The sequence below is a fragment of the Nycticebus coucang genome, chromosome 5 (genome assembly GCF_027406575.1).
Source record: "Nycticebus coucang isolate mNycCou1 chromosome 5, mNycCou1.pri, whole genome shotgun sequence".
In the NCBI taxonomy this organism is placed as follows: Eukaryota; Metazoa; Chordata; class Mammalia; order Primates; family Lorisidae; genus Nycticebus; species Nycticebus coucang.
This window is the reverse complement of record NC_069784.1, coordinates 111,119,908-111,408,265: the sequence shown is the minus strand read 5'-3', so window position 1 is coordinate 111,408,265 and position 288,358 is coordinate 111,119,908. Positions and strand designations below refer to the sequence as shown.

The window sequence follows — 288,358 nt, the reverse complement described above, 5'->3', positions numbered from 1 at the left end:
GGAATTTAGAATACACATGATGAAAACAATGAAAGAAATGATGGAAACAATAAAGGAAACTGCTAATAAAGTGGAAAATAACAAAAAGGAAATCCAAAAACAGAATCAAATCAGAGATGAACGATATGAAGAATATAAAAAGGATATAGCAGAGCTGAAGGAACTGAAACAGTCAATTAGGGAACTTAAAGATGCAATGGAAAGTATCAGCAACAGGTTAGACAATGCAGAAGAAAGAATTTCAGAGGTAGAAGACAAAGTTCTTGAGATAACTCAGATAGTAAAAGAGGCAGAAAAGAAGAGAGAGAAAGCAGAACGTTCATTGTCAGAATTAAGGGACTTTATGAAGTGTTCCAACATACGAGTTATAGGAATCCCAGAAGGGGAAGAAGAATGCCCCAGAGGAATGGAAGCCATACTAGAGAATATTATAAAAGAAAATTTCCCGGGCGCCAGCCCCATATGCTGGAGGTGGCGGGTTCAAACCCAGCCCCAGCCAAAAAACCAAAAGAAAATTTCCCAAATATCACCAAAGATTCTGATACACTGCTTTCAGAGGGATATCGGACCCCAGGTCGCCTCAATTCTAACCAAGCTTCTCCAAGACACATTGTGATGAACCTGTCCAAAGTCAAGACAAAAGAAAAGATTCTGCAAGCTGCCAGGAGTAAGCGCCAGTTGACCTACAGGGGCAAATCCATCAGAGTGACCGCAGACTTCTCTAATGAAACTTTCCAAGCAAGAAGACAATGGTCATCTACCATTAATCTACTTAAACAGAACAATTTCCAGCCCAGAATTCTGTACCCTGCTAAGCTAAGCTTCAAAATTGACGGAGAAATCAAAGCATTTATGGATATACAAACATTGAGGAAATTCGCCACAACAAGACCAGCTCTACAGGAAATGCTTCAACCTGTTCTGCACACTGACCACCACAATGGATCAGCAGCAAAGTAAGAACTCAGAAATTAAAGCACAGTACCTAACCTCCACACTGATGCAAAAGATAAAACTAAGCAATGGACTCTCACAAAATAAGATGAAAAGAATACTACCACACTTCTCAATTATCTCAATAAATGTTAATGGCTTGAATTCCCCACTGAAGAAACATAGATTGGCTGACTGGATTAAAAAACACAAGCCATCCATTTGCTGTCTGCAAGAAACACACCTGGCTTCAAAACACAAATTAAAGCTCCGAGTCAAGGGTTGGAAGACAATTTTTCAGGCAAATGGAATTCAGAAGAAAAGAGGAGTTGCAATCTTATTTTCAGATTCATGTGGATTTAAAGCAACTAAAGTCAAAAAAGACAAAGATGGTCACTTTCTATTGGTCAAGGGAAAAATACAATAAGAAGATGTTTCAAATCTAAATATTTATGCACCCAATTTAAATGCTCCCAGATTCTTAAAACAGACCTTACTCAGTCTGAGCAATATGATATCTGATAATACCATAATAACAGGGGACCTTAACACTCCTCTTACAGAGCTGGACAGATCCTCTAAACAGAAATTAAACAAAGATATAAGAGATTTAAATGAGACCCTAGAACAACTGTGCTTGATAGACGCATATAGAACACTCCACCCCAAAGATAAAGAATATACATTCTTCTCATCACCCCATGGAACATTCTCCAAAATTGATCATATCCTGGGACACAAAACAAATATCAACAGAATCAAAAGAATTGAAATTTTACCTTGTATCTTCTCAGACCATAAGGCACTAAAGGTGGAACTCAACTCCAACAAAAACGCTCGACCCCACACAAAGGCATGGAAATTAAACAATCTTCTGTTGAATAACAGATGGGTGTAGGAAGAAATAAAACAGGAAATCATGGGCGGCGCCTGTGGCTCAGTGAGCAGGGCGCTGGCCCCATATGCTGAGGGTGGCAGGTTCAAACCCAGCCCCGGCCAAACTGCAACAAAAAAAAAATAGCCGGGCGTTGTGGCGGGTGCCTGTAGCCCCAGCTACTCGGGAGGCTGAGGCAGGAGAATTGCCTAAGCCCAGGAGTTGGAGGTTGCTGTGAGCTGTGTGATGCCACGGCACTCTACCGAGGGCAATAAAGTGAAACTCTGTCTCTACAAAAAAAAAACAGGAAATCATCAACTTTCTTGAGCATAACAGCAATGAAGACACAAGCTACCAAAACCTGTAGGATACGGCAAAAGCAGTTTTGAGAGGAAAATTCATCGCTTTAGATGCCTACATTCGAAAAACAGAAAGAGAACGCATCAACAAACTGACAAGCTATCTTATGGAATTGGAAAAAGGAGAACAATCGAAGCCTAAACTCAGTGGAAGAAAAGAAATATCCAAAATCAAATCAGAGATCAATTAAATTGAAAACAAAAGAATCATTCAGAAAATTAATGAAACAAGGAGTTGGTTTTTTGAAAAAATAAATAAAATAGATAAACCATTGGCCAGACTAACGAGAAATAGAAAAGTAAACTCTCTAGTAACCTCAATCAGAAATGATAAAGGGGAAATAACAACTGATCCCACAGAGATACAAGAGATCATCTCTGAATACCACCAGAAACTCTATGCCCAGAAATTTGACAATGTGAAAAAATTGATCAATATTTGGAATTACACCTTCTCCCTAGACTTAGCCAGGAAGAAATAGAGCTCCTGAACAGACCAATTTCAAGCACTGAGATCAAAGAAACAATAAAAAATCTTCCAACCAAAAAATGCCCTGGTCCAGATGGCTTCACACCAGAATTCTATCAAACCTTCAAGGAAGAGCTTATTCCTGTACTGCAGAAATTATTCCAAAAAATTGAGGAAGAGGAATCTTCCCCAACACATTCTATGAAGCAAACATCACCCTGATACCAAAACCAGGAAAAGACCCAAACAAAAAGGAGAATTTCAGACCAATCTCACTCATGAATATAGATGCAAAAATTCTCAACAAAATCCTAGCCAATAGATTACAGCTTATCATCAAAAAAGTCATTCATCATGATTAAGTAGGCTTCATCCCAGGGATGCAAGGTTGGTTTAACATACACAAGTCCATAAACGTTATTCACCATATTAACAGAGGCAAAAACAAAGATCACATGATCCTCTCAATAGATGCAGAAAAAGCATTTGATAAAATCCAGCATCCTTTTCTAATTAGAACACTGAAGAGTATAGGCATAGGTGGCACATTTCTAAAGCTGATTGAACCTTCTATGACAAACCCACAGCCAGTATTTTACTGAATGGAGTAAAACCGAAAGCTTTTCCTCTTAGAACTGGAACCAGACAAGGTTGTCCTCTGTCACCTTTCCTATTCAACGTAGTGCTGGAAGTTCCAGCCAATACAATTAGGCAAGACAAGGAACTAAAGGGAATCCAAATGGGAGCATTGGAGGTCAAACTCTCCCTCTTTGCTGATGACATGATCTTATACTTAGAGAACCCCAAAGACTCAACCACAAGACTCCTAGAAGTCATCAAAAAATACAGTAATGTTTCAGGATATAAAATCAATGTCCACAAGTCAGTAGCCTTTGTGTACACCAATAACAGTCAAGATGAGAAGCTAATTAAGGACACAACTCCCTTCACTATAGTTTCAAAGAAAATGAAATACCTAGGAATATACCTAACGAAGAAGGTGAAGGACCTCTATAAAGAAAACTATGAAATCCTCAGAAAGGAAACAGCAGAGGATATTAACAAATGGAAGAACATACCGTGCTCATGGATGGGAAGAATCAACATTGTTAAAATGTCTATACTTCCCAAAGCAATCTACCTATTCAATGCCATTCCTATCAAAATACCAACATCGTACTTTCAAGATTTGGAGAAAATGATTCTGCATTTTGTATGGAACCGGAAAAAAACCCGTATAGCTAAGGCAGTTCTTAGTAATAAAAATAAAGCTGGGGGCATCAGCATATCAGATTTTAGTCTGTACTACAAAGCCATAGTGCTCAAGACAGCATGGTACTGGCACAAAAACAGAGACATAGACACTTGGAATCGAATTGAAAACCAAGAAATGAAACTAACATCTTACAACCACCTAATCTTCGATAAACCAAACAAGAACATACCTTGGGGGAAAGACTCCCTATTCAATAAACGGTGTTGTGAGAACTGGATGTCTACATGTAAAAGACTGAAACTGGACCCACACCTTTCCCCACTCACAGAAATTGATTCAAAATGGATAAAGGACTTAAATTTAAAGCATGAAACAATAAAAATCCTCAAAGAAAGCATCGGAAAAACACTGGAAAATATTGGCCTGGGGAAAGACTTCATGAAGAAGACTGCCATGGCAATTGCAACAACAAAAATAAATAAATGGGACTTCATTAAACTGAAAAGCTTCTGTACAGCTAAAGAGACAATAACCGAAGCAAAGAGACAACCTACACAATGGGAAAGGATATTTGCATATTTTCAATCAGACAAAAGCTTGATAACTAGGATCTATAGAGAACTCATATTAATCCACATGAAAAAAGCCAACAATCCCATATACCAATGGGCAAGAGACATGAATAGAACCTTCTCTAAAGATGACAGACGAATGGCTAACAAACACATGAAAAAATGTTCATCATCTCTATATATTAGAGAAATGCAAATCAAAACAACCCTGAGATATCATCTAACCCCAGTGAGAATGGCCCACATCATAAAAATCTCAAAACTGCAGATGCTGGCATGGATGTGGAGAGAAGGGAACACTTTTACACTGCTGGTGGGACTGCAAACTAGTACAACCTTTCTGGAAGGAAGTATGGAGGAACCTCAAAGCACTCAAGCTAGACCTCCCATTTGATCCTGCAATCCCATTACTGGGCATCTACCCAGAAGGAAAGAAATCCTTTTATCATAAGGACACTTGTACTAGACTGTTTATTGCAGCTCAATTTACAATCGCCAAAATGTGGAAACAGCCTAAATGCCCACCAACCCAGGAATGGATTAACAAGCTGTGGTATATGTATACCATGGAATACTATTCAGCCATTAAAAAAAACGGAGACTTTACATCCTTCGTATTAACCTGGATGGACGTGGAAGACATTATTCTTAGTAAAGCATCACAAGAATGGAGAAGCATGAATCCTATGTACTCAACTTTCGTATGAGGACAATTAATGACAATTAAAGTTATGGGGGGGAGGAAAAGCAGAAAGAGGGACAGAGGGAGGGGAGTGGGGCCTTGGTGTGTGTCACACTTTATGGGGGCAAGACATGATTGCAAGAGGGACTTTGCCTAACAATTGCAATCAATGTAACCTGGCTTATTGTACCCTTAATGAATCCCCAACAACAACAAAAAAAAGTTTTTTTTCAAAGCATGTTTATGTTGTGAACTCTTAAAAACCGAACTCTCAAATGGGGACAGTATTTGGGTGAGTCATTTCTGAACATGTCACATCACTCACCTCATGTGAATCAACATCTTATGCCTACCATGGACATTTGGTGTATAACCTGAATTCAGTCTTCTTTGGGTTTTGTAATTGCATCATCTTTACAAAGGAATGTTTGCATCTACAGTGGAAGTCATAATAATACCCTCTAACTCAGTAAGTTACCTCTACAGGCCTGTCAGGATTCACAAATCTTCTTCCCAAAGGAGTAGAAATACTGATGACCTGTAACAGAGGTTGGCAAACGAGAGCCAGAGGACCAGAGCTGGTTGGCTGTCTCTTTTTTTATATGGCCCATGAGCTGAGATTGGTTTTCATATTTTTTAATTGTTAAAAACAGTCAGAAGATAAATATTCCATGAACATAAAATTACATAAAATTACATTACAGAGGCTTGAAGCCTGTGGCTCAAGCAGCTGAGGCCCCAGCCACATACACCTGAGCTGGCGGGTTCGAATCCAGCCCAGGCCTGCCAAACAACAGTGATGGCTGCAATCAAAAAATAGCCAGGCATTGTGGCAGGTGCCTGTAGTCCCAACTACTTGGGAGGCTGAGGCAAGAGAATCGCTTAAGCCCAGGAGTTGGAGGTTGCTGTGAGCTGTAATGCCACGGCACTCTACCATGGCATTACAAAAAAAAAAAAAAAAAATTACATTACAGAAATTAAAATGTCATTGTCCATAAAGTGCTAAGGGCAAATCCACCTTCATTCACTTACATATTTATTGTCTACAACAGCACAGTTGAGTAGTTGTGACAGAGACCACAAAATTTGCAAAGACAAAAAAAAAAATAACTATATATCCCTTTACAGAAAAAGTTTGCCAACCCATGAGCTATAAATTTGGAGTTTTCATCTGTTAAAATTTCTGATAGGTATAATGTAACAATGGGAAGCTTAATAAAGACATTCGGAGTTTCAGGGGAAACATAGTAGCATTTGTGCATAGGAGGACATTACGTAAATAAATATGCTAGGGGAGATCCCTTGTTTTTGTGGATTAAAATTCGGTGTATTTGCTTCTAGTTTTTTTCTGTGTGTACATACATCTTACCTATTTGGTATCATACTCCATATGCACAATTGTGTTCTTTTATTAACTTAATCGTGTTTGTCATGTTGATAAAAAAACTTCTTTGCAAACATGTTTAAATGACTGTATGATATTAAAAGGAATATCTTAAGTTCTCCATTAAGACAATATCCACAAAAGAGCAATCAGGTGAATTATCTTTTCCACTGAGCATCTCACCCTTAAAGTAGGGACCCCAAGCAAGTACCTACAGAGGTCAGGAAGGAAATGGAAATGTGAGAAAGGTCAGCTCAAGAAAAAGGTGCTTTTCCGCATTCTCTAGAAATACATGACCTTCTCAAAACCCTCCTTTACAAAATGGAGATTAATTTTTAATTGCTGGCGAGAAAGTTTTTAAAAAGTTAGACACCATCCTGGTTGAATCTATGGCCAATTTGCAACTTCCTATTGTGTTTGGCAGTATCGATCTCAGGATCGAAGGCAACGAGATCCCTGTGTCTGAGAACCTTTTAATGCGACCATCCTGATTTGCCCCAAATCGTGCTCATTTTAGCACTGAAAGACCCATGTCTCAGGAAACCCCCTGTGTCCTGGGCAAGCCAGGATGGTTAGTCACCTTCAATTCACATTCACCTGACTCTGATTTGTTATTTGTTAATTTGGTCTGTACACTCACATGCACACACCGAGTGGCTTTTGTTTTCAAACTTACAACAAATGATTGATCTTTTTTTTCTTTTTGATTTGTCTCTCCTTTTATACTTTCTTTTTTTTTTTTTTCCTTTTATACTTTATTCTTAACAGTTTTGGTTTCTGATAAACAAATCAGCCAGTTGAAAGATTTGGATTGGCCCCAGATGTTACATTCCAATTCTGGATCCATTTCATGCTACACCTGCAAGTCACATTAACCAGCAAATGGCAAAACCAATAAGGAAACTCCATGCACTTCAAGAAACTGACACCTCGTGATAATAGCAATCTCTTAATAAATCACCTACCTCAGGCAAGGAAAGAGGATTACTGAGCATCTGTTATAAGTTGAGCTGCAGTAGGGGACTGAACGGTTAAACAGGGTGGCTCCACTGCAATGAAGCCAATGAAACGGTTGAAGAGGCCGGGGAATCTGCTCTTCTTATAACCTAGTTCAACTGAGCTCCTGTTACTCCCAATCACTTTCATGATGGACACTGTGGCCTGGTTATTCACCACCCACTCTGGGTCCCTATGGGAGTGCCAAGGCCAGAAAGCCAACGCCAACCAGCCGGTGAGGCTCTCTGCATGCTTCAGATGTGTCCAGTTAGAAGACTTTGATTCAGAACTGAGCCACACAGGATAAGGGCAGGATGTAGCCCTCACTTTGCTGATGTAGACTTGGGCTACAGACTGTAGCAGAAACGAGTGGGTTTGTACCCGGCAGCTGAGGTGCCAACGTCTTGATTCTGTAGGTTTCTCATCAACATGGAGGTGACACGCTTAAGCGTCTGGTTCTGCAGTGTGGTTTGAAGCTCATTCCTGGCAACTCAGTCTAGACCCATTTTCTCAGGTTTCCCAAAGTTTGGGAACCTCCTATACGCTCTAATAAATGCATTTTTTTCTGTATACTAGCCAGAGAAGATTCTACCGTCTGCAAGAAGAATGTTGATCAGTACATTGCATTGTCAAAGTTAAGTTTTCTTGAAACCTGTAACTTTAAAACCTGTTATGACCAGAGAATTGGACAGTCCTTCATTTCTTCTGAAATTCCCTACAGTCTGTGGGAAGAAAGGAGGACAAGGAAAAGTTATAAGTAGATGGAAATGGTAAGGCTTAAATGGTTGGATCACCCAAGACTATTCCACATTTAGATTTTCCTGACTGAGGATTTTTGGTTTAATATCTACTTCCCTCTTAGATGCTAGACTCCATGAGAACAGAAGCCGTATTTGTTTAGTTGACACTTCATATGTGATACCTAGCATACTTCTGACTTGTAGTAGAAACGCCATAAACCGTATGTGACTGTATGAAGTAGTAGATGTGTGTCTGTTCAATGATGTCAATTGTTACTGTTGTCAAGCAACTACGAGGAGACTAGTTACTTTGCATATATGGTAGAACCTCCATAGATGACCACCTCCTACATCAACCTCCTTCTCAAGTTGATCTACTTTTCTTTTCTTTCTTTCTTTTTTTTTTTAGAGACAGAGTCTCACTCTATTGCCCTTGGTAGAGTGCCGTGGCGTCACAGCTCACAGCAACCTCTAACTCCTGGGCTTAGGTGATTCTCTTGCCTCAGCCTCCCAAGTAGCCAGGACTATAGGTGCCCAACACAACGCCCAGCTATTTTTTTGTTGCAGTTTGGCCGGGGCCGGGCTCGAACCCTCCACCCTTGGTATATGGGGCCAGCACCCTACCCACTAAGCCCCAAGTTGATCTACTTTTCATAGACCAGACGTGCACCACGCGTACGTGTCAGTACAGTAGGCCTAGTTCCTTCTGTTGACCACTTCCACGTATTGACCAGTTTCTGACTGTCCCTGAGTGGTCAACTTACAGAGGTCCTACTGTATTTCCTCACCCTCCTCTAAAGCAGGTTTTTTTTTTTTTAATTTATTTATTTTTATTGTTAAGTCATAGCTGTGTACATTAGTGCAATCAAGGGGTACAACGTGCGGGTTTCATATACAATCTGAAATAGTCTCATCAAACTGTTCAAAGTAGCCTTCATGGCATTTTCTTAGTTATTGTATGTAGACATTTGTATTCTGCATTTAGTAAGCTTTGCCTGTACCCATTTTAAGATGCACCGTAGGTGTGGCCCCACCCATTACTCTCCCTCCACCAAAACCTCACCCCTCCCTTCCCCTTCCTTGGCCCTTTCCCCGAAGTCTTGTGCCATAGTTGGGTTATAGCCTTCATGTGAAAGCTATAATTTAGCTTCATTGTAGAGCTGAGTACATTGTATACTTTTTCTTCCACTCCTGAGATACTTTGCTAAGAAGAATATGTTCCAGCTCCATCCATGTAAACATGAAAGAGGTAAAGTCTCCATATTTCTTTAAGGCTGAATAATATTCCATGGTATACATGTACCACAATTTGCTAGTCCATTCTTGGGTCGATGGGCACTTGGGCTTCTTCCATGACTTAGCGATTATGAATTGGGCTGCAATAAACATTGTGGTACAGATGTCTTTGTTATATTGTGAATTTTGGTCTTCTGGGTATAAACCTAGTAAAGGAATTATAGGATCGAATGGCAGGTCTATTTTTAGGTCCCTAAGTATTCTCCAAACATCCTTCCAGAAGGAACGTATTAGTGTGCATTCCCACCAGCAGTGTAGAAGTGTGCCCTTTTCTCCACATTCACGCCAACATCTCTGGTTTGGGGATTTTGTTATGTGGGCTACTCTTACTGGGGTTAGGTGATATCTCAAAGTAGTTTTGATTTGCATTTCTCTGATGATTAAGGATGATGAGCTTTTTTTCATGTGTTTGTAGATTGTGCGTCTGTCTTCTTTAGAGAAGTTTCTCTACAAGTCCCTTTCCCACCCTGAGATGGGATCACTTGTTCTTTTCTTGCTAATACATTTGAGTTCTCTGTGGATTCTGGTTATTAGACCTTTATCGGAGGTATAACCTGCAAATATTTTCTCCCATTCTGAGGCCTGTCTGCTTGCTTTACTTACTATGTTCTTGGCTGTGCAGAATCTTTTTAGTTTGATCAGGTCCCAGTAGTAAAGCAGGTTTTATTACCTTCATTTCACACCTAAAGAAACTGAGTCTCAACAAGATCAAATAAGAGTCATGGCTACTCACTCAAATTCAAGAACTCTGATTTCAAAACCCATGAGGTGGTTTGAATACAAGTCTCAGCACCCAAAGTGAAACAAAACAAAACAATTCGTATGCAGTTTCTATTACACCCCACATATTCAGTTTAGGGATTCAACACCTTCCCAGGCAATTGCAAATCTCCTCACAGCATCTCAATCATCTAGAAAACCCGTAGCTCCTACAACACCTGTGTCAGTCCACAGGAAATCCTTTCAAAAGTATTCCTGGAATTTGGCTGCATCCATGTGTGAAAATATTCCTTCACATAGGATGCCTCTCCTTTCCATTCATAGCATCATGTCGGGAATTGGAAGGAAAAAAACCATCCATGTCATAGTAGAGGAGAAGAGGAAGGTTGTCTCAACCCTCGGAATTCCTGGTGTTCCTGCCAAACCAATTCTAAGGACACTGACAGTTTTCCATGCAGGAATTCTTTCAGGGAAAACTTATTTTGCTCAAGGATTATTTCCATAGTCCAGTCATATTCACCTCCAAAGCACTTTCAGACTCACCTTTAAAAACACCCTTTTGAAAACCAATGCAGCACAGAAGGAACTCGGTTGATTTTGACATTTTGTTATTTATTCATATATACATGCCATTTAACCAACAAATATTTCTTTTTTTTTTTTGAGACAGAGCCTCAAGCTGTCACCCTGAATAGAGTGCTGTAGCATCACGGCTCACAGCAACCTCCTACTCCTGGGCTCAAGCAATTTTCCTGCCTCCGCCTCCCAAGTAGCTGGGATTACAGGTACCTGCCACAACGCCCAGCTATTTGTTGGTTGCAGTCGTCATTGTTGTTTGGTTGGATTCGAACCCTCCAGCTCAGGTGTATGTGGCTGGTGCCTTAGCTGCTTAAGCCACAGGCGCCGAGCCCCCCAAAATATTTCCACAGCCTCAACAACACATAAGATACTGTGCTGGCAGTCATGTAGTAAAATAAGATAGTCATTTTATCTCTCCAATCACGATGGTAAAACGAGAAGATTAAAACACATTGTTTTGTAGTAAGCATCTTAGGTGGTTGTTACATCTTTGGGGCCCTGAAGCGGGCTGCTATGCAATTCATTTCTTGTAGAAACATTTGGGCTGAGCTTAGTCATAGAAATACATCTACCTCCAACTTGGATGTGACTCATCACCACCCTATTGCATGTGTGTGTTCCTTGGCTGCATATCAGGTCACACTAGTTCAAAAACATGCTCACAGCATCTGACAGCAAATCCAGTATTTTAAGTGTAATATAGTATCTCTTTGTTTTCTGAGGCTTCCTAAATCATGTTATAGAGAATGAGAAACCTTATTCCCGTCTGTTCATCAGAGTGCAGGCACTGATAGAAGAAAGAAAAATGCAAACTTAACCTCAGAGTTTATTCTTTTCTTTTTGTATTTGTAATGGAAACTTTGTGGCAACTTATAGCAGATTTTAAATGAGATATTTTTGCTGGGGCCAAAGACCCAACAAAGACCAATTTTTCCCCGACCTTTTTCCAAGCTGTCTTCCCAAGATGAAAACACCGACTCTGGCTGATGAGTCATTACAGATTCAAGTCCAGGTGGAGAATAAACTCCAGCCAGGGATAAACCTCATTAAAGTTATACCTGTAAAAAAAGTCACAATGGTTCAAGGTTTATTAGGAAGGTTATAACTTGCCTGTAAAATTTAGCTTGGGGGCTGAAGTAGGGCACACAAGTTTCTAGTCTATAAGCACTTTAAAATCAGAAAATTCAATTAGGTACTTCTAAATTAAATGGTTGTTAATTGGCAGAGAATTGGATTTTGATGTTTAAAAACTTCTTGCCAAAAGCTTAGGAGACATTTTAATGTTTAAAAATACAGTGAAAATATAGTGTAGCAATTGAAGCCCAATAAAAAATTTGAAAAGTCAATTCAACCCAGCATCTCGCCTGCTCCCCACCCCACTTTCCTGCCTGTAGGAGATACCTCTTAATACTTCCGGGTCTGCATTTGTCTAAATGAAAGACCGTGATAGTATATACCTCTTCCCAGAGATGTCAGGAAGGCGATCTAATGACTCTATTTCTCATTTCAAGTTCAAATAATATGTACTCTTCTAAGGGAGGAGGTCAACACAAATTCTCCTTCCACCCCACCCTCACCCCCCCAGGGCCTCTGTGGTAAATGAGCAAGGCCCAGTCAACCTCTTAGGAAACAGAAACGTTCTATGCTACTCTGATTCCCACATGTTTAGAGCCAAAGAGAGATTTATTTTTTTTTCCTTTTGCTAATTCCCAAGAATTGGAAAGAATAAAGGGTTTAGGAGTTTTACAGTCATGGGCACGAAATTTAGCTCTGACTTTCTAGATGTGCGGACTGTTTTGTTTGGGAAGTGAGGATTGTTATCTGTGAGAGATGAATGAGGGACACATGGGGGATCCCGTGCACAGTGGACAGTCAGTGGCAGCTGCAAAAACGAATGCCCAGAGGACGAATCCAGTCCCATAACAAGTCCTGGCCAGCCCTGCAGGTCTCCCTTCTGGCCTTGGAGGAAGACCAGGTCCATGCAAGTAGGTGACTTTCGCTCATCCTCATGCAGAGAAGCAAAATAATTGATTTGGATGGGAGAAGTATACTCAGACATTGCTACGGGGAAGATGCTCCTGGGAAAAATTGTGTTTTTTCATGTGCTGGCAATAGAATGGCACAATTTCCCAACCAGTAGCATCCTTTTCCTTTTTCTAAGTAATGAGTTTTCATAATAATTTCTAATGCGAATTTGCTTATTTAATGGGAATACCATGTGCCGTTCTGTATTTCTTATTAATACTCTAAGGAGTAATAATAGTCAAAGCATGGAAAGCTTATTAAGACTAATACTCAAATGTGGTTAAATACATTAAAAAGTCTTAGTAAAGAATATGCACTATGGATCCCATACACTGTTTCGGTTTTTACAGAAAGTCCATTAAGGCAGAGAACCTTATCAAAGCAAATTTGCCCTCCATGTGCAGCCCTTCCTCCATCTTCTATTTTTCTTTTCTTTGAGACACAGTCTCACTCTGTTGTCTCAGACTAGAGTGCCCTTGGAGTCAACTTAGCTCACAGCAACCTCAAACTCCTGGGTTCAAGCAATCCCCCTGCCTCAGCCTCCCATGTAGCCGGTACTACAGGCACCCCCCATGACACCTCATCTTGAAAAGACAATGTACATAAGAGATAATACAATTTTATGCCAGAAAAATGTGAAAGATGCTTTCGCCTCCCCTGGCACAGTTACAGAGGCAGACGACATCAACGGTATGGAGATGGTAAGCAAAAAACTAAGACTTTCTATGCCTAGAAATAAGGGTCTGGTGTAAGAAGAAAATATCCCATCCCAGACTAGAATTCCAGGAGCAGGAATGATAAGGGACATGAAAAAAGACAATCAAACTGAGTCGGGATTACTGTATCAGCTCCCTGATGGTGAGTCATCTCCAATTCCTTGGAGAGGAACTGAAGACTCTCAACAGAGGACTGTGTCACCTTGAGGATCTGTGTACCCTCTTCCGATTTGCCTCCAAAAAGCACAGTGGTAGAATTTTTTTTTTTTTTTTTTTTTTTTTGTGTGTGTGTGTGTGGTTTTTTTGGCCAGGGCTGGGTTTGAACCCACCACCTCCAGCATGTGGGACTGGCGCCCTACTCCTTGAGCCACAGGCGCCACCCTAGTGGTAGAATTTTTTAAAACATGAATTTTAGAGGTAGACAGACTAGGTTCCAAAACCAATCCTCTCATTTCTAAGTTTGTGGTCCTGGGCAAGTTGTTTAACCTCTCTCAACCCATTCGTGTTGCATTTGGTAAGACAGCTAGGCTACCACCTGCCTTTTCAAAGGGAGGGTGAGGCTTGAATGCAGTAATATACAAACCTGATTAATATACAATGAGCCCTTGACACATGGTGTGTACTCTGATATTGCTGTTACTTCTTTTTCAAAATTAGGCATAAAAATACTCTTTTTAAACAAAGCCAGGTACTAAAAGGAGAAGAAAAGCACAATTACTAATTTTCACAAGAATAATCAGGCCATTGCTTTCCTACTTAATCATCACAGGGTAAAAAGCAATCACTGGAGTCAGAGCTGGGCAGCTGCCCCCAGGTAGACTACTGGCATCTCAGCAGAATGCCCCCATTCTCTAAAAACAAAGAAAGTGCAGCTTGTTCCCCTGGAGAAGGTGCTTCAATGATGTCTGGGTTCATGAAGCTGTGGGGTGGAAAAGAAATTATGAAAAGAAAGCCCAATCTCCCAGGCCAATGGCTTACATCAGTCTCTTCCAAGGGTTCGGGAGAACCCCTGGCAGTGTGTTCACATGGTTATACGCTCTACAAAATTTGCAAAAGTAATATATTTTTGCTGTAATGTGTGGAGACACATCTACATCTATCCACACTGAAATTTCCCCCAGCAGACTTCTTCTGTAGTCCACGGGAGTTGGAGTGCCTACATGTATTTTTGAGATCCAGCTAAAGGGAAGTTCAGTTGAGGATACGACTTATTTGGTTTTAATGGTATGTACTTCTGTGGCCCATGGTGCCTTCCATGTGGTTAATGCTAGCTGCCCTGATGTAGGAATGGCTTCTAGGATGGTCCTATTGTCCACTGGGCCAACTCAGCCAGCACTAGGAGGCTAAAGTGCAGGGCCAGAGGCTGTGTCACTGTGTGAATGTTTCTTATAGCGCTTGGCACCACAAACCTACCAGCAGCAGAGGAGGCACAATGTCTGAAACATATGGAGCCGGAGCTGGTCTGTGGAAAATCCTTCCCATCATCAGATGCTTAAAAGTTTAAGTGGAAGATTCTGTCTCATGATATCTAGTCAACTTGGCGACTCCCTCCCGTTAAGAACATACTTGATAATGGCATATATACGATGAGTGGAACATATTTCTTTGCCTTTCCTTTTTAATGATTATCATGTCAAATAGAATTGATCAGGATTTCTTCTGTGGTGGAGCACAAGATGTTTAGCAATACCACAAACAGAAAATATATTTCTGGAGTTAAACATTTTATTCACCTCAGTTATCCATAAGAAGAAATTATTTTTAATTACATATACCAAAAGATCAAATTACATTCTATTTTCTTCATGGAAAAATGATTTTTAAAAGTCATGTACATGGGCGGCACCTGTGGCTCAGTCGGTAAGGCGCCGGCCCCATATACCGAGGGTGGCGGGTTCAAACCTGGCCCCGGCCAAACTGCAACCAAAAAATAGCCAGGCGTTGTGGCGGGCGTCTGTAGTCTCAGCTACTCGGGAGGCTGAGGCAAGAGAATCGCTTAAGCCCAGGAGTTGGAGGTTGCTGTGAGCTGTGTGATGCCATGGCACTCTACCAAGGGCCATAAAGTGAGACTCTGTCTCCACAAAAAAAAAAAAAAAAAAGTCATGTACATAAAAATCAAAGCCAAAATATGTAGGAAAGAATTACAGAGGCAGATCAAGCAGTTAATTCATTATAGATATAACATTGTAGTTTCAGATTCTGTAGTATTTGTCACATTTTTAAACTAACATGTTGAGATTTCTTTTCTAACTTTAAAAAAGCATTTACTTTCATAACCATACTTTTTCTTTTCTTCTTATTGAGATATAATAATTGTACAGATGGGGTACATGGTAATAGATATGTAATGTACGTGATGAGATTAGGGCAATTAGCAAGTCCATTATCTCAAATATTTACCATTTTTTTATGTTAGGAACATTCATTATCCTATCTCTTTGAAACCACAGAACATATTATTTTTACGTGTAGTCTCCCTGGAGCGACAGAGAGCTTATTCCTCCTCTCCAGCTGTAATTCTGCATCCTTTAACATATCTCCCCTATAACTCCTTGCCCCTACCCTTCCCAGACTCTAGTAGCCTCTGTTCTATTTTTTGCTTCTATGAGATCAACTTTTTAAATACTTTTTCTTTAAAAACATCTACAAAATTGTATAACTGTAAGATACCATGAAATCTGGATCTATTCCTGATGTCACGCATGCCCTTAGAACAACATCTTTACTGCAAAACCTTTTCATTTACCTCTCCTAGGAAGGTAAGTAAAATTACATCTAATACCTTAATCTCTGGCAACCTTTACTTACAGAGCACTGTACAAACTGGTTATGAAATGACTTTCTGAAGAAGTCACCACCCTCGCACAGCCAGAGAAGCAGCAGATGTCGGCCAAGTCCTCTGTGAACAAGGAGCAGGTGGAATTGCTGGTACCCGGGGGAGTGTCTGCCCTGAGAGCCAGAATTCCATAGCTAGTGTCATTTTCTTTACTCCCCCCTAAACTGAGAAGCCTGGAAGGTAATTTAGAACTTTTTTTTTTTTTAGAAGAGCAAGCCTGCTTCTCTGAAATATGATCTCTGCATGAAAACGAAGAGGCCCTGTTGCCAGCAGCTAATATCCAATGATAGGTAAGTAGGTAGGCAGGTACACAGTCAGGTAGATAGTAAGGCCATAGTTGGTACTGGAGAGGACTTGGGCAGGGGGGAAGTGTCCTCTTCTCATAAGGAATTCGACATTTCCCCAAATACATTCTGTTTCCACAGCTCTCCTGATTGCATGCTGTGTGTCCAGAATACTCCATCCTGTATGAACTGGCTCTAGGGGCTACAGCAATGTGCTTCTATGCTCTGCGCTGGGAACACAAATGACCGCTCTATAAACCTCTGATGCTTCGTTAAGTAACAAGAAGCCTGCAGGACTGAGTCACAGTTCGCAGAAGTTGTTACTCAACTCACACAACAAGCAACAGCTTTTGGAGGAGGAAGGTGAAAAGGCTTATGGGTGGGGGTGGACAGGGAGAGCTGGGGAGCCGGGGACGACTGCAGCAGAGCTAGGAGACACCCTGGAAAGAGGGGTGCCTTTCACTGATGAAGCGACTGGGGAGGGTGGCCACTGTCAGCCTCCCACGGAGGCCCGGCCACAGCGGCATCTGCAGCGGGACATCTCGTGGTGTCCCCAGAAGGAGCAGCAAAACGCTGGTCATCACGCCAGGAATTGCCCGAGGCTGAGGCAGGGGCTGCGGCAGTCAGGACCTGTCTTGATGCTCTTTGATTCAGGAGCTTTAATTGTCTAAAGTATCCACTGTGGGGTCCTAAAGTCTGTTTTCCTTTGTGCCCTCAAGTCTCTTTGGGGCTTTCCCATTATGAGAAAGTGAACAAGATAAAATCAGAAAAGGTGACAGGGTCTATTCATAAATCTGACCCTATCAAGTAAAGAGGGGAGGTGGGAAGTGAGGAGGGGCTTTTTGTCTGATCAGGTCCCAGAGAAGAATGAAGAGGGTGAGAGAAAGGTGTAAACAGAAAAATGAAAGCCAATGTACCAGCCTTCCTATGACTCCCACTGAAGCCAGCCTCAGGAGGAAGCTGACGTCGGAGCGCTCCGGGTGTTCACTGTACTGGTACTAAAAAGAAAAGTCTGAAAAATAAGTAAATAAATAAAAAGATAAGTCTGTCCTCATATTACTTTTTTATAAATTCCATCAGCCCTAGTACAGTTTTTCTTTTTTCTTTCTTTTTTTTTTTTTTTTTGAGTCGGAGTCTCACTTTGTCACCCTCGGTAGAGAGCTGTGGAGTCACAGCTCACAACAACCTCAAACTCTTGGGCTCAAGTGATTCTCTTGCCTCAGCCTCCTGAGTAGCTGGGACCACAAGCACCCACCACAATGCCTGGCTATTTTTTTTAGAGCTGGTCTCTGTTGCTCAGGCTGGTCTCGAACCTGTGAGCTCAGGGCAATCTATTTGCCTTGGCCTCCCCAAGTGAGGAGGAGGCGTGAGCCACCACACCCGGCCCAGTTTTTCTATGTTGACATCTTTTATCTGGTCTCCCGGTGTTGAGGAAGAGAAAAAGAAAAGGCATATAGGGACATAGCTTTCCCCCAGTGTCACCTTGGTCCCCAAAACCTACAGAGAAAGACAGGAAGCTGTCGCTAACGCCATCTTCTCCCAGTTTGGAATCAGCTCCTGGAAGCAAGAGAGTGTTGCATGATCATACGAGATTTAATTTAGTGATAAAATAAAAAAATACACAAAGTAGCTTTTAAACTTTATTTAAAAAAAATATGGTTCACACAAACTCTTATATGACCTTTGCAGTTTTATAATCACTCTGCTCTGACAAAAGCAAACTTACTATAAGAAAAAGAGATTATTTTCAAGACATAAAACATCATTCTGGTGTTTGGATCAGCGAACCAACACACTAGCATTTGCATAATTAATTCATTTAATTCACCACTGAAAAATTTACCATTGTGTATTTGTTGCCATGATGCCAGTGGGCAAAAGCTCATGTTGTAACATTATGGCCCACCTGGTACAAAACAGAGTGGCTCTTCTATTTGGCCCTTCAGGATTAAACATCATCATGACCACCATGAGGGATTAACATCAGTCCTCCTCAGCTGCGTAGTGTAAGCTGATCATAGCACTTCCTTCCCCCTTCATTGACTGGTTCAGAAATGTGCAGGCCTTGGCCATGCAAACTGATGGAAATGCAGAGAGCCTTACGTGGGGCTTCAGGTAAAGAAGCCAGTCTAGCTCTCCCCTGTCAATAGAGAACCTAGTTGCTTTTGGTAGCTGGCATCAGTCAGGACCTCATCAAGATAAAGTTTCCATGCTTCAATTAGAATAATTCAAGAATCATTTAATAAAAGAGACATGGGCCAGCTGAAAGGACACAGGAAAAACCAACAGCCTTGATGAGAAAACAGCCAAGCTGCCATCATAGCCATTCCCCATGGGCTGGGTGCCGTGGCTCACACCTGTAATCCTAGCACTCTGGGAGGCTGAGGCAGGTGGATTGCCCTGAGCTCACAGGTTTGAGACCAGCCTGAGCAACCATGAGACCTCATCTCTAAAAAATGGCCTGGCATTGTGGCGGGTGCTTGTGGTCCCAGCTACTTGGGAGGCTGAGGCAAGAGGATCACTTGAGCACAAGAGTTTGAGGTTGCTGTAAGCTATCACACCATGGCACTCTAACACTCTACTAGGGGTGACAAAGTGAAACTCTGTAAAAAAAAAAAAAAGCTGTGCCCCATGGCACAAGAGCCAGAGATTGTGAGGAGAGGACCACCTTGAGGGGTGCTTTGAACTTGAGTTAAGAAAAGTCATCAGCACAACTTGATCTCAAAGGGAGGAAGCCAGATGAAAAAATACCCCCAGCTTCATTCTCTTTCCCTGTTTGGGTTCCTGCAGGGGTTCCCCATTTACTGAATCCAAACAGAAGGCAGACGGTAAGGGGTCCTATTTATGTGAGCCACACACACCACAGAGCAGATTGAGAAGGGCAGGGAGCAGGTCTGAAGGAATAACTGAAAATGTTTAACAGAGCAGCCTCCTGTGACTGTTAGGGAGTTACCTGGGCATGAGGTTGATACTATAGAAGTCAGAATAGAGACAGAGGACCTGGATAACTGATGACAAGTGACCCAAAAGCTGTGATTTTCAACCAGTGTGCCATGAGAGGATCTTAGGTGTGCCATGAAACAAAAAATTTTTTTTTTCAGTTTTTGGCCAGGGCTGGGTTTGAACCCGCCACCTCCGGCATATGGGGCCAGCACCCTACTCCTTTGAGCCACAGGCACTGCCCAACCCATGAAAAATTTTAAAGAGTATTAATTAAATCATTTCAGAAGAAGTTCAAAACACAGTAAATACGTTCTTTGTTTTTTATTCTTTTTTTTTCTTTTGATCGACATAATTTATGTGTGCTGCAGAAGTTTAACTATAAGTTCAAGTGTGCCATGAAATAAAATGGCTGGAAAACTCTGCCCTAAACTTTACGCTATCTTGGCTGTTCTGCTATGTAAGTTTTCATATGATTTGTTAGTTTAATTTGGAAGATTTGTAACCTGCAGCAGCAACTATCTTAACTCAATGCTTTTCAAATGGTATGTGGTAACCCATTACTGGGTTGTGAAGTCATTTGAGCTGGTTGAAACCAGCACTCTTTAAAAATGAAAGGGAGGCCGGGCACAGTGGCTCATGCCTGTAATCCTAGAACTCTGGAAGACTAAGGCGGGAGCATTGCTTGAGCTCAGGAGTTGGAGACCAGTCTGAGCAAGAGTGAGACCCTGTCAATAAATAAATAAGTAAACAAAAAGTAAAAATGAAAGGAAAAAGAATAGAATGTATGTGAGTGCATCACACAATAAAAGTATTTTTTTCTGAAACTTTTGTTTCAGTTTTGTGTATGTACATATACAAGATGCTACAGTTCTCTCTATAGGAATAAAAAAGAATATGATATTTCTCTTTTACTTTTATTTTTTAATGTCTGATGTAGTTTCAAAGCCATTTTCTGTGTAAAGAAGTGCACCACTCGTAATTTCTGAAAATACTGAAGAATGACCTGAGTTCAAGCTTTACACTAATAGTAACTGATTTCTTTTATCTTGATACTAAAGTTTTCTCCAAGGAGACTGCTGAGTGTTTTCAACATAGGTGCCATACACAGACTCTCATTCTAAAACTGCACCTGCCAGCAAAGCCTGCTATCCTAGAAGGGACAGGGAGTTACTTAATCTGACAGCTCTACCAAATACAAACAGACCCTTGGTATCTAGTAGTAAAATATTGAACAGGATTTTGAGATCACTTTTGAATGATTGTATTTCAGGAATTTTCTCAGTTTCTTTTTATCTTATTGCTAGACAGTGATCCTATTGTCTGGTGACATAAAACATTTCTAAGTAAGAGGATTAGATAAGGGAAACAAGTTACACCCTAGGAATGCTTTCAGCTGCAAGTAACAGAAAAGTTATAAATACATTTAGTCATCTCTGCTAACAAGTTGTCCAGAGGTGGGCAGTTCTAGTTCCATTTAGGGAATAGTAGCTCAAAATGACATCAAGGATTCAGGCTCTTTTTATATTTTTACTCTGTCTTCCTTAGTACATTGGCTTATTACCCAGTCATCTTGTCACTTCATGATTATAGAAAGATCAATGCAGCGACAAGCAAGTTATCCTCATTGAGTTACTCTCAACGCAAGAAGAAAGGTCCGGGGGCCAAAGGGCTTTTTACAAGTCTCTATATTTTTAACTAGAAAGAAAATATTTCCTAGCTGCTCCCTACCTCCCACTAATGGATTTCACCTCACATCTTTTCAGACAGAAATTGGCCCTATACCAAATACTAGATCAATCACTTGCAAAGGGAAACCGAATGGCCACAATTGGCTAAGACATGAGATTTATTCCCCAGAGTTTAGCACCTGCCTGGAGATTTAGACATTTGGAGAAAGTCAGGATTCTGTTGGTTTGCAAGGAGGAAGTGGCCTTTGGATGAGCAACCAACAGTGCTTTTCCTAATTAATGCCTTCCTCTCCTTGTTCTGCAAAATTGGACTAGCTCTTCAGAGGAAGCTTGTTGACTTTTTAACGTCAGTTCACTGGGAAGGCTGAACAGTGAAGTCATCTGGTGTACAGGCAACTTCAGATGAATGTCAACCAATGAGTAACTAACTTAGTCTTTACTTCACATGTTTTTAAAAACAGATGCTCATGGGGAATCTAGGGAAAATAGGTCACCAGTGCACTTTCTTCACAGTAGGTAAAAGGAAAAAAAGAAAACAACTGAGGTAGCAGAGACAAGTGATTTGATACTCTTAAACCTTTGCATCAGCAGGCGAGGCTTTAACTAAAGACTTTTTATGCCAAGCACCTACTAGAGTGAGACTAATGATGTACCAACCTCTAAAATATTCAGCTTTCTAGAATATTATGAATTAGAATACATGGCCAAGTACCTTTCAGATTTTATTTTAATTTTCTGCACATTCACGTTCCACTAAATCTTAGGAACAATTCCAAGTGGCTCTGTTATGTGCCCACATGAGTGTCCATGTTAAAATACATGTGAAGTGAAGACTAAATTAGTTCCTCACTGGTTGACGTTCATCTGAATATGCCTGTCCACTAGATCACTTCACTGTTCAGAATGAAATACCGTAAATCCCATAAATTCCAAACTGCTCACTTGCACTGTGAAATCTTGCTTAGATATTCTTATAGAAACTAGTCCCTTTGTCTTTTGATGGATCAAACTGCTTTATTAACATCAATTTGATCAGTTTTTCACTAAAATGCTCAAATAATCAGACAAGTTTTCTTGAATATAACTTGCAGTTATTCATGCATTGTCAAAAACTCAGAGCAGATCCTGCAATCCCATTGCTAGGCATCTACGCCAAAGAAAAAGAATCATTTTATCATAAGGACACTTACACTATATTGTTTACTGCCCCTTAATTTACAATCACCACGATATGGAAATAATCTAAGTGTCCATTACCCAGGAAAGGATTAATAAACTGTGGTATATGTATACCATGGAATACTATTCAGCCAAAAAAATGGAGACTTTACATCTTTTGTATTAACCTGGATGGAATTGAAGCACATTCTTAGTAAAGTATTACAAGAATGGAAAAGCAAGTATCCAATGTACTCAATATTAATATGAAGCCAGTAGATGCACAAATACACCCCCAGATGAGAGAAAAACTAAATTCAATTCAAGTGGGGGGAGAAGGGAAGGGGAGAGGGGAGGAGAGATGAGGGTGATTGGTGTGCTCCCATTTAATGGGCCCAATGTAAGGGTACATGGAACATCTCCTGGGAGTGGGATTCAACTATGACAGGGACCTTACCTAACAAATGCAAACATTGTAATCTAACTATTTGTAGCCTCATATTAACCTGAAATTAAAAAGTAAAAACTCAGAGCACTTTCCATATAGCAGATTATTCGAATAACTGATTTAATGTTTGTACCTGGCTTGGATGTAGATGTTCATGCTAATAGACATGGTGCAGAGATGATGGCTGGCAGCATAGATCACTTGCTCAAGGGGGCAACGCTTTCCAGACATGTTCTCATTGGATTGTCACAACAAGTCTCGGAAGTAGGCATTACTTTCAAAATTTCTTTTTTTTTTTTTTTTTACTTTCAAAATTTCAACGTAGGACATAACTTCTTAGGAAGACTAAGTAAATGTTCCATGGTCATTTTTATTATCTATTTAAAAATATTATATTTTTAAGCATCAAACATTTTGAAGTCATTATTTTTAAGTTGTTAGGCTGAGGAAGATATTTTACATTTGCTGAAATCCATGGAGATTACATTTATGATTCACTAAGTTTGTTTAGACTATTGGAGTTCTTTGCTAACAAGAGAAACAGATTCAAAATAACCTTAAAATGGAAACACACTGGAAGGGCTTGGAGTAGCTCACAGAATCAAGGGTGAACAACTGAACCCTCGGAAGAATAAGATATAGCCCAATTGCCAGCATCTAGATGGCAGGAATGAGCAGACGGGGGTCTTCAGGAGCACACTATGGAGATGATCCGGTCCAGTCACCTCCTGATCACATGACTCTCCACTGGCATTTGTGAGATTGAATCAGATTGGCCTCACTTCCATCACATGCCTACAGTTCTTCAGGGAAGGACATGGGTCTCGATTACTGGGACAAAATAGGGAAGGGGTAAGTCCGTAAGGAAAAAGGAATGTACTATTTCCAAAAAATAAAGGCAGAGATGTTGGCGTGGCGAAAACACCAATGTCCATGACATTACACAGAGCTGGGAGTCAAACTTCAAACTCACGCCAAATCCTTTTCTCTTAACTGTTTTCCTATTTTTTTCCATCACTCATAATGAAAATAATCCCAATGGAGAAAAATGAGATGACACATAATTATCCCATCGGGTTTGGCACTGCCGTGTACAAACTCAGTGAGGAGAGGAGCCTTCACAGAAAGGTGTAGAGAGTCCAGTGACAGGTCTTGCTGATGGTTCAGCATCGTGTCTGCTCATCTCCATCATGCCATGGCCATGCCATGGTGAGAAGCTCTGTTAGCAGCCAGACTGGTGCAGCCAACCGAGTCTGGGATCCCTGAGTTGTCTTGGTTCTCAGCGCCTACTCCCAAATGCAGAAGTGTGTACTTCCTGTTTCTAGTAAACTGACGTCAGAAAATTAACATGATTGCTACTATTAGCACCATCCAGAGTTTCATTATTGGTTGGCTGTTTCAGTATTAGCTCGTAGAAACGAAATATCACCTTGTATTTTAAAATAAAATTTCCAAGTTCCTGTTTGAAGTAAAGATTTATTTTTCCACGAAATTCCCATGGTTTCTATAAAAGCATGAAGAGACCACTTAGGTTGTAAAAAATGTGCTTTTTTTTTTTTTTGGTTTTTGGCCGGGGCTGGGTTTGAACCCGCCACCTCCGGCATATGGGACCGGCACCCTACTCCTTGAGCCACAGGCGCCGCCCAAAATGCGCTTTTTTTAAGTTAATGATTTGTTTCAAATTGTAAAGTAGCCACTTGAAAATCCCTTGGACATTTAAAAATTTTTCACTCTCAATACTTTTATTCTTTGAAGCTATAAGGTATATTATTTTAAAATTCCTGGAGACTTCATTTAGAACCATAAAATTGGGCTTCATTTTTTTCTCTTGGAATATTGTGTGTCTTTTTAGTCCAACTTCATCCTGATAAATAAAATCAATTAACTAAATTGGAAAGGAAAGAAAAGGAGAGGAGAGGGGAGGAGAGGAGAGAGGAAAGAACAATCTAAGAATTATTCTTGTTTATTATTTATCGAGCATGTCAAGACACATGGTGGGGTCCGTGTCTATGTCAATGCACATAGTCTTAATTGGTGGCAACAATAATTACTGCTAGAAAAAAACAAAGGAAATGAAGAGATAAAAAGGAAAAAAGAATCATGACGTCGCTCCGATGGAACAGCACCAGCAATGCTGTACTGAAGCATTTAGTAATTATCCAGTTAGGCCAGGGTATGGTGGCTCTCACCTAAAATCCTAGCACTCTGGGAAGCTGAGGTCAGAGGATCTCTTGAGCTCAGGAATTCGAGAGCAGCCTGAGCAACAGTGAGACCCCATGTTTACCAAAAATAGAAAAAGTTAGCTGGGCCTGGTGGCTTGTGTCTGTAGTCCCAACTATTCGGGAGGTTGAGGCAAGACGATCACTTGAGCCCCCGGGTTGGAAGTTGCAAGGAACTATGATGACCCTGCTATACTCTAGCCAGGGTGACAGAGTAAGACTCTGTCTCAAAAAAAAAAAAAGAAAAAAATAGTTATCCAGTTGCTATTTTGAAAGTGCCTCTGAAGGTTCAGCCATAGCAAGCTGAGGATGCTGCTCCAGATGTAGACGGCAGAACTTTCCACTCCAGCTCTATTGTTTAATAGTTACATGACCAAAATGAAATGATACCATGTGTTACCTCTGTGGGCCTCAGTTTCCTCATATGTAAAATGGGGATAATAAAATCACCTGCTACATAGTTTTATGAGACAGAGAGAGAATATTTCTAGTATACTTAGAATGGTACCTGGGCTTCATTATTATATCTGTGGGTAGGATAAAATGGAACCATGGAAATTATGTTGTGGAAACAATTTGTATTGTCATATAGAAATATTTATTATAAAATAGTATATAGAGTATGAAATCTATTATAACATATATTCATATGTATTCATAACAAAGAAAGTATATACATTGTAATAATGCTAACAGGGTTATCTCTGAGGGATAAGGTTGTCTTTGAGTGATAGGATTACAAGACTCACTTTCATAGCTTTTATATTTTCCACATTTTATCACATGACTATAACCGGTTTTATAATTAGAGGGGAAAAAAAATCACTAAAAATGTAACTAGCATTTAAAAAAATGGTTCTCTTTAAGTAAAAAAAAAAGAAAATATTTAAACCAAACAGAAAAAGCATTTTCCATTTTGATGGATCAAGATCAAAGAGAACCCAGTCTGGATACAGAAAAGTAAAAAACTCTGAGGCTCAGCACAGGGCATCTGCAGGGAACGGAAAATGAGATGGGATTCAGATTAAAGTGTGCATGACGGTAACTGCAAAACAATAATCATGTGACCTTACCTAGCAGCTCAACAGCTATGACCTTCAGTTCCTCATTTCTAAATTCAGGCTGGTTGATGCCTGAGACAGGGAAGAGATGAAGGTCATAAACAGTTAGACATGCGGAAAGCATTCAGTAATAATACCGCTGTAAATGTAAGCAATCCATTTGTTATCTTCATTATTTACTAAGTGAAAAAAATACAAAAGTTTTATATAGCTCCCTGCCATGAGCTAGAAATGATGTAAACTCGTGAATGTTCTAATTCAATAATCTTTACTCTGTTTATTAGTATTTGAGTCCAGAGGTCAAAAATGGACTCCTGTTTATTTTAACTGTTTTAGTTTATTAAGACATATATAATTACTTAATTTTTTTTTTTATTGTTGGGGATTCATTGAGGGTGCAAGAAACCAGGTTACATTAATTGCATTTGTTAAGTAAGGTCCCTCTTACAATCGTGTCTTGCCCCAGGACTCCCATTTTTTTGAGACTAATTTCTAGCTGACTTTTTTTTTAATTATCATTTATGTGTTTTATTTTAAAAAGAATGAAGCAAAAATCAAGTTTTAATCTATTTTTTAAAAAGTAATTTGGCTTAATAAAGTAATAATAGCCATTATATTATTAATTATGGGCCTCCATGCCACCCACATGGTTTTCAGATCTCATGTTTATTAAGTTTCACCGTCAAATAATATCTAAATAAACAGAAAGAAAAAACAAGTCACCCTGTTTGTTGTTAGCTGGTTCCAGATCCCATTACTCTCAGAAACTGCTTCTCAAAGTTTAACGTGGATGTGAATCCCCTGGGCGTCCTCCCAAAGGCTCTGGGGTGGGGTCTGCGAGTCTGTGTTTCTGACGAGCTCTTGGGTGGTGCTCAGGCTACTAATCCATCCACCTCGCTTTGTGTGGCAGGTTCTAAAGTGTTTTAGGAATGTCAGTGTAGCTGATCTAAAGGCTCTTCCATCACATGTGATATAAACGGAGAAAAGAGAATTTTCTCATGATTTTCATCCCTCCCCCAGCCCCACAATATTGTTTTTTTAATGTTTCTAAGATTTGCTCATTGTTTTCCTGCTGACTTGTTCTCTGAAGTTCCCCTCCACCTGGTAAGCTGCTACTTATCCTTTAAGGTTCCTCTTCAAAGCTACATCTTCTTATAGAAAACCTGCCCAGTGTTTGGCTGTGGCATGGTACCTAACAAATCCCCCTAAGTTGAAGAGGTAGTTGCTGCTCCCAGGGGCTCTTCCGCCCATCCTTAACTGACTCACTCACTCAGTGGCCGTCAAAGGGTCACAAAGAGCTCCTTGGGTTGAACAGGTGCCCCTTTGGGCACCTTCCTCCCAATCAATCATTTTCCCCAGACTCCGTGATTCTTTAGAATAGAGAGTCTGCCCAGCCGAGGGGGCTCAGTGGTAGTTTTACCCTCTAACGTCTGCATATCTTTTGAGTTCCTTAAGGTAAAATAGTATAAGGTTTTATACAAACAGCCAAATAACATAGAAACATTGACAAGAGCTATTTAAAACAGAAAAAAAATAGAGCCAGGAAAGTGACCTTACACCTGTAATCCTGTCAGGAAGGTCGATGCAGGAAGATTGCTAGAGGCCAGGAGTTTCAGACTAGCCCATGCAACCTAGAGAGACCCCAGCTCTACCAAAAAATTAAAAACTAAGTGGGCATGGAAGTGCCTGCCTGTAGTCCCAGCTACTTGAGAGGCTGAGGTGGGAGGATTGCTTAAGCCCAGAAGTTTGATTTTACAGTGAGCTGTGACTGAGCTGTGATTGTGCCACTGTACTCCAGCCTGGGCAACAGAGCAATCCCCTTTCTAAATGAATAAATACCAGAAAAATGTTTCTGTGCTACTGAACCTCCTTTTCATCTAGCAAAGGCACATATGGGGCAGGAAAGGGACATAAATGAAGGTGTTCAGTGGGGACAGTGTTCTGATAAGTGAGCGACCCGGCCACTCTCCCACAGAGGAATATTGCCCGGGACTGTCAAACCTTTCAGAAGACAGAAATCCAGATTTTTATATGCAATCTCACACATCAACAAATCCAATTTGGGGTTGTTGTTTCAACACCGTAAGAGCCAAACCAAACAAATCTATGGGCCAGATGTAGCAGGTTGGGGGAAGCCAGGGGAATGCAGAATTTTCACATTTGTTTAAAGTGACTCTGCTTTTGAATTAATGTTTACTTCCAGACTGTTCATATCCATCAGAACTTAGTGCATAGTTTATCAGTGCCTGGCATAGTTGGTGCTTGGCAACAGCTTCACCCTTCAGCCGTGATGTGGCCAAGGAAGTCCTGTCTTAACTCTGGATACTCCTATCACTCATGCATATAAACTCACACAGCTCCAGACACACAGAAGCCTCTGGAGGCCCTCCGTCCTGTGTTGCTTCACCTGTAAAAGTATTGTTTTCCCAGCCTTCTTTTCAGAAAATAGTTGGTTTAGCACAAGGAATCAAGAGGGCTGGTGAGTACATCTGCTTCTGCCTGTAGGGTGGTGTGGCATCTGATTCTGATTCTGACAGTACAGCAGCTCCTTGAGTCTGGCAGAGGGTGTGAAAGGCTCTAGATATTGCAGCTTGAAATGCCAAAAGGAAATCTCCGAATCTTGCCCAGGTTGAATAGCATGCGGGAAGACAAAATTAATGGGTGTGCCAGCAATACATTCCATATTATCTTTAACCAACAAAGTCCTGAAAAATTAAATGGTGACACGTATCAGAATATTATAGTCATAGTACCAAAAGCACTACTTTCATTGCTCCCAGTTTTGTGATTTCCTGACACCATTTTGTAGAGATAAAATCCTGCTTCGTTGTCCAGGCTGGAGTGCAGTGGCTATTCACAGCACAGTCAGAGTGTCCTTCAGCCTCAAATTCCTGGGCTCACGTGATACTCCTGTCTCAGTCCCTCAGGTACCTGGAACTACAGGCACTCTGTTCTTTCCCCATATTCATCTTTATTTTTTAGACACGAAAACAACCACCAAGATATCTGAAATGATGGCTTCCTATATTACACATTTCGGCATCCTTCTTGTAATTCAATAGAACTTCAATAAAAATTTCTGAATTGAACAAATGAATGAATATATTATTTTAAATCACAGAGGCTTGAACAATGACCTTTTTTACTCTGTCCTAGGTACCAGGCAACAATCCTAAAGTGGACATTTATTGCACATAACAATGAATGAATAACAATGGATAATCAAGAATACAAGCTCTTTCTGATCACTACTGGGCAATGTAAAATTTCAAGTGTAGCAATTACCACAAAGGCATTAACACGTGGTATCATGAGAACATATAAGGGAAGGATTTTATCCAGTCAGGTATATCAATCAGAGAAAGCTTCCCTGGGAAAGAAATATTTTAGCTGAGCTAAAGGAAGCATAAGGCTATTCACTAGGAAAAAAGAGCAGGAAGAAACTTCTAGGCCAGGGGTCAGCAAATTATGGCCCATGGGCCAAATCTAGCCAGCCACAGATTATTAAAAATAAAGTGTTATTGGATCAAAGCCACACTCGCTCATTTACATATTGTCTACAGCTGATTTAAGTAGTTGAGATAAACATAGTATGGTTCAAAAAGATTAAAATATTTACTGTCTTTATTTTTTTTTTGTAGAGATGGGGTCTCACTTTATCACCCTCTGTAGAATGCCGTGGAGTCACTGCTCACAGCAACCTCCAACTCCTGGGCTTAAGCAATTCTCTTGCCTCAGCCTCCCGAGTAGCTGGGACTACAGGCACCCGCCACAACGCCCGGCTATTTTTTTTTTTCCCTGCAGTTTGGCCGGGGCTGGATTTGAACCTGCCACCCTCGGTATATAGGACCGCCACCCTACTCACTGAGCCACAGGCGCCACCCCTACTGTCTTGACTTTCACAGAAAACTGTAGCAACCCCTGTTCTAGGCAGAAAGAATAAGATTTGCAAAAGCTCTGTAGCTGGAGAAAAGACAAGGAGTGGAAGTCAGGGAAGGAAGAAGGTCTGTGTAACCAAAGCAGGGGAGTGAGGTGAGGGAAAGAGGGAAAGCCAGGGGAGAGAAGGTGGAGAGGTAGGCAGGTCCAAACCACAGGGAGCCTTGTAAGCCACATCCTGGAAGCAGTGCAAAGGCACTGGAATATTGAAACATGAAGGGGACAGGGGGAGGGAGCCACAGCTAATATGATTTACACGGGGGGAACATGGAAACCACAGTGTGGAGAACGGGGTGGAGAGAAGACAGAATAAAGGCAAACATGCCACTTAAGAGATCTTGTTTATCTTCATTTTCTTGGACATTCATGAACAAATTTCTGTTTTTTTGTTTTGTTTTGTTTTATGATGAGTCCCTCTCTGTTCCCTAGGCTGGAGTACAATGGCATAAACACTGTTTACTGGAACCTCCAACTCCTACCTTAAGTAATCCTCTTCCCTGAGCCTCTCCCAAGTAGCTAGGACTCTGAGTATGTGTCACTACATCCAGCTAATTTTTTTTTCTTCTTTTTGAGACAAAGTCTCACTAGGTCACCTTCGGTAGAGTGCTGTGGCATCACAGCTACAGCAGCCTCAAATTCTTGGGCTTAAGCGATTCTCTTGCCTCAGCCTCCCGAGTAGCTAGGGCCACAGGCACCCACCACAATGCCCAGCTATTTTTTTTTTTTTTGGTTGCAGTTGTCATTATTGTTTAGCAGGCCCGGGGCCAGGCTCTAACCCACCAGCCTCAGTGTATGTAGCTGGCGCCCTACTCACTTGGCTACAGGCACCAAGCCCCAGCTAATTTTTTTTAATATTATTTTTTGTGGACACGTGGTCACTCATGCAATGTTGCCCAACCTGGTCTCAAACTCAAGGCCTCAAATCCTCTGACCTCGGCCTCCCAAAGTGCTAGGATTACAGTCATGAGAGACTGTGCCAGTATTATTTAGAGAATTTAAGGAGACAAATGTATACTACTACTCAGGGTAGGCAAACTGCTATAACAACCCCCACATTTCAATGACTTCCCATAGTAAAGGAGAATTCCTCCCTCACGTCACAGTGCAGTGTGGGAGTGTGGGTGACTCTCCCTCCTCTGCACCCTCACAGTTGTTTCCATGCAGCAGGACTGGGGTAAGGGCCAGCCTGGTGGTAGGAGGTTTGTTTGAGACAGGCATCTCCCACTCAGATCCTTGGCTAAAACTCAGTCGTATGTCCCCACCTAACTTCCAGGGAAGAGGGTCTACTTATCTACCCAGGAAGAAACGAAAACCCTGGCTATTAATTGAGCATAGCTGTCTCTGACACAGCAGTGGATGAGACTACTGCAGTGACGCTTGCCTGGAGACCCAGGGACAAACAGCAGTGGCACCTAACAAGGACCTTTCTTCCTCCCAACCCAGCAGCCTCTCAAGCCAACTAGTCAGTCACTGTGGGGCTAGTGTCCACTGTCCCTCTGCTCTGTCCATCTCATGTCAATTCCCAAAGCCCACTGCCAGGAAGGGACCTGGGAAGAGGTAGGCTCCTCTTTCCTCAAAACAGATCAGTTAAACCCACTCAGCAGAAACAGTGAAACCCTCAGACTACACTAACAATAGAAAGTAAACAGGGGAGTCAGGTGCGGTGACTCATGGTTGTAATCTTAGCACTCTGGGAGACAGAGGTGGGTGGATTGCCTGAACTCACAGCTTCAAGACCAGCCTGAGCAAGGTCCAGACCCCTTCTCTAAAAACTAGCTAAGCATTGTGTCAGGCGCCTATAGTCCCAGCTATTTGGGAGGCTGAGGCAAGAGGATCCCTTGACCCCAAAGAGTTTGAGTTTGTTGTGAGCTATGACGCCATGGCACTCTACTGAGGGTGACAAAATTAGATTCTGTCTCAAAAAAAAAAGAAAAGAAAAAGTAAATAGGTAGGAGCTGGGTGTGATGGCTCATGCCTTTAATCTTAGCCTAGGCTGAGGTAGGAGGATCCCTTGAGCTCAGAAGTTCAAGCAAGAGCAAGACCCTTTATCTATCAGAAACAGAAAAAAGTAGCTGAGCATGATGTCAGTTCCTGTAGTCCCAGTTACTCAGGATACTGACACTGGATGATTTCTTGAGCCCAGGAGTTTGAGGTTGCTATAAGCTAGGCTGACACCACAGCACTCTAGCCTGGGACAACAGAGTGACACTCTTGTCTCAAAAAAAAAAAAAGTAAATCGGTCCTTGCAAGGATAACAGCCACTTCTGGACTAAGCCATCACTGGCTATTATGGAAGGGGTCGATATTGCTGCTGATTATAAAAAGCAAATAGTTATAGCATAGCTGCTCCTCCATCACAACATGGCACGTTGATAACTCAGATGTACCTATTCTAAGGCCAAACAACTGTGTGCAAACTGCAGATCACCACCCATTAGGGGATTATGAATCAGGTTAGTGAATTACAGCCATCACTTTTTAAAAATAGAGATTTACAAAAAAAAATCAGAGCACACCACACATACTAAGAAAAAATATTCAGTGAAACTTTTCAGATACACACATATATTCTGGATCACAATGAGAAATCTGTATTTCTTATTATAAGTCAGGGTCAAAAAGGTTTGAAAAACCCTGGCTCATCAGATGAGTTGATACTCCTGTTCCTAATTGCCCGTGTTAAAGGAAGTTCCCAGATATATTATTACCAAGATCTAATCTGTGAATTACTTCAATCAATCTGCTCCAGGGTTTGTTGGTGAGGATCAGGGCTGTGTTACTGAAGATGAACATTGGCAACACTCACACACACAGAAAAAGAAAAATAAAGAAGAAGAAGAAGAAACATATATAGTAATAATTACTACACTTAGCGGAAATAAAGAAGAAGAAGAAGAAACATATATAGTAATAATTACTACACTTAGCGAAAGATAACTCGAAAATCTAAAAAAAAAAAAAAAGCAAAAATAAACACTCAAAAGAATATCAGTTGGAAGAAGAAATCCAACAAAGGACATAAACCAGTGGATAAAAATCTAACACCAAATTCTATTTCCTGTTGTAGATGCAGTGACCCAGATGACTGACTTAAAATCAGCAGCCTGACCTGCCATTTCTTTTTTTTTTCTCTTGAGACAGAGTCTAACTATGTTGCCCTCCCTAGAGTACCCTGGTATCACAGCTCACAGCAACCTCCAACTCTTGGGCTTAAGCAATTCTCTTGCCTCAGCCTCCCAAGTAGCTGGGACTATAGGCGCCCGCCACAATGCCCAGCTATTTTTGTGTTGTAGTTGTCATTGTTGGTTGGCAGGCCCAGGCTGGGTTTGAACCTGCCACCTCCAGTGTCTGTGGCCGACGACCTTCCCACTGAGCTAGGGGAGCCGCCTATGACCTGCCATTTCTATACTGAGTAATGCTTTCCAGATAACATTCTGTTGATAGAATATTACCTAAACGACCAGTTAAAACACACGCACACAGAGCCTGCCATTATATATAAATGATTAAAGTGAAGCAAAGAGAAATTTAATATCACCAGTTCTCTCTGGGATCCAGTTTACTCATCAGCCTACCAAGAGCACAATCGCGATCCAAAATTTTCTTTGTGTGTTTAGTAACTACAATAAATATCATGCAGTTAGTTGACTAAGCCGTACTTTTCTCACTGTTGTTTCATTAGTACCTCCCCTGACAGACTAAGAAGTGTGGACCGGCCAGTTTGCTAAGGCCTGGCTGACGGGAGCCTGGTGCCTACTTTTCTAACCTGGCAGAATTTAGGGCCGGGAGGGCCCTACAAGTCCCATACCTCGAATTCTTCATGTGACTGATGAGAAAAATGTACCATGAAGTGACCCCATGGAATTCCACCCAGGTTTTCATTCACTAATCTAACGAGTTCTGCTGCTGCTCTGAAATAACACCCATGTTTGTGGGGAGCTGAAGCCCTGGTCCTCTAGGCTGCAGTGCTACTTTTCTGAGATGGAAGTGACAAAAGCTAAGCAGCTGGCACTGCTTTCACCAGACCTGTTCTGCCCGGGGTGGACAGAGCCACCATCTTGCCTCCTCAGGCAGCACACGCTCTGTTGCCACACAGCACTGGAGACAGCCAGGCAGGGGACGCACACAGACGGTCCCCTGATACCTTTCCCTTCTTACAGACACCCCAGAAGAGGCTGACTGTCCACTCCTGCACTCTAAGGGCAAGCAATCCTTGCACAGCATCTGCTAGGGGTGCTCTATCGGCACATGCATTCATTTACTCATGAAATATTTATGATACATTGAACACACGCTGTGTGCCAGGCACAGTACCAGGCCCTTCAGAGACACCAACAGCAGTGAGGTACAGGGGAGAATGCTTCCGTCCTCGAGGTGCGCACGTAGAGTCTAACAACCCATAACATAAAGAGTACAGATACTACAGAGCAGCGGTTCTCAACCTGCGGGTCGCCACCCACAGGAACCGGATTAAAGGGCCGCGGCATTAGGAAGGTTGAGAACCTCTGTGATAGAGCATACTAATAGACAAAATCAAATGATATGTATTGTCTCCACACATGTAGTCTTGAAGTAAGATTCAAAGACTTCAAATTCACACAAAAATGATTGAGAGACAACTGAAGTTTTCAATAGCTCATACCATAGTTTCTGATCAGAAAAATGTGGCTGGGGAAAAAAATGGAAGAATTGAGGAACCTACACTTGGCCTTGTGCCCCACTTTTTCTATTTACCAACAGAATAATGTTGAGTCTATTTCTCAATCTCCCTGATCAGCTGCTCTTCTTTTATGCAAGCAGGATTGCGTCTACCTCGCAGGCTTGTCAGGAAGACATTGCAGCATTCTCTCCCCCTTATTCACTGCTGCTGTTGTTGTCTGGTACCGAGGACTAAGAGGGCACATGAACACAGAATGACAGTGTGGCTAAAAAGTGAGTTGCTTCATCTCTCTGTACCCCTCTGTCTTGGCTTGTACAATTGGAAAATAGCAGGATCCATGTCATCCGATTTCTTTTCTTTTTGTGGTTTTTTTGGCCGGGGTTGGGTTTGAACCTGCCACCTCCGGCATATGGGACCCGTGCCCTACTCCTTGAGCCACAGGCGCCGCCCATGTCATCCGATTTCTGTGAAAATTAAAGGAGCTGACACATTCTAATACTCAACACATTGTAGATATTATATGAAAGTATTATGTGAACTATAAAATGCTACATAAAAGTGAAACATGAGCCGTGCCTGTGGCTCAGTAAGTAGGGCGCCAGCCTCATATACCAAGGGTGGCAGATTCAACCCGGCCCCAGCCAAACTGCAACAACAACAACAAAAAATAGCTGGGTGTTATGGCAGGCACCTGTAATCCCAGCTACTCAGAGGCTGAAGCAAGAGAATCGCCTAAGCCCAAGAGCTTGAGGTTGCTATGAGCTGTGATGCCACTGCACTCTACTGAGGACAAGAAAGTGAGACTCTGTCTCAAAAAAAAAAAAAAGTGAAACACCATTAACTCTTAAAGTTGCATTCAATCGAAAGAAGAGTATTGGGACCGGAATTATTCCAAGGCACTACACACCCAGGTAGTGCCTCCAAATCTCAGGATTTCAGGCTCAGCACTATTTCAGAGGTTTACGCTTAATCTTAGGCAAACAGCTGAGAAGCAATAATTCAGAGGTTTAAATACTGTACCAGCGGTGTCCAACCTGTGGCCCACAAGCCACATGCTGATTATTTGAGGACTGTTTTGCTTACCTTTGGTGTCAGATATTGGGAAAAGTATGCATGGTCTTTTTTTTTTTTTTTTTTTTGCTCATCAGCTATTATTACTGTTCGTGTATTTCATGGGTGGCCCAAGGCAACTCTTATTCTTCCATTCTGTGGAGAGAAAAAAGGTTGGAAACCCCTGCCTGGCTCTGCTCTGACTGTAATGTCATACAGCTCCTCGTCTAAGGCACGTTTCTTTTGTGTAAACTTTCCCTTTGTCTTCTATTTCTTTGTAAATCACTTCTCAAAGTATAATTTCTTTCAGACCCTATGTAGCTATTTATGTTAGTCCTGTGTATATAGATAAAGAAGGTGAGGGAATGCCAAACCTTTAAATCTTAGATGATGTTTCATCTTCCTATTCCTTAAAGAGTAAAAATAATTCTTCCTGTCCTTGAAAGGTCACATCTTCAAAATGAGTTAAAACAGCACTAAGAGACAAAGGTTATCTGGGTAAGAGGGGGCTGGAATTACCTATCAGAATTTGAAATTATGAAAAGAAGCCTCCATAATGTTTTTCTTCAGGTGTCTTTGGTTTATTTCCAGTGTTAAAGAATTCCTGATTTCGAAGTGGAAGACATTATTCTTAGTAAAGCATCACAAAAATGGAGAAGCATGAATCCTATGTAGTCAATCTTGATATGAGGACAATTAATGACAGTTAAGGTTATGGGGGGGGAAGCAGAGAGAGGGATGGAGGGAGGAGGGTGGGGCCTTGGTGTGTGTCACATTTTATGGGGGCAAGACATGATTGCAAGAGGGACTTTACCTAACAATTGCAATCAGTGTAACTGGCTTATTGTACCCTCAATGAATCCCCAACAATAAAAAAAAAAAAAAAGAAAAAAAAAAAAAAAAAGAATTCCTGATTTAGGGACCACTGAAAATTGAGCGTTAAGCTATCTCTAGACCAAATTTTGTTATGATGGTCCAATTCAGGTAAATAATTCATCATCTCTTTTATCTATTCCAATGACCATTTTCAAAACAACTAGTTTTTTGTTGGAATTCACTCAGTTTCTGTTTACATAATAGTTTGTATGTGGAGACAACACTTAATATTTCATTTGATGGAAGAAAACGAGCACAAGTAAAATAACATTAGCATTCTTCAAATCCAAACTTATTCAGCTAATAGCAAGCAAGCGCATGTGAGGAGGTGTAGGTAGCTAACTTAGATTTAATCTGCATAGAGAAAATGACTACCCACGCTTTTATTTTATTTTTTTATTTTTTAGAGAGAGTCCCACTTTGTCACCTCTGGTTGAGTACCATGGGGTCACAGCTCACAGCAACCTCCAGCTCTTGGGCTTAGGCAATTCTCTTGCCTCAGCCTCCCGAGTAGCTGGGACTACAGGTGCCCGCCACAACGCCCAGGTAGTTTTTGTTGAAGTTTGGCCAGGGCCAGGTTTGAACCCGCCATCCTCCGTATGCACCTCCGTATACTCACTGAGCCACAGGTGCCACCTCCCTCCCCATGCTTTTAAATTACCTATAGTCCCAGCTACTTGGGAAGCTGAAGCAAGAGAATCACTTAAGCTCTAGAGTTTGACGTTGCTATGAGCTGTGATGCCACGGCACTCTACCCAGGGCAACATAGTGAGACTCTGTCTCAACAAAAAAGAAAGAGGGCGGCGCCTGTGGTCAAGGAGTAGGGCGCCGGTCCCATATGCCAGAGGTGGCGGGTTCAAACCCAGCCCCGGCCAAAAACCACAAAAAAAAAAAAAAGAATCACGTAAGCCCAAGAGCTGGAGGTTGCTGTGAGCCGTGTGATGCCGTGGCACTCTACTGAGGGCAGTACAGTGAGACTCTGTCTCTACAAAAAAAAAAAAAAAAAAAAAAAAGAAAGAAAGAAAGAAATTACAATCTTATGATTTTTGATATAAAGTAGAGAAAAAAAAAAGAAAGGAGGAGGAGCAGAAAGAAGAGGAAGAGTTTGGTGTCTTGTTTCAAAGATGCCGGAGAAGAGGATGACAGTCAGATGAAAATTTCACCCCCACTAACCCTAATATGCACTTCTGTGCCTCTTGTGAATTTGGAAGACAATTACTTTGCCTTTCACATTTTCTAGTGAAAAGTGCCATTCTGACTTCCCTGTCCTGGAAACCCTGCATCTGTTATATAATACTGATGAAGTTGAGTCTGGAGCCGCTAGCACTGGACCTCTCTTTTATGAATAATAGGGCACACATAAATGATTAAAACAAGGCAACTAGAAACCTGGTATTGCCAGTCCTCTGTAGGATCAAATTCATTTATCAGCCCATGAAGGTCACTGACCCCGATTACCCAAGGCCTAAAATGATTAATTGATCTATTCTTTCATTTCACTTACTTAAATTGAAGTGGGGGGGTCAAAATACTTTCAGTGACTTGACCTGTAAGCAATTGCATTTAGCTTGCTGCATCTTCTGAAACACAGATTGCTGGTAGTGAGAAGCATCGGTGCCTGCTATGACAGAGATAAAGGGGAACAAAGAACCGCAGCTTTTCTTACACATCTTCTTCACATTACTTAACTTGTTATTCCAAGGTTAGTCCTCTTCCTACAATTTCCCATACTATTCTAACTTCAGAAAGTACAAGACTATGGGAATTGAAAGACTATGCTGGCAGATATAGAGATATTAAATTGAAGAAATAAGGAATTTTTTAAAATGTGTTTATATTTGGGCAGCGCCTGTGGCTCAGTGAGTAGGGCGCCAGCCCCATATGCCGAGGGTGGCGGGTTCAAACCCAGCCCCGGCCAAACTGCAACAAAAAAAAAAATAGCCGGGCGTTGTGGCGGGCGCCTGTAGTCCCAGCTGCTAGGGAGGCTGAGGCAAGAGAATTGCGTAAGCCCAAGAGTTAGAGGTTGCTGTGAGCCGTGTGACACCACGGCACTCTACCCGAGGGCGGTACAGTGAGACTCTGTCTCTACAAAAAAAAAAAAAAAAATGTGTTTATATTTACAGTCACCCACGGAGATGCCCCTAATGTTGAGTAAAACATCATTTCTCTCAAAACTGTGCTAAGGTTGTTAGAAGGTTTTCACAAATGATGGGGCCTTCTTCATGTAAAGGTGGGTGTATAGAGAAAAGAACAGAGCATGTATAAACTAGTTTATTTTCCTTGTAGTGATCAAATAACCAAAGAATCAGTCCATGATAAGCATCTAGAAAGCATCTTGCAATATTGTTAAAATGATTGAAGTGGATTATGTGCACTCCGTAGTGCACTCCAATTTAAAAATTGGTTGAAGGGTGAAAGCCCTGATTTTTAGTGTGTGCTGATTTCTGTGTGATAAATACACCTACTATCACTGATTTGAAGCTACCAATATAAAGTCATTGAACATGGATTTTGGAAGAGATGTGCACTATTGCATAGTATTTTCTCCATACAAAACCCAATTTGCCAGCTAGGCACAGTGGGGTATCCCTGAAGCCTCAAGGGAAGGGAAGGGAAGGGAAGACAAGGGATGGGAAATAAATCCAGAGCCCAATTAGATTAGAATTTTTTTTTTTTTTGAGACAGAGTCTTACTTTGTCGCCCACAGTAGAGTGCTGTGGCATCACAGCTCACAGCAACCTCCAGCTCTTGGGCCAGGGCGATTCTCCTGCCTCAGCCTCCTGAGTACCTGGGACCACAGGCGCCTGCCACAACTCCCGGCTATTTTTGTTGCAGTTGCCACTGCTGTTTTAGCTGGCTGGGGCCAGGTTGGAATCTGTCACCCTCAGTATATGGGGCCAGTGCCCTACTCACTGAGCCACAGGCACTGCCCTAAATTACAATTTTAGACAAACAGCATATAGTTGAGTGTAAATATTTCCATGCAATATTTGCGATATATTTATACTAAAATGTTATCCATTATATATCTGAAATTCAAATTTCAATGAATTTAAATGAGTAGCCAGGTCTATCTGGCAATCCAAATAGAGCTATCACAGTCATAAATAACCTCAAGTGCATAAATAATAGCAAAATGTACAGGTAAATTTTGAGAATTTATTACCTTTCTTTTAAAATGTAATTTAAATTTCAGGTTTATATAATTAGATTTTTAATAATGACTGTGTTTGACAATAGGCTTGAAAACTTTATGAAGAATTTTAACAATTAGCTTTTGTGAGCCAGCTCTAGCATAACGCTGATATTATACTTAAGTATAATTAATATATTAGCAACATAATTAATTAATATAATACTTCTAAACCAGAGAGACTTTGCAAATGCAATGAGAGTAGAAACTTTAAAGTGTACCTCGGTATATAACACTATTAATACTATGATTTTATTTTATTTTTTTATTTTTACTAAATCATAGCTGTGTACATTAATGCAATTATGGGGTACAATGTGCTGGTTTTATATACAATTTGAAATATTTTTATCAAACTGGTTAACATGGCCTTCATGGTATTTTCTTAGTTATTGTGTTAAAACATTTGTATTCTACATTTAGTAAATTTCACATGTACCTTTGTAAGATGCAAAGTAGGTGTGGGCCCACCAATTACCCTCCCTCCACTCATCCTACCTCCCCTCCCCTCCCTCTCCCAATACTATGATTTTAAACAGGGCATCATTAAATTTCACATGAAGTCAACTTGAGAGGAATTAAATCCTCCAAACCTTGCACTGCCTCTTCATCCCCAACCCCTTGGGAAATTTCTCCGTACTGAGAAAGAGTACACATTTAGGTTTCTTCCTTTCTGCTTTTAGGATTTTGAGGGGGGAATTAGCTATCTTTAGAAATGGTGATTTGGGGCCGGGTGCAGTGGTTCACTGTAATCCTAGCATTCTGGGATGCCGAGGCGGGTTAATTACCTGAGCTCAGGAGTTTGAGACCAGCCTGAGCAAGAGCAGGATCCCATCTCTAAAAATAGCCAGGCGTTGTGACAGGCACCTGTAGTTTCAGCTACGTGGAGGGTGAGGCAAGAGAATCGCCTAAGCCCAAGAGTTGAGGTTGCTGTGAGCTATGACGCCACAGCACTCTACCCGGGGTGACAAAATGAGACTCTGTCTCAAAAAAAAAAAAGTAATTTTAATAAAAAAATCTATGGAAGTAGCTGCCATTTTTTGTGTGGGGTTGGGAATGTGAGAGAAAGTACACACATGAGCCCTGTTGCTCACGGCCGCCTCCCTGCAGTGATTCACAAAGTCCCTGACTCTGTTACAATGTGAAGTTCTCCAAAGGAGGGCTCTGCAGATAAAAAAGGTTAGAGCACACAGCCCCTCGCATCCCCACACCCCACACTCCCCACCCGGGTGCTGCTTGCCTGTGTCACTATATTTCTTAAAAGATAGGCTCGGCACCTGTGGCTCAAGCGGCTAAGGCGCCAGCCACATACACCTGAGCTGGTGGGTTCAAATCCAGCCCGGGCCCACCAAACAACAATGACGCCTGCAACCAAAAAATAGCCAGGTGTTGTGGCGGGTGCCTGTAGTCCCAGCTACTTGGGAGGCGGAGGCAGGAGAATTGCTTGAGCCCAGGAGTTGGTGGTTGCTATGAGCTGTGATGCCACAGCACTCTGCTCAGGGCGACAGCTTGAGCCTCTGTCTCAAAAAAAAAAAAAGATAAATGCCCCTGGTCTTTCTACACATAAGATAACATCTGGCAGGACTAGTGATTATCTCACTGTAAGTTAGAACCAGATGTACTCTTGCACCCAGACGCACACCTGATTTTGCAGGTACTGAATCTTCTCCACCAGTATACAGGCGTGAACAGAAATCCTGCTTTGGAACAGTCCGGCAGAACTGCTCCCAGGCTACAGGCCTCCATCAATAGTCCTCAGTATGACTTCTGAATAAAACTAACTTTAAAGTCAAGAGCCTGGTGGGGTGCAGTGGCTCAGACCTATAATGGTAGCACTCTGGGGGGCCAAATTGGCAGATTGCTCCACCTCTACTAAAATTAGAAAAATTGGTGGGCTGTTGCCAGGAGCGCCTGTGGTTCCAGCTACTCAGGAGGCCAAGGAAAGAGGATCTCTTGAGCCCAGGAGTTTGAGGTTACTGTGAGCTAAGCTGCCATAGCACTTTAGCTTGGGGTGACAGAGTGAGATCAAGAATTGTCTCAAACTTTACCTAACAATTGCAATCAGTGTAACCTGGCTTATTGTACCCTCAATGAATCCCCAACAATAAAAAAAAAAAAAAAAAAAGAAAGAGAAAAAAAGAATTGTCTCAAATAAGTAAATAAAGTCAAGAGCTTGCCTTTTTTCTCTGGTAGACAGGGAGGGTAGCAAACTTGAGTAGAAGGTCCTTTTGCTTCTGTGTTCAGCTTAAGCACTTTCATAAGATGTTAGTAGTGTAAAGATAAGCCTGGAATTTTGTTTTGGATAAAGATAAAAAAATCTGCACTGATCCACAAAGTAATCAGATTAGGAGCCTGGAGGTTTATGGCTACAGAGAAAACAAGATCAAGATAAATTTTAGAGAAGCAGCTACTGAGGAGGTAGAGTTCACCAATTACACACAAGAGTTTACCTATTTTTTTAATTTTATAAATAAATTGATTACTTATTTTTGAAGAATATAAAACTATGTACTAAATATAGCATTAAAAATAATTGCTTGTATTTTATGTCAGAGCTCCTCCTTGATGAAGACATCTGCATGAAAAGTAGCATGTTTGCACACCAATTCCAGTAACTAGCTTTGAAAGTCTGTAAGTTCCTTTTGTTAATTTCCTCATTTATTTGTTTATTTAAGTTTACTTTAGTTTTTTTTGAGACAGAGTCTCACTCTGTCACCCTGGGTAGAATGCCGTGGCATCATAGCTCATAGCAACCTCAAACTCTTGGGTTCAAACAATCCTCTTGCCTCAGTTTTTCTATTTTTAGTAGAGATGGGGTCTCCTTCTTACTCTGACTGGTCTCGAACTCTTGAGCTCAATCAGTCCACTCACCTCAGCCTCCCAGAGTGCTGGGATTACCGGCATGAGCCACCTCACCTGGCCCCTAATTTCCTCATTTATAACTTTAGAAAATTACATCACAAATAGGAACAGTTATTAAAAATGTTTGATGTCTCTCCTATTAATCTGAGTAGTAACTCAGTAAAATATTTCTATAGGAAAAAAAAATAATAAAAAAAAAAATTTCTATAGGTTCTTTAAAATGGTTTGTAACTTTACTTACTTTCCAAATTGAGTTTTGACCACACCATAAAGCTTTAGATTATTGAAAATAATTGAACTACGCAGAATTAAATTATTCCACTAGTATAAAAGGGTCTTAAAATCTTCTAACCACTTAATTGAACTGATGTTGATTAGTTCAAAAGAGCAATCTAAAATTATTATTGAAGATTGCATTGTTGGTCAAACTCTCTCTATTGCCCAGGATACTAAGTGATAAAAATTAATCCTCTCAGATCTTACCTTCAGAAAATGAAATTCAATTTATTTCCATTTTCTCAGTGAAATTAAAGTTAGATATACAAATCAAAAAGACAGATGGCAAATTTGTCACAAATACAAGTGCAAAACTAATTCAAAACTTTAAATAAAATGTTTCATTAACAATGGAGAGGAAATAAAATGGAAAAGATACAAGAGAAAAAGTGGAAAGAAATTAAGATGTTGGGGACTTTTATTCATATAAAAATGAGTATTATCATTCCTGTTGTTATTTGCTTTCATTTAATTTTTATTTAAACCTATTAGGGGCGGCGCCTGTGGCTCAGTCGGTAAGGCGCCGGCCCCATATGCAGAGGGTGGCGGGTTCAAGCCTGGCCCTGGCTGAAACCAAAAATAAATAAATAAATAAATAAATAAATAAAGATCTGTCTAAACCTATTAAAGAGCACTTTCTAAAATGTGACCAAATGATAACCAAGGATCCCAAGTTCATGAACCAGCTTTGTGACTTTGGCTAGCAAGCACCTTGTCTCTCTGGGTCTTAGTTGTCTCCCCAGCATCCTTTACAAAACTTTAAAATTCCTGGCCAGGTGGCTCCCACCTGTAAACCTAGCACTAAGGGAGGCTGAGGCGGGAGGATCACTTGAGTTTAGGAGTTAGAGATCAGCCTGAGCAAGAGTGAGACACCATCTCTACTAAAAATAGAAAAATTAGCCAGACATGGGGGCAGGTGTCTGTAGTCTAAGTTAATTAGGATGCTGAGGCAGGGGTGTCACTTCAACTCAAGAGTTTGAGGTTGCTGTGAGCTAGGTTGACTTTAAAATTCCTACTTAAAAATCTTGTGACTCTGAACTAAAACACTGTAGCAGAAAAGTCAGTGCCTTGAATGACTCAGCATTTTGCACGCAGTAAGAATGCTGAGTGGTAGGACTCAGCCAGCTTTCAGTTCTGTTTAATGCAACAAAAATTTCATTTCTTTTTTCTCCAATAAAAGCTTTGTAAGAAATCAGAATATTAATAAGTGTTAACTTAACACAGTTGTTAGGAGAAAATGTTCTATATTTAGAAGAGACTTATCCCAGGTTCCATTTTAACACTAGAGCAACAGATTAGTTACCCAATCACAAAGACTAAAAATCATATCCTTTGCAACTATTTAACACTTTGATTTTTTTTTTTTTTTTTTGTAGAGACAGAGTCTCACTGTACCGCCCTCGGGTAGAGTGCCGTGGCGTCACACGGCTCACAGCAACCTCTAACTCTTGGGCTTAGGTGATTCTCTTGCCTCAGCCTCCTGAGCAGCTGGGACTACAGGCGCCCGCCACAGCGCCCGGCTATTTTTTTGTTGCAGTTTGGCTGGGGCTGGGTTTGAACCCACCACCCTCGGCATATGGGGCCGGCACCCTACTCACTGAGCCACAGGCGCCACCCTAACACTTTGATTTTTAAATAATATGTCAATTTAGAAAAGTGCAGGGCTGTTGGGTTTTCAATATGACTTCAGGGAGTACACTAGAAAAAAATTTGAAGACTGCAGCTTCCAAGTCTTATCTTGTTCAGTGCTTTATTACTAATTCTGAGCCTAATGCCAGGCACATGGCAAGCCCCCAATAAAGTCATTAAAATAAGAGAGACAGGCTCGGCGCCTTTAGCCATAGGCTAAGGCAGGCAGGCAGGGCGCCAGCCACATACACCAAAGCTGGTGGGTTCCAGCCCAGCACAGGCCTGCTAACAATAATGACAACTACAACAACAACAACAAAAAAACTGGGCATTGTCGCAGGTGCCTGGAATCCCAGCTACTGGAGAGGCTGAGGCAAGAGAATCAGTTAAGCCCATGAGTTTGAGGTTGCTGTGAGCTGTGATGCCACAGCACTCTATCAAGGGCAACATAGTAAAACGGAGGTGGTGGGTTTCAAACCCAGCCCTGGCCAAAAACTACAAAAAAACAGACTGACAGATGACCTGGTGTGTGTGAATGACTTGGGAGATTTTAGCAATGACAGAGAGTCTGTGGTTGAATTAAAAATTAGTAAATACAATAGAAAATAAAGCAAATAAAAATAAGACATTTATTAATAAAGGACCAGAAAGTAATATAGATAAGGAAAATAGTAATACCTAACAATTTTCAAAAGATAAGAATTTGCATAGCATATTATAAAAGCATTGAGAAGATTCTATAATAGGCCTTTTAGTACATAAGGAAACTATGGCTTAGAATTTTAGAATTTTAGAGCTGATAAAAAAAGGCAAATGGTAGGGTATACTTCTGAAAAATGTTTCTTCCTCAAGTAGTTAACATGGATACCAAAACTATCCCTGTAACTCTGACTCCTGAACAAAATGATAGAGATCACACATGGAACCCCTAGTGGGTGTAACAATCAGGTCCCCCAGAGGAAATGAGTGGCACACTCCAGAAGGGTTCAGTAAGGGACTGCAGATCAGGAATAGGCAGAGTGAGGTGCCTGGCTCAGTGCCTGTAGCACAGTGGTTACAGCGCCAGCCACATACAACAAAGTTGGCGGGTTCAAACTCAGCCCCGGCCTGCTGACCAACAATGACAACTGCAACAAAAAATAGCCAGGAGTTGTGGCAGGTGCCTGTAATCCCAGCTATTTGGGAGTCTGAGGCAAGAGAATCACTTAAGCCCAAGAGTGTGAGGCTGCTGTGAGCTGGGACGCCACAGTACTCTACCGAGGGTGACATAGTGAGACTCTGTTTCAAAAAAAAAAAGAAGAGGGTGGCACCTGTGGCTCAGTGAGTAGGGCGCGGGTCCCATATGCTGGAGGTGGCGGGTTCAAACCCAGCCCCGGCCAAAAACCACAAAAAAAAAAAAAAAAAAAAAGAAGAGTGAGATGCCTGGCTAGTAACAGCAGGTGTTACAAGGCTCAGGTCTAAAAGGAGTGAGAGGAGGAAGCAGAATCCGGTGGGCGCAAGTATGGAGAAGGTCACCTTGAAGGGTGCTGTGACCTTTGCTGTGATCATGCAACCAGCCCAAGGCGACTCTGCAGGCAGGAAGGAAGCAGGGAACTGTGGGGCCTGACCCCGCCGGGCTCTTTCCTCAGACATCCTGCGGGCGCAGCCACTGGACAAACCCAGTTAGTGCCCTTGTTAAAACAGTCTACACAGGTCAGCCTCTGAGGAAGAGCACTTGGGGCAGAAGGGAGCAGAGAAGCTGGTGTGGGAGGGTGGAGACAGAAGATGCCCAGCGCCGTGAAGCTGGCGTGTACTACTCCATACCATTTCTTTGATCCCACTTTTGTTTACTGTTAATTATATATTAAACAGGCTCAGTGGTTACAGCGCCAGCCACATATACCGAGGCTGGCGGGTTCGATCCCAGCCCAGGCCAGCTAAACAACAATGACAACTGCAACAAAACGTAGCTGTGCGTTGTGCTGGGCACCTGTAGTCCCAGATACTTAGGAGGCTGAGGCAAGAGAATTGCTTAAGCCCAAGGGTTTAAGGTTGCTGTGAGCTGTGATGCCACAGCACTCTACCAAGGGTGAAATAGTGAGACTCTGTCTCAAAAAAAAAAAAGATCTATATATTAAACGAATACCTCATCATTATGGAAAATTGCCTAATATAATAATAATAAATTGAACAAAAGTGCTTCAGTGAAGCATTCTTTGGGCACATTCTGACCACATTTGAAATTAAAAAAATACCACGAACATAATTAATTCATTGCATTTGGGGTGTGACTATAGGCGGAGAAAGTAACATAGCATAGGGAAGGACCACAGACAAAGAAGCTTTTGAAATGTATTGAAGGGCCAGAATTAGCATCATTTGGAAAGGAAGAGAGGTGGTTCGATTTGGTTTTGCAATTGAATTGGAGGGATGGGATACATTGTCTTTGCATGGGTAGGTAATGCTAACATTGCCTGCAATGGGAAAGCTTCATGGAAATCTGATCCTAGCTTTGAAAATGTAATATCTTCACCCACAAATAAGTTGCCATTTATAGACACCATTCAGCAAATGCTTAATGATCGTACGCTCCGCGCCAGGCACCATTCTAGGGTGTTGATATCGTGATCAGTAAGGTAGACATTGTCCCAGCTCTGATGAAAACTTTGTGTACGTAAATCTTATGCAGAAGTCCACTGTATTTACCAAAAAGCTAGAATATGGATCGTGGTAAAAGTAGAGCTTTTCTGTTTTATTTTATTATAAGGAGCCTAGGACCCTCTCCACCCTTTGGAACATAACACAGTAGTATGAAATCACTGTTACTTTATAAGCTTCCCACAATATAACATCTTTGAGACGAGGGGACCTCAGTGTCTCTTGGAAGAATGAGGCTCAAATAATCTCAGAAAAATGCTTTCCCATAATTCTCATTTAAAAATTTTAAAGAGGATCAGCGCCTGTAACTCAGCAGCTAAGACGCCAGCCATATACACCCGAGCTGGCGGGTTCGAACCCAGCCCAGGCCTGCCAAACGACAATGACAACTACAACCAAAAAATAGCCAGGCGTTGCGGCGGGCGACTGTGGTCCCAGCTACTTGGGAGGCTGAGGGAAGAGAATCGCTTGAGCCCAAGAGTTTGAGGTTGCTGTGAACTGTGACACCATGGCACTCTACCAAGGGCAACATAGTGAAACTCTGCCTCAAAAAAAAGTTCCTGCCGGGCGGCGCCTGTGGCTCAGCGGGTAGGGCGCCGGCCCCACATGCCGAGGGTGGTGGGTTCAAACCCGGCCCCGGCCAAACTGCAACAAAAAAATAGCCGGGCGTTGTGGTGGGCGCCTGTAATCCCAGCTACTTGGGAGGCTGAGGCAAGAGAATCGCCTAAGCCTAGGAGTTGGAGGTTGCTGTGAGCTGTGTGACGCCACGGCACTCTACCAAGGGTGATAAAGTGAGACTCTGTCTCTACAAAAAAAAAAAAAAAAAAAAAGTTCCTGCCCTTTTGCAATGTCCACCCTAGCAAGCTTTAGATACCTCATGACAGCATCAGTTATTTAATTACAGTTGTGCCAAGTGCTGGGAAGAGGAAAAGTACAGGCTCTTTTGAGAGTGCAGAGCTGTGGTGCAGGTTTCCTTGAGAAAGTGACGTTCCTGCAGATTACTGGCTGTTTAGTAGAATTTAATCAGTCCAGGGATTGCAAACTCAAATTCCTTCAAGGGATCAGGCAGGTCACGCAAATGTGTGCACCAGCCAGTGGATGAGACTGCAAGAACTGTTACAGCCCAAGATCTGCTGGAGGGAGTCTGTTGGCCTTAGGGCGTTCAGATTCAGACTTTAGATATCTTGTAGCTGGCCAAACCAAAGAAGTCTGCTGACAAAGACAGCAGAAGGGCTGGCACTGCTGATGGTACAGGGCAGCGAACAGCAGGAACAATGGCCCTGAGGCAGGAAGGAGCCATCTGTTTTGACAAAGTGAAAGAGCAACTGTGGGTGGAGTGCAGAGCCCAAGGAGAGAGTGGCTCCCACGGGCCCAGGTGGAGCGAGTAGAGAGGAGCTGTCACTCAGGCCTCAGCCGCAAGTGAGCGCTTTGGTCTTTAACCTACATAGTGACTGAGGCATTGGAAGGTGGTAAGCACAGAGGTGAACTAATTAGACTTGTTTTTTGAAAGCTCCTGGGCAGCACTGTTGGAAGATTGGGAGGTCAGTTAGGAAGCTGTGGTGGGGTTACCCTTCTCTCCTTCTGTTTCTCACCTGCATTATTTAAATACCTGCCCTTGTCTTTATGTAGTCCCACTCTGTACTCCCCACCCAAGGTGACCAAGAGGGGTGCTTTCTTCTCAAGTCCCGACTAAGAAGGAAGTCCTGAAGTCTCTGCCCTGGAACAGAAAGAACAGAAATAAAAACCTGGCATAGAAAACCCATACATAGAACCTTCTCTCTGCGGTCTGACGTTAAACACTGTACTATCAGCAATGATAAGGTGAGTCCTGAGTATTGTGGGAGTGCTGAGTTCAGGTGCCTCACATCCCAGACATGGGAAATCAGGCAAGGCTTCATTTGCAAACCTAAGTACTGTTGCCTGAGTTTTTCATTTGGTTTAGTAATTTTAAAGACAATTTTTATGTAAGAGCATTTTTGAGACTCTGTTGCCCTGGGTAGAGTACTATGGTGTCATCATATCTCACAGCATCCTCAAACTCTTGGGCTCAAGTGTTCCTCTTGTCTCAGCCTCCTGAGTGGCTGGGATGAAAGGCTCCTGACACAAATTTTTCTTTCTTTTTTTTGAGATAGAATCTCACTTGGTCGCCCTAGGTAGAATGCCATGGCATCACAGCTCGCAGCAACCTCAAACTCTTGGGCTTAAGCAATTCTTTTGTCTCAGCCTCCTGAGTAGCTGGGACTACAGGCACCATCTACAACAGCCAGCTATTTTTAGAGATGGGGTCTCGCTCTTGCTCAGGCTGGTCTCAAACTCATGAGCTCAGACAATCCAGCCACCTTGGCCTCCCAGAGTGCTAGGATTGATTACAGGTGTGAGCCACCAGGCCCAGCCCAATTTTTCTACTTTTAGTAGAAAAGGGGTCTGGCTCTTGCTCAGGTTGGTCTTGAACTCCTGAGCTCAAGCAATCCACCTGCCTTGGCCTCCCAGAGTGCTGGGATGACAGGTGTGAACCACCTTGTCCAGCCCATTTAAGAGTATTGTTTAGAGACTATCTCATGCAGACTTCTGTCAATTAACAGGAATGTATACTATTATATTGCTTGTATGTATAAATAACTTGTATGATTAGCTTGCCCACTGACTTCATGGCATCATACTTTGTTCTTCAGGAACTAAAGAAGAGGAACTTGCTACCCTGGCAGCTGACTATGAGTCAGCAAGTCACCATAACAGTCATATAAAGGGGAAAACTTGAAGTTAGGAAAATATTAAGTCAGCTCAACACATTTGCTTCTCCTTTAAAACAATGGAAATGACAAGTTCTTGTGACCCTCCTACGCAGCCAGACGTGATGTGCTTGTGTTTCTCTTGTTGTACAAGACAAATTGGATGAGCACCGTGAAGTTAAAATTAGCTCACTTTTTTCAACTTCTTTATTCACTGGTTTATTTAGGCTCAAAATTTTCTTCTCTCTCTTTTTTTTTTTCGTGGTTTTTGGCCGGGGCTAGGTTTGAACCCGCCACCTCCGGCATATGGGACCAGCGCCCTACTCCTTGAGCCACAGGCACCACCCAATTTTCTTCTCTCTATGGGTCTCCCTCCAGCTGTGTGTAAAGCATACTCATATCACATTAATCCTAAAACAAAACATTGGAATTAGGATTAATTTTCTTGTGAAAATTACATTCCTTGGCCTAGTAATCATTCTCTTTATGAATGTCTCTAAATCCAGATTCAAAGCTTTCTAGGCTTGAATAACAATTCTATTTTAGAGCTATTTTGTCTTTAATACAAAATCTCACAGTGTTAAAAACTTAGCTTTTGTGCAGACATCATTCACTTCAGCTCAAGATAAGGGAAGGATTCTATGCTACAAGCTCTAGAAAGGAGAAAGACTTCCGGTACTCTGAGTAGTGAATTGATCACGTAGAAGTTTCTTTAAGGCAAGAATGTGCAGCCGTGTTTTCCTGAACAACATGAAAGTGCAGCCGTGGGATGGTAGATCAGTCCAGAAGTCAGTCAGACAAGGTGGGTATTGTCACGCTTACTGATTCGTTTTCAGAATGTTGCTCTGATGTCTCACACATAAGCCTGAGCATCTGCCAAACTGCTTTTTCCCTCCAAGTGACAAAAATAAAAGAAAAAGAAATGACAGTTGTTACCATCCCACTTTTTACCCTGATCTATACAGTCCTTAGCAACCAGAGTATCTACGTTTGGGGCATGCTGCGATGATTGTCATAACTTTGAAGAAAACAAATCTTCAAAGTTCTTTTTGATCTTTTCCAGAAAGATGTTCAGTCCTTTGATGGTAAAAAGCATCAAAACCCAGAATCGAGAGGCAAAATATATCATATCCCACTAAAAACTCCTTGAAGCAGGTAATTGACAGCTCATGCAGTTATAATGGCTGTGATAGCTAGTGACTGCTACCTGGAACATGCTAAGAATTCTAAATATATTAGTTTATATAATTCTTGCAACTATAAATGGTAATATAAGGAGACTGTGGTTTTGTTTTGGTGTTAAATATGTTATAGTTTCACCTACAGAAAAATGTAAAAGAATTAGCGAGGTGGGGCTTGGTACCAGGTCTATCATATAAGAATCATTCAATGTATTCATTTATTCAAAACCGTGTTCATGAATGAATGCCTCAAAGATATTGTTTGCTATTTCTTTTAATATAGCAATTTAGTTGTCTCTAAAGTAAAGAGTAAACATTGGGATGTACTAAAAAGAAAAGTTTTCCTTCCTAGCTCTTAGAGACCTACACCTTTGATGAACACGCTATTTCAAAAGTAGGCCATAGGGGGCGGTGCCCATAGCTCAGTGGGTATGGCACCAGCCACATACACTGTGGCTGGTGGGTTCCAACCTTCAGGGCCAGCTGAAGCAACAATGACAACTGCAACAACAACAAAAATAGCAGGGCATTGTGGCAGGTGCCTGGAGTCCTAGTTACTTGGGAAGCTGAGGTAAGAGAATCACTTAAGCCCAAGAGTTTGAGGTTGCTGTGAGCTGTAATGCCATGGAACTCTACCCAGGGTGACAGCTTGAGACTCTGTCTCCAAAAAAAAAGAAGTAGGCCATAGAAGGCAGAAGTGTTAGACTGGAAGAAATGGAAACACTGGCTTCAAGTCCCAAATCTGCCTGCTACTTACAATCCTAGCCAGCAGCTAGCATTTGGTACAAGAGAGTAGGACAAGAGCTAAATGAAATATTAGGGGTCACATCTCAGAGGGAGAGGTTGAGAGCAGAGCTCTAGGACCCAACCACAGGGTATGTGGCTATCCCGGCTTTCCCTGTGATTTAAGGCCACTGATGTTAGGAGTTCACCACAGGCACACCACATACAACCTCGGGTGGGCTAAGGTTGCTGGGGTATTCCCTGCCCTACACAGACTCAGTGCCTCTCTGAGCCTAAGTACCTAAACTGGCAAAGTATAAACTCTTTAGCTAGACCCCAAGGTGCTCTCAGGATCTTGCTAAACTAATATTGTGGATTGAATAGTGTGCCCTCAAAATTATGTGCACGGGAGACCTTAGAATGTGACCTGTTTAGAAATAGTCTTTGCAGCTGTGATTAGTTAAGACCCAGCCATACTGGATTTGGGTGGGCCCTATACTCAGTATCATGGATGTTCTTATAAAAACAGGATACACAGAGATGACACAGACACACAGGGAAGAAGGCCCAGAGGAGACAGAGGTACAGATTGGAGTGATGCAGCCACAAGCCAAGGAGATCTGGGAGTCCCCAGAAACTGGGAAGAGGCCAGGACAGATTCTTCCCTGGAGTCTTCAGAGGGAACCTGGCCCTCCCCAACACCTTAATATGTGGCTCCCAACACCTTAATATGTGGCTGCCAGCCTCCCAGAACTGTGAGAGAATACATTTCTGTGAGTTTTCGTTGTTGTTGTTGTTGTTGGGTTTTTTGAGACAGAGTCTCACTTTGTTGCCCAGGCTAGAGTGCTGTAGCCTCGGCCTAACTCATAGCAACCTCAAACTCAGGGGTTAAGTGAGCCTCCTGCCTCAGCCTCCCTTGTAGCTAGGATTACAGGTTCCCATCATAGTGCCGGTTAATTTTTCTGTCTTTATTAATAGAGATATGGTATTATGGTCTTGCTCTTGCTCAGGCTGGTCTCAAACTGCTGAGCTCAATGGATCCTCCTGCCTCAGCCTCCCAGAATGCTAGGATTATAGGTATGAGCCACCATGCCAGGCCAATTTCTATAGTTTTAATCTGCCTACTTTGTAGTACTTTGTTACAACAGATCTAGGGAACTAAACAACTGGTTAAAACTCAAACTCCTTAGCTTGACACCAAAAGACTCTCAGGATCTCACTCCAGTGAAGTCACTTGCAACAGCTCGCGGGTGTGTGCTCTGTGTTACAGCCAGACAGCCTTATTAAGGGTCCAGAAAGCACTCAGCACTCTCCTGGGTGCATTTATTCACCCTCCCTAGTCCCACCACCTGACGTGCCCCATCTCCACATCCCCACACCCACTACCATGTGTCCAAACCTCCCTGCATAGAACCCTCTCTGATCCCCCAAATCAGACACGATCTTACTGTCTTCAGAAATCTCACAGCACTTTCTTTATAGGTCACATTTGCCAATTTCTACCTGGAATTAATTACTTGCATCTGTAGCCTAATCTCCTTTACTAGACTAGAAGGCCCTGGAAGAGTGATCGCTTATACATTTTTATATTGACCACTGTATCTGGGCTCAATGCCCAAAATGAAGTGGTTACCTCCTAAGTACTTACTGAGTTGATCACTGTCTATTTTGCTGGCTCACCTGTTCTACTGAGAATAAATAAGTCACTGAAATCTGATGCTTCACACATGTGTGCAAGTTGATTAGGAAAGAATGGCCAAGGTGGAGACAGTAGGACCATTATACCACAAAGTCTTCATGGAGATGTATATATATAATTTGTGTCTGTGTGTTTAAGTAGATACAAAAATATATCTCTAAATAAAATAGTATGACTCTTACTAAAAAGTAACAATAAATATTTATTATTAACCACAGCACTGACTTTCTGAAAATCTCAAAGGAGTGAGGTGAGCAGAGGGTTTGAAGACAGTAATTTCAGCCGCCCGAGGGAGCAGGTGTGCCGAGAGGCAAGGCAGCCTCATTCCCTCCTGCAGAGGAAATGTGTCCACATTCTCTGATCATAACATTCATTGTTTCATTCCCACTCTACTGAGAGCAGAGGAGTAAGGGCCTGTGGGGAGGCCTGTTGCCAACTTCAGCCCTCTCTCGGGGCCTCCGCCCAGCCACATGGCTCCCTCCCTCCCCTGAGCATGTTCTTGCCAGCACGGGCCACTCTGCCACACTTGTGCTTCCAATGGAGAGAAACACTAAGGCAGAGGGGTGTCAGATGTAGGTTAGGAGGAGCTCACTGTGTCATCAGCCCAGCTACTAGTCAGGTCTAACTAGTTGGCTCCATTTATCTGGATTTTGCAATTCAGATAAAGTTCCTTATATGATTGTGCAAGACTAATTATCATTCTGTAAGTGATATTTAGTTCTCACCTGAAGGGTTGTCAAAGTCCCCAAGGCTTTTGCCTTGGGAGTGCTGGATGCCCTTGAGAAGCTATATCCTGCAACACAGGTACCATGGGCTCCCATAGCTACCAGAACAACCAGAGGTTCAGAAAGCAGAGCCTCCAGGCTCCTGGGGAGAGTGCCAGAACGGTGTGAGAGCTTTCAAGATTTCTTCGGGTGCTCACATTCTATGACTCAATGAAAGATGCCACCTCTGGAAGGACCTGGGCCGGATAACCCTGGCTGACTCAGAAGGCTCTGAAGGAGAGATGTGCAGATTTCCATTGCTTTGTAAAGAGAAAACTTTCCCTATTAACTAAAGACCAGGAAGTCAAAGCATAAATAGAAACACAGAAAATTTAAATGAGATAATCTAAAGTATAGGTCTAATTAAATTAAGTAAATCAAATCCCATGCACTTTCATTCTAAAACTCCATAGCCATTAAATCCAATTACTTCCCCCTGTGGCTTTGGCTTTAAATTGATGTTAGCAATGATCACATCGGATTCCTGCTCCCTGCCAACCTCCAACAGCTTTCATGGCAGAGGCGCAGTTAGTAAGTGATCGTAGCTGCCAAATGCAAGTGCCCCAAGTTCTGCAGGACAAGATACAAGGGCAGATGGTAGATAAGGACACATCTAAATGGATGCCTTCTAAAATGCTGGGTTTCTTTTGTTCTTTTTGCATTCTGGTTCTCTTTGCCCCTCACTCTACAGAAAAGGTTTATGTAAGTGTGTTTTTTAGACTCTTGAAGGGGTTAGCAACTTACACTGACAAGTCCTTTATCTTCTGCCAACATCAGAACCCACAATACAGCTCACAAAATTCACCACATCAAATTACAGAGAGCAGTCGTTAGGGGAAAGTTCTCACTGCCTGGAGCCCACTGCTCAACTGACCATCACCTGGAACCTGGCAGAATTGTTATCTGAGGTAGTCACTGTCCTCAAAAGTCAAACAAGTCTCATCTCAGCTGGTCTCACGCTCATGAAAGTTATTAACCTTGCTTATTAAAAAAGGTCAACATATGTGGCAAGACATGGGTTTCCCAGCTTCAACTGGCTCTGCACACATAGATTTGCTGCAGTCCCCCCATCAATTAAATATAACCTAACTGCAGAGATGCCACAGCTGAGGTTGTTACACTTGTTAGATTTTATAGAGACTAAGTCCTGTGAAGATTCGAGGTTAGAAATTTTGTAGACAAATTGCTTTCTCTAAGCAACTTTACTGACTGAATTTCCTTCTCAGGTCTGCTTCTAAACAGTACAAAAATATGAATTTGGGGATTGCTATTATTAGTTCACATGATGCGATGGAAAATCCTCTCTTTGGGGAGGGTGCTGAATCTCAGAATTCTGTGTCACACTGTGAAGTGTAGTGAAAAGCCCCCAAAATCTTAAGCCAAGAATAATGCCTGCATAGACAATTCAACTGTTACGACACTGTTGAGTCAGTTTGTCTTGTTTGTCTTTGATGGTAGTTGGTTTTAATAGAATTGAAATTTACATATGTCGGGCGGCGCCTGTGGCTCAGTGAGTAGGGCGCTGTCCCCATATGCCGAGGGTGGCGGGTTCAAACCCAGCCCCGGCCAAACTGCAACAACAACAAAAAAATAATAGCCGGGGCATTGTGGCAGGAGCCTGTAGTCCCAGCTGCTCGGGAGGCTGAGGCAAGAGAATCGCGTAAGCCCAAGAGTTAGAGGTTGCTGTGAGCCGTGTGACGCCACGGCGCTCTACCGAGGGCGGTACAGTGAGACCCTGTCTCTACAAAAACAAAAAGAAAAAAAAAGAAGAAGAAATTTACATATGTCATATCATAAAGCTGGCAGTGGTTCTCGTCTTTGGCTACACTCGAAATCACCTGGAAGCTTTGAAAAATATGATGCCCAGGCCCCACCTTAGACAAATTAAATGGAACTCTCCCTAAGGGTGGAGCGTGGGTTTAAATCTCTCAAAGCTCCCAGATGGCTATGTATGCAACCTGAGTTAAAAACCACCATGAGATATAGCCTGACATGCAAATTTAAGAGACTTAGTGTAAAAAGCAGGGGGGGTGCATAATTAACTGAACAAATTTGATAATTAACTGGCCAGTATCCTAAGTACTTCGAATAAATTCCTAGATAGCCAAGTCCCGAGATGGACAGGTTAGGGACAAAAGGAAAGCCCAAGTATTTTATTTGTGCAGATTATGTGATGGCAGAGTAGATTCTTTAACGAGCTAAGTGAGCCCTTCTATTCTAAGACAGTAAGTATTCCCTTATCCAATTTCCTCCTTCCGGTGTTAGCAGAGCTCACTTAATCAGAGGGAATTAGGACACTCTACTAAAGGGGCAAAGGCCTTCCCCTGACCTGCCATGACCCGACTGGTAGCAGCTTTGCAGTGGCTGGCAGGGCTATGGGCACAAATGGGAGCCTCATCTGCTTCCGGGAAGGGGTGTTTTCACACCCACAGGATTTAGCTGAGGAGTTACTGTTATATTTGAAAAGGACTTCTTTTATTTTATTTTTTTTTTTTTTTTGGTTTTTGGCCGGGGCTGGGTTTGAACCCACCACCTCCGGCATATGGGACCGGCGCCCTACTCCTTGAGCCACAGGCGCCGCCCAAAAAAGGACTTCTTTTAAATTAATGTTATTAATCATTGTAGCTATAAAATTTGAGAAGTGATAACTGAAAGATTAACATTATTGATATATACCTAACATTTCATTTTAATGTACAATCAGCTCTCTGTCTCCATGAGTTCTGCACCCACGAATTTGATTAACAGTAGACAAAAGTATTCAGAAAAAAAGTAACAATACAACAATAATACATAATATAAATTTTAAAACAATACAATGTACCTACTACTTATATAGCGTTTACATTGTATTATGTGTTATAAGTGATTTAGAGATGAATTAAAGCATGCAGGAAGTTGTGTATGGTTTGTATGCAAATACTATCCATTTTATGTCAGGGACTTAAATAGCATCAGATTTTGGTATGGGGGAGGGATGTCCTAAAATCAATTTCTCTGCTTATATCAAGGGACTACTCAGGGCAGTGGTTCATGCCTGTAATCTCAGCACTTTGGGAGGCTGAGGCAGGAGAATCACTTGAGGCCAGGAGTTCCAGACCAGACTGGGCAACAATAGCGAGACTCCCATCTACACACACAATTTTTTTTTTTTTTTATTAGCTATGTATGGTGGTGGTTCCTGTAGTCCTGGCTATTGGTGAAGCTAGGAGGGTCATCTGAGCCCAGGTGCTGCAGGCTGTAGTGAGCTATTATTGTGCCCCAGTACTACTCCAGCATGGGCAATAGAGCAAGACTTTGTATCAAAAAAGCAAAAACAAAAACCCACAAGGGATATTGTATTTTCAGGAGCAACTCAAACGTTACTATATGGCAAGGGATTTGACTAAATATTTCATTTGGCAGCTGATGAGGCTTTACAGACCAGGAACCCAGTTATATTAATATATCTTTGATGTATTACAACCCAGCTTAAATCTCTAAAGAAAACAGTGTAAAAAAAAATTATCTTCTGGGCGGCACTTATGGCTCAGTGGGTAAGGTGCCGGCCCCATATACCGAGGGTGGTGGGTTTAAACCCAGTCCCGGCCAAACTGCAACAACAATGACAACAAAATAGCCAGGTGTTGTGGCAGACGCCTGTAGTCCCAGCTACTCGGGAGGCTGAGGCAAGAGAATCGCCTAAGCCCAGGAGTTGGAGGTTGCTGTGAGCTGTGACACCACAGCACTCTACCAAGGACGATAAAGTGAGACTCTGTCTCAAAATTATTTTCCATCAGGGGACATCTACAAGGCCCTTCCTTCATTACTCAAATTTCTTTCTGTGGGATCCGACCCAATCACCCAATCGAGTTTTCTATGTCTGCCTTCGTTAGCTACTTGATGAGAAGTTGTAACATGTCGTAACATCAGAGTTCGGATCTTCAACTGTCTCATTAGCCTACATAGGAATTACAAACACATTAGTGAGACATTTTGAATTTTCACTTTAAAAACTCACATCTTCATACATACTGGATTAAGAGAGGTTTTTTTTTTAATTATTACCATCACTGACTTGAAACATTTATTTTGTGGAGGAAAGTGGAGTACCAGTTTTGATGGCTTGAACGTAAGGCCATATATAAATATGTCTGGATTGATTGCTTGTCAAGTAAGAGATATGACTAAATGTTTCATTTGTCATCCAAAGGGACTCTATGAGCCAGGGATCCAATTATAGAAAGGGTCCGAGAGGTGAAGAAAAAACTAGTGGTGATAGGAAAATATTCATAAAGGTAGAAGTTATTTGTGAAGCAGAGAGACAACACGGCTTGGAAGGCAAAAACAAACAGAATGAGGTCCATGAAAGCCACCCAAGTGTCATCGGCAGAACGAGAGGAAGCCCGTTTCCCTCTGCACATCTCTGACATGTTGGTATGCGGGATGCAGGTTTGGGGAGACAGACAAAGAGCTGAGATCCAGATGGAGACAGAGTTGTGAGGAAGAGGAGAGGGAGAGAAGGATGACAGATAAAATAAGGCTTCTAGAGAGAGACAGCTAAATTTATTGAGCTTTTACCATGGACGCTAATAGTAGGAACTTGAGATAAGGCAAGAAAAGGTTAAGCAACTTGCCCAAAGTCGCACTAACGAGCCAGGCGATCTGACTCTGGAGACTGCAGGCTTCACCACTCCGCTTCAGGACTGAAAAAAAGCTAGCTTGCAAAGTAGGAATGCACTTTATATGCATATAATGCATTTTATATGCCTTTTGTTACCTGGTTTAAATCTACAAAAACCCTGTTTCTAAATAAGGTCCCTGCTATCAAATTCATACCCATGCCTAGGGCTTAAATATATAGTGAGGATTTAAAAATAGTCATCAGCTAATTTTTTTTAATGTGTAGATCAGTAGAATACAGCAGCTGTTAATTAAACAGAATAAAACAAAAAGAAGCCTTACTATATCCCAATAATTTAAAATCAGAAGAAAGTTGCCAAAATATGAAGGGACGGTGGGCCTGGCTTTCTTTGCTTAGCCATCACCGAGAGAGTTAAACCTGGCCTAGATTGCTCCTTTCTGAGTGCTCTTTACATCTATCACACACAGATACCAACACATCTTGTTGGCTCACCCTAAACTGGTTATCCACAGACTTGATATTTGTGACTTTTTTCCTTACCATTTTAGTATAGAAATTTTCAACTATATAGCAAATTAGAAAGAATTTTCCCTTGAACCTCTGGCATACTCAGCACCTAGGTTTCGGATGCAAATTTATCCAGCTTACACGGTAGGAACCATAGGAACAGTGGGGTTTTCTGTTTGTTTTGGGGGTTTTTTGAGACAGAGTCTCACTATGCCACCCTTGGTAGAGTGCCGTGGGTCACAGTTCACAGCAACCTCCAAATCTTGGGTTAAGCAATTCTCTTGCATCAGCCTCCCAAGTTGCTGGGACTACAGGCACCCACCATAATGCCCAGCTATTTTTTGGGTGCAATCGTCTTTGTTGTTAGATGGCCCGGGCCGGGCTCGAACCCACCAGCTTCCATGCATGTGGTCAGCACCCTACTCACTGAGCCACGGGGGCTGAGCCAGGAACAGTGTTCTTGATTGATCTTCAGCTTCATCCCTGAGTCATCGTACAGTCCCACTGTGATACTTGTTATTATTTGAGTTCTTGCAATGGATGCTGAAAATTTACTACACTGTAGGCAGAGATAGGTGATGAGGAAGGATCAGGTGCAGAACACAAAAAACAAAAGCAAAGAATCCTTTTGTGCGTTGTGCATGTTATTACTGGTAAACTATCTGAGCATGCTTATGATCAACAATCTCTTGGTGGCTTGGCACCTGGTGCACAGTGGTTACAGCGTCAGCCACATACACCGAGGCTAGCAGGTTTGAACCCCGCCCGGGGCCAGCTAAACGACAATGACAACTGCAACAAAAAAATAGCAGGGCATCGTGGCAGGCACCTGTAGTTCCAGCTACTCAGGAGGCTGAGGCAAAACAATCACTTAAGCCCAAGAGTTTGAGGTTGCTGTGAGCTGTGATGCCTGGCACTTGACCAAGGGTGACATAGTGAGACTCTGTCTCGAAAAAAAAAAAAATCTCTTGGTGGTAAAAGTTTTGAAAAGATATCAAGTTTTTAACATTTGCACATCAAGCTAAGACTTCTTTTTTTTTTTTGGTAGAGACAGAGTCTCACTTTATGGCCCTCGGTAGAGTGCCGTGGCCTCACACAGCTCACAGCAACCTCCAACTCCTGGGCTTAAGCGATTCTCTTGCCTCAGCCTCCCGAGTAGCTGGGACTACAGGCGCCCGCCACAACGCCCGGCTATTAAGCTAAGACTTCTTAAAACTCCTTTCCTCCCTTAATTTCACTCTTGCTGCTCCTCACACTGGGTAATGGGATGGGATGGACTTCACATGGTGCATAAAGGGAGATTTGCTCTTACATGCACAGGTTGAGTAATCCCAAGTGCACTTGAACTTCCATTCCCACAATACTCTCCCCCACCCCCTGTAGCAACCATTTAAACATGGAGATGATGTTTATAGATATCTCAGCCTTCTCTCTTTGGAAAATCAACATCATTAACCTCACAGAGATACTGGATGTGTTGCATGGATGACTCACACCATGAATCACAGCTGTGAAAACCATTGCCCACCTGGTTAGGTGTAGAGAAGGATATTCATGATTGGAATTGTGTCCCCAACTCTGCCCTCTAAAACGTGATGAAATTATAACTCCTAGTACTTCAGAATGTGACCTTATTTAGAAATAGGGTCCTTGTAGATTTAAACCAGGTAAGATGAGGTCATCTGAGTGTATGCTAGTTCAATATGACTGGCATCCTCAGAAAAAGGGGAAATTTGGAGACAAAGACAGACATGCAAATAAGTAGAATGTCATGTGAAGGTGAAGACAGAGATTGGGGTGATGCAGCCACAAACCACCAAAAACCAGAAGAAAGGCCTGGAGCAGACTCTCCCTCACAGCCTCAGAAGGAGCCAACCCAGCCAACGCTTTGATCCCAGATTTCCAGCCTCCAGAACTGCAAGACAACAAATTTCTCTTGTTTAAGCCACCTAATTTGTGGTACTTTGTTACAGGAGCCCCCGCAAACTAACATGGAAAATGTTGGCAGGAACTCAGAGGCTTTGAGAATATCATATATAAGGCTACAAACAATGGCGAGGAAAAGAATCAATCAGAGAAGACATAATTATACAACTTTCCTTCCAAATGTTGTACTAGCATCCTGAAGATTGTTTTTAAAATTAAAAATGTTAATATAGTCTCACCATGTCGCCCTCAGTAGACCGCTGTGGCATCACAGCTCACAGCAACCTCAAACTCTTGGGCTCACGCGATTCTCTTGCCTCAGCCTCTCAAGTAGCTGGGACTACAGGCATCCGCCACAACGCCAGGCTATTTTTTGTTGCGGTTATTCAGTTGTAGTTGTTTAGCTGGCCCAGGCCAGGTTCGAACCCACCTGTGTATGGTGTATGTGGCTGGTGCCATAACCACTATGCTACAGGTGGTGAGCCTAAAAATATATTTTAAAGTAAGATTCAGAGACCATTCGATGATAGCTATTTTTGTTATCTCTTTGGCATTTGATTGTGGCTTATTTTGGTTTTATCTAAACGTGTGATGTGTGATATTTTCTCTTAAGGATAAAGAGTAAATTCTATGAAATACAAATATAAAACAGGTGAGTAGATCTAAGGAAGAGATTCTGCATTCTTCCAGCTCAACAGTGTTACTATGCTTTTCTTCTTATGGCACACGCACAGGAGGACCAGGCAGGCAGGAAGGTGTAGACATTTCGGAATAGATAATTCAATTCTTTACCAATATGTTTCAGATGACAGTAGAATTTAATTCCCAGTATTTTTCCTATCCTTTAGCCTAGAAATCAAGTCACAGGGAACAATTCTAATGGCTCCTTCTTCAGGTCTTTAATTACTGCCAATATTATAGAGGAACCACAGTCCCTCCAGGATGGTCCACGTAGTTCTGGTTCCTTCGTCATTCCTTTAGCCAAAGCTATAATGGCTGTTTTGTCTCCTTCCTCTTCCTAAGTCCTATGTACTCTAGTCCTTAAATACTGGAACATCATTCAAAGTCAGCCATCTGGTTGACAGAGCTCTAATTCCACAGAAAGCCAGCACCACAGGTGCTGACACTGTCCTGGCAGCCGTGACCTGAGGACATGCGATGGGGCAGTCCCCAGAGCCCAGACTGCAGCACACACAGAGACGCTCCCCTGCAGCCCTTCCTCCCCGAGTGTTACGGGAACTGGGCTTTGTTGACTTTCCTATACCAGTGGAGATAAAATAATTTTCGTGGTTGTTTGCCTTTATGTCTTTGTTGAGTGGTTATAAAATTATATTCCATTGTGACTGTATGTGTATATGCACATCATTTACCTTTAAAAATAAAAATAAGCTCAACATTTGCTTTTAATTGGCATAAGATTGTTATTAGTAAATTAACAGATTTTTTTTTTTTTTGAAACAGAGTCTCACTGTGTTGCCCTGGGTAGAGTGCTGTAGCATCACAGCTCACAGCAACCTCCAACTCTTGTGCTCAAGCAATTCTCTTGCCTCAGTCTCCCAAGTAGCTTGGAGTACAGGCACCCACCAGGATGCCTGGCTAGTTTTCTAATTTTAATAGAGACAGGGTCTCACCACTGCTCAGGCTGGTCTCAAACTCCTGAGGGATCCTCCTGTCTCAGTCTCCCAAAGTGCTAGAATTATAGGTGTGAGGTACTATGCCTGGGCCTTAATATTTGTTAAGTCGTGTTCTCAGCACAGGGACATGTGGCAGGGGACATAGAAGAACGAGGAATGGTCTCTGTCCCAATGGAGTAATCACACTAATTAAGTGGACAAAACCAAGACTCTTGCCACGCTCAAAGTAAAATTATTGCCAGAAGCTATGATGAGTACTATATAGAACCATTTAGCTGCACATATAGTGGAAGCAAAAAGAAAGTTGGCATTGGGTGGCACTTGCGGCTCAGTGAGTAGGGCGCCGGCCCCACATACCGAGGGTGGTGGGTTCAAACCCAGCCCTGGCCAAACTGCAACAAAAAAAAAAAAAGAAAGAAAGTTGGCATAACGTCAACAACCAATACAAGTTCTGTCAAAGATATCATATGGGAGCTGCCTTACGGGGGAAAACTAGAAAGATAGACTGAGGTGCAGGGTCTGAATATTGTATTTTGCAGAACACAGAAATAGAGGCATGAAAAGGGGGCCAGACCCTATCTGTGCTGGGGGGATTCATCCACCTGATCTGAGAAGGTTCCAGATCTGGATGGAGGCAGTAAGGGAACAGGTGCCTCACGGATGTGCATTATGCTCTTGCTTTTGGTAAGTATCGACTGAAGCCCTGTTAGGTGCCTGGCACTATTCCAGGTAATAGGATAGGAGACAGCCGCATCCCTGCATCCCTTACAGCCTGCATCCCTGCCAGATGGACAAATGATAACACACGTATGATGTCAGGGGTAAGTGCTATGAAGAAACATTAATCAGGGTGAAGTGGGGAGTCAGGCCCTGCTCTTTAATAGATAGAATATTGAAAGATGGCGCCTCTAAAGAAGAGATGTTCAATGTGTCATTTGAGTAAAGTGAAGAAGTAAGGTGCTGAAGAATCTAAAGAAAGAGAATGTCATCAGAGGGAAGAATAAGGACTCGGGATCAATGGAGGGAATGACATCTGTATTTTGGGAGCCACAAGAAGTCTGTGTGAGCGAACAGGACAGAGGGAGTCACACACGGCCTGATGGAACAGGGAAAGGAGTTTGGGGGGTTATTCTGCATGTGATAGGAAACCATTAGAGGATTTTATTTATTTTACAATTGTAAAAAATTACTCTGTCTGCTTGTGTAAAGAGCAAGTAGCAAGATGCCAGTTTGGAGGTTTGTGTAAGATTCTATGTGAGAGATGATGGGTTTGGGGTGAGGGTAATTGAGGTATACGTGATTGAGTCTAGCCAAGATCGATTTTGAAAGTAGAATCAACGGGACTCATTGATGAGTTTGGATGGGGAGAATGATGAGGAAAAATCAGGAGTTGAGAATAACAACTATAATAAGTTTGGACTGAGCGCACAGGTCAGTACTGGTGGCATTTACTGAGATGGGCAAGCCTGAAGGAGGAGCAGGTCCAAGCTGGTGGAATTAGGGTTTATTTTGGGGCCAGTATGATGTGAGGCACCAAATAGATGCTAAATAAGGAGTTAGGTGGCAAATCTGGAGCTCAGGGGAGAAGTCAAGTCTGAAAGTATGTATTTGAAAACCAGTAGATACAAATGTAATTTAAAGCCACAAAGTTGTATGAGATTAATGAGCTTACATGGAAAACAGAAGACAAATTGACATCTGAACGTGGAATTACTTTAACATTTACAGATAGGCAGGGTGCGGTGGCTCACGCCTCTAATCCTAGCACTCTGGGAGGCCGAGGTAGATGGATTGATTGAGTTCAGGAGTTCAAGACCAGCCTGCATAAGAAAATAGCCAGGCCTTGTCTTAGGGCACCTGTAGTCCCAGCTACTTGGGAGGCTAAGGCAAGAGGATTGTTGAGCCCAAGACTTTGAGGTTGGTGTGAGCTATGATGCCACAGCACTCAACCCCAGAGTGACTGGGTGAGACTCTGTCTCAAAAAGCGAAAATAAAAACATTTGGACCAGAAGAGAAAGAAGAGCCAGGAAAATAGAATGAGAAGGAGGAACCCAGGAGATAGAAATGTGGACTCAAAGAAGCCAAGCTGAAATAAATAAAGTATTTCAAGGAAGAGGGGGTGACTGACTGGGTCAAATCCATTGAGAGACTGAATTCTAGCCAGCAGTTTGCTGGTAGCTTGACAACAGTGTCTATGATGGAGTAGGAAGAAAGGCTGATTAAGGTGGGTTAAGAAGTTGATGGGAGGGCTCAGCACCCATAGCTCAGTGGTTAGGGCGCAGGCCACATATACCAGGGCTGGTGGGTTCAAACCCCGCTGGGCCAGCTAAACAACAATGATATCTGCAACAAAAAAACAGCCAGGCATTGTGGCAGGCACCTATAATTCCAGCTACTTGGGAGGCTGAGGCAAGAGAATCACTTAAGCCCAAGAGTTTGAGATTGCTGTGAGCTGTGACACCACAGCACTCTACCAAGGGCAAGATAATGAGACTCTGTCTCAAAGAAAAAAAAAAAGAAGGAGCAGTGCCTGTGGCTCAGTGGGTAGGGCGCCGGCCCCATATACTGAGGGTGGCGGGTTTGAACCCGGCTCCAGCCAAACTGCAACAAAAAAATAGCCAGGCGTTGTGGCGGGCACCTATAGTCCCAGCTACTTGGGAGGCTAAGGCGAGAGAATCACCTAACTCCAGGAGTTGGAGGTTGCTGTGAGCTGTGACGCTACAGCACTCTACCGAGGGTAACAAAATGAGACTCTGTCTCTAAAAAAAAAGAAGAAGAAGAAGAAGATGATGATCGGAAGACGGGAGTAGGAGATAGCAAATATTGCTCTCTGGGGGAGATATGCCTTGAAATATGATGGTAGCTAAGGAATTCATGAAGTTGAGGGAGGGCCCTATTTTTATTTAAGATTAGAAATAAGATGGTATATTTCTATACTAAATGATAGTGTAGACAAAGAGAAAGTCACAATGTAAGAGAAAGGAGATACTTGGGGGAGCAAGGTTCTGAGTAAGACTCGGTGTAAAACAAGAGTTATTAGCCTCAGATAGGAGCAAGGGCTGTTCCTGCCTTGCAAAAAAGGAGGGAAGGGAGAATGTATGGAAGATTTCCTAATGGCAGTGGAGTCCGTGGTGGATTTGTTGTTTTCTTAATCAAATAAGAGACCAAGTTATCAGCTGAGGAGGAGCAGAAAAAGATATTGGAAGTTTGAAAAGAAGGATGGTATTAAACACCTGCCTTGTAAAGTGGGACCCTGAAAATGTATTAGCCTGGCTGGACAGTGCTGACGGTCCACTGAGATCTGTGCTCATGAATGTTCGGTGAATGGAGTGGGCATGGCAGTACGCTTTTCTCCCATGACATTCTGTTCCTCCGGTAGAGAAGAAGAATAGGCAGAAAGTCATGTTTAACCATGAGCAAGGCATATGAGGTAAGGGAATGGAAGAGACGGAAGCCAGGGATCATGAGATAGGGGTGCGATGGGTAGAAAAGAAAGAGAGGAGAGAGATGGGGATTGTGAGAAGTTCCAGTGGTGCTGAAGAATTATTTGACTCAGGCACTGAAGTAAGGAAGTTGGAAGGAAAAGGGTGGGTAGTTGGGGTTAGATGGAAAATCATGGGGTTGCAATTTTGGAGTTGGTGCAGTCAGCGGTAATGAGAAAGTTCTGGATCACAAAGTGGGTGGTTAAGGTGGAGTAAAAAAGATCTTGCAGGGTATGGTCTGAGGAACTGAGAAGATAGGGCATGGTATGGGTCATCTCCAGATATTGAAATCACTAAGGATGACAGGAAAAGAAGGGAAGGCAGAGAGAGAGAGAGACAGAGAGAGCCAAGTGCTAAAATCACCAGCAAATGAGAAGGAATAGCTAGAAGTCTGATGGCAAAAATAAATGGTTGGAGGGTATGTGGAACAAAGTTTCTAGACCTTTGAAGAAATAAGAAATCTTGGAGGGGCACAGTGGCTCACACCTACAACTCTAGCACTTTGGGAGGTAAAGGCAGGAGGATTCCTCGAGTTCAAGAGGAATCCTGAGCAAGGGTGAGCCTGAGCAAGGGTGAGACCCCATCCCTACTAAAAATAGAAAAATTAACCAGACATTGGAACGGGCACCTGTAGTCCCCAGCTAGTCAGGAGGCCGAGGCAGAAGGATTGCTTGAACCCAGGAGTTTGAGGCTGCAGTGCACTGTGATGATGCCATGGCATTCTTCCTGCATGATAGAGCAAGACTCAGGAAAGAAGGAAGGGAGGGAGGGAGGGAAGGGGGGAGGGAGGGAAGGAGGGAGGGAGGGAGGGAGGGAGGGAGGGAAGGAGGGAAGGAAGGAAGGAAGGAAGGAAGGAAGGAAGGAAGGAAGGAAGGAAGGAAGGAAGGAAGGAAGGAAGGAAGGAAGGAAGGAAGGAAGGAAGGAAGGAAAGAAAGGAAATCCTGAGAAACTATCTGGAATTTCAAACAAGGATGAAGAAGCATTCAGTACTCCCCTTCAGGAACATGGGGTGTGGGAAAAACTGCCCCTCTGGAGAGGTATGCACAGAATCAGTGTCCTTGGGGGAGGGGTAGTGAGATCTGAAAGGTAAAGAGAATATACTGAAAAGAGGTCAAAGATACACAGTGTGTTTTTGATGACCGACTGACTTATGAAGCAGAGTGAAAGTGTGTGTGGAGGCAAGAAAGGGTCAGAAGTTAATCGACCTCATTAGGTATGGACCAAATAGGAAAACAAGTGTGTATGTGTGTGTGTGCACACTAGTCAGTTCAAAGTTGCTCCAGGTAAGGGAAATCTCACTCGTGGCAAAAGTAGAGATGTACCCTCAGATGAACCTTGTGTTCTCTGTTCTTCTGCAGAAGGAGCAGGTCTCCAGGTGACTGGTGAGGTCACGCCCATCGCTCGCCATCATTCACCACTAACCCTTCATCATTCTCTCTCTCCATAACATACCTGCCAGCACGAAAGGCCCCATTCTGAATTTCCTTAGCCCTGCTGGAATGAATTTCTCTCTCCTCGTTGAGCATTTCATCAGACTCTTGAAGAAAACTCTAGAACACATCTAGGATGCATCTAAGGCCTACACAAGCTAACAGCTGCCCCAGGAGACTGGAACCAAGTCCCAAAACTTAAATGCCTTCTCCTCACTAGCTCTGCCAAGCCTTTATCTTCTGCTGCTTCTAAATTGCTGCAAGTAGGTAATTACTTGGCAAAAGTTAAAGTACATCCCAAGGATAGGAGTTACTGCTCCATACATCAAACTCTGGGAACTATTTATAAACTACCTTACCTGTGCATGAGGCTTATACTGAAAAACCTCAAAAACAGCTGAGTCTGTTCTTTTCTTTTTTTTTTTTTTTTTTTTTTGTAGAGACAGAGTCTCACTGTACCGCCCTTGGTAGAGTGCCGTGGCGTCACATGGCTCACAGCAACCTCTAACTCTTGGGCTTACGCAATTCTCTTGCCTCAGCCTCCCGAGCAGCTGGGACTACAGGTGCCCGCCACAATGCCCGGCTATTTTTTTGTTGCAGTTTGGCTAGGGCTGGGTCCTAACCGGCCACCCTCGGCATATGGGGCCGGCGCCCTACTCACTGAGCCACAGGCGCCACCCCGAGTCTGTTCTTTTCAGTCTATCACATGCACTTATCTTATTTTGGTCCTCAGAAGAATCCACTGTGGGCTGGGTGCAGTGGCTCCCACCTGTAACCCTAACACTCTGGGAAGCCACGCAGGTGGATCACCTGAGCTCAGAAACTCAAGACCAGCCTGAGCAAGAGCAAGACCCCATATCTACTAAAAATGGAAAAACTGGCTGGGCATCGTAGCGAGCACCTGTGATGCTCAGGAGGCTGAGGCGTGGGGATTGCTTGAGCCCAAGAGTTGGAGGTTGCTATGAGCTATGAGGCCACAGCACTCTATCCAGGGCACAGAATGAGACTCTCTATCAAAAACAAAAGAAGAATCCACTGTGGAATGGACAGATGCCAGCAAGTTAAGTCACTTGCTCAAATTCATGAATTATAGCTGGATTTCCTATGCAGCTAATGAAGGTTAAACATAAAGACTCTCCCCTTGCATGAGCTTCTTCCAAGATCCTAAAAAAGAAAAAGGTTTACCAATGTGTTCACAAGGTCATGAGTGTCTATATAATTTGTATGAGTGCCACATTTTTGTCCCAATTTGTGATTAAATCAAAACTAGTAAATATTATAATTTCTTTCCACCCAGATGATTTCTCTTCAAGTTGGATGGCCTGGAGCATTGTTTGGATGCAGCTAATGGAAAGTTGATTTGTGGGTAATGCAGTTCAGTTCTGTTGGGCCCATTTATGTAGTACGAAGTCACTTGTATGTATAGTTACATTATTATAAGCCTTCCCACGATAGGACTGGCTTTGTGGAATACACTTCCCCGCTTCCTCCCCACTCTCACCCTCCCTGTGCCAAGTCTTTGGCTTCTACACCAAGATTGTAGGGCCACATGTTGTCCTACAGAATCTGGTACCAGAAGTGTGAGGATGTGGGTAGTGGGAGAGAAACAAGGTTTCACTGAGTCCTCACTCCATTCTCTACAGAAAATATTACAAAACTTTTATCTTTGAAGAGGCAGTTGAAGTATGCAACCAAAAAATGTTGAGAAAAGAGTATTATAGAAGTGTGTTAAATAGTTGGTTAATAAACACGTGTATTGTCCTAGATCACAGCAACCATTAACACTGGGGCTCAAGCGATCCTTTTGCCTCAACCTCCCAAGTAGTTGGGATTATAGGCACCCATCATGATGCCTGGTTAGTTTTTCTATTTTTAGTAGAGATGGGGTCGCTCTTGCTCAGGATGGTCTTGATAGGCACCTATCATGATGCCTGGTTAGTTTTTCTATTTTTAGTAGAGATGGGGTCGCTCTTGCTCAGGATGGTCTTGAACTCCTAAGCTCAGGCAATCCACCAGCCCAAAGTGTGATATCACGCCCGACCTCTTTTTCTATATCTTAATACAACTTAAATGGAACTTTTATGTAACTTTGGTCTTCTGTCTAATCCCTCTCCTCAATTTCCTCAGGAGGAATTGAGTAATGAAAGCTAGCAAAACAAGATTATAACCACAAATGACTGCACTTTAAACATGATTATCAATTTTTTTTTTTTTTTTTTTTGAGACAGTGCCTCAAGCTGTCGCCCTGGGTAGAGGGCTGTAGCATCGCAGGTCACCGCAACCTCTAACGCCTAGGCTCAAGCGATTCTCCTGCCTCTGCCTCCCAGGTAGCTGGGATTACAGGCGCCTGCCACCACGCCCGGCTATTTTTTTGCTTGCAACGGTCATTGTTGTCTGGTGGACCTGGGCTGGATTCGAACCTGCCAGCTCTGGTGTATATGGCTGGCACCTTAGCAGCTTGAGCCACAGGCGCCGAGCCATGATTATCAATTTTAACAGACAGAGAGACACTTGAATGTTTTGTAATACCAAACTTTAAAGAAATCTATTATAAAAACTGAAAACTCACCCGCCGAGCATTTTAAAATGGTGGGAATTCAAACTAGTACAACCTCTATGAAAAGTCATATAGAGATTCCTCAAAGAACTAAAAAAGGTAAACCTACCAGTTGCTCCAGAAATCCCACTACTGGGTATTTACACACAATTTTAAAAGTCATTTTTATCGAAAAGACACATGCACACGAATGTTCAGTGCAGTACAATTCACAATCAGAAACATGTGGAATCAACCTAAGTGTCCATCAATACATGTGTGGATTAATAAAATGTGGTATATGTATACCATAGAGTTCTACCCAGACATTTAAAAAAGATGCTCAACTAATACCTTTGGTAATAACCTGTATGGAACTGGAGACCATTCTTGTAAATGAGGTTTCGCAGGAATGGAAAAACAAACACCCCATGTGCTCACTATTAAATTGGAACTAATTGATCAACACCCATGTGCACATTTGATAGTAAAACTCAACAGAAAGCAAACAGGTGGGATGGGGCAGGAGGGGAGGGATAGATTCACACCCAACGAGTACAATGCACACTATCCAGGTGATGGCACACCAGATTGACTCAAACTGTACACAAGCAATTCATGTAACCGAAACATTTGTGGCTCTGTAATATTCTGAAATTTAAAAAAGAAAGCAAGCATTGGTTGGTGTTATTTCTACATGGACAGATTAATAAATTAAGCCAAGATTTTGAAGGTTGGCAAAGTTCCAGCATTCTATCAAAAAAATGTTTTAAAACAAAAATATAAGTTAGTTGCTTCATGTTACATCTCACAACCATTATGATCAATGTTTTCATCTGTATAGAAACAGGGTTCTTTATGTCACAACTGCAATTACTTACTGCCAGATGTTTTACACAGCCTAGTGTTCCACTAGAGCCTGGTGATGGGGACATTTTCAGGTTTTCTGAGTCTCTGAGTTTAAGATGTGTTGGGTCCTCTCTTAGGACCACATGTGTGGGGGGTAAGGGAGGCGGGAGAGGAAATCACAGATGGAGTTCTTTTTTTTTTTTTTTAATAGAGACAGAGTCTCACTGTACCGCCCTCGGTAGAGTGCCGTGGCATCACACGGCTCACAGCAACCTCTAACTCCTGGGCTTACACGATTCTCTTGCCTCAGTCTCCCGAGCAGCTGGGACTACAGGCGCCCGCCACAATGCCCGGCTATTTTTTTGTTGTTGCAGTTTGGCCGGGGCTGGGTTTGAACCCGCCACCCTCGGCATATGGGGCCGGCGCCCTACCCACTGAGCCACAGGCGCCGCCCACAGATGGAGTTCTTAAGACCGTTCCACTGTCTTTGTAGCTTTCTGTTTCTTGATGATCTGTTCAAAATTCTATCTCCTCTGCTCTAGGGTTTTTGGGATTTTTTGTTTGTTTGTTTTTTGAGACAGAGTTTCACTTTGTTGCCCTCAGTAGAGTGCTGTGGCATTATAGCTCACAGCAACCTCCAACTCTTGGGCTTAAGCGATTCTCTTGTCTCAGCCTCCCGTGTAGCTGGGACTACAGGGGCCCGCCACAACGCCTGGCTATTTTTGTTGTTGTTGTTGCAGTTGTCATTGCTGTTTAGCTGGCCCAGGCCGGATTAGAACCCACATTGGTGTATGTGGCTGGCGCCGTAACCACTCTGCATCGGGCACTGAGCCTGCGCTAGGTTTTTTATCCTCCTCCTCTAGACTGATGGTACCACCGTCTTCTTCTGCACCACTTTCCTGCGTCTCAAGTTTCTCTTCCCCTTCCTCCTTTTTATTCCTCCTCCTCCTCTTCTACCTCTTCCTTCCCATTTGGTTGAGGACCATCAGTTGTACTCCACAGCACTAGACTGTTTCTTCCCAGAACAACGGAAAAAAAAATAACAAGGAACACAGGCAGAGCCACGGTCAAAACATGACCAGCCAGAACCACGAGTGATATTCAGCTGCCTCTGTGGTCTGCCCCACTGTGCATCGCTCGACAGCCTCATCAACAGCTTCTTTAGGCCCCATCTGTCATTGGCCCAACTGTCAACTACTCTGCTCTAGGCACAGATGATAAAGTTGTCTAAAACAAGGTCAGAGGTTATGGGCCACAGCTTCAAACCAATAGCACTAAAAAGAATCATTCTGAAAGGTTCAAGATCTTCAAAGAAATGTCGATCTGGTATTCTCTTTGGTTTTCAGAAATTCCCTGGCAGTGAGGATTGTCCATTATAGGAGGTTCCATTTGCCCTGATAATAGGGTTGTTGATCGTAAGTCACTGCCAGGCACCACACCCAGGAGCTGACTCACATCTTGAACTGGCCATCTGAGGACCCTCCCATTCTCCATCCGTGTTCCTTGTCCCAATCCTCTGGTTTCTCTGCATCTGGACCAGGTATGCATTTGGGATCATCATGTAACCAGACTTCAGGTTTTGTGGCCTCTTCATCTGGAGTCTAAGCAGGGGCATCTTCACCCCAGCCCTCTGGCTGGACAGCACTGAGCTTTCATCCTGTCCCCAGGCTTCTGGTCTTCTGAGTTCTCAATTTCACGTGAAGGATTTACAGCAGGAGTCTCACCATTTAGCACATTTCCCCTGTTCACAACAGATTGGTCAACTAATATTTCAAAACTATTATGTGGTTTCAAGATTAATGTGTAAAGATATGTTTTCTTGGCAGTAAAATAGGTCTTCAGATCTGCATCTGGCCTCTTCACATGCTTTTCTTCATAAATGCTCATCAGGGTTTCTGTGGTGGAAGCTGAAGGGCAATTTATAATCTTCTCCTCTTTTGTTGGGACCAAGCATAATTATATAAGGAATCTTGTCATAGAACTGATCCAGGCTGAGTGATTTAGAAAGTGGTTCCACGTAGGAATCACCACATTGTATTCCAGTTTGGAAATTAACTTCAAAGGGAACAATGAGAGGCCCAGTGTCAAATAGGAGGGGCTTGTTCAGTGTAGTGGAAATGACATGATACTTGGCCTGAGACACCAATACAAGTCTTTTATCACCTGGAAGTTTTTATTTTTTTTTCACGTCAGACCGGTAATGTACAGACGTCATAACAAGATGTGTGGGCCGTGCGTCTCACGCATGCGCATGAAAACCCAATCATCAGGCTTATGAACTACAAAAGGATCTCACCTGGAAGTTTGGATTCCTTATCTCACCTGCCTCCTGCTTTCCATCATACTTGGCAATTTTATCATCATTGTGTTCTTTCTAGGTTTTGGGGGGTTTCTCTTTTGTTGAGAAAGACTGTCACTCTGTTGCCCCAGGCTAGAATGCCCTGGCATCAGCCTAGCTGGCAGCAACTTCAACTTCCTGGGTTCAAGTGATTCTCCTGAATCAGCCTTCCGAGTAGCTGGGACTCCAGGTGCCCGCCACAACAGCTGGCTAATCGTTCTATTCTCAGTAGAGATAAGGGTCTTATTCTTGCTTAGGCTGGTCTCAGACTTCTGAGCCCAAGTAATCCCCCTGCCTTCACCTCCCTCACCTCCCAGAGTGGTAGGATTACAGGTGTGAGCCACTACACCCAGCCTCTTTCTAGGCTTTGGATAAAAGTTCCTCTGTCAAAGGAATTGGTAAAATATACTTTCTCTGTTGGAATTGGAACTTTGTAAGTGACTTTTGGAGATGGAAGAGGAGTGCTGGTATCTGGTGTGGAGTTTTCTACCTCTCCGGTGATCCAGGTCATCCTTGTTACCAATCACATCAGACTCATGTCCATCATAAGGATAGACCAGTGGCCAGCAAAATGCACAGTAAAACTTCCCTTCTATGATCTCGAGCCTCCTGGGGACTGTGCTGGTGTAGCCCAAGTCTTTTCCACTTCCACAGTTGGCCCTGTGAAGCAGTGGAGATAGAGCAGAAGAGACCCGACTACCAGGTGCCACAGAACCAAGAGGCCTTAGCTACCACTGCCATGAAGAGCCCCACTGCATCACTCCCTGAGCCCTGTGTTCCTTTTCTTTTTAAATGGAGTCTCACTCTGTTGCTCAGGCTATAGTGCCATGGCATCAGCGTAGCTCACAGCAACATCAGACTCCTGGGTTTAAGTGATCCTTCTGCCTCACCCTCCTAAGTAGCTGGAACTATAGGCAACCACCACCACATCCAGCTAATTTTCTTTTTTTTTTTTTTTGGCTGGGCTGGGTTTGAACCCACCACCTCCAGTATATGGGGCTGGCGCCCTACTCCTTGAGCCACAGGCACCACCCTCATCCAGCTAATTGTTCGATTTTTCCAGACATGGTGTCTCACTCTTGCTCAGGCTAGTCTCAAACTCCTGAGCTCAAGGGATCCACTCACCTTGGTCTCTTGGAATGCTAGAATTATAGGTGTGAGCCACCATGCCTTACCTTATATTGTTTTTCTTAAAGTAGATTATCTCTAAGCCCTCAAAATACTTGTAAAGAAACTAAATGTTCTACCTCCTAGTCTGATGAACCTTGCAGCCTTTCAGATCTACCCAGACCATTTACGCAATGTTAGAACCAAAAGTTACAGTGGAGAATCTGACCAGTGGTAATTTCCATTAAGTGTGTGTCATTTTTTTTTCCCAATGACTTATCCATGTTGAACATTTTGATGCCAAAGATTTAGAAATTTTCCCTTCCGCATCCCCAAACCTCCACCCTAGTAGTTTTCCTTTTCACCCACGCCTCTTCATTTCCTGATTCTGGCCTGGACTTGAAGCAAAGTTACCTGAGTTCAGCCAGAAACACTGTTATTACAATAGTTTTGGCCTAATAGGGGCAGGAAATACCAACAACCTTATGTGAGCTCTTCCCCAATGGAGAGTCAACCTGAATGCATAAAACTGAGGCTCTTGCCTAATTCAGATGACCGCTCAGATTAGGTCTGGACACTTGGAAACACCTTTCCTCCTAATCTTTTGAGGCCACTGGGTAGAGAAGAAATCCCCATAAAGAACTGGAGCGACCTTTTTTTAAAAAAAAAAAAAAGTAACCCCCCGAGGAAAAACAAATAGCATTTCTACTTGAAACACTTTTCCAAATACTAACTTTAATTGGTAAATATTTAGAAATAAAATAAGATTTTCAGCAAAAATAGAGAAGATGCAATTCTTATTACTTGAGAAAAAAGTATCAGATTTAATGTCCAGTCCTCATAGAATTAAGTAGATTCACTTCTGTCCCGGGCTCCCAGATAAAACAGAGAGAGAGAGAGATTACCCATGCCTTTTCCTTTAAGGAAACTGCCTTATCCTCCCCTAAAGACCACAAGCCAAACCCTAAAACACATTCCACAAGGCTAGCCATCTTTCTTTCAGTCAGCCATGTCTCTAACAAACGAAGTCATCAAATTTGTGTTATAAAGTTTGAAACTTAACCCTCTTCTTCAACACCACCTTACATACCTGACGCAGGTATTTGTAATAATCTCTCCCTTACTTCCACCTTGGGGAATTTTGAAATCTTTATTGTTGTTTGCAGTATTTGACATAATTGTTTTGTAGCTCTGTGTACTATGCTAATAAATATCATTCAGGTGAAACAAACATTTTAGAATTTGAATTGGCCTTGTTGTGACCTGCCGGATGAATCACTCTGGGTTCCCAGCACTGGCACACGGCTGTTCCCCGAATTAATTGGGGAACCCTGTTTACACTGATTCAACTACATGCCTGGGCTGGGCTATTGGAACCGCTTTGAGGAAGAGCTCTGAGGCAGTCCTGCGGGTGGTTACCCCTTGCCCAGAAGTCTAAATGATAGTGGAGGCTCTGGAAGGAGATTGTCAAAACAGCTACTTTTTCTCTTTGTATAGCTGGTTCTGAGCATATTCCATGGATTCTATTTATTTAGTTCCCAGATATTTTGGAGTTGACTCATCAACCACTGGGAATGGTCTCAAAACAGACAGTTGGAATGGGCAGAGAGGGGCCTGGTGACTGGAGGGGGGCCAGAGAATGTCTCCCGCAGAGTTCCTTCTGCAGAAAAAGAACTCAGGTCTGTGTCTGTGAAGAGATGACTGATTGAATAAATGAGTGTAACGTACTAAGGAGCGAGCAGACACAGGATTGGGAGCTAAACTTTCTGGGGAAAGTTAGACAAGACCTTGCTAATCCCAGTGGCATCGACTTGCCTCTTCTCAATTGTACTGGTGCTAAATTAATAAGACTATCACTGACGAGCAATGCTACTGAAATCTCTTTTATCCATTTTACAACTTACTGCCCTGGCTGTTTTCCTCCGCCCACACACTATCTACCTTTCACCCTTTTGACTATTTATTCCAGTCTCCTCCCAAATTAAAAGGATTAGGGAGGGGTATGAAACCAGTTTTTCTCTTAATTGGATACTCTTGTGAAAATGAGAGCAGGAAATGAGGGGTAGGGAAGAGAAAAGAGAAAAGAGTACAAAGCAATTTGGATGCAGCTGTGGGTTTCAGGTTGTCAGAGAGCAACTTCACTCCCAGTTAACTGAGGGTGGAAGAGGTAAGGTCTACCTAAGCCATTTATTTTCTTTAATAATCCAGGAGTTTGCCCATCTGTCAGGCTCAACTCTATAATCCCAATCCCACCAAGCCTGGGAGCAAAATGGAATACAAAGAGTAAGGAAGGGACCTCACCACGTCACAAATGAATAAGAAAACCACCGAAGAGGGCAGGGAAGAGAAGAATGAATCTGAGTTGGGAAGGAAAATTTTGTGTATACTCTAAAGGCTAAAGACAGAAGAACTATACATGGAAAGTTCACCAAGTAAATCTGCATCTCCTAGGTACGAGTCAGCAGTTCTGAAACTTTCATGTGCATGCTAGGATTCAACAGAAGTCACTCTGCTGTGGATAAAGAAAAGTTTCTCACCGTGAGAGAAAGGAGTGTCAATTTAGGAAAGAGGAGGGGCAGCAAGAGAGAACTCTGTGATCGAACCCAGAGGATCGGGATGAAGTCGTGGATTTAAGTACGAGTGTGTGTGCGGGATGTGTGTGCGTGCGTGCACATACACGGACCGGCTACCGTTAGCAGAAATGACCTAGAAACCTACTACACTCTCCACCATTTTTTGGAGGGCTCATCTCAAGTTCTGAGAGGGTGAAGGACAATTGATTTTGTTGGTGTTTTTAAAGGAAGTAGATACGAGGCTCACACTGAGAAATACTATTCCAGGTGGGGCCAGCAAGGAACAGCACTAGGGCAGAACACAGAGAAGAGGAGGGAGGTGGGAAAATGCCAACTACAGATCACGAAGACCCTGCTCCCCAGACACCTCCATCCAGGAGCCATGGTCTAGGTCCTGCAGACTTCATTTTCTGCATTAGACTTCTGTGTCATTTTTGACATATTCTTAATTCATACATTTGTTTAAAGGTGAAAGGCTTCCTGTTTAAACTTTGTGGAAGAAGATCAAACCTCGACTTTGGGGATACTTTTAAGCCATCTTTGAATTAATGAATCATCCAAATAAAAAGCACAGCAATCCCTCACGCAGATAGACTCAAGGAACCACAGGCAGCCAAGTTACTTTCTCCAGGGAACTTTCCAGTTATTAGTCACTTGCACATCTCAGAAGAGAGATTAGTCAAACAGAGAGGCTCGATGCCACATAGAGTGAGTGAGTCACTGCCGGTGTTGTGAAGTCTCGGAGGGGTGCTGACAAGCAATCCACTCCTCCGTTTCCAAAGAAGGATTTATTTATGCATGAGTTCAAGAATGAGGGAAGAGAACTTCATACCAGACGGAGACATGAACTAGCAGGTACCCAAAGACCTATGTTGGTGGAGAATGTGGTGGCAACGATGAGATCTATGATTTTTCCAATCTAGGATTTTTTTGTTTGTGTCTTACCACTTCATAGAGTAAAAGGCTTCTACTCAGCCAGGCGAGGTGGCTCACGCCTATAATCCTTATAATCCTCCAAGGTGGGAGGATCCCTTGAGCTTAGGAATTCAAGACCAGCCTGAGCAAGGACAAGACCCTGTCTCTAATAAAAATAGAAAAATTAGCCAGGCATTGTGGCAGGGGCCTGCAGTCCCAGCTACTCAGGAAGCTGAGGAAGGAGGATCACTTGAGCCCCAGAAGTTGAGGCTGCTGTGAGCTAGGCTGATGTCATGGCACTTTTGTCTAGGCAACAGAGTGAGACTCTATCTCAAAAAAAAAAAAAAGAAAAGCAGAAACAACCTTCTACTCTACTAAGTTTCCCTGTTCTGTAACTTCTCTCTTAATCGAACGCACAGCTCCAAGAGACCATGAGGGTTTAAATTAGACTTCGATGTGCTTATATCCTTTGCCTGATTGGGGATAAACCTTCTGAGAGATTGACACTAGAAATATAATAGGAATTTGAAAGAGATAATCATACCTACATTATAAGGTAAAAAGCTGAACCCAGCCCCGGCCAAACTGCAACAACAAAAAAATAAAATAGCTGGGCGTCGTGGTGGGCTCCTGTAGTCCCAGCTACTCGGGAGGCTGAGGCAAGAGAATCGCCTAAGGCCAAGAGCTGGAGGTTGCTGTGAGCTGTGATGCCACAGCTCTCTACCGAGGGCAACAAAGGAAAACTCTGTCTCTAAAAAGAAATAAAAAGCTGAACCAGGAGCTAACATAATTGTGCACAACTCTGGTTTGGATCTCAAAACTATGCACCTAGAAAGAGCATCACTATCTTTTTTTTTTTTTTGAGACAGAGTCTCACTCTGTCACTCTGGGCAGAGAACCGTGACATTATCATAGCTCACAGCAACCTCAGTCTGTTGGGCTCCAGCAGTCTTCTTCCCTCTGCCTCCCAAATGGCTGAGACTACAGGTGCCTGCTATGACACTCAACTAGTTTTCTATTTTTTTTAGTAAAGATGGGGAGGGATCTCACTCCTGCTCAGGCTGGTTTCAAACTCCTGAGCTCATGCAATCCACCCACCTCAGCCTCCCAGAGTGCTAGGATTATAGGTGTGGTTTCTACTGCACTCCAGTGAAAGAGCATCACTATTCACAAAGTTTACCCCACAGTAGAGGTGGGAGTTCAGACTATTGATATTTAGTAATAACTGTATTTCTGGGTGGTGTCTATGGCTCAAGGAGTAGGGCACTGGCCCCATATACCGGGGGTGGTGGGTTCAAGCCTAGCCCCAGCCAAAACTGCAAAAAAAAAAAAAAAAAACAAAAAACTGTATTTCTATGGAACAAACTGAAAATGTTATTAGTATAGAATAATTACTAAACCTAAAATCTAGGACTCATTCACTCAACAAATACTGTATCATACTCTATCTAGTCTCTAAGGAAAGAGAGATAAGCAAAAAGATGGGCCTTGCTCTCAACAAGCTTATGAATGGGAAGAGGAAATATGAGTAAAACTAACCAATAAGTCAAGTGTGGTGGCTCACGCCTATAATCTTAATGCTCTAGGAGGCCAAGGCAAGAGGATTGCTTGAGCCCAGGAGTTAAGAGACCAGCCTGAGTAAGAGGGAGACCCCGTCCCCCCCAAAATAGAAAAATTAGCCAGGCGTTATGGCAGGCGCCTGTAGTCTCAGCTATTCGGGAGACTGAGACAGGAGGATCGCTTGAACCCAGAAGTTAAAGATTGCAGTGAGCTAGACTGACGCCATAGTACTCTAGCCTGGGCAACAGTGAGACTCTGACTCAAAAAAAATAAAGAAGAAAGAAAAAAACACACACAATAAAACAGTTAGCCAATAATCTGATGCTACGAACGTGTGAGAAGGACAAAGAACAGCATGAAGGAGGTAGCATTTAACCCTGCTGGTGTCAGGAGTGGTAAAGAAAGGGCCTTGCAGAAACCAACACTAGTGGTCACTGGGCAGCCTTTCAGAGAAAGGGAGAGGAGGATGGGAGTGACAGGGCTATCTTGGAAGCAAAGATAACAACAGGTGCAAAGTAATGGAGGCATGAAATAGTATCTTGTCCTATAAAACTAGAAGTCAGTGTCTCTGGAGAGTTCAAAGGCAAAGCAACAGGAAGCAGAGTGATGGGAGCAGGTGAAGCTGGAGGGCCAGCAGCTGACCAGGGCTACCTGTGTCACACCCACTGTCACACTCAGCCTTGATCCAACAGGCAAGTGAGAGGCCAGGGAGAGACTTTTCCAAGAGACATGGTCAGACTTGCACTTTGGAGAGATGCCTCGAGGTGACAACAAAATGAGAGAAATTACAGTGACAGCGTGTAGCTTTTATAGTCTCTTTTTAATCTTCTAAGTGGTATTTAAAAGCATGAAGCTGCCTTGTCTTCTGATTCTTCACACCCCATGCCAATCACTAATGACGACTTTCAGTCCCGAAGCACAAATTGGCAGCAGTGGCATGGACTGGAGGGGGAGGTTTTAGACTGCCACCATGCCCACCTCCTTCTTACCTGCTTCTTCAGCCATCCTGGATAAGCATTTTGTCTAAGTAAAGATACCACGCTTGCTCTGCCAGGTCAGCTTGCGACAAGGCTCTGAGACCCCTTTTCTATCCATCTGCAATTCTAAGTTCCCTTAACAGAGTGTGAGAAGTCTGGAGCATCCACTGAATACCAGCAAATGAGTCAGACTCACAGGTAATTGTTAGGTTCTTCAATAAATTAGAGATGTCATAGCATTCTTGCATAAGGCCCTATAAGAAACCTTTCATCGGAATCCCACTGGTCTACCACTGTATGCATGCTCCTGAAAGTTTGGCCATTGGATGAATCCTAAGCTGAATTTCCCAAGGCTCTTCTCAGGTATCAGTGTCCCATGATCATATTCTATCTGAAAACTAAAATGATAGAACAATCCTATGAAACAAAATATGGATGATCATTTTGCAAGCCCAGAATGAATTTCTTTCTTTCTTTCTTTTTTTTTTTTTTTTTGTAGAGACAGAGTCTCACTTTATGGCCCTCGGTAGAGTGCTGTGGCCTCACACAGCTCACAGCAACCTCCAACTCCTGGGCTTAGGTGATTCTCTTGCCTCACTCTCCCGAGTAGCTGGGACTACAGGCGCCAGCCATAACGCCCGGCTATTTTTTTGGTTGCAGTTTGGCCAGGGCCGGGTTTGAACCCACCACCCTCGGTATATGGGGCCGGTGCCTTACCGACTGAGCCACAGGCGCCGCACCACAATGAATTTCTGTAGTTCTTTCAAAACAGAAAATGAATAGCTACTCATAAATACCTTCCTCTGTTATATACATTTTAAATAACTTTGGTTAAATGTATACAATCACTTCAAATGTCTCTTTTGCAATTTTAAATATACGTGCCTATTTACTTTTTATTTCCTTCTTTCTTATTTTTCTTTTTTACTTTTATATTCTGCTTAGCTGTTTCCAAGTGGAAGATTGTTAATAAAAACTTAGAACCCCCTTTCCTTTTTAAAAAAATTAGTAACACCAGCCTGAGCAAAGTGAAACCCCAATCTATACTGAAAATAGAAAAACTATGGGCATTGTGGTGGGTGCCTACAGTCCCAGCTACTTGGAAGAATGAGATAAGAGGATTGCTAGAGCCCAAAACTTGGTTTGAGGTTGCTGTGGGCTATGATGCCATAGCACTAAACCCCAGGGTGACTGAGTGAGACTCTGTGTCAAAAAAAAGGATAAAACTAGTAACAGTCTAAAGCCACACCACCACGATCATGCTCAATCTCTTCTGAAAAAAGTTAGTAACAATTAGGCAAGGTAAACATACCCTCTCTCTTTTTCTCATCTCATTTGTAGGACTGTCAGATTTAGTAAATAAAAATATAGTACATTCAGTTAAATTTGAATTTCAGGTAAACAACAAACAATAAGTGTTTCTTATAAAATATTTGGGACATATTTATAGTAAAAAAAAAAAGTTATTGTTATTTACCTGAAATTCAAATTTAGCTGGAAATTTTGCATTTTATTTGGCCAACTCATCAAAAAAGGCCTTAATTTATGATATTTTGGTTAGGATATCTAGCCTGGAAAAAAAAAAAATCTTTCCAGCTTTATAGAATATAATATGGAAAAGTTTGATAACAAATAATTTGATGCCAGTAGAATATTCTACAGCCATTGCAAAAGACATTTTGTGATAAGTGTATCCTAACAGAGAAAAACATACACTATGGATTAAAAGAAAGCAACTTGCATGATTATATAATAGCAATAAAATGAAAGTAGCTAGCCCTCATAGAATGCACACTATGTTCTCACTGCTCTTTTGTATGCGTATTAACTAGTTTAATACTCACAACATTGTGAGATAGATGCTATTATTACCTCCAATATAAAGATGAAAAATTAGGCCAGGTGTGGTGGCTCACACCTGTAGTCCCAGGGCTGTGGGAGGCGGAGGTGGGTGTATTGCCTGAGCTCGGAGGTTCGAGACCAGTATGAGCAGGAGTGAGCCAGAGTGAAACCCGTCTCTATTAACATCTAAAACAGCCAGACCTTGTGGCGGGCGTCTGTAATCCCAGCTACTGGGAAGGCAAAGGGAAAGAGAATCGCCAAAGGAAGAACAGTTAAAAAAAGGGCGGCACCTGTGGCTCAGTCGGTAAGGCGCCGGCCCCATATGCCGAGGGTGGCGGGTTCAAACCCGGCCCCGGCCAAACTGCAACCAAAAAATAGCCAGGCGTTGTGGTGGGCGCCTTACCGCCTTACAGTCCCAGCTGTTCAGGAGGCTGAGGCAGAAGAATCGCTTAAGCCCAGGAGTTGGAGGTTGCTGTGAGCTGTGTGAGCACGGCACTCTACCGAGGGCCATAAAAGTGAGATTGTCTCTACAAAAAAAAAAAAAAAAAAAGCCTTTCGGCCAGAGACGCCATCTTCCAGTAATTCACCAAAATGACAAACACAAAGGGAAAGAGGAGAGGCGCCCGATACATGTTCTCTAGGCCTTTTAGAAAACATGGAGTTGTTCCTTTGGCCACATATATGCGAATCTACAAGAAAGGTGATATTGTAGACATCAAGGGAATGGGTACTGTTCAAAAAGGCATGCCACACAGATGTTACCATGGCAAAACTGGAAGAGTCTACAATGTTACACAGCATGCTGTTGGCATTGTTGTAAACAAACAAGTTAAGGGCAAGATCCTCGCGAAGAGGATTAATGTTCGTATTGAACATATTAAGCACTCTAAGAGCTGAGATAGCTTCCTGAAACGTGTGAAGGAAAATGATCAGAAAAAGAAGGAAGCCAAAGAGAAAGGTACCTGGGTTCAACTGAAGCGCCAGCCTGCGCCACCCAGAGAAGCCCACTTTGTGAGAACTAACAGAAAGCAGCCTGAGCTCCTGGAACCCATTCCCTATGAATTCACGGCATAATAAGCATTTAACATAGCACACAGGAGTACCAGTGGACCCATGTTTTTAGGAGCAAGAGCCTATTTATTCCCCGTGAGCTCATGGCATAATATGTGTACAGCAGGGGCACACAGGATAACCAATAGTCCCCATGTAACAGTGATACAAGGTGCTGGGACCTATTTCCCATGAATTCAAAAGTCAATCAACACTTTGTCACATTTAATGGCAAGGTGCCTCCCTGAGCTGCTGGAACCTCTTCCCCTATGAATTCATGGCATGGTAGATACAAATAATAGCATAAAAATGTTTCTTGTTCATTCACTACAAGTGTGTTTTTTTTTCCCCCAAAGAAGTATTAAAGCAAATTTTAATGTGTCCTAAAAAAAGAAAGAAAGAAAGAAACTTCAAACGAAGAAGAATGAACAAGCAAGCTGAAATTAAAAATTAAAAAAAGATGAAAAAATTAGATACCCCCAAAAGATATATGTGTCCACTTAAATATTACATATTCACACATTTAAAGAGCATATTATCAAAAAGCAAAGTGAAGAGAAAGGACTTGAAGAAGAAAATATAATAAGCTGTCACACTCATTATTTTGGGTAAAAATATAATGATTTCCAAAATATTTTTTCCCTGTAGTTTCTGTATTTTCCATAAGAACATACATTACATTTCAAATAAAAGGATAATACAATTCAAATTGAAAAAAACTCTAGGCTGGCTCGGCTCCTGGAGCTCAGCCGCCAGGGCGCCAGCCACCTACACGGGAGCCGGGTTCGAACCCAGCCCGGGTCGCCAAACGGTGATGATAACTGCAACAAAAAACAGCCGCGTGTTGTCGCGGGCGCCTGTCGTCCCAGCTACTCGGGAGGCTGAAGCAGGAGGATTGCTGCAGCCCAGAGTTTGAGGTTGCTGTGAGATGTGGCGCCACGGTGCTCTACCGAGGGCGACAGACTCTTGTCTCCCAAAAAAAAAAAACCCTCCGGGCTGCGGGCCGGGCCGGGGTGGGCGCAGAGCCGCGCGCGGGGAGGTTGCGCAAAACACCCGGTCGGTCCGGCGAGGGCGCCGCGAGCGGGCTCGGATCAAGATGGCGGGGCGGGCGGTGCAGGCGGCGCTGGCCGTTCATCTCGAGTCCGACGCGTTCCTCGTCTGTCTCAACCACGCTCTGAGCACCGAGCAGGAGGAGGTGATGGGGCTGTGTCTAGGAGAGCTGAATGCTGACCAAAGGTATGCCTCCAAGTTTGCATGTGCTGGACCCGAAATGCGCCCAGTTGCTGAAAAGGTGGACCCTGTCAGAATAGTTCACATTCATTCTGTCATCATCTTGCCACGTTTTGAAAAGAGGAAGGACCGAGTGGAAATTTCTCCCGAGCAGCTGTTTGCAGCCTCCAGGGAGGCAGAGAGGCTGGCTAAACTAACAGGGCGCCCCTTGAGAGTCGTGGGCTGGTACCATTCCCACCCTCATATCACTGTTTGGCCTTCACATGTTGATATTCGCACACAAGCCATGTACCAGATGATGGATCAAGGCTTTGTAGGACTTATTTTCTCCTGTTTTGTAGAAGATAAAAACGCAAATATTGGCCAGGTACTGTACACTTGCTTCCAATCTATCCAGGACCCAAAGAGCTCTGAGTATGAGAGAATTGAAATCCCAATTCATATTATACCTCATGTCACCATGGGGAAAGTGTGCCTTGAATCAGCAGTAGAGCTGCCCAGGATCCTATGCCAGGAAGAGCAGGAGGCCTACGGGAGGATCCACAGCCTCACACATCTGGACACAGTAACCAAGATCCACAATGGCTTAGTGTTTACCAAGAACCTGTGCAGTCAGATGTCAGCAGTCAGCGGGCCCCTTCTACAGTGGCTGGAGGACAGATTAGAGCAGAACCAACAACAATTGCAGGAGTTACAACAAGTAAAAGAAGAACTTATGCAACAACTTTCTTCTCTAAAATAAAGTAAGGGACAAAGTGGGAAAAGACAAAAATATCCAGTGTAAAATTAATTAAGGAAAATCAACTTTGAAGAAGAAAAAGTTGGAGGACTCACATTATCCACCTTTAAGACTTACTATAACACTTTGTAATCAAGATGGTATTGGCAAAAGAATGACACATAGATCAATGGAACAGAAGAGAAAACCCAGAAATATGCCTGACTGATTTTGACAACATACAAAAGCAATTCAATGGAGGAGAGAGAGCTTTGTGCTGGAGCAATTAGATATATATGGACAAAAATAAATAAATAAAGTGAATTTTGACCTAAACCTCTCATCTTATATAAAATTTAACTAAAAATGTATCATGGACTTAAATGTAATATGAAAAGCTGTGAAATTTAAAAGTCATACTAGAAAACTCTTCAGTATCTTGGGCTAGGCGACAAGTTCTTGAACTTCACTCTAAAAATATAATCCATAAAAAGGAAAAATAGATATGTTGGACTTCATCAAAATTAAAAGCTTTTTTTCTTTCTGGTCTATAAAGTGTTTAACCCCCCTGTACCCAACTCACTCCTTTTAAAGAAAAAAAATTGAAATGTAAGGTGTAAGATTTGTTTTTAAACTGTACAGTGTCTTTTTTTTGTATAGTTCACACACTACCAAATGTGTCTTTAGATAGCCGTGTCCTGGTGGTATTTTCAGTAGCCACTAACCTTGCCTGGTACAGTATGAGGGTTGTAAATTGGCATGGAAATTTAAAGCAGGTTCTTATTGGTGCACAGCACAAATTATTTATATATGGGGATGGTAATTTTTTCATCTTCAGTTGTCTCTGATACAGCTTGTACAAAATAATTGTTGTTCTGTTAACTGAATACCACTCTGTAATTGCAAAAAAAAAAAGTTGCAGCTGTTTTGTTGACATTCTGAATGCTTCTAAGTAAATACAATTTTTTTATTAAAAAAACCTTTTTTTCTGTAAAAAATTTAAGAAAAGGAAAAGACAAACTACAAATTGAGAGAAATAATTTGCAGACCATGTATCTGATCAATCTGGAATTACAAAGTGTGCTCAAAACTTAACAATAAATAATCTAATTAGAAAATAGGCAAAAGACATGCGTAGATATTTGACTGAAGAGGATCTATGGATGGCAAGTAAGCATAAGAAAAGATGTTGAACTTCCTAAATCATCAGGGAATGTGAATTATAACCACAATAAGATAATGATTTATCAGAATGGCTAAAGAAGATGCAAAAGGGTATAGTCACTCTGGAAAAGAGTTTAGGAATTTCTTATAAAGTTAAACAGATAGTGTATACTTACTATATGACTAAGCAATTGCACTCCCAGACATTTATTCCAGAGAAATGAAAACCTATGTTGGCCCCAAACCTATACACAAATGTTCATAGTAGCTATATTTGTGATAGGCAAAAACTCAAAATAACCCAGATGTCATAACTGTTGGTACAACAACTTGGAAGTAACTCAGGGGTATTATGGTGAATGAAAAAAAGCAAATCTCCAAAGGTCATATATATAACATTCTTGAAATGACAAAATTATAGAAAAAAAAAAAACAGATTAATAGTTGCCTGAGACAGGGACTGGAAAAGATGTGGGATATGTATGACTCTTTTTTTTTTTTTTTTTTGCAGTTTTTGGCCAGGGCTGTGTTTGAACCCACCACGTCTGGCATATGGGGCCGGTGCCCTACCCCTTTGAGCCACAGGCACCACCCTTTTTTCATTTTTTTTTTTTTTTGTATGACTCCTTTAAAGGGAACTCACAGGAGTTCCTTTGTGCTGATGGAACTGTTCTGTATCTTGATTGTGATGGTAAAGTACATGAATCTATATTTGTGTTAAAATTGTACAGATCAACATATACACAAATAACGTATGTGAAATCTGGTGAACTGAATAAACTCTAGTTAGACCATTGTTAAAAATATATATATATATATATGTATGTATATAGTTGAAAAACTCTGTTCCCATTTTTGAATGCCCTTGGTGCCTGGCTACATCACCTATTATGAAGCCAATATGGGGGTGGCAGGGCAGGAAGGGATTATATTATTTCAAGTTTTAACCACCCATGTCTTTACTGGGAAGATGAGGTCCTCTGTCTTTTTTTTGAGAATCTCAGACCTCTGTCTTTTAAATTGAGAATCCCTCTTCTGAATGAAATTCCATGATTGCAGTGGTCACTATACTTTCCAAAATTCTCTTAAACCAGACCTGCTGCAGAAGATGCAATAGGACATTTATCAGCCTAAAAGGAAAAAAAAAGGAATTTCTGTGGCTTTTTGTAAACTTTCAATTAGATGAAGTAAGATTGTCATTACAGCCAGCAAGGAAAAGTACAAATGATTTATACATGCTTCCAATGCATCCCCTCAGTATGTTCTTTTTTTTTTTTTTTTTTTGTAGAGACAGAGTTTCACTTTATGGCCCTCCGTAGAGCGCTGTGGCATCACACAGCTCACAGCAACCTCCAACTCCTGGGCTTAAGCGATTCTTGCCTCAGTCTCCCGAGTAGCTGGGACTACAGGCGCCCGCCACAACACCCGGCTATTTTTTGGTTGCAGTTCAGCCGGGACGGGGTTTGAACCCGCCACCCTCGGCATATGGGGCCGGCGCCTTACGGACTGAGCCACAGGCGCCGCCCCCCTCAGTATGTTCTGAAGACTCTATCAGCCCTCAGAAAATCTCAGACTCATCCAAGGTGAGGTCATTATGTTGACCTTGGCACCCCTAGAGAGCAGGTTTTGTCAACTGTATGTCAGAGAAAGAACCCTGGCACAACAAGGGGCAGGATCCAAGCTAACCATGAACTGAGATGGTGTCAATGGGTCTTACATCATTACTTATAAGAAAGTTATTTTTACAGGAGACTGTCTCTAGCAAAACATACACTGGCTTTTACTTTAAAGGAAAGTGCCAGCCTCTAAGCTAGGCATCCTTGAACTGCGGCCCACGGGCCACATGAAGTGGTGTGAATTGTATTTGTTCCCGTTTTGTTTTTTACTTCATAATAAGATATGTGCAGTGTGCATAGGAATTCGTTCATAGTTGTTTTTTTTTTAAACTACAGTCCGGCCCTCTAGCCATCTGAGGGACAGTGAATTGACCCCCTGTTTAAAAAGTTTGAGGATTCCTGCTCTAAGCTCATCCTTTAATTGCCTTCTACATAACAGAAGAAGTTGTTAGCATAGTGAACAAGCCAGAACAGGGATGTGGAAGCCAACTGTTCTCAGTTCCAATGATGAAAAGTTCAATGGAAGGTGTGGTCTGAAGCCAACCATAGGATGCAGGAAATTAGAGAAGAGCTCTCCTTCCATTCAGTCCCATGACAAAGTATGTTGTCTTCTTTCCTTGGAAAAATAACCACCAAATACTTCTCAGAGAGATGCTACAAAGATGCTTTAGCCCAGAACACAAGTGAGTCATGGTTTGTACAACTCAAGGGTGCTGCCAGCTGCCTCTGCTTTTCCTCACAGTTTTTGTTTTCTTGGTATGATAATTAGTTGTTGGCACTATGAATGTGTCTCCTGGAAGGGGGGGGGAGGGGGATGTGGGCACCTGTTATTTCTGGAATGAGTGTTCTGTGCCTCCTATTGAGGTAAGCTGTTCACTCAGAGTCCGCATGCTAGTTAGCATATAGTCACCTAACCCAGAGCCCCTCTGACCTCATGCTGTGTTCTCGCGTGCTAGTTAGCATATAGTCACCTAACCCAGAGCCCCTCTGACCTCATGCTGTGTTCTTGCCAGTCCAAGATAAGGGAACATGCTTTTTAGCTCCTATGGCCCATCTTCTGCTGAGTTAAACAAAGAGCAAGCTTGCTTGAGAAAAAAACAGGATTTATCAAAAACTTGAAGGTTATCTTCCAGTGGTTCCCTTCTGGCCCACACGTTGGAATCCATTAGAAGCTCCTTGGGATCTTTAAAAATTAATACCAATGCTTGGGCCATAGGGCCAGCCAAGGTATTGCTGTTCCTTCAAAGCTCCCCGTGTACTTCTAATGGGCAACCACTGAGCTTGTTTATCAAGGTCATTCTAGATGAATCTGAGACTCACAGAGGCTGATGCATTGTGCCAGGGTCCCCTGACTTATTGATGTGCCCTTATTTGAGTATCTGTCTTCTAGATTCTGAAATCCTTGAGCACTTGAACCATGTCGTTGATATTTAAATCCACAGCGCCTACCGAAACATGCGTCTGAAGAGGCAGAAAGCCAGAAAGAGAAGAGAAAGCCAGAATCTCTTCCTCCCTTGGCTCCACAGCCTCGCTCTGAGAACAATCTGTTAAGATAAACTTGATGGGAACTTTTTAACCCCCAGCTTTGCGCAGTGGCAGTATCGTAGCCAATGAGGTGTATCCGAGGCGCGATTATTGCTAACTGAACTTTTTAACCCTAAAACTAAGTCATTAAATATCAGATTCCCCAAACTTATGACCCGTTCATTTTTGTCAAAGTTCCATGAGTCAGATTGCCCCCCAAATCCCAAGACAAATGATTTTACCCTAATTAATCCAGCTGTTTGAAGCTAAGTGCCTGACCTTGCTCAATACCTCATGCCTCACTAAATTCTCATTTCGTAGGGTCTCATTTATTTCCCTAGTTAAACTTGACACTGTCAAATTAATAGCCTGCTCAAAATGGTATGTCTTGCTTTGGTATTGAGATTCCAGAGTGAGGGGAAGAATTATGAGAAGAGTGTGTCGTGATGAAAGAGATGTAGGCCTAGAGCCTGAGGTGTCACTGAGGCCTCTGCGTGGAGTTTCAGAGTGTTCCCTGACTTTACTGGCTCTATCCACCATCAACTAGGGGCCTGTCACCTGCTAGTCAGTTGGAGTTCAAGTTAACTCCACCCAGTGTGCTGTGGTGTAGGAACTCAGAACCGGGGTCCTGGAACTGTGCCGCAAATTTTCAGTACCCAATCTATGTCCCCTCTCTTCTCACCCTGGCCACTTTAGTGCGTGCTGACCAGCTTTCCAAATGCCCACTTCTCATACCCACATGCCTTTGCCTAAGAGTTTTCTCTGGACCCCAAAGCCCACTTTCCCCATTTTGCAGCAGACTAGAAATGCCAGAGAATGAATATCTCCTCCTCAGCCCTTCTGTGGCCTTCAACTCAGAACTAACAGGAATGGGGGTTTCTGGGTCCCATGCCCCTCTAGTGCAGGAACTCCAAGACTCATGCTGCATTTTCACAGAGAAGAAGCCCCTGCCCCCTGCCAAGGTGTTACCTGACTTTCGAAGTCACTTTCATTAACACTTTCCCTTCCTACACCCCTTCCTGTTTCCTTGCTGGGATTTCTAAGCATGTCCCCCAAATGATTGAATCCTGGTATCAAAGTCTGCTGCTGGGGAAATCTAAGGAAGACACAGTGGCCCTAGCGATTTAAAGGCATTTCATTTCAGGAGAGCCATTTAATCTTTCTGACAGCATCTGTCCTCGGATATAAAAAAAAGGGATGGATTTTGACATCCCATGCTGTCATAGCAGCAGGCAAAAGGCTGCCTCCTGGGGCTGCCACAGCCTCCCTGAACAGCCTGCCCTGGCTCCAGCTAAGAGCACCCTCCCACGCTCCTCTCCAGCCACCTGAGAACCTTTGAATTCTTGCAAGTGTGCCCAGTTCTCACTTGCCGTTGGGACTCACTCGTGCTGCCCCTCTGCCTGGAACACGCTTCTTCCTTCTGCTCGCTTGGCTCCCTCCAACGTCTCCTTTAGCTCTCAGCTTAAATATCACTTCCCGTGGGGAAGCCCTTTCTGACGCCCAGTCTGGGATCTCGTTCTCATTATATGCTCCCAAATATAGTGCTCCGTCATGGTGCTTGGCACCTGTGACTGTAACGCCCATTTACTTCCCCAATCTACACTCACCCCCAATCCCTGTCATCACTGGTCTTTCCACTCCTTGAGGGCAGGAACCCAAATTTATCTTGCTCTCTACTGTACCCCGATACCCAGCCTAAAGCCTGCTATAGTAGGTACTTAATAAGTAATTGTTAAATTTTAAGATATATGCATATTTATGGAACATTTGAGTTGGAGAAAAATTAAAACAAAACGGGTGGCACCTGTGGCTCAGTGAGTAGGGCGGCTGGCCCCATATACCAAGGGTGGCAGGTTTGAACCCGGCCCCGGCCAAACTGCAACAAAAAAAAAGTTGGAGGTTGCTGTGAGCTGTGATGCCAAAGTACTCTACCGAGGGCAACAAAGTGAGACTCTGTCTCTAAAAAACAAACAAACAAAAAAACTAAAATTAAAACAAAACTTCCCAACATAGGCTCTGCTTTATGTGGCTTGTACCTGTGACAAAATATGGATTTTCCCCTTCCTCAGCTCTTCTTTGAAGCCCAGGGAGAAGAGGGTGCATAAAAGATGTGGTTCTCTCCAGCTGAGAGCAGTTTTATTTTTTTATCCTATTATGGGCTAGCATTTTTACTTTTTAAATTTTTTGTACTTTTATTTATTTATTTATTTTATTTATTTATTTTTTTGGGAGACAGAGCCTCAAGCTATCACCCTGGGTAGAGTGCCGTGACATCACAGTTCACAGCAACCTCCAACTCCTGGGCCCAAGAGAGTCTCCTGCCTCCGCCTCCCAAGTAGCTGGGACTACAGGTGTCCTCCACAACGCCTGGCTATTTTTTGGTTACAGCCGTCATTGTTGTTTGGTGGGCCCGGGCTGGATTCGAACCCGCCAGCTCAGGTGTATATGGCTGGCGCCTTAGCAGCTTGAGCCACAGGTGCACAGCCAATTTTTTTTTACTTTTAAAGATGTTAAAAGTGTCACTGTTTCCCAGCCTGGACTTGAACTCCTGGTTCAAGGGATTTTCCACCTCTAAAGTAAGTGGCCAGGACTATAGGCATTCACTACCATGTTTGGCTTATCACTTTTTTTTTTTTTTTTTTGAGACAGAGCCTCAAGCTGTCGCCCTGGGTAAAGTGCTGTAACATCAAGGCTCACAGCAACCTCCAACTCCTGGGCTTGAGCAATTCTCTTGGCTCAGCCTCCAAGTAGCTAGGACGACAGGTGCCTGCCACAACACCCGGCTATTGGCTTATCACTTTTAACATGAAAATTTTAGAAGTTGGACAGCCCTGTATTAAAGAAATCCGGCCTAATACTCATAAAAATGCGGAGTCGGAATTTGGAAAAGAAAGGTTAACAGCAAACATTGTATGTGAGCAATGTCTCGAAGCAACCCCATCTCATTTGTCAGCTGCTAGGCTCATCCTAGGTGCTGGCCTTCTGGATGCTCCTTTGCATTTTGGGAGCCTGATGGGGTTTATCTCAATAATCCCTGGATCTTCTAGGGATGGGATTTTTATTTTTATTTTTATTTTTAAAGGGCCAGTCCCAACCTTTTCCAACCATTACCCATCCTAGTGTAAAGTCCAAATTTCTTAGCGTGGCATTGAGCCCTCCCTGGGGCCCAGCTTAGCTACGTTTCTGTCTCGGCTCATCTTTCTCCATCCCGCCCCACACTTGGCTTGTCTGTTTCTTTGCAGCCTAACGTTGTTTGACATTCCTGGGAAGTTGCCCCAGCTATTCACCTGACCACAGAACTCTTACCCACCCTTCCTCCAATTTTGCTTGCCGGCTCTTATTCATTCTCTGACACTCAACTCAAGCCCCAGGCAGCCTTCTCTGAACTTCCAGATCGAAGCTCTCCTGTGATTCCTACTGCCTCCTGCTTTTTCTTCTAGTACAACCTTTACCTATTGAAAACGTGTGTGTGCTGTGCCCTACCTACTCCATCCTGGACCACCTTATAAGCTTCTCCAGAACAGGTTCCCTGTCTTATTTACCTTCAGCTCCTGAAGGCCAAGCACAGTGCGTATTATGAGTCAATAAATGTTTGTCCGAATATAATAGTCAAGCCCTTGCTTGACTACTAGCACATACACTTTAAATCAATGGCTGGCAGTTGATTTACTAACAAATTCTAATAAAAAGGTTTTTGCCAAATGCTTTTTTAAAAGCATTTAGTAAATTTGTACAGAAATTTGTACTGGAAAGGGGAAGCATCTTAACTTTTTAAAAGTTCCTATGTGGGGCGGTGCCTGTGGCTCAGTCGGTAAGGCGCCGGCCCCATATACCGAGGGTGGCGGGTTCAAACCCAGCCCCCGCCAAACTGCAACCAAAAAATAGCTGGGCACTGTGGCGGGCGCCTGTAGTCCCAGCTACTCGGGAGGCTGAGGCAAGAGAATCGCTTAAGCCCAGGAGTTGGAGGTTGCTGTGAGCTGTGTGAGGCCATGGCACTCTACCGAGGGCCATAAAGTGAGACTCTGTCTCTACAAAAAAAAAAAAAAAAAGTTCCTATATGGGCAGCACTTGTGGCTCAGTGGGTAGGGCATTGTCCCCATATACTGAGGGTGGCGGGTTTGAACCCAGCCCTGGCTAAACTGCAACAAAAAAATAGCCGGGTGTTGTGGCGGGTGCCTTTAGTCCCAGCTACTCAGGAGGCTGAGGCAAGAGAATGGCCTAAGCCCAGAAGTTGAAGGTTGCTGTAAGCTGTGACGCCACAGTACTCTACCGAGGGCGATAAAGTGAGACTGTCTCTAAAAAAAAAAAAGTAAAATAAAATAAAAGTTCCCATAATGTACACAGACCTCTCATTTTGAATGCTGTTGTTACAGACAATAAGCCCACTGTGAAACACCTTAGCGTAAAGAACATTTTCCAGTATTGCGCTTTACGTGGTAACTTATTCCTCAGATCTCTCTCACATTCAAATGTGTGGCAGATACGACTGTGCGTTGATAATTCCTAAGAAGTCTGTGTTCTATTTTAATCAAACTGAATAGAAGTAGTCCTTTGTTAAGATGAATGAAATCTGCAGTTAGCCACTGGAATTCATTTCCGAGGGAGGAGTTATCCAAGAAGCCTTGCTCCGGCCCCACCCTGGCACCCGTCCCAAGAGCACCAGAGTCCAGCGTGTCCCTGCCCAGGCCAGGAAAGGGCAGGGCCCCATTCAGAGTTCAGCTGCAGCCCCTGGGGAGAAGGGCTGGGATATCATTGCACTTGCCCCAGGCTTTCAGCACAGCTTGAGGTTTCCTGAGGTTGCATTTCTGGGGCTCTGGCTTGTTCAGACCTGGCACACTTCCTACACCCCCTGCAACCTTAACAGCAACTACTTAGTGAGCTGCACATATGCACAATACCTACCCCCTTACACAGGTGGAGTTACCTGACAGAATTTTTGAAATAGTTTTCCCACAGCTGCTATTCAGCTGTACTGGGGAACATTTGGGAGATTTCACTCCACACCGGCACCCATGATGGGTGATATCTTAAAACTGTGATAATCATCATAGCTCCCTTTCTCCCCCTAAAAGCCCTTTTCAGAAGCAGGTGTCCTCTTCCTGATGAGGAAATTGAGGGAGAGAAGAATGGAGAGGCACAACACGGCCAGTGACCAAGGAGGAGGGGTGAGCACCTACTTGATAAACATGTCAGGCACCATCAGAAATAAATGATAAAATCGCTCACTGATAATTTAACTACAATCTTAGAGGAGGGTCTGATAGACCCAAAAACTGGCTCACAGTGAAGATGGCTGAGTTTTGCCCTGTTTTCTAGCCTACTTTGCTCTAAAGTAGACTATAATTATGTTAAGGCAAATGTGTTTGCAACTTTAGCTCCATGAATAAAAGAATTCATAGAGAATTCTCTGTTAGCACCAGGAATATGGCCTTGAGTGAAGACTCATTATCTCTTGCTGTGAAGTATTATATGATGTCTTTAGGTATCTGAAGATCTTGGTCCACTTAGGTCCACTTAGTCTGACGGCCCAATTATTATTGCACTGTAGTAGGGAGAGAGCAAGGCTGAGAATAAGACTTTTTTTTTTTTTGTTTTGTTTTGCAGTTTTTGGCTGGGGCTGGGTTTGAACCCGCCACCTCTGGCATATGGGGCCAGCACCCTAACCCTTTGAGCCACAGGTGCTGCCCAAGAATAAGGCTTGAAGATAGCCCTTGTGAGAATGAGATCCTTCCGGGGAGTGAAGTGCATGATGGGTAAATAAACCCTGCGATGGAAAGTGCTGCCTTCACCCACAAAACAATATGGCTGGCTCCTACCATTTGCCCTCGTGTGATAGCTGATCAATTAACATCATGTTGATGAATGATGCCAGTTAAAAGTCAAAGCATGCTGAGGGCTAATCTCCATAAAAGATTGCAAAGCTATGTCTATCTAATAAGGGGCGTTGGGAAAAGAGCATGACACTAAAGAAAATTTGTTTGATACTTTGATAATTAAGGAATAGCATTGGAAGGAAGTCAGGGCATGACAATATCTGTTTTAATTTGCCAATAGTCAATCATAAATTATAGTCACTGACTGCATCACCACCAAATTCCTAGGCGCCAAGTGGCACATCCCTTTCCAGTATTAGAGAATCTGCCAATCCTGCAGGGAATGACTTAGGACTCTGATTTCCAAGCAAGAACATAATACCATATAGAAAAAAATTAATCAATATTTAGCTTAAGCATCTTCTGGCAGTAGGTAATCTTAAACAGAGACTATATATATTTCCCGTGATCAAAGCCTCATTGTGTGTCATTGCTATTATAAATCCATCAGCCTTATGTACTATAGATGAGCTTGGGGGCTTTGCCCCTGCTGCCCTTGTAGGAACTCTTCCCCTGTTAGCCACCTGGCTCTCTCTGTGGCCTACCCCAAGCCGTCATACAAAGTCACCTTTTAAAACAGGCTATCCTTGACTACTTTGAAATTTAAGCCTTCCCTCCACCAACCCTGGCACTACCCAAGCTCCTTTCCCATTTTCTTTTTTCTCCATGATCTACTCTATTTTAAACCCGCTTGCTTTGTTTCTTGTCTATTTCTCCCCACAAAAATAAAAGCACCATGAAAGTAGTAATATTTTTCTTTATTCCCCATTGCTAAAATCTCTGCTCATAGATGAACTCCTAATACATAATAGTCTTTTGGTAACTATATGATGGATGGATGTGCATGGAAGCCATGACCACTTTCAGTTGTCTGGACTCCAACACAAATACTATGGTCCAGAATTAAATAAAGGACAAGGTGATTTCTCAGTTCTCTCTGCCTGTTGGTGGTTAAACCATATCCTGTACAGGCTAAACATACCGTTTCAGTCCTGAATTTCTGTGTTAATCATATCACTACATGGTAACCTCTCCACTTGTCCTAGACTACAATGTGATAATGATCCTTTGGGGGAAATCCTAGAAAAATAGTATTTTCTAATTTGGTTAAAAGAGATTAAAGTGGTTATAGAAGCTGTGTCTATGTGAGATCTGAAGTCCTTAGATGCAGTTCAATGTCGTATCTGCCCTGGAGGGCCAAACTCTTACACTCGTTAACTGTCCAATTGTCAGTGGCACTTCTGATGCACTAAGAACTATTCAGCTTTGCCCATTTGAAATGTACCAGATGCCAGTTCTTTCCTCTGTATATCAGGGACCGGGCACCACCAATGTCCTCACTCAAAGGTAGATTCCCTGTTAGCTCTGTTGGGCCTTAGTTGATCAGAGTTCCCTGCACCAATCACACCACTCTTCCTCACAAGATGTCCTTGAGTGTGGCCTTTTGACTAAATCCAAATTTTAGAGAACAAACTCTTCTGATAAAGGGAGTTGTTCCGTGAAGTTTGGATTTGGTCAAGGGGCTGCACTTGGAAATCTGGAGGGCCACACATGCCCTTGAAGGTTCCCCACCCCTGCACGGTCTACACTCTATAGCGAACATTCATGTATTACTAAATGTATCCAATATGAATAACACTGTGCAAAATAAAAATGAAAAGAGATTAACTTTTCAAGTTAGTGTCATTTTCCTATTAAAGGTCTTAATACCCACCCCAGGGAAATAGCAGATTACGTGACATTAATAGCATTTGCATTTTGTAGTGCTCTAAAGCTCCCCATTACTGAGGAAAAGGATTTCCATTCATTTGAATCATGAAGCAACGGATTTTACAGTTTGAGTCCAAAGATGTAAAAGGTTTGAAGAGGCTGTATGTAGGTAAAAACTAATTAAAGAAGCGGCACCCGTGGCTCAGTGGGTAGGGTGCCAGCCACATACACCAAGGCTGGTAGGTTTTGATTTTTTTTTCGTAGAGACAGAGTCTCACTTTACTGCCCTTGGTAGAGTGCCGTGGCGTCACACGGCTCACAGCAACCTCCAGCTCTTGGGCTTACGTGATTCTCTTGCCTCAGTCTCCTGAGCAGCTGGGACTACAGGCACCCGCCACAACGCCTGGCTATTTTTTTTTTGTTGCAGTTTGGCCGGGGCTGGGTTTGAACCCGCCACCCTCCGTATATTGGGCCGGCGCCCTACTCACTGAGCCACAGGCGCCGCCCAAGGCTGGTAGGTTTTTATCCGGCCCCGGGACCAGCTAAAACAACGATGACAACAACAACAACAACAACAACGAATAGCCAGGCATTGTGGTGGGCACCTGTAGTCCCAGCTAGTTGGGAGGCTGAGGCAAGAGAATCACTTAAGCCCAAGAGTTTGAGGTTACTGTGAGCTGTGACACCACTCTACCAAGGGTGACATAGTGAGTCTATGTCTCAAAAAAAAAAAAACAAAAAAAACTAATTAAAGATAAAAAGAAAGGATGCACCATGATATACCTTCACACCCTGGTAATGTCTATCACAAGCAGTCACGGTATTTCTCTTTGTATGTTACTTTATGTGTTTGGCCTGAATGATATAACTTTTTTTTCCAGTAGAAATGGATTGTGCATCCTTAAATTGGATGTGGCCAGTTGGATCTAGAGGGTTTTTAACAATGAGTAGTGCACAGTCTGATGTCTACTGTTGCAGTTTATCTACTTAGAATGTAAATTAAATCCCTGAGCTGCTGAAAGCCAGTGGGTAGAGAGCAGGCCGAGTTTTTTATGGTGGGAAAAAGTAAAACACAGTGTATCCTCAAATAAATATATTAAGATGTAAATCTGGGTAGGGAAAAGGCTGGCAGATTAATTAGTAAATGTTATTTATTCTGACTTTTTTCTCTTTTTTATACTTTTTTATTTTCTATAGAGATAAGGTCTTGCTATGTTGCCCAGGCTGGTCTTGAACTCTGCCCTTAAGCCATCCCAACTTGACCTCTTCAAGTGCGAGGATTATATGCATGAGCCATCACACCAAGCCTAATCTGATTTTTTTCCCAGGAAATTTGAATTGATGGAGTTTCAGGAGCCAATGGAATAAGGAATAGTTGAATGAAGTATTATTAAATTCTCAGCCTGGTTGAGATTTGTTGAGCCTGTTGTTGATTTGTTTTTAGACACTAAGTAAATATAATAAACTCTAGGTGGTTGATTTTAGTATTCTTTACTTGAAAAATAATATAACATATTGGTTAATTACTGTGGGGTTTTTTTGTTTTTGTTTTTGTTTTTTTTGAGACAGAGTCTCAAGCCGTCACCCGGGGTAGAGGGCCGTGACGTCACAGCTTACAGCAACCTCAAACTCTCCGGCTTAAGTGATTCTCTTGCCTCAGCCTCCCAAATAGCTGGGACCACAAGTGCCCACCACAACGCCCAGCTATTTTTTGCTGCAGTTGTCTTTGTTGTTTGGCGGGCAGGGGCTTGATTCGAACCCACCAGCTCCAGTGAATGTGGCTGGCCCCCTAGCTGCTTGAGCTATAAGCTCCAAGCTGGTGTTTTGTTTTTTAAGTGAAGCTTTGCTGATAGGGTCATTTGATGAAGAACAACTTGTATCCCCTGAAACCCATCTGAGCCCCTTTGCCTTCACTCTCATACATTGTGCCCCAACTTACCCACATGTCTGGTCACAAGAAAAACCAGAGGAAAGACCATAAGCTGAGCGGCCTGTGGCTGGTGCTCAATAAAGACTCGTTGAGTGAGTGCTGGTTGAAATCACAGCCTCAAATGTTTCATTTGGCAGGAGTTGTTGATAACTGTCATCCTGTTTTAGCTAAATTTGGCTCTTTCATATTATAGAATATATCTAAGGATGAAACAATAGGAATCTGAGGGATACTGAAAATAGGCATTTACATGTATACCATATTGGTTCCACAACATTCTAAATACAATAAATGTCATTCAGTTAACAGCTCCCTGAACACACATACACACGAAGGTTCCAGGCCTGGGGCACCCCAATCCAGGCTTTCCTACATGGCAAAGCTGCCCATCTTGCACTGCATGTGACTTAGATGTACAGCCTATTTGAACTTGACTCCTAAGAACCTAACAGTTTCCTTCTTTCTGCTCTCCTTTTGATAGGGAACTTGAAAGAAAAAGCTGTCATGCAGGGTGTCCATGAAGTTTGAACTTTATGGATGCCCTCTATATCCCTGGAGGCAACAAAGAGCCTGGAAGGGTAGATCCAGTCCACAGAAGACTTTTTTTTTTTTTTAAATCTTATAAAGAGTTTCAAAAATTGGGAAATTTTACGTAACTATATGGTTTTGCAGCTTCCCTTGAAATGTCAGAAGATTTGGCATCACTGGCCCTACATTTCCATGTAGCATCATTGATTAGAGATGCGTAGCAGCTGTCCCTTGCCAAGGGCCTGTTTGCCTCAATTCTGTCCAGTGTCCGCCTCTCTCACTCAGCTACTTTGCCCACCTGGCCCTTAACAAGTTTTTTTTTTTTTTTTTTGAGACAGAGCCTCAAGCTATCACCCTGGGTAGAGTGCTGTGACATCACAGCTCACAGCAACCTCCAATTCCTGGGCTTAAGTGATTCTCTTGCCTCAGCCTCCCAAGTAGCTGGGACTACAGGCATCTGCCACAATGCCTAGCTATTTTTGTTGCAGCCGTCATTGTTGTTTGGTGGGCCTGGGCTGGATTCGAACCCACCAGCTCTGGTGTATGTGGCTGGCGCCTTAGCCACTTGAGCCACAGGCGCTGAGCCCTGGCCCTTAACAAGTTTTAAGTTGTTGACTCAGCTTATACATTGGGGTGAGACTGAGTGGTCCACAACAGTGAAAAAAAACCCACAAACTATCAATTAATTTCCAAATATGATTGTAGCATTGGCTCCTACAATGGCCAATATTTGCACTCACAACTGTCCTCTTTTAATGTTCCATAGTGAGAAGCAAATAATTACATAGAACTTCTTATGGGTTGGGCATTGTTTCAAAATTCATATATTAACTCAATTCTATTTTCAGAATAACTCTATGATGTAGGCACTATTTATATCTCCATTTTCAAAAAAGGAAACTCCAGAGCAGAAATTAAGAAACTTACCCAAGATCACAAGGGCCAGGAACTGGGTAGTCTGACTCCAGAGTCTTGGCTTCTAGCCACAACATTATGCTTCCACACCCCCTATCCATTCAGTTAAAACTCTAATTCTGGCCCAGCACAGTGGCTCATGCCTGTAATCTTAGCCCTCTGGGAGGTCGAGGTGGGAGGATTCATAGAGCTCAGGAATTTGAGACCAGCCTGAGCAAAACCAACACCCCAACTCTACAAAAAATAGAAAAATTAGCCAGACATGGGCGACGCCTGTGGCTCAGTGAGTAGGGCACCGGCCCCATATGCCAAAGGTGGCACGTTCAAACCCAGCCCTGGCCAAACTGCAACAGAAAAAACAGCCGGGTGTTGTGGCAGGCGCCTGTAGTCCCTGATGCTCAGGAGGCTGAGGCAAAAGAATTGCGTAAGCCCAAGAGTTAGAGGTTGCTGTGAGCCGTGTGACGTCATGGCACTCTACCCGAGGGCGGTACAGTGAGACTCTGTCTCTATAAAAAAAAAAAAAAAAAAATTAGCCAGACACTGTGGTAGGCGCCTATAGTCCCAGAGGCTGAGGCAGGAGGATCACTTGGGCCCAAGAGTGTGAGGTTGCAACGAACTAGGCTGATGCCACTGAACTCTAGCCTGGGTGACAGAGTAAGACTGTGTCTCAAAAATAAATAAATAAATAAAATCTAATTCTTCAAAATATCTTTCCATGTCTATGAAAAATACTCTGGATTCCTTAAACTAAACAGGTTTTGCTTCCTCAGGGCTCTAGACACTGTGCCTACGGCCACCACAACACTCATCACTTAGCCCTGAAATTTCCAGTTGACCTCCAGTTTAACTCTGAAGCAAGGAGAGCACCTTATTTACCATCATGTATTGCTTTTGTATTGCTACCCTCAGGGACCAAATGTCTTGTCAAAATTGGACCAATTAACAGACTGCTGAATAGTCTTATTGTCTCTGGACCTCATCTGTCCGAACCAAAGTTCTCGTCAGCAAATACAGATAATAATAATTTGTTCTCAAAGATATCATGAGGATTTAATGAGAAAATGCTTATAACGTGCTTAACTCAGGTCAGTGGCTGGCACTTAAAAGGCACAATATAGCATCTACCATGGTAGATGATACCAGGATATTTTCTTCAATATCTTTTATTTATTTATTTTTTTTTTTGGGAGACAGAGTCTCTGTTGCCCCAGGCTGGAGGGCAATGGCATGATAGCTCACAGCAACTTCAAACTCCCAGGCTCAAGCAATTCTCTTGCCTCAGCCTCCTGAGTACCTGCGACTACAGGTGCCCGCCACAAAGCCTGGCTAATTTTTCTATTTTTTGTAGAAACAAGGGTCTCACTCTGGCTCAGGCTGGTCTTGAATTCCTGAGCTCAGGTAATTCACCCGCCTCGACCTCCCAGCATGCTAGGATTGGGGGTGTGAGCCACCGTGCCCAGCCTGTTCAATATCCTTTTTATAGAGTTGCCCTTAGACCCAACTTCAAGTCCTGCCTCCAGCCCATGCATGTGACCCCTTTCTCTTCTTTCACCTGTGTTTCTCCATCTGGCATAAATGAGAGGGTGCAGGAAGCCACAGAATAAGCAGGTTTCAGCTCCCCGGAGCTGAAATTATACACAAGGACTTGACGTACATGGTGAATAAGGTACACTATGTTAACCCTTATGATCACATGTTATGGAGTCTACAACAAATATGCATGAATTTTTCTTTTTTTTTTGGCTGGGGCCAGGTTTGAACCCGCCATCTCTGGTATATGGGGCCAGTGCCCTACTCCTTTGAGCCACAGGCGCCGCCCATGCATGAATTTTTCAAAAGATGACTGATAAGCCTTAAAGTCAACTCTTACTTGCAGATGGCAGCTTTAGGTGAACACCCTCACACCCCTGTGGAAACTAGATCAACTGCCCTGTGAAAGTGCAATCTGGAACCCAAAAAATGCCCAAAACCCTTCCTGCCTGCCAGACTCTGCCTGCTGTTTTGTAGCCACTGGTTTCAATGAGAACCTCCTCTGTAAATGTTTAAGGTAACAATAGTAAGAAAACCAGACTGCTCACTGCCTGTAATCCTAGCACTCTGGGAGACGTAGGCAAGTGGATTGCCTGAGGTCAGGAGTTGGAGACCAGTCTGAGCAAAAATGAGACTCCATCTCTACTAAAATAGAAAAAATTAGCTGGGCATTTTGACGTGAGCCTATAGTCCCAAGCTACTTGGGAAGCTGAGGCATAAAGATTGCTTGAACCCATGCATGTGAGGCTGCTGTGAGCTAGATAATGCCATGGCACTCAACCCCAGGGCAACAGAGTGAGACTGTCTCCAAAAAATAATAAATAAATAAGCAATAGTAATAATAAAACCAAATCTTTATAGATCTCCTGCAGCATGCCATCACCCTGTTAAGCAACTTAACATATATTTTTTAATTTTCTTTCTTTTTTTTTTTTTTTTTTGTAGAGACAGAGTCTCACTGTACCGCCCTCAGGTAGAGTGCCGTGGCGTCACACGGCTCACAGCAACCTCTAACTCTTGGGCTTACGCGATTCTCTGCCTCATCCTCCCGAGCAGCTGAGACTATAGGCGCCCGCCACAACGCCCGGCTATTTTTTTGTTTTTGTTGCAGTTGGGCCGGGACTGGGTTTGAACCCGCCACCCTCGGCATATGGGGCCGGCGCCCTACTGACTGAGCCACAGGCGCCGCCCCATTTTTTAATTTTCTAGGAACTTAAGAGACATAGAGGGCGGTGCCTGTGGCTCAGTCAGTAGGGCGCCGGCCCCATATACCGAGGGTGGCGGGTTCAAACCCAGCCCCGGCCAAACTGCAACCAAAAAATAGCCGGGCGTTGTGGCGGGCGCCTGTAGTCCCAGCTACTCGGGAGGCTGAGGCAAGAGAATCGCTTAAGCCCAGGAGTTGGAGGTTGCTGTGAGCCGTGTGAGGCCACGGCACTCTACCGAGGGCAGTAAAGTGAGACTCTGTCTCTACAAAATAAAAAAAAAGAGAGAGACATAGGTACAACTATTATCTCCTCTTCAAAGAAGGGCAATAGAAAAAAGAAGAAGAAGGACAATAGCCTTGGAAAGGCTTAAGTAACACATTCCAAGTTGCATGGCATCGTTGTCTTCTAGTGAAAACATTCAAACCCAGACATAAGCACGCTTCCAATGCTTCTAGTCCCACAACCCACTGCTTCATTACTAGTCTTATGCTAATTTAAATATGCATATTGAGTCCTTGAGGGAAAGAGGTGAAATTCTGTGTCCTTCCTGTAGACTCTCTCTCAGTCTTCACCCACACAGGGCTGGTATACATCTCGTAGCCTAAATAAATACAGCTTAGCATATACACCATTAAAAATAGAGGGAAGTTTATTTTAACTCTTTTCTTTTCCTTGCGGACTTCATGTTTGTGCACTATCTAGAATGCCTGGCAATAAAACATAAAATTCATATTACATTTTAGAAGCCTTTCAATGGTCTATTTCATCACAAAAATAGCACACACTGGGTAAAAATAAAAGCATTTCACCATACATACACTTCAAGCCCTTTTAGAAAGGCTAAAATACTGGCATTCTGTTCAGTCAAAGCTGAGAAGGAATTCTAAACATAACTCTTTAGTAAAGCCCAACATTAAAAATTAAAAATAGAATTACAAAGTGATAGGCTACATAAGAAATAAGTATTTTAAAATATAAATAAATAAACAAACAGAAACTTTAGAAGAACATATTGGTCTTCCCCCTCCTTGTTCAATAGCTTCTGTCCAAATGTGAAGTCTGTGCTCTAGGAACAAGATGATGCGGAAGGAAAAACCAAATCAAATGAGAAACACAGTCATGATAAAGGTTTAACCACTTATAATATCTGCACTTTCACAATTTAAATGATTTAGGGTTTCAAACAACTTTCCAAAGTAGCCAGCTTCTACTCAGAATATAGTATTTTTGTATTTTTAATCACAGAATTATTGTATTTTTAAGTAAAAATAATTTTTCCCATTCCATCTGGAAATTTTTATTCAACTCTTTATAGACCCCTTTCTCTCTCTCTTTTTGTTTTAGACAGAATCTCGTGCTATTGCCCTGGGTAGAATACAGTGGCATCATCACAGTTTACTATAATCTCAAGTGATCCTCCTGCCTCAGCCTTCCTAGTAGCTGGGACTACAGACACCTGCCACAAAATCTGGCTAATTTTTCTTTTTTTTCTTATTTATTTTATTTTATTTTATTTTATTTATTTATTTGTAGAGACGGGGTCTTGCTTTTGCTCAGGCTGGTCTTGAATTCCTGGGCTCAAGCAACCCTCCTGCCTCAACCTCCTAGACTCCTAGAATTATAGGTGTAAGCTCCCATGCCTGGCCTTTCTCTCTCTCTCAAATAAGTTCAACGTCCAATAGATCTCTTTACTTTAGGAACTGACAGAAAGTTTCATAAAAATCTTTGAAAATTTCAATTTTTCTAATCACTACCCGAATCCTATTGGGATAAGTTTACCTCTTTTGATTAATAAGGTTACATTAGTCTCTGCGCCCATAGCACAGTGGTTACAGCGCCAGCCACATACACCGAGGCTGGCAGGTTTGAGCCCAGCCCAGGCCAGCTAAACAACAGTGACAACTGCAACAAGAAAACAGCCAGACGTGGGTGGTACCTGTGGCTTAGAGAGTAGGGCGCTGGCCACATATACCAAGGGTGGTGGGTTCAAACTCGGCCCCCGCCAAACTGCAACAACAACAACAACAACAAAAAATAACTGGGCATTGTGGTGGGCACCTATAGTCTCAGCTACTTGGGAGGCTGAGGCAAGAGAATCACCTAAGCCTACGAGCTGGAGGTTGTTGTGAGCTGTGACACCCTAGCACTCTACTGAGGGTAACAAAATGAAACTCTGTCTCTAAGAAAAAAGAGGTTAATTGTCATAACAAAAAGTTTAATTATTTAAAACACGTGCTTCATGAGATAATATATTTACGAACTATATAGAGTTAATTTGTATGAAACATACTTTAGATTAAAGAAAAAAAAGAAAGAAAATAGCTGGGTATTGTGGTGGATGCCTGTAGTCCAGCTACTTAGGAGGCTGAGGCAAGAGAATCGCTTAAGCCCAAGAGTTGGAGGTTGCTGTTGAAAGACTTGGGGCAGGACCCCCCACTCTGCCCTGAGCGATGACGACCCCAATCAACCGCAAGAGACGGCGCTTGATGCAAACAGCAAGAGGATTTTATTCCAGCATGCTGGGGCTTGACTCGCAACTCTTTTAGGAGCCGAGGAGTCAAGCTCTGAACAGCAGGTTTTACAAGCTCATAAAGGCAAAAACCATAAAGTAGGGAGGAGTAGCAGACATAGCAGGGGCTTTAGGGAGGGGTAGCAGACATAGGGGCTTTTCCAGATAAGAAGAACTCTGGTTCATTACTCATCTGTCTTAAGACAAGATCAGCAGTTAAACATTTGCTTAGCTTTTTTCTTTCAGAACCAGTTACCGGTTATCTGCTTCAGCTCGGGGCTGTTTCCTAGGACAGTTACAAAAGGTCACATTCTTATGGTAGGGGGCGAGGGGTGCTGCTACATATCTGGTCCCCCCCCCTTTTTGGATTTGGTAGTACTTTCCTTCACTGTGAGCTGTGAAGCCACAGCACTCTACCGAGGGTGACATAGTAAGACTCTCACTAAATAAATAAATAAAGTTATAATTATAGGGGGCAGCGCCTGTGGCTCAAAGGGGTAGGGCGCTGGCCCCATATGCCGAAGGTGGTGAGTTCGAACCCAGCTCCAGCCAAAAAAAAAAAAAAGTTATAATTATAGGGAGAGACTGTTTGACTGATATTGTAACCAGTAATAAGAAAAAGAATAAGAATAGTCACAACCCTTTATGCAAATTTTGCTATATAAATAGCTGCAAAAATAAGCTTTGAAAACTAGACTGAACCTAAAGAAGTGGGATGGACACTTAGCCCTAATTCAGTGCCTAGGGAATATTGAGTTCCTAACAAATACTGGTTATTTATTGCTTCATGGATACATTTTACTGTATTTTCTATTCTAACCTATCTGTGTACAGTTAGTATATACTTGTAATTGGCTAATTCAGAATGAAAATGTCATTCACGGGCAGCGCCTGTGGCTCAGTGGGCAGGGCGCCGGCCCCATATGCCGAGGGTGGCGGGTTCAAACCCAGCCCCAGCCAAACTGCAACAAAAAAATAGCCGGGCGTTGTGGCGGGCACCTGTAGTGCCAGCTACTCGGGAGGCTGAGGCAAGAGAATCGCATAAGCCCAAGAGTTAGAGGTTACTGTGAGCCGTGTGATGCCATGGCACTCTACCGAGGATGGTACAGTGAGACTCTGTCTCTACAAAAAAAAAAAAAAAAAAGAAAATGTCATTCACTATGATTTAAACTTGGGCAAGTAATTCTCTCTCTGGGCTTTCATTCCATCATTTGAAGAATGAAGGGTTTGGATCAGAAGATCTGTACGTTCCCTTCCAGCTCTGGTATGTTCCACAGTCCTAGATTCTGACTGAGGTCAAATATTGTTCTGGCTTATTCATGTGACTTAGGTTTCCTCAAACCATGCTGATCTCTGGGTAGTCAAACATCTTTACATTGGCTGGGCAAGGTTGGTCATGCCTGTAAGCCTAGAACTTTGGAAGGCTGAGGCGGAAGGGTCACTTGAGGCTAAAATTTCCAGACCAGCCTGAGCAACATAGCAAGACCCCCTTCTCTACAAAATACAGAAAAATTAGCTGGATGTGGTGCATGCACTTGTAGTCCCAACTACTCTGGAAGTTGAGCTAGAAGGATCACCTGAGTACATGAGTTTGAGGTTGCAGTGATCTATGATGATGCCTGGGTGTCAGAGCAAGACTCTGTCTAAATAAAATAAAATAAAATAAAATTTTAAATAATAAAGAAAATCTTCTTACAAATTGCATAGTGGCTTGGGGCTCCAAGTGAGAATTTGAGCAAATAAGATAGAAGAAAATAGATGGCCTTTTCTAATCTAACCTCAGAAGTCACATAGGATCACTTCTACTGTACTGTCTTTGTTGAAGCTGACAAGCCCACACAAATTCAAGGGAGGAGACATAAACTTTACCTGTCTATAGATAAAGAACTAAAGAAGTTGTACTCATGTTTTTAAACTGGCACATATTGGCTCGGCGCCTGTGGCTGAAGCAGCTAAGCGCCAGCCACATACACCTGAGCTGGTGGGTTCAAATCCAGCCCGGGCCTGCCAAACAATAATGATGGCTGCAACCAAAAAATAGCCGGGTGTTGTGGCAGGTGCCTGTAGTCCCAGCTACTTAGGAGGTGGAGGCAGGAGAATTGCTTGAGCCCAGGAGTTGGAGGTTGCTGTGAGCTCTGATGCGACAGCACTCTACCCAGGACGACAGCTTGAGGCGCTGTCTCAAAAAAAAAATCCTGGCACATATTACTGGGCACAGTGGCTCACAGCTATAATCCTAGCACTCTGGGAGGCCAAAGCAGGACGATCCCTTAGCTCAGGAATTTAAGAATTAGCCTACACAGGAATGAGACCTCATCTCTTGTAAAAATAGGAAAAATTAGCCAGGCATTACGGCAGATTCTTTGTAGTCTTAGCTACTTGAGAGGCTGAGGCAGGAGGATTGCTTGAGCCCAGGAGTTTAAGGTTACTGTGAGCTAGGCTGACTCCATGGCACTCTAGCCTAGGAAACAGAGTGAGATTCTATCTCAAAAAACAAAAAAGAAAACAACAACGAAAAATCCTGCTACATACAAATATAAACACAAAGATGTAGATTTGCACATGTGTATAGTAATTCCTCTGTAAATTTCTTTTAATTCTTATAACGAACCAATTGTTAGATAATATTTTGTTATTTTATTTTTATTTATTTATTTATTTGTTGTATTTTTTTGAGACAGAGTCTTATTCTGTCACTCTTGGTAGAATGCTATGGAATCATAGCTCACAGCAACCTTCAACTCTTGGGCTTGAGCAATCCTCTTGCCTCAACCTCCGGAGTAGCTGGGACTATAGGAACCCACTGCAATGCCCATCTAGCTTTTCTTTTTCTTTTTTTTTTTTTTTTTTTGAGATAGAGCCTCAAGCTGTCCCCCTGGGTAGAGTGCTGTGGCATCACAGCTCACAGCAACCTCCAAATCCTGGGGTCAAGCAATTCTCCTGCCTCCGCCTCCAAAGTAGCTGGGACTACAGGCGTCTGCCACAACACCTGGCTATTTTTTGTTTGCAGTTGTCATTGTTGTTTGGTGGGCCCACGATGGATTCAAACCCGCCAGCTCAGGTATATGTGGCTGGCACCTTAGCCACTTGAGCCACAGGCACCGAGCCTAGTTTTTCTATTTTTAGTAGAGACAGGGGTTTCACTAATTCCTCAGTCTGGTCTTGAACTCCTGAGCTCAAGGGATCCTCCTGCTTCAGTGTCTCAGAGGGCTCAGATTACAGGCATGAGCCACCTCTCCTGGCCTTATTTTATTTACTTTAGCTCATTCAGGATCTACTATTAAGCAATAGAGGCAGGAATTCAAATCCATTTATACTAAACCATATTGACTTGAGGGGAGACCCCATTAGTTTCAATGTTCATTATTGCCACACCAACAATTTTGAGCTGATACTACACTGTGGTGACTGATTTCCCCTGGAAAACAAAATAAACCAGGTAAAATGGAAATGTATCAATTTAAATAAGCATAACTTAGTACAGATAAACCTCAGGTAGACTTTGAGAGAGTTTCAAATTGAAGCCAATCATGTGCAGGGATTGACTCAGCCTGAGGTGTGGCATTTTCTAGAATAATGATATGCGAGGCTCCTGGATGGCTCTTTGTCCCTTTGCTGGGGCTGCTGCTGCCCCACATCTCTGCCTAGCTCATTCTCCCTTCTCTGCCAGACTCAGCTGATTTGAATTATCTGAGAAACTGACTCAGTTTTGTGCACATAGAGATACAGCCAAAGATCATGTCTATATAGTGCAGAAAACAGGACTTGCACTACTAATTTGCCCCTAGCTCTTTCAATCAATATCAATCACAATGGCCTATTCCATCATGTACACAGTATGGGGAGACAGGGGCTGACCTCCCACACTATGGTTCATTTGCACTGTACACAGAGAAGGAGACGATGAACACCTGGACAAGATAAGTTGAAAATATAATCTTCTGGGGCGGCCCCTGTGGCTCAAGGAGTAGGGCACCGGTCCCATATGCCGGAGGTGGCAGGTTCAAACCTAGCCCCGGCCAAAAACCACAAAAAAAAGAAAATATAATCTTCTGGGGTGGTGCCTGTGGCTCAAAGAAGTAGGAAGGTGGTGGGTTCAAACCCGGCCCTGGCCAAAAAAACTGCAAAAAAAATAAAATATAATCTTCTGGGCTACCAGTAAAGAGGTCATTTAAACTTGATCTAAAAGGTTGAAAAAAAAAAGAAAGAAGAATAATAACAAATATGCATCTTATAAAAATGCTATAAAATACCATCTTATAAAAATGCTGTCAAATCCATAACCAACCACAGTTTCTACTTCATTTCTCAAGGTCATTCATTCACAAGGCAATACAATTCGTAAATGATAATGATCTTAGCAGGATGCTCTGATGACCTACTCTATTCATTCCCACTGAGTGTGTTCATAGTGTGTGTTTATGCATGAGAATGAAAGTCCGTGTGTTTTCCAGATCTCTATCAGTGAGATTTCCACAATGACAAAGTCTTGCTACAATGCTGAAAATGCCCTGACTGACAAGGAGACAAGAAATCACTATAATAAGGAGGGTCAGATCAAAAGGGAGTTCAACGGAATCTATTTCCTTTAAAATAAACAGCCTTTTCGGGTTCTAAATCTTTTGTATGATTTAAGCAAGGGGATGAGAAAGAAACTATGCAAGTGTAAAATCTGAGAAAGCTGTAAAATTCACTGTTGGTGTTGGATGAATTATCACTGATATTCAAATGAGCAATTACTAACAAATTGATTTGTCCCCTTAGGCTATATGTTGTCACAATGCCACAAGAGAGGATTTCTTTATGTCTCTGTGTCAGAGGAGGCGATGTCATAAACACATTTGGCACCATTTTATCAGATAGCAGTAATGCGAGAAAAAACAGAAAGTGGTGCTTGTGGGTGCTGTGTGGGTGCCTACGTGGGTGAGTGAGCCAGGTAGAAAGCAAGTAACAGAGCCCGGGAGGCGGCATGCATTTTTAATCAGCTGCTACAGCTTCTCTTGAACTAAGGAACCAAATTTTCTAATTCTATCTAAAATGTTTCAGGTAATAGGGATAAATAAGAGTCAAATTTATCTGATGATCTGGTTAAAATCTCATTTCTGGGCTCAGCGCCCTTAGCGCAGTGGTTACAGTGCCAGCTGGATATTGTGGCAGGCGCCTGTAGTCTCAGCTACTTGGGAGGCTGAGGCAAGAGAATTGCTTAAGCCCAAGAGTTTGAGTTTGCTGTGAGCTGGCACTCTACAGAAGACAACATAGTGAGACTCTGTCTATAATAATAATAATACTATCTCATTTGTGTAAAAGATCTGAATGCCTTGCATATGAATTAAATGCTATGAGTAGTGGGATTCCCCAAAACAAATGCAGGTTGTTTCATTGATTTATTTTCTTTCTTAGAAACGTAGTAAGTAGCACACACTAGATTTGTCACAAGCCAGCGCAAGGAAGGAGCGAACCAGAATGGAATTAGCAGGGACTGAGAAAAATACAGCACAAGAGAAGACACAGAGACCAAAGACAGAATCAGGAGGTCTGACTTGATTGGTGCAGCCAGCACCAAAGCACAAAATCAGCTTTATTTTATAGTATCCCAACAGGGTTCTCTACAGGGAAGTAGCACAGACAATGAGGAAGTAACATAAACAAAAGACATATTTTTGGTCTTACAAAATGATTGGAAAATGTAAATGACTTGAATAAAGACAAAGCATTTTGTTAATGGTTTCTACTCAACTATGTTAACATATGATAAGGAGTAAGAAGGGACTGATCACAAGGATTTCTGCATAGTTAACTAGACAAAAGAAGAACTCTGTGACTTAATGGTTTCTACTCAACTTTGTTAACATATGACAATAAGTAAGAAGGGAAAGATTGTGAAATTAACTAGACAAAGAAAGAGCTATACTATGTGACTTCTGGCAAAGGGGGCATGAAGAAAGGAATTTGGTTGTTTGAGAACAGAGGAGAAGCAGTTTGGGGTTCATTCCCTGAATGTTCCCCAGGCTGTGGGGGCCCTGCCACCTCACGGGCTGCTCTCCATACTTGATATTCACATAAGTGTCAAATCAATTAACACACTGAAAATATTGCTTGACCTTTTTGCCAGTAGGACTAAAATAGTTAATAAATACTGATCCTAAAATAAATAAATACTGATCCTATCATGCCCAATTTTTTCAACGTGGTGAGAATAAAAACAAATTGCAAGTATAGAGAACTTTAATTCTTAGTTTCTTATTTACAAAAAGGAATGTAATTCTTTGCATCTTGCATTTTTTTTTTTTTTTTTTTGCGAAATTCCATGAACCCATTTTGGTATTAATTATTTTCATTTTTATATAATTTTTTCTCTCAAAAACAAAAATATAGGCTTGGCACCTGTGGCTTAAGCAGCTAAGGCACCAGCCACATGCACCTGAACTGGCAGGTTTGAATCCAGCCCGGGCTGCCAAACAACAATGACGTCTGCAACCAAAAAATAGCCAGGCGTTGTGGTGGGCTCCTGTAGTCCCAGCTACTTGGGAGGCAGAGACAGGAGACTCACTTGAGCCCAGGAGCCAGAGGTTGCTGTGAGCTTGTGAGCTGTGATGCCACAGCCCTCTACCCAGGGTGACAGCTTGAGGCTCTGTCTCAAAAAAAATAAAAAGAATAAGGAACTAATGTTTCAGATTAGATTATTTTTGTTTAAATTAAGTGAAAGATCAAATTTTGATAAAACTAAAAAATTCTAAATTACAAAGAAATGTGCAAAAAACAAATCCATAATTCCCAGTGGGGTTTCCTCATTTCTAATTATATACATCATTACCACTGTGGCTAGAGTTGTAGGCATATGATCAGGTCACTTAGGCCAAAGAGGAATGTAGAACATTTCTTATGATACGCTCTAGTTGCATCCCTTTCTCCTTAGGAATACTCACCAAAACAGATACTTTATTGTTTTTTTGTGTTTTGTTTTGTTTTTTTCTTTTGAGACACAGTCTCACTCCGTTGCCCTGGCCAGAGTGCCATGGTGTCAGCCTAGTTCACAGAAACCTCCAACTCTTGGATTCAAGTGATCCTTTTGCCTCAGCCTCATGAGTAGCTGGGACCACAGGTGCCTGCCACAACACCCCGCTAATTTTTCTATTTTTAGTAGAGATGGCACCTTGCTATTACTCAGGCTAGTCTCAAACTCCTGAGCGGAAGCAATCCAGCCACCTCTGCCTCCCAGAGTGCTAGGATTATAGGCGTGAGCTACACACCACCACTTCCACCCCCCAGCCCCACTGGGCCTACTTTATTGTTTATTACCTTTTGTGTTTTCCAGGGTGCTATAGATTAAAAAAAAAAATCACATTCTACTCAACAACTAAATGAATGTATCACACACAAACTTTTTTTTTTTTGAGACAGATCCTCAAGCTGTCACCCTGGGTTGAGTGCTGTGGCATCACAGCTCACAGCAACCTCCAACTCCTGGGCTCAAGTGATTCTCCTGCCTCTGCCTCCCAAATAGCTGGGACTACAGGCACCTGCCACAATGCCTGGCTATTTTTTGGTTGCAGTCATTGTTGTTTGGTGGGCCCAGGCTGGATGCAAACCTGCCAACTCAGGTGTATGTGGCTGGCGCCTTAGCCACTTGAGCCACAGGCGCCGACCCTCACACAAACATTTTAATCTATGGGAAGACAGACTTTCTTAAAAGTATTACAGCATTATATATCTCTTGCTTTAATAAAATCAAAATGTAGAGTTATTCATTGTTTTGCAAAGCTCTTTTTCACATGATTTGGTACTGACTATTGTACAAGGTAAGTGGAAAAGAGAAGCATCTTATATTATGATTTTACATACAAGGAAACTGAGACTCAGTGAGTTGAGAGCACTTGTTGAAGGTCACATAACTGGGGAGTGGAGGTTAGTGACAAGATCTTCCAAGTCAACATACCTTCTTTCCACTCCAGATGTATATTGGTGGTCAGTGCTACTCAGCTGCTTTATTATTTGTGTTATAGATTAACTAATACTTTTAGGAAGAAAAGTGGATGTATACCACAATAAAGCAAACAGAGATTCAAGAGATTCTTTTTAACATTAGGATTTTCCATACAAAAGAAGTGTCATCAGGGTAACAATGTCCTTGAGGCTTAAAAAGGAAGTGGTAAGACTGAGAGTCATTTGCTCTCACTAGAGCTCAGCCCATTGGATATGATGGGAGCTGACATAATGATTTAAGAATCTTAAAGGTATTTAATGATTCCTGCAAATGGTTCAGTGGCAGAGTTACCGATGTCGGCTCTACTTGGTTTTATATTTATTTTATTTGATAACCATTTATTGAGCACCTTAGCATGGTTTCCACATTCCACTGAGTATAGGAACTACAAAAATAAATAGGCATGTTTAATGAAAAAAAAAAAAAAAGAGACAGGTAAATGAATTAATTAGATTAAAACAAGTTTGGTGTATAAACAGAATGTTGCAAGAGTCCAGAGTTGTATTTTCATTATAAGCAGTAGCCCAGGTGCCTTTCTAAGTATTAACAATGGACATGTCGAAGGAGAGATTTAATAAGTAGCAGAGGGCCTACATGTGGGCAGTTTTATTTATGAAAACAGAGGTAAGACTGAATGAAAGTTGTCTTCTTTTCTCTGAGTAAACAACACAGTGCAGTTAACACATTTCTCTATTATTTTGTACTGACCAAAATATAGTACAAAATAATGGACTAGCAGATCTGGTCTATATATCTTTCCCTTCATCCACTGACCCCAACTCATTCTTCAAGGCCATGCACTAAAGGCCCAGGTGGCCGAGATGGCTCATGCCTGTAATTCCAGCACTCTGGGAGGCTGAGGCAGGTGGATTGTCTGAGTTGAGGAGTTCAAGACCAGCCTGAGCAAGAGCAAGACCCTGTCTCTAAAAAATAGTTGGGCCTTGTGGCTGGTGCCTATAATCCCAGCTACTTGGGAGGCTGAAGCAGGAGAATCACTTGAGCCCAAGAGTTGGAAGTTGCTGTGAGGTATGATGCCATGACCCTCTACTGAGAGTGACAAAGTAAGACTCTGTCTCAAAAAAAAAGGCTGTGCACAAACATTATCCTTAGGCCAACGGAGACTATGAAGGAGGGAAGGACCCCACTCACCCCACATCACTCTCTCCCCATCGAAAGTAAGGTGGTGTTAATCCAAACACACCAACACACACACACACAGACAGCAGGCCCACCTTATTTGAGGGAGCTATGTCCCAAGACCCCTAGTTGATGCCTGAAACCTTGCATATTACCAAACTCTATGATATCATGTTTTTTCCTATACATATATACATACTTATGATAAAGTCTCATTTATAAATTAGGCCCAGCAAGAGATTAACAGCAATAACTAATATTAAAATAAAATAATTACAATGATATTCTGTAATAAAGGTAATGTGAATATGGTCTTTCTTTCAAAATATCTTATGGTACCATATACACCAATTTTCAGACCACAGTTAATCTCAGGCAATTGAAACATTAAAAAGCAAAACCTTGGGTAAGAGGAGACAACTATATATATTATTCTTACCATACTGTGGCTTTTTTCTAGTAAGCTGTGGGTTCTTTAGTGACAGAAACCATTGATGTTTGGACTCAGGCCCTTCCATGAGATGCAGCGCAGAGTGGGTGAAAGTGGCAGCATCTTCAGGGGCTGGCGTGTAGTCAGAGGAGAGATATGTGTTTAGCTTTGTCTTCACCTACTCCCCTATCATCTCTTTAGCAATCTCGCTTCATCCCAAATAAATATACACCTAACCTGAAACCAATGTGCATGCTAGGCTAATGTGGAATCAAGGCAAAGCCCTTAGCACTAGATGGCTTAGCGAACCCTTCCTATAAATCGCTTACACTCAATAAATGTCTGTTAAAATACTTTTGGAAGAGTGGCAATGGGAGGTATGAGAAAGAACTTGAATGGCCATCATTTTTTTTAATGAGGTCCATTGAGGTATAATTTACAGGCAGCAAAATTTCCCCTTTTCCTATACAGAGTTTGATGATTTTTGACAAGTGCATAGTTATGTAACCACTACCATAATCATGAGAGAGAACATTTCTATCATCCCAAAATAATTTCCTTTGAACTACCATAATTTTAAACGAGCTCTTTAGAAGAACCTCAAAACCCATCAGAGTTGTCTATTACATAATGTGTCCTCATGTCTTGGACAACTTAATGCATCTCTCCAAAATGAAGTTTGTTTCCCCTGAGTTATCAAGCCATCATTTATAGTGGTGTTGCATTTTCTTTTTGGAAACCTCAAGACATTTAGCAAACAGGATTTCAGGGTAGTCCCCCCAAATCTGGCTAAACTATAGAGATTTATAATCAAATTCAACGAAACCAAAGCATTTCTTCTCCAAATAGCCTAATGTTTCTCTTCTGACCAGAGACTCCCATATAAATATTTTAGCGATGTTAAGTGTGTTATTTTTAATAAGGTGATTATTAGCTTCCTCGAGTTAGGATAATGCCTTTCCCTCATTTATCAATTATTTCCCTCATGGTAACTATGAAAAAGCATCTTGGGGACAGTTGATGCATTTGGATTTGCTTTGATTTATTAATTGAACGAAAGAGCAAACTAGTGACTGACTGAATAAATGAATGAGTGACTACGAGAATGAATGATGATCGCCTCCATTTTAAAGATGAGGCAGTGCCTGAAAGGCACAGTGGGGTCAGGTGACTGGCTGAAAGCCACACACTGGCGTGGTAGCCCTGCCTGATCAAATGCCAAATTTATTTTCTTTGCTTCACTTAGTTAGCTATAAACATTAGTTAAAAAAAAATCCCATAAAGTATCAACATTAAAGAGTAAAAATGGAAAAACAAGACACACACAATTAAATGGATTTTTAAAATGAATATGTAAAGGTAATACAAGTAAGAACGGGGGTGGGGTGGGTAAATTTTCATTTTTTAGGAAGAATGCTTCACTATTTTATTAATCAGACTTTGCTCTCATTCAATGGATCCAGGAACACTTTTTGATAATGTCCTTTGTAATTTTTCTTGGCATAAAAGACTTTTGCGTGTTCGTTGTGTTCTGTTTTAAAGACGGGTTTCTTCAGTGAAAAGGACACGATTACCTTCACCCTTGCCCACTACCTTACGACAAGTAAGGGGACGCTACAGTGAAAGACCGTCCATTGTTACACCTACGCCTGCACTTTATTTTGTTTTTCTGCACGTTTGGACAGATCAGGATTGGACGTGATTCTATTTCTGTTGAGAGGCTTTTTATTCAGGAATAGGTAGCAAAAGAATTCCGACGAACATAACACAAAAACGGCGTGCAATTTATATGAAACTGACTTACAGGGTCCTAACAGCAAAAAGAAGGAAGCTATTGAAGCGGCCCTGGGGGCTAGGGGGAGGGTGTCAACTGCTCTCCAGCGCGCCCTCTCCACATCCAGGCTCAGATCCTCTGCCTCCAGCCTCGCTTTCTCTCCCTCTGCCTCTCTGGCGCGGCTCCCCCTCCCTCCCTCTGGCTTCTGCTCTTTCTTACTCCTCTCCGCTGCTTAACTACAGCTCCCACTGGAACTTGCACAATCAAAAACAGCTCTCCTCTCCAGCAGCCTCCAGACGCGCATCACCTGGGGAAGAGCGAGCAGCCAGGTAGCCGGGGGCGGGGAGGGGACCCCGCTGCGGCTGCGGAGCGCAGAGCATCGCACCCGCCGGCCTCCAGGGTCCTGCAGCGGCGGCCGCCCGGGTTTCGGAGCAACGGAGCAACCATGGAAAGAGAAAAACCAGTGCCGGTGGCAACCGCAAGTGGGGAGAGCTTGCTGCAGTAGCTGGTGCTGCAGAATGTGTGAGTGAGGACCTGAGCCCCGCCAGCTTCTCCATCCCGCTCCGGCTTCATTGACTGTCTCCAGGAGGGAAACCTGGGCGCACTAGCCAGGCGGGGGTGCCACCCTGGATCTCTAACTGTGAACTCCCGACTGTGGAAAATGGTAAACAAAGACATGAATGGATTCCCAGTCAAGAAATGCTCAGCCTTCCAATTTTTTAAGAAGCGGGTAAGGACAGGTTTTGTTTGTTTCTTTTGTTTTCTGTGCTTCCCTTAAATGCCTTTGGACGTTTGCCTGGAGTAAGCCTGAGGTTTTGTTGCTAGACCCTCCACGTAAGCGGGGCTTCTGGCAGCCGTGGTCGAGCTGGGAAACGTACCTGCCCTGGTCCTAATTTGTTGGCAGAGGGGGTGGGGGCTAAGAAGAGTTGCATTGGGAGGAGGGGGTTGGGCCGAGATGTCTTAAAGAGGGTTTGGGCTGGGAGTGGGGATTTCTCAATCAAAGCCACAACGAAGATTACAAGGCAGTTTCTAAGGGAATCGGCCGGAGTACGGTTACGGCTAGTCATTCAGGCAGGGGCTAATTTAGTAGCTCCCCCTCTCTCTTATCTCTGAAGGGTTCAACTTTTCCACACCTCTCATCCGCTCAGTTCCTCAAGTGCTGCGTTATCATCTTCATTCGTCAGAAGCAGCAGCTTCTGCCTTCCCAAATCCATTCAGCCAATAATTGGCTGTGTCTCTATCTATGGTATAAATAGCAAAGAATGACCTTTTCCAGAAATGATGGAATCCAGCACTTAAAATCCTCTATCTCAAGTTGTCTCAACTCAATTTTGCTTTTGCTTGGCATAACTGCCTTTTTTTTTTTTTTTTTACAAAGAGAGAGCAGTGGCTGGTCTGCATTTAAGTGATAATTCAGGATTATGCTGCTATATGCATTTGTTCTTAAACTTCTTCATAGTATTAATAATGTTACATTGGTTGTAAATGAGCCAAAAAAGATTTTTCTTTTCTTTCTTTTTTGTAAGCTACACAATAAACTTAGTTCATTGTGATGGCCACACTGGGGGTCTGTATAAATTTGCAAATTTATACACCAGTAGGAGGTAAGAAATGCTTGATTGTTAAGGGAATGAAGACTGGCATTCTTGTGGAGAGTGTTTCTTAAGCACGGAAACATCCTCCAGCCCTCAACTTCCCCATCCTATTAAATACTTTATGGCAAGTCCATCAAAATGGTTCTCTCCATTCATTCTTCCTTCCCTTCATTGAGGTCCTTTATGTGCCATGCCTGAAACCCTGAAACGCAACCCTTCAGTTTACTCACCAACAGAACACAATGAATTACAGGCTTGGCTGAACTACCTCCCTGCACCAAATGGGTAAGCTGGGAGGACAGGCCCAGAGACAGCATGTCAGGACCAGCCAGAGGGCTGGCAGGGCCTCCTCAGGAACCTTGACTCAGACTCATCAGTAAATCAAAATCTTCTGTGAAGTCTGTGGGCCAAAACATAAATATTAAAAACAAAACAAACAAACAGAAAGCCCTGTCCTGACCACTGCTGTTGGAGCAGGAACCCCAGGTGAGACCCCATACTACTGGAGTCTGCAAGCTAAATGAAACAAAGTGCAACTTCACAGAGCTCTACAATGCTGCTTGGTTTTCCCCATAGCAAAAATACTTCTCTTCAAGGGAAAGGTCCTTTGTGAAGACTAATTTCCACTAATGGAAAAATGTTTGGTTAATAAAAAATGCCATAGCCTATTATTCAGGACTTAAACTCTACTCCCTTTTAATGAATTTTTTTGGTGGTATTGGGGGTATTCTAAAACTCTTCAATCAGAAAGCCTTAATCAACTAAGTAGTTGTCACATAGATTTGTTTAAGTTATCTTTTATTTGCTATCAAAATGTACTAATGGAAATACTAATTTACCATCTGATTTTGTTTTGATTAAAAACATAATTTAGGGCGGCACCTGTAGCTCAAAAGAGTAGGGCGCCGGCCCCATATGCTGGAGGTGGTGGGTTCAAACACGGCCCCTGCCAAAAACTGCAAAAAATCCCCATAATTTACCAATAGATTTCAGTTGGTCCCTCTGTAGACCTTGAAGGTTGCAATGAACAAGTCAGGGTACTGTTATCTTACCTGAGTACCTGCAAGGAGAAAGAAGTTTGCACCATGATAACTGGCAGGCAACTTCATCTGCCCTCCATCCCGTCTGTCAGTTGCTAGAGATAGAGTCAGAAATCCTCCCAGGGATAAACCCCTTGGTTCATCTCTGTTTTGGTGTATTCTATAAGTTCTGTGTTCTGAATGTTCATTTCAGTTCGTACTATGACTTTGCTTTTGGTTTTACTTTTTTGGTTTTGAATTATACAATAAATATGTGAAGTGTTCAAACAATTCTAAGATATATCCCATATATCTCACCTCCTCTCCAACCTTCCCCAGATGTAACTGTTACATTGATGTTCACACTCCCCAGACCTTTTCTATGTATTTGCATACACACTCATATACTAGAATGCCTTTGTTTTCAGCTAAGAATAATCCATTTTTTTTAGATTCTATTATTGAAGTTCCACACATTTCTGCATATTTTATTTTTAACCTAGCTACACAGTCTTACAAAGTGAATCTTTGTCCATTGCCTCCATTAAACTATGAATAGATCTTCGGAAAAAAAAAAAACAAACACCATAGAATCTTTTAGGGCTCAATAAAAAGAATGAGGTTTGGACCCAAATTTAAACAGTTCAAATTTTAGAAGGCTTAAACAGTGCTTCCTATACCTCTGAGACATTTTCCAAAGGGCACGTAAGAAGCTGGCAGAAGAGAATGTAGATTCTCTATGTAGATTCTCTGCTCTCACGGCTGTCTGCCAGACCCCAGTTTTTTGTGCTATGTTCTAGGTGCCAAAGGCCAAGCGTCTTACGTGTATTGGCTCACTTCATCCTCCTAGTAACCTTATGAAGTAAGAAAAATTAGTAAACATGCAACGCGTTGCTTAGAGAGATTAAACAACTGGCCCAAGGTCATATAACTAAAAAGCAGCAGAGCTAAAATGTAGGCCATTTTTGATTCACAGGCAGTATTCTTAACCTATACTTTTTGATTTCAAACCACCCTCTCCCCACCCTTTTTTTCTTTTCCCTTTTTCTTTTCTAAGTGAAATCTTTATGCCACTACTCAATTTATCAACCCCATTAAGGCAGCCAAGCCTCAGCACACAAACCTCTCTTGCAGCTCCTCCCTACCCTTCAGTAGTGAAAGTGGCTGGAGGCAGCTCCCGGGAACCCAGAGTCCAGGAACAGTCTGAGGAAAGGCAGGCAGCGCTGATGCTTCTTCAAAATGTCTTAAGATTTATGCTTTTTACCCTCATGTTTTAAAAGCTCAACTAAATCAGCTTAATGTCATTTAGCTGAGAATTGATAAACTACCCTAGGTTAGAGCTCTCCTTTCATTCTCTACGTGTTCCTGATAAATTAGCATCAGATGTATGTGGATTATATTTTGTTCTTAGAGTCTCCAAAAATTCATTTACGATGAATAGAAAAATGTCCTTATCAGTTTTATTCTCATAATCCAAGAGCTCTAAAAGTTATCAATCCTGCTAAAGGTAATCCATTTTCGTGGATTTAAAGATTTGTTCCATTCATGGCTCAGATCCCTACATAATGACTCAGAAAATACAAACAAATGACATTGTCTACAACTTGATAATCCTTTCTGGAAATACAGTAGGTATGTAAATCTATAGCCATGATTACATTACCTTTTTATAAAGATTTCCAATGTTATCTAGCCTATAGAATTTTGGATTTGGAATGAACCTGAGAAATTCTCTCACTGACTGACCTCTCCCTTTCAAAGATAAGGGATCTGAGAGCCTAGAAGGTGAATCATCTATCAAGGTAGAATGGGACTAAGTTAAGCCTTCTGATTCAGGTTTTCATTTCCAGCTCTAGCGTGTTTTCCTCTCCACTGGGCCATCAAACTGGTCAAGTGCTTCATGCCTCATTCATTCCTTTTTGAACAAATAAAGTAGAGACCAGGAGTAGTGGCTCACGCCCGTAATTCTAGCATTCTGGGAGGCCAAGGCAAGAGGATCCCTTGAGTTCAGGAGTTTGAGACCAGCTGGAGCGAGACCCCCCTCTCTACTAAAAATAGAAAAATTAGTTAGGCATCATGTGGTCCCGGCTACTTGGGAGGCTGAGGCAGGAAGATTGTTTGAACCCAAGAGCTATGATGACACCACTGCGTCCCTGCTTGGGCAACAGAGTGAGACTCTGTTTCAACAACAACAACAAAAGGACCTTCCTGCCCTTTGGTGGCTACAAGGAATAAACAGTCCTAAGGGGCTGTGAGCTGTGCTGTGGGAGTACGCCCAGGAGGATTTAAACAGCTCCAATTTTAGTAAATTCCGTAGAAGCCGCTGGAGTTTCCACCATGGATCTAGGAGGAAGTATGATCAAAACTGTGTTGAAGAAATCTAAAGCAGAACTTCTGATTTGCTGGAGAGCCTTCCTACTGCCCTCAGCGGTCACTTGGAAAACAAGACCTGTCCATAGCGAGGGCGGGCTGTTATAGCAATGTACGTAGGGGTTGGTGGTGTCGGGCTGACTACCCAAATTTGAATTCTGGATATGCCTCTTTCCAGCTCAATGACCTTTAGCAAGTTACTGAACCTCTGTGACCCTCAGTTTCCTTGGCCATGAAATGGGCATCATGGGGTGATTATGAGGGTTCCAAATAAAGTGCCTCAAACAGTGCTTGAGCATTATTAAACACTTCGTAATGTTGCCCTCTGAGAGGATGTCAAAGACTTCCCATCGGGAAAGGATCTTTATCATTCCGATGTGGTTGCTTTAAGCAGACGTGATAGAACAATACAAGGGGAATCAAATGTAAAGGGATGCTGTCTATGCACTTATGAAGAATACCCACTTCAGAGGAGCTTAATCTTATTTCTCAGTTCTGCACAAGTAAACATCTTGTCCAGGCTGAAGCCCTTTCCTTTGTTGGGGGGCCAGAGCAGTGGCACCACTTCACTTGTCTGAGCTCTGCCCTAGACTATTTGATGTAGACAGGCAGGTAGGGTATACAGAGGCTCAGGACAGGGACTGCAGAGCCTGGCACTCTGATCCAAATCCTGATCCTGCCACTAACTAGCTGTGTGTGACTTGGAGGCTAGTTCCTTACCCTCGGTATACCCTAGTTTCTTCATGTGTGAAAGCAAGATAATAATAGTAACTATCTTAGGACTTTTGTGTGTGATGATTTAAATGTGTAATATACTTAAAACTGATAGTTATTGTAATAGCTGGTGTTACTAAAGAACAATACAAGGAATTGTTCAAATGCTCATAAACATGAAATATTGAGTCAAGACAGAAGGATCTAATCAAGAGGGTATTCATTCAGCTGAGTGAAGACAAAAACTATTATCTTGTGCCCATTTTGTTTTGGGTCTTTTTTTGTTTTTGTTTTTTTTTTTGAGACAGAGTCTCACTCTTTTGCCTAGGCCAGAGTGCCATGGCATCAGCCTAGTTCATAGCCACCTCAAACTCTTGGGTTCAAGGGATTCTCCTGCCTCAGCTTCCTGAGTACGTAGGACTACAGGCACTGGCTGTTTTTTCTGTTTTTAGTAGCGATGGGGTCTCACTCTTGCTTAGGCTGATCTTGAACTCCTGAGCTCAAGGCATCCTCCTGCCTCAGCCTCCCACAGTGCTAGGATTACAGGTGTGAGCCACTGCACCTGGCCTGGCAGGAAAGTTCTTAAGGACAGAGAACTGGTTACCTAGTTCATTATATCCTCTACTTGTGAAGCCATATTTGTTAAATAAAAAAAAATCTAAAATAAATGAGTGTATCCTGACATTGACTCGTCCCGGGGTCTCTGCCTTCTCCTTCCTCCTCCTCCTTTCCTTACAGAATGTCTCAAAAGGACATAGGCAACCAGATATCTTGGAATGTGTTTAGCACGAGTGGGAGAAAAAGACCTCGTGTGTGTAGAAAGAGGTGGTCAATATGTACAGCATAATTTGTAAAATTTTGCAGTTAGTATTTTTGTAAATAAAGGTACATTTAACTACAATTTCCCATTTTCCCTATGTATGAGTACTTTGGGGGTATGCTGTAAACAGATAAATGACTTAGGAATCCAGCACATTTTAATTCTCTCTATATTTGGATATAGATTATATATAAACGGAGACTGAAACATAACTTAAATCTAGCTCGAAGGCCAGTTATGGTGACTACCCCTTCACATCTGCAGGCACCGACCTCAGGGTATTTGCTGACCCAATGCTCACACTACAACTTCTCCTCCATAGTGTTTTTCCCGTTAGGCCAGACAAGACAGACAGAGTAGAAATTCACTAATTTTTTTTTTTAATTTTACATTACCATAAAATCACCACTTCAATACTATGTAGCATCTACATTGTGTAGTCTCCCACCTAGAATCCTGCAAGTGTCTTTCCAATTACTATTTTCCCCCATTTTTCAGTGTGGTCCTGGACCATGGGGTGTTAAGAAGAGTTTTTCCACTCCAATCACTTAGTTGAAGCTTTGGACCAGGAGCAAAGTAGGGTGACTGAATTTGTCAGAGGTGGGGGATGCGTTTCCAACACTGCACAATGCGGGTGATGAGCATTCTTATGAAATAGCTATTTTGTCTCCGCACCAGTTCTTGCAAAAGTCCTACCAGAAGTTCTTACTCTGCTATAGTGCTTGGGAAAGAAAGACTTTGAATGGAATCCTAGCACTTTGGGAGGCGGAGGTGGGTGGATTGCTTGAACTCAGGAGATCAAGACCAGCCTGAGCAAGACTGAGGCCCCATCTCTACCAAAAATAGAAAAACTAGCCAGGTGTTGTAGCAGGCACCTGTAGTCCCAGCTCCTCAGGAGGCGGAGGCAAGAGGATCGCTTGAGCCAAGAGTTTGAGGTTGCTGTGAGCTATGATGCCACGGAACCCCACCCAGGGCTATAGGGGAAGGTAGGAAGGGAGGGAGGGAAGGAGGCAGGGAGGGACTAAGGAAGGAAGGAATGAAATTTGAATGGGGAATGTAGCAGAGTTCCTTGAGACCCTACTCAGTTTTTTAAAGAATTTGTGCTAATGTGTTGCTACTGTATATAACACGGGAGCCAGAGGTATTCTGAGGTCACACATATTTTGTGATCTGTAAGTGCTTTATAGGGTAAAGCAAAGCTAAAGTGAAGGGTGGGCGTGGGGACAGTCATCAGAAAGAATGTTTCCATTTGGAGATTTCTGATCGTGAAAGCGTAAGGGGAGGAACTGTAACGGGAATTGGATCAATAGAAAAGTTTAATTAGTAATTTAGGTCAAGCTAAAGATAGTTCACTAGAGGAAATAGTATAGAAGCATATTTTTAAAGTGTGTTTTTTTAATACATACTAGTTAATTTTTTTTTTTTTTAGAAATAAGTCCAAGAAGTAAAGTGGTAAATATCAACATTCCTAACACTGCCAGAGAAGACTCCTGACTTAAGAGTGGGTGCTGTTTCTAGCCTGCTAATGAAAGCCAGAGATCCTAGCTTGTCAGCTTGCCCGAGTGGGGGATGAAGACTTTACCCATTCCGTGGGGTTTACGAATGTTAAGTTCACAGGCAACTTCCTCAAAGGGCTTTGACCGCAGGAATACGCACTATCCCTGTCGAAGTCCACAGCCTTTCCATTGGGAAAGCAAACTGCCCTGGCCTCTAGCTTCATTGTGTTTTCCCGGCCCAGGAACTAGGACCCCTGCAGAGACCTGCCTTGGTCCTTGGTGTAAGAGCAAGCTCACCCAGCAAGTGCCCAGGTGTCTGTGACAGACTATACAGTGATGCCAGCAAATTTATGTGAGGCAGGAAGAGGGCAGGAAAAGAAAAATAGACTACAGCGCAAGGTAGGTGCTGGCTGGCCCCTCCTGCAGTTCGCCCAGGCCTTGCGACTATAGTATGTTTGCTCTCACACTTAGTGCTCTGCAGCTTTCTGAAATGACATCATAAGTATTTACAACGTAGAGAAATGAAAATCAAAGATGTGACTACAGCAGGAGGAGACTCTTCAACTTGGTACTGCAAGCTGCCAAAATAGTACTCTAATTGCTTTTTAGGGCCTGCTGTGACATTTTCTGGGGAGAGTTCACTCAGCCACTTCTGTAGCATTACAGTCACCTTGGCCTCTTTTCCTAGGTCAGGGCATTCACCCAAAATGCCATTTGCTTCAGGAAATGACTGGTCATGTGGTTCTTCCTTCTCTCTTCCTTTTCTCTTTCTCTCTCTCTCTGTCTCTCTCATCTCTGGCAAATAAGCTCACAGCAAGACAGAAGGGAAATAAAGCATGGAGTGAAATACCTCTAGATCTGTGCCAATAGAAAACAGAAAATTCATGTTCTAACCCAGTGGCTTCAGGAACATCTTGCTATTTCTGAGTTTGTAGAGTGAAGTCAGCCAGTATGAAAGAACTCGATAGTTCAAAGACTTTAGTCTCTAAAAATAGAGAGGGAGGGTAATTTCCCCCAAATAGTTAAAACATATTTGTACTCAAGTTCCTGCAGGACCAAACTTAAAATATGCCAAGGAGGAGAAAAAATGAAAGTTAATAGTTTGAGAATTAAGTATAAATAAGTATTTGCAATGCTTAATATTCACAAATATGATCTTTTTCATAGAATGATTTTTCTGAAAATCAGCTGAATTTCCTTTGAATCCTGAATTTTTCTAGGCCAGTACTCAATTTGGGTTATATTGTAGGAAAATAATTATAGGGGGAAACACTATCAGTATGTAGCTTCCAGGGTGATTAAAAAGATCGAAATAAGGTTAAGTACTGAAACAGTAGGGAGGTAGTGTAAAAATAAAGACATTAAAAAGAATCCTCTTCAGAGATTCATATAGCTTCTCTGAAACCTCAAATACAAACATCCTGAGGGCTGGACCTTGTCTGTCTTGCTCTGTCTGTTTATCTTTTGCATAGTAGACCCTCAATAATACATACTTGAGGAATCAATAAAAACAATTTAATCAAGAGGCCTGAGGAAGTGGTATCACATGTAATAGTAATATTATTACTTGGTTAAATAGGGAGAGTATTAGGGCTGGGCATGGTGGTTCATGCCTGTAAGCCTATAGCACCTTGGGAGTCCGAGATGGGTGGAATGCTTGAGCCAGAGCGAGAACCCACCTCTAAGAATGGCCGGGTGTATGTGGTGGGCTGTAGTCCGAGCTACTCAGGAGGCTGAGGCAAGAGAATTGCTTGAGCCCAAGAGTCTAAGGTTGCTGTGAGCTGTGATGCCACAGCACACTACCAGGGTCGACAAAGTAAGACTGTTTCTCAAAAAAATAAAAATAAATAGAGTAAGTAAGGGAGGAAGAAAAGTAAGAATTTTTTTTTTTTTAATCTTGGAGTGATTAACACTGATTTCAATTATATATGAATTCTGCATCTATGGATTCAACTAACCATAGATGAAAAATATTTATGTGGGCCGGGCACAGTGGCTCATGCCTGTAATCCTAGTGCGCTGGGAGGCCCAGGCAAGAGGAGCCTTTGAGCTCAGGAGTTTGAGATTAGCCTGAGCAAGAGGGGGACCTCATCTCTACTCAAAATAGAAAAAATTAGTCAGACATTATGGTGGCATGTGGCTATAGTCCCAGCTAGGGAGGCCGAGGCAGGAGGTTGAGGCAGGAGGATTGCTGGAACCAAGGAGTTTGAGGTTGCTGTGAACTAGGTTGACACAACAGCACTCTAGCCTGGGCAACAGAGTGAGACTATGTCTCAAAAAACAAAAACAAACACCCCCCCCCACCAAATATTAATGAAATGGCTGATCCTAGTAGAGTGGTGTTTACAACTAATTGATCACAGCTAGTTACAGATTCCTTTGTTCCTTCTCCACTCCCACTGCTTCCCTTGACTAGCCTTTAAAAAAAAAATTCATGAGGGCAGCGCCTGTGGCTCAGTCGGTAAGGCGCCGGCCCCATATACCGAGGGTGACGGGTTCAAACCCGGCCCCGGCCAAACTGCAAACCAAAAAATAGCCGGGCGTTGTGGCGGGCGCCTGTAGTCCCAGCTACTCGGAAGGCTGAGGCAACAGAATCGCTTAAGCCCAGGAGTTGGAGGTTGCTGTGAGCTGTGTGAGGCCACGGCACTCTACCGAGGGCCATAAAGTGAGACTCTGTCTCTACAAAAAAAAAAAAAAAAATTCATGAAAAAAATGAACGTTTGCATCTGTATCTAACACATGGACTTTTTTCCTTGTCATTATTCCCTAAATACTACAGTGTAACAACTGTTCATAGAGCATTTACATTGCATTCGTTATTATAAGTAATCTGGAGGTGATTTAAAGCATATAGGAGCATATGTGTAGGTTATATGCAAATATGCCATTTTATATAAGGGACTCCAGCATGCATGGGTTTGGTATCTGCAAGGGTTCTGGAACCAATCTTCCAAGGATACCAAGGTATGATCCCAGGAGACAGCTGTAAGAACAATATATAAATAAATTTCTCCAAAAACATCAATATATATAATTGCTTTCTTTTTCAACCACTTGCCCTCAAAGATTAAATGTTACCTCGTAAAAACTAGGACTTAGAATTCATTGTATAGAGGACCTTAGTTATCCGCTTTAGCAAAGCAGTCATATCTATTTGTCTATTAGTCAACTTTTACATAAAAGGGCCCACACCTATACATTGTCACTAATGAGGTGATTAAAGCCGTTGCTCATAATTGGTTTTCTTGTACAAAATGAACACATTAAATATATCACTTGAGATTATCTCTTCAGAGCTAATCTCAATCTGATGGAACTGCAGAATGTGGAATTATTTTTTGTCTGCTACCTTGGCAGTTATGTCTTACCCTATATTTCATTCTATTCCAAAATTCAGACCAATGCAAATTTCTTTTTGTTGTTGTTGTAGTTTTGGTTGGAGGTCGGGTTTGAACCCACCACCCTATTTCCCGAGCCACAGCCACTGCCCTCAATGCAAATTTCTTAGCGCTTGAGCCACAGGCGCCGACCTCAGTGCAAATTTCTTATGTGTCTTCTTCTCTAAAGTCATTATCCCACAAAAAACAGAATCAGAATTTATTTAAAATTAGCGTTCTAATTCCCCTCCACGCGCGCACACCTTTTTGTATTCTCAGCACCAGCCAACATGAATTGAGCACCTTTGTCTCAGACGTTATGGTGGGAAGCTGAAAAAAATTACAGCTTCCTTCATTCTCCCCAGTCTACTTCTGCCCCAGAAACTTGAACTGTATCCCCCGTGACATGACTTTTATAGCTCCCGGTACCATTTTTTTATAGGAACCTGTCCATTGTAATTGCACATTGGTATAACCATTTAATTAATGTCCGCAGTGTTAATTAATGTCCTCCTGGACTATGCTCTCTATGAGGGCAGAGACCTTCATTCTCTTTTAGTTTGCAATTATACCTTCAAAGTCTGATTCCTGGAGAGTTATCAATAAATAGTTGTTGAAACAAAAAGCTAAAAATTTATGAAATTCTGGTCTATGGAAGAGAGAGGAAGGGAATTTATCTAAAAACCCACATAGAAATTAAAACTCTTTTGTTCTATTTTGGTTTATGTTAAAATTTCCTCATTTGAGACACCTCTGTATTTTATTTTACTTTATTTTTCAGATAGAGTTACACTCTGTCACCCAGTCTAAAGTCCGGTGGCGGCACATAGCTGATAGAAACTTCAAACTCTTGGGCTCAAGCAAACCTCTTGCCTCAGCTTCTGAGTAGCTGGGACTACAGGTGCCACCCTGCCTGGCTAGTTTTTCTATTTTTAGTAGAGATAGGATCTCACTCTTGCTCAGGCTGGTCTGGAACTCCTGAGCACAAGCAATCCTCCCTCCTCAGCCTCCCATAGTGCTGGGATTACAGGTCTGAGCCACCACACCCGGCCTACGTGCATATTTTAAATAACATCTCTTCTGAAGCCATTTATTTTCTATCATTCACTTATCGATCGTGTAATAAATTGCTCTTATGATTTAGTAGTTGATTAAAGACTTTTCTTTTTTGAAAGAAATCACATTTAGCATGTGATAGTCCCTTAAATTTGCCTCAGTTGCCAGGAAACTCAAAGCTAAATGTAAAGGTAAATTTCAGTGAGCAAATTAGACAAGTCTTTAGAAATTAACTTTTCATTCACTGAATTTAGTTTTAATCTTATATATTTTTTAACATTGGAACTCTCCTGTTACGTATATCTCATTGTAAACTGCCTCAGATGTTTTGAAGGTAAAAGCAAAAAGCAACTCTCAAGGACTAGTTCTGACAGCTCAGCGCCTGTAGCTCAAGCAGCTAAGGTGCCAGCCACATACACCAGAGCCGGAGGGTTCGAATCCAGCCCAGGCCTGCCAAACAACAATGACAACTGCAACCAATGAAAAAAAAAAAAATAGCCGGACGTTGTGGCGGGTGCCTGTAGTCCCAGCTACTTGGGAGGCTGAGGCAAGAGAATCACTTAAGCCCAGGAGTTGAGCTGTGATGCCATGGCACTCTACCCAGGGCAACAGCTTGAGGCTCTGTCTCAAAAAAAAAAAAAACAAGGACTAGTTCTGAATATTATATGTAGATAATCATTATACTAGTGCATTACTGAGATGCAAGCAGCACACAGAAGTAATGGAGTCCTAAAATACAAAGGGAGCTGGGCCCTATTGCTCAGTGGTTACCGTGCTGACCTTGCACACCATGGGTGATGAGTTCAAATCTCACCTGGGCTAATTAACTAAAATGTGAAGTGTTGTTCTGTTAGTTTTTACTAGCTTTCCTTCTTGAAAATGTTTGCTTCAGACTAGATAAAATTAATCATTGAACTAGAGCTAACCCTTAAACTGTAGGTTTATTATCATAGATACACAAAATAAGCCATTTGGACTCAAGGTAGAACTATAGCAATGTTTCTGTTTATCCCACCAAAATATAGTATATTGTCCAAAATGTATCCAGCTCTACTAAATTTATGTTACCTATTGTTGCATAGAAAACTACTCAAAATTTGGTAATCAAGGGCAGCACCTGTGGCTCAAAGGAGTAGCAGGCTGGCCCCATATGCCAGAGGTGTCAGGTTCAAACCCAGCCCCAGCCAAAAACTTCAAAAAAAAAAAATTGGTGATCAAAAACAACCACCATTTATTTGCTAATGATTCTGTGGTTAAGGAATTTGGTTTGGTTCATTCTGATGGTTCTGTGACCTTCGCTGGGTCTTCCCTTGGCTTCATTCAGCCCGTGGCTGGGCCGAGCCAGGAAGTCCACGAAAGCTTCACTCTCACGGTTGGAGCCTCAGTGTTTCTCTCTCTGGTGGCTTGAGCTTCCTCACAACATCATGGTCACACTTCTTTGATGGCTTGTGGCCTCTAAGAGGGAGAGTTTTAAGAGAGCTGCGGGAAGCCGAAGATCTCCTAAGTCCTACAGCATCACTTCTGATGCAGTCTCTTCATCAAAAAACTCACAGACCAGCCCAGATACAAGGGGAGAGGGAAGAAACTCCACGTCTCAATACAAAGAGTAGCAAAGGGAAACTATGTGAAAGTCTCTATTTGTTCTACTAAAATATAGCATGATTTTCCAAAACGTATCCATCCTGAATTTATCTACCACTTTTTAAAAATCAAAATAGTTTTAGCAATAGGCACAGTGACAGGTGCCTCTCATCCCATCTCCTTGGGACACTGAGGTAGGAGGATCACTTGAGCCCAGGTGTTTAAGAACATCATGGGTGATTTAGTGACACCTCCCCCACCTGTCTCAATAAAAATAAAAATAAAAATGGCAATATTTTTGGCTATACACAAAAAGTAGAAAAAACCCTTAGAGAAGAAAAATACTAAGGACTCGTAGTGTGGGATCAAACACTGATAGACTCTGAACTGCATAATCTGTGGCCTTAAGGCCATGTGGGCCCTCAAGGTCCCCAAATACAGCCCCTGAACCAAACCCAAATTTTACAGAACAAATCCCTCTATTAAAAGTATTTGTGCTGTAAAATTTGGTTTCAGTGGAAAGGCCACTTAGTGTCCGAAAGCCACAGGTTCCCCACTTCTGTTGGCTTATCTATAACACAGATTCAATAACAACATCTACCTCGTGGAACTGTTATGATGATTAAATGATGTAATGCATGTCAAGTATTTGGCCTCAGTGTCTGGAACATGCTAAGGACTCAAAACATGTTACATATTAATATTACTGAGACAGGTATCAAAATTATGACCTAACTTTATGACTTACCTCTCTAAACTTCTTTTATATTTTTTATTTGTTTTTTCAGTCTCACTTTGTCACCTTTGGTAGAGTGACATGGCTTCATAGCTCACAGCAACCTCAATCTCTCGGACTTAAGTGATTCTCTTGCCTCAAGCTCCTAAGTAGCTGGGACTATAGGTGCCTGCCACAACACCTGGCTATTTTTTAGAGATGGGGGTCTTGCTCTGGCTCAGTCTCATCTCAAACTACTGAGCTCAAGCAATTCACCCGCCTCGGCCTCCCAGAGTGTTGGAATTACTGGTGTGAGAATCCTTGCCCAGCCTCATTTCTAAGGTTTTTGTTATGGTATAAGTTGTGTTTTTACTCTTGGGTCTGCTTGGAGCTGCTGGGACATAGAAACTGATAACCTGAAATATGGCACATTGACATGCTAAATTGAAGAAGCTTCAAGGCCTCACCAACCTCACCCTTCCCCCCAAACTGTATCTCCTAAAGCACAGAACAAAGCTGAAGTAAGTATTTTTCCTGCTTACGATCTAGAGCCACAAAAGAGAACAATTCTTTTTTCTCTCCCTTTCCTGAGACCAGGAATGTAACCACACCTAAACCCACCCTTTACTATTTACAAGTTAATCTCAGTTCCCAGATCCATTCATTCTCCATAGTAATCATTTATTGCCTCTCACCAGAACTCCTTTTCTTCATCCATAAACTGTTTTGCTAGGATGATATATAAGCTTTTGAACCCCATTGGGTAGGAGGGTGAGTGGTCTCTGTGATTCTCGCTGTGTACATGTGAATAAAACTTGTATGCCTTTTCTCCAATTAATCCGCCTTTTCAGCAAACCTAAAAAGGGTGAAGGATAAGTTTCTTTTGGCCCTTACAAAGACATGCTGTTTGAAAATGCTTTGCCTTGGATTTTATTGATTAAAAGCCATTTCTCAAAGACTTGTGGATGGTCAGCAGATTCACACTTTTTATTGAGTTGTTTAGTTGTTTCCAGAGGCTTAGGAACTAGTGAACATCATTAATTTACCTTCGATTTACCTGTCCCGAGAGCAACTGCAATGGTCTGGCTTCAGTGCTAAAATGATATTTCATTTGCACAGAACTTCATTAAATCAAATGACATCAAATTACTCTGCTTTTTTAGTTACCTATGTCAAAACTGCTGAGGGAGAAAGAGATATCCAAATACTTTGTCCAACATACAATCAGTAATTGATGAGATTCTATCTAATTTAATGAATTTATTGTTGGCAAGTCAAGACTTGAAATCCAAGCCAGGCTTGGTAGCTGATGCCTATAATCCTAGCACTCTGAGAGGCCGAGGTGGGAGGATCCCATTACCTCAGGAGCTCCAGACCAGTCTGAGCAAGAGCAAGACCCTGTTTGTACTAAAAATAGAAAAATTAGCCAGGTGTTGTGGTGGGCACCCATAGTCCCAGCTACTTAGGAGGCTGAGGCAGGAAGGATCACTTGAGCCCAGGAAAGTCAGATGTTGCTGTGAGCTATGTTGAGGCCATGGCACTCTAGTCTGGATAACAGAATGTGACTCTGGGCTGGGTGCAGTGGCTCAGGGAGGCCCAAACAGGTAGATCACCTGAGCTCAGGGGATTGAGACCAACCTGAGCAATTGTGAGACCCTATCTCGACTAAAAATAGAAAAACTAGCCATGCATTGTGGTGGGCACCTGTAGTCCCAGCTACTTGGGAGACTGAGGTAAGAGGATAGCTTGAGCCCAAGAGTTTGAAGTTGCTGTGAGCTATGATGTTATAGCACTCTACCCAGGGTGACGGTGAGACTCTGTCTCAAAAAAGAAAAAAAAATGGCTAGGCGCTGTGGCTGATGTCTGTAATCCTAGCACCCTGGGAGGCCGAGCTGGGTGAATTGCTTGAGCTCACAGTTCGAGACTAGCCTGAGCAAAAGCGAGACCCCATCTCTACTAAAAATAGAAAAACTGAGGCAAGAGGATCACTTGAGTCGGAAGTTGCTGTGAACTATGACACCAAGGAATTCTACCTCAGGCGACAGCTTGAGACTCTGTCTAAAAAAAAAAAAAAAAAGAGAGCCTGCCTCACATACATAAAAAGGTTTAATCCATTTGAAATTAAAAATCACAATCCATGTAACTTCATCAACACTCAAATGATCTTTAATGTCTTTTTGCTACTCCCTGTTTACAAAAATATGCTTATCAAAGACTCAAAAACTTGTGTTGGAAGGCATTGCATCCCTCTGTTTTCTTTTAACTCTAAAATCAAGTTATTTTTTCTTCCTTCCTTTCTTTTCCTTCTCTCAATGCAGTCACTCCTAGGCCTTCTTTCTTTTCCTTCTCTTACTGCAGAAACTCCTAGGCCCAAGTGATCCTCCTGCTCCTGCCTTCCAAGTAGCTGAGACTACAGACATGCACATAATTTAGAGCTGTGCTCTCACTCTGTTACCCCGGCTGACGTGTAATAGCAAGATTGTGTAGCTCACTGCAGCCTCAAACTCCTGGGCTCCCCACACCCATCTACATTTTTTTAGTGATTGGATCTTGCTATATTGCCCAGGCTAGTCTCAAACTCCTAGGCCTCCCAAAGTGCAGTAAGAGCCCCTGGAAGCCACTGTGACTGGTTTAAGATAGAGGTCTTTCATTTTTTAATTTCTTTTGTTATGTAAACATTATCCATCCTCATTCTAACTTTCCCTGCGTATGCCTCCCTGTGGACTTTAATAAACGTGTCATTTTCCTGAATATTAGACTCCTATCTAGCCCTGTAGTCCACTCAACGTTCTCATTGAAGTGTCTCCCAGACCCTTCAACTCACCCTTTTCAAAACCGAACTCTTGATTTTTCTTCCTATGTTACCCCATTTCAGTAAATGAAACTGCCACTCACGATTCGTTGGAGCCATACATCTAGAAATTATCCTTCTCCCTTTTCTTCCAACATAAATGCAATTCATCAGCATGTCTTACTGAGTTTACTTCCAAAACAGATAAATATAATTTTTAATCCCTTCTCTTCATCTCCAGGACCTAGGCCTTGGTGCAAATCCCGGCCATCTTGTGCCTCATCTCTTCCTGTCTAACCTTCCCCTGGCTTTTTTCTCCTTCACTTTCTCGTGAAGAAATTATAGCACTTTAGACAAATTAACATCTTTTCTCATAGCACTGAAGTATTCCTGTGGAAACCGGCATTAAGAGAGGAAAGTACTTGGCAAATATGATATTAGAAGCCAGGTAACGAATAGCTGGCCTGCGGGCCGGGGAAGCAGCCGGCCGCTGCTGCAGCTGCAGCTGAAGGTGCTGGCTGCACGGTAGACGCCCCCTCACGGCTTCCCCGCACACTCCCTCCCCTGCGCTCGCCCTTCGCGCCTCCTCCTAGGCTCTTCCTTCCAGTCCACAGATGCTTACCTCTCAGACTCTTATTCCCTTTTTGCGTTCTCAGGGCCCCTCCAAGGCGGCCTCTGCTTCGACTTCCCACCTCCTCCCTAGGAGGCCATCTGAGCCGCTCACATCCCCACCCCCTCAGCCCAGCGATCCTTTCCCCACGTCGTCGCCTAGTTCCCTTCGGCTCCCCTCAAGTCCCGTCCCTGGCAGATGCGGTTCTCCTGAGGGGATCCCTGGCGCAAGCGGTGACAGGCGGGAGTAAGGGAAGCCGTAGCTCTCGCACACTCGGGCGCCCACTCCAGCTGGGCGGCCGCCACTGGGGCGATGGTGGAGGAGGAGGAGGAGGAGGAGGAGGAGGAGCTCAGCAAAACCGAGCTAGTGCGGAAGATAAGGATTTAGAAGCAGAGAAGAGACATCAAGCTGTGATTTGAAGACGTTTTTATGATTGTAAACTGTGTGACCACAGCGGATCACTTAATTATCCAGAGCCTGTTTTGTCTTCCTTATCTGTCATATAGATGTGTTGAATTTGGTGCCAAATTCCAACTCAGAGACCCAGGAGAGCCAGACTGGAAGTGGTACATTTCAGTCTGAGTCTGAAGGCCTGGGCAGCTAATGGTGTAAATCCCAGTCTGAGGGCTGGAGAAGAAGAAAAGAGATGTCCCCCAGCTCATTCAGTCCACAGGCATGAGAACTTAAAGAGCAAGAGGAAGTGAAAGGAAAATTAGGGCAAGGAAACAGAGAAAAGAAATCACTCATGAGGAAGAATCAGCAGAAAACTCCAGGCAACATGAAGAACCAGTCCAGAACAACCCCGCCAAGGGACCGTGAGGTAGCTACTGCAGAGGATTCCACATATAAAGAAATGTTAGGAATGACAGAAAGGGAATTTAGAATACACATGATGAAAACAATGAAAGAAATGATGGAAACAATGAAGGAAACTGCTAATAAAGTGGAAAATAACCAAAAGGAAATCCAAAAACAGAATCAAATCAGAGATGAACGATATGAAGAATATAAAAAGGATATAGCAGAGCTGAAGGAAATGAAACAGTCAATCAGGGAACTTAAAAATGCAATGGAAAGTATCAGCAACAGGTTAGACCATGCAGAAGAAAGAATTTCAGAGGTAGAAGACAAGGTTCTTGAGATAACTCAGATAGTAAAAGAGGCAGAAAAGAAGAGAGAGAAAACAGAACGTTCACTGTCAGAATTATGGGACTTTATGAAGCGTTCCAACATACGAGTTATAGGAATTCCAGAAGGGGAAGAAGAATGCCCCAGAGGAATGGAAGCCATACTAGAGAATATTATAAAAGAAAATTTCCCAAATATCACCAAAGATTCTGACACACTGCTTTCAGAGGGATATCGGACCCCAGGTCGCTCAACTCTAACAGAGCCTCTCCAAGACACATTGTGATGCACCTGTCCAAACTCAAGACAAAAGAAAAGATTCTGCAAGCTGCCAGGAGTATGCGCCAGTTGACCTATGGGGCAAATCCATCAGAGTGACTGCAGACTTCTCTAATGAAACTTTCCAAGCAAGAAGACAATGGTCATCTACCTTTAATCTACTTAAACAGAACAATTTCCAGCCCAGAATTCTGTACCTGCTAAGCTAAGCTTCAAAATTGATGGAGAAATCAAATCATTTACGGATATACAAACATTGAGGAAATTCACCACAAGACCAGCTCTACAGGAAATACTTCAACCTGTTCTGCACACTGACCACCACAATGGATCAGCAGCAAAGTAAAAACTCAGAAATTAAAGGACAGAACCTAACCTCCACACTGATGCAAAAGATAAAACTAAGCAATGGACTCTCACAAAATAAGACAAATAGAATACTACCACGCTTATCAATTATCTCTATAAATGTTAATGGCTTGAATTCCCCACTGAAGAGACATAGATTGGTTGACTGGATTAAAAAACACAAGCCATCCATTTGCTGTCTGCAAGAAACACACCTGGCTTCAAAAGACAAATTAAAGCTCCGAGTCAAGGGTTGGAAGACAATTTTTCAGGCAAATGCAATTCAGAAGAAAAGAGGAGTTGCAATCTTATTTTCAGATACATGTGGATTTAAAGCAACTAAAGTCAAAAAAGACAAAGATGGGCACTTTATATTGGTCAAGGGAAAAATACAACAAGAAGACGTTTCAATTCTAAATATCTATGCACCCAATTTAAATGCTCCCAGATTCTTGAAACAGACCTTACTCAGTCTGAGCAATATGATATCTGATAATACCATAATAACAGAGGACTTTAACACTCCTTCTACAGATCTGGACAGATCCTTTAAACAGAAATTAAACAAAAATATAAGAGATTTAAATGAGACCCTACAACAACTGTGCTTGATAGACGCATATAGAACACTCCATCCCAAAGAGAAAGAATATACATTCTTCTCATCACCCCATGGAACATTCTTCAGAATTGATCATATCCTGGGACACAAAACAAATATCAACAGAATCAAAAGAATTGAAATTTTACCTTGTATCTTCTCAGACCATAAGGCACTAAAGGTGGAACTCAACTCTAACAAAAATGCTCGACCCCACCCAAAGGCATGGAAACTAAACAATCTTCTGTTGAATAACAGATGGGTGTAGGAAGAAATAAAACAAGAACTCATTAACTTCCTTGATAATAACAACAATGAAGACACAAGCTACCAAAACCTGTGGGATACTGCAAAAGCAGTTTTGAGAGGAAAATTCATCGCTTTAGATGCCTACATTCGAAAAACAGAAAGAGAGCACATCAACAATCTCACAAGAGATCTTATGGAATTAGAAAAAGAAGAATAATCTAAGCCTAAACTCAGTAGAAGAAATCTCCAAAATCAAATCAGAGATCAATGAAATTGAAAACAAAAGAATCATTCAGAAAATTAATGAAACAAGGAGTTGGTTTTTTGAAAAAATAAATAAAATAGATAAACCATTGGCCAGACTAACAAGGAATAGAAAAGTAAAATCTCTAATAACCTCAATCAGAAATGATAAAGGGGAAATAACAACTGATCCCACAGAGATACAAGAGATCATCTCTGAATACTACCAGAAACTCTATGCCCAGAAATTTGACAATGTGAAGGAAATGGAGAAATATTTGGAATCACACCCTCTCCCTAGACTCAGCCAGAAAGAAATAGAGCTCCTGAAGAGACCAATTTCAAGCACTGAGATCAAAGAAACAATAAAAAAGCTTCCAACTAAAAAATGCCCTGATCCAGATGGCTTCACTCCAGAATTCTTTCAAACCTTCAAGGAAGAGCTTATTCCTGTACTGCAGAAATTATTCCAAAAAAATTGAGGAAGAAGGAATCTTCCCCAACACATTCTATGAAGCAAACATCACCCTGATACCAAAACCAGGAAAAGACTGAAACAAAAAGGAGAATTTCAGACCAATCTCACTCATGAATATAGATGCAAAAATTCTCAACAAAATCCTAGCCAATAGATTACAGCTTATCATCATAAAACTCATTCATCATGATCAAGTAGGCTTCATCCCAGGGATGCAAGGCTGGTTTAACATACACAAGTCCATAAATGTTATCCACCATATCAACAGAGGCAAAAATAAAGATCACATGATCCTCTCAATAGATGCAGAAAAAGCATTTGATAAATCCAGCATCCTTTTCTAATTAGAACACTGAAGAGTATAGGCATAGGTGGCACATTTCTAAAACTGATTGAAGCTATCTATGACAAACCCACAGCCAATATTTTACTGAATGGAGTAAAACTGAAAGCTTTTCCTCTTAGAACTGGAACCAGACAAGGTTGTCCTCTGTCACCTTTACTATTCAACATAGTGCTGGAAGTTCTAGCCAATACAATTAGGCAAGATAAGGAAATAAAAGGAATCCAAATGGGAGCAGAGAAGGTCAAACTCTCCCTCTTTGCTGACGACATGATCTTATACTTAGAGAACCCCAAAGACTCAACCACAAGACTCCTAGAAGTCATCAAAAAATACAGTAATGTTTCAGGATATAAAATCAATGTCCACAAGTCAGTAGCCTTTGTGTACACCAATAACAGTCAAGATGAGAAGCTAATTAAGGGCACAACTCCCTTCACCATAGTTTCAAAGAAAATGAAATACCTAGGAATATACCCAACAAAGGAGGTGAAGGACCTCTGTAAAGAAAAGTATGAAATCCTCAGAAAGTAAATAGCAGAGGATATTAACAAATGGAAGAACATACCATGCTCATGGATGGGAAGAATCAACATTGTTAAAATGTCTATACTTCCGAAAGCAATCTACCTATTCAATGCCATTCCTATCAAAATACCAACATCGTACTTTCAAGATTTGGAAAAAATGATTCTGCATTTTGTATGGAACCAGAAAAAAACCCATATAGCTAAGGCAGTTCTCAGTAATAAAAATAAAGCTGGGGGCATCAGCATACCAGAGTTTAGTCTGTACTACAAAGCCATAGTGGTCAAGACAGCATGGTACTGGCACAAAAACAGAGACATAGACACTTGGAATCGAATTGAAAACCAAGAAATGAAACTAACATCTTACAAGCACCTAATCTTCGATAAACCAAACAAGAACATACCTTGGGGGAAAGACTCCCTATTCAATAAATGGTGTTGGGAGAACTGGATGTCTACATGTAAAAGACTGAAACTGGACCCACACCTTTCCCCACTCACAAAAATTGATTCAAGATGGATAAAGGCCTTAAATTTAAGGCATGAAACAATAAAAACCCTCAAAGAACGCATAGGAAAAACACTGGAAGATATTGGCCTGGGGAAAGACTTCATGAAGAAGACTGCCATGGCAATTGCAACAACAACAAAAATAAACAAATGGGACTTCATTAAACTGAAAAGCTTCTGTACAGCTTAGGAGACAATAACCAAAGCAAAGAGACAACCTACACAATGGGAAAGGATATTTGCATATTTTCAATCAGACAAAAGCTTGATAACTAGGATGTATAGAGAAATCAAATTAATCCACATGAAAAAAGCCAACAATCCCATATATCAATGGGCAAGAGACATGGATAGAACGTTCTCTGAAGATGACAGATGAATGGCTAAGAAACATATGAAAAAATGTTCATCATTCTCTATATATTAGAGAAATGCAAATCAAAATAACCTTGAGGTATCATCTAACCTCAGTGAGAATGGCCCACATCACAAAATCTCAAAACTGCAGATGCTGGCGTGGATGGGAAGAGAAGGGAACACTTTTACACTGCTGGTGGGACTGCAAACTAGTACAACCTTTCTGGAAGGAAGTATGGACAAACCTCAAAGCACTCAAGCTAGACCTCCCATTTGATCCTGCAATCCCATTACTGGGCATCTACTCAGAAGGAAAAAAATCCTTTTATCATAAGGACACTTGTACTAGACTGTTTATTGCCGCTCAATTTACAATCACCAAAATGTGGAAACAGCCCAATTGCCCACCAACCCAGGAATGGATTAACAAGCTGTGGTATATGTATACCATGGAATACTATTCAGCCATTAAAAAAAATGGAGACTTTACATCCTTCATATTAACCTGGATGGACGTGGAAGACATTATTCTTAGTAAAGCATCACAAGAATGGAGAAGCATGAATCCTATGTACTCAATTTTGATATAAGGACAATTAATGACAATTAAGGTTATGGGGGGGGAAGCAGAAAGAGGGACAGAGGGAGGGGGGTGGGGCCTTGGTGTGTGTCACACTTTATGGGGGCAAGACATAATTGCAAGAGGGACTTTACCTAACAATTGCAATCAATGTAACCTGGCTTATTGTACCCTCAATGAATCCCCAACAATAACAAAAAAAAAGATGGTTAAAAAAAAAAAAAAGAAGCCAGGTTACTTTATTTGTTGCCATCAACTTTCTTATTTTGTTGGATATTTACTGGGATTTTTTTCCTCTTCTTTATTTACTTTCTCTTTTCGAATTAAAGAAGCATTTTCTTCTATGAAGAGTTGAGACATGTAGACATTCTGGAGAATAGCCGTTGCTCATTTACCTTAAATTGTTCATCTCCATCTACCTCAGGGTAAGAAAAAAAGTCACAGAGAGTTTAGAAAAACTACTACCCCTCCAAAACCCTGTCAGAAGGAAATAGCCTAATTCTTTTCTTTGAAACTAGAATAGTCATATTTAAACATTGGGTATTTTCAGATTGGAAGTCATTTTTTTTTTTTTTTTGTAGAGACAGAGTTTCACTTTGTCGCCCTCAGTAGAGTGTTGTGGTGTCACAGCTCACAGCAAGCTCCAGCTCTTGGGCGTAGGCGATTCTCTTGCCTCAGCCTCCCAAGCAACTGGGAGCACAGGCACCCACCACAATGCCCGGCTATGTTTTGTTGCAGTTTGGCCAGGGTTGGGTTTGAACCCGCCACCCTGGGTATATGGGACCGACGCTCTACTCACTGAGCCACAGGCGCAGCCCAAAATAAATAATTTTTTTTTTTTTTTGTAGAGACAGAGTCTCACTTTATGGCCTCACACAGCTCACAGCAACCTCCAACTGCTGGGCTTAAGCGATTCTCTTGCCTCAGCCTCCCGAGTAGCTGGGACTACAGGCGCCTGCCACAACGCCTGGCTATTTTTTGGTTTCAGTTTGGCCAGGGCCGGGTTTGAACCCGCCACCCTCGGTATATGGGGCCGGCACTTTACCGACTGAGCCACAGCTGCCACCCCAAAATAAATAATTTTTTAAAAGGAAAGAAATCTGACTTATAGTGATAATTGCCCCGCATCGAGTGATTATCATATTGCTAGCACAAGTAGCATTTGCAAAGCCCTTCATTTACAAAATATCCTACAGTTGTCTCTTCTCTGTGACTCACAATTCGGGAATGCAGGTGTCCTTAGCCTGCCTTTACAAACAAGGACACTGGGCATTAGAAAGCTTAAAGTAACTTCTCCAAGGTCACAAAGATAAGATTCACATAAACAGATGGCGCTTGAGAGTCTCTTTCCAGGGCGGCACCTGTGGCTCAAGGAGTAGGGCACCGGTCCCATATGCCGGAGGTGGCGAGTTAAAACCCAGCCCTGGCCAAAAACCAAAAAAAAAAAAAAAAGAGAGAGTCTCTTTCCATTACATCACATCACTTTGCTGGCAACTGTCGCGGTTTTGTAATGGGCATTATATGCTGACCATCTATTGCTGTAGGAAGTTGAAAAGTTCCTGTATTTCTATTTTGTTCTCATGCTTGTCAGATTCTTTAGCCATAGAAGACAATCCATTTTTGTCAATTCCACTTTCTAAATTGCTTTTGACTCCCACTCCCATGTCTCTACTGACAGTCAGTACTACCATTTCCCAAACTCAGGCCACCTTGAACCTTCCCTGGAGAACTTCCACAACCTTCTAACTGGCTCCTGCTGCCAGTTTCTCCATGGAATCCTCTAACCTGCCATCTAGAAGGTCTTTCTAAAGCACAAGTAGGAGCTTGGTATCCCTATACTTAATACATTTCAATGGTTCATCGTGGCTCTGGAAACAAAAGTCCTAATTGCTTAGTATTGTCTTCTGGGACAGGCCCTTGTTTACCTCTCTTGCCTTCTTATGTCTTTCCCCTTTCCTTCTTCCACTAAACTCCATTCTCCAAGCATTCGGAATAGCCTACTCCACCTGCACCTCCCTCTAGCTACCCAGGGGCTCTAAACCCAGAGTCTATGGATCCCTTGGAGAACTGATTCTATGATTGTGACTCAGCTCATTCTATGATTGTGACTCATCCTGACCATTCATTCATTCATAGGAATATTTATTGAGTATCTATTAGGTCCCAGGGACTGTTCTTGGCACTGAGAATACGGCAGAAATTAACATAGAAACCTCTGCCCTAGATGTTTGTGTTAGCAAAAAGTCAATAAACCAAAATTTTAAAGTACAATACTTCAGTCACAAGGCTGGACGCTGTGGCTCTTGCCTGCAATCCCAGCACTGAGGAAGGAGAATTGCTTCAGCTCAGGAGGTTGAGACCAGCCTGAGTAAGAGTGAGACCCTATCTCTACTAAAAATAGAAAAACTAGCGGGGTGTTTTGGCAGGTGCCTATAATCCCAGCTACTTGGGAAGTTGAGGCAGAAGGATCATTTGAGCCCAGGAGTTTGGAGGTTGCTGTGAGTTAGGCTGATGCCACAGCACTCTAGCCTGAGCAATAGTGAGACTATTTACAAAAAAAAAAAAAGTATATTGTAGTCATGAAAGTACAAATACCATATGATTCTGCTTACACGAGCTATCTTGGAGTAATCAAGTTCATAGAGAGTGGAATGATTATTGTCAGGGGCTAGAGAGGAAGAGGGATGAGGAGTTACTATTTAACTGATATTGAATTTTAGTTTGGGATGAAAGATGAAAAAAGTTCTGGAGATGAATGGTGGTGAAGGCTGCACAGCAACATGAATGTACTCAAGCCACTGGACTGGACACTTAAAATGGTTAAAATAGCTAGCCTGGGGCGGCGCCTGTGGCTCAGTGAGTAGGGCACCGGCCCCATATGCCGAGGGTGGCAGGTTCAAACCCAGACCGGGCCAAACTGCAACAAAAAAATAGCCAGGCGTTGTGGCGGGCGCCTGTAGTCCCAGCTACTCGGGAGGCTGAGGCAAGAGAATCGCCTAAGCCCAAGAGTTAGAGGTTGCTGTGAGCCGTGTGACACCACGGCACTCTACCCGAGGGCAGTACAGTGAGACTCTGTCGCTACAAAAAAAAAAAAAAAAATAGCTAGCCTGGGGGCTCCTGGCTGTAATCCCAGCACTTTGGGAGGCTGAGGCTGGAGGATTGCTTAAGGTTAGGAGTTGCAGACCAGGTTAAATAACATATTGAGATCCCTGTCTCTACAAAAAAATTTAAAGATTAGCTGGCTGTGGTGAGTCACATAGCACACATAGCTATAGTGAGCTATGAACTTCTTTCCAGCCTAGACGATAGAGCACCTGTAGTCCCAGCTGCTTGGGAGGCTGGGGCAGGACTGCTTGAGATGAAGAGTCTAGGCAGTGGGGAGCTACGATCATGCTACGGCAATAACCAGGGGTCCTCCAACTTTTTAAACAGGGGGCCAGTTCACTGTCCCTCAGACCGTTGGAGGGCTGGACTATAGTTTTTAAAAAAAAACTATGAACAAATTCCTATGCACACTGCATATATCTTATTTTGAAGTAAAAAAACAAAACGGGAACAAATACAATCACATTGCTGCATGTAGCCCGCGGGCCGTAGTTTGAGGACCCCCTGGTAGAGTAACAGAGCAACACTCTTGTCTCAAAAAAAAAAAAAGTGGCAAATAGTAAATTTTATGTTATGTATAGTTCATTGCCAAAAAAGAAAGTGCAGTTTATTAAACGGGAAATGCGCTAGAGAAAAATAAAGACAAGAAGGGACGATAGGGAGGACTTAAGGATCAGAGACCAGGGTAGAAACTACAGAACTTCTCACCTGCTCTCACCTTCTGCTGTTGCTCAGGATCTGAGCTATACACACAGCCACATATGCAGAAGAAGGGTCACCAGGACGGAGTACGAAAGTGCAGCTTTTGTGAGATGTCTTGCTATAAATTCCTGCGAACGGATGCCTTTCATTCCCCCTGAACCTCCTAGATATACACAAGTGAAATCTTCAAGAGGAGTAACTGTGTGTCAGGTCGTTACTCGGACCTGCCCTTTCTGGTCCCGTTTGTCTGCATTGTAGGTTTGACATCAACACTTTGCTGTCGTGCGTCAGCAAGGAGTCATGAGGCCATTTGAGAGGGTGAAAATGACCAGGTTTTCAAAATCAGATAATTGCATCTGATTTACGTCTTCAGTGTCTCCTTCATTGTCTCTGTAAATCACTTTAATATCCATTCTTTCCTGAGTTTGGCTTTTATATTACGTACGTCTTCGCAATTCATCATAATCTATGTAGTTTCCAAGGCTGAATGTCATCTCTTAGTAAGTGGTCTGATGATTTCTGTTCTTTCTGACATTTAAGTAAAAGTCTCTAGTAAAGCAAATGTTACCATATCTCAAGGTTTTAAGATTTGGTATCAAAGTTTGATCTACGTAATATCAAAACAACTGGTTGCAAAGTGAAACTTCTATCCAATTTGGGGTTTACAGCATCAACCATCCAAGCCTAGCTATTTCTGTTTTGTTTTTGCTTTTGTTTTTAGTGGTAGTTTGGCCAAATAATAAGCACATATCATTTAATCCTCTTGTTTACCTCTGACCCCAAAAGTTTGCACCACTGGGGGACATAGTATGACAGCAAAGCCTTATGAAATACTAAGTCTAATACTCCTTTGCAATGTTATCTTAGTAGTTGTAACTATTTGAGATGCTTGTAAGGTACAGATCTTTTTCGGTGTAATAATGAGAATTGTATAGCTTATTGGAAACTGACGAATGTGAGCGATCTTGAATTATCTAGATTCTAAGCAGGGGTCCTCAAACTTTTTAAACAGGGGGCCAGTTCACTGTCCCTTAGACCATTGGAGGGTCAGACTATAGTTTAAAAAAAAAAAAAGACTATGAACAAATTCCTATGCACGTTGCACATATCTTATTTTGAAGTAAAAAAACAAAATGGAACAAATACAATCATACCGCCTCATGTGGCCTGCGGGCTGCAGTTTGAGGACACCTGTAAAAAGTATAGATCGCAGGAGCTCAATTCTTTAAAAAGTATTCTTTGTTCTCATCTTTTTTCTGTGACACTCTAACAAAAAATATAGAGTTTAGGGCAGCGCCTGTGGCTCAGTCAGTAAGGCGCCGGCCCCATATACCGAGGGTGGTGGGTTCAAACCCGGCCCCGGCCAAACTGCAACCAAAAAATAGCCGGGCGTTGTGGCGGGCGCCTGTAGTCCCAGCTGCTCGGGAGGCTGAGGCAAGAGAATCGCTTAAGCCCAGGAGTTGGAGGTTGCTGTGAGCTGTGTGACACCACGGCACTCTACCGAGGGCTATAAAGTGAGACTCTGTCTCTACAAAAAAAAAAAAAATAGAGAGAGTTTAGTTGAAAGCGCAGCCCAGAAATAAGTGAGTTACCCAATTATGAAGATGATATATGACTTAGAGAATAACCTTCTGTAACCATGGACCTGTCATTTAATTTCTCTCTTTTCAGGCCTTTTTTATTCTGTCAAATGGAAACTCTTTGACATTTTGATCATGGTGAAGATGGAAACATTCTCTTTTTTTGAGACAGAATCTCACTCTGTTGCCCTCAGTAGAGTGCTGTGGCATCACAGCTCACAGCAACCTCCAACTCTTGGGCTTAGGTGATTCTCTTGCCTCAGCCTTCCAGGTAGCTGGGATTACAGGTGCCCGCCACACCACCCAGCTATTTTTGTTGTTGTTGTTGTTGCAGTTTGTCCCTGGCTGGGCTTGAACCTGTCACCCACAGTATATGGGGCCAGCGCCCTACTCACTGAGCCACAAGCACTGCCCGGAAACATTCTTTAAAAGATGGAAATATTCAAGTGACTACTAACTCAGAACACTTGACTAAGTGACTAGTTTAAGTGTTTTAAGGTCAGTTATATCTAGTGCCAAAAACTTTATTTAAAAAAAATTGTTTTTTTTTTTTTGAGACGGAGTCTGATATTGTCGCCCTCAGTAGAGAGCTATGGCATCATAGCTCACAGCAACTTCAGACTCTTGGACTCAAGAGATCCTCTCTCCTCAGCCTCTGGAGTAGCTGGGATTACAGGCTCCACTACAACATCTGGCTATTTTTAGAGACAAAGACTCGCTCTTGCTCAGGCTGGTCTTGAACTCCTGAGCTCAGGCAATCCATCAGCCTGGGTCCCCCAGAGTGCTAGGATTACAGGCATGAGCCACCGTGCTTGCCTTTTCCAGTTCACGTTTTGGATCCTTTCCCTATTTTTCTCCCACTTTTCTTAATCTATTTTAATGTTTATAAAATGATTCTTTCTCCTAGAACATGTAACCTATTCCTAGGCTTTATTTTTATAAGAAAATCCGTTTGAGGGGCGGTGCCTGTGGCTCAGTGAGTAGGGCACCATCCCATATACCAAGGGTGGCGGGTTCAAACCCCGTCCCAGCCAAACTGCAACAAAAAAATAGCCGGGCGTTGTGGCAGGTGCCTGTAGTCCCAGCTACTCTGGAGGCTTAGGCAAGAGAATTGCCTAAGCCCAGGAGTTGGAGGTTGCTGTGAGCTATGATGCTACAGCACTTGACTTAGGGTGATAAAGTGAGACTCTCTACAGAAAAAAAAAAAAAGAAAGAAAGAAAGAAAATCCATTTGAGCAGAGTAAAGAACTCTTCGAGGCTTTTTAAGGGAACTCCTCTGGTAGCAGATAGAAGACAATCCTATTTAAAAAAAAAAAAAAAGTATTTTTAAAATGTGGCGCCTGTAGCTGAAGTGGCTAGGGTGCCAACCACATACAGTGGAACTGACGGGTTTGAATCCAGGCCGGGCCTGCCAAATAATGACCACTACAAACAAAAAATAGCCGGGCTTTGTGGCAGGGGCCTGTAATCCCATCTACTTGGGAGGCCAAGGCAGGAGAATCACTTGAGCCCAGGAGTTGGAGGTTGCTGTGAGCTGTGATAGCACAGCACTCTACCCAGGGCGACAGCTTGTCTCAAAAAAAGTAAAAAAAATAAATAAAAAGCGTATCGCAGCTCAAAAAACAGAAAGAAAGAAAGAAAAGAAAAAGAAGAACCTTCGCAGGGTCTCATTTTCCTCACCTGTCTCTTATTTACTTTGTGCATAAAATGGCGAAGTTTACTTTACCTCTAAGAGTGTACAATTTCTGCAAAATGATTTACTCTCTTGCTGTAATGTGTGTCAAATGACAAAATTACAATAAATGTAGTTGAAAGACTTTGTTGGCTTTGTAGAATTGGGCAAGACCTCTTTTCATAAAATAGAATAGTATTGAGCTGAGCAGAAAGGGTTGGTTGGATAAACAGAGAAGGGCTGAAGAAACAAGAAGCAAAGAACAAAGAGTTATTAGTCATTTCGAAGCTACTTTTCTGGTGAGGTGGGAACAGGAAGACAACAATGGAAAAATAATTGATTAGTTAACATCAGGTTACTTCAGGTTACATCTTTTGTGTGAGGATTAAAGGGAGTAGGAGTTCTATTATCATGCCAAGGGAAGACTGAAACTGTCCTGCTGGGGAAATTGGCCATTATAGCTTTATCTTGAATTCTTGGAAGGCTAGATACCGACTTAGTTTGGGTTTGATCACTTGGGACTTCAGTAGGGGTAACTTCATCTTGCTTTTCAGTCTAGACTGTGGGGGTCCAGTGCAGAAGCTTAGTCCAAAACAATGGCCCCCTTATAATTTTCATTTAACATGTGTAACAAGTGTATACACCCACTGTTCCACAGAATGGGCCTGATTAGCTCTCCGCAGAGTTCCTTCAAAGAGCTTCTAACAGGGCTCTCCACTGCCTACCTTTCCTCATTCCAAATCAGCCCACACTTGGCAGAACTGCAGGTCAACCATTAATGTGCAAGTTCTGTTAATACGCAGGTCATAGGTGCGGACCAGGTTTGTTCACAAAATTCAAACCCTTAATGAGGTACCTCAGGCTCTCAACAACAGACCTTTCCTGTCTTCTCATCCTCTCCATCCCAGCCACTGGCAGGGACGGGGCATGTATCAGACCAGTCTAGGTGGCTCCCACCTAGAATCCCAGGACTTTGGGAAGCCAAGGTAGGAAAATCACTTGAGCCTAGGCATTCCAAGACCAGCCTTTGAAACATAGAGAGACCCTCATTTCTTTTTTTTTTTTTTTTATTAAATCATAGCTGTGTACATTGATATGATCATGGGGCATCATTCACTAGCTTTACAGACCGTTTACCAAGTTTCACATATACCCTTGTAAGATGCACCCCTGGTGTAATCCCACCAATCTCCTTCCCTCTACCCACCTCCCCCCTCCCTCCCCTCCCTTTCCCCCTTTCCCCTATTCTTAGGTTGTAACTGGGTTATAGCTTTGAGACCCTCATTTCTTAAAAAAAAAAAAAAAAAAAATTTTTTTTTTTTAATTTTCTGGGCATGGTTCTGTGCATCTATAATCCCAGCTATTTGGGAGGCTGAAGCAGAAGAATTGCTTGAGCCTAGGAGTTGGAGGTTATGGTGACCCATGATCAATCACACCACTGCACTCTAGCCTGGGTGACAGAGCAAGACCTTATATCCACAAAATAAATAAATTAACTAATCAATTAAATACATACCAGATTTTAAAGACTCAGAATTTAAAAAAAAGGGATAAAAGATATCTCAATAATTTTATATTAAGTACTTTTTTTTTTTTTAGACAGAGTCTCAAGCTATTGCCCTGGGTACAGTGCTGTGACATCACAGCTCACAGCAACCTCCAACTCTTGGGCTTAGGTGATTCTTGCCTCAGCCTCCCAAGTAGCTGGAACTACAGGCACCTGTCACAACACAAGGCTATTTTTTGTTGCAATTCTCATTGCTAATTTAGCTGGCCTGGGCTGAGTTTGAACCCACCACCCTTGGTATATGGGTCCGGCGCCCTACCCACTGAGCCACAGGCACCGCCCTAATCTGTTTTTTTAACAAGGAACGCTAGCTTGTACATAGCGAAGACTTAGTGAATATTGTTTAAATTCATTGTCAATTTTTGAAAGTTAAAAAAAAATACTCTGGGGCGGTGCCTGTGGCTCAGTCTGTAGGGCGCCGGCCCCATATACCTAGGGTGGCGGGTTCGAACCCGGCCCCGGCCCCGGCCCCGGCCAAACTGCAACCAAAAAAATAGCTGGGCGTTGTGGCGGGCACCTGTAGTCCCAGCTACTCGGGAGGCTGAGGCAAGAGAATCACTTAAGCCCAGGAGTTGGAGGTTGCTGTGAGCTGTGTGAGGCCACGGCACTCTACCGAGGGCCATAAAGTGAGACTCTGTCTCTACAAAAAAAAAAAAAAAAATACTCTGGGGCTTGGCACCTGTAGCAAGAGTGCCAGCCACATACACCAAGGTAGGAGGGTTCAAATCTGACCCAGGCCTGCCAAACCACAATGACAACTACAACCAAAAAATAGCCGGGCGTTGTGGTGGGCGCCTGTAAGTCCCAGCTACTTGGGAGGCTGAGGCAAGAGAATCATTTAAGCCCAAGAGTTTGAGGTCGCTGTGAGCTGTGACACCATGGCACTCTACCCAGGATGACATAGTGACACTCAGTCTCAAAAAAAAAAATGCTCTGCAATTTTCATCTGAAATGTGTGGCTGAATTCACTATGGAATTTCAATTTCATCTGAAATTCCATAGTGAAAATAGTGGGGAAAGAAGGGGGACACAGGATTTTTCCTCCTGGGCCCCCAGAAAGTCTAAATGTATGGAACACTTGGTGTGACCTCGGTGGACACTGTAAGCCATGACTGCTGATTCACACAAGTCCCTCTCTTCCCAAAACAAGAATTTTTACTTCAGGGTGGGGAGGGAGCATTAGGACAAGAGGATCTTTGTGGTTTCTCACTGCAGTTGTATAAAAAACCTGAGGTTATGGCTTAAATAAAACTGACATTAAAAGAACCTTTGTGGTAACTACGTATGTTTTACCATCTGTTGCTGTAGCTAAACTGATGCTGATGATTATAAATGTCGGTTTACGAGTGATGGAATAAAATGCGGCTTCCTGCTGGTGAACCTTTCTCCGTGTTGGCCTGGCCTTCTGTAGTGATGAGACCAACACCAGGGAAAACTATTAGAAGCACAGAAAACACAACACAGAGGAAAAGTGATTAGGCTACCAAGCACTTCTGGTATGAGGGATACAAAGTACTTCCCAATACCATATCTGTAATTTTATGGATTATTTTGTTTGGGGTGGCTTCTGGTTCAGCAATCTTCATATGGGTCTCAGAGCCTTCCCCCAACCCCCCACTCTTCCTAGGCATTCTCCCTTTTGTTATGAGAACTTTGAGGATGAACAAACATTTCTCTTTATAAAATGGTTAAGGACATTGCCAATTAGAAAATCTAATTTTAAGAATTTATATGTTATACCTGGAAAAGACTTTTTTTAAAAAAAATAGAGCCTCACTCTGTCACCCTGGGTAGAGTTAGTGGCATCATCATAGCTCACCTCAACCTCAAACTCTGGGCCTGACAGATCCTCCTGCCTCAGCCTCCCAAGAGGCTGGGACTCCAGGTGCCTGCCTCCCTGCTCGGCTGCTTTTTCTTTTCTGTTTTTGTAGAGACAGAGTCACTCTTGCTCAGGCTGGTTGCTTTCGCTTTCCAGTAGGATCTTCGGCTTCAGCCAAACCTGTCTCCTCCCTGGTCTTTGAAATGCCTACTGCTGCTCTGAATTTATCTCAACCTCTATCCTGCTGCAGACCAAGGATTCTCTACCCACGTCTATAGTCAAACACCCAGCGAAACGTTGGACTGCTACAGAGATTAAATGTAGAGAGAATTCTCATTCTAGCCCCTCTCATCGGGGAGTAGCAGGCTGCCCCTTGCCAGGTGCCTAGTTTTGGTTCACTGGTTCATGGTCAATGTGACAAAGTCACATTATTAGTGTTTCCTCAGAAGGGGCCGACAGTATCCGATACCTTGAACTATGATAGAAAGCTATGATGATGACGATACACCAAGAACCATACTTATTTATGTGCTTGTTTCCTTTTCATTTTATTTTTTTCTTTCTGCTTCCTTTCTTTCCATGGGTATTGTCCTCCTGCTTGTAAATGTCTACACTCAAAGACCTTTTTTTTAGATACAAATTATTTAATAATGGGTGCTATGATAAAAAAATGTGTTTGCATACTTTTTTTGAGACAGAGTCTCATTTTGTCACCCTCGGTAGAGTGCTGTGGCGTCATACAGCAACCTCAAACTCTTGGGCTCAAGCAATCCTCTTACCTCAGCTCTCGAATACCTGGGACTGTAGGTGTCCACCACAGCATCAGACTATTTTTTAGGGCTAGGGTCTCACTCTTGCTCAGGCAGGTCTTGAACTCTTGACCTCAGGCAATCCACTCTCCTTGACCTCCCAGAGTGCTGGGATTACAGGCTACGCCCTGTGGTTTTGTGTGTGTGTGTGTGTGTGTTTTTGGCCAGGGCTGGGTTTGAACCTGCCACCTCCGGCATATGGGGGTGGTGCCCTACCCCTTTGAGCCACAGGCGCCACCCTGCGCCCGTGTTTGTATTCGTGTTAAGGTCCAGTGGAGCAGATGCAGGAGGTGGTAGATAGGACGCCAAAAGGAGTCAGACCTGAGTTGTGCACACTGTGTGACTTTAGGCAAGTCAAGGGCCTTCTCTGAGTTTCAGTGTCTTTCATCTATACGTAAAATGGTAATGATGTTGACCTTATGGAGTATTTTATAAAAAACAAAACAAAACAATTGAACAGTATCTGCAACATAGTAGATCTTCAATAAATAGAAAGATGTGTGCAATGGGTTGGGTTGTTCTTGTTTAAATCATTGGTAGAAAGATGACTTTATTTTTACTAAAATACGACTAATTATTTTATTGATTACTGAATATTTATGGATCTGGAGTAAGGGAGAAACATCAAACTCAAATTGTATAACCTCAGCTATTACATCATTCCAAAGTTGGTTACATTTAACATAATCATTGATTGTATATGGCACCAAATACCCAAGGAAGAGGAACCAAAACTATCTCTTCATCATTTGGATTTTAGTGTTTCAGACAGCCAACATGGTAGTCTGGGGCAGTGTAGCTTATAATAATAGCATAATTGTGGGCTCAGCGCCTGTAGCATAGAGGTTACCGTGCCAGCCTCATACACTGAGGCTGGAGGGTTGGAACCCAGCCCGGGCCAGCTAAGCAACAATGACAACTGCAACAGAAAAATAGCCGGGTGTTGTGGTGGGCGCCTGTAGTCCCAACTACTTGGGAGGCTGAAACTAGAGAATCGCTTAAGCCCAAGAGTTTGAGGTTGCTGTGAGCTATGAGGCCACAGCTCTCTACCAAGGGTGGTGACACAGTAAGACTCTGTCTCAAAAAAAAAAAGGCATACATGTGTATAAACATTTGCAGTTTACAAAAGTGTCTTCGCAAACATCTTCATTAATCCTCACAGTCCTGGGCTTAAGCGATTCTCTAGTCTCAATATTGTTTTAGCTGGCCCAGACCGGGTTCAAACTGGCCAGCCTGGGCGTATGTGGCTGGCATCCAACTGACTGAGCTATGGGCGCCACCCACTAGGTGATATTTCTATTGTCCTTTCCCTAATTATCATTACCATCATCACCATCGTCATCATCATCACCTATCTCCAAGACAGAATGACAATAGCCTAAAATAGTGTAACAAAATTTCTCTAAAATGCTACTCCCAGACCATAATCATCAGTCTAAAGTCCTTAATAAGACTTCTAAATAAAACTAATTTTAATTTTTTTAAAATTTGGTTTGTTTCTTTATTTTTTATTTTTTATCAATACTTATGTGAATCCACTTAGAAAGGCAAACTCTTTAGCAACTCCTCAGCCAATCCCAATCAATTGTTCCTAATATGTTTCCCAGCAAATTTTAACTTTATATCACTTTAAAATAATATTGATCTTTAGAACAAGTTCATTGTCTCTCATCTTAGAGACATCTTTATTGTTAGAGGACAGTGATGTACGTTTTCTAGGTCTACGCAAGCACCAAATAAATAATAGGCTCCAAGAATGTTTTTAAATATATATAGTAATAGTGAACAGTGAATAGTGAACAGTGAACCCCAAACTGTAAGTCTCCATCCATGTACAGAATGGGAGCTGGGCTGCTCGGTTAGGACCTATTACACAAAATGACATGCGTGTGTGTTTTTGGATTTTGATAGAAGGGAAAAGGCGGCCCTGTACAGAAACAAGAGAGTAGGAAATGTTCAGGCCCCTGAGAATGGAGAGAGGAAGAGCTTGGAGAGCAGGCGGGATATATGATTCCCTGCCCACAGCAAGGGATAGGTTTGCACCACTGTGGGGAAGGAAATGTCAGGCCAAGATCCCAAAGAAGCAAGGTATTCGTTCAACTCAGAATGGTGGCTTCAAACTCTGGCCATAAGTAATGCCACCTGGGCCTGTGGTGAAGGCTGAATGAAACAGAAAGTTGGACAGAGGGGTGTTTCTCTCCCCGCAGCCATCTGCCCTCTCATTACCCCGCCATGTCGGCCTTGACTCAGAGCAGGACACTGGCAGTCACCAGAAAAGGTGGCGGTGTGCAAAGCAGAAAACGTGGGCAGTGCTGGAGGCCCGGGAGAGGCTAAAACACACACACTCAAATCGGATTTATTCCTGGGGGAGCTTGAGGGGAGACTGAAACTAAGAAAGAAGGTTGGGTTCTCACCATTCTTCTGACCTGGTTTGCACCAATAGGTTCCTGAGGTCTGGAACACATTTACATGTATTAATCAGATGAGTAAATAGTCACTTTAGAAAGTGCTGACCACGTGGCCTTGTGGGAAAGAAAAATTCTTTTTTTTTTTTTTTTTTTGAGACACAGTCTCACTATGTTGCCCTCGGTAGAGTGCGGTGGCGTCACAGCTCACAGCAACCTCAAACTCTTGAGCTTAAGTGATTGTCTTGCCTCAGCCTCCCAAGTAGCTGGGACTACAGGTGCCTACCACAAGACGCGGCTATTTTTTTGCTCTAGTTGTCATTGTTGTTTAGTAGGCCCAGGCCAGGTTCGAACCCGCCAGCCCTAGTGTATGTGGCCAGTTGAGCTGGCCATTGAACTACAGGCGCTAAGCCGGAAAGAAAATTCTTTCAGTCGTGGGGAAGGAGAAACTACCAGGGTTGCAAAACCTTCTCTTTGACTTGAGAGAGGAGAGAGAGAGATACTGCCAGAGAAAATCAGGAACTATGGAAAGCCTAGTTGGTGGTTCTCAAAGTGTGGTCCCAGGAGGAACAGCATCCACTTCACCTGATACCTTGGTAGAAATGCAAATCCTGGCTGCCATCCGGGGCCTATTGAATCAGTAACTGTGGTCCAGCCAAGAATACCGTGTGACTCTGATGCAGGTCTAAGTTTGAGAACCACTGGCCTAGTGGAATTTGGGGAAACTGAGATGGCCTATTTGGTAGAGGATGGCGTCTTAATACCGGCATCTTTCTAGACTCCATTTATGTAATGTCTCTCTACTTTCAGCCTTGTTCACTGGTAAGGGTGTCAACTGGCCTTGTACAGCAGAGTGTGAAGAGTCCAGGGCCATGCTCACTAGAGCAAGACTCCGCTCTAGGACATGCCCCTGTAAACCGTGCCCACTCAGGGTATGCTCCTCTAAACCACGCTCACTTAAGACGTGCCCTTTTGGGCCTCAGTGCCCACCAGAGATTTCCTGCAAAAGGGCCCTACACCTACTTCCGAGGCCTGGGCTCCTAAGGTTGACCATGAAAACTGATGCAGAGTTGATTATTGAGCCCCTGGCAGTGGATGGAGTCCGGCCTGGTCAGGGCCAGAGGAGGCTCTGCTTCAGAAGTCAGGCCCTGAGTGTTGTTACGAATAAATATACTGGTGTCTGAGACAAATCACTCACTAACCATTTTATTAAGGGGCAACCAAAGTGACCCAATTCAGATTAGCATCTGACCTGCTGAGAAGAAATTAGAACATTATTTCTTTGTCAAAGAAATCTCATGGTCGGGCGGCACCTGCGGCTCAAAGGAGTAGGGCCCCAGTCCCGTATGCTGGAGGTGGTGGGTTGAAGCCCAGCCCCAGCCAAAAACTGCAAAAAGAAATCTCATGGTCTGTGGGAGGAAAACAAGAAATTCTATGAAAATTGACCTTGATATTCTTTAAAAAGAACAATTAATATTTTTCTACGTGCCTATTTACATGCTGTAACTCGAATTGGTCATTTAATCACCATTCTAAGATACAATTCCTTAAGAAGGCTATAATACATAGAATTTCGAAATAAGGTCTGAAAATCTAGGTTTGGGTTAAATTAATGTCAGTTGAACTTGAATTTTTTTTGTTGCAGTTTGGCCGGGGCTGGGTTTGAACCTGCCACCCTTGGTATATGGGGCCAGCGCCCTGCCCACTGAGCCACAGGTACCACCCAGTTGAACTTGAATGTTAGAATAACTTCAGTTTCCAAATGAATAAACTTTTCTTCTAGTCAAGAGCTAAAAATATTTTTTTTCACAACATGATAGCTCTGAAAAATTTTAAATATATTTGTTAAAAACGTCTCCATTTCCAAGAAAATGAGAAAGAGCAAATAACTGAGCGAACCCTGGAGATTTTAAGATGTAGAAAATGGGGGAAATACATTCAAATCTAAGATTTGATATTTTTCTTCAGATTAATACCAAATAACACCTTTCCCTCTTTAGAAATTCATTTTTAAAATAGTTAAAAGTCTACATCTTACTGAATTAATATAATTGTATATATTTAATGAAATAAAAGAAAGTAGAAACACAATTATGTTAACCAGTACCAGAACACACACAATATCCTTCAAAGTGACTAGACACAGGGGCTTTACACACACATAATTTCCATTTAAGAACTAATGATTAGAGTTAAAAAGTGTCTCATTTTAAATGAGGAAATTCATTATGTTCAACTCCAGGGCAAGGGATTATTATTACATTGTAATTACGTTTTATATTGGCTCCATATTTCAGCCAGAGTTGCTGAAAAAGAAAAAAATTAATTATAGCAAGTAATTCTGTGAAGTGTACATCGCAAAAAGTAAAACTCCAGGGAGAATCCCTCTACAAGTATGTGCCTGCATATTGGCACACAGGGGTGGGCGCATAGAACATGCTGAAATGTATGTATGTCACAGAAATAGTTGCTTATTTCTAAGTCACCTCAAAGCTTTGAAGTTATTTTCATGAGATTTTTTTTTTTTTTTTTTTTTTTGGTAGAGACAGAGTCTCACTTTATGGCCCTCGGTAGAGTGCCGTGGCCTCACACAGCTCACAGCAACCTCCAACTCCTGGGCTTAAGCGATTCTCTTGCCTCAGCCTCCCGAGTAGCTGGGACTACAGGCGCCGGTCACAACACCCAGCTATTTTTTGGTTGCAGTTTGGCCGGGGCTGGGTTTGAACCCGTCACCCTCGGTATATGGGGCCGGCGCCTTACCGACTGAGCCACAGGCACCGCCCTCATGAGATTTTATAAGATTTACTCAATAGTTTTGAGAAACACAGAGAGTACTGTTGGCATTAAAACATAATAATGTCATTTGTACATTTCAAAGATAGCCTTTTAAAAAATCTGGGGTTTGGGCGGCACCTGTGGCTCAGCGGGTTGGGCGCCGGCCCCATATGCTGAGGGTGGTGGGTTCAAACCCAGTCCCGGCCAAACTGCAACAAAAAAATAGCCGGGCGTTGTGGCGGGTGCCTGTAGTCCCAGCTGCTTGGGAGGCTGAGGCAAGAGAATCACCTAAGCCCAGGAGTTGGAGGTTGCTGTGAGCTGTGTGATGCCACGGCACTCTACCAAGGGTGATAAAGTGAGACTCTGTCTCTACAAAAAAAAAAAAAAAAAAAATCTGGGGTTTGTGTTGTTTTTGTTTTTTGGATTTATTTAATTTAATTAATTAATTAATTTATTTATTTTGAGACAGTCTCGCTATGTCACCCAGTCTTCAGTGCCATGGCCTTAGTCTAGCTCACGGCTACTTCAGACCGCTGAGATCAAGCGATCCTTCTGTCTCAGTCTCTCGAGTAGCTGGGACTACAGGCACTTGCCACAATATCCCACTAAGTTTTCTATTTTTAGTAGAGACGGGGTCTCCCATTTGCTCAGGCTGGTCTCAGAACTCCTGAGCTCGAAGGTTTTTCTCACCTTTGCCTCCCAGAGTGCTAGGATTATAGGCATGAGCCGGAGCACCCAGCCAAAAATCTGGTTCTTGATTCCATAGTTATTTAGCATAGAACTTGGTTTTCTGGCACAATCCCTTTGAAAAAATCAGTGAAAATTGTACATTGTTAAAGTAATTTGTCTTGCATGACAAGGTGAACTAAGAAAGAAGATTTAAGAATATAATTTAAAAAAAAAAGTGATTTTCACGGCACCCGATGCTCAATCACCAAGGCACTGGCCACGTACACCTGGGGTGGACGTTTCAAACCCGGCCCAGGACTTCTAAGCAACAGTGACAACTGCAACCAAAAAAATAGCAGGGCACCTATAGTCCCAGCTACTTAGGAGGCTAAGACAAGAGAGTCGCTTAAGCCCAAGAGTTAGAGGTTGCTGTGAGCTGTGACACCAGGGCACTCTACCGAGGGCGACATAGTGAGACTCTGTCTCAAATAATAATAATAAAATAATAAAAATAATAAAGTGATTTAGCTGAGAGTTGCTGCCCAGTTTGGTGAGAAAACCATTAGCTGAAAGTTTATCAGCTTGTTAACCTTCCTGACATTCTAATCTCTCACAGAATGGCTGGACAAGTTCAGGGAAACATTACCTTTCCTTCCCCTTAGCTAGACCCATGTGAGTGGCAGCTTTTCTCAGTAGACGGCTATGTATGTAGGAACTCCAGGCTGAACCCACTGGTCCACAGATTGTATTTTTTCCATTATGTTTTTGCATTATATTTGTTTATAGGAGCCACTTGATGTTCCGGGAAGATGGGTTATAAGAGCAAATCAAATCTTAAAGAGCTAGAAGGAAGGGACTCATTTAATGCTGAGAACCAAAAATGGATTATTTTGGCATTTCACTTCAGAGAGCAAAACATTTGTCAGACTTCTTAGATGTTCCTTCTGTAGGGCAGCTGCCTTCTTTAAAAGAAGGCCTCGGGAGGTGCCTGTGGCTCAAAGGAGTAGGGCGCCGGCCCCATATGCCAGAGGTGGCAGGTTCAAACCTAGCCCGGCCAAAAACTGCAAAAAAATAAAATGAAATAAAAGAAGGCCTCATTACCTGGGCGTGGAGACTCCACCTGTAACCCCAGCACTGGGGAGTGTGAGGCGGGGGTACATTGCCTGATCTCACAGGTTCGAGACCAACCTAAGTCACAGCGAGACCCCGTCACTAAAAATAGCTGGGTGTTATGGTGGGTGCCTGTAGTCTCAGCTACTCAGGAGGCGGAAGCAAGAGAATCTCTTAAGCCCAAGAGTTTGAGGTTGCTGTGAGCTATGATGCCATGGCACTCTACCCAGGGTGACAAGGTGAGACTCTGTCTCAAAAAAAAAAAAAAGGCCTCATTGAACATTTAGTATATGGGAAGCCTAGATGTGCCTTCCTGTCATTTGCTTTCATTGGTTCATCTTTCACAATACTTACTCAAATATTCATAAACTGTTGTCACGGCCTTTGTGAGGTTTTGTTACCATCTTCCTTGTTTGGACTCTGTATCAGGGAGCATTTGCCAGATAAACAGGCTGTTAGAAGATATAGGTGGGCTCAGAGCTCTTAGCACAGTGGTCAGAGCTAAGAGCTCTGAGCCCACATATATCTTATATCTTAGCACAGTGGTCACTCTTAGTGCCAGCCACATACACCAAGGCTGGTGGGTTCGGACCCAGCCCAGGCCAGCTAAAACAACAATGACAACTGCAACAAAAAAAAAAAAAAAGAAAGAAAGAAAGAAAAATAAAAGGAAGAAGATATATGTGAAGATATTTATTTCCATAAATTGGGTTATATAATTGTGGGGAGGGCACATCTGAAATCTGAAAGGCAGACCAGAAGTCTGATGCTGCAGTATTGAGGCAGAATTTCTTCTTCCTCAGGAAAACCTCAGCTCTGCCCTCAAGGCCATTCAATTATTTAGATGAGGCCCTCCCACCCTCGACCTTATCAAAGATAAAGTCTTTCAAAGTCAACTGATCATAGATATTAACCATATCTACAAAATACCTTCACATAGACCCAATTTAATTACTGGGTACGGTTTCCTAGCACAGCTGACACATAAACTAACCATTGCAATCTCCTTTGTTATTCTATCTACTCTGTGGATGTTTCCTAGTTTATCAAAATTCCTCTTAAAATCTGAAGAATAAGTTCAGAACCAGTTCTCCCCATTCAGTTTAACAGGCCAGGAGGACAGAGGTCAGTGTATCACCTTTCTTTTTCTGGCCTCAATGCTTCTACTGATAGAACCTAACTCAAAGTAGTTCAGGAGATGGATTAGACATGTCCTACAAGGTTGAATGAACTAAAATCTCTGAGACTTTCCCACTTGAACTACTTTTGAGCCAGTCTTTCTCATTCCACAAGTAAGGGGCAAAGAATTAATGAGTTGATCTGTCATGGCTCAGATGTGAACAACCTTAAGTACATAGTTTATGAGCACATGAGCAACTATCCAAGTACAAGTTACAGATGCACTTAGAGCCCATCGTCATGAAGATCAGAACTCAACCTCCTACTTGCCATGTGCCTGCAGCTTTCTCTAGAGCAGCTCTATGACTACGAATTTCCAATATCTTGAATATGAAATGATAGCCAATTTCATTTTTAAAAGCTGACTGTGAATAATTAGAAAGTTAACTATCCCTTGAATGTGTCTCTTCATTTGACGTACGAGTCTTGCAGAGGGCCTGCACGCCTTCTGGTTACTGCCATTTACTCATCTGGACCATCTAATCCTTATTACTTGTTTCACAGATATGCTCATTACCCCTTACTGGGTGAGGAAACAGACTTAGAGGTTGAAATTAGATCTTTTAACAGTACTAAGATACTGAGATAAACTCCTAAATGTATTGAAACTGAACTATGAATGGGCAGGTGGATGAGAAAGTTGGAACACAGCCTTAAAAATGTGATCATGACCTAGATTCAAGGAAGCTGCAACAGAAAATGAGTGTGTGAAATTCCCAAAGACTGGATCTGTCACTTCTTTCAGAACCTATGGGGTGACAGGTACACACTTAGCAATGAACACAGCAAGTATTTGTTGAACTTGATGCACTCACTCCCTCTCCTTAGGGTTATAAGCAACAGAAAGATGTCCAAAGTGAAATCTTGATTCATAAAGCATTTACAGTCTAGTTAGGGACTCAGATTAAGAACCTAAATCATCGGCAGGACGCCATGGCTCACACCTATAATCCTAGCACTCTGGGAGACTGAGGCAGGAGGATTGCTTGAGCTGAGGAGCTCAGGACCAGCCTGAGCAAACTGAGATCCTATTTCCACTAAAAAAAAAAAAAAAAGAGGGCGGCACCTGTGGCTCAGTGAGTAGGGCGCCGGCCCCATATACCGAGGGTGGTGGGTTCAAGCCCAGCCCCGGCCAAACTGCAACAAAAAAATAGCCGGGCATTGTGGCGGGCTCCTGTAGTCCCAGCTGCTCAGGAGGCTGAGGCAGGAGAATCGCAGTAAGCCCAAGAGTTGGAGGTTGCTGTGAGCTGTGTGACATCATGGCACTCTACCAGGAGCGGTACAGTGAGACTCTGTCTCTACCAAAAAAAAAAAAAAAAAAGAAAAGAAAAGAAAAATTCGCTGGGTGTGTGGCAGGTGCCTGTAGTCCCAGCTACTTGGGAGACTGAGGCAGGACGATTACTTGAGCCCAGGAGTTTGAGGTTGCTGTGAGCTAGACTCAGGCTATGGTACTCTAGCCTGGCTGACATAATAAGATTCTGGGAAAAAAAAAAACATCTGAATTGTCACCACAAGGCCTCTATCCACTTATTTACTCATCTATTTATTTAACAAATATATGGAATTTCTATGTGCCCCTATGAAAAAGATATAGGTAATAAAATGGTAATAGGAAATATATCCTACGGGAAGATACACCCTTCTACAGAGAAAGGCCACTTGGAAGATTGAATGGGACAAGAAAATAACTCTGAACTCAAGAGAAGAAAATGATGAAAGGACAAGGAGGCCAAGCTCTCCTACCCCCAGTCATGGAAGTGTGGTCCTGTAAACACTGTCTCACTGGTCCTCTGTGTCTCCAGAGGACAATGATCAGACAGGCAATAACTGTAGCCAGACCGATTATTTTCAACATGATAGGTGAAAATGTTAAATCCTGATATAATCAGCAGGTGTTAATCCCTGCTACAAGTGGGTAGGCAGGTGAGAAGCACCAGATGAAATTATAAGTGAACCCTTGGCTAGCGCCCAGGTCAAATAAATGTCAAAGTCAAACAAATGCTCTGGCAATCACTGGTCCAAGGACATGTTCGGAATGTTACTTTAGAAAAGGGAATGAGCACCAGTGGAGGCAAAGAAATTAGTTTTACTGACTGAAACCTCGAGTGAATTCTCTGGGTATAAACAATATTTTACATATGTGCTATGAGTTGTTTTGTCTGATCCCTTCTAGCATGACATTATGGCAAAAATATTCTTCCGTAGTTCTTATAATCCCAGGAAGGGAACTACCTCTCGGGAGTCATCCATGAAAGTAATTACTGGCTAGAATCATCAAAACTGCATGAACCATGGTGCTCTGCAGTGTGATAGGGTCATGTGAGACCTGGAAAGGAAAATGGCGTTCGAAGGTTCCTCCTGAAGTTGTAATAACTATTTGTGAAGATGTTTTGAGAGCTGTATTTCCAAGTTTGGGTGAGATTAGGCATAGTAAAACTGAGATAAGGCAAGAACATATGAGGAACTGAAGGTTCAAAGGTCAAAACGTGTAACATTTGTTAGGAATAAAACAAGTCATCTGTTTGGGTTGGTGTAAGGTTCAAAGGGAGGGGAGTAGAGGGAAATAGGACTGTAGACAGTGCTAGCACCAGAGCATGGAGAGAAGTCAGGTAAAACGTCCAACATTGAGGGCAATTAGCGAGGAAGTAATAGGATCAAAACGCTATCTTGGGAAGATGGATTAGAAGGGTGCAAAGGAGGGGAGGGAACTGAGTCAGAAGGCTGCAAGGATGACAGTGGGTACCTGTCAGCCCATGGGGTATTTAGTCATCACTCAACCCATGACACATAGGTTCCCAAAGAATGTTCCTTTGAGATTGAGAAGAGATAATGCACTACCAAGCCAGCTGTCTCCTATCATAATCTTTCTTTATTTCTTTTTTTTTTGTTTTGTTTTTTTAGAGATAGAGTTCACTTTGTCACCCTGGGTAGAGTGCTGTGCTGTCACAGCTCACAGCAACTTCCAGCTACAGGCACCCGCCACATCGCCCAGCTAATTTTTGGTTGCAGTTGTCATTGTTGTTTGGTAGGTCCGGGCGGGATTCAAACCCACCAGCTCTGGTGTATGTGGCTGGCACCTTAGCCACTTGAGCTACAGGTGTCGAACCCTAAACACCATTCTTATCCTTGTGGTTATACATCCAAAGTACTGTCCTTGACAGGCCTCCAAAATCATAATGTTTGAGATGGTTAGTAGAGGTGGAGGTGAGAATAGGGATGCTTTTACCATTAAAAAAGTCAAATGGGGTGGCGCCTGTGGCTCAAGGAGTAGGGCACTGGTCCCATATGCTGGAGGTGGTGGGTTCAAACCTAGCCCCGGCCAAAAAAAAAAAAAAAAAAAACAAAACTCTTAAAAAAAGTCAAATGGTGCCATGATGACAAAAATAGTGAATGTACCAACATTCAACTTTTTATGCAAAGCTAAGCAAATGTTTATATGTATAATTTTTTTTTACCAGATTGCAGTGTAGTGCTTCCTAGACACTTGCTAATTTCAAATTTGTATGTATACCCAATACCTGACTCATTCTGAGGATTGATTTTATAGTAAAATATGGCCACAAGCATAATGATCAGAAGTTTCTGTAAATCACCTTTCCATGTAAAATTCCACATATGGCCAGGTACAGTGGCTCATGCCTATGATTGTAGCACTCTGAGAGGCCCAGGCAGATAGTTTGCCTGAGCTCAGGAATTTGAGACCAGCCTGAGCAAAGTGAGACCCCATCTCTACTAAAAAAAGACAAATTAGCTGGGTATTTCCGTGGGGCCTATAGTCCCAGCAGGCAAGAGGATCACGTGAGCCCAGGAGTTTAAGGTTGCTGTGAACTATAACACCATAGCACCATACCCAGGGTAACTGAGTGAGAATCTGTCTGAAAAAAAAATTTTTTTTTTTTTTTTGGCCAGCACGGGGCTCATGCCTGTAATCCCAGCACTCTGGGAGGCCAGGGCGGGTGGATTGCCTGAGCTCACGAGTTTGAGACCAGCCTGAGCAAGAGTCAGCCTGAGCCATCTCTACTAAAAATGAAAAACTGAGGGAAGAGGATCTCTTGAGCCCAAGAGTTTGAGGTTGCTGTGAGCTATGACACCATGGTACTCTACCAAGGGCAACAAAGAGAGACTCTGCCCCACCCCCAAAGAAGAATTACATATGTGAAGTCTTTCCACAAAGCGGAAAGCTTTGCCATTGGCTCTCAGGGTTTAATAAAGGCCGTATTAATGTAATGCATTAAATACATATTATGGGTTATATGTCCCATTGTCTTCCTTTCTTTCTCTCTCTCTCTGACAAGACAATTCCTTGATAGCTACTAGAAGAACATGCCATATCTGGAGGGGGTAGGATTACCAAAAATAATGTTGCCAGGATCTTTTTGGGTTCTGAACCTTTGGCGTTATAATTATTTTGATTATTTAAATGCCGCTGTCCTGAACACTATCTTTTTCCCCTTCACCATTTACACAGATGCGTGTTAATAGTCATTTCCCTCTGTCTTAGTTGTCCTGAGGTCACGGTGAGTTTTCTAATTTCAGCAATTTCCATAGCCTCGCTCAGCGCCTGCAAATTCATTCTCCATCCATTGTCCTATCTTCCACATGCTTAAAACCTCACACAATTCTTGGATGTAGCAGGTGCTTAGTAAATATCTGTTTATTAGCTTTAACTCTCTTCTTGTTTTCAGGGAACAATTAAATCTTATCATTTTCTTCATTTTTAAAAATGAAGTGAGAAAAAATAGAGTACAGAAATAGAAACGATTACCGATACAGCACGAGCATAATTTAGAGGAAAGCTGTTTTTGTCTAAAACTGAAACCAAGTGTGCCGTGCAGCTTCCTTCATAAGAGGATTCAACAAATGAACAAAAACATCAGAGAGTGGTAATAAGACCCCAGTTTGGATGTTAATCATCTTCCCTGTCATTTACCACTTTCTATTTAATTAAGTAATGTACAGAGTTTGAATAATGAGACTTTCATTCAGTCTTTATCTTTGCATTTTTAAATGGATTTTTTAACAACTGCCCTTACGTCCATAAGATTATTTTAAAAGACTTGTGGATTTTTTTTTTTTCAATTTATCTAATGGAGGAAATACAAAGTTGTGGGAGAATGTGATTGGAATACTAAGCAGGGGAAATAAGCTGGGAAAAGCAAATATTATTTGACACTTTGTTCATTTAACAAACCTGTGCTGAGTAGTGGACACTACAGAAGTAGAGATATGAATTGTATTTGAGCCAGGTAAGGCTCAGGCCTGTGATCCCAACATTTTGGGAGGCTGAGGTGGGAGGATCGCTGGAGCTTAGGAGTTCAAGACCAGCCTGGGCAACAGGCATGGTGGTGTGTGTGCTTACAGGCCCAGCTACAGGGAGACTGGGTCAAGGAGGATTGGGTGAGTCTGACTTTGAGGCTGTAATGAGCTGTGATCACATCACTACACTCCAGCCTGGGTGACAGAGCTAGACCTTATGTCTTTAAAAAAGTTTTAGGGCGGCGCCTGTGGCTCAGTTGGTAGGGCGCCGGACCCATATACTGAGGGTGGCGGGTTCAAACCCGGCCCCGGCCAAACTGCAACCAAAAAATAGCCGGGCGTTGTGGCAGGCGCCTGTAGTCCCAGCTACTCAGGAGGCTGAGGCAAGAGACTCGCTTAAGCCCAAGAGTTGGAGGTTGCTGTGAGCTGTGTGAGGCCACGGCACTCTACCGAGGGTGGTACAGTGAGACTCTGTCTCTACAAAATAAAAAAAAAGTTTTAAATGGGACGGCGCCTGTGGCTCCGTCGTAAGGCGCTGGCCCCATAACCGAGGGTGGCGGGTTCAAACTGTACCCGAGGGTGGCGGGTACAGTGAGACTCTGTCTCTACAAAAAAAAAAAAAAAAAAAGTTTTAAATGCATGAATGTTTTCTACTACTAAATATTTTAGTCCCACTAGATTATATTAGTAGGACTCCAGTGAATAAATAGCCTTAAATCCATGACATAGCTAAAAGCTTCTGCAAGGATGTTCCAAGAACTTCATTTTACAGATAAGGACACTGAAGTTTAAAAGAATTAAGTGTCTTGTTCAAGGTAGTTACAAAGCTAGATTTCAATTCTCTTAATCCAGTTCATTATTTAAGTTTGTAGAAAATCATTTTTTATATCTTAGATATTCTTTTTTGTCCAATCAATTATGAGAAAATCCAAATCACTAGTGAACCCACTGCCCAACTTCAGAATAATATAACATTATTAATACTTGCTGTGTTGTGTTCCTCATTTGATCCTACATTTACCCATACAAATTTATGTAATTCATAACAGACCCAGGTTATCATAGAATCTAACAGCCGGTAGATTTGGGGGAGTGGAGAGAATGAACAAAGTGAGGAGTATTGAGGGGTGATACTGCGGAGACCCAGGTGAAGGTGCAAGGGTGGCATTTCCACTGTCTCACTGCCAGGGATAGCCTCTCTCACTGCCCATTCTGGGGGCTGCCTAGTGACCTCCAGCACACTCTGTGACCTCTGGACAGTGCTGATTTCTCTGGCCCTGGGCATAATCCTATCAGATCACTCTAATTTAGAATTCTTCAAATCCTCCTGCCTGGGAGTTAAGAGTAACATTTCAGTATCTAAGCACATCTTGGATATCTGACCCCATTACCTCTTTGGCTTTGTCTTGCCCCACACACACCCGTGAGGTTGGCCCTTAAACATGTTGCCCTCTCTACCCAAAACACTGAGAGCGTCCCCCAACCTCACCACACCTGTCATGAGCCTGAACTCAGCTCCTGTTAGCTCTGATGCTGAATCCCTCGCTGATCCCTCTCATAAGCCTCTGAGTTCCTTTTCTTTATTTTCTTCCCTTCCCTTCTTTCTTTCCTTTTAGAGTGGGGCGGGACAGCTCTTACTTTCTTGCCGAGCTTGAGTGCAGTAGTACAATCACTGCACCCCCACACTCCCGAGGTCAATCATTCTTCCTGCCCCAGCCTGGCCGTACAGGCACACACCACCACACCTGGATAATTTAAACTTTTTTTTTTTTTTAGAGACAGAGTCTTCCTATGTTGCCCAGGATAGTCTCAAACTCCTGGCCTCAAGAGACCCTCCTGCCTAAGCCTCTCAAAGTGCTGAGTTTGTAGGTGTGAGCCACCACACCCAGCCAAGAAGAAACACTCTCTGAGGGCGGCGCCTGTGGCTCAGTAGGTAAGGCGCCGGCCCCATAACCGAGGGTGGCGGGTTCAAACCCAGCCCCGGCCAAACTGCAACCAAAAAATAGCCGGGCGTTGTGGCGGGCGCCTGTAGTCCCAGCTGCTCGGGAGGCTGAGGCAAGAGAATCGCTTAAGCCCAGGAGTTGGAGGTTGCTGTGAGCTGTGTGACGCCACAGCACTCTACCGAGGGCCATAAAGTGAGACTCTGTCTCTACAAAAAAAAGAGACACCCTCTGGGTTCTTAAAGACAGTATTGCCTCTTTTTTTTTTGAGACAGAGTCTCACTGTGTTGCCCTTGGTAGAGTGCCGTGGCTCACGCAGGTCAGTTCCTCATGTTGTGGTGAACCCCAACCATAAAATTGTTTTTGTTGCTACTTCATAACTAATTTTGCTACTGTTATGAATCGTGATATAAATATCTGATATGCAGGATGTATTTAGGCGACCCCTGTGAAAGAGTCGTTCGACTCACAAAGGGGTCACGACCCACAGGTTGAGAACTGCTGGCTCACAGCAACCTCAAATCCTTGGGCTTAAGCGATTCTCTTGCCTCAGCCTCCCGAGTAGCTGGGATTACAGGAGCCCACCACAATGCCCGACTATTTTTTGTTGCAGTTGTCATTGTTGGTTAGCTGGCCCAGGCTGTGTTCCGATTCGCCAGCCTTGGTGTATATGGCCGGCACCCTAACCAATGAGCTATGGGCGCCGAGCCTCAGTGCCATCATTCTTGTTTGGCCCTTGTCATTTATGTTCTAATCCATTCCTGACTCATCTAACTGCCTCTGTTCTTGACCGATGAAGGGGAGTCTCAGGGAAACTTGCACTTTTCCCCTAGGTTGGTTCCCTGAAAAGGTCAACTCACAGTTATGATAGATTAATAAGAGAAAGATCTATTTCCAAATACCATGCACATGGGGGGAACCACAAGAATGATTTCCCAAAGTTTCAGTGATGGTCAGTGGCTTTTAAAGATGCCTTTTGGCAGGGAGGGGGGAAAGAAACTGGAAAGTACACGTGCAGCAAGTGGTGGCTAAGGGTGGGGATGGGTAGATGGAGAGAAAGTGGTTGATAGGTAAATTAACCTGCAGACAGGTTTTGTGCTTCAAATGACCTTAGGGCCAGGTCTATTAGCATGTGATAAGGAGTCTAGCGGCCCTTTAAGATTTTAGGTAGATAGAGGGAACTCTTCCATGGGAGTTTCCTGATAATGAATAGCCTTTAAATTCAAAATAATCTTTTTTTTTTGAGACAGAGCCTCAAGCTGTCACCTTGGGTAGAGTGCTGTTGCATCATAGCTCACAGCAACCTCCAACTCCTGGGCTCAAGTGATTCTCCTGCCTCCACCTCCCAAGTAGCTGGGACTACAGGCACCCGCCACAAAGCGCGGCTATTTTTTGGTTGCAGCCGTTGTTGTTTGGCAGACCTGGCTGGATTCGAACCCACCAACTCAGGTGTATGTGTCTGGTGCCTTAGCCGCAAAATAATCTTTATACCAAGGAATCATATTTTGGGGTGAAATTTTCTTAGCTCCTTCACTAACTCAAACATACATGTATGCTGCATGAAGATGTATCTGGCCATCCCATTCTCCTGCCTAAAACACATAGATGCCCCCCCTTTGCCCCAAGACCCAAACTTACTTATCCAGCTTTAGTTCTTGCCTCTCCTTTCTGCAGCTTAATTTCTGCAGATTCTTGCCTTTATATTTTGGCTTCTGCCATCTGCTCTCCTAGAAATGCCTTCCCCATTTTTTCCTCATGTCATCCCCTTTAACTCAATCTTCAAGATACACTGTAACTATCAGTGCTGCCAGGAAGCCTTCCCTGGTTTCTTTCAACCAGGCCAAATGTTGGCACTTTGCATAAAAGTATTAGAGCAAATATTTACCAAGTGTTCACCCAGTCAAGCACTGGGCTCGCTTGCATCCTCTCATTTAGTTCTCATAAAATCTGGGTGAGGTAGGTATAATTATTATCTCCATCTTCCAAGGGAAGAAACTGAGCTCTGAGGAGGCTCAGTCCATCGCCCACGTGGTGGTTCTGGACTTTCCAGTCAGGCAATGTTGTCCTAGAACTCATGCTTAACTATTTGCCCATTTTACACTTCTGATGCAATAATAAACCACGGGCTCATGTGTCAGTTCCCTCTGAAATGCAAGTATTCTCACTCAAAGTTCAGCATAATATTTCTATGTGTCCCTACCACACAGTGGCAGGCATATAGTTATTGAACCATTGTTGAAGCCTTTCAATCCTGCAAATGAGGTCAGCACAGAGAGATGTCCATTGGATTTGGCAATGAGGTCTATCAATTGGTATGTTGGTGAAAACTCATTTTATGGAACGAGATTCTGTTTGTCGTATTCTCCACTGTAGTCCTACCAAATACAAAGCAATCCATAAATATTATTTAGTTGAATACATTGCAATGAGTTGAGGGAAAAATGTGAGGCGAGAAAATGGAAATTATTTTCTCAGGAAGCTTGGCTAAGGAGGAAGAGTTGGGTGGTGGTGAAAAGGAGCTGCCGGAACAAGGAAGAGTTTGTGGGTGTAAAGGAGATGTTATGTTGTTAGTTAATTCACTGGCTTGTGGAGATATTGCAAGAACAACGTGTCTAATATGCTAAGAGACAGTATGCCAGAGAGAAGGAGGGCAGGAAGAGGTAAAAAGATGAGAAAGGGGGATTTCTTGGAGGAGACGGGGAAGAAGTTTCTAAAAACTCAGAGGATTAGTTATGGACAGGAGGGCATAGTCTTTCCCCAGCGATTAGTCCAGGATTTCTATTTTCCCTGAGTCCTACTTTCCATTTCAAAAAGTGGATAACACACACAATGTTCCTTAGTAATAGTTCCTGAACTAATTGTCTTCCACTTCCTCTTTTTCTTTCTGATTTTCAAAACCCAGAAGAGACTAATTCAAAGAAAAAGGATCAGTCCCACAATTTAAGGGGATGAAAAATACTATACCTCCATTTCCAAAGAAAGGCTTTTATTGGTGAATTCCACCTGAGCTTTAGCCACCAAACTCTTGCAGTGGGGTGGAATGGGGCTGGTGCCTCAAAAGGCAGCGGGAGGGGGCAGCGCCCTTAGCTCAGTCAGCAGGGCGCTGGCCACATACATCAAGGATGGTGGGTTCGAACATGACCCCAGCCAGCTAAACCACAATGACAACTGCAACAAAAAATAGCCAGGGCACTGTGGTGGGCCCTTGGGAGACCCAGCTACTTGGGAGGCTGAGGCAAGAGAATTGCTTAAGCCCAAGAGTTTAAGGTTGCTGTGAGCTGTGATGCACAACAGCACTCTATCCAGGGCGATAGCTTGAGATACGCCTCAAAAAAAAAAAAAAAAAAAAGGCAGCAGGAGGGGCTCAGCATCCATAGCTCAGTGGTTAGGGAGCCAGCCACATACACTGGGGCTGGTGAGTTCTAACCTGGCCCAAGCCTGCTAACAACAATGACACAAAAACAAAAAAAATAGTCGGGCATTGTGGAGACTGCCTATACTCCCAGCTACTTGGGAGGCTGAGGCAATAGAATCACTTAAGCCCAAGAGTTTGAGGTTGCCGTAAGCTGTGATGCCACAGCACTCTACTGTCTTCTGGGAACAGCAACGCAGAAGGGAAGAGAGAGGTGAGTCCCCTCTCCTTCCCCATCCCTCAGGCTAGCCTGAGAAACCCAAGTTTAGACCCTGAGGATCTACACCAAGATGCAAGTACACTGGTCACGGGTCAAAGCTGAGAGAAAAGGACTGGGAAATTTCTAAGGGCAATAGCAGGGAAGGCTGGGGAATTCCAAGAGCCATTTACTCTTCTCATGGTGCTCACTCAGGGTAGTTACTGCACTGTAAGGGAAATTGTTAATGGAGGGTATGTGGTGTCTTTATAGAGAATGTTAGCAAAGTGTGTTGAGGTCCATAAATAAATAAATATGTTACTTTCAAAAGTAATCAAGTAATTCTTTTTCATTTATTTATTTATTTTTTGTAGAGACAGAGTTTCACTTTATGGCCCTCGTTAGAGTGCTATGGTATCACACAGCTCACAGCAACCTCCAACTCCTGGGCTTAAGCGATTCTCTTGCCTCAGCCTCCCGTGTAGCTAGGACTACAGGCGCCTGCCACAACACCCGGTTATTTTTGTTGTTGTTGTTGTTGTTGTTGTTGCAGTTCAGCGGGGCTGTGTTTGAACCCGCCACCCTCGGTATATGGGGCCGGCGCCTTACCGACTTAGCCACAGGTGCCGCCCGTAATTCTTGTTTTTATTGCCTATACTATTTATAAGACCATATACTAGCCTCGGGGGGGGGGGGGGACTTATCTAAAACAAAAACAACAAAAAAGATAAAAAGAAAAAAAAAAGCCGCGTGGCACCTGTGGCTCAGTGGGTAGGGTGCCGGCCCCATATACTGAGGGTGGCACTTTCAAACACGGCCCCGGCCAAACTGCAAAAAAAATAGCCAGACGTTGTGGCTGGTGCCTGTAGTCCCAGCTACAAGGCTGAGGCAAGAGAGTCGCCTAAGACCAGGAGTTGCAGGTTGCTATGAGCTGTGTGATTCCACAGCACTCTACTGAGGGCAATGAAGTGAAACTGTCTCTACAAAAAAAAAAAAAAGAAGAAGAAGAAGAAGAAAAAAGCCTAGGAAGCTGTCCTCATCTGTACAGACCAGTTGAGAAAATGACATGTTATAATAAGATCAGTTAGCCTAAAATTTCCATGGTTTTATGCTGAAGGGGAGTCTCAGGGAAACTTGCCCCTTTCCCCTAGGTTGGTTCGCTGAAAAGATCAACTCACAGTTATGATAGATTAATAACAGAAAGGTTTATTTCCAAATACCATGCGCACGGGGGGAAACACAAGAATGATTTCTCAAAGTTTCAGTGATAGTCAGTGGCTTTTAAAGATGCCTTTTAGAAGGGAGCGGGGAGAGAAACTGGAAAGCCTACGTGCAACCAGTGGTTACTAAGGGAGGATGGGTAGATGGAGGGAAACAGATTGATAGGTAAATTAACCTGAGAGACAGGTTTTGTGCTTCAGATCACCTCAGGGCCAGGTCTATTAGCATGTGATAAGGAGTTCACAAGCCCCTTTTCTGATTTTAAATCAGGTTCCTCAGGCTTTATACAGGAGAGGCCGGTGCTTTCTTTTTTTTTGTGGTTTTTGGCCGGGGCTGGGTTTGAACCTGCCACCTCCGGCATATGGGACCGGCGCCCTACTCCTTGAGCCACAGGCGCCTCCGAGGCCCGTGCTTTCTAATCAAAAATGGCCTTCTCACTGGAAATATTCTTTATACCAAGGAATCATATTTTGGGGTGAAATTTCCTTAGCTCCTTCAATGCCAGCAATAAAACACTACAGACGTTCAGAGAAAAGAAAGTTATGTGATGGCCATGTGAAGTAGCTGGGGTGAAGAAAGCAGATGACTGTCACTGCCTATTACAGCACAGCCCCGGCCCGCAGTGTGATAAGGACGTGCTTGCAGGGGCCATCTCCTGAACGGCATGCATGTCTAACTAGCCAGCTAACAGGCCTTCTAGAAAGGTCGAAGGTATAAAATCAATAGAATTATCCAAGTAATTTCACTAAAAAACTGGGTTGTTTATATCACAATGGAAAGTTACTGTAGTGTTAGACAAACAAAGCAAGTTTTCTGTAAGAAAAAGATGCCTCTTTGGAAGCTGTAGACATTGCATCCAACATCAGGTTTCCTTGGCTTTTTAAGAGAAAGACATGGCTTGGTGCCTGTAGCACAGTGGTTATGGTGCCAGCCACATACACCAAGGATGGCGGGTTTGAACCCGGCCTGGGCCAGCTAAGCACCAGTGACAACTACAATAAAAAATGGCCAGTTGGGCCGTGCCTGTGGCTCAAGGAGTAGGGCACTGGCCCCATATACCCAGCTACTTGGGAGGCTGAGGTAAGAGAATTGCTTAAGCCCAAGAGTTTGAGGTTGCTGTGAGCTGTGATGCCACGGCACTCTACCCAGAGCAATAGCTTGAGACTCTGTCTCAAAAAAGAAAAAAGGGAGAGAGAGAGAGACAGCTGGTCACCCACAAAAGAAAGAGATGATGAGAGAAGTACCCGGATGCTCTGTAACTCGTCTGCTTCACCTGATATCATTATCAGCTAAACTATTTAAAACTAAGAGCAAGATCTGTTTGCTCTTAGATAATAGGAAAAAGCCACAAGTGGAAAATCCCTAGAAGCTAGCCAATCTCTTTAATCACCTTTGGCAATTTTCTAGTCTGAGGGATTATTGCTTCTGGATAGCTTTTTTTTTTTTTTTTGGCCAAATAAAAAAATTACCAAAACCAGGCCAGACTGGATTTTGCAAAGAATTTGATTTAATATTTTATTTACCCACTGTTCGCTCAGGCTATCTATAAGGGTAAAAGAAGAGCCTTAACTTTTTCACCCTGTGGTCTTCTCAGGCAGCTGCTTGCCCAAGTCTGGTGCAGTTTGGAGGGCAGGCTCCTCTAACCCCCAGGGAGGGAATTCTTGATTTGTTCAGATCGAGGAGGATGTCTCTCCCTAGTCTACATTTGTTTACAATGCTCTTCACAGACAGTTGTGTGGCTCTGAATAAAACTGGGGCCCAGGTGGCTGAGGAGCCTGGGCTGCCCTTGCTTCCGGGCTTTCATTTATCTCACTGGAGCAGCTGCTGTGTTCCGCGAGCCATTGTTACCCGTCTCTCAGGGGCTCCCAAAGCCACTGGTGTTCAGATACTTCCTCCAGCAAAGCAGTTCACCGCCTGAGGGAATACAATGGGCCAGTTGTAGCTTGAATTCCCTCAGGGCCCAGGGAGGGTTTCTCCATCAGCACTTTTGGAGGGCACCTTGCCTCCCGCCAAGGCCAGGGAGCCTGTGCCTTCACTTATGAATCAGCCACTCCTCAGATCAAGTAAACAGCGTAAACCCTGTCCTTCACTGGGCCTGTAAAAACTTCCTGTGAGGCTACAGAGCTGGCGAAAAGTATGAAGTAGTTGCAGGGAAGGGGCATATGGAAGGCGGTATGAAGATTTAGCCAAAGGAGATAAAACATTTCCAGACAAAGCAATAAAAACCAGGCCTGTTAGAAGATGTGTTGCTTCTAGCCTGAGCAAAGAGAGATCCTGTCTCTACTACAAATGAAAAAACTAGCCAGGCAGTATAGTCCCAGCTGCTCAGGAGGCTGAGGCAGGAGTTTGAGATTGCTGTGAGCTAGGCTGCGGTGATGGTATTCCGGCCTGGGGTGACAGAAGGAAAGGAAGGAAGAGAAAGAATGAGAGACAGAGAAAGGGGGGTGAGAGGGAAGGAAAGGGAAGGGAACGCGTTGCTATATTCATTTTTCTCCCACCTTTTCCCTGGTGCTTTTGGAGGAAGAGAATATTTTTGCATATGCCTTGCTGTACTCTGTGCAAAAGAAGAAAGTCTCCTATAATATCCGTGCTCATACTGTTTTAAAACTGAATACTCCCACCTGCAAAAATCCTGATTACTAATCTGCTTTATTTTTCCCCTTACATACTATAGTTGACTTGTTTTATTAAGCAAATAATCTATCCCCTTAGTAAATAAATTTATTCCCTTAAACATAACTCAGAGGGCAGATTTTGAGGGCATGGGAAGATGTGCATTTCAAGATACAATGAGGCCTAATCAATCAGAGCGTACAACTTATACATATATTTGAAGGTAAATCTGTTTAAATCCAGTTCATAGTCACCCCAGAGTTAAATCTACTTGGCAAAAGAAACATTGAAAGTAAACCAGAGTAAAAAGATTGATTTCAAAATACAAGGTTGGAAACGAAGCAGGAATGATTACCAAACTTTAAGCCCAAAATGGTCTGAATAAGAATAATAAAAAAATTTTCCATCTGTAATGAAATTGAATAACCTTTAGAATGATCAAAAACACATTTGGTACTAACATCAAGAAGAGAGATTCTATTGTATTTTCGAACTTTTAGAGCTTTGTTTAGGCTTCCATTAAGGAATTGAATAAACACTTTTCCATATACCTACTATTATGCTTATGGGACCCCACAGTGCAAGAAATATTGATGGAAACCCTCCACTTTTAACATTAGGATGGGAAATTCAAAAAGATTTTCTTTCTTTCTTTCTTTTTTTTTTTTAAGACAGAGTCTTACTTTGTTGCCCTCAGTAGAGCGCTGTGGCGTTACAGCTCACAGCAACCTCCAGCTCTTGGGCCTAGGTGGTTCTCTCTTTTTTTTTTTTTTTTTGTAGAGACAGACTCTCACTTTATGGCTCTCGGTAGAGTGCCGTGGCCTCACACGGCTCACAGCAACCTCCAACTCATGGGCCTAAGCGATTCTCTTGCCCCAGCCTCCCAAGTAGCTGGGACTACAGGTGCCTGCCACAACGCCCAGCTATTTTTTGGTTGTAGTTTGGCCGGGACCAGGTTTGAACCCGCCACCCTCGGCATATGGGGCCGGCGCCTTACCGACTAAGCCACAGGCGCCGCCTTAGGTGGTTCTCTTGCCTCAGCCTCCCCAGTAGCTGGAACCACTGGTGCTCGCCACAACGCCCGGCTATTTTTTGTTGCAGTTTGGCCGGGGCTGGGTTCCAACCTGCCATCCTTGGTATATGGAGCCCGGTGCCCTATTTACTGAGCCATAGGCACTGCCCAACATTTTCCACTTTCAAACAAGTCTTCATACTAGTTATTTTTAGTGATGGCATAACATTTCATCAAGTACTATAACAAATTACTTAAACAACCTTACACTTATAATTTTACTTTATTTTCAGTGTATTTTAAAAAATTTTTTTTTTTTTTTTTGTAGAGACAGAGTTTCACTTTATTGCCCTTGGTAGAGTGCCGTGGCCTCACACAGCTCACAGCAACCTCCAACTCCTGGGCTTAAGCGATTCTCCTGCCTCAGCCTCCCAAGTAGCTGGGACTACAGGCGCCCGCCACAACGCCCGGCTATTTTTTGGTTGCAGTTTGGCCGGGGCTGGGTTTGAACCCGCCACCCACCCGTCGGCATATGGGGCCAGCGCCCTACTCACTGAGCCACAGGCGCCGCCAGTGTATTTTAAAAAATTTAATTGGAACATTACTAACTGATATTTAGTATTACGCAATTTTATTTCTTTTTTTTTTGTAGACAGACTGTAGACAGTCTCACTTTATCGTCCTCGGTAGAGTGCTGTGACATCACAGCTCACAGCAACCTCCAGCTCCTGGGCTTAAGTGATTCTCTTGCCTCAGCCTCCCGAGTAGCTGGGACTACAGATGCCCACCACAACGCCCGGCTATTTTTTTGTTGCAGTTTGGTGGGGGCCAGGTTGGAACCTGGGAATATGGGGCTGGCGCCCTACTCATTGAGCCACAGGCGCCCCCTGAGATTTTATTTCTTTATCCATGTAGTAGATGCTAATTTCACTAATTGGTTAAATAGAAAAAGAATCCTCAGGAGTTTTGAAGGACATAGAAATGACACATTAAATCAAAATACTGTTCAAGCACTGACCACCATAAGTCTAACAGCCGTCCAACTTTCTAACTCCATGTTACAAATCACGTACTGGTAAGCTTTGAGGTCAGGGTGTGTGGGTCCATAACAGCAGTGTGCCTCCGGGGAATGTGCTTTCTCTCTCTGTGCCTGTTTTCCCATGTGGAAAACAGGATCGATAACAATGCGTATCTTGAAAGACTGTTCTGACAAATAAACAAAAATATATGCCAAACACTTAAAACAATGTTTTTCATTTTTGAAATGCTTTATAAATATCATCTCTTTTAATAATACAATAGCTTTTTTTTTTTAATTTTATTTTTTTTGAGACAGATTCTCATTCTTTCGCCCAGGCTAGAATGCAAAGGCATCATCATTGCTCACTGCAACGACCTCAAACTCTTGGGCTCAAGTGATTCTCCTGCCTTAGACTCCCAAACATCTGGGAGGTACAAATCACTAGGCCTAGCTAATTTTTCTATTTTTTGTAGAGGTGGAGTCTCGCTATTGTTCAGGCTGGTCTCAACTTGCTGGCCTCAAGTGATTCCCCTGCGTTGGCCTCCCAGGGGGCTAGGATTATAGGTGTGAGCCACCATGTCCAGCCTAGAATAACTTTAAAAAAATATTTTATACATGCAAGCAAGACAAGTAATGAGTTTTAGAACTTAAAAATGGGCTTGGCACCCGTAGCACAGTGGTTATGGCGTCAGCCATGTACACCAAGGCTGGTGGGTTCGAACCTGGCCTGGACCAGCTAAACAACAATGACTACTGGAACAAAAAAATAGCTGGATGTTGTGACAAGTGCCTGTAGTCCCAGCTACTTGGGAGGCTGAGGCAAGAGAATCCCTTAAGCCTAAGAGTTTGAGGTTACTGTGAGCTGTGATGCCACAGTACTCTACTGGGGGTGACATAGTGAGAATGTCTTAAAAAAAAAAAAAAAGAACTTTAAAAACAAACTTAATTCCTTAGCCAGAAGCAACTTCTTTTATAATCAACTTTTTGCAGTAGGGATGATGTGTTAATTTGCCTCACAACAATTAGGTTCTAAGCTATGATGTTAGTATTCCCTCGTAAGAATAACTAGCAATTCACCTTTGAAATGTGTGAACTATCATGCTGTCAGCATAATCATAATAGTAATGGTTGGAGTAAATTAGTCAGTAACTATTGGGCACCAAACATGTGGTAAGCAAAGTACTTGGACCTTTATAAACATTGTCCAATCTGCACAGCCTGGGAGGAAATATTATGACCCCAGTCTTACAAATGAGGAAACAGACTTGGCAGGGTGAAATGACTGGGCACGCACTCCTGGAAAGTGATTGATCAGTATTGACCCATTTGGGTTTTATTAACACTTGAAAGATAGAGAGGCTTTGCACCTGCATTCTCCTCTATGAGTAACCATGCCACCAAATCTCCATTAAATGTCAAAGAAAGTCAAATGCATTTCTTTTTATCTTTTCCTTTGCACATTATAGGTACGAAGATGGATCAAGAACCCCATGGTCAGTGTAGACAAACATCAGAGTCCCAGCCTGAAGTACGCCAGCCCTGCGCTGGTGCACCTCCCTCCAGGGGAGCCAGACTTTGAGACTTCCTTGTGTCAAACATGCCTGGGTGACCATGCTTTCCAACGAGGGGTTCTCCCTCAGGAGAAGGAGTCATGTTCGTGGGAAACCCAATCCGTGTGTGAAGTAAGTTCATTTTTTGCTCTGGGTTCATTCTCCTAGAATTGTAGGGCTTTGATTTTCTTGTATTCATGCCCCAGTTAATGCACATGTATAAAACTACTGAGGAGGTTACAGAATTGGGGCCTGTGTTAGCTTGTTATACTAATTGTTTAAAATAGGCTTTATGCTTTAGAGCAGTCTTAGACTCACAGTACTATTGAACACAGGGTACAGAGATTACACACATACCCTACCCCGCAACTGCACAGCCTCATCCATTATCAGCACCTCCAGGCAGAGTGGTACATTTGTTACAATCAGTGAACCTGCACTAACAAATCGTAATCACAGTCCTTAGTTTACGTTAGGGACCCTCTTGGTGTTGTACATTCTACAGATTTGGACAAATGTATAATGACAGGCATCTACCATTCCAGTGTCATACACAGCAATTTCTCCACCCTCCACCTATTCATCCCCCTCACCGCCCAACCCCTGGTAACCACTGTGTCCACAGATGTGCTTTCCCAGAATGTCATATAGCTAGAATCATACGGTATATTATACTACTTTTTATACTGGTCCAAGACTGCAAACTAGGAATTCCTCATAAGTTGTTTGATCACATAGAAGATCAATTCTTAGGTGACGCCAGAAATAGACTGTAATAGTCATTTAGAGGTTTGTAGCTACAACTGAAACATTTAGTTCAACAAGATTTTTTTTCTAAGAAACTAGAGTCTCGTTCGGTTGCCCAGAATGCAGTAGCATGATCACAGCTCATTGCAGCCCAGCTGCACAGTTAGCTCAGTTAACTTTTTAGGTTTTTTTGTATTTTTTAATTTATTTAGTAGAGATGGGGTCTCCCTTTGTTTTCTAGATTGGTCTTGAACTCCTGGCCTCAAGAAATCCTCTTGCATTGGCCTTCCAAAGTGCTGGAATTACAGGCATGGGTTACTACTCCTGGCCTAGTTCAACATGATGTGACCCTTTTATGGAGCATTATATCAACTTGCACTAAATTGCTGAAGTTAATATGCACTCATAATTTTTATTATTTTTTATTTTTTGTAGCGACAGAATCTCACTCTATTTACCTTGGTAGAGTGCCGTGGCGTCACACAGCTCACAGCAACCTCCAACTCCTGGGTTTAGGCCATTCTTTTGCCTCAGCCTACTGAGTAGTATTTTATTTTTTATTATATATTTGTTGTTGTTGTTGTTGTTGCAGTTTGGGCCAGGGCCAGGTTTGAACCCGCCACCCTTGGTATATGGGACTGGTGCCCTACTTCCTGAGCCACAGGCGCTGCCCATCATAATTTTTATTAAGACATTTTTCTCTGCTACTTTAAAGAGTTGTTAATCTTCTAGGTTCTAAGATTTCAAAAATTTAAAGTTGTATTTTGAACTTATAACTTAATTAAGTTCATTTATTTTGTTTTTTAAACCATTAGATAAAATCATTATGTTATTTTTATTACCATCATACTGACATAAAAATACAACATTTAGAAGATAGTTTGTTATGGGCGGCGCCTGTGGCTCAGTCGGTAGGGCGCTGGCCCCATATACCGGGGGTGGCGGGTTCAAACCCCGCCCCGGCCAAACTGCAACCAAAAAATAGCCGGGCGTTGTGGCAGGTGCCTATAGTCCCAGCTACTGGGGAGGCTGAGGCAAGAGAATCGCTTAAGCCCAGGAGTTGGAGTTTGCTTTGAGGTGTGTGAGGCCACGGCACTTTACCGAGGGCCATAAAATGAGACTCTGTTTCTACAAAAAAAAAAAAAAAAAAAGAAGATAGTTCGTTATTACAAAGTATAATTAATTATAAACCATCTTCCAATATATTTTTTCAAGTCAGTACATGATAAGATAAATGTCAATAACCACCTTTCCTCCACCTTTTTTTTCCACCAAGGTAAGCATTTTCTAGAAAAAAGGGAATTGTTTTAGCTGCTAAAAGATTGCAAACCTTGAATCTGATTCCTTCTGAACTCTGGCATATCCTGCAATGTCTCTGAATCTATTTCTTCATAGAAAAGGAATACTTACCTGTCTATTTCCAGGGTTATTGGATCAAATGAGATAAGAGATGTAAAGCATTTCATAATCTATAGTGTATCATGCATACATAAGTCATTATTACTTAAATTTCCTGATTTATTTACACATTAGCTAAGCCTGTGAATTGTAACACTATTAGACTTCCTTGATCGGGTTAGCACTCTGGTGATCCGTGAACATTTGTCATGGTGCATTTGTTTTTCAGGCAGATGCTAGTTCAACTCTAGCCTGGTCATAAAAGGCAATAAATAGATTCTAAATGCAAGAGTTGGCCAATCTTTTTATGTAAAGAGCCATATAATAAATATTTCAAGATTTGCAGGCAGTGTGGTCTCTGTCACTTTTATTTAGCTCTCCCCTTGTAGAGAAAGCAGCCAGAAATTATAATATGTAAATAAATGGGTCTGTCTGCATTTGAATAAAACTTTTATTTATTTATTTATTTATTTATTTATTTATTTTTGCAGAGACAGAGTCTCACTTTATGGCCCTCAGTAGAGTGCCATGGCATCACACAGCTCACAGCAACCTCCAACTCCTGGGCTTAAGTGATTCTCTTGCCTCAGCCTCCCGGGTAGCTGGGACTACAGGCGCCCACCACAATGCCCGGCTATTTTTTGGTTGCAGTTCAGCCATGGCCGGGTTTGAACCCGCCACCCTCGGTATATGGGGCTGGCGCCTTACCGACTGAGCCACAGGCGCCGCCCTGAATAAAACTTTTATTTACAGAAGAGTCTGCCATAGTTTGCAGACTCTTAGACTTTCAGAGTCTAAAAAGAGTTTGCCAATTTCTTAGACTTTAAAGAACTATCTATGACTTAGAGGCAGAGAGAGGGCTCTCCACAGCCTAGACACAAATGCTTAGCGCTAGATATTTACTTGAGGGCCTATTCTATGTTCCACGTGATGAGGAATAGATTAGTAAATAGATGCAATTCTATACAACAGGAAACAATAAAGAGCTAGTAGGAATTCGGATGAACCCTGTGATTCATCCTTTTACTTTATCTGAGATAACAGGTAAATCATTTTTGAATTTATGGTGGATTACCTGGTTCTGCAACTTGGCTGGTTTTTTTCCTTAATGTCATCACGAATCAAGAAGATGTATTTTAACAAGTAAAAAACAAATCTATATTTTGTGTTCCCATAAGAATCAAACAATGAAATAATTCATTCAAAAAGCAACTCTGTCCTTTTATTTATTTAGTTTGTTTGTTTTTTGTTTTCTGAGACAGAGTCTCACTCTGTTGCCCAGGCTAGAGTACAGTAGTGTCAGCCTAGCTCACAGCAGCCTCAAACTCCTAGGTTCAAGTGGTCCTCCTGCCTCAGCCTCCTGAGTAGCTGGTACTACAGGTACCTGCTACAATGCCCTGCTAATTTTTTTCCCCCTATTTTTAGTAAAGAAAGTGTCTTGCTCTTGCTCAGACTGGCCTCAGACTCCTAAGTTCAGGGATTCTGCCATCTTGGCCTCCAAGAGTGCTAGGATTGCATGAGCCACCAGGACTAGTCTCTATTCCATCCTTTTTTTTTTTTTTTTTTTAAGACAGAGTCTCACTGTGTCGCATTCGTTAGAGTGCTATGGCTTTATAGCTCACAGCAACCTGCAGCTCTTGGGCTTAGGCAATTCTCTTGCCTCAGCCTTCTGAGTAGCTGGGACTACAGGTGCCCACCACAATGCCCAGCTATTTTTTGTTGCAGTTTGGCCAGGGCCGGGTTTGAACCCACCACCCTCAGTATATGGAGCTGGCGCCCTACTCACTGAACCCACAGGCGCCGCCCTTCTACTCCATCCTTTTAAAAAGGAGGTACATGGCAAGATAATGGAGAGGCTATGAGATGCAGAGGCCTATGAGTAAAAACCTCAAGTTATTCTCCTTACATCTCCCAGTCTGGATGGTTTTAGGCAAATCATTAATTCATCCCTCCCCCTCGGTGTTCCCTCCTATAAAATTTGAGGTAATACATGCTTGCCATCAAGTTCTCTTCCAGGAGCTTTTCGGTAATTTGCAGATGGGATGGGATTTTTATTACTAAAAATCTTTTGTAAATGTACATGGATGTGTAGAATAGTGGAATCTGATGACCCATATTCTTGTGCCAATTCTTCCACAGGTCAACAGATGAACTTTGGCACATCAAAAACCTCTGAAACATCATGTGATGGACCTAAGTTAATTAACTCTTAAGTCCTTTTTAGTCTGTGATCCTGTGGTTGGAATTTCATGACCTATAAATGAAAATAAATTCTGTCCTTGATGTGTAAAGATAAAATACAGAAAATGAGGTGAGAATATTTTAAATAGAATAAGAAAGCAAATTAGGGCGGTGCCTATGCCTCAAAGCGCCGGCCCCATATACCAGGGGTGGTGGGTTCAAACCTGGCCCCGGCTAAAAACTGCCCCCCAAAATAAATAAATAATAATAATAATAATTAATTAATTACTTATAAAAAAGCAAATAAAGTGCAAGTGTTTTATAAATAATAGTGGGTTTTCCTCTATTATTTGTCCAACTTTATGTATAAATTTAAAGGTACAACTTTAAAAATAGTATATTCTAAGTGCTACCTTGAATGGCCACACCTAAATCACTACGAGTTGTATTATATTTGATTTGTGCCAGGGTTTGTTAATAGTCTGGTTAGTGGCCTTTAAACATGTTTTTCCCAGGGAGAAACTGGGATATTCATGTTGCCAATAAATCACCCAGAAGAAGAGCAATAATGTGATGTCACTAGGAGTGCTGTCTACCATGGACTGTTTACAAGTTAAACAGATCTTCCTGGGAAGGATATGGGAAAGGTGATAACATGACACTATGTCAGCTGTTGTTAAATAATCCATGCTAGTGGAACACAAGGTGTCACCTGAGATCGACTTGAAGGCCATAAAGAGATGGTGACCACCGTAGTTTTTCAAGGGGTAAATGCTGACTAAACATATTCACAAACTCTATTCTATACCGTATCTGTCACAGAGCCTTTGTTATCCAATCAACCAAGCTGGAAGGCATGGAGAATGTTTTGAAGTGGAGATAGAGAAGGAAATCTGATGTTAAGGAACACGTGGGGCTATTATTAAATCAAGATGGCAGCCTGACCATATAATGTCATCTCTTCTTTTTTATCTTAAATGACAGAAAACAGGCATATACATAAGTTTTAATGTACAGGAGTGCTAGAAAACAAGGCACGCCCTTGTGTGAATAAGGGATAATTGAGAATTTGAAAAATCGAAGGTAGGTAGGATTATCAGGTTGACGTGGAAACTGGAGTCCCAAATGATCCCAGCAAAGAACCGTGGCCAAATCTAGAGACACTGCAAGCTGTGTATTCAGAAGGACTCGGGAAACTGGAAAATAAAAATGTTCCAGGCAAAGTCTAATATAAGGAAAATACTTTATAATGTAAGACAAAAAAATTTGAAAGGACCAAAGAGAAATATTTCACACTGATGAAAGATATCTATGATGAAGATAAAACATTCACAAGCCTTTATGCATTTAACTTAACATGGAAATATTTAAAGCAGCTACTGATAGAAATACAAAGACAAAATGGCAAATTCATGTTATAGAGGGTAATTTGGTAACACTTCTGGAAACTGCAGATTTAAGAACACTAAAAAGGGGCGGCGCCTGTGGCTCAAAGGAGTAGGGCCTGGCCCCATATGCCGGAGGTGGCGGGTTCAAACCCAGCCCCAGCCAAAAACTGCAAAAAAATAAATAAATAAAATAAAAAGAGAATATTAATAAACAATTAACCAAATATGATTTATGTGCATATTTGTATCTAATAAAGAAAGACCATGCATTATTTTAGGCATACTTGGAACAGCTACAAAAGCAAACTAAGAATGAGATCATGAAGCAGAGCTCCACAAATTCCAAAAGGTAGAAATCATGCAGGTCGCACTAGCTCATCATAATTTGATACAATTAGAAACTAAGAACAATATGAGATCCAGCCACCATCCTAGCCAACCCACCCACCTGGAATTCAAAATCACCCTTCCTAGTAACTCTGGGCTTACATGCACTTTTTTAATGTTTTTTTTTTTTTTTTTTTCTTGCAGTTTTTGGCTGGGGCTGGGTTTGAACCTGCTACCTCCAGCATAGGGGGCCAGTGCCCTACTCCTTGAGCCACAGGTGCCACACAACATGCATTTTTTTTTTATTATCTTTTTTTTTTTTTTTTTTTGTAGAGACAGAGTCTCACTTTATGGCCCTCGGTAGAGTGCCGTGGCATCACACAGCTCACAGCAACCTCCAACTCCTGAGCCTAAGCGATTCTCTTGCCTCAGCCTCCCGAGTAGCTGGGACTACAGGTGCCCGCCACAACACTCAGCTATTTTTTTTTGGTTGCAGTTCAGCCGGGGCCGGGTTTGAACCCGCCACCCTCGGTATATGGGGCCGGCGCCTTACCGACTGAGCCACAGGCGCTGTCCCCAACATGCATTTTTTTAAAAAAGGAAATTGAAATCTATTTTGAGAGCTTGTAACATCACCAGGGAAATGCAAGTTGAAACAATGGAATCTTTGATTTGTTTTTAACCCATCAGGTTGATAAAAGATTGCTGATGATATTGTGTTGGTAAAAGGATGGAGGAAAAAAAAAAAAACTGTTGTTACACTTTGGGGGCAATTTTCCTTTTTTTTTTTTTTCCAGGGCTAGGTTTGAACCCGCCACCTTCGGCGTATGGGACTGGCGCCCTACTCCTTGAGCCACAGGCGCCGCCCAGCAATTTTCCTTTCTTAAAAATTTCAAATGCCATACCTTTTAGCAAATCCATGTCTCCACATCTACTCTAGATGAAAACTTGCTTATGTAATAATGGAGACAGGTATATTGCAATATTTGAAATGTTGAAAAAATGGAAACATCAGTAAATAACAAAATTGTAAACTCATGGGGAATTGCCAATTATGACACAATCATAATATGAAATATTATACAGTGGTTAAAAAGAATGAGATCTTGGCCAGGCACGGTGACTCATGCCTGTAATCCTACCACTCTGGGAGGCTAAGGAGGGTGGATTGCCTTAGCTCACAGATTTGAGACCAGCCTGAACCAGAGCAAGACCTCATCTCTAAAAAAAAAAAAAAAAACATAGCCGGGCATTTTGGTAGGCGCCTATAGTCCCAGCTACTCAGAAGGCTGAGGCAAGAGAATCACTTGAGCTTGAGAGTTTGAGATTGCTGTGAGCTGTGACACCATGGCACTCTACTGAGGGCAACAAAGTGAGACTCTGTCTCAAAAAAAAAAAAAAAAGGAGAGAGATCTTTATGTATTACAGATCCCAAAATATGGTAAGCTAGGAAAGCAAGCTAAAAATTATATATACATTTATATGTAAACATATATATACATATATAGCACTATCACATCTATTTTTTTAAACTTTGTATTTCTCCGTGTCTGTGTGTGTGTGTGTGTGTGTGTGTCTGTGTATCTCTGAGTGAATGTGTGTGTGTAAATACAAATAAAAAGATCTGGAGGGTGGCACCTGTGGCTCAGTCAGTAAGGTGCCGGGCCCATATACCGAGGGTGGCGGGTTCAAACCCGGCCCCGGCCAAACTGCAACAAAAAATAGCTGGGTGTTGTGGCGGGCACCTGTAGTCCCAGCTACTTGGGAGGCTGAGGCAAGAGAATCGCTTAAGCTCAAGAGTTGGAGGTTGCTGTGAGCTATGTGATGCCATGGCACTCTACCGAGGGCCATAAAGTGAGACTCTGTCTCTACAAAAAAAAAAAAAAAAAAAGATCTGGAGACCTAGAAGTGTATATATCAAACTGAAACTGTGACTATCACCTTCCAGGGATTAGAATTGGCTGGTGATGAAGTGGAGGTGATTACTCAAGAAGGACTTTAGCTTTGCCTATATTGTTTGAAGTTTCAAAACCTTAATAATATATTACTTGTGAGTTTGCAGAAGACACCATGCCCACCAAGAACCTCACTTATAGAAAGTGAATAGCTACCGCTCCACCCTATCAATGGGAAGCCAGGCACCATCCCAAAGATAATTTCACACCATGAGCCCATTCCATCACCACAAAGAAAGACACTTGGAGAAAAATAGAAAGCACATGATCTTTATACTCACACAGCATGCTGATTGTATTTCTGCCTGTCAGTGAGTTTGCTCTGCCCTGTGTGATATTTATGTGCACGTCAATTGATTCCCTGAGCAACTTGCAGTCGGGAATCTAATGTGTTCATCTCCTTATGTCCTCCCAGGGCCTTGCATTCCGTGCTGTAAAGTTAGTGTGCTCTTTTCTTCTCTTTGCCTTTCTTAGCTAAAATTGAAATTTTATGCATGCAAGATTTTTTTTTTTTAACATGAAAAGGAGAGACCAGGACAAAGAGCTCAGCACCCCTGCTGGCTGTAAATCACCACATTCTGGAGGCCCCTCTTGCCTCTTAATGATTCTCATTAAGTTTGCCCTCTCATATGGGATAGATTTGGCTGAGTGAGGATTTCCTCAAACTCCACTGTCTGTCTTTCAAATGAAGGCAGCTTTAAAGCTGCTTAGTCAGCGAACAAATGCTGAAGCCAGGGCGCTGTGTGCTGTTTTTTTAAGGCCTAGTGAAGGCAGAGTCCTCTGGGAGGAGCTATCCAGTTTGGAGAAGTTGTTACCCACATTAGTACAAGCAGAAGAATTACAACTGAGTCTTTGACATGATTAAATACAAGGCCACGGCCTCTTTCGCCTCCTCAGCAAATAATAATAGAAGGTGCTTTTAATTAAGCAGATTCATACAATTCTGGATAAGGTCTGACCCATGTGGTTTTTGCAGCATTTCAGAGGCCTAATCCCCAACTGGGAGGCTGCCAAAGTTCAGGAAGGTATATTGTTACCTTTCATTTCTTCTCAAAATTGTTGAGCTGTTCCTTTAAAGCCCAAAGAAGCTTGGTAGTGAAAATCATCAGTTGAGGAATACTTTCCATACTGACTTACTTTCATATTGTCTTAAGTTTTTTTGATCTTTCTTAAAAAGGTGCTATAAAAAAAAAATAAATCAGCCAGATGGCTTTGTAGATTTCTGGTTTCTTTTAATTTATATCATACAAAATTTTTATGAAGTCTTTCAAGGATTAAAATAACAGTGCTTCAAATTGCCCTATTCCCCCAGTTTTCTGCTCTTGTCATTATGGTCCAGGTGGGGGAGGGAGCAGCATCTGTGATTTCTAAGTTTATCACCCACAATAGTCCTTGTTCTTCCCTGCAGTTTTCAACTTTGTTATTCTTTTTTTTTTTTTTTTGTAGAGACAGTCTTACTTTATGGCCCTCAGGTAGAGTGCTGTGGCCTCACACAGCTCACAACAACCTCCAACTCCTGGGCCTCAGCCTGAGGCAAGAGAATCGCTTAAGCCCAGGAGTTGGAGGTTAAGGCGCCTGCCACAACGCCCAGCTATTTTTTTGTTGCAGTTCGGCCGGGGCTGGGTTTGAACCCGCCACCCTTGGTATATGGGGCCTGCGCCCTACTCACTGAGCTGCAGGCGCCGCCCACAAGTAAATATGTCTTAAACAAAACAAATAGTATGTTTCCAAGTTTTCCTAAATGAAAAATAATGATATATTAGGTCATCAAATATGAAATGTCTGATTTTGAATAAGATTGTGAAGGCTATTATATGACATGTTGTCATTTAAAAATAACATTTTTAGTGGGGAGAAGAATGGACATGATTTGATTCTAGTAACATTTGAAAAACAAATGATATAGATTCATTTCTTACATTTTTTTTTTTTGTTGTTGTTGCAGTTTTTGGCTGGGGCTGGGTTTGAACCTGCCATCTCTGGCATATGGGGCCGGTGCCCTACCCCTTTGAGCCACAGGCACCGCCCCATTTCTTACATTTTAATTTCAAGATTGTAAATAAATAATTCAGTCATTAAATACAAAATGTCTAATTTTGATCAGCAGTTTTATTTATCATATTTCAAACAAGAAGCAGCATAACTAATCAAAGTATGCTCCTCAAATACCGACAGCTTTGCCATCTTAATGGTACCTTGTTCATGCCAGCAGTGAAGAAGCCTGGAGAACATGTGGAGATAAAATTGCACAAGGCGTTTTCTACGGCTTGTTGAGAATTGAATATTTTTCCCTGCAAGAAGTGGTCCAAAACCTAGAAAGAGTGGTAGAAGCTGGCCTGTTGAATATGTTGAATGACAGAGAGTTTCCAAGTCCTGCCTCTGTAATTTGAGGGGCATGTGGTCAAGTGTTGTCTTGCAAAAGGATTGACCTGTCTGTATTGACCAGTCTCAGCTGCTTAAATTGCAAGCCTCCCCCTGATGTCATCCACTTGGTCACAGTAGTACTCAGCTGACCAGGTTTCATGAAGCTGTAGTGGATAAAACCAGTGCTGGACCACAGACAGACACTGTTGGCTTTTTCTGATGAATATTCAGTTTTGGACTGTGTTTCAGCCCTTCCTCTTTATCCGACCATTGTACTGAATGTTTCTGATTGTCAGAAAGAGTCCATTTTTCACCACATATAACAATACAGTGCAGAAATGGTTGCCTTTATGTCGTGACAGCAAAGAAAGGCAAGCTTCAGCTGATTTCTAACACTTGTTTAATTCACATGGAACCCATCTATGCAGCTTCTTTACCTTGCTTATTTGTTTCAAATCGTCCAATACTACTGGAATAGTGACATTGAGCCTTGCTGCTAATTTACATGTGGGTTGAGACAGATTCACTTTCACTACAGCTTTTATTTTTATTTATTTTTTTAATTGTTAAATCATAGCTGTGTACATTTGTGCAATCAAGGGGTGCAATGTGCTGGTTTCATATACAGTCTGAAATATTCTCATCGAACTGTTCAACGTAACCTTCATGGCATTTTCTTAGTTATTGTATGTAGACATTTGTATTCTGCATTTAGTAAGTTTCACCTGTACCCATTCTAAGATGCCCCGTAGGTGTGGCCCCACCCATTTCCCCTCCCTTCACCCTGACCCCCACACCCTTCCCCTTCCTTGGCCCTTTCCTCATAGTCTTGTGCTATAGTTGGGTTACAGCCTTCATGTGAAAGCTAGAATTTAGCTTCATAGTAGGGCTGAGTACATTGGATACTTTTTCTTCCATTCCTGAGATACTTTGCTAGGAAGAATATGTTCTAGCTCCATCCATGTAAATATGAAAGAGGTAAAGTCTCCATTTTTTCTTTTTCTTTTTTTTTGGTTTTTGGCCGGAGCTAGGTTTGAACCCTCCACCTCCGGCATATGGCACCGGCATCCTACTCCTTGAGCCACAGGCGCCGCCCTCCATTTTTTCTTTAAGGCTGCATAATATTCCATGGTATACATGTACCATAGTTTGCTAGTCCATTCGTGGGTCGATGTGCACTTGGGCTTCTTCCGTGACTTAGCAATTAGGACTTGGGCTGCAATTATGAATTGGGCTGGTACAGATGTCTTTGTTATATTGTGATTTTTGGTCTTCTGGGTATAAAGCTAGTAAAGGAATTATAGGATCGGATGGCAGGTCTATTTTTAGGTCTCTAAGTATTCTCAAACTTCCTTCCAAAAGGAACGTATTAGTGTGCATTCCCACCAGCAGTGTAGAAGTGTGCCCTTTCTCCACATCCACGCCAACATCTCTGGTTTTGGGATTTTGTTATGTGGGCTACTCTTACTGGGGTTAGGTGATATCTCAAAGTAGTTCTGATTTGCATTTCTCTGATGAATAAGGATGATGAGCTTTTTTTCAGGTGTTTGTAGATTGTGCATCTGTCTTCTTTAGAGAAGTTTCTCTTCAGGTCCCTTGCCCACCCTGAGATGGGATCACTTGTTCTTTTCTTGCTAATACGTTTGAGTTCTCTGTGGATTCTGGTTATTAGACCTTCATGGGAGGTATAACTTGCAAATATTTTCTCCCATTCTGAGGGCTGTCTGCTTGCTTTACTTACTATATTCTTGGCTGTGCAGAAGCTTTTTAGTTTGATCAGGTCCCAGTAGTGTATTTTTGATACTGCTTCCATTGCCTGGGGAGTCCTCCTCATACGCAGGCCGATTCCTTCAAGAGTTTTCCCTGCACTTTCTTCAAGTATTTTTATAGTTTCATGTCTGAAGTTTAAATCTTTTATCCAGTGAGAGTCTATCTTAGTTAATGGTGAAAGGTGTGGGTCCAGTTTCAATCTTCTACAGGTTGCCAGCCAGTTCACCCAGCACCATTTGTTAAATAGGGAATCTTTTCCCCACTGAATATACATAGAGATATATATATATATATATATATATATATATATTTTTTTTTTTTTTTTTTTGTAGAGACAGAGTCTCACTTTATGGCCCTTGGTAGAGTGCCGTGGCCTCACACAGCTCACAGCAACCTCCAACTCCTGGGCTTAAGCGATTCTCTTGCCTCAGCCTCCCAAGCAGCTGGGACTACAGGCACCCGCCACAATGCCCGGCTATTCTTATTGAGTATTTTAGCATCAATATTCATTAGTGATATTGGTCTATAATTTTCTTTTCTTGTTGGGTCTTTCCCTGGTTTGGGGATCAAGGTGATGTTTGCTTCTTAAAATGTGTTGGGTAATATTCCTTCTTTTTCTATATTTTGGAAGAGGTTTAGTAATATAGGTACTAGTTCTTCTTTAAATGTTTGGTAGAATTCTGACGTAAAGCCATCTGGTCCTGGGCTTTTCTTTTTAGGGAGATTTTGTATAGTTGATGCTATTTCAGAACTTGATATAGGCCTGTTCAACATTTCCACTTCATTCTGGCTAAGTCTTGGTAGGTGGTGTACTTCCAGGTATTGGTCGATTTCTTTCAGATTTTCATATTTCCGAGAGTAGAGTTTCTTGTAGTATTCGTTAAGTATTTTTTGAATTTCTGAAGGGTCTGTTGTTATTTCATCGTTACCATTTCTGATTGATGAAATTAGAGATTTTACTCTTTTTTTCCTGGTTAGGTTGGCCAAAGGTTTATCTATTTTGTTGATCTTTAAAAAAAACCAACTTTTGGATTTATTGATCTGTTGTGTAATTCTTTTGTTTTCAATTTCATTTAATTCTGCTCTGATTTTGGTTATTTCTTTTCTTCTGCTGTGTTTGGGGTTGGAATGTTCTTCCTTCTCCAGTTGCTTGAGATGTCCCATTACTTTATTAATTTCCTGTCTTTCCATTTTCTTGAGGAAGACTTGCAGTGCTATAAATTTCCCTCTTAGGTCTGCCTTTGCAGTATCCCAGAGGTTCTGGTAATTTATGTCTTGATTGTTGTTTTGTTCCAAAAATTTGGTGATTTCCTTTTTAATCTTGTCTATAACCCATCTATCCTTCAGCATAAGGTTGTTTAGCTTCCATGTTTTTGTATGGGTATGCCCGCTACAGGTTTTAGCTCATCATTATCCAACTTGGTCTCAGATTCCCCATGTGGCTCATTTTCAAGATTAAAATCACCAGAATGGAACTTCTCAAGCCATTGACATACTGTACATTCATTAGCCACATCCTTTCCAAATGCCTCACTGATATTTCGAGCTACCTGTGCTGCACTGGTTCCATGATGAAAATAACATGAATTTACAACTTATCCATAGTTTCACAAAAATTACTCTACAAATTTTTTGAGAGAGAATGACAAACCACTTGAAAGAATGAGGATGTACCTTCACAACAAAAATAAAACAAGTGTCAAAGAAAAATGTCAGAGAAATCAATTTGTTAAACTCCATACTTCCAGAAATTGGACTTTTCATAGTTTTTTTTTTCTTCAGTTTAAACAGCAGAAGGTACAATTTGTTGTATTCTTATTACACTCTGCTGCAATTGAGAACAGAACTTGTCCAAAATGTCAGGTCCAGGGCAAAGCACCAAAGGGAGTGTTTTTTTTTTTTTTTAATTAATTTATTTTTATTGTTAAATCATAGCTGTGTACATTAGTGCAATCAAGGGGTCAAAGGGACTGTTTTGATGGGAGCAGGGTGGGTCTCTCGGGGATGATCTTGGCAATGGGATGGAGGTGACATCAATCTTAGATCCTCTGAGAGGCAAGTTCCAGATAGCAGCATGCCGTCCAACAGCTTGTACCAGAGTCCTCAGCCTCTGGCATCCCACATCCTGCCCTGGTGGCCTTCACATGTGCAGGGACGAGTGGTTTACTGGGACCTTTGCCTCGTCTTTCTTTCGTACTTCAGCCTACACACCTGCTTCTTCCTCCACTTGGCTCTCCTGGCCCAGAGGTTTCTGGAAAGATGGCGCTAAGGTTGAGAGTCTGACATTTCATACTATGACGCACAGTGAAGGATACTACCTGAAAATAATATGTCTTAAGAAGCATTACAAATGATTCATTAAGTTGCCCTCTTAGGATAGCAAAAATTCCTACAACTACTGTTGCTAATATTTACCTGAATTTTCCGGCCGCAGTGGCTCACTCCTGCAATCCTAGCACTATGGGAGGCCAAGGAAGGTGGATTGCTTGAGCTCAGGAGTTCAAGATCAGCCTGACCAGGGGGAGATCCATCTCTACTAAAAATAGAAAAAAAATTAGCCAGGCATTGAGGGAGGTGCCTGTGATCCCAGGTATTTGGGAGGCTGAGGCAAGAGGATCTCTTGAGCTTAAGAATTTGAGGTTGCTGTGAGCTGTGACGCCATGGCACTCTACTGAGGGTGACAGGGTTAGACTTTGTCTCAGAAAAAAAAAATTTTGTTTTATCTGAATACATGAGTGTATAGTGAAGCAGAATTGGGGGGAAAAGGATAATTTTACACAAAAATACTTGGAACTGTTCCTTAAGAGCCAGCAGTTTTTACAAAATTTTATTCTAGTCAGAGGTATGTAAAATAGACTGGTTTGTCTTTAAGGCTTTCAGCATTTTTTCCCCTTTGGTGGATTTGAAATGTCCTCAGTAACTTTCAATTCAAGTAATTCTCTTTGGATAGGAGCCAGAGGAAAGCTGCTATCCCACAGCCTCTGCTGTGAGTATTTGGTTAGCTAAAATTTCCATGTTCAGATTTCGTATTTTTTATAACAATGTAAAAATCTCCAACTGATTTGTAATATTAAAATCTTTTCTGACTTTTCCCCATTATTAAAAAAATATTCAAGGGTTTTTATAACTACATTATTGGGACATTTTAAAATGTCCCGATTTTCTTTATATACTAACGTTTTAAATAATGTTCTTCTTCCATTTTTCCCTGTGTGCATTCATTTTTGTACATGATTGTTTTTACTGAGTATATACATGGTGAAGATGCCTTCTTTTCTTTCTTTTTTTTATGGCAGAGCCTCAAGCTGTCGCCCTGAGTAGCGTGCTATGGCATCACATCTCATAGCAACCTCCAACTCCTGGGCTTAAGTGATTCTCTTGCCTCTGCCTCCCAAGTAGATGGGACTACAGGTGCCCACCACAACACTTGGCTATTTTCTGGTTGTAGTTGTCATTGTTGTTTGGCAGGCCCAGGCTGGATTTGAACCCGCCAGCTCTGGTGTATGTGGCTGGCACCTTAGCCACTTGAGCTTCAGGCTCTGAGCCAGAAGATGCCTTCTTTTCACTTAACAATTATTAGACACATTTGGATGTTGTAACTTAATTTAATAATTAACATTATGGTTAACAGTGCATCAAATTGATCATTTTTTTAAATTTCAGAATAGTACAGGGGTATACTTGTTTTGATTACATAGTCTATTTTGTACATTTCAGGTCAAAGATTTAAGTGTGCTCTTTACCCAGACACATTGATATTTTCTGTAATCATATACACCATTAGTTATTCTATTAATATTTTTGTCTTTTTGATAAGGCTGCACATTGTGAGGTTTTTTTTGTCAATTTGAATAACTTTAGGATAAATTGAACCTTAGTCTAAATTCCCAGGAATACAGTAGTTTGAATATAACAATGCTTGTCAAAATACTTTCCAGACCAATTTAGAATATGTCTTTACATAAATAAACACATTCCACTAGCACATCACCCTTTGACATCAGTGGCATGTTTTAATTCTTGTTAGTTAGTTGGATACTCCATTGATTTGAGATGCATTTCTTTGATTATCAAAAAAGTTTTTAAAACTCCCCATGTTTTAATTTATTACTTATAGCTCCTCATGGAAATGGTTTTTCTGTCTTTGTCTCTTTATGTGTTAAAAAATTGCATTTATTTTTATCCATTTAGATGAACTATTTCTTTTTTTTTTTTTGGCCGGGGCTAGGTTTGAACCTGCTACCTCCGGCATATGGGACCAGTGCCCTACTCCTTGAGCCACAGGCGCCGCCCTAGATGAACTATTTCTATGTAGATCGAAATTATTTTGTAATCCGATCTGTGGCAAATATTTTCTTACTTTGTATCTTAGTTATTAAGTTTCAAAAACGCACCAGGTCTGTTTGCTGTGTCCTTAGATATTAGCCGAAAGCCAAAATAAACATGCAGGAAAAATACTGAGCCAGCCCCTGTGTCCAGCAGAAGGGCCGCATATGAAAGGATTAGAGTATAACCAGCTCTCTGTCCATATGCGCATTTTGCCATCAGCTAGATGGGAGGATGGTGCTTCTTCTCCACAAGGCCATCGTGTTTCCTATCCTGTGTTCCCAGGGCTCTTAGGAGGTCATCTTCTCCTGGAATTCAGTGCCGCCTTTCTCTTCCAGAGGCGAGGTCTGAGACTCTTAGAAGTTCTCCCAGGAACAGGGTATGAAGGAGACTCCATGTCATGGGCTCCAGATCACCCTCTCTCCCCTCTAGGGACCCACCAAACAATTGCTTTCCCTATCCACGCCACACATGCTTCTGTTCATGGTTTGAGTCACAAAAATTAAACCTTAGAGTCAGGACTTGGGGGTAAAACAAGTTTATGCCTGTACTCATAGCTCACTTCATTGCTATTCCAGAAGCTCTCCTATGAATTGTGCCCCACCAGTATACCACAGTCCTAGCAAAGAGTCCGGGAAGGCAGAAGGGACTCCATCAGGCTATTTAGGACGTAAAATATTCTAGGAAAACTACTCGCTGTCCTCTCCTGGAAATCTCTAGCCAGCGGTTACACTTACTTTGTTGGCTCTTGTTGCCTGTAACCAAATCTTTCCTGTTTCTAATTAAATTTATTCCTTTTAGTAAAATCCTTCCCAGAAACCATATGACTATTTTCCACTAAAATAATATCCTGTCTGAGTAGTTTCGAGACTTTGAAAATCTTAAAAGAAGACTTTTTACAAACTCTTAAAAATCTATAAGCAAGAACAGAATTTAAGGGATAAAGCAAAGTTTAATTATATGCCGATTTATGTTTTTGCTATTATTTCTTTTTTTTCTCAAAATTTCTCATTATATATTTTTTCCTTGGGTTGCATATTGAAATGATAGAATTTAATTTAGGAGTGAACATCCCTATCATGTAAACTTAAGAATGAATTTAACAAAAATATGAAGAATTTTGGGATAATTTCTTATAATAGTATAACCTAATTCTAAAATGTACCTTTGGAGAGCTGAAAAGACTCTTCTTATGTTAATAAATCTTCTTTAAAAAAGGAAAACAAGGGCGGCGCCTGTGGCTCAGTTGGTAAGGCGCCGGCCCCATATACCGAGGGTGGTGGGTTCAAACCCGGCCCTGGCCAAACTGCAACCAAAAAATAGCCGGGCGTTGTGGCGGGCGCCTGTAGTCCCAGCTACTCGGGAGGCTGAGGCAAGAGAATCGCTTAAGCCCAGGAGTTGGAGGTTGCTGTGAGCTGTGTGAGGCCACAGCACTCTACCGAGGGCCATAAAGTGAGACTCTGTCTCTACAAAAAAAAAAAAAAAAAAAAAAAAAAAGGAAAACAAAAATGATTAATATCACCTTGATATTTCCTAGTCACATAAAGTAAATGAGCTTCCAGCTCATTCCACTCGCACAGAGCCTTGAATAAACACCTAAATGTGCCGAAACACACATTTGTCCATGGTGTTCAGGATAAATAAATCTTTCTTTTTCACTTGTCATTGGTGTTAGATCCCCTTGTCTTTTTGACCTAGCAAACTATTTTTAGGCAAGATCCTAGCAAAACTCAATTCACGTGACATCATCTCTTGAAAGAATCATCACAAAGAATTACACTGATATTATATGAGTGATTCAGCTCTATTCCATAAGAAGATTAAACTTTTTTTATCGACCTTGAATTGTAGACAGGGGTATAAGAATGTATTAAAACTCTCTTTGAAGGCAAGCCAAATTCCACAGCTTTCTATCTATAATTTTAGTTTACTTTTCCAATGTCCATCAACCTTTATGGCTGTAAGTATACAAGTGTATTTTTTTTTTTTTTTTTGAGACAGAATCTCAAGCTGTTGCCCTGGGTAGAGTGCTGTGACGTCACAGCTCACAGCAACCTCAAACTCCTGGGCTTAAGCAATTCTCTTTTCCATAGGTGCCCGCTACAACGCCCAGCTATTTTTTGGTTGTAGTTGTCATTGTTGTTTGGCAGGCCCGGGCTGGATTTGAACCCACCAGCTCTGGTGCATGTGGCTGGTGCCCTAGCCACTGAGCTACATACAGGCGCCAAGCCCACAAGTCTATTTTCAACTCACTCTTCTCTTTTACTATAGTGGGTATCCCCATTGTGTTCCTTAAGAGTTGATTTTAAAATGACCACTTCAAGAAATTCACCCAGAATTCTATGTGACAAAAAATGCCAGAACTCAGCCTTTCTGGCTGGGTTCAATGAGCAGCAGAAAGGCGGTTCCCTAGTTAAGTAATAAAGGGATCAGAGGTTATAGGTCTTTGTAAATTAGAAAATGCTAAATACATTAACTTGCTGTTACAAAAAAGAAAAAAAGGAAAGAAATTGATGACAGTTACAGTTCTCTCCTTGCCTTAGAATTGCATGCATCAGCAGCCCTGAGTTATTTTTAACACAAGTAAATCTGACACCAGCATAAAGGCAAACCTTTTAGACAGTGACCACCTATGCATCCTGGTAATGAGGACACCAGACTGCTGTGTTTCCTCCCAGATCAAGACAGAGCCTTGGTTTAGTCTGTCAATTGGGGTATATTGAGAGTTTCTGTTATAGGCTTGGCAGTGAGCACCCCACACAGTGCTTCCAGGAGAGGGGAAAGTACTGACAAGTAACTGGGTTTTTGTAATTTGCTGTGGCTTGTGTTATAGGAGGTAAAGGTATAGGCTGAATCTAAGAGAGGTGGCTGACTATTTGGGGCCAACGAAGGCTTCTTGCAGATGAGCAATCTAAGCTAAGAAGTGAAGGGTGAGCAAGTTAGTAAGGTAAGTAAGGCTAGGGAAGAGAAGAGAAGCCCAGACAGACAGGACAAATAATTAAAGGCCTGGAGGCCTGGAATGACATGGTGGATTTGGAGCAAGGAAATGTATCTCAACTGGGTCATTCAGGGTTTTCACAAGGCATTTATGTATGTATGTATTTATTTGCTGTTTTTGGCCGGGGCTGGGTTTGAACCCACCACCTCTGGTATATGGGGCTGGTGACCTATTCCTTTCAGCCGCAGGCGCTGCCCATATTTATTTTTTGTTGAGATAGAGTCTAACTTCGTAGCCCTCGGTAGAGTGCTATGACATCATAGCTCACAGCAAACTCAACTCTTGGGCTTAAGCAATTCTCTTGCCTCAGCCTCCCAAGTAGCTGGGACTACAGGTGCCTGCCACAATGCCCGGCTTTTTTTTTTTTGTAGAGATGGGGTCTCACTCTGGCTCAGGCTGGTCTCAAACCTCTGAGGTCAGGGCAATCCACCTGGCTTGGCCTCCCAGAGTGCTAGGACTACAAGCGTGAGCCACCATGTCTGGCCTCACAAGGCATTTAAAATGAATTCTATATTAGCTTCAGAAAATGAGGATCCATATAATGTTTTGATCACAAACTTAAGAATAACTAACAACGAAAGTAGTAGGAATAACAAGTACATGACAGAGAGTTTAATTCCAGAAATTTTTGCCTTAGAGATTTATGGCTTTGGATTAAAATTTACGGCTCTGACCCTGTTAAGGATAGATATGCTTAAGAAATTCAGGTCGGCCCCTGTGGCTCAGTGAGTAGGGCTCAGGTCCCATATACTGAGGGTGGCGGGTTCGAATCCGGCCCCGGCCAAACTGCAACAAAAAAAATAGCCGGGTGTTGTGGCGGACGCCTGTAGTCCCAGCTACTTAGGAGGCTAGGCAAGAGAATCGCCTAAGCCCAGGAGTTGGAGGTTGCTGTGAGCTGTGACACCATGGCACTCTACCAAGGGCAACAAAATAAGACTCTATCTCTTAAAAAAAAAAAGAATTTAATACAATATGCTTGATTCTTCCTCTGCCAAAAGAGATGGGGTTCTAGATTTAGGAAAGGGTAATTTTAACTAAGGAGCTCTTGTTATGGGAATGAGAAAAATGATTAAAAAGAGGAGGCTGAAACATTAACAAACTTTGTTATTTACCAAGTTTGTCATTATTGACTTACTGAATAACAGTAAAGGTAAAATTAAGATTTGGGAGAATTGAGAAGTTTCAAAGAGGACAGTAGTTGAAGGGGAAGAGGGATAGAGAGAGGAAACACTTTGTATGGGTGGCAGCTGATGGCTCCTGAAGTGCTCCATTCTGTGTTGGAGTTGAGAACTCTTAGTCTCTTGGTGGGGCAGGGCCTACCCTGGTCAGAGTCAGGGAGTTCTCTCTGTTGAGAATTAGCTGTATATGGGTAAATAAAAAGCCATTTTAATAAGTAGAGGTGAACAGATGTTTCTAAGATGCCTTTGCATATGCGTTTGTGTCATCTGGCTTTGTGTGGGAAGATGACATTACTGACCCCGTATTGAGTTGGTTCGAGTGACACTCACTAGCATTAGGGACCGGATTTGTACTGATCTGTTTATATTCTCACTGACGACTAATAGAGCAGATTTTCAGTGGACTTGGAAGGTTAATCTAATTGACCTTTCCTGAGCTTAAACAAGAGGCCTTTGCCTTTTAGCAGAGCTCTAATCGACTACACTAATCAGACCTATAGCTCGTGATACACATGAGGAAACAAAAAATAGCCTATTTAAAGATATATATTTTTTTTCTGAGTGATTTTTAGCCACTGGAGAATGCACAAGTTCCGATTTTCTTCTTAATTGAAATCATAACAGCTGTGAGAACCAGGCTGTTTATCAAAGATGCAAGCCCAAGTCTTAGGCTTTATTTCCACGGATTAAGTCTAAAAACTGTATGTATTGCCCGAAGTCTCATAACGGATTGGTAAGGGTTATTATGGATGATAATATTTATTTAGACAAGTCAGAAATACCAAGTAAAGTACAAAAGATGTGTAAAGCAAAAATGGCATGGACTATTTTGAAAGTGCACAGGCTGAAATTATCTATAATTTCAGTGAATGGCATAAATTGTGTGACATAGAGTTGGCTCTGGCTTCCATTTTCATAGCAAGCACAGCTTGTAAATCAGTGACATGACTCATGGGTCTCGGGCATGGCGCATCAGTCTAACACCTGCTTTCCTAATCAGTTGAGTTACATTCCTATCCAAGCACAAATAACTGTACCATTGACCTCAGCCACCAAAACTAATCTTTCAGTGTTGAGAGGATGTGCAAGTTCAAGCTAACAGGGTTCATTTCCTCCTCATGACATACGCCATGCACTGTATTTAGTACAAACAGTGCTATTCCTTTCCGTTCAACCTCACAGAAGTGATGAATGCCATTTTGTGTGTGGCTTTGTGTGGGCCATACACAGGTACATTTTACAAGAGGCCCAGGAGCTGTGACTTTGAACGGAGGCCCTGTGACAAGCAGCAGCATGCTGCCCTAACTTTATCTCGGGGAAATCCAGGCTTCACAGCTGCCACACAGGATGTTTCATCAAAGGAGGGATTTTCCCCGCTCTACTTTGGAAGAATTCACTTCCTTCCCCTTCTTCAATTTATAAGTACCAAAATATCCTCAATACAGTTAACTTACCTTGTCATGGGTGGCTGTGTTGGGGAGTGGAGGTTTGGGTACAGGGAATGGGGGAGGGGGAGGTGAAACTGGGGTATGGCAGGGGCAGTGAAAACAAGACCCCCCTGAATACTTTGGTCAGCTCCTCATGTCTCTGGGTGTGTTACTTGCTGTTACCCAACACAGTAAAACTTGTGTAAGTTGACTACCCAAGGGACGAAAACAAACTGGTCAACATAAGGAACTAGGCCACTGTACTGACACGTACCGGTGACGCATGTTCCGTCTATGAATATTAGGTCAACGTAAGGAGGTGGTCCATGTAGGAAGGAGGTCAACTATGGGGGCTCTACTGTGTTTTAAAAAATAAAATAAATCACTGGCCCTTTTATGTGGGGTTTTGGTGTTAGATCTCAGTTCAGAGCCCAACTTAGTATCCTTACCGGCTCTATCCTTGAGTTTTCCATTTATAAATCAAAAATGATATAAACTTAGCAGGGTTGCTGTGTGGCATCCATCCTCCCCCTGCCCTCACCCCAGTTTCCCAAGCGTAAAAGCAATCAAACAAGCCGACACAATGAAAATTACGCGGTGATTCTGAACTATGTATCAGGTGTCCTACCTACCACTGCTCTTCACCTTGGAATGTGTGTCCACAGAACACCATACTTGTTAATTGTAAGACTGCATCCTAGATGTTTTGGTTCAGTAGAAGGAAAATTTAAAAGGAAGTAGAGAGTACAGCATGTGCTCCTCTAGTCCTGTATAGTCCCGAGTTACTCAGGAGGCTGGGGCTGAAGAATCACTGGAGTCCAGGAGTTTGAGGCTGTAGCCTACTGTGACCGTGCCAGCCTGAGGAACGTAGCTAGCCCAAAAGAAAAGAAAGAAAAAAAGGAAGGAAGGACCAAGTACATCACAAAACAAGCTTATGCCAGTATAACTTTTGTGGGACAAGTGAGCTTTGCAGTAGACAAGGTTTATTTCTAGGCTCAATTGGTCTTATTTGTTTATTTTGAGACAGGGTCTTACTCTGTCACCCCGGCTAGAGTGCAGTGGCATCACCATAGCTCACTGCAGTCACAAACTCCTGGTTCAAGCAATCCTTCCTCTTCAGTCTTCCAAGGAGCTGGGACCCCAGCAGCGTGCCACCATGCCCAGCCTACATTTAGTTGTTATCTTGTTTTCAGATTTTAGCTAACCCAGAGGGAAAAGTGACGTAAAGATCTTCATTACCAGGGTACATGTGAAACTTACTAAATGTAGAATATAAATGTCTTAACACAATAACTACGAAAATGCCATGAAGGTTATGTTAACCAGTTTGATGCAAATATTTCAATTGTATATAAAACCATCACATTGTATGAAACTAATTTATGGCTTTCGTATGAAAGCTATAACCCAGTTATAACCTGAGAATATGGCGAAGGGGGAGAAAGAGGAGAGGGAGGGGGAGGGTAATTGGTGGGATTACACCTGCGGTGCATCTTACAAGGGTACATGTGAAACTTAGTAAATGTAGAATGTAAATGTCTTAACCCAATAACTAAGAAAATGCCAGGAAGGCTATGTTAACCAGTGCAATCAAAATATGTCAAATGGTCTATAAAACCGGTGTATGATGCCCCATGATTGCATTAATGTACACAGTTATGATTTAATTAAAAAAAAAACCTGTAAGTTAAAATGCAAATGTTTCCAAATGCCATATATATAAACCATTTATATTTAATATGCCTCCAACTTGGACAATTTAGGAATAAAACTTAATCTCTAGAGTACTAAAGATGGCATATATTTTGTATGATTTTCTTACTGATCCATTACTATTGATTGTGCATTTAGTATACCCAAAGGCAAAAAAGCAAATTAGAGGAAAGTATTGATAACAACACTTTTTTTTTTTTGTAGAGACAGTTTCACTTTATTGCCCTCGGTAGAGTGCCGTGGCCTCACACAGCTCACAGCAACCTCCAACTCCTGGGCTTAAGCGAATCTCTTGCCTCAGCCTCCCGAGTAGCTGGGACTACAGGCGCCCGCCACAACGCCCGGCTATTTTTTGGTTGCAGTTTGGCTGGGGCTGGGTTTGAACCCACCACCCTCGGTATATGGGGCCGGCGCCTTACCGACTGAGCCACAGGCACTGCCCGATAACAACACTTTAAATTGTTTTTATTTGGAAGATCATGTTGGGCTATTTCTTTTTTCTTTTTTGGGGGGTGGGTCCTCACTTTGTCACCCCCCTGTGCTGTGCTGTTGCTCATATGTCACAGCAATTTCAAACTCCTGGGCTCAAGCAATTCTCTTGCCTCAGCCTTCCAAGTAACTGGGTCTATAGGCACCCACCACAACACCTGACTATTTTTAGAGACAAGATCTCACTCTGGCTCTGGCTGGTCTTAAACCTGTGAGCTCAGGCAATCTACCCGCCTTGGCCTCCCAGAGTGCTAGGATTACAGGTCTGAGCCACCATGCCTGCCTCTTTTTTAGCAATTAGTTGAAATATTTATTCAGATTATTAGTGGATGATCTAGTTCCCACTCAAGGACAAATTACTGTTTCTAAAATTTAAACAGACTCGGTACCTATAGCTCAGCTGCTAGGGCGCCAGGCACATACACCAGAGCTGGAGGGTTTGAACCCAACCCGGGCGTGCCAAACAACAATGACAACAAGAACAACAACAAAAATAGTCAGGCATTGTGGCGGGCACATGTAGCCCCAGCTACTTGGGAGGCTGAGGCAAGAAAATCACTTAACCCCAAGAGTTTGAGGTTGTTGTGAGCTGTGACATTACAGCACTCTACCAAGGGCGACATAATGAGATTCTGTCTCAAAAAAGAAAAAAAAGTCACTGCCTGTTCTCAAACACACTCACCCCTCCCTGGCCCTTACTGTCATCATCTGCTAACCTCCCAGACCCTTATATTCTTTAAACTCTTTGATACCTAATGTAATTGTTTTCCTCTCTGCTTTTTCATAAGCAACCATTCTGGGCAAATTCAATACTCACACACAATTCAGCTAACAACAGTGATAGTGATCATGATAACTAGTAAGTATCTTTAGCACTTGACATGCATTATCTGATTTAATCTCCACAATCACTGTACAAAAGAGATATTATTTACAATATGCTGATGGTATTCATTATTAGTAGATGCCAGGCTGGAGTATAGTGATGCCATCATAGCTCACTGTAACCTCAACCTCCTGAACACAAGCTATCTCCTACCTCAGCTTTCCAAGTAGCTAGGCCTACAGGTCCATGACACCATGCCTAACTAATTTTTTTAAAAAAATTTTTGTAGAGGCTCGGCGCCTGTGGCTTAAGCGGCTAAGGCGCCAGCCACATACACCTGAGCTGACGAGTTTGAATCTAGCCCGGGCCTGCCAAACAACAATGACAACTACAACCAAAAAATAGCTAGGCACCTGTAGTCCCAGCTACTTGGGAGGCAGAGGCAAGAGAATCGCTTGAGCCCAGGAGTTTGAGGTTGCTGTGAGCTGTGATCCCATGGCACTCTACCCAGGGCGACAGCTTGAGGCTCTGTCTCAAACAAACAAACAAACAAAAAAATTGATAGAGAGTCTTGCTATATTGCCCAGGCTGGTCTCAAACTCCTGACCTCAAATAATCCACCCTCTCATACTCCCAAAGTGCTGAGATCACAGGCGTGAAGCCACCATGCCTGCCCAGAAAACATGATTGGTAAGTTCAAGGGTACATATTGTATTCAACAGCAGAACCAGGATTCTGAGCCACATTTAGCTGGCCAAATGTCTTTCTCTATGTTATAGTTATTAAGACTCTTTGTTCATTCTTTCATCAACTACTGGCATGGCCATTTGTTGGATCTTATGAATATCTTAAACTGCTTTTCTCCAAGTGGTTTTTTTTTTTTTTTTTTGAGATAGAGCCTCAAGCTGTCGTCCTGGTTAGAGTGCTATGGCATCATAGCTCACAGCAACCTCAAACTCCTGGGCTCAAGCGAGTCTCCTGTCTCCACCTCCCAAGTAGCTGGGACTACAGGCGCCTGCCACAAGGCCCGGCTATTTTTTGGTTGCAGCCATCATTGTTGTTTGGTGGGCCCGGGCTGGATTCGAACCCGCCAGCTCAGGTGCATGTATGTGGCTGGCGCCTTAGCCGCTTGAGCCACAGGTGCCGAGCCTCTCCAAGTGTTTAAACTCTGCAGTTTGTGGGCTTTGTGGGCTTTGGGCCCCGTGAGGTCGTCTCTCCCAATCCCCGCCACTCCCTGTTCCTACGCATGCCCTCTGCTCACATCCCTTAGCCTACTGCTCCTCATCCGGTAGCCACCATCAGGATCTGCTGAAGCTGCATGTACCCCCCCATCCACCATCCACTGAGATTCCCACAGAGTATCTAATGTAGAGCAGACCCCACAAGCTGTGCAGTTTGCAGATAGCTCACAGCAAAGATGGCACTGGCTTAATTTACTGGCAAGATGATAAAACGCATTTATAGCATTTCCAAGGTCATCTTTGAGTGCCACCTTCTTCCCCAGTGATCTGATGCCATCCAGCAACACGCTCCCCTAGCACCAGTTTCAGATGTTTGCTATCATTCCTTGTTCTTACTATCTATGCCCAGAATATTTTCTATAAAATCACAAACTGGTGGGCTGTTGGAACTAGAAAGCATCATAAAATTGATGAAGCCCATTTTTTTCATTTTAATGATTAAGAACTGCTGAGGCTTGGAGTAGCCCACAAGTTGACATTATCAACAGCAGTTACTGAAAGGCTAGATAGAGGTGGCAGAACTCACACTCACCCTTTCAGAAGGGGATTTATTTTATAAATATTCCCCAGCTCTGCTTCTTTTTTTTTGAAACAGAGTCTCACTATGTCACCCCTGGTAGAGTGCTGTGCCATCACAGCTCACAGCAACCTTAAACTCCTGGGCTTAAGCAATTCTCTTGCCTCAGCCTCCCAGTAGCTGGGACTATAGGCGCCCACCACAACACCCAGATATTTTTTGGTTGTAGTTGTCATTGCTGTGTGGCAGGCCTAGGCTGGGCTCGAACCCGCCACCTTCAGTGTATGTGGCTGGTGCCCTAGCCACTGAGCTACAGGCGCCGAGCCCTGGTCTGCTGCTTATCTGCCAGGTTGACAAGGTTCTAGAGCCAGGTCAGCATTTGGTGCACACAGTCTATTTCTCTTGATCACCCATTGAGGAGCAGAGGGAAGTGGGGTCGACTGCTTTTCACTGTAGCACAATGAAATTCTTTCTCTTGGGTGGGACACTTTGTCCAGATTTCCTCTGCACCACATGGCTGTCCCCAAATGCCCAAAAGCTTCTGGGATCATGAGGATCCCAGATGTGCTCACTACCGCCCATCTGGAGTAATGAGACGGCAGCTCTTCCCTTGTCAAGCGCATGTTCATCTGTGAGACTGTGCAGAAATGTTGTTTGTCAGGTTGCTAATATATTGATAATTTTCATTTTCAGTTTGGATCTTCTAAATAGGCATTATGCAGTATTTTAGAGTTCAAGTAGTTTAAAAAAAAAAAACAAAAAAAGCCTCCACTATACGGATAGCATGTTCTACAGATGAACTGGCAAATGTCCGAGACGATGTAAATCAGGGTCCCCCGGCTCCATGAGTTTCCTTTCTTAATACATCGAACTTGTTCTGAATCCAATTATACTGTTTCCATTTGCAGAATAACTCATTTTGTGTTAGTAGTAAGCACTTTGATATTAGAAAAAAAATGTTTTTACTTTAATGTGCTCCAGATTGGAGAGCCTTGTTAAGACCGGTCTGCCTTATTTCCCAGTTGCACTAATTAAAAGCACTAATTATTTCCATACTGTTATCTCAGGAACATCATTTGATGCATGAAAGTTTTGAGGGAATTAAACAGAATGACTGACTTTAGGAATCATGTGAGAGAATTAATATTCTTTATTCCCAATTAAAAAAAGTTTTATGTCAGTTCATCAGATTTTGCCCTTGCTTCTGTGGCTCCAAGTCTGGACTTCGGCCATGTGAAAAGTCAGAATCCCCTTTCTTTATACAGGAGTTAATGTAATTAATGCTGGGCAGAGACTTAAGTCACTCCCAATGCTGACAGCCTTCTCGAAAGCAGTGTTTATATCTAATTCCTGTCATTTATGAGAGAGTTAAACCATATTTCCAAGATCCTTCTTCTAAAGTCAATGATTCTCTAAGACCTTTTGGTTACTTTCTTAATTTATAAATCAACCCATTTCTTGATCTCCTGAGAAATAACCCAGGTGTGTTTAGGCAGGAAATTGCTTATTTACTTTTCTAATACAAAAGGTGGGAGAATAAAGGGAAAGATTATCTTTCCAGCTGTAAGGCAATCTTTTCCCAGAGATGTAGATAATGTCTTTTACATATTTCCCAACCCCGGAACAATTATACTCTACAAAAAGAATTATTAAGTCACACAAACTGAGGGAACTATCATATTGGGGAATAACCTTTCTTTTCACACTTAATGATGAAAAATTTCATGCGTCATGGGATTATTTACAGGTTACTATTCTCAATGACAAGTCTATCTTAATTTAAATCCTATCCAATTGCAAACACATAACTTATTTGCTTCCTTCAGTATATATTGCTTGAGAGAAGAGAATATTTTGGTGGAAAACTATTTCAAGGAAGACAGACTATGCAATAGGATAGAGAAAGCTATAATAGAAACTCTTTCCTTAAAAACTGTATGTAAATGAAATTGAGCTTAGGCTGGGCACCCTGGCTCATGCCTGTAATTCTAGCACTATAGAAGGCTGAGGCTGGTGGATCCCCTGAGCTCAGGAGTTGGAGACTAGCCTAAGCAAGAGTGAGGCTTGGTCTCTCCCAAAATTAAAAAAATTAGCTGGGCATCATAGCAGGTGCCTGTAGTCCCAGCTATATGGGAGGCTGAGACAGGAGGCTCCCTCGAATCCAGGAGTTTGAGGTTGTTGTCAGTTAGGCTGACCCCAGAGCACTCCAACCTGGGCAAGAAGAAGAGAATCTGTCTCGAATAGAAAATAAAAAAAAAGTGAATTCCAAAAAGTGGATGTATTCATTCAATGATTGATTCATTTATAAATAATACAGCAGCAGCCTTGAGGATAATCACTGTGGGCGCTTTGCTGTTCAGATGGGATGTTGGTGGGATGTGTAGAGAAACAGGAAGTAGCAGTGGTAGCTGCTACCTGATCCCCATTAGCACATGGGAGTAAATAGCCTCCTGATATTTTCAGAAGCAGAGAATTGGAACTAATAGGTAGCAAACCATTCTGCAATTAGTATAATTATCTCAAAAAACCTTTAACAGTCAATGTTCAGAATGAGGCTATTCTAGATGTTGGAGTTGCTGGCAAGCCAACCCCCAAATAGTCATCCCTTAATGTTTTTTAAAATCATTGATCTAGAGCTATTCATGAAAAGAACAAATGACTAAGTGCCCATCAGTACATGAGTGGATTAATAAAATGTGGTATAAGTTTACCACGAGGTATTACTCAGCCATTAAGAAAAGTGGTGAACTAATACCTTTTGTAATAACCTGAATGGAACTAGAGACCGTCCTCCTAAGTATCACAAAAATAGAAAAACAAACGTCGCCCATGTGCTCCCTTTTAAAATGGAACTAACTGATCAACACCAGTTCCTACATACGGTAATAAAATTCAATGGAAATCAAACTGGTGGAAGTGGGAGGAGGGGATGGGTAAATTCACACCTAACGGATACAACGTACAGTATCTGTGGAATGGGCACAGTTATAACCTCGACTCAAACGGTACAAAAGTAACGCACGTGACCAAAACATTTGTACCCTGTAACATTCTGAAATTTAAAAAAAAATTGAAAAAAGAAAAGAACAAATGAAACAGGAAAACAATTATAGGAAGAGAAAGTACCCAATATTACGTGAAATGTGTTGGAACTGAGTCATATATAAAAAGAACAATGAACTTCTTCACTCTTAACTTTTAGTTCTTAGAATCCCCTCCTTTGTAACTGACTCACAGTTTATTTTGGGAGAAACCAGGCCACACTACAGTCTTTTCACTGTGCATTAAAATTTATACAGAAAATTCTGAGACTAATAGAAGCGTCAGACAATACTGACTACCGGACCTCACCCACGTGTGACCCTGTGCCACACAGGACAGCTGGCCTCAAAGTCAGGATTGACCTACCCTCTCCAGGTTTCAGAGTCATGTTTCCCAGGTCTGTGTTTATTTATTTTATTTTATTTTATTTTATTGAGACAGAGCCTCAAGCTGTCTCCTGGGTAGAGTGCTGTGGCATTACAGCTCACAGCAACCTCCAACTCCTGGGCTCAAGCGATTCTCTGGCCTCAGCTTCCCAAGTAGCTGGGACTAAGGCGCCCACCACAACACCCACCTATTTTTCGGTTGTAGTTGTCATTGTTGTTTAGCAGGCCCTGGGCTGGATTTGAACCTGCCAGCTCTGGTGTATGTGACTGGCGCCTTAGCCGCTTGAGCCACAGGCACTGAGCCCCAGGTCTGTGTTTAAGGAAATGAATTGATCAGAAATTCCTACTTCACGGTTTAAGTGAAACATTTGATCTTGTTCTTTATTTAAAATATCTACTTTTTTCACTTCCTCCCTGTCAAAACTTCTCTAAACTTTTTCATAATGAATTTTATTATTTTTTCCCCTAAACAGGTTTGGAAGCTACGTTTTCATCTTGATTCTAGTTGCTTCCTTCCTTCTTTCTTTCCTACGGTCATTTAATTTGGTTACCGAGTTGGCATTAGTTCTCTGACTTCAGAAAGATGCTCTTCAAGGAACTGAATCTGAGGCCTAGAAATGACATGGAAGTTTAGGAAGCATAACTCACTTTCAGGCAAAGCCACGTAAAAAAAAAGATGCTATCCTACTTTCCATGACTCAAGAGAAAACTGCACAGTCTTAACCTGCATCCCATTTTGAATTGATTTAGCTTACACTGTTACTTGGTTACAAGGCCTTTTTGCTTTAAACCCATCCTATTTCTTCTGGTTTTATACTCAGGGAAGGTAACCAACCATTTCCTTATAGAAAGCTCTCTAAAAACTCCAACATGGTTGGCACCTGTAGATCAGTAGGGCGACGGCCACGTACACCGAGGCTGGAGGGTTCGAGTCCGGCCTTGGGCCTACTAAAAAACAATGACAACAGCAACCAAGTAATAGCCAGGCGTTTTGGCGGGCACCTATAGTCCCAGCTACTCCGGAGGCTGAGGCAAGAGAATCACTTAAGCCCAAGAGTTTGGGGTTGGCTGTGAGCGTGACACCAGGGCACTCTACCAAGGGCGACATGGTGAGACTCTGTCCCCCTCCCCACCTCCCCCTCAAACAATGTGTTCAATTATCATCTGTATTTCTCTTCAAGAAAATTGGTAATGGTCTCCCTTACCTCTCCTCATTAATTTTCTTTACCAACAACTGAATCATTTTGAGGTTATCTCCTAAATCTCCAAGTTCTCTCCCATCAGTCTTTAAACTCTCCCATCAGTCTTTAAACAAGGACTCGGGAGTTCACATTTCTGAACAGCACCTAACTGCTCTTTCACAGCATACTCTCATTCTACATTTATTTATTTATTTTTCAGATTGTCAGATTTCATTTCAACTGAAGCCTTGATGGTGGTATGTTTATTTATTTTTACATTGGTCTTTTTTAAACATACTATTGTAAAACAGTTTTTTTTTTGTGTGTGTGTGTGTGATTTTTGGCCGGGGCTGGGTTTGAACCTGCCACCTCCGGCATATGGGACCGGCGCCCTACTCCTTGAGCCACAGGCACCGCCCCTGTAAAACAGTTTTTTGTTGAAATTTGAATTTGTTTTTCACGCACCCAATTAGTTTCAGGTAAGGATGTCTTTATGGTATAGGGGTTATTTAAATATGGTACTGACATGTACACGTATATGGTAAGATTTCTCAAAGAAGCATTTATAGAAATTTATAGCTAAAACTAAAATAGGTTTTTTTGTTCCCTCTAACTTTTAGTATTTTTCCTCTATTTAATTTTGGATGAGTTTTCCAGCAAATTTCTGGCCAAAAAAAAAAAATAGAAACTAGCTTTATAATACTAGTAGAATAACTATGCCAATTTAGTTTGGCATCAGTGTGATTTTGAACAAATTTAGACTCATTAGGAATGTTTTGAGCTATTTCTGTACAAATTATATTTATTCTACACATATCCTATGTTTGTTGTTCTCTTTTCTTTTCTTTCTTTCTTTCTTTTTTTTTTTTTTTTGAAATTAGCCTGAAAATGGTTGCAACTGCAAAACCCTTTGTAGTTTTAGGCCTTCAGAAAGATAGCCGAAGGTAACCTTGTCTGGCATACTCAGTATTGGTCTTTGGGAAGTTAAACAAAGTGTTGCCCTGCCGTGTGGATTTTCATTTACTTTGGGAGAGAACTGTGTCAGTGGGGAAACTAGTCAATACAAGTAATGACTGAAGCTCATAGGACTTAAGGGAGAATCCTCGCAGGGGAACTTTGATACTCTCCTCTTTCTCTGGACTTGTGCAAAGATAAGGCTCCCTAGAACTAATTCAAAGGATAGTTTACTTTGTGTCACTGGGAAAGGGGAGAGTCCAGAGAAACTAGAATACCAAACTATTACAGAAGAGAAGACTGTAGGTGGGATATACATGTATTCAAATAATTTTATCATACACTGGCATTCTGGGAGGCTGAGGCGGGTGGCTTGCTTGAGGCCAGGAGTTTGAGACCAGTCTGAGAAAGAGTGAGACCCCTGTCTCTGCCAAAAGTGGAAACATTAGCCGGGCATGGTTGCACCTGTGCCTTTAGTTACTTGATACCACTGCCCTCTACTCAAGGTGACAAGGTGATGCGACTTTATCTCAAATATTATGAAATCATGGACTCAAAACACGTAATTTTGGGGCGGTGCCTGTGGCTGAAAGGAGTAGGGCGCTAGCCCCATATGCCAGAGGTGGCAGCTTCAAACCCAGCCCCGCTCAGAAACTGCAAAAAAAAAAAAAAACACGTAATGTTTTTTCTTTTTTTACTTCAGAATATTATGGGTGTACAAATGATTTGGTTACATGAATTACTTTTGTACAATCTGAATCAAAGTTATAAGTGTGCCCTTCATTCAGAGAGTGTGTGTTGTACCCCTTAGGAGTGAATTTGCCCCTCTCCTCCTGGCCTCTCCTATCTGCTTGTTTTCTGTTGAGGTTTACTACCGAATGTGTACATGGATGTTGATCGATCAGTTCTAATTTAGTAATGCGTACATGTGGTGTTTGTTTTTCCATTCTTGCAAAACTTCACTTAGCAGAATTGTCTCCAGTTCCATCCAGGTTATTACAAAATGTATTAGTTCACCCTTTTTTTAAGTGGTTGGGTACAACTCCGTGGTGTACACGTTTGTCCTTCTTGTTGTAGTAACAGGGCCTTTTCTGTTCCATATTATTCATCTCTTACACATCCACAAAGCCGTTCTGTTGATACTGAAAGATGTAGATGGATAGATAGACAAGTATAGAGACACAGATAGTAGATAATTTTTAAGTTCTGAAGATAATACAAAAATATTATAAAAAATTGAAAACTAGAAAACAAAAGCATTCATTCTCCGACTATATGAACACTTCATGAACAATACACTGGCCAGCAACGGTGGCTCACACCTGTAATCCTAATACTTTGGGAGGCTAAGGTGGGTGCATCGCTTGAGCTTAGGAGTTCAGAACTAGCCTGAGCAAGAGCGAGACCCCACCCCATCTCTTAAAATAGCCAGGCATTGTAGCAGACACCTGTAGTCCCAGCTACTTGGGAGGATGAGGCAAGAGAATCATTTGAGCCCTAGAGTTTGATGTTGCTCTGAGCTATGATGTCATGGTACTCTACCAAGGGCATCAAAGTCAGGCTCTGTTTAAAATAAATAAATAAATAAATAACATTGCTTCCTACAATGACTTACCTGTTTTTCCATACAAGATTAAAATTCAGTTTTTACTGTGATTTTTTTTTTTTTTCTGAGACAGGGTCTCCCTCTGCCACCCAAGCTAGAGTGGTATGGTGTTATCATAGCTCACAGCAACCTCAATACTCCTGGGCTCAAGCTATCCTCCTGCTTCAGCCTCCTGAATAGCTGGGATGCTTTGCTGATTTTTCTATTTTTTGGTAAAGATGGGGTCTCACTCCTACTCAGACATAGTCTCAAATTCTTGACCTCAAGCAATTCTCCTACCTCAGCCTCCCAAAGTGCTAAGATTACAGGCATGAACCAGCCCAATCTTAAATTGTGATTTATTTAACATAATATGGGCAACAGTTCTTCATACTACTAAAAACACTTCATAGGTACCAAGTAGATAGCGGATATGCCATAGTTGACTCAACCATTTCTCCATTGAGTGTTATATTGCTTCCAGTGTTTTACATTTATGAATGTCAGGATGGTTTTGTGTGTATGGATTTATGAATTGTTTATTAAGATAAATTACTTAGGGCAGTGCCTGTAGCTCAGTAGATAGGGCGCCGGCCACATACACCAAGGCTGGCAGGTTCGAACCCAGGCCTGCTAAAAAACAATGACAACCACAACAAAAAAATAGCTCGGGCTCAGTGCCTGTGGCTCAAGTGGCTAAGGCGCCAGCCACATACATCGGAGCTGGCGGGTTTGAATCCAGCATGGGCCCGCCAAACAAAAATGATGGCTGCAACCAAAAAAAATAGCTGGGCATTGTGGCGGGCGCCTACAGACTCCCAGCTACTTGGGAGGCAGAGGCAGGAGAATCGCTTGATCTTAGGAGTTAGAGGTTGCTGTGAGCTGTGATGCCATGGCACTCTATCCAAGGCGACACCTCGAGGCTCTGTCTTGAAAAAAAAAAAAAATAGCTGGGTGTTGTGATGGGTGACTGTAGTCCCCAGTTACTTGGGAGGCTGAAGCAAGAGAATTGCTTAAGCCCAAGAGTTGGGGGTTGCTGTGAGCTGTGACACTACAGCACTCTACCCTGGGTGACAGCTTGCGATTCTGTCTCAAAAATAAAAAAGGATAAATTACTTAAAGTGAGATAAATGAGATAAAAGTATTGGATATTTTCAAGCTTATAAAATATAATGGCTTTCAGAAATATTTAAAAAATTAAAATACAGGAGTGGTGCCTGCAGCTCAAAGGAGTAGGCCGCTGGCCCCTATACTAGAGGTGGGGGGTTCAAACCTGGCCCTGGCCAAAAACTGCAAAAAAAAGAATTAAAATACAATGAGCAATCTATGAGAATAATACCAGGTTTACTAAACCTTACCAGCATTTGAATATTACCATTTAAAAAAAATCATTTCCGTGTATTATTATCATTTTCTTTTCAAACATGAATATTGTAACCAAATACCATTATTGTTAACCTTCTCTCTTTGTATGGAAAAAGAGAAAAATATGTATTCTTTAATATATGGACAAAGCACTTTCTACTTTAAAGTTTTGAATTATCTGATGAATGTAATGATAAGCCATTGCATTGTCCCACATTTTGATCTGCCTCAATGATCTTTGAGGCAGATTGTCCATAGCATAAGCTAGAGCTAAAGTCTAACTCATACTTAGGAAAGTTACATAAATCATTGTGTTCTGAGTGGTTGTCCTCTAGCCTTTCTCAGCATCTAATTATTGCAAGGTCAACTCCTGTTAATTATTACCCAGCTGTACATCAAGCTCTTATGTCCTGAACTGAATGTTTTTGTTTTTTTTTCTTTTTTGTATATTATAGGCTTTTTAGTGGCTTTAATTTGGGGGGGGGAAAGTGTTGATAAAAGAAATGTTGAGCTCAGGAAAGGAATTTCAAAGATTCTAAGCAAGACTTCTTTTTCTTTTTATCTGATTTTTCCATTCTGGACCCTGAGCCTCATTTCTACTATTCTCTACAAAGTCCAGGCAGGCAGATACGCAAAGAGGAAATCATTGCAGATGTATAAAGGCATGGATCTTTTCTGAAAGAACTTACCAGAAACTTTTGGTGATGGTTAGTGGAACATAGAGTCAGATTGTTTCTTCCTTTGGCTCTCCATCTGATAATCATAAATTACCTGTCCCTTCAAAAATCGATTTCCTTTAACACACTAAGCCTTTGTGAGCAATATCAATGGAACTGGCAATCTTGCGTGGTTATAGAGTAATGGCAATAGGATGAGATATCTTAGCAGCTGATTCAGGAATAGACTGTTCAGATTCATTTTCCCTTTTGCGCTAGAATGCTGCAGGCTTACCCTTGGTGAGTAAGGGAGGTCTGCAGACCAAGTCAAGATGACTAGCAAGAACAGTACTTGTGAAGCTATCTCTCTTCCATAAGCCCAGTGATTTGTAGCAAGAGCAACTACAAGGCAAGAATTTTCTTTTCTTTTTAAACTCCCCATGGGAGACCTTGGGGAACATTAAAAATAAGCAACCATCTGTACCTGTTTACCTAGGCTCCACTTCAGGCTTTCAGCAGAGCTCAGGAGTAACACATATGTACAAGTAAAATACATGTTTACTTTTCATTCATTTTACAAGTATCCATTGATCGATTGACCACTATGGTCAATGTTAGGATGCCACTAGGTTAAGGCACCGGAAATTGGCTTCTAGGTAATTCAGGACACACTTCCTTCTTCTACAGAGCTTACATTCTGGGGATATCTAAATAATAAATAATAGCAATGTTTTATTTTGTTCAAGAAATTTTGGGGGGGTTTGTTTGTTTGTTTTTTGCCTTCTCTGCGCCCCTCTCTACTTTTCAAAATTCTATGTCCTAGAAATGAAGATTTGCTACTAATTAATTTTAACTATAGTTTTGTGGAAAAATATCCCATTTTATCATCTTTATTTTCCCATAAGAAACTAATAATTAAAATAGTACTATGTTTTGTACTTTTGGGAAGAAAGTGAATACCCGTGCTATCAAGAGGGAATTCCATTTGCTCTTCTTTTTCAATCAGGCTATGAAGGGAGAAATAAGTCCTAAAGTTAAAAAGAAAATAAAAATTGTAAATAAGATGATATCAACATACTTAGTGATTATATGTGTAAGACTTGCAATCTAAGTCTTTTTGCTTTAAGTGTGCACATATTGGAAGGCAAGGGGGCGAAGCCATTAAAAGCCTGGGCTTGTTAGCAATTACCTTTCCAAAGTGACTTCAGTTTTCTCATCTGTAAGGTGGGGATGGTGACAGTTATCTCTTTCTCATAGGGTGCTGGGAGCATAAAGTGAGTGCATGAGTGTAAAGCCCATAGAACAACATGCTTTCCTCCTCAGCCTCAGGCATCATCGTTTGTCCCAGGCAGGTGCAGTTGTTCATCTGCCTCGTAAGGTTTTCCAGCAATGCCCTTCCCCCACAATCTGGCCTGAGCAAATGACAGGCAGCTTGCCTCAGTCCATCAGATAGCTTACAGACAGGTTAGAAAGGACGTGAGCTGGGGCCAGGATTCATGAGCTGGGGGCAGGAGTCGGGGCCTGGCAGTGGGGGCTGACTGCTAACATTGACACTGAGCTAGATAGGGGCTGGGGAAAGAACATGGAAAAACTCCACGAAGTTTTCCTACCATTTTTAGGATACCTTTTTTGGAGGTGGAGGGGAGCAGGATTTAGCATTCACTTGGTTTATATAACCACAGACTGTTTTCCGGAGTTTTAACAAATATCTTTTGACAGTTTTTGCTTGCTTTTTGAGGTTTCTGTTGGGGGAATGGGAGCTTGGAACTGCCTGCTGCACTGTTTTGCTGATGTCGCCTCCCCAGTGAGATTTTAAAGGTTAACTTGTCCATCACTTCTCTCCCTCCCCCCAGAAATAAGACTGCCAAGAGAGAGTGTTCAGTTGTTCTGAGGATTAACTAAAAAATGTGCCTGGCCCATTATAGATACTCCATAAAAATATTATTAATAATTATTATTCTGAAGTATAGTGTGAATTGAAATGCTTGATGTCCCAAGTTTAGGAAAACTAAAATACTAGATTGCAGTGGCTTTTATTTCCTTTTTGGAGAAGCTAAAAGTAGCATCATTCATTTCTCAATGGCAGCCTCCTGCGCTCAAATCTCTGGAATGTCTGTGTCATTCTTAATCAGAGTCTGGGTCCACAATTATATATTTCATAAAATGTCATAAGGTTTCTAAGGTTAGACCAGGGCAACAAGAATGCTAAAATATAAGTTCAATTCACTTAAGGATAAAAGAGCCTAGTGGTCTGTTGCGTTATTTCCCAGAGCCCTCTGAAAGTAAATAGAAAATACAGACAGAGAGAAAAGGTAAAAATAAAGCTGTCTATGAGGCTCTGCCAGAGAACCCAAAGAAAAATATGGAGATGCCATGGAAAATACCTGCAGAGGGAAACAACTAATATAGGATCTTCTTGAAACCCTCACAGACTCACATGGTTATTCTTAACTTCCCAGAAATTAAGAGCTCATGTGATCCCACCGGGATCAAGACCTGTACCTTTTTTTTTTTTTTTTTGGCCAGGGCTAGGTTTGAACCCACCACCTCCGGCACATGGGACCGGCGCCCTACACCTTGAGCTACAGGCGCCACCCAAGACCTGTACCTTTTAAAGTTGAAATTCAGTACTTAGTAAAACTCTCCACATTTCCACATGTGATATAGATGTGTTTCATTCCTGGACATTCTCCCACTTATTTCTTCATAGGCCTAATGACTAAACCCACTGAATACCAAAGAGATGTTGGATAAAGAATCATTGTCGAGATGTATGATTAACTTGGCTAAAAGCTAACCCAGTTTCGCAATGAAAACCTTACTTTGCTGCCATTCAAAACTTTGTAAAAGATATATTCACAGGGTATTTTTGCTTATGCAGAAAAGTGCATTTCGTATTTGTCAGGTATTATTTTTAACATGTGTTTCATATCAAATACCAAAAAGGTCAAACGAAATCTAAAAACAATATTGGCAGGATCTGCTAATAGTGTGTCTTCCAGCACATCTGGGAATCTCTGCAAAAAATTAACTTAAAATTCTGGACTCTTGGGATGGCCAGATTATTAACTGGTTTAGCAGAAGCACTTTTTTTTGCAAGCCAAAGCATGTGAGAAATATTTTGGGCCTGCAGACCATTAAATACTGTACAGTTAGCCCAGTGCACAAGAAAAACAGCAAATATTTTAGTGGCAATGTCTAGTTCCATTCAAAACTGAGACAAGAAACCATGCATTTGTTGACAATTGCATTCAGCAGTCTATAGGCTAAACTGCAAATAGAAGATTGAATATCAGACTATTTTTCCTTAAAAGAAAATGAAACATTGCGAATTACAGCAGAGGACAGATTATAATATCACCTTGGCTTTGAATTTGACACAGCTTCTGTAAAGGAAAGAGTAGGAAAATTTCTTCTGGAACTTACATGTAACCCAGATACAGATTTCCATTTTCTCCCCTCTTATTGAGTATCTTTTTGAAGGTAAGCTCAAGGAGAAAAGTACTGAGGGATATAGTGTCATTTGCAGTGAGAGATATTTAAAACATTTCTCTTTTCCCCAGACAACATAGGAGTAGATTTTTGTTCATTGTTTGAGCTAGACCTGAGGATCATCTCTTTATTTTTTAATTTCAGATTAATATTGGGGGTACATATGATTAGGTTAAATACATAGTTTGCTTTTGTAAGGTTAAAGTTCTAGTGGTTGATGTACCTTTGACCCAGGAAGTTTACAATATACCTCTGAAATGTACCTGCTGGGTGGGAACCAGCAGGTTTTACCAACCCCTCCTTCCCTTCCCCTTATTTGAATTTAATTGATTTTTTTCTCTCATGTGAGCATGTAGTTGTTAATCCACTTGTTCTAATTAAGTACCTGTGGTTAAGAATCATTTCTTAAGCTGGGTGCAGTGGCACACACCTATAATCCTTGCACTCTGGTAGGCCAAGGCAGGTGGATTTCTCTCTTTTTTTTTTTTTAACATAAAAAGCACATTTATTTGTAAATCAGTAACTTTAAAATCATCTCTGGGACTCAGAATCTATTAGGCCAGAGCAGATGTCCTAAATAAGAAAGTGAGGTCTGCATCATTGTTCACTTATTAATGAAAATTTCAAATTAACTGATTATGATTATGTGGAGGAGCGATTTTTCACATTTCCCTGATAAGAATCACTTAGGACGCTCAATAAAAACAATTTCCCTGGGCGGCGCCTGTGGCTCAGTGAGTAGGGCGCCGGCCCCATATACCGAGGATGGCGGGTTCAAACCCAGCCCCGGCCAAACTGCAACAAAGAAAATAGCCGGGCGTTGTGGCGGGCGCCTGTAGTCCCAGCTGCTTGGAAGGCTGAGGCAAGAGAATCGCGTAAGCCCAAGAGTTGGAGGTTGCTGTGAGCCGTGTGACGCCACGGCACTCTACCGAGGGTGGTACAGTGAGACTCTGTCTCTACAAAAAAAAAAAAAAAAAACAATTTCCCTGGAAATTAACCCCATTAATTAATTCCAAGGGTCTGGGATGGCCTGGTAAGTTGGAAATTTTTATTTTTACAATGCCTCCTGATGATCACTAAGTCCAGAAATATCTGGGAAACGCTGATCTGGAACATGGCTCTCGGCTTCCTTTGCCGTTTTTAGGTCTTGAACTATTACCATTCTATAACAGCCCACTGAAAAGTCTTATCCAGTCAAGTTTTACAAAAGAAAACTAAATCTCTTGAACATTTGGTTTGATACGTTGTCTTTTTTTTTTTTTTTTTTTTCTAGAGACAGAGTCTCACTTTATGGCCCTCGGTAGAGTGCCGTGGCCTCACACAGCTCACAGCAACCTCCAACTCCTGGGCTTACGCGATTCTCCTGCCTCAGCCTCCCGAGTAGCTGGGACTACAGGCGCCCGCCACAACGCCCGGCTATTTTTTGGTTGCAGTTTGGCCGGGGCCGGGTTTGAACCCGCCACCCTCGGTATATGGGGCCGCTGCCTTACCGACTGAGCCACAGGCGCCGCCCAATACGGTGTCTTAATTGCCAATCTTTTACTTTGGCTGTTTTCATTTCTGGCCCAGTCCTTCTAGATCACATTTTTCTTTCTTTTTTTTTTTTTTTGTAGAGACAAAAGAGTCTCACTTTATGGCCCTCGGTAGAGTGCCGTGGCCTCACCCAGCTCACAGCAACCTCTAACTCCTGGGCTTAAGCGATTCTTGCCTCAGCCTCCCGAGTAGCTGGGACTACAGGCGCCCGCCACAACGCCCAGCTATTTTTTGGTTGCAGTTTGGCTGGGGCCGGGTTTGAACCCGCCACCCTCGGTATATGGGGCCGGCGCCCTACCGACTGAGCCACAGGCGCTGCCCATAGGATCACATTTTTCTTGAAAGGAAAATCTTCAGGGAGGTGTGACACTGTAATTTAACCAAATCGGTTTTTAAAGGATTGATTTCTTATTAAGATTATCACGTTCAATACATTGCTTGCTTCTGTCTTGCTCCCTTCTCTCTTGAAACGTGTTAATAAGTGATTCAATACTCCAGTCTTTCCACTTTAAATGTCATACTGACCACCCCATGTATGCCGGCCTGGATCTCATCGTTTTCTTTAACTGGTCCAACTCCTTTTGGCGTCCCACTCAAGGTAATATCTCCTTCTTCCAAGGTTATTATCTTCGAAACATAGCTGATGATGTAAGGGATGGAAAAAATCATGGAAGATGTCTCACCCTCCTGTCTGAGTTCACCGTTGACCTTGAGCCAGAGCTTCAGGTTGTGAGGGTCTGGGATCTTCTCCTTGGATACGAACGCGCTGACCGGGCACGAGGCAGTGAAGCTCTTGGCTAGCGTCCAGGGTAGCGTAGCCCCTTTTTCTTGCACTCGTCCTGCACATCTCTGGCGGTCATGTCCAGGCACAAGGTGTAGCCGGCCACGCAGTCCATGGCCGTGGTCTCCGGAACCACACTTGCGCTTGCCCATCACTACGCCCAGCTCCAACTCGTGGTGTAAGTTGCAGGTGTAGGCCGGCACAAGGATGAGCCCTCGGGGGCGTAGGCCGTGGAGGGCTTCAGGAAGAGCACCGGCTCTCTTAGCACCGGGCTGCGCATCTCCTTGGCGTGGTCCGCGTAGTTCCTCCCCACGCACACGATGTTCTTCCCCCACTCCCAGAAGCGGGGCAACTGCCTGGTGGCCGCCACGGCTCCTAGGAGTCAAGCAGCCCCTGTCAGGCCAGTCACCTGACACCTACGGCTACCCGGAGGGAACCAACTACTACTTCGGAGGGCTGCCTCTCAGCCACCCAACATCCTGCCGCCTGCTCCGCCAGGTGCCGGGAGGCGCGGCCGTGGACCCGCTAGAGGCCAAGGCTTGCTGGCAACTTGGGGACCCCGCCCCTCAGGCCGCAGCCAGCAGGTGGATTTCTTGAGCTCAGGAGTTTGAGACCAGCCTAAGCAAGAGCGAGACCCCTGTCTCTACCAAAAATAGAAATAATAGCCAGGTTTTGTGGCGGACACCTGTAGTCCCAGCTACTCAGGAGGTCGAGGCAGGAGGATCACTTCAGCCTAGGAATTTGAATTTGCTGTGAGCTATGAAGCCATAGCACTCTAGCCAGGGGCAACAGAGTGAGGAAAAAAAAAAAAATTTCTCATATTATCCCTATACAGCACAATGACCCTGAAATAGCCATACTTGATTTCTTGCCTGTACCTGGTGGATAAACACCAGTCAACCCATGTTATGTCCAGTTAGCAAAATTGTTCTAAGCAAATTAGAGATCCCTGGGGAGCCTAAAAATATAGTGATACCTCATTACCCCCACTTCCTTTGGCAATGTTATTTCATTTGTTTTATTTTTATTTATTTACTTATTTTGGAGATAAGATCTCACTGCTTCTCAGGCTGAAACACAGCCTGTTGCATGATTACATTTCACTGGGTCCTCCAGCTCCCTGGTTCAGCCTCCAGAGTAGCTAGGATTACAGGCCCTCTCCACCACACCCAGTTGATTTTTTTTAAAAATTTGTGTAGAAGTCTCACTATGTTGCCCAGTGTGGTCTTGAACGTCTGGGCTCAAATGATCCTCCCACTTTGGTCTCTCAGAATGCTGAGATTATAGGCATGAGCCGCTGCACCTGGCCTATTATTTCGTGTTGAAGTTTCTCACTGTGATGTGTAGCTGTGATTGAGAACCACAGGAAAGCAAGGTGCTTTAGAAGAGGGAAAAAATTTGTTGGACAAATCCTAGTGAATTAAACTTGAATCTATGTAAAGAGTTTTGAAAATTATTTTTCCCCAGTCACATATTGGGTTATATTCATAGACAAGAGCCTGAAAGATGAAAACAGCCAGTCGTTAATAATTTTTTCTAGTGAGTACATCTGTAGTTGACTACAGCCTAAACAGTTTTCTACATCTTTATGTAAAGAAAAAAATAGTATTGAATTGCGACTTGGTGCCAGTAGCTCAGTGAGTAGGGTGCCAGCCACATACACCAAAGCTGGCGGTTCAAGCCCAGCCTGGGCCTGCTAAAACAACAATGACAACTACAACCAAAACATAGCCGCACTTTGTATTGGGAGCCTGTAGTCTCAGCTACTCCAGACGCTCTGGCAAGAGAATCACTTAAGCCCAAGAGTTGGAGGTTTCTGTGAGCTGTGATGCCATTGCACTCTACCTAGGGTGACATATTGAGACTCTGTCTCAAAAAAAAAAAAAAAAAAGTGAATTAAAAAATTGTATTGAATTGCAATGTCAAAGCTAAACTGCAGGCCAAGTCATAGCCTTACTGCTCTGTGGGGAAGCAGCTTGACCTCCGGTCATTTTTGGAGGCATCCATGATGCTGAGTTAGCCCCATCTTGTATCATTTTATTGCCCTCCACTGGGAAATTTTAAAAAAATCTTTTATTTTTTTGAGACAGAGTTTCACTTTGTCACCCTCAGTAGAGTGCTGCGGAATCACAGCTCACAGCAACCTCCAACTCTTGGGCCTAAGCGATTCTCTTGCCTCAGCCTCCCAAGTAGCTGGGACTATAGGCACTCCCCACAATGCCTGGCTGTTTTTTGTTGCAATTCTCATTGTTATTTAGCTGGGCTGGGCTGGGCCAGATTCGAACCTGCCAGCCTAGGTGTATGTGGCTGGTGTCATAACCACTGTGGTATAGGTGCCAAGCCCACCACTGGGAATTTAGAAGAATTAAAACACTAGAAGAAATGAAGACATGAGTTAAAACACAACATTTTGGCACAATGACTATCTCTAATTCCAACCCACTTGGGTGGGTTTATGATTCTCATTCTTAGTTGTTTAGGGATTCATAACCTATTCATTCAACAAAAATTTATTGGATGCCTACTCTGTGCCAAGCACCCCTTTAAGACTCATGAAATTTATAGGAAACCATAAACAAAAAGAATAAGAACTATATCATATTAGGAAGTGTTAAGTGCCATGGAGAAAAATAAAACAGGAAGGGGGAGGAAGTCTCTATTAAAATAGGGTATCAATAAAGGCTACGAGCAGCCATATGGGCAGATACCTGAAGAGATGAGAATTATGCAAATATCTGAGCAAAGGAAATTCCAGGCTGAGGTCTCAGAGAGTGCAATGCCAGGAGAGTAATCTTTTTACTCTTGCTATAATTATTTGCATATAGATTATTCAATTAACAGAGCAAACCTTTTCTATCAAAAGATCCTATCTTCAGCCAGGCCCAGTGGCTCACTCTTGTAATCCCAGCACTCTGGCAGGCCAAGGCAGGAGGATCCTTTGTGCACAGGAGTTCCAGACTAGCCTGAGCAAAGTGAGACCCCCCATCTCTACTAAAAATAGAAAAATTACCAGGAGTGGTGATGGGTGCCTGCAGTCCCAGCTACTCGGGAGGAGTTTGAGGTTGCTGTGAGGTAGGCTGACTCCATGGCACTCTACCCTAGGCAATTTTCCTCCAAAAGCAATATATGACCCCATCTAAATCATTATACTCCTATTGACATGTTTGATGGTATGAGTGTGGATAGTAATAACCCCTACCAATTATTAAAATTCAGAAAGACCTCACTATAAACCTAGTGATTTGTGATGCTGCCAATTTTCCAATAAGGAGACTAAGGGTAAAAAAAAAGATTAAGTAACCTTCTCAGGAGAATATATAGAGTCAAATGCCTTAACTTACTTTGGGCCTGTCTGACTACAAACTCATGGTCTATTCTTTTTTTCCTTCTTTCTTCCCCTTCCTTTTACTTGGATCCAAGTACAGTGTCCAAAAAGCTCGTGTTCTAAACTACTATATCAAATTACTTTTACCAACGATGCTCTAAAACAATTGCAAGGAAACTTCCCTTAACCACAGTAGTTATCCTATAAATAATAAAACTTCCCACTATCTGTGTAAGCTTCTGTAAGTCATTTTACTTCTTTCAGAGTTTATTTCCCCATCTATTAAATAAGGGGACTAAACTGAAATGTGTTAAATATTTTCTTGCATTGAACACTGTGATGCTGTGATAGATTAACTTTAGCTACTTTAACATACCTGGAGTCCTACTAAATCAATGATATAGTCAATAAACACATATTGATTGCCTTCTCTCTAAATCTGTCACAATCTACAAACACCATGTCACAAACAATTTTTTACTTCAGAATTTAATTGGGTGGTGCCTGTGGCTAAGTAAGTAGGGCGCCAGCCCCATATACCGAGGGTGGTGAGTTCAAACCCAGCCCCAGCCAAACTGCAACAAAAAATAGCTAGGCGCTGCCGTGGGCGCCTGTAGTCCCCGCTACTCGGGAGGCCGAGGCAAGAGAATCGCTTAAGCCCAAGAGTTTGAGGTTGCTGTGAGCTGTGACAGCATGGCACTCTACCCAGGGCGACAGCTTGAGACTCTGTCTCAAAAAAAAAAAAAAAGAAAAGAAAAAGCCTTAGCTCCTGTAGCTCAAGCGGCTAAGGTGCCAGCCACATACACTAGAGTTGGCCAGTTTGACTCCAGCCTGGGCTTGCCAAACTACAGTGACAACTGCAACCAAAAAATGGCTGGGCATTGTGGCAGGTGCCTATAGTCCCAGCTACTTGGGAGGCTGAGGCAAGAGAATCGCTTAAGCCTCAGGAGTTGGAGGTTGCTGTGAGCTGTGATGCCATGGCACTGTACCCAGGGCGACAGCTTGAGGCTCAGTTTAAAAGAAAAGAAAAAAGAAAAAGGCTCAGCACCTGTAGTGCAGTGCTTACGGTGCTAGCCACATACACCGAGTGTGGAGGATTCAAACCCAGCCCTGGTTAGCTAAACAACAGTGACAACCGCAACAACAACAAAAACAACACAAAAATAGCCAGGCGCAGTGGTGGGCACCTATAGTCTCAGCTACTTGGGAGGCTGAGGCAAGAGAATCACTTAAGCCCAAGAGTTAGAGGTTGCTGTGAGCTATGACGCCATGACACTCTATCCAGGGTGACATAGTGAGACTCTGTCTCAACAAAAAAAAAAAAAAGAGAGAGAGAGGGACGGCGCCTGTGGCTCAGTGAGTAGGGCACTGGCCCCATATGCCGAGGGTGGCGGGTTCAAACCCAGCCCCAGCCAAACTGCAACAACAAAAAAAAATAGCCGGGCGTTGTGGCGGGCGCCTGTAGTCCCAGCTGCTTGGGAGGCTGAGGCAAGAGAATCGTGTAAGCCCAAGAGTTAGAGGTTGCTGTGAGCCGTGTGACGCCACGGCACTCTACCCGAGGGCGGTACAGTGAGACTCTGTCTCTACAAAAAAAAAAAGAGAGAGAGAAAGAATTTAATTATGTGCTTTTATGTGAAACACATAAAGGTTTGATCTACATATCTTTGCCTTGTGTAGACTCTCAGGTCAAAACTCAAATGCCTCCAGAACCCAACAGGAAACTTAGGGAGGTGAAGTAGGATTGGTATATGGACATGGCTCTGTGCCAACTCCAAACAGCCCTTTTAGTACTGTAGAAAAGCTGCATTTGGCTGGGTTCAGTGGCTCACGCCTGTAATCCCAGCACTTTGGAAGGCCAAGGAGCTTGAGGCCAGGAATTCAAGACCAACCTGGGCAACATAGAGAGACTCCCATCTCCACAAAAAATAAAAACTTAGCTGGGCATGGTGGCATCACCTGCAGTCCTAGCTACTTGGGAAGCTGAGGCAGGAGGGTCACTTGAGCTCAGGAGTTTGAGGTTGCTGTGAGCTATGCACTCTAATTTGGCAACATAGTGAGAGCCTGTCTCTCGATAAAAGCTGAGTTCTAGTCAAATCAAACTCTCTGTGCCCATCTTGCTATGTGCTATAATTTATTAATCTAGGTGCATAATCATTGATTTTTGGTGCTTATTACTGAAAAAATACATAAGAAGATAGACGCCCTTAAAACTTCCGAAATAACCACATATGCCCCCGGCCGACTCTGCTCTCCCTGTTTACTGCCTCCATCACACCCATCTCAATCACCAGCAGAAGAAAACAAGTTCCACAGAGACTGGGACTACCCATCTGCTCACCCATGGCTCCTAGCAATGAGTCTATTATATAATAGATTACCCACAAATACTTACTAAATGAATAACTGTATTAATTTCAAATTTGAGGGAAAATCTAAGTTTTAAAAAACCAGTGTCAGTTTTCAGCTAATCTCTTAAATTTAACTGTCAAGACATGGACTCCTGCCTTTAACTGGTCACTAACATCAGTTATAGTCCCCTCTGGTCCTCAGTTTCCTCAACCATTAAGCAAGAGGGAGAGTGAAAAAGATTTCCTTCCAGCTCCCCAAATCTCTGATCTTCTGAACTGATCCTCTGATTCTACTGACATAGAAGATAGAAAACATTTGACTTGATGGAGATTTGTCCTCACATAGACCAGAGTTGAAATCCAAGTACTCGATGGGCCAGTCAGGAAACAAATAAATGAAGTGGGTTGGATGGCAACCCTAAGCAATCCACAATGATGAGGGCCAAACTGAAAAATACCGAAACCAAGGAAAATGCAAATGAAATAAAACCACAAAAGGAGGAACATTGGTTTAGTTGCTTGGAATCACAATCTCGTCAGCCATCAAGAGTAGTTCCTGTGCTCCATGTGGTCGATGGTGTTCTTGCTAAACTTCTGAATGAGGATAAATCATTAACTAGCAGAGATCAAAATGACAAGACACCTGATCGCTGAGCTTGCGCTGGTCTCCTACCAGACTCCTGCCGTCCTTTTACAAACCATCATCTTTAGCAGGGCGCAGGTTAATAGTTCCCAATTTGCAAACTCTGGGCATATTTGCTGTAGTGAGACAATGTAGGCACATCCACCTTGCAGAGTGTGGTGTGACAAGGGGGACGGTTCCACTTCACAGGGACAGAAGCATGAAAAGCCCACTCAACTGTGCAGGTGAAGGACCAAAGCTGACATGGTCTGATGGTTCAAGGATGGAACAAATGCTCCCTGGCAGACCCCCCACAGGCCTGCTGTCCTGACTGGAACACAGAATGGTGTTCTTCCCCAGCTGCTGGGGTCGTGGACAGATGGCCTGTGGCCGTAGTCCTGGCCACCAGCTTCCAAAACTCTGAAATATTTTGAACGCCCCCCATCTTCCCTCATTTTCAGGCATTCATCAAGTCTTGCCAAAAAGATCTTCCAGCTGCCCTCCACATGCAGCCCTTCCCTCCCAACCTCACATCCCCGTCTGGCTCTCACTGTCAGCCACTGTCCTGTTACAGCAGCCTGGGAATCTCCTCAGCTGCTCGTGTTCTCCAACTCTCCTTTCAAGGAAACTGCCGAGGCTTGAGACTCCCTACAGCAGGCCTTATGCCTAGCTTCTCTCATTTCTCCCATGAGTCTTCTGTTCTCATGAAGTTGTTCAGGGAACTGTTACCCCAAGTGCCTTGTCAAGTTCCACTCCCACACCTTTGTTTGTGCTGTCCCACCCAGTGTGGACACCATCCTACCGCCTTCCGACCAATCCCAGTGTTGCCAGTAATTTAAATAAAACCTATTCAAGTCCTACTTCCTCCTTGAGGTCTTGCTCAACAACTGTGCCCACATTGTTGCTTCCTCCTTAACTCTGTCAAAATCTAATAGCTCTACCGCATTCTTCCCATGTAGAGGCACTTAGTAGAGAGGGTTCCCTATCTGTTTTGTGGATAGAATGTGATGTCCTATGGGTCAATGAGCTCTGTGCTCTCATAGCAACCTGTGTAGTAGCATCTTGGACTTAAACAAATGCTTAACAAATACTGGGTATAATAAGCACATCCGGGAAGTCAATGGAAGGAGCTTTTCTTCTTCCTTGATACGAATAACTGAACTCAAAATCAGTTTGGAGGATGGCGTTATACCCTGTGATACCAGCCAAGGACCCTTCTAAAAACTCACTAAAGCAGTTTTGAGAAGCAAACTTTCACTTCTCTGAAGTATTTTGATCATGCAACTTGAGATGGCTAATAGAAAGCAAAGAATTTGGGAATTTCTGTTGTATCTTCGGAAGAACTAATGACTTTAGCACAAACTGCTAGAGTGATCTATGAGAAATCATATGCAAATTATTATAAATAAGGAAAAAATACTTTGTATTTTAGTTCTCCTATATCATTACCACGAGTGACTATAAAGTTATTTATGTATATATGTAGGTATTCATATTTTTGGATAAATGTTCTATAAATAAGAATGAGGTGGAATGGAGGACGAGGATCCTAATTCCTTCCCCTAAATCTCACCATTATTTAAATGTCTATTAATTAGAAACATTTTATAGAATTAAGATGTTAGTCTGTTTCTTGCATCAGTAGAACTACTGATTTACTCCCAGGCTCATTCCTCAGAGCCTCTTGGAAATTTCTAGACATCTGACATCTCCTCAAATGTGATATTCTGATAAGCTCTGTCTTCTATTGTTTAAATCATGACTATGACAGTCCTTCTATATTTCAAAACAATAGTGATTATGCATCCAGCAATTACTTTCTAGAGGTGGTCTTTCCTCTATCTTCACAATCAATCCTTGCAATTTTATCAGACAAAGAAATTTTCCCTTTATCTCCTGGGTCTCACTGAAAATAAGTAAAAAGACAATACCACTTTTTTTTTTTTTTTTGGAGGCAGGGTCTTGTTCTATTGCCCAGGCTAGAGTGTAATAGCATCATCATAGCTTATTGCAACCTCAAATTCCTGAACTCAAATGATCCTCCTGCTTCAGCCTCCCAAGTACCTTGCTTATTTTTCTTTTTCTTTTTCTTTCTTTTTTTTTTTTTTTGTAGAGACTGGATCTTGCTCTTGCTCAGGCTGGTCTCAAACGCTTCTCCTTAATCAATGCTCCCACCTCAGCCTCCCGAAGTGCTAGGATTACAGGTGTGAGCTACCTTGCCTGGCCCTACAATATCACTTCTACTAGAAAAATAATTTTTTAGCTGGGTGCGGTGGCTCACGCCTGTAATCCTAGCACTCTGGGAAGCTGAGGTGGGTGGATTGCTTGAGCTCACAGGCTCGAGACCAGCCTGAGCAAAAAGCGAGACCCCTATCTCTACTAAAAATAGAAAAACTGAGGCAAGAGGATCACTTGAGCCCAAGAGTTGGAGGTTGCTGTGAGCTATGACACCATGGCACCCTACCCAGGGCAACAGCTTGAGACTCTGTTGCAAAAAATAAAAAGGAAAAGAAAAAATAGTTTTTTTAAGATGCCTGGCCATACACTATAAGGATTTAATCAAGGGAAGCTCAGTTCCATGGATTTTTGTGGAGCTTTCTACTTTAAATAATGTCTTTTAAAATCACGTATTCAAATTATTCTGTCTGCAAAATAGTGCAAGTACTCACTCTGCTTTTCAGAATGTGTGTGTTGTGATTTATTAAATAAACTTTAATAACTTCAATTAAATTCTGATAAATCTAGTTATTGTTGAAATTGTTAGTTGTGAAAATAGCATGATGACTATACAAAAAAAGTCATCAAATACAAACACATTTTAAAGAAGTTATAGGTGAATTGTTATAAGGTCTGGGATTTGCTGTAAAATATTTTGACAGGGCGGCGGCTGTAGCTCAGTAGGGTGCAGGCCACATACACCCAGGTTGGCGGGTTTGAACCTGGCCCAAGCCAGCTAAACAACAATGACAACTGCAACAGAAAATAGCAGGGTGTTGTAGTGGGCACCTGTAGTCCCAGCTACTTGGGAGGCTGAGGCAAGAGAATCGCTTAAGCCCAAGAGTTTGAGGTTGCTGTGAGCTGTGATGCCACAGCTCTCTACCAAGAGTGACAAAGTGAGACTATCCCAAAAAATAAATAAATAAAATAAAATATATTGACCCAAATTAAGGCAAGATAGATGAAATAAGGCTGCCAAAAATGTTGCTAATAGGATGATAGGGTGGGCTTGGCGCCCATAGCACAGTGGTTACGGTGTCAGCCACATATACCCAAAGGTGGTGAGTTCAAACCTGGCCCAGGCCAGCTAACCAGCAATGACAACTGCAACAAAAAATAGCTGGGCATTGTGGTGGGCACCTGTAGTCCCAGCTATTTGGGAGGCTGAGGCAAGAGAGTCTCTTGAGCCTAAGAGTTTGAGGTTGCTGTGAGTTGTGATGCCACTTCACTCTATCCAGGGTGACAGCTTGAAACTCTGTTGCAAAAAAAAAAAAAAAAAAGGGTGATGGGTACATAGAGGTTTATTATACTATTACTCTTGTGTATACTTGAAATTTCCCATAATAAAATACTTTAAAATATCATACTGTTGTTCTGCCATTCTTATTATATCATCACATTTTCCCCCTCCCCAATCATACTCCAGTGGTGTACATTCTATTGGAGAAATCCTTCTTGAATCCTTACCCCAAGGAAAGAAAGAACAGATGAGCCCATTGTGGATTCAACCGGGAGCCAAACCCCAGGTGCTGGGCACTTCTTCAGTTTCCAACTTTCAGCCGAGCCACAAGTGTCCATGAATCCTGTTGGCAGGATTACCACTTGACAACACATTTTCTCAAAGTACCTAAAGCTGCAGGAGTTACTTACAGAGCATTGCCTATGAACTGTTGCAGAATTTGTAGTTATTCAAGGACTTATATAAGCCTGCGCTTAAAATTCACTATATGAGCTCTACAGATAATCTGTTATGGGTACCTTGGTTCTAGAGAATCATAAAAAACGGCGTGTTATACTCAGATAAGAGCAACAAAGGAGGTGGTGCCTGTGGCTCAGTGAGTAGGGCACCGGCCCCATATGCCGAGGGTGGCAGGTTCAAACCCAGCCCCGGCCAAACTGCAACTCTGCCTCAAACAAACAAACAAACAAACAAAGAGTTGGAAAATTCATCCACGTTGTCACATGTGGCAAGATTTCCTTCTTTTTTAAGGCTAAATATTCCATGGCATGTGTATACTGCATCTTCTTTACCCCTTCATTCATCCACAGGCAGGTTTTATCCCTCATCTTCACTGTTGTGCATAATGTTGCAATGAACAAGCAAGGTCAAATATCTCTTTGAAATCTCAGTTTCCCTGATTTCCACACATTCTTTGAGACTAGCCCACAACAGAAGGAGCTTGTGCCGGATTGTAAGTTCATGCTGTGCTTCTTTCATATTTCAATTTCATAGTAAATTCTTGCTATGGAGAGAAAGTGTCATCGAAACTAAACAGTATCCTTAGTGACACTAGTTCTGATTGTTACTCCAATGGAAGGAATTTATCCATTAGGTAGTTTACAAGACTAGAGGCTTTTCGTGGTGTTCAAATGATTACACTACAAAATAAACATAAATGGAAAGTCATTTGTAACACCAAGATCTATATTTCACTGATTAAGACTATATATGCAAGTTATATATCACAGTAGTATAAAGTTGCCAAAAAATATGGCTCACTGCTGCTCCCCAGAATTTATTGTAAAGAATCTATTAATTACCACTAAGTTGAAAAAAATACATTTTGCATATGTGTATGTGGTATTGTTTAAGAATGGAAATTCTGGGCGGTGCCTTTGACTTAGTGGGTAAGGCACCGCCCTGTATACTGGGGGTAGCAAGTTTGAACCCGGCCCCAGCCAAACTGCAACAAAAATATAGCTGGGTATTGTAGTGAGTGCCTGTAGTCCCAACTACTTGGGAGGCTGAAGCAAGAGAATCGCCTAAGCCCAGGAGTTGGAGGTTGCTGTGAGCTGTGACACCACAACACTCTACCAAGGGTGACATAGTGAGACTCAATCTCTAAAAAGAATTTTTTTTTAATGAATTAAAAAAAGAATATAAAAATTCTCTTATGGGCAGTGCCTGTGGCTCAGTGAGTAGGGCACCGGCCCCATATACCGCAGGTGGCAGGTACAAACCTGGCCCCGGCCAAACTGCAACAAAAAAATAGCCGGGCGTTGTTGTGGGCACCCATAGTCCCAGCTGCTCAGGAGGCTGGGGCAAGAGAATCACCTAAGCCCAAGAGCTGGAGGTTGCTGTGAGCTGTGACGCCACTGCACTCTACACAAGGTGGTAAGGTGAGACTGTCTGTACAAAAAAAAAAAGAAAAGAAAAAGAAAAAAATTCTCTTATGATTATAAAATAATAATACTTTTTTTTTGTAGAGACGGAGTCTCACTTTATGGCCCTCGGTAGAGTGCCATGGCGTCACACAGCTCACAGCAACCTCCAACTCCTGGGCTTAGGCGATTCTCCTGCCTCAGCCTCCCGAGTAGCTGGGACTACAGGCGCCCGCCACAACGCCCAGCTATTTTTTTGTTGCAGTTTGGCCGGGGCTGGGTTTGAACCCGCCACCCTCAGTATATGGGGCCGGCGCCCTACTCACTGAGCCACAGGCGCCGCCCATAATAATACATTTTTAACTGCTACCACGTTAGAAGTAGCTCTTCCCTAATATATACACTGTGCGCACAGCACTGGAAGAAGGAGCACATAGGGGCTGGTCCAGTCCCCTGTCTGTGCTGGTGCTGCACTCAGTGCTGGCAGTGAAACTGAATCAGGCATAAGGTGACCAACCCAGATAAGGGACTCCCAGCACCATCAGCAGCACAGTCCTGGGCAGACCACACTATTGAGAGCACAGACAGGCCACATCCTAGCTTCGGCCTTGTAATCCCTCCTCTAGAACTGTAGGCCTAAAGCAGCTGCAATGGTCAGGCTATTTTCATATCACTTCTTTTCTCCTTATGTTTTAAAGGTGAAAGAGCCATGTAGTCATGCCAACATCCTGACCAAGCCCGATCCAAGAACCTTCTGGACTAATGATGATTCAGGTATTTTTAGAAAAATTCACTCTGGGGTACATTCTGTTGTAAAGCTCTGTACAAAAGCAAGGTTGGTGGTGGGGGCCGGGAGGGGGGGTTGTTTGTTGATACCTAGCCTAACATCTGAATACACTTCACAATCAGTTTTATTATCGTAAAAATTTCATTGTTTCTTCCATAAAGCGTCTATACCATCAGGGGCAGCTTTTTTTTGTTTTTTTTGCAGTTTTTGGCCGGGACTGGCTTTGAACCCCCTGCCTCCGGTATATGGGGCCAGCGCCCTACTCACTGAGCCACAGGCACCGCCCAAGGGGCAGCTTTGTGGAATATAAAGTATATCCAAAAGTTGGGAGTAACAAAGGAAGGAGTTTACTCCCTGGAGTAGACAGGAGTAGAAACCAGTGGCCAAGCACACTGGTTCATGTTTCTCTTGGAATCCCTGGAAGAGTCCAGGGCAAGGACGTGATTAGAGAACCTCAGGCGAATCCTAACTCATAATACTCGCAGGAGGGCAAGTATGGCTGTAGCAGGAGACCCGGGGTATACATCTAATCAGAATCAGAGGAAGCCCCCTTTATTTAAGACACCAGAGAGAGATGCTTCAGGTTATATAATTGAAAATTACACTCGGAGAGTAGGCCATGTTCTCTTGGGGCAATAAAGGACTGTTTTTATTCTTTTTCACAAACACACATGAGGTCTAATTGCATAATGCAGACGCTGGAAATGAAAAGAGGAGGTAAAGCAAAAAGGAGCTAAAACCATTAAGAGAGCGATAATAGAGCTTTCACCTTGTCTAATTAAACAGGGTCTAATGAAATGGAAAAGGAATGCCGATATCTAATATTTGTATTATGCCTCACACTTTCACGAAGTGCGTTCACAGAAATCTAATTTGGTGCGTGCAGCAGCCCTGTGGGATGGCGGGGGCCGCCCGTCCTCGTTACCCCCACGTTAGGAATGGAATCACAGGCTGAAGAGGATTGAAGCTCACAGCCAGCAAACACCAAGGCTGGGAGGAGGATGCCAGCTGAGTGCTTGGTACCATAGCCCATTTTTAGTAAGAAGCTCTCCTAGGAGAAACAGCTTGGACTAAATCTGTGCTTTAATCTGTTCTTTATAAAAGAGTCGGAGACTGTGCCTATTAGCAGAAGCAGGAGGACTTGAGGAAAAGTGAAAAACTGATGGCTTCCCTCCCCCCCCAAGACCAGGCTTATTATGGTCTAAATTTACTACAATTTAATCTGTCCAAAATTGGTTTTTCTGTCTTGTTTTCTGTATGTCTTTTGAAGAAAGATGAAAAAGCATGGACGTGGGTGGCGCCTGTGGCTCAGTGAGTAGGGCGCCAGCCCCATATGCCGAGGGTGGCGGGTTCAAACCCAGCCCCGGCCAAACTGCAACCAAAAAATAGCCGGGCGTTGTGGCGGGCGCCTGTAGTCCCAGCTGCTCGGGAGGCTGAGGCAAGAGAATCGCGTAAGCCCAAGAGCTGGAGGTTGCTGTGAGCCGTGTGACGCCACGGCACTCTACCCGAGGGCGGTACGGTGAGACTCTGCCTCTACAAAAAAAAAAAAAGAAAAAGGAAAAGCATGAACGTGAATTGGCCTGTTCATGCCGTCCCTGTGGTCCATTAGCAGTACAGCACCGCAATAAACAAGCCATCTGCTGGCTAATGCTACTATTTAGATCTATAGCACATGTGTTGTGAAGAAGCAAGGAGGAATGGAATATCACAAGTAAAAGTTAAGTGATTCTTGATGTAATGTAAAGAGAATAAAATGGGAGAGGATCTGTAAGGACAAGTATGGAAAATGTTGCTCAGACACTTTTAGGAGCTGAAGAAAGTACCTTACAGGAAAAACTAATACCAAACACGTAGAGAAATAGGAATAGTGATACTTTACATCTACTCATTTTAATTTTTTTGGTAGAAATAGAGTCTCACTCTGTTGCCCAGGCTAGAGTACCATGGCATCAGCCTAGCTCACAGCAACTTCAAACTCCCAGGTTCAATCCATCCTCACGCCTCAGCCCCCCAAGCAGCTGGGTCTACAGGCACCACCACAATACCTGGCTAATTTCTTCCACCTTTAGTAGAGACAATCTTGCTTTTGCTCAGGCTGGTCTTGAACTCCTAAACTCAAGGGATCCCCCACCTCGGCCTCCCAGAGTGCTAGGTCTTCAGGCTTGAGCCACCATGCCCACCCAAAATCATCTTTAGTATTTACCCAGATATTTACCATTTTCAGTATGCTTCATTTCTTCCTGAAGATCACCATTTCTCTCTGGTATCATTTCCCTTTAGCTTGCAAATTTTCCGTTAGTCTTTCTTACAATGCAGGTCTTCAGGAAATAAAATATCTTAGTTTTCTTTTATCTATGTGATACATCTTTACAAATGAAAATATCTTCTTTTAGGCCAGGCGAGGTGGCTCACACTTGTAATCTCAGCACTCTGGGAGGCCATGGATTGCCTGAGCACAGGAATTCGTGACCAGCCTGAGCAAGAGTGAGACCTGGTCTCTAAAACTAATAGCTGGGTGTTGTGATGGGCACTTATAGTCCCAGCTACTCAGAAGGCCAAAGCAAGAGGATTGCTTGAGCCCACAACTTTGAGGTTACTCAAAGCACTGGTTACTCATGGCACTGTAGCAGAGCAACAGAGTGAGACTCTGTCTAAAAAAAAAGAAAAAGAAAATAACTTCTTTTAAATTTCTTTTAAAGTATCAATACTTGGAATTGCTGTTTTAGAAAATATTTTTCTTTCATTCTTGAAAGATGTTTTCAATAAATGTGCAGTTATGAATAGCTTAATTTTCTTTTCTTTTCTTTTTTTTTTTTTTATAGTTTTTGGCCAGAGCCAGGTTTGAACCCGCCACTTCCGGTATATGGGACCAGCGCCTTATTCCTTGAGCTACAGGCCCTGCCCTTAATTTTTGTTTCTTTCATCACTTTAAAGATGTTAGTTATTGTCTTTTGGTCTCCAGAGTTTCTTTTTTTTTTTTTTGAGACAGAGTCTCACTGTGTCACCCTGGTAGAGTGCCATGGCATCACAGCTCACAGCAATCATAAACTGTTGGGCTTAAGTGATTCTCTTGCCTCAGCCTCCCAAGTAGCTGGGACTACAGGCACCCACCACAATGCCCGGCTGTAGTTTTTTGGTTGTAGTTATCATTGTTGTTTGGCAGGCCCGAGCTGGGTTCCAACCCGCCAGCGACAGGGTATGTGGCTGGCACCCTGGCCACTGAGCTACACGTGCTGAGCCAGCTTCTAGATAATGAGTTTCTGATGAGAAACTGACAATATTTTAAATTATTGCTACCCTGAATGTAATATGTTGTCTTTCACTGGTTGCTCTAATATTTTAAAATTTATTTTATTTATTATTTTATTGTATTCTTGAGACAAAGTCTTGTTCTGTCTCCCAGACTGGAGTGCAGTGGATGATCACAGCTCCCTGTAACCTGGCACCTCTGGGCCCAAGCAATCCTCCTGGTCCAGCCTCCCAAGGAGCTGGGACTACCAGCCCGTACCACTACATTTGGCTAATCTTTAAATTTCTCATAGAGATACTCTTCTGCCCAGGCTGGTCTTAAATTGCTGGGCTCAAGCTATGTACCCACCCTGGCCTCCTAAAGTGCTAGGCTGCCACTGTGCCTGGCTTCTAGTATTTTCTAATGTTTGTTTTTTATCAGTTTGCCTATGATGATTCTCCCTGGAGTAGAATCTATATTTTTTAAGATACGGACCTCTCAGTTGATTAGCAGTTTTCTTTCACTTTCAGTCTGGGGGATGTAATTGTTTCTTCTGTGGTTTCCACTCTCCAACATGCCCTGTCTTCATCAACGTATCAGCACTTTAACTGAAACTTGTCCTAACTGCCTTCAATTCTGATAAATGCAAACACAACTTGAAGCAATTCCATAGCCATTCTTTAGCAATACACAAACTTAGGAGCCTGTAAGTGGATTTTTTACAAAAGCAATGTTCAAGGTCACAGTATGAGTTTTATTACTGTAACGTTTACAAATTCCTGAAATACATATATGTATATATATTTTTTGAGACAGAGTCTCACTACGTCACCCTTGGTAGAGTGCTGTGGCGTCAGTTTACAGCAACCTCAAACTCTTGGGCTTAAGCAATTCTCTTGCCTCAGCCTCCCATGTAGCTGGTACTATGGGTGCTCGCCACAACACCCGGCTATTTTTTGTTGCAGTTGTCATTGTTGTTTAGCTGGCCTGGGTCGGGTTTGAACCCTCGACACTCAGTGTATGTGGCTGGCGCTGTAACCACTGTGCTACGGGTGCCGAGCCCTGCTCATTTCCTTGCTTATTTTTTTATTTCTTTGCTTATTTATTTATTTTTATTTATTTGCTTTTTGTTGTTGTTGAGACAGAGTCCCACCCTATGTCCCTGAGCAGAGTGCAATGACATCATAGCTCACTGCAACCTCAGACCTGGGCTGTGGGCATCCCATTGCCTCAGCCTCCAGAAGCCACTGGGATTATAGGTGCTTGCTGCAGCGCCCAGATGAGTTTTTCATTTTTTTTAGGAGTCAAGCAATTCTCCCTCCTTAGCCTCCCAAAGTGCTGGGATTACAGGCGTGAGCCACCATGCCCGGTCTGAAATAATTTTAATAAAATGATTTTGTGATTTCCTGTGGTAAATATATTCTAGTAAATGGAATATTTTTATTCAAAACCAGCCATTGTCACAGAATATTTTGTTTTGTGTAATATGTAGTCTTTTGATTCATAGTTTAAATAGAGTTAAATATTAGGAGTAGCTAATCCACAATTGCTTTATAGGAATAGAAGTGGGTTCATGGGCACAGTGGTTCATGCCTGTAATCCCAGCATTTTGGGAGGCTGAGATGGGAGGATTGCTTGAAGCTGGAAGTTTGAGATTAGCTTGGGCAACATAGGAAGACCCCATCTACAAAAAAACACATTTTTTTTTTTTTTTTTTTAATTAGCTGAACATGCAGGTGTGGGCCTATAGCTTAGGCAGGAGGATTACTTGAGACCAGGAGCTCAGGAGGAAGGTGATAAGGACCTATGATCCCACCACTGCATCAAGCAAGACCCTGTCTTTAAAAAAAGAAAGAGGGCGGCGCCTGTGGCTCAGTCGGTAGGACGCCGGCCCCATATACCGAGGGTGGCAGGTTCAAACCCGGCCCCGGCCAAACTGCAACCAAAAAATAGCCGGGCGTTGTGGCGGGCGCCTGTAGTCCCAGCTACTCGGGAGGCTGAGGCAAGAGAATCGCTTAAGCCCAGGAGTTGGAGGTTGCTGTGAGCTGTGTGAGGCCACGGCACTCTACCGAGGGCCATAAAGTGAGACTCTGTCTCTACAAAAAAAAATAAAAATAAAAAAAAGAAAGAAAGAAATCAAATAAAAACATTATTTTGTTAAGAGGCTGGAAATTGTTGAAGGCATTTTCATTACCCGACTTCAGATGGGCTTGCCTAGATTTCGTGTGCACTCGCTTTTTGCATGAGTACAAGAAACCAGACCAGCATGCTCAGTTGATAAAGAAAACATAAATAGGGGCGGTGCCTGTGGCTCAGTTGGTAAGGCGCCGGCCCCATATACCGAGGGTGGCGGGTTCAAACCTGGCCCCGGCTGAACTGCAACCAAAAAATAGCTGGGCGTTGTGGCGGCGCCTGTAGTCCCAGCTGCTCAGGAGGCTGAGGCAAGAGAATCGCTTAAGCCCAGGAGTTGGAGGTTGCTGTGAGCTGTGTGAGGCCACGGCACTCTACAGAGGGCCATAAAGTGAGACTCTGTCTCTACAAAAAAAGAAAACATAGATAAAGAAAAAATTGAAAAGTCTTTTTTTACATGATTATAATCTTAAAATGGTGACTACAATCTAAAAGTGGCATAAGCTCATCATAAGGAAAAAAATGGAAAATGGAGAAAGAGAGAAAATCAATCAACCATAGCCTTGCCTCCCATACTTCTGTTCGCTGGGCTGGGAATTTCTCATGCGTTCCCAACATTTGTTCTGACCATAAGCAAACGGGCTGTGCAAGTTTTGGCTCTTTCTTGCTATTTTTGTTTTTAGCCTTTGAAACCTGAGTTGTTTTTGTTTTGTGCATCTTGTTTTTTAATTGCTAGTCCTACAGCAGCCTGTAATATCCTCTTAAATTGGAATTTCCGATGGGGCCTATGGCTCAAAGCCAGCTCCATATGCCGGTGGTGGCAGGTTCTGGCCAAACCCAGCCTGGCCCAAAACTGCAAAAAAAAAAAAAAAATTGGAATTTTGAGGTAGAATGAGTTCCCCACACTTTCAAAATGTGTATTTTTCACCCAGTACTATTGTTGGCAACACAGATAATGTTCTTTATTTAGAGGAAGTCAGATAATGAAGTGGTTAAACAATAATTTTTCTTTGCAAGTGCCATCATTTTATCATTTCATCATGTTTTGTCAGGTAAGAAAATGTAACCCCTTATCATTCTCCCCAGCTTTCGCTTGAAATCTTCTTTTAACAAGACAATTCTACCCTTGGGGTTTTCCAAAGGATCATTACTATACAAATTTTTCCCAGAAGAGAAAATAAAATATTCCCTTATATTTCCAGGATTAGGCGTTGTTTCTTTATATTTTATAATGATGTATCACATTTTAAATTTGGCTTAAATTTCTGAGGACTTAAAAATCACTATGAAGTGGTATATCCATATTTATTTAGGAATAGTAATAAGTAATTATGTACCCAGCATAAAAATAAAATGACTCATTGTATAAAAATATATGGGCTACAGAAATATAAAAAATTACATCATCGGATTAACATAAGTACAGGAATGGCTTGGCGCCCGTAGCTCAGTGGTTAGGGCACCGGCCACATACACTGAGGCAGGTGCGTTTAAACCCAGCTAAACAACAATGGGCCTGCTAAGCAACAATGACAACTGCAACAACAACAAAAAATAGCTCAGTGTTGTGGTGGACACCTGTAGTTCCAGCTACTTGGGAGGCCAAAGCAAGAGAATTGCTTAAGCCCATGAGATTGGGGTTGCTGTGAGCTGTGATGACACAGCACTGTACCAAGGGTGACATAGTGAGACTCTGTCTCAAAACAAAAACAAACAAACAATAACAAAAAAACATAAGTGTACGAAGGACTTCATTACGTAAATTTTTTTTGGGAGGGGGACAGATTTCGTAGCCCTCGGTAGAGTGCCCTGTTGTCATACCTCAAGCTCTTAGGCTCTAACAATTCTCTTGCCTCAGCCTCCCAAATAGGTGGGGCTACAGGCTCTGAAACTCCTGAGATCAGGCAATCCGCCCTCCTCAGCCTCCCAGAGTGCTAGGATTACAGGCGTGAGCCACATCACCTGGCCTCTAGAGATCCATTAAGAAGGTTTTAGTGAAGACTTAATCCTTAATCCATCAGAAGGACAGAGATCTACCCTGCTACTCGCATACTGTTTTTTTTTGTTTTTTTTTAGGGAAGACTTTTTTTTTTTTTTTTGTAGAGACAGAGTCTCACTTTAGGGCCCTCGGTAGAGTGCCGTGGCCTCACACAGCTCACAGCAACCTCCAGCTCCTGGGCTTAAGCGATTCTCTTGCCTCAGCCTCCCGAGCAGCTGGGACTACAGGCGCCTGCCACAACGCCCGGCTATTTTTTGGTTGCAGTTTGGCCAGGGCCGGGTTTGAACCCGCTACCCTCGGTATATGGGGCCAGCGCCTTACCGACTGAGCCACAGGCGCCGCCCCGCATACTGTTTTTGACATTCCCTATTTCTCTAACTCAAACTTTTCTTAATTTTTTTTTTTTGTAGAGACAGAGTTTCACTTTATTACCCTCAGTAAAGTGCTGTGGCATCACAGCTCACAGCAACCTGCAACTCCTGGGCTTAGGTAATTCTCTTGCCTCAGCCTCCCAAGTAGCTGGGACTACAGGCACCTGCCAAAATGCCCGGCTATTTTTTGGTTGCAGTTTGGCCAGGGCCGAGTTTGAACCCTCCACCCTAGGTATACGGGGCCAGCACCCTACCCACTGAGCCACAGGCACCGCCCTAACTCAAACTTTTCAAAATCAGTTTCCATCTCAAAATAAGTAGCCATAATCATCCTCAGTTTTCTGAACCACATCTCTTTCAGTTAAGTGAACTCAGGTCAGAGTTGACCAGAAGGCCATGCACGGAGCTGCAAGAAACTGCCCAAGAGCGTATGGTTGCTATAGTTATTGATGTGAACTCCTGATTTTGCTGCAGATTTCAGTGTCTATTACATGTGTGACTTTAAGGCAAATTATTTTTTTTCCTTTTTTTTGAGACAGAGTCTCACTCTGTTGCTCCAGGGTGGGGGGCTATGGCCATAGCCTAGATCACAGCAGCTTCGAACTCCTGGGTTCAAGTGATCCTCCTGCCTTAGTCTTCCAAGTAGCTGGGACTATAGGCACCCACCACAACACTCAGCTAATTATTCTATTTTTAGTAGAGATGGGTCCTTGCTCTTGCTCAGGCTGATCTTGAACTCCTGAGCTCAAACGATCCTCCTGCCTCAGCCTCCCAGAGTGCTGGGATTACAGGCATGTACAGTTGTGCCTGCCCACCTCCGTTTTAGAGATCAGGAGTCACCACATTGCCCAAGTGTACGACATTATACCAACTGGGCAGATTATTTGTTTAATCCTTCTGTACTTCCATTTCTTTCACCTGAAAAAAATGGAAAAATAATGATAGATCATAGAATTTTGTGAGGGTTAAAGAAGGTAATGGAGTAAAGGTACTTGTGTTTAACATATAATTAGTGATCAACTCATGTTAACTCTTCTAACTTTGAGGTAAAATTAAGTCATTTACATAGGATTACTCTTACATAGGATTTACAAACTCTGGGGTGAAAAAGAATACATTCTATTTTCTCATTGCTGTTACTATTCTGTACTTTCCTGGACCTATTGCTTGCTTTTGCTGGCCTGAACCATGAAGCTCCTCATTTGCTGTATTCCATTATCTTGGGCCCCAGACACAAGACCGATAAGCTTCTTGGAAACAGACATATGGCTAGCCTTAAAATTGTCAAGCTGGAAAGAACCTTAAACATTGCCTGCTTAGTCATTTAGATAAAATACTGCATTCTTTTTTTTTTTTTTTTTTTTTTTTGTGGTTTTTGGCCAGGGCTGGGTTTGAACCCACCACCTCCGGCATATGGGACTGGCGCCCTACTCCTTGAGCCACAGGCACCGCCCAAATACTGCATTCTTAAGCTAGGATCTGTAAAGAAAAAAAAAAGTTTCACATGACTTTAGCCATCTACATGATTTAGAGGGTTCCTAGTTCAAGGATGGATTATTTATTCCAGTGAGTAGGGAAATCTCATCTCTAAAATCCTGTCTGTAAAGATACTTAGAGTCATGCTCATGCAGCATCTGAGTTACATTTGGCAGTGAAAAGTTTGTCAAACCTGACTCTTACAACTGTTGATTGCCAATGTGTTGGTGCCAATGTGTGAATGTGTGACTACAGACTCGGTTTAGCTCAACACAGAGAAGCTCCTTCACTCTCCCTTGGATTATGGAAATTAAAGGTTTAGCTTTCTCAAAAATTTTACAATTGGAGCAAAACCCATTTCTGCCTCTGTGGAGCTTACAATTTTCTCTTCTGCTTTGTTCTGACCAAAATTGCTTGTTATTTCTGATGTTTTACTAAAGGCTAAACTAACAGTGTTTCACAATAGTTGATTTTTCTGATTCCCCAGGACTCTTTTCAAAATATTTTCACACAATATTTTCTTTTTATCCAAATCATTTTATACAAATCATTCATGTCCCAAACCTTCAATTTGCATAGTCCTTTTTTTTTTTTTTTTTTTTGTAGAGACAGAGTCTCACTTTATGGCCCTCGGTAGAGTGCCATGGCCTCACACAGCTCACAGCAACCTCCAACTCCTGGGCTTAAGCGATTCTCTTGCCTCAGCCTCCCGTTAAAGGACATTTTATTATGGCTAAAGTGGTAACAGGAAATTTTCTTACTTAAAAAAAAAAATAAAAGAAAGAAAGTAGGTTAAATGCAACTTCATGATTTTAGCAAAGTTATTTTCTCATATTTTAATAAATCCTTTCTCATTTTTTAGTTTGTATCAAACTAATAAGGCAACAGATAAAAATCTAATGGATTTTAGTTGCCACTTAAGTTAAAACGTCATAATGTATTTCATTACTTTAAACATGCTGAAGTAGTCAGCCTTTGATAGTTTTCTTTTGGTCAAAGAAGGGTGTCTCATAATACATGATACACAATACTTTTAAAAGAAAAACTTGTCAGCACACTGTACCCCATGATTGCATTAATGTACACAGCTATGATTTAATATAAAAAATAAAAAAAGAAAAAGAAAAACTTGTAACAAATTAAATTTAATAGAGTTTATTTGAGCAAAGGATAATCTGAGAATGGAGCAACTCTCAGCACCAGAAGAGGTTCAGAAAGTTCTGCAGGATAGTAGATGGGCAGGGAATAGAAAAGGTAGGGAAGGGTGGCGCCTGTGGCTCAGTGAGTAGGGCGCCAGCCCCATATACTGAGGGTGGCGGGTTCAAACCCGGCCTCGGCCGAACTGCAACCAAAAAATAGCCGGGTGTTGTGGCGGGCGCCTGTAGTCCCAGCTGCTCGGGAGGCTGAGGCAGGAGAATCGCGGAAGCCCACGAGCTGGAGATTGCTGTGAGTCCTGTGACATCATGGCACTCTACCGAAGGCAGTAAAGTGAGACTATGTCTCTACAAAAAAAAAAAAAAAAAAGAAGAAGAAAGAAAAGAAAAGGTAGGGAAACAGCTTGATTGGGTACAGCTCCAAGTTTGCCTTATTTGGGTGTGGTCTGATCAATTGGCAGCCTGTGATTGGCTGAAGCTTAGTTGCTGTGATTGGCTGAGACTCAACTTGTATGAAAAACATATATAGCTGATGGCATCATCTCACTATAACATTGATGAAAAAAAAAAATCCCCACCTGGGGCCACTGTCTGTATGGAGTTTGCAGCGTTCTCCTCTTGCCTTTGTGGATTTTCTCTGGGTACTCCAGTTTTCCCCTACGTCCGAAAGATGTGCATGTAAGGTTCACTGGCTGTCCACGTTGTCCCAATCTAAGCAACCAGGAGAAGGGTGCCTTGTAGATGAGATGGTGTCTTGTCCAGTGCTGGGTGCCCACCTCTGTGCAGAGTTGCTGGCTCTGACCCCCTACTACCTTGCACTGGAATTATTGGCTTACTAAACATCAAACCTGTTTCTTTCTTTCTTTTTTTTTTTTGAGACAGAGCCTCAAGCTGTCGCCCTGGGTAGAGTGCTGTGGCATTACAGCTCACAGCAAGCTCCAACTCCTCGGCTTAAGGATTCTCTGCCTCAGCCTCCCAAGTAGCTGGGACGACAGGCACCCGCCACAAGGCCCGGCTATTTTTTTGGTTGCAGCCAGCCGTCATTGTTGTTTGGCGGGCCCAGCCTGGATTCGAACCCGCCAGCTCAGGTGTACGTGGCTGGCGCCTTAGCCACTTGAGCCACAGGCGCTGAGCCCAAACCTGTTTCTATTCATCTTTCTTAAGTGTATACATAACGCAGTGTTTAATATTAGAAGTGTTTGGTCTTTGGAAGTTTGATGATGCTTTTGTGACTAGAAGTATGCCCTAGGAGCGGATCAGCGTCTGCAGCTCAAGCCGCTAAGGCGCCAGCCAGATATACTGCAGCTGGTGGGTTCCAATCCAGCCCGAGCCTGCCAAACAACAGCGACAACTCCAACTAAAAAAAAGTAGCCGGGCGTTGTGATGGGCAGCTGTAGTCCAGCTACTTGGGAGGCTAAGGCAAGAGAGTCACTTAAGTCCAAGAGTTTGAGGTTGCCTTGAGCTGTGACGTCACAGCACTCTACCCAGGAGGACAGCTTGAGGCTCTGACTTAAAAAGAAAAAAAAAGAAGTATGCCCTAGGAGCTTACTTCTTGTTTATATCAATTAGTCTGTGGTAAAAAACATTTTGCTTAGGGCTGGGCAAGGTGGCTCACGCCTATAATCCTAGCATTCTGGGAGGCCGAGAAGGGTGGATTACCTGAGCTCAGACCTCTTAAACAATGACAACTGCAACAAAAAATAGCGGGGCATTGTGTAGGGTCTCTGTAGTCCCAGCTACTTGGGAGGCTGAGGCAAGAGAATCGCTTAAACCCAAGAGTTTGAGTTGTGATGTGAGCTGTGATGCCAAGGCACTCTACCGAGGGTGACATAGTAAGACCCTGTCTCAAAAAAAAAAAAAAAAAAAAAAAAAATTATTTTGCTTAAAGTCACAGTTTCTGAGAACCTAAAAACTACTTTAAGGGAGGACTTACTGTGTCCTCCTAAAGTAGGCTTTCAAATTGTCTACATACCAAGGCAAATTACAGTCTGGTAGGAATTACAGGTACAGAGGCAGGCTCAGGCCAAATTTAGTTTAACAATATGTAAGACAGGGGCTGTGCCTGTGGCTCAAAAAGTAGGGCGCGGGTCCCATATGCCGCAGGTGGGGAGTTCAAACCCAGCCCTGGCCAAAAACCAAAAAAAAAAAAAAAAAAAAAAAAAATGTAAGACAATATTTCAGGTTGTATGTTTATCATAGAAAAAATAAATAGAAAAAACACTTTTGGATTTTTGTCTTTAATAATAGCTGTATTTTATTTGGTTAAATATAAACTTTTTTTTTTACTATTTGAAGAAAAATTATTTTATAACCATAAAATTGTACATAGTAAGTCAAATAGGCCAATAACCAATAATAAAAACAGGCTATTCCAAGAATAAAATGGCCCACAGTAAGGGGCAGGTGGCTGGCAGGGAATAAAGGGTTATGGATGGTGATGGGAGGAATGTAGAGAGAAAAACTAAAGCCAAGGGTATAGGAGAGGGCTGGGAGCCTCCAGCAAATGCTTTTGTAAAATAAGAGTTGATTGAAGTAAATCAGTAAGAGTCTTTCTCACTCTGAAACTCCTTTATTTTTATTAAGGTGTAGCTTGACAGTAAAAAGAAAATACCATACAATTTAGGAAAAGATTGGCTCAGGGTGGGCTAGAGTGATTGAAATAGAGTTCAGGTCAAGGCCTGGAGGCTCACAACTGTAATCCTAGTACTCTAAGAGCCTGAGGCAGGAGGATTGCTCAAGCTTGGGAGTTTAAGATCAGCCTGAACAAGAAAGAGTCAGACCTCATCTCTATTAAAATAGAAAAAATCAGCTGGAAGTGGTAGTGGGTGTCTGTAGTCCCAGCTACTTGAGAGACTGAGGCAAATGGATCACTTGAACCCAGGAGTTTGAGTTGCTCTGAGGTAGGCATAAGCCATGGCACTCTAGCCAGGGCAACAGAGTGAGATTCTGTCTCAAAAAAAAAAAAAAAGAGTTCAATGAGCAATGTAGCCCTTAGAATCCTGACTCTCTTACTCTCTTCTGAAATGTGTGGCAATCAGCTATTTTCACTGATTAAAATTTTTGCTACATTAATAGTTAAAGGCTGTGCTGTTCTTGCAAGTATTAAATTACATAATACAGTTGAGTTTTGAAATTGTTCTCCGGTGTGTAATCTCACCTGATCTTTCCAATCATCCTATGAAATTAGTAAAATGGGCGTTAACCCCGAGGATGCTCAAAGAATTTTAATACTTTGCCCAAAGCTAAATGTTGAATCATAAGTGCTGAGACACAGAACTCAAAAGCCAATTTTCCTGGAAACTCCTCCAATTCTTTTTCCACTACTTCAAAAAGGCAAGAGTGGAGCTGTGCGATGAAAATTCATTGGCTTTAAGATGATGTGAGTGTTTGGGAAAAGTACAGGAAGTACAGGATGGGGTATTTTTTTTTTTTTTGAGACAGAGCCTCAAGTTGTCACCCTGAGTAGAGTGCTGTGGTATCATAGCTCACAGCAACCTCCAATTCCTGGGCTCAAGCGATTCTACTGCCTCCGCCTCCCAAGTAGCTGGGACTACAGGTGCTCACCACAACACCAAGCTATTTTTTGGTTGCAGCCATCATTGTTGTTTGGTAGGCCTGGACTGGATTTGAACCCGCCAGCTCAGGTGTATGTGGCTGGTGCCTTAGCCGCTTGAGCCACAGGCGCCAAGCCTTTTTTTTTTTTTTTTAAAGACAGAATCTTACTCTGTCACCCTGGGTAGAGTGCCATGGCGTCATTATAGCTCATGGCAACCTCAAACTCTTTGGCTCAAGTGATCCTCTTGCCACAGTTTCCCAAGTAGCTGGGACTACAGGCACCCAGCACATGCCCAGCTAATTTTTTTTTTTTTTATATTTTTGTAGAGACAGAGTCTCACTTTATCACCCTCGGTAAAGTGCCGTGGCATCACACAGCTCACAGCAACCTCCTACTCCTGGGCTCAGGCGATTCTCTTGCCTCAGCCTCCCGAATAGCTGGGACTACAGGCGCCCACCACAACGCCCGGCTATTTTTTTGTTGCAGTTTGGCTGGGGCCGGGTTTGAACCCACCACCCTCGGTATATGGGGCCAGCACCCCACCCACTGAGCCACAGGCACCGCCCACTTTTTCTATTTTTATTAGAGATGAGATCTCACTCTTGTTCAGGCTGGTTTTGAACTCCTGAACTCAAGGGATACTTGGGTCTTGGCCTCTGGTAGGATTTTAGGTCTGAGCCACCACACCCGGCCAAAGGATGGGATTTTAAAACTAGGTTTACTATGTATGATAAAATATATAAACAGTATGAATTAAAGAATGAGGCCAGGCACAGTGGCTCCTGGCATTCTGGGAGGTTGAGATGGGTGGATTACCTGAGCTCAGGAGTTCAAGACCAGCCTGAGCAAGAGCGAGACCCTGTCTCTAAAAAATAGCCCAGTGTTGTGGCAGATGCCTGTAGTCCCAGCTAATTGGGAGGCTGAGGCAAGAGGATCACTTGAGCCTGTAAGTTTGAGGTTGCTGTGAGCTGTGGCACCATAGCACTCTACCCAGGGCAACAGAGTAAGACTCTGTCTCAAAAAAAAAAAAAATAAAGAATGAATTTCCAATAAATCTGTCGTGATAATCTATGTTTGTGTTCTAAGCCTTTGGATTTTAGAGCAGTATTTCATGAGTTGTGAAACAGAATCATTATACACACTAATCAATGGATGTAGTCTAGTCTCTTTGGAACAGTTATTTGCTCTAAATGAGTATAAAATACAGTGCATTTTAAACAAACTTTTGTAAACAAGTAACTATTACCTGGTCACTCCTTTAAGTGACCATATTCATTTAGTTTAGAAGGTTGGACATATGCATGACTCCCATCTTTTGCTCACATCTGTTTCATTTCTTCTCTGTAAGTTTCTTGTGGTCTTATACAAAGCTTATTTTCATTCTTTACATTTCATTTATATCTTCTGTGAAATAATGATTAGGAAACAAAACTGGTGTTATCACACACATAAATACACACATATATGTATAGATACACACGCATACTTGGGTAACAGAAGCAGTCAATGTATGCTATCTGAAACCCTTTGCCCAAAACTATCAAAGAGTTCTTTTGAGATAACTAATCTTACTTATTAAAAGGATTCTGTAATCACTACTCAGAAACAAATAGTTTTATAAAAAGTGTCTGAGATTAGGATGATACGCTCTCAGAAAATTAGACTAAGAAGAGTAATCATGCTTATAAAATACAGGATATCACGATAAAAACAAAATGAATTTACTCCCATACGTTAATCTAGAGTAAATGTCTCCCACTGAAATATGTTGCCTGAGCAAAGATCAAGGCTTTTAATGTTCATCTTAGAGTTTTAAAGCTCGAAATAAAGATAAAATAGAGGAGAAATTAGGGTGAGCCTAGCTGAAAGAAGACTTATTCATCAAATATATACAATATTTCCTGAAGATTGATTACATGCACGGTGTGTGTTAGGAAGTGAAGGAAAACTGCACTAAATAATTCTGCTCTTTCAGTGTCTCAAATTACTAGAAAAGTGTAAACATACGCACAGACTCCTAAAATCTCTGCTAAGTTCAACTGACTGTTACTAGTGATGATGAGAATAGTAGAGGTTATTGGTGGTCTCCGGAGTTGGGGCTGAGCTTCAAAAAAATCAAGATAAGCTTCCTGGAAAAAGAGATTGCTATAATTCTAGGAGTAGCCAATTATGGAGGCATAATGGAGACCCCTAAAATGACATAACCAAAAGTTACATTTTTTTCAAGGTTTTGTTAGGCATCAGAAGCACTCAGATGCTATACTCTGGCACACTGGGTGCTTAGCAACTTCACACTGTAAATTGTGGTGATGCTGTGTAAAATATCAAAGTCTGAAGTTTTCACATGCAAAAAATTGTTGCTAAGCTAAGACAATGCCTTTCGTCCTGTGATTCAATTAATATCTTCACTATGTTAAATGAATGGTCAGATTGTATAAAATGGCATTACAATAATCTTTCCTTGAACTTTTGCTTAATAAACTGATACACCCCTCCAGGTTTCAGAGTTACAAAGAATATTACAAATTATCAACTAAAAGTTGGGTTGGGAGGATTAAAAAAACAACAAACCCAAATAGCAAAGCCAGCTGGCATAAAATAGTGGATGCACTCTGAAATCTACTGTGTGCCAAGAAAGCAGCAAATGAAGCTATAGAATCTGCAGGAAATAAAATCCTCAGCTTCTTGCTTTTTACGAAGTGGCGAGTTATTGCATTTTCCTATTTCCATGCTATGGGTAACAGCCCTGCATTACTGATGCTGTCACGCACGGATAGACCTGTATATACCAAATCACACAAGAGGTCGACTGCAGCACTGCAGTATTTCCTGGCAAGTCCTTGAAGGGCAATGGTGATGGGAAATCCTCCCAGTGGGTAGAACTTGGAGCAAGCACCTGGTTGTTCCCTTTGCTTCTCAGGACAAATAGTGAGACATGCAGTTAAATACTGACTCTTGGGCTGTAGCCAAGTGTCTGGCTGGATAGTCAGAGACTTGGAAGAAACATGATTAGAAAACCGGTGAGAAGGGAATGTGGGGAAGTGGTATGTGGTTAGACCTCTATGGCTGGAGGGAGGAGAGAGGGGAGTGAAGATATTTGTGCCCGTGAATGTTCACCAAAGAATGACCTCAGTGCAGGAGGATTCTAATAAGCAAGTGGATGGGATGACTGTTCCAGTCAACCTCTTTCCTCAGCCACCTCCTCATTACCTGGTGGGGCCATGGACAGAGTGGCCACAGTGGCAGGATGGGGGTTATGTATGGTTGCAGCAACATAACTTTCACTCTCTCGGCTGGCTGTGGCTACTGCTGAGTGCTCAATCTGCCAGCAGCAGAGACCAACACGGAGCCCCCGAAATGGCACCATTTCCCAGAGTCATCAGCCAGCTCCCTGGCGGCCCGTTGATTACAGTGGACCACTTCCATCATACAGAGGGCAGCATTTTGTCCTTACTGGAATAGACACTTACTCTGAATATGGATTTGCCTTCCTTGCATACAATGTTTCTGCCAAAACGACCATTTGTGAGTTCACAGAATGCCTTATTTACTGTCAAAGTATTCCACACAGCATTGCTTCTAAAGAACTCGTTCTACAGCCAAAGAAATGTAGCAGTCAGGCGTGGTGGCATGCCCCTGGAGTCCCAGCTACTCAGGAGGCTGAGGTAGAAGGATTACTTGAGCCCAGGAGTTCAAAACCATCGTGGGCAACATACTGAGGCCCCCCTTTCTGGGGTGTCCCAAGAGTCACTCCTAAAGTCACCATATGTTGGGAAAATGGGAAATTGTATGTAAAAGTACCTTTATTTACGAAATATTGATTACAAAATTTACAAAGAGCTTGTAATCCTAGCACTCTGGGAGGCCAAGGGGAGTTGATCGGCTGAGCTCAGAAGGCTGAGCTCAGGAGTTTAAGACCAGCCTGAGCTGAAGCGAGACCCCATCTCTAAAAATAGCCCAGTATTGTGGTCCTATAGTCCCAGCTACTCAGGAGGCTGAGGCAAGAGAACCGCTTGAACTCAAGAATTTAACATTGCTGTGAGCTATGATGCCACAGCACGGTTCTACCCAGGGTGACAAAGACTCTGTCCAAAAAAAAAAAAAAAAAACTTACAAAGACAGGCCAAAACATAGAGAATATTTTGTAAATATTTTGTAAAATTTTGTAATGAATATTGTAAATAACGTTACCTTTGGCTATAATTTCCCATTTTCCCCTATGTATGGTGACTTTGGGTCCCCCTATTAGATGGAACGAGTTCTAATATTTGATAGTACAGTAGGGAAATTAGTGTTAACAAGAACTTATTTGTATATTTCAGAATAGCTAGAAGAGAAGAATTAGAATGTTCCCAACACAAACAAAAGAGAAACATTTGGGGTGATGGATATTTCAATTATCCTGATATTTTGGGGGGAGGAATAGAGTCTCACTTTATGTCTCAGTCTAGAATGTCATAGCCTCAGCCGAGCTCACAGCAACCTCAAATTCCTGGGTTCAGGCCATCCTCCTGCCTCAGTTTCTTGAGTAGCTGGGACTACAGGAGCTTGCCACAATGCCCAGCTAATTTTTCTATTTTTAATAGAGACGGGGGTCTCACTTTGCTCAGGCTGGTCTGGAGCTCCTGAGCTAAAGGGATCCTCTTGCCTTGGCCTCTCAGAGTGCTGGGATTACAGGTGTGAGCCACCTCGCCCTGCCCAATTACCCTGATTTGAGCATCACACATTGAGTACATCTCTCTGAATACTACATGTATCTCAAAAATATGTACAACTGTGATACAGCAATAAATAAAGAGGTGTCCTGCAGAGATCTGGATGACTAAAAATAACAGAGACCAGGATCAGTTGGCGCTCCTTCCTCTTCCTGTTCCTAAGCCCATTAACCTAGAAAAACCATCTTAAGCACCGAGTGGCCTTCTCTGACCTTCTTTCAGCAACTCCGCCCTTCCAGTAGCTCCCTATTTGCATTCTATTTTTCCCATCCCCCTTGAGCAATTAAAAATGTCTTTAAATTAGCTTTTGGCATTCTCTCTGTTTTCTCACCCTGAACTTCAGTCTTTACTTCAAACATTTGGTAAACAAGTATTCATTCAGTAATCTTGGCATTTAATTATTTGATACAGCACATTCAGGGCCACTGTCTGTGGAGGAGGTTGACTGGAGGAGGGGAAGTTTGCAAAACAAAGTAGATACTCTTTCAGACCTTTCTTGGAATTCCTATGGCAGGCATATCCTGGGCCCAGCAGATTAAGTGGCCCGTGGAGTTCACGGCGCTCTTATCAAGCACATAAAGATTTAATGTAGCATTTGGATTTGCTGGGGCACTTTGGTGGTGCTGTCTGCAGCTGAGATGTGTGCAGGGTGGGGTGCCAGACACACAAACATAGATGCACCATATTTTCTGTATGAGATTCCCAACTTGAGATTGGTGCTTACTAAATTACTATTTTTCACAACCTATTTGAGGAAAGCTTAGCATCCCTTTCCTCATCCCGCAGTACAGATTATGGGAGTAAAGTTAGGGAATACCTTGACTAAGATCTCACAGGTAGCAGGCTGTGGTTCTTGCCCACTAGAACGGCACCCCAGTAGCTGGTTTTTCAACTTCTAGTTACTATTACATTCATCTTCTTTTGTTGTTGCAATTTGTGGGCAGAGTTTACAGGAAATGATCCTTAGGAGTGGCCTCAACTTTGGCTGCTTCTTACTAGATTGACTACAGGGTCAGGAATGGGAGAGACTTGGGGAGCAAATTAAAGCTTTCAGGTTTCATTTAAGTTTGACAAAAGTTGTCTGCCAGAAATCAAGACTCCTTGTTTACTGTTGGCCCTTTCTAAATAAAGTGGAGGTGAAAGAGAGCTCTTCACATTGTCTTCTTCTTTTTTTTTTTTTTGAGACAGAGTCTCAAGCTATTGCCCTGGGTAGAGTGCCATGGCGTCATACCTCACAGCCATCTCCCCCTAGGGCTCAAGTGATCCTCTTACCTCAGTTTTTCTATTTTTAGTAGAGATGGAGGTCTCGCTTTTGCTTAGGCTGGTTTCAAACTCTTGAGCTCAAGCAATCTACACGCTTCAGGTTTCCAGAGTACTAGGATTACTGGCGTGAGCCACATCGCCCGGCCAATGTTGTCTTCATTTTGGTTACATCTTTAATACATGTGTCTCAAGGAGGATTTGGCCAGCAAAGAAATTCCAAGTCCCATGCTGCCTGGACTCAGAAGCTGGGCTTCCAGACGTGTAAGGGAAGTAGAGGCTCACTTGGGTTCACTGTGGACAGAGTAAAGAGAGGGCAGGCAGATCCGGCCAGATAAAGCCAGCAGCCCCTCACCCCAAAGCTCTCAGGGTTGTTTCTTGCCACAGTGCTTGATATTTTATCATTAAAATTAATTTATATGCAAATGTCTAACAATAAAGCTATGTTAATACTACATAATACATATATTATGCAGAGTGAACATCAAGTTCACGTGCAGTTTACTATATTAAACTATTTTAAATTAAACATGAACTTTATGTCCAACCTGTATATGCATTTGTAATAATACATAAGGATTTCAATCAGGCCATAGTCCTCTTGAATATAGGAAGTCATAGATAATATTAAATTTTGGCTTAAAATTTTTCCAATTCACTCTTTTATCTACACCAAGGTATCATTTTTTTAAAAATCATATGGAAAGTTCCATGGACATCATTTTCCAGTCTTGAGAGACAAATAATAAAACTGTCAAATATGTACTATCCCTTAGCTATCATACAGTATTCTACTTGATGGCTATTTTTTTTTCCTTTTAAGACAGAGTCTCAAGCTATCACCCTGGGGTGAGTGCTGTGGCATCACAGCTCACAGCAGCCTCAAACTCTTGGGCTTAAGCGATTGTCTTGCCTCAGCCTCCCAAGTAGCTGGGACTACAGGCACCCGCCACAATGCTCAGCTATTTTTTTGTTGTAGTTGTCATTGCTGTTTGGCAGGCCAGGGCCAGACTTGAACCCACCAGCCCCGGTGTATGTAGTCATACGTGCCCTAGCCGCTGAGCTACAGGTGCCAAGACAGTTGATAGTTATTTTCTTTTTTTCTTTTTTTGTAGAGACAGAGTTTCACTTTATTGCCCTCGGTAGAGTGTCGTGGTGTCACACAGCCCCCAGCAACCTCCAACTCCTGGGCTTAGGCGATTCTCCTGCCTCAGCCTCCCGAGTAGCTGGGACTACAGGCGCCCACCACAACGCCCAGCTATTTTTTTGTTGCAGTTTGGCCGGGGCTGGGTTTGAACTCACCACCCTCAGTATATGGGGCTGGCGCCCTGCTCACTGAGCCACAGGTGCTGCCCTAGTTGATAGTTATTTTCTATTGTTATTCATCATTCATTGGATTGTGGCCTATCCACCAGCACTGACAACATTCCCAAGATAAAGCCGGGGTAAGTTTTTAGCCCATCCCGGACTGGTTAGTTTGCTGCTATCTAGATTCTCATTCCTCCCAAATCAAGGGTTTCTCTTCTGTAATTTATTTCCTGATTGGCATACAATATTTCCTGTAAAACCAGGCCCTTGCTCTCCCATGAGCTCCCCTGTTGTCTCACTTCCTAGAAGGGATAGGTGCAGAACATTCATGTTATCACTGCTGTCTTGGGGGGAAAAAACAAGCCCTGCAATAAATAAAGCATGTAGTTTTGTGGGTTTTAATAACTCTTAAGACTATTATCACAGATGGTGTCTGCTCAGTTATCTACTGTATCATATTCTTATCTTCTTTATGCACATCAATTTTGACAATTATGAATACAGAAGGTTATAATCACTACACAACCTGTTTTCTATAAGTAGACATTTAAATAACCACCATTGCTAGCTACTTGTCTATAATAGCTACCATGAATAAACTCATAAGTCATCATCATTTTCTGTTTGATGAATACCATAAAAAAAAAAGAAATGTGCTTGGTGACAACTTTCAACAAAAACTGATTCATTCAGTTGCTCGATAGAGTGACAATGATGGTTTCTGGTATTTCCATGTACTTTTCTAAGGATGCTCCAGAGAAAGGTTTCTATATGCACCAAACAAAAAATCAGAAAGTGTAGGAATTAAATTATGCACAAGATTGTTCTAAAATTCATGACACTGCCAGCAACATAAAGCAATTATATTACCCTGTTATCAATGGAAGATACTATACCTAAAGAATCATGACTAATGCAGATGACACATTTAAGTAGTCTAAGAATGGGCATAATTAAGTCCTTATAAAAGGGTGTTTTTCAAAATATTTCCTCTAATATGTTAAGAAATATCAGTCATTTGTGAGTCTTTTTTTTTTTGCAGTTTTTGGCCGGGGCTGGGTTTGAACCCGCCACCTCCAGCATCTGGGGCTGACGCCCTACTCCTTTGAGCCACAGGCACCACTCATTTGTGAGTCTTTGAATGGAAAGTCATGTCTTAGTGAAGCTTTCAGGTTTAAGCATTTATAGTCCATCAATAAGGAGAAATAAAATAGAGAAGCAAAAAACAATTCTTTGAAATATTTTTTTTTTTTTTTTTAAATTTTTTTCTGTAGAGACAGAGTCTCACTGTACCGCCCTCGGGTAGAGTGCCGTGGCGTCACACGGCTCACAGCAACCTCTTAACTTTTGGGCTTACGCGATTCTCCTGCCTCAGCCCCCCCGAGCAGCCGGGACCACAGGCGCCCGCCACAACGCCCGGCCATTTTTTGGTTGCAGTTTGGCCGAGGCTAGGTTTGAACCCGCCACCCTCGGCATATGGGGCCGGCGCCCTACTCACTGAGCCACAGGCGCCGCCCAATGAAATATTTTTTTTTATGGTTGGGTATTTGGGTCTTTTTATTATGTTTTTTAATTATTAAATCATAGCTGTGAACATTAATGCAATCATGGGGCACCATACACTGGAATTCTTTGAAATATTTTAATACACATACGCTGGGAAAAATTTTGTTTCAGTGAAAACTTTACATCTGAGGGTTTTGATTGTCGCTTTCCTAATTCTGAGACATAAATGTGGGACGACTGGCTTGGAGGAATGGGGAGGTAATTCGCCTCTCTCACATCAAACCGTCTGTATTTTCTGAGGCTGCAGAGTTGTTACCGAGAAATTCTCCGGGACTAGTGAAACCACTGGCGTGAAGCTGGGAAATCTCACGCTCTCCTGAGGTTCTCTCAGAGACCGCGATCGCCCTCTAGGCTGCATTTTCGCGCGCTAAGTTGGGTTAGGCTACTCTAGCCACTTTGCCACCAAGGAGAAAAAGGAAAGGGGGCTGAATTTCTCCGGGGAGGAGGACTATTTGAACCAAAGAAAGAGGCTGGCGACAGGAAGGAAGAACAGATCAAGCGTCTGAATAGCTGCCACAGGGCAACCTAAAGCCTGTTAACATAACCGGCGCGCGTCACATAGAGTTTCCCCGCCCCCCCTCCCCGGACGCCCCTCCGCCGTGTGTCACCTTCCTGTTCGGAAGTCTTAGTAGGTTGCTGGGACAGAACAGGGGGCGCCTGCTCCACCCATCAGGTATCCGGTTGGAAGAAAAGCCAGTCTCAACAACTTGATTTTCTCCGTTAAATGATAAGTTTAGCAGACCATCCGTCTCCGAGCGCTGAACCTTAGGGGAGGGAGGAAGGGGCTCCCTTTCTGTTCCAACCACAAATCATATGGTTGTGCCTCTTCCCCATTCCACTTAGAGCCCTCCAACCATTTGAATTCCATGTCCCTCCTGTAATGCATGCCACAGAACTTCTTTGAGAAAATGAACTCCATGCATGTGTTTTGAATTTTTTCTGAACTGATTTGTGATGATAATCAGTTAAGTTACATTTCTTGTGTGTCTCGCTGGGGGTGTAATAAACCTAGGATGCTGATGACTGTAATTTTCTGGGTGATGTTGCAACGGAGGAAAATAAATGGCCCAGCATTGAACTTTGCAGCTTGTTCCCTTCCTGTATGTAAATTGCCTTTATATAAAGTGGGGTTCTTAACAACAGAACAAGGGCAGCTGCCTCTGGCTGGTTCTCTCTTGTCATCTCAGAGCTTCCAGCCTTATCAGAGGCACATCGCAGGGAGGCTACGCCGGCCCTAACTGAACTCTACCTCCAGCCTCAGGACATAATCCCCAAGCTTCACATCCCCGGGGAAGCTGAAGAATGAAAGAGGAGGGTATAAAATCCCCTCTGAAAGGTCAGTGCAAATAGTATTATCATTTGGATGGGATAGGTAAAACAAAGATGCCTCAGGGAATTGGGGGTTACTCGCAGGGGGAAGGCACGTGAGGTGAAGCGTAGGAGAAGATCTCTGATGAAAGGTTTCCTAATTAAATGTTTTAAAATAAACAAGCAAAAATCTTTGTGCCAAAGATTCTGGGCAGTGAGAGCAAAATTTGCTCGCTGAAGCTAGTTGAACGGTGGGACATGGGGTAGGTGGTATTAGCCATAGAAAAGTTATGTTCTGTGAAGAATTCATACAAGAGAAAGCAGATATGGGCCAATTAGCGTAATTTGAAATTACCAACCTTGCTTTAGGTTGGAGCGCCCATTTCAGGCACTTGACAGTACTTTTCAAAAACAATGGGCACTGAGCAAACTTTCTGAGCCAGTCTCCAGGAGGGAGGACACGTGTCCCCTTCTCTTTGGGGGTTGCTGCAGCTGAGCAAACCAAGAAGCAGTTGAGAGATCATATTAGAGCAAATGAGGTGGTTATGCCTGCAAAACAAATCCCTGCCCACGACCAAGGAAAAAGAGCTTCACACGCTATTCCTGGGTTGACAGCTGGTATTTCTGAGCGTGCCAGATCCAGTAGGCAACTCTAAAATGGTAGGGCCCTTGGCAGCAGGGAGGTCATGGCAGGGCAACTACCGCAGACAGCACCAGCGAGCGCCAGGTATCTGTCCCTGCAAATATTGGTAACTCTGTGGCTGTCTGCCCCGCTCCCGGCCCAGTCTCGGTGCTTGTGGCTTGCGGTCCCGCGCTCGTGCGTGTTCGGGCCGCGGTCTCGCTGCAGCTCACAGGCATCTTGCCGCCGCGGGGTCACTGGAAGGCACCGACGTCGCTGCTCTGCAAAGCCGGTGCCGCCGCCTCCAGCTTTTCACCCTTCTTTGCTTTCTGAAGCGGAGTCACTCGGTTAATCTTTTAGGATAACGAGTCGTAGTTTATGTGGGACTTTGGAGAAACATCGAGGTGGCAAAACTAAGACGAGTCCTGGGTCAACCCTGACGTAAACCCAAGGACGAGTAGGGAAGATGAGGACAAAGAGATCTTCCGATGATGCGGGGTGCTCAGATGGGAGAGTGGGAGAGAAACAGGCTGGGAGGAAGGAGTTGGTGTCGCCCGGGTCACGCCAGGTCGGCCCCGAAGCGAAGCCACCTCTCCCTTAACTTGCTACCTCCTCACGTGTTCTTGGCATGGCAGGGATTAATATGCAAGAAAAAAATTAGATGCGGAACGGACAAAATGTTCTCAGAACTTACCGGGGGGAGGGTAGTGAAATGCAGATTGTACTTTTTTTTCTTTTAGTTCAGAGACGAATTTTATTTCCGCCCCCTCCCCTACACATTCCTGACCTCTCCCTCCCCCTTCCCTCTTTTTCCCTTCCTTCCTCCTCTTCCAAGTTCTGGGATTTTTCAGCCTTGCTTGGTTTTGGCCAAAAGCACAAAAAAGGCGTTTTCGGAAGCGACTCGGCCGTGCACAAGGGCCATTTGTTTGTTTTGGGACTCGGGGCAGGAAATCTTGCCCGGCCTGAGTCACGGCGGCTCCTTCAAGGAAACGTCAGTGTTCGCCGGTCGCTCCCGCACGCTGCGCCCCGCCGCCGCCGCTACCCATGGGGGAGATGCAGGGCGCGCTGGCCCGGGCCCGGCTCGAGTCTCTGCTGAGGCCCCGCCACAAAAAGAGGGCCGAGGCGCAGAAAAGGAGCGAGTCCTTCCTGCTGAGCGGACTGGGTAAGCACCGCCGCCTGCCCCGCTGGCGACTTGGGCAAGTCCCCAGAGCTGCTCAGCTCCGGCCCGGTTTACGGGCTTGGCGACCCGGGCTAGCTTTTGTTGTTGCTCTGGGGACCGGGGGATGGAGGCCGGGGTGATCGAGTGGCTGCACCGGGGAGGATGCGGCCGGGTGCCCGGGCCCCAGGCTGACCTGTAGGTCGCTGCGCGCTGCGCCACCCACCCTGCGCGGGAGAGATAACCCCTGGCCTGGCGTGCGCCGTAGGACCAGGGCTGGGGCGGCCGAGGCGGGAATCCGGGACAGGATCGGCGCCAGAGCCGGAGAGGGAACCTGCAGGGAGGGTGTAAGCTGGCACAAAGCCACCCTGCTCGCTGAGCACTGGGCGGAAAGCGCTTCAGCGTTGTGACTCTAATTTCCATGCCCGGCGGAATAAGTGAGAAAGGTGGAAAATTACCCAAGACTTTCCACCCCTCCCCGACCCCGCCGTCAGCGCTTTCCCTCTCTCGGGTCTGGGAGGTGACAGTAGCTGATAACCGCCCCGCTCCAGGCCCTCTTCAGGCGATCCCCGGAACCCCTCCCGGGGATCACTCTCCAGCGAGTAGCAAAACCGCCTTCCGCGGGCCGCCGCGCCACCTGCACAGCACGGAGCTGGCGGGGGCGGGGGCGGGGGCGGGGCCGGGCTGCGCCGCTTCCTCATTGTCCCGCGTGCCCCGCCCCCGAGGCGGCGCAGTGCTTATAAGGCATACCGCGCGGCCGGCCGCAGTGTTGGCTGAGCCGGTGTCCAGTCATCAACGGCCTGATTTATTCCCTCGGAAGCGATGACGGTGAAAACTGAGGCTGCTAGGGGTCCCCTCACTTACTCCAGAATGAGGGGAATGGTAGCAATTCTTATCGGTGAGTGTCAGCACGAGGCTGGACTCTTCTACTTCAGGATACGCGAAGTGGAAATTTTTCTGAATGTCCGGGATCAGATTAGAGTGTGTGGCGCCGGACGTTATGAAGACATCTAAATGTTTCTTTATTTCTCCTTTTATCCACAGCTTTCATGAAACAGAGGAGGATGGGCCTGAACGACTTTATTCAGAAGATTGCTAACAACTCCTATGCATGCAAGCAGTAAGTCTGAGGGGATTTGAGGAATTTACCAGCAGTCTGGTGTTTATCGGGAGGGCGAAAACTTCCCTTGGTGGGGCGGGGTGTCTTCTTTCTCCATAAATTCTAATATATTTGAAGCATTTTATTTTATTTGAGAAAATCGAACACTGCTGCCGCAGGCTAGAATGTCACGGCCTCATAGCTCACAGCAACTTCAAACTTTTGGGCTTGAGCAATCCTTGCCTCAGCCTCCCCAGTAGCTGGGACTACGGGCTCCCGCCATGACACCCATTCAGTTTTTACTTTTTGTCTTTTTCTTTTTTCTTTCTCTTAGTGACGGGTCTCTGTGTTGCTCAGGCTGATCTTGAACTCTTGAGTTCAAGCGATCCAATCCACCCTTCTCAGCCTCACACAGTGGTAGGATTACAGGCATGAGCCACAGCGCCCGGCCTCTGTTTGAAACATTAAAATTAATGTGCCGAGAGCATCTCTGAAGCCCAGGAGTCTGAGGTTGCTGTGAACTATAACGCCACGGCACTCTACCCAGGGCAACATAGTGAGACTCTTATCTCAAAAAAAAAAAAAAATTAATTTGCTGATTTGGCTTGATCTAAAGATGTAAGATTAGTTCATGTTTGCCTAATTCACGCCCTCGGTCCATGAACAACCGTAATATATGTATTTAGCTGAGTTTCTTATCTAACTGAATAATTTGGATGTTTTCATTTTAAACACTTGAGTTCCCCGGCAAAAGTTGTGCCAGAAACTCACTGTTGATGTTGGTGCGCCTCCTAGTGGCGAGTTAGGTTAAAGTTGTTCGTTTATTCCTTGCAGCCCAGAAGTTCAGTCCATCTTGAAAATCTCCCAGCCCCAGGAGCCTGAGCTTATGAATGCCAACCCTTCTCCTCCAGTAAGTATTCTGCCTGGTGATGCATCTGTAGAGAAAACCTGCAAATAAGTCAGTTAATGTTGCTACATTGATAGATGAAAATAGTATTTCTAGAAATTGGTATCAAGGCATAATAAGTGACATGAATATTTTAAGTCTTGAGTCAGAGTTGTTTTTTGTTTTTTGGGTTTTTTTTTTTGAGACCGAGCCTCCCTTTTGTCACTCCCAGTAGAGTGCCGTAGCGTCATAGCTCACAGCAACCTCAAAATCTTGGGCTCAAATGATTTTCTTGCCTCAGCTTCCTGAATAGCTGGGACTACAGGCACCCACCACAGCGCCCAGTTAGTTATTAGAGGCCTCTTGCTCAGTCTGGTCTCAACCTGTGAGCTAAGGTAATCCATCCGCCTCAGCCTTGCAGAGTGCTAGGATTACAGGCGTGAGCCACTGTGCCTGGCTCAGAGAATTATTTTATTTTAAAAAGCATAGTTCATTAAGGTTTTATCTGGTTCTAACAGGAGTGTGTACAATTTCCATACATTCATTGGAAATCACTTGTATGGATAAAAAGGTAGTTTTGAATGTGTTCAGATGTATGGGGATTTGCCTCAGTCTTTGGTAGATGTAACATCTTTTACATTGTCCATATACTTTGAAGCAATGATCTTAAAAGAATGTTTTCTTTTCTAGCCAAGTCCTTCTCAGCAAATCAACCTTGGTCCATCATCCAACCCTCATGCTAAACCATCTGACTTTCACTTCTTGAAAGTGATTGGGAAAGGCAGTTTTGGAAAGGTAATTTCAAGCCCAAATGCCTTTTGATATACTTTATGTGCTCATTTTACGTTCTTTGATAAGGATAGAAAAATTCTTTCTTAATTGAAATTTCAGGTTCTTCTAGCAAGACACAAGGCAGAAGAAGTGTTCTATGCAGTCAAAGTTTTACAGAAGAAAGCAATCCTGAAAAAGAAGGAGGTATGAGATATGCTTTATGTGTTAATCTTAGAGGTAGACACTCCTTGAATACTCTTGACCTTGGAGTTTTTTTTGGCATCAAGTTGAAAATTACCCCTAAATCTTAATTGTCTTTTCCTAGGAGAAGCATATTATGTCAGAGCGCAATGTTTTATTGAAGAATGTGAAACACCCTTTCTTGGTGGGCCTTCACTTCTCTTTCCAGACTGCAGACAAATTGTACTTTGTCCTAGACTACATTAATGGTGGAGAGGTAAGCAGGGGGAATGGAAATACTTGCTTTTAGTTTGAGAAGAATGTTGTGGGTTTTTTTCTCCAAAGATAACTTGAGGTGGGGAGAGTTAACCAGAATTAGCATTTCCTTTTACCTGTCAGGTTTCAAAAAGTTAATAGATTATTTGGGGTTACTTCCTGTAATTGTTCTTTTTAGTTATATGTATCAAGAGTAATTAAATGCTGTAGCAATCCAGACTAACTTTGTTCTGTCTCCTGTAGTTGTTCTATCATCTCCAGAGGGAGCGCTGCTTCCTGGAACCACGGGCTCGTTTCTATGCTGCTGAAATAGCCAGTGCCTTGGGTTACCTGCACTCTCTGAACATCGTCTATAGGTGAGCCAATTCTTTTTTTTTTTTTTTTGGCCAGGGCTGGGTTTGAACCCACCACCTCTGGCATATGGGACCGGCATCCTACTCCTTGAGCCACAGGCACCACCCTATGAGCCAATTCTTCAGGCTGCCTTTCTGGTTTTATCTAGGAGAACTAGCTCTTAGAATAGGGCCTGAAAATAATTTGTTTCTGTGCTACTTGGTCACCTAAAACCAGATCCCCGAGCATGTGAGCTGTCTTAACTTCATGCCACCAGAGAACCAGCCGAGTAGGATTGTGTCTAATCCAGACTAGATGAGAAGAACAAGGATGCCCTTCTTTTATTTACTATGCAACTGTCATAATTTAAAATGCTTCTAATACTTTTAGCAATTAACTTTACGAAGGATTTCTTAAGACATAAAATTAACTTATGCAATTACTTTCCCATTCACTTTTTTATAGAGACTTAAAACCTGAGAATATTCTGCTAGACTCCCAGGGACACATTGTCCTTACCGACTTTGGACTGTGCAAGGAAAACATTGAGCACAATGGCACGACGTCTACCTTCTGTGGTACACCTGAGGTACGAGCTCCCCTGACCAAGTTCATCTCCTCCTTCCAGGAGAGAAATGTGCCATCATGCCTTTAACTACCAAACAAGTAAACTTAGTACAGTTCAGCACAAATAGAATACATTTGTTTGATGCAACAACTGTTGGTCAGATTCAAATCATGAAAGGTTACTAAATCTCCAAGTAAGGTATCTGTTGGGTGCTTAGTAGCTTCCTAAATGTCAGTACCCATAGGTAGCCAATCAGCCTCAGAAAGCAGAATAGTTTTACGGGCACTAATCTAAAGATGGGTGTCCTCCAAGTTTCCTGTGGGTCCCTCAGCTTTTTCAAAGTAGATGTCTGATCTTTGGATTACCTGGTTTCGTCTCAGCTTCTGAACTGAGTTCCTGTTCTGTCTTTCAGTATTTGGCACCTGAGGTGCTCCATAAGCAGCCTTATGACCGGACCGTGGACTGGTGGTGCCTGGGGGCCGTCTTGTATGAGATGCTGTATGGCCTGGTGAGTAGCACATTGTGGGAGCCACAAGCACTCTCCCCGTTCCCTAGAACACTGCACACTTCTCTGGGCACAAGCCAAGAAGCAGGCCTGGCTATTGGTGTCTTGTCCTTATCAGCAAGTTTATCAAAAGCTGATAAGAGGCATTGGTTTAAAATGTTAGTATAAAAGGAATCCCTTACCTGGTGGATTTTTCTTTTGTACATCTCACATTTTTACTAGATAGGACTACATTGAACCTGTGTAATGGTGAAAACTATGACTTATTATTAACATATCCCTGCCCCCTACCCATAAGGCTTACAAAATAGACATTTAAAAAGCAAAGGAATAGAACGTTTCAAGGGGAAGACTCTCAAATCTAGCTTTAGATTATTACCATTTACATCTCTGTGGGTAATATGTGTTGTACAAAACTTCCAATTAAGTATAAAATCATTTTCCTCTTCTTTCAGCCTCCTTTTTATAGCCGAAACACAGCTGAGATGTACGACAACATTCTGAACAAGCCCCTCCAGTTGAAACCAAATATCACAAATTCTGCAAGGCACCTCCTGGAAGGCCTCCTGCAGAAGGACAGGACAAAGCGGCTTGGTGCCAAGGATGACTTTGTGAGTGACGGTTTCCTGTCCTCCTGGGCTGGCTGGGCCATGCAGTAGCCCTCTCTGCCCTTATTGAATTTGCCTGTCTAAATTCATCTCGGATTTCTTCTCAACAGATGGAGATTAAGAGTCATGTCTTCTTCTCCCTAATTAACTGGGATGATCTCATTAATAAGAAGATTACTCCTCCTTTTAACCCAAATGTGGTGAGTATCTAGTCTCCTAAGTGTAGTGAGGCCCAAAGGGCATTTCTTAACTCAGAATTGTTGGGTCAGGACTCAGACAATAAATAATTCATTATTTTACCTAGAGAAAAAGTACAGTTTTGTCCCAACAAAGCTTAAATTAAATTAACACATTTATCAGTTAAGGTACCGAAAGGGAACATTATCCTCATTTATTTAAACCATGTGTGGCCTTAGGGATTTTGTGCTTAAAATGGATTTTCTATATATGACTTCTATATAGCATCCTAAAGATTTGAACTCCAGTATTTAAAGCCTAGTTAAGACTTTTCCTGTATCCAGTGTGAATTTTTTGACACTGAGTGTGTTTTCTTTCCTGGAATAGAGTGGACCCAGCGACCTGCGGCACTTTGATCCCGAGTTTACCGAAGAGCCAGTCCCCAACTCCATTGGCAGGTCCCCTGACAGCATCCTCATCACAGCCAGCGTTAAGGAAGCTGCGGAGGCTTTCCTAGGCTTCTCCTACGCACCTCCCATGGACTCCTTCCTCTGAACAGTCTTGGGGTTGCTTTTGAAGGATTTTGTGTGTTTTAAATGTTTTAGTTAGCCTTTTGGCGGAGCTGCCGGCTGACAGGACATCTTTAAAAGAGAATTTGCACATCTCTGGAAGCTTAGCAATCTTGCACACTGTTTGCTGGAAGCTTTTGGAAGAGCACATCCTCAGTGAGCTCATGACGTTTTCATTTTCATTCTTACTTCCAACGTGGTGCTATCTGAAATGAGCATTAGAGTGCCGCCTTAGATGCAGGAGTCTTGTCAGAAGGAAGGCAGTGTTCTAAGAAGGTTCTCCTGCAGGTTTATCTAGGCTGTGACAACGAATATTATGAAATGTGCCTTTTCTGAAGAGATCGTGTTAGCTCCAAAGCTTTTCCTATTGCACAGTGTTTCAGTTCTTTACTTTTTCCTTGTGGACTTACTCTGTGAACAGTGGAATGAGTGTGGTATGCTTGATCACAGACGATGGATTTTGTTATAAGCATCAATGTGACACTTGCAGGACACTACAACGTGGGACATTGTTTGTTTCTTCCATATTTGGAAGATAAATTTATGTGTAGACTTTTTTTTTTTGTAAGATACAGTTAAAACTAAATTTATTGAAATGGTCTTGCAATGACTTGTATTCAGATGCTTAAAGAAAGCATTGCTGCTACAAATATTTCTATTTTTAGAAAGGGTTTTTATGGACCAATGCCCCAGTTGTCAGTCAGAGCCGTTGGTGTTTTCATTGTTTAAAAATGTCACCTGTAAAATGGGCATTATTTATGTTTTTTTTTTTTTTTTGCATTCCTGGTAATTGTATGTATTGTATAAAGAAAATCTGTACATTGGGTTATAACACTAGTATATTTAAACTTATAGGCTTATTTGTAATGTAAACCACCATTTTAATGTACTGTAATTAACATGGTTATAATATGTACAATCCTTCTCCCACCACACAGCTATTTTTGTGTGTGATAAACCAATTTTGGTTTGCAATAAAATCTTCAAAAATATTTACAGATGTTGTGTTATTTTGTATATTTTGATTAAGGGAACCATAATAGGTCAGCTTTAAATTTAAAACCATTAAAACCCTGCTGTCATTTTCAAGTTGACGTGGCTTCTAGTAACAGTGCCTTCTGAGTGCAGGGGAGTACAGGACAGTCTTAAAGCCAGCTTAGAGTCCAGGCTTTTTTGCCAGCTTTTTATAGTGTCTGTCATTCATGCAAATCCATCCAAACAAATCTTTTCCAATTTACTCATTTTGCAGGGATAGCTATGAAATAATGCCCTATAATTTATTGCCTGCCCCGTGAGGCAATCAGTACGTGTAACAGGTAATTCTTTCAGCAAATATTTGAAAAGTTTACTGTGAGCCAGGCTCTTATTCTGAGGGCTGGGGATTTCACAGTGACCAAAGCAGACAAATCTCTGCCCTTCCAGAGCTCAAGGAGGGTAGACTTGGAGCAGTTTATTGAAGTGGAAATCAAGTCTCAGCTAGAGAGGGTGAGATTGTCTGTAATAAACGTATGTTCCCAAAATAACTGACCTGGCCAGACTCTGGTTTGTAAGAGTACCCAGAGCTGACACAAGTCCAGAGCAGCCTGAGGACAGGAACCCCGGAGCAGGTCGTCTGTGGCTCAGATGAAGCCTCTTGAGCAGTGTGAGTCCAGCACGCACCTCAGGAGCCCAGCAGGCTGTGGGGCTCCTACAGTCCACCCCCCAGAATGTGGGAATGTGTGTTGCCGGAGAAAGGAAGCTTCACTAGGTTCAGAGATGATCCTGAGCCCAAAGTGCTCAGACATTTTACTTTTCTGGGCCTTTTACAAAATATTTAGAGAATGATTAGAGTCTCCTTGTCCTCACCAGCTGCTCTCAGCTTGCCTGCCCATGGTGCCCTTCCGGTTTGCCTAGGGATTTCCCCAAGGGAGAGCTGTGACCTTTTTTCCTCATGACCCTTGGTCTCACCTCACTTTCCTCCCCACTCCCTCCCTTGGGTCTCACCTCACCTCCCTCCTTCTCCTCCACCCCTCAAGGCTTCTATGGGCTGAACTGGTATTTGGAGATGGCTCAGTTTAGCTCCCTCCTAATCGGGTGAAGGAGTAAGAGGAAAGCGAGTCAGTGACTCCCTAAGGACTCAAGCCGGGTCACAGGTCGAGCTCCACAGTTGAGTTGGGGCTCCACAGGCATTGACCACACATTAAACTCCCCCCCAAGTCCCAGTGACAGAGTCCAAAGCAGGCCTTTTTGTAGTAAAAGTGGATGCTGGTTCTGACAGGGACCCATGTTTTGCCTATTTCCCCCTCATTCTCCTGAAAAACAGAAATTTCTCCTTGAACAAAAGGTGCTTAAAGGACGGAGCCTGTGGCTCAGTGGATAGGGCGCCAGCCCCATATACTGAGGGTGGCGGATTCGAACCCAGCCCCGGCCAAAAACTGCAACAAAAAAATAGCCAGGTGTTCTGGCAGGCACCTATAGTCCTAGCTACTTGGGAGGCTGAGGCAAGAGAATCGCCTAAGCCCAGGAGCTGGAGGTTGCTGTGAGCTGTGACGCCATGTGCTTAAATCACATTCTCTTCTGAACAAATTGCATTCAGGCTAGAAATCTACAGCTTAATTATAGACAACTCAGAGGAGCCAGTCAAAATACACAGAGCCTTTATTTTTACTTTTATTTATTTATTTTTTTTTGGTCAAGGTAGAGATCTGGCTTATTGAGTTATAGTCAACAACTTGGGACAGCCTGAATTGTGTTTCTCCAGAATCAAAAGGTGCCAGAGGAGCTCCAAGTGTGGTCACAGGGATGGGAGATTAAACACAAGATGGTGGGAAGGGAACACGGCAAGGACAGGGAAGCAAGTCAGAACAAGTGGTCACCAATGGCAAACATTTACTAAGCACCGTGATGTTAGATGACATGTGTGAGGAGGCATCTTGCATCTAAGGGGCCCATCCCTGGGCCCCAGCCAGCCGCGTGTGAGCACGATGATGGATTGGAAAAGACCATTCAGGACGGCGCCTGTGGCTCAAGGAGTAGGGCGCCGGTCCCATATGCCAGAGGTGGCGGGTTCAAACCCAGCCCCGGCCAAAAAAAAAAAAAAAAGACCATTCACTTCATAGCTTTCCAGCTGCGGGGCTACTCCAATATCAGTTTGGGGGAACAAATTCAGCAAGGCTTGCCGTATGCTCAAATGCAACTCTAAAACCACTGGTCCCCTGAAGAAAAGTCAGTCACCATCCTTACAGAATTTGCCATCTCTGGGCGGCGCCTGTGGCTCAGCGGGTAGGGCGCCGGTCCCATATGCCGGAGGTGGCGGGTTCAAACCCAGCCCCGGCCAAATTAAAAAAAAAAAAAAAATTTGCCATCTCTGTGGGGAGACATGATTCCTATCCAGACAGTAAGCAAGGGAGAACTTCAGAAGTCCAGAGCTCTCTGTGGGGTCAGTGCCCAGAGCGGGGTTCACAATGGGGGGAAGCCCTAAGTTCTTCCCTAACCAGTCCTAGTTCTAGGGACTCTGCTAGGACAGAGGCCCTGAGGACTGGATAATAACAGCAAGAGGTAACACTATGGAACTCTCACCATGTGCCAGACATCATTCTAAGCATTTATCCTCATTGTATTTCATCTTCATAACAGCCCTCTCATGTCAAAAGAGGAAAAATACACAGAAAGGTAATTGGCTGGTTTGGAGGCAGTGAGGTCAGAAGTCAAACCATGTCCGTCTGGACCCAAAGCCGTGCTTGCAATCCTTTACTCTAGCCTGCCTAAGACTTGACAAAAGAACATAAAAGCAAGCCATTGTGTTCCTGTTAGTCATTCATTTATTCATTGACCAGGCTTTTAGGAAGATACCTTCTAGAGGTCAGACTAGGAAAACAGAGGGGGTGGGAGAAGTAGAGGGAGAGGGAAAATTTGTGGTTACAGGCACTATCAGGGGTTGAGGAAGGTGAGGAGCAGCGGCAAAAATAAATATTCTGTGGGAGTATAAATTAGGGTAGCATTTTGGAAAACTTCAGTGGTGTCTACTGAAGATGGACATATGTCTAACTCCTAACCTGGTAGGTAGTTTCACGGCATGGTATATACCCCAAAGAACATACATAGAAGCAATAAAAATATTTGCAATAGAGTTCATAGTAACTCTTCCTTTTGGCCCCCAAATGGGAACAATTCAAAATGCCTGCAGACAGTTAAAATGAATAAGTGAGTGTGGTTTCATTCCATGGAATACCATCCAATGAAAATGAGTGAATAGTTACCATGTATGACAATAAAGAATGAATCTCCCAAGCAAAAACCAGGCCGTAGGATCTGACTTTTATAAAATGTAAATGCAAGCAAACAAAAGGAATCTATCTGGAAGTCCAGATGTGTTTCCCTTGAAGGAGGAAAGTGGAGCTAGTGGTTGAAAGGGTGCGTGAGGACAGTTTTGGGGGGGCTGTTCATCTCTTGATCAGGTGGGGTGGTTCTGCTTTTTAGTATTTCGTCAAGCTATCCACATCTGATACATGTACTTTTCTTTGTGTTTTGTTATGTAATAATAAAAATGTTTATTAAAATATGCAGTGTGATTAAATAAAAACTGGACATTATGGGCACCTTCCCCAATTTGGGGGGTCAGGCAAAGGTGCTTAGTTTTCAGGTAGTTTAGGAAAGAGATGCTGAGAAAGATCTGGAGGATCCAGGTAGGCCATCTGTTAGGAACTGCATGTTGAAAATGAGGCAGAAAGAAGGGCAGGCCTGGCACAAGCTTGCAGCGGTGGTTGGGGTGGGGGCAAGTTGCATGAAGGCAGTGAATGAGATACTGGTAGCGGAAGGGACTCAGACAGACCCAGGGTGGAATCCCAGCTCTACTGACTAGCTTTCCAGTTATGGGCAACTAGTAACTTGGTCACATCTTGCCTAACTTCAATTTCTGCTGTGGGAGAAATGCAGCCGGTTCTTATCTTCCTGAAATAAGGCCAGAAAGAATGGGAATTCAAAGAATGCTGATTGATGTCTTCTCTCTCTACCCATTGTCTTTTCTGATTTCTTCTCCTCTTTACTAGATTATAGAAGGAAAAGACATTTAAAAAGGCAGCAGAAAATAATTGTAAGTAGGGAAGTGGAACATGTCGTTCATGCTCTTGAAAACTCCATGGAGGAAAAGTATAGATTTCATAGGGCAGCAAAGAGAAGCATTTGAAGATTTTTCATGAGAAAAGTGAAGTGATCAAAAAGAGCCTTTTGATGGCTCTTGCTAAGAGGTATGAGAATAGAGAGAGTTCTGGAATTTAAAAGAAGAGAGAGAGAGATGCCACTTAGGAGACTTGTGATGGTCATCCCCGCGGTGGTGATGAGTAAAGGACAGGGAAGAGATGGTTCAAAAGTCTCCACATCAGTGAGATTTAGTGAGTTCCTGGGAGTGGAGGAAGTAAAAGGAATCCCAGGCTGGCGCCTGTGGCTCAAGGAGTAGGGCGCTGGTCCCATATGCCGGAGGTGGCGGGTTCAAACCCAGCCCCAGCCAAAAACCACAAAAAAAAAAAAGGAATCCAAAGCAAAGCACGTTTCATGTCATTTATTTCTTTAATTTAACAGACTTAAATTTTTGAAGGGGTTGTCACAGCTGCAATAATAGCTTCTAGGACAAAGGCCACCTACCAGTTTCTTCAATATCCCTAGGAAAAAATGAATCAGCCAATCAATAGTCAACCAATTTACTGACAGATTATAAACCCTGTAATCAATCTCTATTTTGTCCTGAGTAATGTCTCTCCTCATCCATCAAAAAGCCCCTCACACCTCTAGAAGCGTATCTGACAGGCCTCAAACCTTGCATTAGAGCACAGTGAAATCAAAACATTTCCTGGCATTGGGGTGGCACCTGGGGCTCAAGGAGTAGGGTGCTGGCCGCATAGGCCAAGGGTGGCGGGTTTGAGCCCAGCTCCGGCCAAAACTGCAAAAAAAACCCCAAAAACAGAAAACACATTTCCTGGTATTAAGCAGAGCAACACTTCTAGTAAGCAAAACGCACACATCCAAATCAATTAAGCTGAATTTGAGAAGTTGCTTAAACATTTTTCTCCTATCACATTTGTTAACAACTGTTAACTATTAACCCAAATCAATTTCAAGGTTTATATGTGATCTTTTCTGGTCTAATTTAGTCACTGTAAACTTGTGGTATGAGAACACGTTTAATTTATATGTTTTCTGTGAAGTCTGTAGCTGCAAAATTAGGAGCAATCCTTAATGTTTATATGGTGTTTACCTATAACATTGTGTTCAGACAGGTATCTTTGTGTATTTGGGTGTCTTGGAAACCGGGCACTGTGATGGGCAGGGCTCTGTCCTGTTCTCCACCCACTGTATCACAGCCAGCCTGATGACAATGCTGTAATGACAATATACAAGGTACATACTGTTCACAAGAAAACGTACATGCGGGCAAGCACTCTTGTGAATGGTAGACCAAGGGTCATCTGTATAGAGATGCCATGTCACTTTCCATACACACATAAAACAGATGAGTGGCTGCCAATTTGTTCTTGCCATCTGGATGATGTTAACACCACTCTGCTCGCTCTTATATTCATGTAACTTTTGATTCTTCATACAGCATTCCAGCAGCCAAAGTCATCGCCTTCCCTAACTTGAACTAGACCTCTTGACTCCAAACGTGTTTCAGTGGTGCTGGCAAAAGCTCAGCACCAATCTGTTTTGGTATTCTCTACATTAAAGTTTATTTAATAAAATCAATTAAAATTAAGCTCAAAATGATTTAGGGTCCAAATTGAAAACCATGACCATATTTTCCTCTGAAAGATCATAAAAACAAAACATATAGAAATGATCTGAAGTTTGAATTAAATTACATGCTATCTAATAATGGACATTTTGGGGTAAATTTAGAGAAAATGTAATTTTTTCAACTCAAACACATATGACAATTATTTTAAAATATAGTACAGCAAACAAAGATGAAATAGGGAAGAGATTTTTTACCAAACTAATGCTATAAAGAAGAAAGGAAATAATAAAGAATATGAATAATATGATGTTTCCTTAAGTTCTTTTATTTGTATATGGATAACAGGCTCATTTAAATATTATATATATTATATATAATTTAAATATTATATATAATATTACATATTACACATATATTAAATATATATGTAAATATATGCATGTATATTTTATATGCATATATTTACATATATATATGATGGTGGAAAGTGGTGAAAATTTCACAATCAACTATCCCAGCCATTGCCGTCCCAATTTCTCCTGGTTGCAGATGACCAATATTAAGCTTCTCTGGTATAATCTTTCAGAATGTTGGCATGTAAGTACAAACACAGAGGTTTCCAATGACACAGATGCTTGTAAAGTAGTAGAATGTGAAGTCATTCCTCCTCAGTCTTTTGGCTAAGAGTGTAATTTTTAATTTTTTTAAAGAGATGGGGTCCCTCTATGTTGCCCAGGCTTCAGCTCAGTGGCCTGATCACAGATCACTGCAACCTTGAACTCTTGGGCTCAAGCCATCCTCTGACTTCAGCCTCCAGAGTAGCTGGGACTCCAGGCTCATGCAACCATGCCCAGCTTAAAGTGTAAAATTTTAAAAGCGGAAACACAGGATGGGCCAGGATGATTTTTAAAAAAGTTATCCTAATAGTTCATTTAGTATCCTAAATATATATATATATATATATACATTTTTTTTTTTTTTTTTTTTGAAGACAGAGTCTCACTATGTGGCCCTCACAGCTCACAGCAACCTCCAACTCTTGGGCTTAAGCGACTCTCTTGCCTCAGCCTCCCAAGTAGGTGTGGCTGCTTTTTGGTTGCAGTTGTCATTGCTGTTTAGCAGGCCCAGGCCGGGTTCAAACCCGCCAGCCTCCGTGTAGTGGCCGGCACCCTACCCGCTGAGCTACAGGCGCCACCCAGTGGTTCATGTTCTTAAACAGTTCAAACCTCAGATGTGCACGTGATTCCAGTGCGAGGCTGGAATAAAGACTTGCGAGGCAACGTAACTCTGAGAATGCATGTCCACTTTCCATCTGGTGTCGTGCTGAGTGCACACACAGCAATCTGGTTTCCTGCTGCGGTAGTTCTCAACCTTCCTAACCCCGCGACCCTTTAATACGGTTCCTCATGTTGTGGTGACCCCCAACCATAAAATTATTTTCATTGCTACTTCATGTGTGCAAAAAACATGTGTTTTATTAAAAAATATGTGCTTTCCGGGCGGTGCCTGTGGCTCAGTGAGTAGGGCGCCGGCCCCATATGCCGAGGGTGGCGGGTTCAAACCCAGCCCCGGCCAAACTGCAAAATAAAAAAAATAGCCGGGCGTTGTGGCGGGCGCCTGTAGTCCCAGCTGCTCGGGAGGCTGAGGCAAGAGAATCGCGTAAGCCCAAGAGCTGGAGGTTGCTGTGAGCCGTGTGACGCCACGGCACTCTACCCGAGGGCGGTACAGTGAGACTCTGTCTCTAAAAAAAAAAAAAAAAATCCAAAAAATATGTGCTTTTCAATGGTCTTAGGTGACCCCTGTGAAAGGGTCATTCGACCACCAAAGGGGTCGCGACCCACAGGTTGAGAACCACCATGTTTTTTTTTTTTTTTTTTTTTGCAGTTTTTGGCCGGGGCTGGGTTTGAACCCACTACCTCCAGCATGTGGGGCTGGCTCCTTACTCCACTGAGCCACAGGTGCCACCCGAGAACCACCATGTTACAGAAAAAAAAAAGCAAACGAGAGGAAGGTGGTCTACTCACCCAGACACTGGCCCTGGCTTTCAAGGCTGCCCCTTGCAACTATGTACAATTTTTGCTTTGCCACATGGTCTTTAGTGTCTAACAGCTCACCTTTAAAAGGCAACGTTAGCAATCTTTCTAAAACTGCATGGAAACTTGATTTTCCCGTCTAAATAGCTCTTATATGCCTAGAGCACACCTGAATGTTTTCCCCAAAGTTTTTTTCTTCTTCTTTTTTTTTAGAGACAGGGTCTCACTTTATCCCTCTCAGTAGAGTGCTGTTGTGCCATAGCTCACAGCAACCTCCAACTCCTGGGCTTAGGCGATTCTCTTGCCTCAGCCTCCCTAGTAGCTGGGACTACAGGTGCCTGCCACAATGCCCAGCTAATTTTTTGTTGCAGTTTGTCTGGGGCCGGGTTCGAACCTCCCACCCTCAGTATAAGAAGCTGGAACCCTAACCACTGAGCACTGAGCCACAGATGTCGCCCTCCCCAAAGTTTCTTGATCAGGGCATACTTTCCCTTCCAACCACTCCGGTAGGTCACTTCACTATGAACTGTCCTGTCCTTTCCAATTACACAAAGTTATAAAAATGTCAGAATAGGAAAGATCTCGGAGTCCAGGAGTCATAAACTTAATACCTGTAGGAGCCAGACTTATAAATCTCAACAGAGTAAGGCAAAACAGAGTAAGGCAAAGCACTTTCTCTTAAAGGCACTGAAATTAAATTAATGGTGAAAATCAAAAACAAAAAATAACTGTTTGGCCAAGTAAAATGAGCCTGTGGCCAGAAACATCTGCAAATTTTCTACTCTAATCTCATATGCAATTAAATAAAATTCAATGAGGACCCTTTTGCATTTTTGCCCATTCCGCATCTATGAACAACACAACATAAAACAAAATCCCAACTATGCACCATTGAGGAAAGAATAGCGCATAATAGGATGGTAATTTGGCATTGTATGACACAATGTCCATCCCTCCAAGTTGATGGTCAATAGGGTCTATCCCCAGCTTCCAATGAAATCCACCTACCCAGTGGGCCCAGCTTCCATCAGAATTCCATGAGCAGCTTTGGAAAGAAAGCAGGCAGTTTGTTAGTGTATTAACTAGGAGTACTTGGTGGGCCCCTTTCAAGCAGACCGTTCACTCATTCGCAAGGGAAAATGGATCACACATTATTTACTATAATCTGAAGAACTTGCTGTCTTTTTATAAAGACAAGGAGTCAGCTTGGCCAACTATCCTAAGTTACAATGAACAGGAAGCCAAGAGAAGACGTTGAGGGAGTCAGGAGAGAAAATGAGGGAAACCTGGGACTTTTGAATCTGGCTATGCTTCTTTACTTCCATGAGCCTTTGTTTCTTCTTTTGCAAATTGAGACCAAAAGCACTTCTTTTGTACTGCAGAGGATCTGAGGTAATAAATATTTTGTAACTTAATAAGTTAAAAACGGAGCTTTTAGCACTTGACAGGGGAGCTGGGGGCTGGAGCTAGTCAAACCTTCTGTGCTTCCTGACTTACAACATGGCTGCTAACCAATTCCTCTTGGTGGGCAGTCTTTCAACTTTTTTTTTTTTTTTTAACTGGGTCTTTGGGCTGGGTGAGTTGGCTTATGCCTGTAATCATAGCAGTTGGAAGGCCAAGGTGGGTGGATTGCCTGAGCTCACAAGTTCGAGACCAGCTTGAGCCAGAGCGAGACCCCCATCTGTAAAAATAGGCAGGTGTTCTGGCAGGCAGCTGTATTCCCAGCTACTTGAAGGCTGGGTTGTTGTGAGCTATGACGCCACAACACTCTACCAAGAGTGACAAAGTAAGACTCAAAAATAAATAAATAAATAAATAAACTGGGTCTTGCTCTGTCACTCAGACTAGAGTGTAGTGGTGTCATCATTATTGACTACAACTTCCAAGTCCTGAGCTCAAGAAATCCTCCTGCCTCAGCTTCCCAAGTAGCTGGGACTATAGGCTCCCACCACAACACCCAGCTAATCTTTCCACGTTTTGTGGAGATGGAATCTTGCTCTTGCTCAGGCTGGTGAGGAACTCCTAAGCTCAAGCAAATTCTTCTACCTCAGCTTCCCAAATTGCTAGTAGTACAGGTGTGAGCCATGACAGTTTACCATTCTTTAATTTTAATATTTATATTTTTATGGGCAGCGCCTGTGGCTCAGTGGAGTAGGGCGCTGGCCCCATATGCCGGAGGTGGCGAGTTCAAACCCAGCCCTGGCCAAAAACTGCAAAAAAAAAAAAAAATTTATATTTTTATAATATAAATATTTTGCACATAAAAAAATTATCTCTATTAATGGGATTGACTAGGCTTGGTGAGGTGGCTCACACCTGTAATCCTAGCACTCTAGGAGACCCAGGCGGGTAGATTGCCCTGAGCTCACAGGTTCAAGACCATCCTGAGCCAGAGCAAAACCTCGTTTCTAAATACAGTCTCAGGTTGTGGTGGGCACCTGTTGTCGCAGCTAATGGGGAGGCTGAGGCAAGAGAATCACTTAAGCCCAAGAGTTTGAAGTTGCTGTGAGCTATGGCAACACGGCACTCTACTGAAGGAGACAAAATAAGACTCTGTCTGAAAAAAAAAACAATAATAATCAGATGATCGAAGACCTAAATACAAAACTTCCAAGCTAATAGAAGAAAATATGCAAGAATATTAAGTCACGTGGATAATTAATAAACGGGTAGACTATAGAACAAGTTGAGAGAAGCTGGCAGTCATCTTATGGTTTGAAAGGCCACCAGAGTCTTCCATCTAGGGAATCACAAAAGAATGGGAAGGACTTCAGTGAATGTTGAGCAGGTTTTCAGAGGAAGTAATAATGACCCATGTTCACAGAACACTTAGAACACTAGAAATATTTCACCCTGTCCGCCTTTATCAGACTAGTAAGGCAGACAGGGTGAAATATTTTTAGTCAATATGTTAACAATGAGGCTCTGAAAAGTTTAAATGACTAGACAGACACCTGTGGGGTAAGTGGAAGAGCTAGAATTGGGACCCCCTGTCTCTGGCACTAGAACCTTTTCTCCCACCCAGGCCTCCCTCGAACATCACGACCTACAGAGCAAAGGAGTCGCTGCCAGGAATGTAGAGGCCAGCTATTTTAGTCTCCCTCCATAGAGACTGCCTTTTTATGAGGTGGAATCTTGAAACTGGAAAAAAGGATACAAGGTCACCAGTACCTTTGGAACAGGCAGCTGAAATGCGAATGAGCCATTTAAAAGTGAACAGCTCTGTTAGGATTTGTCACCCATCTCTTGAGGGGCAGTGTCTTCTGTTTAATGGCATCTAAAGTCAATGTTTTCTCTACATTTCTCTCAGAGCTGTGGTGAGAATCCAATAAAAAAAGCAGAACTTTTACATATAAGGAATTACTGCCTTACTTGTTCTATTTTGTGAGATCAGGGTTAATCGTGGGTGAAATTACATCAACATCGGTCTGCAGCGCCACCCAGTGGGCACAAAATGAATGCTATTGCATTTTCCGTTTTCGGGTGTAAATATCAACTGCCTATATACCATGGTGTATGTGTGGCTTCATAGCTCACAGCAACCTCAAACTTTTGGGCTTAAGTGATACCCTTGCCTCAGCCTCCCGAGCAGCTGGGACTACAGGCACCCGCCACAACACCCCAGCTAGTTTTAGAGACAGGGTCTCGCTCTTGCTCAGGTTGGTCTCAACTGCTGAACTCAGGGGATCCACTCACCTTAGCATTCCAGAGTGCTAGGATTACAGGTGTGAGCCGCCTTGCCCAGCCCCAGAATTTTTTTTTTTTTTTTTTGTAGAGACAGAGTCTCACCTTATAGCCCTCGGTAGAGTGCCGTGGCGTCACACAGCTCACAGCAACCTCCAAATCCTTGGGCTTAAGCAAGTCTCTTGCCTCAGCCTCCCGAGTAGCTGGCACTACAGGCGCCCGCCACAACGCCCGGCTATTTTTTTGTTGCAGTTTGGCCGGGGCTGGGTTTGAACCCGCCACCTTCAGCATATGGGGCCGGCGCCCTACCCACTGAGCCACAGGCGCCGCCCCAGAATTTTTATTTATAAAAAGTTTTTGTATGAAGTTTTGCCAAAGAGTTATATTTTCACAAGTCATTACATAAAAAGGGTCAAAGTAAAAGGCAAAAATCCATATTTAATTAATTAATTTTTTAACCTGAGGAGTAGCCTTCAGAAAAGTCACATTTTTTTTTTTTTTTTTTTTTTGTCGATTGATCGGCTGACTATATTGACAAGATACTGATTGGTTACATGTTGAAGAATACAATACAAAATACAGAAAAAGTTGGTTCCATCCCCTCCCACTCCCCCATCCCCCCCATACTCATCATCGTGATTTAGAAAAGTCACATTTTAATTGGAATGATCTACCTGGCATAGCTGTCCTTGTCAGACTTCCATGTGGGTTTTTGTTTTGTAAACCAGCTGTCATTTTACACAGGAGAAAAATCTGAGGATATTGCTGGAGAGCTGTTTCTTCTTGATTTTCCCATAAATTCTACTTAAAATTCAGTCTACACCTCAGCATTCCTTGCTATAGTCCACTCGCTCCTGCACATTGCTTCAATCTATTGCGTATTTCTCAATGTTAGGCACCCAGCTTAGTGCTGGGGATACGGAAATGAACAAAAAGAAATGTGGTCCCTGCTTTCATGGAGTTTGCAATCTAGGCAGAGAGGTGGCCATGTGAATGTTAAGGCCAAATGGAATTAGTTCAGGAAAATTAAGAACAGTTTGCTTTTTGTAAATCAGCAAGATTCCAACTTGTCCTCGCGAGTGTCTGGGTGTTTGGGGACAGTTGGTTTTACAATCTAGAAGTTCGAAACTCTTTTGTTTAAACCTTCTTTAGCACAAAGAAGAGAGAAATTTCCTCCACGTTATAACATACACTAACCCTGCAAAACAGGGGAATCTGGAGTCAGAAACACCAGGCTGTGAATCCTGTTCTCCTTTACTGTTCTGTGACTTTCAACAAATAATTGCATCTCCCTGATCTTCACTTTTCAATTTTTTGTAAAATAGAAGTCATAAGTATGGAATACATAAGTGATTAACAAATATTTTGCATAAATGATCAAAGGGCACATGATTTCAAAGGTATTGCTCAGACTGCACTGACTTCTTGAAATGGTACTTAAAGTTCAAAACAAAGAGAAAAGAACACATAGAAGTGGATCAAAAATAAGAAAAAAATTAGTTTTTGAGAACATAGCATATAGCATTATTATATTTGGATGCAAATACAAGCCATTCACATTTCAAGACAATCAGTGACTGAATCTAAATCCTCATTTAGGGCAACGCCTATGGCTCAGTGGGTAGGGCACCCGCCCCATATATCGAGGGTGGCGGGTTCAAACCCAGCCCCGGACAAACTGCAACAAAAAAATAGCCAGGCGTTGTGGCAGGTGCCTATAGTCCCAGCTACTCAGGAGGCTGAGGCAAGAGAATCACCTAAGCCCAAGAGCTGGAGGTTACTGTGAGCTGTGATGCTACAGCATTCTACTGAGGGCAATAAAGTGAGACTCTGTCTCTAAAAATATATATATAAATAAACCCTCACTTAATTGTTCTAAGAGTTGGGCTAGGGCAGATGTTATATAGCCAATTGGCCAGGTGAAGGAGTCAGGCTTAATTGGCTTACGTCTCATGACTAATCAACAGGAGAAATGGAAGTAAAACCTGTGACTCTTTACTCTTTGGATTGTGTCTGTAGTTAGACACCATCGAAAAGAATGGAGGCTTCTGAATGTCTGCCAGGAGTCCTCAAACTATGGCCCATGGGCCACGTGAGGCGGTGTGATTGTACTTGTTTCCGTTTTGTTTTTTTACTTCAAAATAAGATATGTGCCGTGTGCATAGGAATTTGTTCATAGTTTTTTTTTTTAAACTATAGTCTGGCCCTCCAATGGTCTGAGGGACAGTGAACTGGCCCCCTGTTTAAAAAGTTTGAGGACCTCTGGTAGACAATATTAACAGGAAAGTCTCATCAATATTGTTGGAAGTCTTGCTGTGCAGAGTCCTTCAGATAATTCCCCTGTTACGTACGTGTATGAACAGAGGAAACATCAAATGTTGTTCCTGCTTTCTGTCCTATTAAGCACATTTGCATTTGCACACACAACTCAATGTATCTCAGAAGAGAGGGAGAGAGTAAAGAGCCAGCATTAGTGGAAACCTACGATGTGTCAGGCCCTGCACATACATTTTGTTGTGTATTGTTGTCATGGAGGGGACACTGAGGCTAGCAAGGACAAGTAACTTGCCCACAGAGTTAGTGACTAATAGAACAGGACTCAAGCTGGGTCTCGCTGGTCTTCAAGGCTGTCACATTCCCTTCACTCCTGAATCAGAACAGTGACTGATGGACTCAAAACCTGCTCCCTTCTGACCTGGATATATGTCAGTCACCTGGGAGTAATACATTTTTACTCTATCTGGCATCAGAAAACTGGAGACTGCTAAGGTCAATCTCTTCATTTTTACAGACAGAGTTAAGAAGGTTAAGATTCTTGTCAGGTTGGCTCAGCACCCTTAGCACAGTGGTTATGGAGTCAGCTACATGCACCGAGGTTGGTGGATTAGAACCCTGCCCGGGCCAGCTAAACAATGACAACTGCAACAAAAAAAATAGCCGGGCGTTGTGGCAGGCACCTGTAGGCCTAGCTACTTGGGAGGTTAATGCAAGAGAATTACTTAAGCCCAAGAGTTTGAGGCTGCTGTGAGCTGTGACACCATGGCACTCTACCGAGGGTGACATAGTGAGACTCTGTCTCGAAAAAAGGATTCTTCTCAGATTATTACTAAAATCAAAAACAGGTTTGTTAAATTAAATGCACCTTATATTATATTGTTGGCTTTTAAGGAAATATGGTTGACTGAGATTTTGTTAGTATTTCTTTATTCTGAAGCTTACTCCAACCAACTCATTTTTCTCTCTGCATCAAGAACATCTGAGAAAGACCCAATGCGCAGTTCTTCCTTGGCTCATGTTCTCATTGTTTAATATGACCTGGAAAGAATGAAAATTGGAAGCCAAAGCTAATCTGGGCAAGAGGCTGGCATCACCAGACCTGGGGATTAATTTTGCAGATGACTCTGCAGCTGACTTGGCATTCCTGTGTGCCATTAGAAGACTGAGGGTTAAGTAAGAAGGTCAGTAGTGGAAGGACCATGGCTGCAAGGACGCACACACACTGTAAAGTAGGAAGTGTGCACAGGGCTTACACTCACACACGTGCACATACTGAGCTCTAATCGCAGCTGGGATGTGGCAAAAGGGACTCCTTTGCATTGTTTCTGCACCTGCTCAGCCTGCAATTCCTGGTCCTCTGTGCCCTTTGAAATGAACATCTCATGAAATGGCCCATAAGAGACCACCGGTCTCTGAATTTACCAGGTGAGGTCTGCCCGGGGCCAGGCAGAGTGGCCAGGGTTCTGCACGCAGGGCTGTGCCCTGGAGGAAACTTCTCGCTTTGTTCCAGTACTCAAAGCCATGAACAAAACCCAAAAAGTCTTGTGCTGGGGCCAAGGTCAGAGTCAGAACCAGAGAGACAGAAACCAGACTAGATCATGACACAGACACAGACATGCTCGTCAAGCTCTTACCTGCCTCAGAGATTTCCACTTGCTCTTCTCTATTCCTGAAAGGCTGCCTCACCTTCACTTTTTGGTGAAGACGTGGCTGCCCTCTTCACTATAAGACAGCTCCATTGGAAACCATCGTCTCTTCAACACTCCTTTATCACACCACACTCTGCACCTGTTCATTTAGTTATCAGCTATCCCCGCTTAGAATACAAGCACCAGAAGGGCAGAGACCTTCTCTGCCTGCTCTTTGTAACCGTGGGTTTGAACCCACCACCTTCGCATATGGGACTGGCGCCTTACTCCTTGAGCCACAGGCGCCACCCTTCATTTTAAACCTGTTTGATAGCCGCTGCCGGACCAGCCTGGGGGCACATCCTGGAAACATGCTCTCTGCCTTCCTCATGCCGTTCCCCTAACCCCACCCAAATTCACAAGTGTGAGGGTATGAGGGTACATGAAGAATTCTCCAGGAGAGTGAACTGTGGGTGAGCAGACTCTGGAATGTGTTCTGGGGGATGGCTGGAAATAAAATCCTTCCTTAAAAGTGATCATTAAAAGAAATAGGATAGGGGTGGCACCTGTGGCTCAGTGAGTAGGGCGCTGGCCGGGTTCAAACCCAGCCCCTGCCAAACTGCAACCAAAGAATAGCCGGGTGTTGTGGCAGGCACCTGTAGGCCCAGCTACTTGGGAGGCTGAGGCAAGAGAATCGCCTAAGCTCAGGAGTTGGAGGTTGCTGTGAGCTGTGACGCCACATCACTCTACCAAGGGTGATAAAATGAGACTCTGTTTCTACAAAAAAAGAAAAGAGAAGAAAAGAAACAGGGTAGACTCATTTGCGGGGATGACTTAAGGCAGGCCTAAAGCACAGGACCACTTCTGTGCTGCCTGGAGCTCCCAAGACAGCCAGCATCTACATTGGGGTTGTTTAGAGACAAGTCATCAGAACCCAGGATCCCCCTATCGTGACACAGTAAGTCACTCCAGATGCAAGTCTCTTTGAATGCTGAAAGGAGGCAGCCATTGACTCAGGTGGCCCTCAAGTTCTCCACAGTTTATAGCAGGTGAGCAAAAGCCAAGGACACAACAGTCTTTCTGGAAGCAGTTCATGCTGGGCTTGCATTTAACTGAAATTACAGACCACTTGCACTGAGGTGCACCCAAACTCCAGGCAGAAAAAAGAAAATGGACTGTTAGTGATCCTTAGCTGATGAGAACCAACTTCCAAATCCTAACCTTCCAAATCCTAGTTTCAGGAACAAACTCATAGGAATCTAGGATAATTCCTTACAGTCAAGGAGGGATGGGGCTAGTAGATTATGGACACAGCATTGTTTCCAGACCCACTGAAGAGCTCACCGGTGTCCCTCAGGCTTGCTTTTCTGAGACCTGCCGTGGAGAGATTCTGTCCGCTTCAAGTTGAAGCCTTTGGCTTTGGTTTCTTCCATACCATCTCCTTGGAGCCCATCGGGAAACCTGACTCAGTTGTCTCTAATTTTTACCAACTCTTTTGCCTTTCAATCAGTCTTGTTTAAAACCTTTAACTTTGTTATGGATATATGAACAATTGTTTTATTTTGCTTTCCTCCATTTCCAAACTAGGTAGAGGTTTGATTTTGCACTTTCTGTGACTTAGAAATTAAAATGTAACCAGCAGATAAAATGGTGTTATTTTCATTGCATTGGGTGCAAATTTGAGGTCAAGTAACCCATAAAAATGTTACAGCTTTTTCAAAGGAAGCCTATTCCTAGTCCATCATTCCAATGCGTAGTGCAGAGATACTTAATTGTTTTTTGATCCAATAGTGCTGTACCCATGTGTTGGGTTCCGTTTGTTGATGCTGTTACCATTCCTATTTTACAAGTAGGAAAAGTCAGACATTAAATGTCATAAAGCTAAAGAGCAAGTCATCTCCAAGCCAAGGTGCAAGGCTATTGCTGTGGGCTTGCAGCTCTATTTTACCCACAAGGGCATGCTCCCTGTTCTCACTCCTATTGGTGGAGAACTTGCAGAGTGTCAGCAGGTGGGGACACTTACTTACCCCTAAGCAAGACCAGTTCCGAATTTGGATTTTTCGTGACCACAAATTTGCTACAGTTCACCAGGGAAAGGAGCAGAGAGAAGGGAAAGCTCAATCCGTTCACTTCAAGAATCATTCAACACAACCAGCCATAAGGACAAAACTTCTATTCGTCCAATAGCTCAGGTTGTGACACAAGCAACAACAAAAACAGAGCAAAGAAAAAGAAATCGCCACCTTTTAGCTTAAGCTTATGGATGATCTACAGCATGTTTTCTCACCCCCAGACACGTGTCCCTTTCCAGCTGGTCTACAAGTTAGATGTTGGTGTGCAGTTAGGAAAGGAAGACAAGTTTTATTCTGACTCTGTCGAAAACACAGAGCTGGTAACCCACAGGAGAAAAAGTGAATAAGCAAATACTTTTTACTATCTCACAGAGTAAAATATGTTGAAATTCCTCTGCAACTCGATGTTTTGCATTGAAGTATTTCAGTCTCTTCCCTTTATGACACAAATCAAGAATTGATCATGTGCTTAAAAACATTTAAATTAAGTAATCAAAATATTTCCACATGCTTCTTAGCACCAATCTTTAATTATATATATAGACAATATATGAATGTATTTTTTTTCTTGAGACAGAATGTCACTTTGTTACCCTCCATAGAGTGCCTGGTGTCATACCTCACAGCAACCTTAAACTCTTGGGCTTACACGATACTCTTGCCTCAGCCTCCCAAGTAGCTGGGACTATAGGCACTCGCCACAATGCCTGGCTATTTTCTTTTAAGAGACAGAGTCTTGCTCTTGCTCAGGCTGATCTTGAACTTGTGAGCTCAGGCAATCCACTGACATCAGCCTCCCAGAGTGCTGGGATTGCAGGTGTGAGCCACCATACCCAGCCAAACATATTATTTTTTTTGTTTGTTTTTAGACAGTCTCACTTTGTCACCCTTGGTTGAGTGCTATAGCATCATAGCTCACAGCAACCTCAAACTCTTGGGCTCAAATGATTCTCTTGCCTCAGCTTCCCAAGTAGCTGGGACTACAGGTGCCTGCCACAATACCCGGCTATTTTTAGAGATGGGGTCTCGCTCTTGCTCAGGCTGGTCTCAAACCCATGAGCTCAGGCAATCTGCCTGCCTCGGCCTCCCTGAGTGCTAGGACTACAGGTCTGAACCATTGTGTCCAATCCAAACTTATTATTCTTAAAGAAAATTAGGATGCTGGTAAAGCTAAATTCCCTTTTATCATATCCCTAATCTAGTTTTTTTCCCCTTGAAGATAACAAATGGTTATCAATGTTTTGTTATGCTTCCAGATATTTTTCTAAGCTCTACTTATATCATGTAGAGTCATACAAATATATAATATTTCTTAGTCTATTTTCCCATGTAAATATTATTATGGTACATACCAACTTGCTTTTGTTTTTTTCACAGTGTGATATGAAGTTTATTCTTTTAAACTTCAGTACAAAAAAATCATGGCAAGTCTTAGTTTGGTCTTTGTTTCTTTTTCTTTTTTTTTTTTTAGAGACAGAGTCTCACTTTGTCGCCCTCGGTAGAGTGCGACACAGCTCACAGCAACCTCCAGCTCTTGGGCTTAGGTGATTCTCTTGCCTTAGCCTCCCGAGTAGCTGGGACTACAGGTGCCCACCACAATGCCCGGCTATTTTTTTGTTGCAGTTTGGCCAGGACCAGGTTTGAACCTGCCACACTTGGTATATGGGGCCCGTGCCCTACTCGCTGAGCCACAGGCGCCACCCTTGATTTTTGTTTCTATAACAGAATATCACCAATTGGGTAATAAAGTAAAGACGCATATTTCTTTTTTTTTTTCTTTTTTATTGTTGGGGATTCATTGAGGGTACAATAAGCCAGTTACACTGATGGCAATTGTTAGGTAAAGTCCCTCTTAAGAAGCATATTTCTTATGTCCTGGAGGTTGGAAAGAGCATGGTGCAGGGTCTGGTGAGGGCCTTCTTGCTGATCATACCTGGTAGGAGGCGTCCTGGGGTGAGAAGGAGCAAGCACGTGCATGTTAGTGCAGGTCTTTCTTGCTCTTCATGTAAAGCCACAGTCCCGTTCTGTGGGCCTCATCCTGATGACCTCATATAATCCTAATTACCTTCCAAATGCTTCCCCTCCATCAACACATGAATATGGGAAATTAAGTCTCCAGCACATGAAATCTGGGGGATACATTCAAACCACAGAAGTAGAAATATGTCATTATATTTTCACTAACTTTAACTTATGGGCATCTAAGTTGTTACATTTTCCTCTATGACAAACATTGATGTAAAGGATATCTTTGTACTTGATTATCACTTTGTGTCTCTGAGATGAAGCTTAGAGAGAGAATTCTAAGTCATAAGGTGTGAATATTTAAAAAGTAATTAATGCTGACAGTAGTTAGTTAATATTCATTGAGGAAATACTGTTACACCAAGTGTTTTACAGTCACAGACTCTGTTAAGAGAACATTTTATCTCATAGCTTTTTACAGATGAGAATACTTGTACATAATGAGGATGAGTAATTACCCTAGGTCATATAACTAGCCAGTGACAGAGCTAGGATTTGGTCCTTGAAAGACTCTTTCTAAACTCTGGGCTCTTTCTCATCCATGAATCGCCCTTATCCTCTGTAGCATAGTCCTCATTCTTTTCCACCTCTTTTGTCTTTGCTACTCACAAGTGGAAATCTACTCACTTGGGGGTTGATCAATGTTATAAAATTATATGTTCATTTTATTTTTGGTTTTCAGGTTTGAAAAATTGTTTTTACCCAGAACTCTGGGGAGGCCAAAGTGGGAGGATCGCTTGAGCTCCAGAGTTCAAGACCAGTCTGAGCAAGAGTGAGACCCCATCTCTACTAAAAATAGAAAAATCAGCTGGGTGTTGTGGTGGGCACTTATAGTCCCAGCTACTTGAGAGGCACAAGCAGGAGGATCACTTGAACCCAGGAATTTGTGGTTGCTGTGAGCCAGGCTAATGCCATGGCACTTTAACCTGGACAACAGATTGAGATTCTCTCTCTCTCTTTCAAAAAAAAAGAAAAAAGATTGTTTTCATACTAATGTTTGAAAATAGCCTGGCCTTACCAAAGCAAGTCTCATAGCTTGATAAGATAAAGAAAAGAGAAATTGTTCCATTGTCACATGTGTGAAATAGAATGAGATAAGGAGATGAAAACTTTAAAACCTTTGCAGAGGTTTGGTGCCTGTAGCACAGTGGTGATGGCGCCCGCTGGCCACATGCACCAAGGCTGGCGGGTTCAAACCTGACTAGGGCCAGCTAGACAACAATGACAACAACAACAACAACAAAAAAAAAAAAAAACAGCCAGGCGTTGTGGCTGGCTCCTGTAATCCCAGGTACTTGGAAGGCTGAGGCAAGAGAATCACTTAAGCCCAAGAGTTTGAGGTTGCTGTGAGCTGTGATGCCACAGCACTCTACAGAGGGCAACATAGTAAAACTCTGACTCAAAAAAAAAAATTAATAAAAACCTTTGCAGAGAAGAATACCCAAGGCCACTTGGGTCTTGAGAAAGTCTATTCATCCCTAGTCTTTAAAACTAGGAACTTAATCTTATTAGATTTCAGGCCAGTTAATTTGTAGAATGGGCCTCGATGTGTCAGTTGGTCTGATGTCTTTTCATAATTAAATTCAGCTTGTACCTCTTTGGTAGAAATATGCAGAATGTAGCCCAACAGCTAGGGCGCCAGCCACATACAGTGGAGCTGGCACGTTCCAATCCAGCCGGGGCCTGTCAAACAATAATGACAACTACAACCACAAAATAGCCAGGCATTGTGGAGGGTGCCTGTAGTCCCAGCTACTTGGGAGGCTTAGGCAAGAGAATCGCTTAAGCCTAAGAGTTTGAGGTTGCTGTGAGCTGTGATGCCAGGGCACTCTACTCAGGGCCACAGCTTGAGACTCTGTCTCAAAAAACAAACAAAAAAATCTAAGAAAAACAAAGTATGCCGGGAGTGGTGGCTCATGCCTGTAATCCCGGCATTGTGGGAGGCTGAGGAGGGAGAATTGCTTGAGCTCAGGAGTTTGAGACTCAACTGAGCGAGAGTGAGACCCTGACTCATGAAAAAAATGGAAAGACCCAGCCAGGAGCCACAGCGAGCATCTGTAATCCCAGGGGCTTCCTGAGGTCGAGGCAGCGGGATGCCCACAGCCTGAGTCTGAGGTTGCAGTGAGCTATGACGCCATTGCACTTTGTCAGGGGCATAGGGTGGGACTGTATCTCAACAACAACAACAACAACAAAAAGCAAAGAAATAAAAATAAAAAATAAGCAAGGAAATGAAATTAAAAAAAAATATATCACAGAAAGGATGCTGTGTTTCGTTGCACTCCATCTGGTGACACACAATTTCAAACTGTCCTGTTACGCATAATGTTACCTTTGGTTACATGTTAAGGTGGGTCTGCTAAGGTTCTCCACTATAAAGTTATTACATTTTATTCCTTATAATTGGTAAGTATTAAGGGGGTGGAGACAAGGAAAAAAATAGCTTTTCATCAAACTTTCCATTTATTCATTCATCTGTTTCTTTTTTTTAGTAGATTCTTACTATTTTATTTAGTATGTTACAGCCTGTCACTATCATTATTTACTCAGATGGCAAAATTTCCCCATATTTGATACGTGAGAGTCCCTTCGATCTAATTTCTAAGTATTTTGGATATGTCTCCATATCTTTTGAGCAGTGCTTTATTTTCTGGCAAAAACAAGACATTGACATAGACCTGGAATCTATCATTTTTCCGAGGAGTCCTTGTTTCTTTCACTGGGGAGTGGTATTTGCAGACTAAAATTGATTGCTAGGTGTGCCCATTGTTTGCTGGATCCTGGGTGTCACTTCCCCCAGCACGACTCTCTATCTATCTGCATTAAAAACTCATGAATTTACACTGATATTTGTTATTCTAGTTGAATTTTTTCTTGGATTCTCCTAGTCCATAATGACACCTTCTTGCTCTGGCAATGAGAAACTTGCTCTCGTTATCCCCCCCAT

General features: G+C 42.6%; 2 protein-coding genes, 2 non-coding genes and 2 pseudogenes across 7 annotated transcripts; 3 read left to right on the top strand and 3 right to left on the bottom strand.

Annotated features, from left to right (window-relative positions):
• Positions 1–72,821: 72,821 nt before the first annotated feature.
• Positions 72,822–73,616, bottom strand: LOC128585570 (calnexin-like; annotated as a pseudogene).
• LOC128587074 (small nucleolar RNA U13) lies at positions 73,589–73,692 on the bottom strand. Its single transcript, XR_008380496.1, has one exon. It is a non-coding gene; the product is annotated as a small nucleolar RNA U13 (small nucleolar RNA).
• Positions 73,693–84,859: 11,167 nt separating this feature from the next.
• LOC128586624 (lys-63-specific deubiquitinase BRCC36-like) lies at positions 84,860–85,735 on the top strand. The gene has a single exon (XM_053592619.1). The coding sequence runs from the start codon at positions 84,860–84,862 to the stop codon at positions 85,733–85,735; it is 876 nt and encodes a 291-aa protein (XP_053448594.1).
• A 4,337-nt stretch (positions 85,736–90,072) lies between these two features.
• LOC128586852 (U4 spliceosomal RNA) lies at positions 90,073–90,220 on the top strand. The gene has a single exon (XR_008380315.1). It is a non-coding gene; the product is annotated as a U4 spliceosomal RNA (small nuclear RNA).
• A 27,654-nt stretch (positions 90,221–117,874) lies between these two features.
• On the top strand, positions 117,875–265,981 carry SGK1 (serum/glucocorticoid regulated kinase 1). 4 transcript variants are annotated; one of them, XM_053591341.1, is made up of 14 exons: positions 117,875–118,270; positions 178,860–179,075; positions 233,076–233,151; positions 260,056–260,131; positions 260,945–261,020; positions 261,687–261,791; positions 261,888–261,971; positions 262,093–262,224; positions 262,467–262,579; positions 263,022–263,145; positions 263,537–263,632; positions 264,085–264,240; positions 264,348–264,437; positions 264,802–265,981. In XM_053591341.1, the coding sequence occupies exons 1-14, from the start codon at positions 118,202–118,204 to the stop codon at positions 264,967–264,969; spliced, it is 1,581 nt and encodes a 526-aa protein (XP_053447316.1). In that variant the 5' UTR covers positions 117,875–118,201; the 3' UTR covers positions 264,970–265,981. The 4 variants fall into 4 exon arrangements, with proteins under 4 accessions (XP_053447316.1, XP_053447320.1, XP_053447317.1 ...); XM_053591345.1 differs by lacking the exons at positions 117,875–118,270; positions 178,860–179,075; positions 233,076–233,151 and adding an exon at positions 257,033–257,264; XM_053591342.1 differs by lacking the exons at positions 117,875–118,270; positions 178,860–179,075; positions 233,076–233,151 and adding an exon at positions 257,294–259,017.
• LOC128586442 (acylpyruvase FAHD1, mitochondrial-like) lies at positions 220,469–222,754 on the bottom strand (annotated as a pseudogene).
• Positions 265,982–288,358: the final 22,377 nt, after the last annotated feature.

Coding starts and splice junctions, on each gene's coding strand:
- LOC128586624 (XM_053592619.1), top strand. CDS start 84,860: ATGGCGGGGCGGGCGGTGCAGGCGGCGCTGGCCGTTCATCTCGAGTCC.
- SGK1 (XM_053591341.1), top strand. CDS start 118,202: ATGGTAAACAAAGACATGAATGGATTCCCAGTCAAGAAATGCTCAGCC. Junction 260,132..260,944: donor AACTCCTATGCATGCAAGCA/GTAAGTCTGAGG, acceptor TATTCCTTGCAG/CCCAGAAGTTCAGTCCATCT. Junction 261,972..262,092: donor CAATCCTGAAAAAGAAGGAG/GTATGAGATATG, acceptor GTCTTTTCCTAG/GAGAAGCATATTATGTCAGA.